This window comes from Eulemur rufifrons, chromosome 6, assembly GCF_041146395.1.
Source record: "Eulemur rufifrons isolate Redbay chromosome 6, OSU_ERuf_1, whole genome shotgun sequence".
In the NCBI taxonomy this organism is placed as follows: Eukaryota; Metazoa; Chordata; class Mammalia; order Primates; family Lemuridae; genus Eulemur; species Eulemur rufifrons.
The window spans coordinates 62,216,151-62,504,508 of record NC_090988.1 but is presented as its reverse complement, the minus strand read 5'-3'; the positions used below and the strand labels follow the sequence as shown (position 1 = coordinate 62,504,508).

At 41.4% G+C, this 288,358-nt stretch overlaps 2 protein-coding genes across 5 annotated transcripts; one reads left to right on the top strand and one right to left on the bottom strand.

Moving 5' to 3' along the window:
* The first annotated feature begins 50,255 nt into the window (after positions 1-50,255).
* Positions 50,256-90,247, top strand: DKK3 (dickkopf WNT signaling pathway inhibitor 3). Its single transcript, XM_069469582.1, has 7 exons — positions 50,256-50,510; positions 56,310-56,447; positions 59,273-59,356; positions 86,286-86,378; positions 87,152-87,296; positions 87,968-88,124; positions 88,618-90,247. The coding sequence occupies exons 1-7, from the start codon at positions 50,298-50,300 to the stop codon at positions 88,832-88,834; spliced, it is 1,047 nt and encodes a 348-aa protein (XP_069325683.1). The 5' UTR covers positions 50,256-50,297; the 3' UTR covers positions 88,835-90,247.
* Positions 90,248-96,170: 5,923 nt separating this feature from the next.
* Positions 96,171-205,573, bottom strand: USP47 (ubiquitin specific peptidase 47). 4 transcript variants are annotated; one of them, XM_069471170.1, is made up of 29 exons: positions 205,354-205,573; positions 176,964-177,023; positions 171,118-171,321; positions 166,753-166,866; positions 165,501-165,639; positions 161,240-161,336; positions 157,115-157,260; positions 156,630-156,709; positions 154,398-154,547; positions 138,822-138,917; positions 138,587-138,739; positions 136,120-136,287; positions 124,011-124,142; positions 123,468-123,544; positions 122,500-122,555; positions 120,096-120,208; positions 119,270-119,374; positions 117,099-117,306; positions 114,612-114,727; positions 112,100-112,219; positions 109,512-110,289; positions 104,584-104,759; positions 104,143-104,223; positions 102,676-102,791; positions 102,192-102,310; positions 99,691-99,821; positions 98,131-98,178; positions 97,928-98,039; positions 96,996-97,084 (listed from the first exon to the last, which is right to left on the bottom strand). In XM_069471170.1, exons 1-29 carry the CDS (start codon positions 205,390-205,392, stop codon positions 97,065-97,067), a joined length of 3,954 nt encoding a protein of 1,317 aa, XP_069327271.1. In that variant the 5' UTR covers positions 205,393-205,573; the 3' UTR covers positions 96,996-97,064. The 4 variants fall into 4 exon arrangements, with proteins under 4 accessions (XP_069327269.1, XP_069327270.1, XP_069327273.1 ...); XM_069471168.1 differs by lacking the exon at positions 176,964-177,023 and having other exon boundaries at positions 96,171-97,084; positions 97,909-98,039; XM_069471169.1 differs by lacking the exon at positions 176,964-177,023 and having other exon boundaries at positions 96,171-97,084; positions 97,909-98,039; positions 136,120-136,275.
* Positions 205,574-288,358: the final 82,785 nt, after the last annotated feature.

The window sequence follows — 288,358 nt, the reverse complement described above, 5'->3', positions numbered from 1 at the left end:
CCCTCCCTCGCCTTGGCTTCAGGACAAACAACACTCTCCCAACCTTTAGGACACAGTCCCACCCTCCTTGATTTCTATTCCTGTGTCACAGGTTTGCTTTGTTCCCCGCTGAAGTCCCCTCGGAAAATGCGCCTACTGCGTCAACCTCCTATGGATCAGGCACACGGTAGGGATGCAAAGTAGAGTGAGCTCTGTGTCAGTTTCCTATGGCTGCTGTAACAAATTGCCACGAACTTGGTGGCTTAAAACGACACAGATTTATTATCTTACAGTCCTGGAGATCAGAGGTCCAAAATGGGTCTCACTGGGCTAAAATCAGGGTGTCAGCAGGGCTGCTTCCTCCTGGAGGGTAGAAAAAAGTTCATCCCCTCGCCTCTTCCAGCTTCCAGAGGCCGCCCGCATTCCTTACCCCATGGCCCCCTCCTCTATCTCCAAAGCTACCAGCATAGCATCTTCAAGTCCCTCTCTGGCTCTCCTGACTCCCTCTTCCATTCATAGGGACCCCTGCGATTACCTGGGACCCCCCCCCCCAACAAGATTACCCAGGAAAATATCCCCATCTCAGGATTCTTAATCCCATCTGCAAAGTCCTTGTGCATGTAAGGCAACACATTCACAGGGTCTGGGGATTAGGACCTGGACATCTTTGTTGGCAGGGGCAGGGGAGGGTATCATCTACCTACCACAAGCTCTGAGTAAGGTTCTGTGTTATAGCAGACACTGCCACTCCTCACCTAACATCCATCTTCCCTTTTTTCTGGACACACACTTCTTTTCCTTGTGGTTAAGCGTGACAACCACGTAACTGAGTTCTGGCCAGCGGGGTGTGGGCAGACGTCATAGGCACTGCCTGCAGGCCTGGCCACAAAACCCTCTCTCGTGTGGACTCTGCCCATTCATAAGCTGAGTTGGGAGGACCCAGAAGAAGGTGGAACCACAGGACAGAAGAAGTCAGCGTCTGTGAATGACACTGGAATAGTCTCCCTGCTGACCCACATTGCATTTTGACATGAATGAGAAATAAATTAAGAAATTTATTTAGTTCAAGGTTGTTACAGAGGTTAGTCTATATTGGCAACGCACAACTATGAAAAGGTATTTTAAAAGGATTTGCATAAATATACTTCACAAATTTGGTATGATATTAAATTTTAAGTAGATATAACATTTACTTATTATAAGTTGGTCTATGACATAAACTCTATGCACACAGGGATCTGGATAAACACAAAAAAGTGAAATCGGAGATTACGCTACTCAGCTGCCATCAGCCACGTTATCTCTGTATGTTGTATTGACTGGGTGCACACTATTGAGGAAATTCTGATTAACACAAATAAGTAACTACAAATGATAACATGTACATTTTACCTTTGTAAGCTCCAGAAACTCTTCAATAGACGGAGATTACCAGAAATATTGATGCTGAGGTCAACACAGAAACTAGTTAACTGGGCAACACGAGTTAATGTCTTGGAGAACTACATGGATTTATTTCCTCATTGTTTACTTTCAAAAAGACCAAAGATGATTTATCCAAAAACCTACAGGAAAAATGAAACCAAACCAGGCAAACAAAAACAACAAGACATGAGCCCTGTGGTCGAGCAACTGGAGTTGGGAATTTTGTGGGCCAAGAAGCAGGCAGGAAAGAGACACAGACAGAGAGAGAGAGAGAGAGAGAGAGAGAGAGACAGAGACATACAGACACACAGAGACAGAGAGAGGGGGATGGGGGCATGGGCAGAAAGATCCCATGGTCTTAGAAACATGTGACCTATTTTCCAAAATGGTCCTTATAAGCAAATGGCCAAAGGGCCCCACGTCTAAATGACCGTGTGCCAGGCTAGTAAGAGCTGCAGTTGTTTATCAGAGAACAGACCCTGGGCCTCCAGCACAGGTGTGCACACCTTGAAAGAAAGCCCAGGGACAGCCTGGTACCCCAGAGTAGTTATTTCTAGGCAGGGATCAATATTTGTACAGGGATTGGGTACAAACCAAGTCCTGAGGAGCCCCTGTCCCCTCTGGTGCCAGAAGCGGTAGAAAGTTCTGGAAGCCTTGCCAATAAGCAGAGCAAGGCAAGTCTGAGAAGTGGCCCCAGTGTGGAGCCCAGGCCTGCAGGAGAAGCAGCTTCTCCCAGACTGACCTGGGCAGCCCACGCCTGCCTAGTCCCTGCTGTGCCAGGAGGGACCCCCGTGGGGAGGAAGGTCACTCCCATTGACAAAGTACCTATTCAGGGCCAGTGCTGCACTAGGCCCTTTGCACAGAGTTCGGTTTGAACAGCCCTGTGTGGTAGGTACTTTAAATCCCCAATTTAGAGATAGGGCGTTTGAGTCTTAGCAAGATTAGGAAAGTCAGCCCCAAAAGCACGTGGACATTTACGGCAGAGCTGGGAGTTGAGCCCAGCGCTGCCCGGAGCCAACACCCATGTGCTCAGACACCTGCCGAGACGGCTCCGTGTGCACACGCAGTGGCTGTCAGATGGCCCCTCTGGACTCGGCTCTGACGGAAATAGCCCAGAAGGGAGAGGCACCGGGGCCCTTAGGCCACAGTTGAAGCTATAAATGTTCCAAGGTGCAGGTGGCACCGCCCGCCTTGGCCAGGTTCTCCAGTGAAACGTCTGAGGGAGCTGCAGAGCCAGGGTACACGGTGTGCACACCGGGGGGGAGCGGGGGACAATGTGCTCCGTCTTCATCGGCCCTTCCGTCCTCAGATTTCACAGGCCCAATGACACAGATCTTCTGGAACAGCACGAGGGCCCTCGGAACACTCTGAACCTCTCATTGTTTACACAACAGTGGCTGCTATGAGCCTCCCAGGGTTAATCCTTGTGCAACCCCCCTTGTTAGAAGTGGGGAGACTGAGGCACCAAGAGGTTTGCACCTAAACTGGGATTAAAAGCCGGTGAAGGCTGATAAACTGGTGGACCATGGGCCCCAACGTATCCATGAAGTGTTTGATGCTCCAACTAGTTGTCACAGTAGACATCTGGACTATATAAATAAATATATAAATAAACTGGTGACTTCACCTCGGTGGGCCCTGCCATCTGTGGGCCAGACGGGCAGTGGTGGACGCCAGGGGGCTTGAGGGTGGGAGAAGCGGCTCTCGCCCACTCCCCACATCTAGTGGTTCTCCTGCCACAGCAGACAAACCACATAAATGCCGGCCACATCTGCAGAATGGGCTTCCCTCATCCTTAGGACAATAGACGCAGGTTTTCATAGCCCCTAAACCACCAGCCTTCTAAGTTTTTGTTGTTTTGTGACAGTGTATGAATTCAGGCACTTTTTCTAAGTGCTACTGACAGTTTTCTGAATCCCAGCAGCTCAGCCAGGGCTCCATGGATAACAAAACCTATTTTGTTCTTTTCTTTAATGAAGGTGTCACCCAAACCTCTTTCCTCTTAACTCCACTATAAAATATGTCAACCCATGGTTATTTTCCAAATGATACTAAAGTGCCTAGACTTGCAATGAGAGATGATACTTGGGGGTATCTTATTAGACCAGAAATTGAGAGAAATGCAGACATTTCTACAAGCCTCTAATTTTGGTACTTTCTTATTTTAGAAAATTTAAATTAAACAACATTCGTACGTGAGTGAATTTTTGTAGGCATTTAGTTTTTTATGGCTGAAGGTTTTATTTAAAAGCCTCCACAAATTCCTTATGGAAGGGAGGTGGGGCCACTATAGAAGAGGGAAGATGAGAGAGGAACCCGCACAGGGCCTGGCTGCAGGGGGCCCGGCACGTGGCAGCTGGCAAGGGAACAGACGGGTGAGGGAACGGAATGACGGTCAAGCAGGGGATCTAAGCGATCCTTGCTCCTCTCTCCCCTCCCTGTCACCTGCAAAATCATATCCAGAAACCTTATGTGCTTCACCAAAATACCCACCTGTTCAGCCTTTCTCGAGTGATTGGAGACGACCGGGGCCCAGGACAGGGCAGTGGCTGGCGTGTGCCCGAGATAGGCCCAGCGCTTCCCTGTCTGGCAAACTGCTGGTGTGTCAAGCCCTTCCACGTGGTTCCCTCCTGGGATCCTCAGAGCACCCCTGCAGGGAGGCAGAGCGGGGATCATCCTGTGGCACACCTGGGGTTCTCCACCTGGAGCCAAAAGGAACACTGTGCCAGCTGGAGCGGGCAGAGGTCAGAATCCACATGAAGTCGGACAGCGTGTGCTGAGGCCACCCCGCAGTGCGTGGGACCTGAGCAGGCGCAGAGTCCCGGCCAGTGTCCCAAACGTTAGAAACCTGCACACTTATTAATAGATTTCTCTCCCCATCAGGCAAGAAAACTGTAGATTAAATTATGAGAATAATAATATAGCCATTTTCAAATAAGAAATCCCCTTTATCTCAGACTTTGGTAGTGTGCTCCAGGGTCTGTCCCCTCCCACCCCCACGGTCCTCTCCCAGGTGAGCACTGCCCTTCAATGAAAGAGGGGCCTGTCCCCTCTCCTCTGCAGGGTGGGGCCATGCAATACACTCTGCCTTTGTTTCTATACCCCTTACCCTGGCCCTAAGAAGTGTGGGGCAACGCAGTCAGTAGGGCCATTTGGATCCCAAGATCCAGGGCCCCTACCGTTGGCTGCTATTTACTGGAAAATCTGGGCAAAGCAGCAGAGTGAGGTTTGGTTAAAAGCATCGATCTTCAATTAAATCCACTGACTTTCTTTTCTAGCTGAAAAATCTTAGTGTGAAGAAGCTAAGTGTTGAGGGGGAGGTGTCTCAAAATCTGCAAACTGCCAAGACTTACTAAGAATCTCAAAGGCGTAACCTAACTCACCGAAGAACAGTAGCTCACTAGAGCCCTTCTAGGGTTGGTGATGGCACGTGAGAGACAGCTGAAAGGAATGGGGACATTCGTTTTGGCAAGGGTGGGGCCACTGTCTTCAAATCTTGGAGGGGCTCTGATGGGGGACAGGAGTGGGCTTGTCTAGAGTGGCCCTACAAGTGAGGACAATCAAAGAAGGCCACATGGAGGTAGACAGGACAATCTGAGGAAGGGCCAACAGCCAAGGGCCATCAGACAGACTGGGCTGGCCAGGAAGGTCCCGAGCTCCCCATGCCTGGAAGTATTCAACCATCCATTCATCCACTGAATAGACATCAACTCGCACTTCGGTGCAGTGAGGGCACCGCTAAGCTTAGGAGCCCTGAGCAGGCGCAGTGGTCAAATTGTTCATTCAATGGATGAACGGATGTGTGGATGCTTCCACAAGCAGGGAACACAGGAGCAAAATACATATGCAGTAAAGATGGGGTTATACAAAAAAATTAAATAGGGTTATGGGAAAGGGTGTGCTGGCGTCTCCTCTGGATTGGGGATGGGGTGAACATCAAGCAGGAGAGAAGGGCCTCTTAGCTAGGAAGGTGGCAGGGGCGCAGCAGGGGAGGGAGAGAGAACGGTGACCTTTGAAATCCTTTCCATTTCTTATTCATGATCTCACAAAACACTACCTGCCCATTCACTTGCTAAGGAACCTTGCACCAAGCCCCTGGTGGGTGTTTGGATGGGACCAGGGGTCCTGAGTACAGCAAAGTGGTGGCTTCCCCGCCTCCACCTGCTGCCCCCGCACCTTCTGCCTGCCTCACAGGCCTGGTTGTGTAACTGCTTGGCTTGTATTTAGAGCCCAGCTCAGCATGGAGCTTGTAAATCTTCTCTCACATCATGAAATGCCAGCAATTTCACAGCCAGGGATTCCTGTTCTCATAAAGTCCCCACACCAGCAGACTTGCATCTAAAAGTGTCCTCTGAACTGACAGATTGATGTCAGAGCTGCCCTGGAGCCAAACACCAAGGCAGGTGGCCTCCACGGCTCACCCAGCATGAAGGGCTCCTCCGTAGCCCCCGGAATTGAAGGTCATGATTGCCAGGTCGCTGGGGCTCTGCCTGCAAAGGGACCCTCAAACACAGCTCCCCGAGGAGTAAAGGAACAGAAATAGTGGCTCCATGCTGGGAAGCCAAGGACCTGGAACACATTTGTGCTCAATATTATTTGATGGGGGGAAGAGGGCCCATACTTCTAAGCAATATGTGTAGTTGTAATCCTTATGGAGAAATAGCCACTTCTAAGTGACTCTTAACCTGGTTCCTATGAGAATGACCTGCAGAGTTGTTAAAAGATAGGTATACAGAGAGCTGCAGTTCTCATCCACGGAGATCTGACTCAGTAGAACCTAGAATCGAGAAAGGGGCCCCTGCATCTGCACAGAGCTCCACAGGTAAAGATTTACCACTAATTTATAAGAAAAACAAAAACTGAACAAGAAGGACAGAGAGTGAGCTGGACCTAGTGACTCACTTCTCTGAATACAGTAGGGCACAAAATGAAGGAATGTCATTTCTATGACTAAGTTACAAAGAAGGCTGTGGCTTGCTTGGTGCCTTCTTGCCTTCTCTTGTCTGTTTGCTCTCAGGGAAGCCAGTGGCATGTTGTGAGTTGCCCTAGGGGGAGACCCACATGCCAAGAAATTGGTGTCTTCAATCAGCAGCTGATGCTGACCTGGGGCTGCCTACGGCCACGTGAGTGAGCTTGGAAATGCATCCTCTCCCAGCGGAGCCTTCAGATGACTGTGCCCCAGTGGACACCTTGATTGCAGCCTTGTGGGTGATCCTGAGCCAAAAGCACCGAGAAGGGTGGGCTCAGATTCCTGATCCACAGACACTTGGAGGTAATAAATGTGTCATTTTAAGTTGTTACTTTTGGGGGATAATTTGTTACACAGCAATAGCTAACTAATACAGACACATGTAACAAAATGTTAAGTAGTGGCTTCTCTCTGGGTAGTGGGATTATGAGTGATCTGTATTTTCTTCCTTTCGTTCATCTATATTTTCTAATTTTTTATGTTGCCATGGATTATGTTCAAAATGAAAAAATAATTATTTTTAAATTATGTTCAAATAACTTGTAGAGGAAAACATAGGAGAAAATGTCTGTGACTTCGTTAGGCAAAGCTTGCTTAGACAAGTCACAAAAAAAGGTGATCCAAACAGAAAAATAAAGAAAATTGGACCTTATCAAAAATTTGTTTTCATATTAAAAATATGAAAAGACAAGCCACAGATTGGGAGAAAGGATGAGCAAATCATATATCTGACAAAGGACGTGTTTCTCGAACATATCAAAAATTCATGATAATACGACAATCAACTCAATTTAAAAATAAGATTTGAATAGACATTTCTCAGAAGAAGATAAACAAATGGATGTAAGCACATAAAAAGATATTCAGCATTCTTAGTCATTCAGAAAATGTGACTTCAAACCACAGAGAGATACTAACAGATACCTATTGAGATGGCCATAATCAAAATGACAAGTGTTGGTGAGGATGTGAAGAAAGTAGAACCCTCACACATTGCTTGTGGAAACGTAAAATGGTGCAACCACTTTGAAAAACAGTTTGGCATTTTTTAAAAAAAGTGAAATATAAACCTATAGGACCCACTTCTAGGTGTCTAACCAAGAGAAATGAAAACATGACCACACAGAAACTGGTATGCAAATACTCATAACAGCATTATTCTTAATAGGCAAAAACTGGAAACAATCCAAATTTCCATCAACAGGTGAATGGACAAACAAAATGTGTTCTATCCATAATACTCAGCAATAAAAAGGAACAAAGTACTGATTCATGTTACAACACGAGTGGACCACAAAAACAGTATGCTAAAGGGAAGAAGTCACGCACAAAAGAAGATGTGTTGTGTGATTCTGTTTATATGAAATGTTCACAAAATGCAAAGAAAGGTGATTAGTGGCGGCCTGGGGTTAGGGTGGGAGTGGATTTGACCACAAATGAGCACAAGGAAACATTTTGGGGTGATAAAAACATTCTAAAACTGGATTGTGGAGATGGTTGCATAACTGTATAAATTTATTAAAAATCATTGAATTGCACACTTACAATGGGTGAATTTCATGTTATGTAAATTATAGCTCAATAAAGCTGTAAAAAAGTTGTGCTCATAACTTTGAACCCAGTAATTCATGCTAAGGGCATCATCAGAAATGTACACAAAGGCTTATGTCCACTATGCTCATACAGTGTTTTTTTAAGAGTTAATGAAAAACTGGAAGCAACCTGAATGCTTATTGGGAGACAAATAAATGATTAATAAACAGTGATCTACTTGATACAATAGTATACAACCATTTTAAATCATACGTAAAGAATTTTTAAGGACCTGGGTTAATGCTTAGGATAGAGCACGAAATTGTTCTTATAGTCAGATTTCTCCAAGAGCAAAGAGAATTTATATATAAATGTTTATTTTTAAACATAGCTGAATTTGAGCTGTGACTGTATGGGTCTCTATATATAGTATAACCAGATACATATATGAATACGGTTTTTTCCTCCTGGACAGTTATAAATAGCAAACTGCTGGTGGCTATATAATTCCTTTTCTTCTTTATCCTTAGTTACCTTTTTCTGATTTCTTTTTTCAGAAAGCATGTTTTTGTTTTAAAATTAGGAAAAATAACTGTTTAAAGAAAGCGAAGTGATGGCAGATCCCCCTCTCCTAGCCAGAGGAGGGGCTGTGGTTTCTTCCGTGAGGGGGACAGGCAGCCTGGGCTCAGTGAGGTGACACAGAGGGGCTGTCAGCAGCTGCAGACACTCGCGGCAGTGCGCCCACCTGGAAACAGCTGTCCGGGTCCCGTTCCCACAGCTCGCAGCCTTCAGTCTGTTGGAGATGCGGAACAGGGACGAGCCTGGGGCATGGACACTTCCCTCCTCACTGGCCAAGAGGAAGAGGGAGAGGCCTCCAGGGCTGCCTCTGTGTGGCTGGGGGTGCCAGGCAGGAAAGGGAGCGATGATTTTGAAACAGACGCACAAGACTCGGTAGAAACCACTGGAAACCCAAGTCCGCAGGATGCAGCTGCGGCATCATAAACACTGGGGCCCGAGAGACCTGGGGCTGAACTCTGATTCTGCTCTGGAAGCCACATTCTGTGGGGCCCAGGGCAGGCTATGGATCCTCAAAGAATCTCAGTTTCCCCGTCTGTTAAATGGGGACAATTCCACTGCCTGTCTCCAAAGTAGTGACCTGTATTGCTGGTTGCAGGATGCAAGGAATAGAGGGGTCCTGTCAGTTTCTCAGGGCTGCCATAACAAATGACCACAACCAGACTTTATTTTCTCATAGTTCTGGAGGCTTGACGTCCAATATCACGGTGTCAGCCGGGCTGGGCTCCCTCTGAAACCTGAAGGAAGATTTCTTCTTTGCTTCTGCCTAGCTTTTGGTGGCTGCCAGCAACCTTGTCATTCCTTGGCTTGTAGATGAATCTCTGCAGTCCCTGCCTCTGTCATCACATGGCCTTCTTAGCTGCATGTGTCTCTGTGACTGCTTCCTCTTCGTACAAGGATACCAGGTACTACATTAGGGTGAGCCTCATCTTAACTAATTATACCCGCAAAGACCACATTTCCAAATAAGGTCACATTCTGAGGTGCTGGGTAGACATGAATTTGGGGTTGTTGGGGGGACACTATTCAGCCTAGAATGGGGTATTGGGTGAGATAAGTTTGGGAGAAACTGCCTTTTATAACCTTCCCCTTTGAGTTTCATAAGGCACATTGGGCTAAGGTACTAAGCAAAGAACTACAGCATTTCCCAAACTTGAGCACAGAACCCATTAATATGTGAAGAAACTGCCATTTCTCAGGACCGAGTGTGGGGGAGCCTGGCCTGCGTCCTAGGCAGGTGGGGTCAAATCGTTGAGTTTTGCGAACACAACAGACACAGCGGCCATCACACCGTAGGAGCTCCACCAACTTCCCTTCTTCCCCATGGCCGTGGGTCCAGATTCGGGGCCACACCCTTAGCTGGCACCTCTCTCCTCCGATGGCTTCTGCTGTATGATGCATGCTTTGACTCCAGGAAGAAGAAAGGGCACAGCACCACAAGGCTGAGCAGGAAATCCCAGCCCCATGCGTGAGACCCAGAGCTGACAATGCTGCAGGGGTGAGTGAGCTTCTCTTTCCCTCATGAAGGGAAAATTTCAGGCAGGAAATGAAGTTCCTGGGATCCCAAAGCAAGAAGCTAATGGCATAGGCAGACTTCTTGGAGGCAGGTATTGGCAGGTATCCCAGGGGGTCTCTGGGCTGCTTCCCCCGAGACGGTTCTGCGTAGTGTGCTCTGGGGGCAGAACATGGGAAGTTCTAGATTCAGGAGCCACTACCAAAGAAGAACAGTCCAGGTACTTGTCCCGACCATGAGCTCCAGGAGGACAGGGACCTTGTCCAGCTTGTTCATGGCAGGATCCCCAGTGAGTAGACCAATAACTAGTATGTGCTAGATGCTTAATAGAATTTGTTCAAAGAACAAACCAGTTGATAATTCACAGGACAGTTGTCTCTTCCTGTTAAAGCTATCACAAAATGCCATAAACTTGGTGACTTAAAAACAACAGGCATGTTTTTCTCATGGTTCTGGAAGCTGGAAGTCTGAGATCAGGGTGCCAGCATGGCCAGGTTCCGGTGAGGGCCTCTGCCAGGTTGCAGACTACCGACTTCTCATCGTATCTTCACACGGTGGGAAAGGAATAAGAGAGCTCTCTGGGGTCCCTTTTATAAAAGCACTAATCCCATTCATGAGAGCTCCACCATCAAGACCTAATTCCCTCCCAAAGACCCCACCCCCTAACACCATCACCTTGGGATTAGGTTTCAACACATAAATTTGAGCCCGGTATGGTGGCTCATGCCTGTAATCCTAGCACTCTGGGAGGCCGAGGCAGGAGGATCGCTTGAGGACAGGAGTTTGAAACCAGCCTGAGCAAGAGCGAGACCCCATGTCTCTACTAACAACAGAAAAAAAAAATAACTGGGTGTGGTAGCTCATGCCTGTAAGTCCCAGCTACTTGGGAGGCTGAGGCAGGAGGATCGCTTGAGCCCAGGAGTTTGAGGTTGCAGTGAGCTAGGCTGACACCACCACGGCACTCTAGTCTGGGTGACATAGTGAGACTCTGTCTCACAAAAAAAAAAAGAATTTGGAAGGGGACACAAGTGTTCAGTCCATTGCAACAGTGCTTTTTATTTTATTATATTTTATGATAACCTCTTTTCTCCTCAAAAAAGTGGCACATACTCATTTGATAAAACATCAGAAACATACATAAGCAGAAAGAACATTAAAATGCACCAGAATCACATTAAAATGTGCCAGAATTAAAATCTGCAGATAAACCACTGCTAATACTTTGGCATAGATCAATATTTACATATTCCTGTTTTCAAAAGTATCATACCGAAAACACATTCTTATAACTAGGTTTTTATGCTTAACATTTTGTGAATATTTTTCTGAATTATTACATATTATTCGATTCCATCAATATTTTGGTTGCATAGCGGAATGACATTTTGAAATAACCAAGGATCCCCCTGTTTCTGTATTTCCTCTCCTTCTAGGACCCTTCACCCCATCGGACAGCAGCTGGGCTGAGCCATCGCCTCGGGAAAGGGACGATGTAAGAGAAAAACACAGATGACTTTCCAGTTTTGGGGTGGCAGAAAATATATTCCTTCTCAGTGGCAATAATAGATTAAAGATGACTGCAATTTCTTTGCCACTGCTCCCATTAAGAGGCGGGGTCTACGCCCCCTCCTGCTGCAGCCAGGCGGGTTCTGTGACTGCCTGCGCAATGGGATAAAGAGGAAGTGATGTTGCGCCAGTGCCAGGCCCCAGACTTAAAAGACTGGCAGCTTCCGCCTCCTGCTTCCAGAGCCAGGTCCCCGAGCCTCCATGTAGGAAGCCTGGGTGCCCTGAGGCAGCCGTCTGTGAGAAGGAGGCCCCGGGCACCAGGGATGGACATGAAGAACCACCTTAGAAGTGGATCCTTCAGCCTCGCCAAACCCCTTCCAAACTCCTGATCCACCACTGTGACTTAAATTAGAGTTGCTAGCGTTAGCAAATAAAACCACAGGATGTTCAGTTAAATTTGAATTTTAGACCAACAATTTTTTTAGTCTAGGCATGACTCAAATAGCTCATGGAACATACTCACCCTAAAAAAATTATACATTGTTGAACTGAAATTCAAATTTAACTCAAAGTTTTATCTGTAAAGATAGAAGTTATTTTTTTTTCAGATAAAATATTTACAGTATTTACAGGTAAAGTATCTGCAGTATTTTATCTGGCAACCAAGACCAAAATAAAACATATGTTTTATAGCAGTCAGTTTCAAGGTAGTATGTCACGCAGCTATAGACGGGAGGGACAGTGGGGATAGAAGGGAATCTGGGATGAATAACAGCCCGGATTGGGAGGGATACAGTTGCTAGACAAAGCTGATTTTTCTTACCCTTGGAAGCAAAAAACAAAAGACTTGGTGTCTCCTCCCCTTGCCCCCCTCTCCCAGGCTGAGTCCCTTCCTGCGGGGTGGGCTGCAGGACAGCGCAGAGGCAGGGCACGAGCTCAGAAAGCAGAGGGGACCAGCCTTGGCTGTCAGCATGGACAGGGGCCTTAGGGTGACGCTGCTGCCCCAGGGAGGGCCTGGACTCCCGCTGCAGAGCCAGCGCGCCCAGAGGACTAGGGGTCAGGGAGAGGGAGATGGCGTGGACAGTGACGCAGTAACAAATGGCAGAGAGGCCTCCTCGGTGTGGACACCCTACCCCACCGCCTGGCCCCCACCCCGCTCCCAACACCTGGCAGTGAACACCCTCCTCGGCCCTGGGGAAAAGGCCCAGCAGCCTCCGCACACATTGAGAGGAATTTCCCTCATTCAGTGAGGTGTGTCTTAAAAACTCATTTCAGCTCATAGAAAATATGAAACTTCTGTTTCTAACCCAACTGAGTTAATAGATTAAAATTTGTATTTGTTAAAGCCATAGACCATTTTATAACATGCTGATATATTCAAATATGAAAAATCTCCATTTTCATCCATTATTACTGATACCTCTAGACTCTTTTGCATGCCATATTCGGGCTTTTCGCATCAGCTGGGGGACTTTTCCAAGCAGTCCCGTGGCCACTGCAGGGCAGGCTGCTTAAGAGCGTGGACTTGGGAGCTAGACTGCTGGGCTCTGCCATCTAACGACTGTGTGTCCTTGAGCAAAGTACTTAACCTCCCTGGGCCTCCATCTCTTTACTGTAAAATAGCAATACCAGTAATAATATTTACCCCAGAGCACTGCTGTTAGGATGAAGTAAACCTGGTCCATGGCATGTGTTCATAAGGGTCCGCCATTGTTTTTGAGTATTTTACTTGGAGACTGCATTTGGTACTTACTACTTTATAAAAACCAGGGGGAAATGGAAATGCAGAAATGCTGGTGCCTGCGATAATTAAATTGTGACAAAGATAGGAAATAGTGCATGTCAGAGGCAGGAAAACAAGACAAACCCTTTGGATTTATCTGCCACCTGTAGGCTCGATTGTTATGGAGAAGAACAAGGTTAAAGAAAAACATGGAAACTCTAGAGACGATGACAAGAGACACTGTCAGTGCACCACCCTGTCACCTCCACATTGACCATCCTGCTCTCAAGCCTGGCTTTGGCTGCCAGCCCCTGGAGTCACCTCGGGGCTTCTTGTGGGCACTGGAGCTTGTCCTCTGTGCCCTGCAGGCCAGGCAGGCGGTGCTGGGAACCAGTGACCCATGGGAGGCTGAGGGTAAGTACCCCAGCCCCCGCCCCCTCAGGGAGGCGTGTCCCGCACTGCTTCCCAGAGAGCACAGTGGAGTGAGGCTCCCATTGCCCACAGCGGTAACTGGCTTGATAAATCATCTTTTATTAGCTCTTTCTTTCTTTTTCTCATTCGTCTACTCTCCCCTCTACCTGATCAGTATTTCTTCAGATCATCTAGAAAATAAACTATCAGCAATCAAATTTTTGTCTCAGGTATTACTTTTGGGGAAAAAAACTAAGACACATATTACAGATTTTATCTAAAAGGTTAGGCACAATTAGTGATTGATCCTGTCATGTGCAACATGGATAAACTTGGGGGACATTATGCTAAGCAAAAAGCCAGGGACGGAAAGATGAGCGCAGTCCGCCCTCTGTACCCACGGGTGCAGCCTCAGATCCAACCAACCACGGCTTGAACGTGTAGTTAGGCCTATGATAGCTGCATTTTTTTTTTTTTTTTTTTTTTGGCTACAGGTTTTTGGTCCCTATTCCCTGTACAATGCATGACAACTATTTACACAGAGTTTACATTGCATTAGGTATCATACATAGTCCAGAGATGATTTAAAGTACACGCTAGCATGTGCACAGGTTATATGCAAATACTACACCATTTTATAAGGGACTTGAGCATCTGTGGAATTTGGAATTCACAAGGATGAGGAGGATGGGGGTTGTTTTGAAACCAGTTCCCCTCGGATACGAAGGCCAAGACTGTGTGATCCCACTCATATGTGGCATCTGCGAAAGTCAAACTCACAGAAGCAGAGAGTAGAAGAGTGGTTGCCAGGGGATGGGGCTGGGGAGAAGCGGGGAGATGTTGTCAAATGGTACAAAGTTTCGGTTAGGCAGGATGAATAAATTCTAGAGATCTAATGTACAGCATGGTGACCGCAGTTAATAATGCTGTATTGTGGCCAGGCGCGGTAGCTCATGCCTATAATCCTAGCACTCTGGGGAGGATAATCCTAGCACTCGGGAGGCCGAGGTGGGAGGACAGCTTGAGGCCAGGAGTTCAAGACCAGCCTCGGCAACATAGTGAGACCACATTTCTAAAAAAATTAGAAAAATTAGCTGGGTATGGTGGTGCTTATCTGTAGGCTGAGGTGGGAGGATCGTTTGAGATCAGGAGTTTGAGGCTGCAGAGAGCTATGATTGCACCACTGCACTCCAGCCTGGGTGACAGAGCAAGAACTCATCTCTAAAAAATAAAAAAAAAAAAAATTACTGTACTATGTACTTGAAATTTGCTAAAAGAGTGGATCTTAAATGTTCTCACCACACATGCAAAAAAAGGTAACTACGTGGGGTAATGGTATGTTAATTAGCTTGAGTGTCATCATTTCACAGTGTATCAAAACTTATGCAATATGAAAACTTATGTAATATCAAAACATTATACTGTATACTTTAAATACATACAATTTTTGCCAATTATATCTTAATAAAGCTGGGGAAAACCAATTTGTGAGTGGATAATATTTTTAATTTTGGGGGTGGAATATACACATTTCATACAACTTTAAATGCTACTGCCAGTTTTAAAAAAATGTCCACTTTTTAAACTTTTGACTTCTGGACAGATTTCTAGGATCACTCATGTATGAAAGTAGAGTGCCGCCTTCTGCTTTTGACGAATATTTGGGTTATCTGGGATATTTGGTTTCAACTGTTGCTAGCACAAACAACGCTGCCACAAACATCCTTCCAGCAAAGTCTGTGCACACATCCTTGATCTTCCCTTAAGCACAGATTCCCCGGAGGGAAACCGCTGTGTCAAAGCATGTGCATTTCAATTGCCAAGCTGCTTATCCCTCACTCCTTCCCTGGGCCTGGCTTCAGAAGAACTCCCCAGGCTCCATTCTCCACTCGTGGGAGCAGGGCTCTAGCCAGTGGAGAACTGCAACGTCACCCAGGGAAACTGAGCGCGAGGCTTCACCGTGCAGACGGCAGCTGCAAAGCCTGCATCTTGGTGAGCCAGGGCAGGACCTGGTTGGCCCATACAACACCTTTGTGCAAATTAGGCAAAGATGTCGCTTCCTCAGGTTAAAAAAGTCAGGCTAGTATAAGCAGCCGTGGCTGCGTCCACACACACCATGGGGCACACTCATGGCCAACAGGACACACACACTCAGTGCCATCCTCACCAACCCCGCACAGGCCCCTCTGGGTAAGGCAGTCATGTCAGGTTCGAAGTCTTGGAGGCCTGGAAATCAGGCTTTAGAGGGCAGTGGGCAGTTAGAGGGCAGGCGGGACAAGGTGCACACATGCGTGCCAGAGAGTTTGTGCACAGCCCTCAACGCCACAGTGCATTTAGGTCAGAGGGAGCTCGCCCCAGCTGCCTACCTGGAGGCCCATCTAGTGTACTGTCACATAAGTTAGTATGTCTACCATGTGGATTATGCCCTTTGATGTAATGCTCTTGAGCAGTGCACAACCCGAGTTCCTGAACCTGGGCCACAAGGCGCCATCCTTTCAAGGTCTATGAGCTTCACCCTGAGTAGCAGGCCCCCCCTGCTGGTGGGCTGTGGCTCTTCACACAAGACCTCTCTTGCGCTGCTCAGAGCACATAAACTCAGAGATGGAGTGAGACTTCAGGGGCTTGAACAGGGAGGGGCAGAGAAGGCAGAACTGCCCCAGGCCTCAGCCATCTCTTGAGGTGGCTCCCTGGGCTCTGACTTACCGATTAAAGATACTGGAGATGAAAGAAGGCGGCTTCAGTAAGCAGCCTGGCAAGATGAAAGCCAAGCCCAGGAGGTGTTTTATAGCCTCCTAATGGGTGGATTCTAGGTGCTCCTTATTAAGTGCAATCAAGAGCTTGTAATTACAGAAACCTGGTGAGACTCTCCCAGAGGTGGCCTCCTGGTTTTGGCTTTCACTCCTGACTGGCTTAGACAAATTTCTCATCTCCTAACCCGCAGGAATCTAGAACATGCTAACAGCCTTGGACTTCAACAGCAGGCACCACCCACTCCTGGGTGAGGCTCCGCACACCTGTGCCCTCCCCAGCCCAGGAGCCTGTGAAGCTTAGCCGTGTGGGTCAGCCCAGAGCCTGGAAGCCCCGGGACAGAGCTGGCCCCTCCCCACCCCCATCTTCAGCCATGTGCAAAGGGAGGGGCATGAGGGGGGGACAGCAGACCTAGAAGGCGCAGTCCGACCCCACTCCCTGCTGCAACCTCTGTGCTCAGCAGTGGGGCTCCCCACGCCACACAGTCTGTATCTGATTGATTTCCTTATTGGCCTGCTCCCCCGTAATAAGAATGTGAGCTCCATGAGGGAGGGTTTGCATTAGTTTCCTATTGCTGCTATAACAAATTCCCACAAACTAAGTGGCTTAAAACAATTTGTTATCTTACAGTTCTGGAGGTCAGAAGTCTCCCTGGGACAAAATCAAGGGCAGAGCTGCGTTCCTTTCTGGAGGCTCTAGAGGCCACAACCCATCCCTTGCCCTTTCCAGCTCCTGGAGGCCACTTCCTGCGTCTCCAAAGTCAGAAATCACATGACTCAGACTCTCCTGCCTGCCTCTTCTCCCTGTGAGGACCCTTGTGCTTGCACTGGGTGCACCTGGGTAATCCAAGGCCCTCGCCCTCTCTTCTGGTCGGCTGATTCGCAACCTTAATTCCACCTGCAAACTTAACTCCCCTTGCCGTTACACAAATGTAGTCACGGTTCCAGGGAGCAGGATAAGCACATCTTTGGGGTGCATCAGTCTACCTACCACAGGGCTTAGGGTCTCTTGGTCCCTGCTATAGCCCCAGTGCCTAGAACACTGCCTGGCACATAGTAGGCCCTCGTTGTTGTATGAATGAGTGAATTAATCATTACGAATAGTATTTACCATCATAGCAAAGTTATCATGCTTATTAAGGGCCAGGCACTGTTCAAAGTGCTTTACATAGATTAACTCATTTAATCCCCGACAGTTCTATTTGGTATATTTTCTTATCATCTGCCTTCTACAGATGAGGAAATTAAGGCACAGATGAGTAGCCTGCCCAAGGCCACACGGCTAATGAGTGTGGAGCTGGGATTCGACCTCACGCTTACTGCACCCACCTATTGTGTGTCTGGCCCTGGCTGAGCATGATGCATTTCTGATCTCATTTCATCCTCAGAGAGGCCATGAGGGAGGTGGGTGGAATATGGACCCTGGTCTTAACAGGCACAGCATTAAGTCACTGGCTAAGCTGGGAGATTCTCTGTGGCTCAGTGTGGGCAATGGGTTGTGTATTGTTTTTGAGCCTCCTTTGCTGCCAATTAGACCAGGACCCAGTGCCCCCAAGGAGACTGAAGATGCCTGAGTTCCCACCACAGTGCAGGGCTCCTGCCTCTGACCTGCTGCTGGGTTCTGCCCCCCACCCCTTGCAACTAGTGCTCAGGCCCCCGCAGGCAGCCAGCAGCAGGCTGTGACCTGCACCCAGAGCGGGGCCTGGCGTCTCTGCCTCTTGGAAGCCTGTCCTCCTCGAAGGGACAGGAACTGGCTTCTAACCTCACCCAGACCTCTAGTCACATTGCCCGTTTCCCTGGTGATGACCGTGGGGGCCCCCAGAGCTGGGCCAGCTCCACGTTCTGCACGTGCTGGAGCTGCCCACTCTCTGGATGATGGCCTCGGCCACCAGCCCCGTGACAAGTTGCCCCTCCAGAGCCCCCTAAGGCCATGAGCACATAGGCCTGCGGGAAGCCTCCAAAGTGGTCCTCAGCTGCCCCCCAGCTCTGCAGGGAGGGTGCTGCTCAGGCAGGGAGCGGGCACCGCCCTCTCACTTGCATCTTAACCTTTGCAATCAAAGCCAAGAACAGTGAAACTTGCCTGCGCTGCCAGCACAGTGGGGCATCACATTTTCTGTTCCTGCCAGCACATTTTTCTAGGTCAATGTCAGATCAAGGAAATCCAATACTGCATGTCCCAACGTTTTATTTGAAAACAGAGAAGTTGCTTTCCAAAATAGTGTTTACAAGCAAAGTCTGGAGAAGCCTTGGACAGAAATGGACTCGGGGCCGGGGCAGGACAGACGCTTCCTGGCTTGGTCGCTGCAATCCCAGTGCCAGCCCCCGCTCCAGGCCTGGGATCAGAGGCTGGGTTGAGGAAGAACATGTGTGTACACACTCACCTATTGACATGTGCCTGTACATGTGTATGCTTGCACGTTTGCACAGATGTGTCAATGTATCCTTAAGGGTCTCTGGATATGATTGGCGTGAACGGCAAATTGAGGAGCTTACACGTTTACTTGTGTTTGTTTATGTGTATAGGCATGTGCATATGAGTGTGTGTGTGTGTGTGTGTGTGTGTGATTTGACACCCAGCCCTGTTTCTCAGACACCCCGTCCTCCCTGCAGACACCACCCTCCCCGCTTCCCTGCACCCTCCAGCCTCAGCCCGCATCCTGTTCTTTTTCTTAACTGCTGTAGGTGCTGGGGCTCAGATCTCGCTATATTGTGACACGCATTTCCTCTTCCCTGTTTCTTCTCGGTGCCCACCCACTGCTCCCTCCCAATTCGATGTGGACTTGTTGTGCCGGCCAAGTGAGTCCAGTTTCTGGTTACTGTCTTAGAACCTAGCAATTCGAGCTCAGGGTCTGTTAACAGCTCTCTGTAAACGGTACCAAGCGCTGCCTGGGAAGGCCTCCAGCGTCCCTTCTCACTGACAGTCACCCTGACCGTAGCCTGTCCCGCACCGCCCCTCCTGCTGTGCTGCCAGCGCAGTCTCCCCCAGCCTTGCCTGTTTCTCAGCTCAAGCCCCCGCCTGCCTGGCGACCCCCTGCCTGGCAGCCACCTGCCTCATCCCACTCAAGCAACCCAGCCTGGCTTCCAAGATCTGAGTGATTTTCTTAGCAAACGTTCCTCTTGGTTTCTCCCCTCCATGAACACGTGGGCAGGGCTGCCCTTCTGTGCGTCGCTCAGGCCCCTCTCTGGCCACCTCTGAGCCCTGCTTTGCTCGTGCTGTTCCTCTGCCCCAGCACCATTCCACCTGCCACTTCTCCCCCATTGGCTCTGCCAGTCCAACCCTGTGCTGCCTTCAAGGCCAGTTCTACTCTCACCCCCCCACCATGAGGCCTTCTCAGATAAATGAACCTCCCCTCCCACAAAATGCCTTTCCCGTGGGCTCCTGCCCTGCTGATGGGACGCTGCGCTGGGTAGTGCCTACAGAGTGTTGTCAGCTTGCTTCATGGACCTCATCTCATCTTCCCACCTAGATTGCAATCTCCTTCTAGGCAAGAATCGAGCCCTGTGCTCCCTTTGAACAAGCCGCGGAAACTGACACAGGTCTGGACACGTATCTCGGGGAGATAAGGGCTTGTGGGTGGGTGCACGCAGGAAGACAAGCTGGGGTGGGGGCGGTCAGGCCACAGAACTGCATGCCAGGCACTGTGTTTCATGATTCGTCTGCCCTGCCTCGTCTAATAATAACCGTGGGGGGTGGGCAATATTATCCCCATTTCAGAGATGAGAAAGCAGAAGCTAAGAGAAGTTAAATGACTTCTTCGAGGCCACAGAAGTAGAGTCATCCCGCTGGGGGATTGGTCCCAGGGTACACAAGGATACTAAAATCGGCAGATGCTCAAAGTCCCACAGTGAGCCCTGGGGAGCGCGAAGACACGAGATACTTTGCTTGTAAATAGCAAAGTTGTGTTTTAATCGTGGGTCTGTCTGATTCCACCTCTCATAACCTTGCAACCACCACATCTGTGGAATGCAGTGTGCTGAGAATCAAGAACTTTCTGGAATTTTAAAGCACACCTTATCCACAAGAGATCAGAGAAAGCTCTACATTAGCACTGACCACAGAACTTTTGATGATGGAAATGTTTATTTCTGTGCTGTCTGATACGTAGCCACTAGCCATGTGGCCGCTGAGTACCTGACATGCGGCTACCGTAACTAAGGAACTAGATTTTAAATTTTACTTTGTCTTTATGAATTTAAATTTAAATACCATAGTGTAGATACATTTGGCTAGTGGCTACCATATTGGACAGTTCTTCCCAACCGTGTTCACGTCAAGCCAACGCAGAAAATGATAATAATTGTATAATAGTGAGGCTGCCTCCGTGACTGGGCAGTAGTGAGGCTGCTCGCTGCTTGAACCAGCTGGCCCCAGGGGTCCTGCCTTTCTAGCCCTGTCTGGGGGTTAGAGGATCAATGACTCGATAACCTCGTAACCCCCCGGGAGCATGCCAGCTCTTTCTGACGGGCAAGGTTCCTGCCAGCTTCCAGCCTCTGAGCCCGGAACCCCAACATCGTCAGGATCGCAAGAAATCCCAGCATGGGAGGTGCAGGGGAACTTTCCTCCATCCCACACGCAGTCGGTGCGTGGCCCGGGCAACCAGCCCCCACCAACACGGGGCAGCAGGGATGGGTGCAACATCCCCAGCCTTCACCTTCCAGGTGCCCACAGCCCGTCACTGTCGAGGGGCAGGACCCTGGTTGCTGATCTTCTTGGTAGCACTTTGGCGCCCTCTCCTGGGCATCTTGCAGAATGCCAGTGTGTACAACTTTGCCGGGAGGCGGGGTGGACTTGGCCCTGGGAGAGGCCTCCAGCCAAGTGAAGGCCCAGGCCCAGCCCGGCTGGGGCACCCCAGTGGGGGCAGCTTCCTTCCCGGCAGGCGAGGTGGCTCAAGTTTGCAATGGGAGCATCCCTGGGGGTCCTCCCCCCCTGGTGCACTCCTCACATGTTCACTGTGCCAGGCCCTGGACTTGCAGGGAGAAGCCAGACAGCACGGTTCAGCGGTGGCCCTTCCAGAAGTGCCCGGGAGCAGGTGAGAGGTGTGAGGTGGAGGCTGGTCTGAGGGTGGGAAGAGTTGGTCACGTGGAGCGAGGAGGAAGGAAAGGACTTTGCAGTGGAGGGGGCGGCGGGGAAAGCCCTGGGGGTGGGGAGGAGGTGGGCACTGGCGAGTGGTCCCAGGAGCGGAGAATACGTGCGGAGAGGGGCGGGGAGGTGAAGCAGCCGGGCTGAGGCTGAAGAGGTGGCAGCACCCCGCTTGCCCTGGGACTTCCTTCCTGCAACCCCACCCTGCCCAGCAGCCCCCAGGGCCAAATCGGGGGCTTCTGAGCCTGGGTGCTGTCATCCATGGCCACCATGACAGACCCGGCAGGTGGGCATGGGCTGCACAGTTTGGGGGGTGCAGGGAGGGGAGAGACCCAGCATGGGAGAGAGAGACTCACTTCAGGACCTGGACACTCCTCCTCTCTCTGGGCCTCAGTTTCCCCATTGGTAAACTGGTAGACTGATGGTCTCCATCAACTCCAGCTTGACCAGGAGACAGGAAGAGAGTGAGGTGTGGAGACGTCTGTGCTTGGGGAAATATCCCCCTGCCCAGGGGGTGTGCGGGTGCGGGCTGTCCAGCAGGACTCTGCTGGCGCACGCCTGTTAAGTGGCGTTCTGTCCATGGGAGAGCTGGTGGTGCAGGGCCCTCAGGGAGGGTTAGCTACGCGGCTGGGCCACTGAGGCTTATGGGGTGGGTGTCTCTTGATGAGATTTCAGCCTTACACAATCTCTCTACCGCACAAGGGAGGCCTTCTGTCAGGGGTTCTTGGAAAGCCCCGAGCTGTATCTCCAAAAGTCAAAGGAGCCCACCACGAGTTCCTTCCCAAGGTGTTCCTAGGCCCAGGGAAGAGGGAAGAGGCCCAGTGAGCCTGGGCATAGTTTCCTGGAAGTTGCAAAGTCGGGGGCAGCGTCTTAGCTCTAGCATCTTTGGTAAACAAGACAGGCTGCCCCGGCAACCCTCACGCAGCAGGGCTGGGAGATGAGGTCCAGCCAACAGGCACGCGCCGGCCGACCTACGTCCCCCTCTTCCACGCAGCATCACTGGGGCATCAGGCCACACCTCAGCGAGCCTCTCGCCAGCACAATGAAGAGACAGGGTGGGACATGGCAGGGTTAGGCCTCGTTCCGTGACCATAAACCTTCTCTCCTGGAGGAAGAAACACGGAGGTCAGCAGTCCCCCCCCATTTCACAGAAAAGGAAAACAAGACTCGCCGTGGAAAGGGGCTTCCTCAAGGCCACACGGTACGTTGGTGACTTGGTGACAGAGAGAGATGTAGATCCAGGTCTCCTTGGAAGGCCCCAGCAGCCTCCTCCCACTGTGGGGCACAGGCCCCCGTGCCCGCCCCCTTACACCTGCCTGAGAAGAGCCTCTGAGACAGCCGTGAGTCACCCAGGGGAGGGAGACCAGGCTTCCGGGCTCCTGTGCCACTGGCTGCTGTGACCCAGGCAAGCCACTTCTCCTCTTTCAGCCTTGGTTTCCTCAGCTGTGCCACAAGGCGATGAGTTAAAGTTCTCAATGCTAGAAAGAGCCCATCAGTCGCTGTCTTGGTCAGCTCAGACTCCTCGGACAAAATACCACAGACTGGGTGGCTTAAACCAGTGGTCCCCAACCTTTTTGGCACCAGGGACCGTTTCATGGAAGACAAATTTTTCCACGGACCAGTGCGGGGGCATGTTTCAGGATGATTCAAGCATATTACATTTATTGTGCACTTTATTTCTATTCTTATTACGTTGTGATACATAATGAAATAATTATACAGCTCAGCATCATGCGGAACTAATGCCGCCGCTGATCTGACAGGAGGCGGAGCTCAGGCGGTGATGTGAGCGATGGGGAGCGGCGGTAAATACAGATGAAGATTCCTTGCTCCACAGCCGCTCACCTCCTGCTGTGTGGCCCAGTTTCCAATAGAACCAGGGACTGGGGACCACAGGCTTAAACAACAGAAATTTATTTTCTCACAGTTCCGGAGGCTGGAAGTCTGAGATCAAGGTTCTAGTGAGGGCTGTCTTCCTGGCTTGCATGCGGTGCCTTCTTGCTTAACCTCCTGTGAGGGGAGAGGGCAGAGGGGAAGGGAGAGAGGGGAAAGAGAGGGGGAGGGAGACCCTTGTCCTCTTCTTATAAAACCACTAATCCCATCATGGGAGACCCACCCTTATGACCTCATCTAAACTAGTCACCTCCCAAATGCCCACCTAATACCATCACATTGGGAGTTAGGGTTTCAATAAATAGATTTGGAGTGACACAAACATTCAGACCCTAGCAATCGCCTTCACTGGAACCTTCTGGTGACCATGGGCTCCTCCCTGCCCCACTCTCTTCTGAGCATCCCCACCTCTGTTCCCATGGCTGCCACCTGCCCTGAATCATGACCTGGCTTTCGCCTCCAGTGTCATCCCTCAGGCCCTTCTCTGTCACTTCTGCCACCTTCCTAAAGCACCCTCAGGACACTTCCCTCCCCCACCTACAAGCCTTCCGTGGCTGTCGCGGTGCCCACCCTCACCTTGGCACGCAAGGCCTCGCCGTCAGCAGCCTCACCGCCAGCCCTGCTCCTCCGGCCGCCTCACCTTCGTGGTCTCTGTCCCAGCCACTCCACTGTGCCACAGTGGAGCCTGAGCAGCCGTAGACCCCGCATGAGCAAACGGGAGAGGGTGTGTTCCCATAATACTTTGTTCATGCACACTGAAATTTGAATAGCACATAATTTTCACCTGTCAAGAAATATTATCTTTCTTCTTTTCATTTTTCTTCAACCATTTAAAAATGTAAAAACCACTCTTAGCTCTCAGGTGGTCCAGACGCAGGTGGCGGGCAGGGCCTGGCTTGAGCACCGTAGTTGACTGGAAGGTGTGTGAACGTGCCCAGCCCTCTCCCACCCTCCAACCTTTGCTCCTTGCTTCACTGTTCAAATCTCACACAGCCACCAAGCCCAGTGTAAGTGCCACCTCCCCCAGGAAGCCTTTTCCCCCCTTGCTGGTCCGAGTTAGAGTCTCCCACCAAAGAACTGTACCCCGTATAGCACTTACCACTCACTGATGTACATGTGAGGGTGTGTGCGTGTGCGCGCGTGTGTGTGCGTGTGTGCGTGTGAGTGTGTATGAGAGAGCTCCCCTCCCCGTCCCAGGCCTGTGCTGGCCAGTGCAGCCGCCGCTAGCCACGTGTGCCTACTGAGTACTTGAAATGTGGCCAGTCCAGTTTGAGATGTGCTATAAGTGAAATTACGCACAGAATTTCAAGACTTCGTACAGAGACAAAAAGGAATATAAAATATGTCATTACTGAATTTTATTTTAATTACATTAAAATGACAAGATATTAGATTAAATAAAATATATTAACACTAATTTTATCCGTTTCTTTTTACCTCTTTTAATGTGCCTACTAGACAATTTGCAATTAAATAAGTGGCTCGCATCGTATTTATATTAGACGGCACTGCCCCAGGCCGTGAGTCTCACCAGTGGCTGTGCTGGGTTCACTGCTGTTGCCCCAATGTCTGGTGCACAGAGCAGGGCGGGGGGACAGACACAGGGACGTTTGGGGACTTCCCTGTGCTACCTCTTGTCCATCTCGTTTCATCTTCCCAGCAGCCCTGCGGCGGGATGGGTGGTGTGGCACAGAGGTGGGGAGTAGGAGGGCTCATTTGGGCCCCAGGTTAGGGTCAGGGTGAGGGGACAGGTACAGTCCCCTCTGTCTTGCGTGGCCTGAGTTTCTGGGCAGAGAGACACCACCCTCCTCCCCTCCCTTTCCATACTTCCTGGTTTGCCTGGTTCCCAACGTGGCCTCGGCCATGTCCATTGTGAAATTTGTCCCATCTCTTCCCAGGCTGTGTCCTACCCTTCCAGATACAGACACTGTCCTACGGGCCACAGCCACACACCTGCACTGGTGGCCTTCATGGCTTCAGTGGTGCGGTGGCTTTCGGAGAAGGGCTCCTGAGTCAGGCCGCTGGGCTTGCTGCCAGGCATGGACCTGGGCTGTGGTCTCAAAGTCCCCAGTTCCCTGAGGGCGGCGAGCACCTAGGGGCCAGCCTCAGCCCTGGGAGCAGCCAGTCTCTGCTCCAGAAAGTGGCCACAAGGCGGCGCTGTTCCCACAGCGGTCTCCTCTCCCCCGCGGCCAGACCTCGGATCACACCCGCATCCAACAAAAACATTCCAGCGTTTGGAAGAGGTTTTCCCTGGACTGTTTTTTAAATTTCTTTCTCTGTATTCTGCTGTGAAAAAATGGTCATCTCTGAGTACACACTTAAAAGTCAAGCAGGTTACAACTCATTGCCAATTTCCCCCTGCAAAGGAATTCTGACCCTAGAGGCCCTGGTGAACGCCCAACACACACAGGAGGAATGCGCACACCTTAAGCAGAGAGCACATGGCTCCTCACGTGTGCAGATATGAAGCCCACAGCAGAATGACGTTACAGATTATTTAGCAGGGTTTTGTTTTTCCTTTTCATTTTAGCCGCAGGAATTTTTATGTTTTCTTAAAAAAAAAAAAAAAAAAGCCTTATATATAAGCCAAACATGTAAAATAAGGGAAAACAAAAAAATATATGGCTGCTCTGGTTCAGATGTGGGGGTAGAAGAATCTCTTTCCACTGAAGGGTTTTCTGGAGCATAGTTTGAAAATGACCGACCTAGTTCTACTGGCGCAGCAGAACACACTGCGCCTCAGAGAGGAGAAGGGACTGATTCACAATCACCTCCTAGTTGGAAATGTTTGCATTTTAGGTGGAAGTCCCAAAAGGCAGGTGTTTCCACTAAGAAATAAAAATAGCTTTTGTTTTCTTTGACATATGTCCAGATTCTCTTCAAATGACGGTGACCCGGGGCAGGGCAACAGTCCTGCGAGACACTGCTACCCAGCTCTGTGCACTTCGAGCCCCTTCAGCGCCCTTGAGAGACCGGCGGGAAAGCAGGTGGCCCGTGCATCTGGGGAGGAACCAAGACACACACTGGACTTGCATTAGAGCATGCAGTGAGTGAGTGTCAATAAGAAATAGAAGACTAGCACCCAAGGCTCCAGTGACAATTCTACACCATGATCTAGAGTTACGTTTATGCTGGGTTGGGGGGAAACATTAAAACAGAAAAGGAGGCTGTTAGGTACTGGTGTTCAAGTGGTGAAAAGGGAGAGTGAAAACAGAGACTTCTCTCCGTAAGAACATGACCCTGGCTTCTTCATTTTTATAATACATCTCCAGGGCGAGCAGAATAGCTGCTATATTGGAGGCCTCTGAATAGGCTTTGAGTGAATAAATAAATGTGACATAGATACATAAATAAATATATTTGGTTTCTGGGACAAGTAATCAAAATTCTGCACAAGTTAATACCATTTCCATAACCCACCCAGACAGAAACCCTTGGCAGATGTCTGCAGAGGAGAGTGGCTGGTCTTTCTCTCCCGTCCTTCTGAACAGTTACTCTCTGGGAAACGGCAGGCTTCAAGCGGTGCTGGATTCCTGCAGCATGTTTATGGTCCAAATCTTTCATGTAGTTAATATTCTCTTCCCACCTACTAAGGATTTCTGTTCATTAGGTCTTGAGGGGTATACAATAGACAAGTCAGATAGTATATTTAATAATATTTCGGAACTTAGACTTAAAAAAATTTTTTTTAATAGAGACAAGGTTTCTGTTTGTCACCCAGGCTGGAGTACAGTGGCACAATCATAGCTCACAATAGCCTTAGACTCAAGCGATCCTCCTGCCTCAGCTTCCTGAGTAGCTAGGACTACAGGCACATACCACCAGACCCGGCTAATTTTTTTTATTTTTTGTAAAGACGAGGTTTCCCTATATTGCCTAGGCTGATCTTGAATAACTGGGCTCAAGCAATCCTCCACCTTGGCCTCCCAAAGAGCTGGGACTACAGGCATGAGCCACCATGCCCAGCCAAAATGAGAATATTTAAAAGTAGCTGTATGATCTTGAACAAGTACTGTTTAGTATAGTATTAATATAATATAGTAGCATAGAGTAGAGTAGAGGTGGGCAAGAGGAGAAGCAATGGTTAGCAATTCAATGATGCAATAATTTACTAAACCCTAACACACCAAGAACAAGTGCTAGGTAAGTGCGGAAACAAGGATGAGTTAGACAAGCCAATGGACCTCGACAGATAGCTGGGACACGACAAGCACATAAATTACTACAAAGAAATGTTACAGCCCATTCAGAACCACTAATGGTTTGGTATGCCTCCTGGTATCCTTCCATAATCAAACACACTCTCTTTATACATACAGTGCATCTTTTTCCCCACCACACAAATGGAATTATGATGTATACATAATTTTCTACAATCTTTCCACATCAAAACATTGTGAGCAACGTCACTCATTCTAAAGACTTTCCATGCCATTCATCCATCAAATACTTCCTGGGTGCACCACGTACCAGACATGCTAGGTGTCATGTCGTAGGGAACACAACATAGTCTCTGCCCTCAGGTATCTTAGAACATATGAATGTGCCATAATTCAGTAAATCATTTCTCTGTTGCTGGACATTTCAGTTGTAACACTTTTTCAGTTGGTGATGGTAGCTAAGATTTATTGAGCACCTACTAGGGGCCAGGAAGTATGAGAGGCATTTTATGTGGATTATTTCATTTAATATTTGTAAACTAGCCTACTGTTGTAGGTCTATTTTAGATGAGGAAATGGAGGAAAAGGGTTTAATAATTTACTCAAGGTCATGAAACCACTGAAGTGGCAGAGCCACATTTTACACTCGGGCAGTTTGACTTCAGGGCCAGTAGAAACTACAATGAATGTATTTGTTGCAAATATTTCTGAAGAATAGATTCTTGGAATTGGTGTGTCAAAAGGTATGCAAATATTTTTTAATATGTCAAGAAAGAAATTAAAAGACCAGTTTTGTACCGTGGGAAGCTCATTTTTGTGACTGACTGGCCCTGTGCCGTCCAATTAGGCAGGACCAGCCACATGTGGCCATCGCACATTTGACATGGGGTGAGTCCAAATTGAGATGCGCTCAAAGTGTAAAACAAACACACATGGGGTTTTGAAGACAGCATAAAAACAAAGAAAAAGGAATGTAAAATATCTCACCAATAATTTGTATATTGATTACATATTGAAATGATAGTATTCTAGATCCATTATGTTAAAAAAAATATGTAATTAAAATTGATTGTGCCTGTTTTATTTTTCATTTAATGTGATTACTAGAAAATTTAAAATTAACTTTGCGTTGGATGGTGCTGGATTCGAGACTGGAGCCAAGGAGGTGAGAAGTTGGGGACCCCTCTGGAAGAGTCCAGGTGGCAGGTGATGAGGACAGGCTTGGAGCAGAGGGGCTGCCCCAGCCAGGCAGTGGGGTTTTGAGCCCGGCGCCCAGGAAGATGGTGGATGTCAGACTCCTGGTTCCCTGTCTCTGTAACCCCACCACTGCTACCTTTTATTCCTCCTCAGGCCCCTTCCTCCAAGCAGAAGCCATTGTCCCCACCTGCAAGGCTTGGCCAGTTTCCCAGTTTCCAAGTCCAGCCTTGACCCAAAGTAATGTACGACAAAGCTATCCCAGCTACCAGGAACTTGGCCTCTAGTTGCCTTCCCCCTGGATCCCTCCCTTTTTTTAACCAGTTCAGAAACGGTTTTTCTCCAGGTCATAACTATGCTTCCGCTGTGGTGTCTGGCCCTGAACTGCCTCTAGAGCAGCCCACCTAGAACCCAGACCCTGGACGCCTGTGTCCCCCGCAGGCCTCCTGCCTGCACTTCGGGGGAGACTCGCCCAGTGTGAGATTCCACTGCTGGGCTATGTCCTCCTGTCATCTGAGTGTTGCCTGCCTGAAAAAGAGAAAATGCAAACAAGAAACGTGGGCTCCTGGAATCAGCAGTGAGGGAAAGAGAACGTCCCCTTCTGCTTTCAGAAATTTTCTGTTCCCTTTTGCCCTCTCTTCAGGCTGACCCCCTGGCCCAGGCCCCTCAACCGTCAGAGACCTGGGGCTCCCCTCTGGCCTCCAGGGACAGGCCCCAGGGGAAGCCTGAGGAAGACCTAAAAACAGAAACGGCCGCCTTGATCCAAACGTGGCTGGCAGCGTGTGTCTCCAAGGGATCCAAGGAAGCCTCATTTTTAAGTGACAGGACTTGTCAAAGAAAATTATTAGGAAACTATTGCTCTATGAAGGAAAAATAAAAAGCAATTATAACCTCTAGGCATTAGATTCTATTGCAGTAGGATGTCTGGGTGTGAAGATCCAGCATTGACAGCCCAAAAGCTTCCCAGAAAATTCTCCTGTGCACATAATGTTGAGACACACTGGCCAGAATCAGTATCAATGACTACGGCCACCACATATCGCCTGAATTTTCAGTAAAACCTCCTCTCAATTGTGGATTCGAAAAAAAAAAAAGAGTCCCCTTTGAAAAAACGTCGCCATTTCTATTGTTTCAGTTATAGAGAAGATTGGCCAAAGGAAATGGCCTTTTATCTCTCTTCCTACGGAAATAAAACCTATGCTCTTTCCCTTTTGGAATTAGCACATTTACTATTTGCTTCTGATGTACAATTCTGGTCTAGAAGATAATTAAAATATAGTATTGGTAAAATTCTATTATATAGGGTGAAAATGTAATAGAAACCCATGAAAAAGTAGTTTTATATTATTTTCTTACTGTTTTTCCAAAAATTCATTGAATATCTGCATTAAGATACGATTTCATTTGCATGAAATATTTGGAATCCACAGTCATTGCACTTTACAGGGAGGAGGGGTGGTTTTGCTTGACAAGACCTCAGTGTGACAACCAGGGAACTGGATAAGCCGTGAGCAGCAGGGAGGGTCCAAACACCAAATGGTTCCAATGCCATTTGGTGATCTATTCGAGCTGGGACCTCCAGACAGCAGGAATAGGGAAGGAATTCAGAATTCCGGCAGGGCCAAAGAGATTATTCACAAGTAGATGATTCACAATTGGGTGGGAAAGAGCAAATGGAATGGCACCAAAGCTGGGGAGACATTGAAATATCTTGAGAACTAAAGAAAGGCAGAACGACACCAATTGGACATCAGACTGAGGTGGGGGGTGGGGGAGGGGATGGGGGTATGCCTACACAATGAGTGCATTGCGCACCGTTTGGGGAGTGGTAACACTTGAAGGTGCTGACTCGGGAAAGGGGGGGTGGGGAAAAAAATATGAAACTATTGTTTTTAACTTGCACTGTTCACTTAATAATTTATCATGAATATTTCCCATATTATTTCATATCATTGTACAAGAAATAATGTATACATTATGAGGACATACTGTATCTAACAAGATATACTGTTAGACTCTTTGATTCTGTAAAATTAAATAAAAAAGAAAAAAGAAAAAAGAAGAAAAAAAAAATCAATGTAATTCACTATATTATCAAACTAATAAAAAAATAGATGCAGTAAAAGCATTTGACAAAAAAAAAAAAACCCACAATAAAAAATCACCTTATATCTTTTAGAACGGCTTTTATTAAAAAAATTAAAATGTTTATGAAAATGTGGAGAAAAGAAAAAAAAAAAAATAAATAAAGAAAGGCAGACTTAAAGGAACACTTTTCAGTGTGTGGACTGTCCAGACATGGCCACATAACCAGTGTCCCCAGCCCAAGACCACTAAAGGCTGTCATTCCCACTCTCAGTCACATTCCCAACAATCAGGGCTGGCGTCTGCAGCAGTGAGGGACGTCAGCTGCCATTTCAGTGGCGGGCTTCAAGTTTCCGTGAGTAGACATAGTGCGTGCCACGGATCAATAAAACTCGAAAGATGCTTTATTCACACTTTGAATGAGACTGTGGGAAGGTTAATTGCCTATGCCTAAGAGCATTATTTTGGTTTAGGCTGGGCTTGGGGGTGGGCATGTTAAAGAACAGTAAGACAGACCTTATTCGGGGGAACTATCGCCATAGGTATGGGGCTTGTTGCAGTGGGTTTTGCAGTGCGGGGAGAGGGACTGGGGTCAGCAAGCAAAAGTGGGAATTTATAGCCAAGGAGCAGGGTCAGTGGATGGAAAATTATCAAGAGGAAACATCAGGGGTGAAGGGGATTCTGGCTAAACTAACAGGCTTCTCGCTGAAGAAGGGCTGGGGGATCAGACATCACCTGGGGGCTCGCTGGGGATGCGGAACCCAGACATGGATGGCGAGGGGCTGAGGCCAGAATGACTTAGCAGGATTCTTATTAAAATCGGACAACATGGAGACAGAACACAGAAACCCAAGAGTCAGAGCCCAGTTGAGGACACCATTTGGAGAAGCCCGGCTAGACTTCTGTCAAGGAGCGAATCTTTGTCAGTGGTGCCATCTAGGTTTTAGGATAGGCCTGAAGCACATCTCTGACTCCCACTCCTCACTCCCCACCAAAGTCACCTCTTGGCACCGCCGTATCTGGGAATATCTTACACCGTGATTACAGAGGAGGGTCTGGGGAAGGAGGGACAGGACAGAGCCAGGCTGCGGAGGAAAGTTTGTTTTGTCTGAGCTCTGCCATCGAGTGCTGGGGCACAGAACTAATTCATTTACTTTTTCCGCATTTACCGGACAGTACTGTGCGCCAGGCTTTCTGCTAAATGACAGCCTCGAGGACGCTAATTAGTCAGGGCACTGGACATCCAGAGGCTCTCGGACAACGAGACGGAGGTGACCCTGTGAGTCCCAGTGCTGCACCAGCACTCCGCAGTGGCTCCCAACCCAGGCTGGGAGCCCAGGAAGGGTGAAGGAAGGTCCCGGGAAACACCAGGGAAAGAAAGAAAAAATGCTTTTTGAGAGCTTTGGAGTGCTATTAGGAAGGAATCAGAACTTGTGTGTCCTTCTCAGTTCTTATTTTTAAACAGCTCGGTCCTATTTTTATTTGATTTGCACTGGGTGGGGCACTATCATCCTCACCCAGCCCTGCCTCTCAAAGCTGGCATTCGGAAGGCTTTGGAACCGCCCCTCCTGCCCACCTCATCCCTGCCCATCCCAGTTTGCATAGTGTTTTTTTCTCTTAGTTAAGCAGAGCTAAGAATGTGAATGAAAGAAATCTACAAAGGTTTTCTCTCTGTGTTAGCTAGGACTCTGTAGTCCTAGCTATCACATAACCTACTTGAGCTAGTTTGAACAAAAAGAAGAGTTTATTATAAGGGCGCAGAAGTGCCTCAGGGACCGCAAGGATGCAGGGAGGCGGCTGACCTCCGGAGGGCCGGGAACCAGGCACAAGAGTGCTTGCTGTCTCTGGGTCTGGCTTCTGCTTCCCTCCGTGCGAGGGACTTGTTCTTGTCCTTCTCTGCTGACCGGCTTTCTCAGTGTGCACATGGCGAAACATGCGGCCTCCCCCCGCCCCGAGTTCACAGCCCCAAGCAGGAGGTCCCTTGGTTCCAGTGCTGAATTCCAGAAAGAGATTGCACCTGGCCTGCCTGGGGCCAGTGCCCGCCCCAGACCCTATCAGCTACCGCAGAGGCCGGTCACACAGAGGTCTGCCCCGCTCGGTGGGCCACGCACAACTGTCAAAGGAGGGGCAGACACCCTAAATGGTTTCCATTAAACTCTCTGAATCATCCCGAAGGTGGGGGATAACCCCCAAAGAAGTCGGTCAGGTTCTGACCTTAAGCCCAAACAAGAACCAACTTGTCTCTAGAGAACAGGAGGGCACAGGAATCTTTTTTTTCAAATAACAACTTTTTTCTGAGACATAAGTCACATATCATACAATTCACCCATTTAAAGTGTACAACTCAATGGTTTTTAGTACATGTAGAGTTGTGTGGCCACCACCACAATCAATTTTACAACATTTTGTCACCCTAAAAAGAAACCCCATATCCATTGGCAGTCATACCCCATTGGCCTTCAACCCCCATCCCCACCCCCAGCCCCTGGCAACTACTAATCTACTTTCTTGTCTCTATAAATGTGCCCATTCTGGACATTTCATATAAACAGAATCATACAATGTGTGGTCCCTTCTTATGGGGCCATTCACTTAGTATAAATGTTAGCATAACATTTTGCTCAGCATAACATTTATCCATCTTGTATCATGTATCAAGACTTCATTTCTTTTTATTGTCAAATAATATTCCATTGTATGGACATACCCCATTGTGTGTATCCATTCAGCAGTTGGACATTTGGGTTGTTTCTACACTGTGGCTATTATGACTAATGCTACTGTGAATTTTCATGTGCAAGCTTTTGTATGGACATACATTTTCAGTTCTCTTAGGTAACTGTGCTTATATGATACGGCAACTCCAAGTTTAACCGTTGGAGGAACTGCCAGACTTTTCCAAGGCACTGGCACCATTTTGTCTTCCCACCAGCAGAGTGTGAGCGTTCCAGCTTTTCCCCATCCTCACCAACACTTGTCATGTGTCCTCTTGCTCACAGGAGCCCTCTTGTGAGGGCTCTGGTTAGAGATTTTCCTGCTGGCTTCTGTGAGGCCAATGCAGGGAATGGACTGTCAATCAGCAGGGAGAGAGGTGGCTGTTGGGGGGGCTGCTCAGTGTCAATTGGTCAGTGGTGGGGCCCAGGGCTGCAGTCCATGGCTGACGTGGACCTGCCTCACCTATGAATTACATGCATCGGCTAAGCATGACGACGGCCTCCTAACCTGTATTTGAAGGTCCCAGTGGGTGGGGGACAGATGGGCAGCTGATAGAGCAGCCTAAGAGGCTGGGAAAGGCCAGACTCTAGAAGGATGATTCTCTCAGGCAATGACCAGCAGGAAGGAGAGCTTGCATTTGTTATACATCTGGGATATAACATTGTCTCATTTAGTCCTCACAATAGTCCAAGGAATAGCTATGGATCCTTCTGGAGGTGCCTCAGCTTGGTGACTGCTTTACCTGCTCCAGGGCTTCTCAGCCTTTTTTTTCTTTTTCTTTTTCATTATTTCTCCCCTAGGAGCCTTTTTAGACGTTGTTTTCTAACAGCCCCCACCCCATGCAACTTGAATGCAGGTTGAGTATCTGAGATGCTCAGGACCAGAAGTATTTTGGATTTCAGATATTTTTTCCAGATTTTGTAATATTTGCATTATACTTACCAGTTGAACATCCCTAATCCAAAATCCAAAATATTCCAATGAGCATTTCCTTTGAGCATCTTGTCAGCATTCAGAAAGTTTCAGGTTTTGAAGCATTTAGGATTTGGGGTTTTCAGATCAGAGATGCTCAACCTGTACCACAGATGTACTGTGTATTTGTTTACAAGCTGAATGAACATCTGCTCCCTACACACCAAGACTGACATATTTTTGCCCCCAAAGAATGAATTCTTGTCCCCTCAGGGGTGACGTCACCCTATTGGGAAGGCCTGTGCACAGCTGGCTCTGGTAAATCAGGGGAGACGCCTGCCCGCAAGGAGCTCATGGTCCAGTGGGGTGACAAAACACGTTCACAAACCAAGGAACAAAATGCTAAGTGCTGCGACATGGAGAAAAAACAGGAGCAGCCGTTTCTGCTTGAAGCAAGAGCCAGACGTGACAGCGGTCAGCAGGAGACATGGACAGGTGGAACTCAGGGCCACTTTCCTATTATAATTCTCTCTGCCCTTCTCAGCAGCTACTGAGTGAGAGCAGCCTCTCTTTCAAGTGACTCCTGCGAAACTGAATTAGCAGCAAAGCAGGAAGAGCAGGTGGCTGGGGAAACATAAGCCATAGGTGCATCTCACAGCGGGGGGCATGGAATGGGCCTCTGTCCGGAAGGTGGCAGCCTGCAGAAGTCCCTCCCTGCACAACCAGGCTGGTCCTGCTGGCCCTCCAGGGCCTCCTCCTCGGTCTGCAGGAGTGCTGCCAGGCTAGGCAGCAAAGAAGGGCAAGCCCTTTAAACTCGAGTTGATTTTAGAGCAGTGTTGGTTGGCTTTCTCAGTCTCTCTTAAAAATAATTCCATGTCGACCTGGCCATGGTCTAGTTTGACTCCAGTGTACACTGGCAGCTGGGGACGCTGGCTGTGGCCATTTCGCTCGTCCTTGGAGTGTATCACTGGGGTGTCTCTGATGCATGGCTTTGCTGTTGCCTTTGGTGTGCAAAACCTCAAGGGTCTTCCACCATCGAAAGTGAAATGCATAGATTTGGAAAGCAGCGTTTAAATCATGTTTTTCTTGCTCTTACTCTCTTCTTTCTTCTTGTAAGGATCTGGCAGATAACAACCTGTGGTACAATGGGAAATACATATTTGTCAGCTCCCAAAGCCCTTGTTGTATCTAGAGTGGTAACAGTGTCTTTGGGATGCTAATGAGATGACTGGTGGCTGGGGCCACTGGGTAGCTTCAAGTCTGGTCACCAGAAAGGCTGGTACCTTGGTACGATTAAAGGGTCAGAACGTTCAGAACAACCTCAGGCGAGACTAGAAGGGCTGGAGATTGAGCTAATCACCAACGGCCAACGATTTTTTCATGTCTGTGTAATGGAACCTTCATTCAAATCCTAAGCAAGGAAGTCTGGAGAGCTTCCGGGTTGGTGACCACACCTGTGCACCTCCCCCGGCACACCTGGCCCTGCGCATCCCTTCCGTTGAGCTGTTCCCGAGTTGTGTCCTTTATAATAAACTGGGACGAGTAAGCAGGGAGCTTTTCTGTTAATAGTAAGTTAAATAAAACAAACAGGTAATAACGAGTGCTTTTCTGTGAGCCTTTGTCGCAAACTGTTGAACCTGAGGAGGGGTCATAGGAAGCCTCCATTTCCAGCCAGCCGATCAGATCACAGGGGACAGCCTGGGACCTGCGATCGGCATCTGAAGTGGGGTCAGTCTTGTCCGGGAGCCTTTGACTGGAGGGGTCTGCGCTAGCTCTGGGTGACGAGCGTCAGAATTGAACTGACTTGCAGGACACACTTCGCTGTCTGAAGAGTTTGGGAACCGGCCGCTGTGGGAAAACCCACCCGTGCAGCGTCAGAGTGTTGTGAGTGAAAACCACCCCCAGCCACCCATTCAGCCTTCGCCACGCCCCGGGCACTGCGCCCTTCACACCACGGCCCCACTGGTGCACTTGACAACCCCGGGAACAGGTAGGATCCTGTCCCCACGGCACAGACGTGGGGCCTGAGGCTGAGAGAGCTCAAGTCACGCAAGGTCGCCAGCCGGGGTGCAGCACAGCTGGGATTGCAAAGCGGCCCCGACTCTGAAGTTAGCACCGGTTTTTAAAAACAAGTAATTGACTGACTTCTACTGCACATTTTACAAATTTCATCAAGCACAGAGAAGTAAACAGGGGAAACTCCACACGGACAGACACACGGAAATGTACAGCACACACTGTTGTGCACCTTTTTTATTTTCGCCTCAGCAGTTTATCTTGGGCATCATTCCACTGCTCACTTTTTTTCCCTAATAATTTATTGAGGGGAAATTGACATAGCATAAATCAACCACTTGAAAGGGAACAGTTCAATGGCACTTAGTATATTCACCATGTTGTGCACCTACCACCTGTCTTTAGTTTCAGAATACTTCCATCACTTCAGAGTAAAGCCACACCCATTAAGTAAGCAGTTTCTCCCTCTCCCCTGCCGCTCCCCTGCCTCAGCACAGAGCCATCGTGATGGATTTATCTACTACAAATATTTCATGTAAATGAAATCATACAATATTTGTCTTTTTATGTGTGGCTTCTTTCACTCAACATCATGTTTGGAGGTTCACCTACAATGTATCGTATATCGGTACCTAATTCTTTGTTATGGCTGGATAATATTCCATTGGGTGTATATACTACAATGTGTTTATCCATTCATCTGTTGATGGACATTTGGGCCATTTCCACCTTTTGGCTATTGTGAATAGTACTACTGTGAACATGTGTGTATATGCATTTGTTTGAGTACCTGCATTCAATTCTAGGAGTAGAACTTTAGGTCATATGGAAATTCTGTGTTTAGCTTTTTGATGAACTGCCAAACTGGTTTCCACCGTGACTGAACCACTTTACTTTCCTACCAGCAATGTATGCGGGTTCCAGTTTCTCCACATCCTCACCAACACTTGTTATTTTCCATTTCTTTTTTATTCTAGTCATTCAGATGGGGGTGAAGTGGCATCTCATTGTGGTTTTTATTTGCATTTCCCTAGTGACTAATGATGTTGAGCGCCTTTTCATGTGCTTTTTGGTCATTCGTATATCTTTTTCGGAGAAATATCTATTCAAATCCTTTGCCCATTTTTATTTATTTATTTTTTGCATTTTATTATTGTTTTGTCAAGAGTTCTTTGCCTGTTCTGAATACTAGACCCTTAACAGATTCCATTCCTCACTTTCTTTAGGTCTCTGTTCAAATGTGACCTTATCAGAAAAGTCTCTCCAAAGCACCACACACACACACACACACACACACCCCGTATATAAAGGCAACTCTCCTTCATCCTTCTTAGTCCTCTTTCTGCTTTATTTTTTTTTTCAGAAATATTATTTATTTCTGGGTGTGTGTGGTGGTGATGGTGGCTTGGAAGCTCTCTCTACCCCATAGAATATACACAGGGCTTTGCCATTTTGTCTGTCTCTGTTCCAGCACCTACAACCTAGCACATGTAAGCCCCTAAAACATATTTGAAGAATGAATGAATGAGAGTAGATAGAGCTGCCTAATTCTTTTGATAGGTGAAAATAGTATATCATTATAGTTTTATAAAATGTGATCCTTTAAACACAATTTCTCTGCTGATCTAATGTTTAAGTTTTAAGAGATGTTCAGTTCTGTTTGATCCTTTAAACTACTAGCTTCCCCCTCTGGGATTTACCTAGACATCAGCTCATAAAGGCAGGCTGCTCTCCAACACCTGTCTACCCTTTACACACCGCTTGTCCTGACCTGCGGCAGGTGCCACATCCAAACCGGTGTCCAATCTGCTCCCTTGTTATTGTCCCCCTGCTTCTGACCTCTCCTTGGCTTGGATGTGACACTCAGCATTGCTTTTCAGCTCTTCCTTTTGAATATCAGTTGTGTTCTGTAAACATCACTCTTTGTCCTCCTGGTTTCTGGGACCCTTTATATTGGTCCATTTTTTTTTTTTTTAGCAGATTTTTCACCAATTCCTCCTCTCTTGGTCCCATAATCTGAACCTAATCAAGCCTGTCTAGTGGTAACTGCTGGCAGAAAGTGGGATGTAAAGCTTGGAAAACACCTCACTTTCCCTCCCAATTTTATCTGTGTCATAATCGCTCATATTTGGGGAGGGTGCTGCCAGCAATGCGGTTCCTTCTCACCACCCGGTGAAGCCTGTTATTTCCCCAACAATCAAGAACAGAGATTCTAAAGGTTTGGTCCCTGGACCAGTAGGATTAGGATCACCTGGGAACTTGTTAGAGCTGCAAAATCTAGGGCCCCATCCAGAAGCCTGTGTTTAACACCCACGCCCTCTGCCCCCAGGTGGTTCTGATGCGTTTGAGAACTACCAGCCTAGAAGCTGATGGATATTGGTATGTGCTCCTGGCCAGTGGGTGAATTTCCACAGCAGCAGCACCACCAACAGGCAGAGGGCTGTCATCTTGCAGAGATACTAAACAAATAGACACACTCAGAGGATCTGCCTTAGATCAAGAAGGGACAGACAGAGCATGACAATGACAGAGGAATCACAACGAGAAGATACAATTTTAGCAATATCTATCTAGATTGCTCCAGTCCTGGGCAATCTTTCCTTTGTTAACTGGGGGCTTTGGACAAGTCCCTTCATTTGAATCTTGTGCACATTTCATCAGAGAGCTGGATGGAAATCACATTGCAAGAAGAAATGTGAAGATCGTGAGATTTGGAGAAAAGAACAGGAATCTTAAAATACGAGAGCCTCAGCAACAGGACCTAGGCGTGGATGGGAACGTGTTCTGGGTGCAGAGCATGTTTATTATGTGAACTTCTCCTGACCCAGCCATCTTGGCAGCGCTGTGTGCCGAGGCAGATAAAAGGTTTGCCTGCGTAAACAGAAAGAGCTGCCTGCTCCAAGACCCTCCATAACCCTTTGTGGTCTAAGCAAAATTGCTGTGGACACTCCCCTCACCCACCCTGCCTTCCCTGGAGCCCCAGCTGGGCACACACAAAGAGAGCTCTGTTCCCTGCTCACTTTCCAAAGCTTTGCTGGCTGGGCCTCATAATGGTGTAGATGGTGATAATATAATAATAGCTAACACTGATGCTTACTACTTGCCAGGCATTTTGCTAAGTGCTTTAAGAAACTATTTCTTGTAAGACTCACAACAGTCCCATGAGATAGATACAGTTCCTGTCCTCCTTTTACAGCAGAGGAAAAATGGGGCTCAAAGAAGTCCAGAAACTCATCCAAGGCACCTGGGTCGTGAGTAATGAATGTAGAGCTGGAGTTGCTCCCAAGCCCCTGATTTTACAATTAAATTGCAGTGCCTCCCAACAAGGATTTTTCTAAAAGTAGGCTTTTACTATTCTCTTTTAACAAAGGAGAAACTACATAAAAGTTGAGAAAACTAAAGTTTAGAGAGTTTATCCAAGATTATAAATCTAGAAGGTGGCAAAACCATGACTAGAGCACAGTCCCTTGCCCGCACTGTGATGCCTCCCCTGCTTGCTTCTTTCTCCGACACACCTGACCACAGACAAAGCCCCGTCTCCTGAGACGTGCCCCTTCTCACCTCTAGAGCCGATCCAGGTTTCCAAAGGATCAGGATTCACGAGTAAAACACACCTGTTTGAATCTCTGGTTCTGACCTTGGGCAAGTTACTTTACCTCTTTTTCCCCATTTTCTTTTAATTTGGGTATAATTTACGTACATTAAATTCAGTCTTTTGAGTGTGCAGTTCTATGAGTTTTGACAAATGTACACCAATGTCACGTACCTGCCGCAACAATCAAGGTATAGCATCCTCCAAGTGTTCCCGGGCTCCTTTAAAATCAGTGCTTCTCCAATCCCAGCCTCTGGCAACCAATGATCTGGGTGCAGTTCCTATGGTTTTGCCTTTTCTAGAACATCGTATAAATGGAATCAGTATGTAGCCTTTTGAATCTAGCTCCTCTCACTTAACATAATGCTTTCAAGATGCAGCCATAGTGCTGTGTGTCTAACCACTTCATTCCTTTTTACTGCTGGCCCGTAAGGATCTTAACACAGCCCCAACCAACAGCAGCTGCCCACGTAACTGGAAACAGCCCGCCAGGCTGCTGAGAGCGGCACCTGTGGAGTCTGGCCTCGCCAGCTTCAAGAAGTCATAACTGTCCTGGAGTGAAGGTGGCTGGAAAGCAGGACTGAATCACAGAGGCACAAACATATCCCTTGGAGGCTTCCCAGATCATCTGTGTGGCAGCTGGTGGGGAAGGGGCCCAGTGGCTTGGGGGCTAGTGTGCCCAAGAGCTAGAGAACCCAGGACAGACAGCTCACGGCAGGTAGGGTCAGAGCCAGAACCCGAACCCAGGACTATCTAGTCCACATTCAGCCTTCTTTCCACCACTCCGGCAGCTTCCAACCACATGCACAGGAAAGCAAGCACTGCTGTGCCAACTGTGCTGTTCAAAGTTTAGAGGAGAGGCTGGTGGGATGGGAGGAGGGCTCTGCAGGGAGGCCTGAGGATAAGAGAATCCTCAGCAAGGATCTGTCCTTGTGGCCTGCAGCAGCGGCCCCCAGCCTTTTCGGCACCACGGACTGGTTTCATGGAAGACATTTTTCCCACAGATGAGGGTGGGGGATGGTTACAGGATGATTCAAGCACACTACATTTATTGTGCACTTTATTTCTATTATTATTACATTGTAATAGATAATGAAATAATTATACAACTTACCCTAATGCAGAATCAGTGGGAGCCCTGAGCTTGTCTTCCTGCAACTCGACGGTCCCCTCTGGGGGTGATGGGAGACAGTGACACCTGAAATGTGTTGCTTATGTCCAGTCTACTCTGTAATCTTGTTTTGGTTGCTGTTCATTGCAGGAAACCCTGCTTCACAAAGATAGGAGGCTGGAAATGGAAGCAGGCTTCTCAGTGCTTTTGTGGCAATCTCAGAATATTCCGCCTTAACTTTAATCCAGAACATATAGAGATTTGAAGTTGTCTCAAACATACTTTTAAGACCACCCTCATTTGCAATTCCAAGCAGCTGATCCTCTTCTAGCACAAAGCCGATTCACCTGGTTTATTCACAAATGGGTTGTGGATCCATTCTTTCCCAGTTTGAGGGTCTTTTGTGGTTGGGAAGTAATGCTCAAACTCTTCTGAAAGCTGAGCTAGGTGATCATGCACCAGCTGGGAGAAAAAAGGCCCTGGCTCAGTCTCTTTCAAAGTCTCTGCTAACGTTTGACACATGTCAAAATTCCCAATGTTCACGCCACGCCCCCATAATTCCAGTTTGGCTTTGAATGCAGCCACTTTACCTGCGGACTTGAACACAGTTGTCATTCTCCACTGAAGTGGCAGATTTAAGTTCATTGAGCAGGTTGAACATGTCACACAAGTAAGCAAGTTTTGTGACCCATCTTGTGTCACTGAACGTGCTGCCAGTGGTGACTGTTTTTCTAAAAGAAACCTCTGGAGCAGCTCTCATAACTCAAAAACTCTGGCCAGTGACCTACCTTTAGAAAGCCATCTCACTTCTGTGTGTAAGAGATGTGTGTGCTCTGCGTCCATCTCCTCACAGAGCTGCACGAATAGATGTGAGCTAAGGGCACGTACTTTAATGTGGTTGATAATTTTAATCACATCCTGTAAAATGTTGTTTAGTTCAGGTGACATATTTTGGCTAGCCAGCATTTCTCTATGCATAGACTCACATTCAGAATTGACCTCCTTGACCAGAGCAGTGAAACCAGAAAGCCATCCGGTCATGTCGGCTGCTCCGTCCGTGCACATACCGACACAAAATGACCAATTCAGTTTTCCTGATATGTAATCATTCACAGACTTGAACACTTCTGCAGCTGTGATGTTGGCTGGCAACAAAAGTGCACATAACATAGCCTCGTGCACATCCTCCTGAAAAACATATAGCACAAAAACAAGTGTTGTTGCGTTATTGTCAACGTCAGTAGACTCATCGACCTGGATTGCTTACCATGGTGACTCATTAATCCTCTCTAACAATTGTGCCTCAATATCCTCTGCTATTTCATCAATTCATCTAGCTATGGTACCAGACAAAAGAGGAACACGTACCACCTTTTGAACTGCAGCCTCTCCTAAAAGTTCACGGCACTGTCCTTAGCAGCAGGCAGGATCAACTCTTCGCCAATAGTAAAGGGCTTCTTAGTTTTAGCGTTGTGGTTAGCCACTAAGAATGATGCTCTCAGTGCAGACACGTTTGATGAAGTGGTGGCCTTCAATAATTGCTTCTGTTCTTCATGTTCACATTTTTCTCTTTTGCAAAACTCCAAAGGTTTATCTTCTAGTGCAGGGTGCTTGGTCTCCATGTGGTGATGCAGTTTTGAAGGTTTTGTGGCTTTGTTGAATAGCCGGTTGCCACATATTATACAAAGTGGGCCTGGAGATTGTGAGTCACCTGTTGCAATGAACCCATTATTTAAGTAGGACTCTTGGGATTTTTTTAAAATGCAGCTTTCATTTTGTTGGCAGTCTTAGAGTCTTCTGCTGTCTCATCATGGGGTCTTTCCCCCTTTTCAAAGAAGCTCTCCAGCAATGTTTGTTTTTTACTCATTTTTGCTAGGGTCAGCTTGTGGGCTTACCATAAGGTGACTAAGACAAGTGTACAGTCTGGAAAGGAGACACGGATGGAAGTGGTAAATAAAATAATGGGCGGGCCACACACAGACTAAAATAAGTGTGGATTCTTGCTTAAATCCTGCCACCAGGTACAGCTTAATTGTCACTTGCCACTCACTGAGAGAGTTTGGATATGAGTCTGTAAGCAATTGATTTATTATGGTCTCTGTGCAGTCAAAACTCTCTGCTAATGATAATCTGTATTTGCAGCCACTCCCCTGCCCTAGAATCACCACCTCAGCTTCACCTCAGATCATCAGGCATTAGATTCTTATAAGGAGTGCGCAACCTAGATCCCTCGCATGTGCAGTTTACGGTAGGGTTTGAGCTCCTATGAGACTCTAATGCTGCTGCTGATCTGACAGGAGGCGGAGCTTATGGAGTGATGTGAGCAATGGGGAGTGGCTGTAAATACAGATGAAGCTTTGCTCCCTCAGCTGCTGCTCACCTCCTGCTGTGCATCCCAGTTCTTAACAGGCCACGGACCCATACTGGTCCTCAGCCCAGAGCTTGGGGACCACAGGCCTGCAGAAGAAGAACTGGGTCATGACATTCAGGGGGCACCATCTGATACCTTCTGAATCAGCATCTCTAAATGCAGTACCCAGGCACCTATTGGTTTTTTTCAGACTTCTAAAAAGGTCATTCTACTATACAGCCAGCATCAAAAACTGCTCCAGAGAAGAAATAAACACAACACTCTGTCCCAAGCAGTGGAGAGAACTGGGTAGAAACACACTTCTAGATATTCTTCCTCCATAGTTTCCAAATAGCATTAATTCTTTGCTCTTCTCCTTTTGGCGTTTGTTCTGCCAGAATTCTCTCCCTCCTTAGTCATCCTCCACTTCAGACACATGTGCAAGAACATCCAGGGCACGTGGAGCCACCTGCTAAATAAGAAAAGCAAGACAGCCAGGCTTGAGGCTCCTCCCCGCTGTGCCGTGTGCCAAGGGTGATGGCCAGAACATGGTCCTCTGAGTCTCTTTTGCTCACCCACCCACAGAAACTTGGAAAATTAAATGTATGTTTTGGATATTTGGTGGCTATTACTCATGGAAACCCTGAGTCCACGTGAACAGTCTTTCCAAAGCCAGATGGAGTTTCCACTCAGAAAAATCTTGGCACCAATTTCTACAGTACAATAGCAAGTTACAGGCAGGAGCTGGGAAGGCTGCGTGACATCAGTGGGGTCAAGGGTTGGCTGACAAAGGGGAGGTGCTCCTGATGACTTGTCCCTGTCAGCAGGACCTGGTGGCCCTCTGGCCCTCTGTTTCTTACTTGAAGATCTTGGGGAGTGGGGCAGTAACTTCCTCTAAAGCAGACCTTCCTTGAAGAGGATTGCCTCACTAATATACAGGCTGCCCCAACCCAGACATTTGTAAGAATGGTTGGTGTCTAAGTTAAGGCAGTTTGATAGACAGTAATAGAAAGCTACTAAGCCTCGCTCAAACAAAAAGGGAAGTATATGAGAAGAATTAAAACAAAAAAACTTACTGTCTTACCATGCAGATGGTGCAGCTGGATCTCAGAAGGGCTCATGAAAGACCAGAACCAAGAACCAGAATGACATCGTGGAAGGAAGCAGCTACTCTCTTCCTATCACCCTCCATATCCTCCAGGCTCATGGACTCTTCTGGAAGTTTCTCTCTTTCTCGCTTGAATGATTTCTCCAGCCTCAAAATCCAGGAAAGAATCTGATGGTGGGAGCTTTAATCAATGCCCATCCTTGGTCCAATTGGGTGGGGTGGTCGCTCATGCTGACACCACTTCAATTCCCGTTCGCATCGCAGTTAATCAGGCCAGCGACGGACACCCTTCCTGGGCATTCTGAACAAAGTCGACTTTTACTCTTCTCTTCACCCTCCCTTTCTTTGGTTGCCAGTTTCTCCTTGTCTTTTGCTCCATCTTATTGTCATGTCACTGTCTAGTCACCTGTTTCTCCACTGCGCTTTCGAGTCCTTGAGGGCTGGGGCATCAGCCCCAGCAGGCCTGCCCCCGCTCAGCACGTCCTTACTGAGTGCTCATTCTAGGCAGGGCCTGGGCTGCCCTGGAGAGGGGAACGGGGACAAGCACCACGCGCAGTCCCACGTGGCCTGCACTCTAGCAGGGAAAACGGACTCCAGACACTGTGCAGGCACATTGTCTCTGATCACAACTCCTCACATTTTTTTCCCAAGTTACAGTCCGTGTAGTCTGTTTAAGATGGAAAGGAGAGGAAAAAAGACGAGGAAATGTGTAATAAACCCTCCCCTTGTCTAATTAAGTTTTCAGAAAGGTTAAAGTTTTAAAAATCAGCCATCTGTCCAGACGCAGTGTCCACAGGTTCCAGATATCTGAGGTTTCCTTGTCTGAGCACCGTTCCCTCCCCTAGGGAGGAATGGCCAGGTCAGCCCCATCTCCCGGCCAGAGCCGGCTCCAACTCCGGGAAGGCGCCTCACCACTGAGGCAGACAGCCGGCCTCCCTGGAGAGAAGACGCCCTCCTGGGCGCACCCTGCCCTCCCCTCCAGGAATGGGGGCCGCTGCCCAGTCTCAGGGAGGTCAGCGTCTCCCTCAAGACCAGATCTGAGAAAAAAGTCTGCTCAGGTATAAGAGGTTTCATTTGGTTGTGTTTTTTGTTTTATTTTGGGAGGGATGCCTTTTGCTTGGATTTATTAATTTATTCACTAAATATTTCAAATAAACCAAAAATAATAAAAACAGATACACCCATATACCCTCATGTAATTAACCAACAGTGACTATTAAACAGAAGTGAGTATTTGGACACTTTTGCTTCAGAGTTCCTCCAGGCTGGCACACTCTTGTTCGTAAAGAAATAAAATGTTATAAGTCACTATAACTATGACTAAAGGCGTCCCCCATCTCCTTCCCTACCTCCACCTCAAAGGCAGCCTGCCTATTTCTGTATTTTTTATTATATGTATAGCTAAACAATATATCCTAAACAACATATGCCATTGTTTTATGTTTTTAAAATATGCAGAAATAGTAGCCTGTACATATCATTTTGCAAATTGCCTTTTCCATTCCATATGATGTTTTGGAGATGTAGTGATCTTGTTGCCTACAAATATTGTGCACTACCTTACTTGCAGTACTGTATTCTATTGCTTGTATAAACCCCAGTTAATCCTTTCTCCTGCTGAAAAACACTGATAAGTGTTCACATTTTTGCCATTGTAAATATTGCTTCAATAAACATCTTTATACGTGTTTCCTCAGGCACGTGGTCATGCGTTTCTGGAGGATGGACAGCTAGATGTGAAACTGCTGTGTGGTCAATTTCTAGGCAGTTTTCAGCAAGTTCTGCTGCCACTTCCTCAACCATGAAATGGAACCCCAGTTTATGATTAGGTATGTACTGCATAGAGAAAATGGGAGAACTTAGAATTTTTAAACAATAATTCCAGAAAATGTTTCCAATACCCTAACAGAAAATAACAGATGCCCCTGGTGGATACAGAGCTTAGCCAGTGATATAATGGAAATTGTGGAATTTTGGAATGTTCCTCGCTCTAGGGATGATTAACCTGGATGGCTCTGGACCCTCTGCCTGCCCTGTGTTCCTGGGCCCCTCACAAATGGCCATCCAGACTGTCACCCTTTCTCCAACCAGTCCCCAAATTCCCTGGGCTTCCCTCACGCCCACCCCAAGCCCTTTGGAGCCCCACCCTATCTGGGTTTGGTTGGGGCCCATCTCTGCAGCGGGCACAGTGCCTTTCCTTATAGCCTGTGAGTACCTCAGGCTGGTGACAGGATTGGCGTGACGCTGGGTAGGGAGGGCACTTCTATTTGAGGCCTGTAGATTTTCTTACCTTTTCTTTCTTTTTTCCCCTTCCCCCCCTTTATAGTTTCACTTAATAATGGAACTATTGATACATTCCTACATTTGGGAGTATGAAATTTAGATGCCAAGCAAGAAAACACATAGCCCTTCATCTGGCACTTGGGGCAGCTCCACAAGTTTTTGTTTGTTTGTTTGTTTGTTTTTTCAGTTCAGTCTGAAAGTCCAGACCTCTGGAACCCATAGCAAAAGACCTAAGGCAGGAGACAAGTTTTATCTGGAGGAAAGTCCTGGTCTTTAAAGCCAGCAACACGGAGGACTGGAGGAGCATGGTGTGCTCTGTAAATCTGCCCCTCTGTGGCTCCCAGCTTGGTCCCAAAATGTGCCCCCTGGCAATACCCTCCAGTCTAGCGTTAGTTTCTGGCCAATGTATACTGTGCCCGAGTGACAAGCTGGGACATCTGGAGACTGAGTGCCAGGCTCCTTGCACAGGCTCAGCCACCCCCAGAGAGCTAAAGAATGGCTGAGCCAGGGTGGCCAGAGCAGGGAATGCTGGGGGCAGGGAGCTTACCTTGGAGAGCAGGAGGCTCCCCCCTCGGAGGCCCAGACATTGAAGAGGATGGTGCTGGGAGTGCATCCTGGTGACAAACAGGAATGTGGACAGCGCTGCAGAGAAAGGCAGTCATGAGGAGTAAGGCTTAAGAGCACAACTCTGGAGTCAGCTACATTCAGGGTCTACGTCCAGCCCTGCCACTTACCTGCTGTTTGGCCTGGTCACCTGCTTCCCCAAGTCTCCATGTACTCCTGTATGAAATGGGGCAATGGTCCCTCTCTCATACAGTTGCCGTGAGCACAGTGCCTGATGCCAAGAAGGCCCCAGATATGCTTTCCCCACATTGACATTCTGCTGTGGACTCAGGTGTATGAACACGACAAAGTGGCCATGGTCCCCAGACACAGGTTTTCTGAGTGGTCACCTACGGAAATTGCTCATCTCATATTCCGAAGTTGACTCAGGCACCTGCCAGCCAGGGTTATAGCAGAAGCGTGTGACAGGTGCGGGTGAAGGCTCTGGAGCCAGACTCCTGTGTTCAAATCCCAGTTCAATCACTTACTAGCTGTGTGAACTTTGGAAAGTCCTAATCTATAAAACTGGGATAAAAGTAGCAGTGCCGATCTCATGGGGCTGCTGAGAATTCGATGAGTTAATACCTGTGCCTGGCGCATGGTGAGTGCTCAATAGCGCTGTTTATATATTGACATATCAATAGCCACTGATAGAATGATCAGCCCATCCATGTCTCAGGGACTGAATGTGTATGGTTGAGGCCCTGGTGACACAAAGGTGAGCAAATCAGTCCCTGCCTCCCAGGAGCTCCTGGTCCCTGGGGGAAATGGGCCAGTGAGGAGACACCATGGTTAGGGCTGTGACCGGGCAGCGCACGGGAAGAGGGGGTCTGGTCGAGAGGGGAGACGTGGAGGAGAGGGGTAAGGTCAGGAGAGGTTCTGCATCCTGAGAAATGCGGAGGAGCTAGCCAGGCTGAGGGGACTGGGGAGGAGTAGCCAGACAGGAAGAGGAACATGAGAAAATAGGAGAAGGTCTGAGAAAACAACTCATTTATTTAAAATAATATCCGAGCGCCCCTGTTCTAGGCACTGGAGAAACTGCTGTAAGACGAAGTTCTGCTTTTTTTTTTTTTTTTTTTTTTTGAGACAGAGTCTCACTCTGTTGCCCAGGCTAGAGTGAGTGCCGTGGCGTCAGCCTAGCTCACAGCAACCTCAAACTCCTGAGCTCAAGTGATCCTCCTGTCTCAGCCTCCCGAGTAGCTGGGACTACAGGCATGCGCCACCATGCCCGGCTAATTTTTTTTTTCTATGTATATTTTTTTAGCTGTCCATATAATTTCTTTCTATTTTTAGTAGAGGTGGGGTCTCGCTCTTGCTCAGGCTGGTCTCGAACTCCTGAGCTCAAACGATCCGCCCACCTCTGCCTCCCAGAGTGCTAGGATTACAGGCGTGAGCCACCGCGCCCGGCCCGAAGTTCTGCTTTCATGATGAAAGCTGTCACTTATGTGCTATTGCCACGCGCCCACACTGCTCTGCATGCATTATGCTAACCGCGAGGTAGCACACCGCTGTCACCTCCGTTTTATATCTGGGCTAACAACACAGACACTCTGGAACTTGGCGGGGGTGCGGAGGCAGGAAGGAGCTGAGCTGGCTGCAGGTGTCGGTCCTAACCACTGTGCTATGCCACCCTCAAGGAGCTTGCTGGCATTCTCCTGCCCCATTCCGGGAGCTGCAAGTGGGTTAACCCTTAACCCGGCTGGAGCACGGCGACAACCACACAACCACGGCAGACAGACTGAGGCCAGCCTGTGATGGTTCCAACGCTAGGCTGAGGGTTTTCTCCTGCAGGAGTGCACGAGGCTGGCTTGGACAGGGCAAGGTGGGACTCAGGAAGACACCCCCGCCCCCGCCTCGGTGGGCTGTTGGGGGACTGGAGGCTAGAGATGGCAGTGCCTGGGATGCGGCGGGGGCGGTGGGATGCAGGGAGGGAGACGGCCGTCCGCAGAGCGGGTCGCCGAGGCAGGAGAGGCCGGCGTGGGGCGTGAGGTCGCTGGCGCCGGGCTGGCCAATGGCCGGCGGCGGCCCCTCGGCGGGGCGGGAGCCTGGCGGGCAGGCGGGGCGCGGGCTGCGGGCTCGCTCGCTCGGGTACCAGCGCTGCCGCATCCCGCCGCGCGCCCGCCCCGCGGCCCGCCCACCGCTCGGCTCCTGCTCCCGCAGCCCCGCGCGGCCTCCGGGTGGGCGCAGACACATCCAGCCTGCAGCGCAGCGCAGCGCGGTCGGCTCCAGGTGAGTGAGGGGCGCGGCGGGTTGGGGGCGGAGGAAGGGATGGCTCAGCTTAGCCTCGCCCCGGATGGGTGCGGGGCGGGGCGGGGCGCTGACTCGGATCCGACCCCGAGGGGAGGAGGCTGACCTGTGCTCTGCCTACCCCAGATGGGGCTAGGAAAGGCTTTGGGTGGGAGTGAGGTGAGCACTCCGACCAGCTCGAGGAGGGGCCAGGGCTGGAACCCAGGACGCAGCTGGGGTGAGGGGGACTGAGGGGGTATTAGCGTGGGGGACCCGGGTTCCTTTGCTCTTGTGGGCAACAGCATTGCGGGCGAGGAGCGGAGCTCAGCTTGTGCTCGAGGATGGGGCTGGCGGGTACGGAGGCGATCGGGGCGCGGGGGCGCGGGGCTGGAGCGGATGGGGGGCACCTCTGTTCCGGGGAGAAGAGCTGCGTCCTGAGGGGACTGGGTTTCGTCCCATCTGGGGGCAGGGGAGGGAGAAAGGGGCGCCGGGGGCGGGCGGCGGGCGGGGCTGACGAGGGGGGTGGTCCGCGCGCCTCTGACTATGTTCCGGGACACACAGGCGGCGGCTGCGGGCACAGAGCGGAGATGCGGCGACTCCGGGGCACCCTACTGTGCCTGCTGCTGGCGGCGGCGGTGCCCACGGCCCCCGCGCCCGCTCTGACGGCGACCTCGGCTCCCGTCGAGCCCGGCCCGGCTCTCAGCTACCCGCAAGAGGAGGCCACACTCAACGAGATGTTCCGCGAGGTTGAGGAACTGATGGAGGACACGCAGCACAAATTGCGCAGCGCGGTGGAGGAGGTGGGTGCGTCCTGAGGGTGCCAGGCTCCGGGAAGCGACAGGCTGGGGAGCAGGGGCTGGAGAGACAGGCCGACTTGGGGCCAGCAGCAGACACGGGGTGACCTGTAGACAGTGCAGAGTGATCCCAACTCCCTACTCGTTCTGCCTCCCTGTCCAAAGGTCTGGATCGGAACCTGTGCACCAGAGTCTCCGGCTGGACACTCCCTGGGTAGCTGGGGTCACCACCTGCCTGCAGGCTGCCTGCCACCACCCGGCAATTGTCTTCAAGCATGCAGTTGGCCTTCCCCTGTTATAAGCAGATGTTTGCAAAGCCCTTGAGATTCCAGCGCTGTGGTTTTGGAGAGAGCCTGAGGAAGCTCCAGGCATCTCCAAGTTCTAGCTTGTCTTTTGCGCTTTGAGCTTGTGCCATCTTCCCAAGATACAGTTAGGATAACATGTGGGGACAAAGAGTCAAAGAGCCCTGAGCTTTGCCGGCGATCTGTCTGGGCTGTCTTGCTTCTCCTAATGCCATGTGGGGGCAGAGAAGGAAGATTGAGATCAAAATCTCAAACCTCAGCTCTGCATGAGTGTAGGTGAGAATGTGAGAGGGAGGCAGCTCCACCTCCACCCAGGAGTGCTTTGGGGTCAGATTTTCCCAGTGTCACCCTTCTATTGAGTGGCTCGGATCCTCCTCTGCCACTCACTAGAAGGGTGACATCAGCCAAATCGTTTAACATCCCGAACCTCAGTTTCCTATGAGAATTAAATGCCATTGATGTAAGTGTGAGCACCTGGCACATAATAGGTGTGCATATCTAGCAGCTATTTATTATCAGATACCTTGGCAAAGCTTGGCCTAGATTCTTCCTTCCGTCCCCTTCCAGGTCCAAACACTGTGGATGGCATCCTGTTCTGTCCTCTATGGTGGGCACCCAGGTGTGGTGAGGGCTGCCTGGGCAGAAGGTGCAGCTGGCCCAGCCCTCTCCATCCAGATGTGGGAGCTGTCCCTGGTGCCTGGGGTGGGCAGGCCTGGTTGCCATAGTCTGTCTTTGGAAAGGAGCCAGCCTTCCCAGCGAAGGAGTCAGCAAGAGCCCAGATGACCAGGATGGTAGGTCAGGCTTCTCCACATTCATGCTGTCTCCAACTTGGTAGCCCCCTTGAGCAAAGCCTTAAATGCTGGCTTTTATTTATGGGAAGAAGTTGCTTTCTCCCCTGAGCCCTCTGTAGTTTGGGGATATTTTCCCTTCTGCCCCACAACAGTCAACCTGGTGGAGTGTGCGGTGAAGGGGACACTGGATTGGGAGGCAGCAACCTGGACAGCTCTACCTGAATATCCACTGGACAGGTCCCAATTCCAAGATCCAGGACCTTTCTGTTTCCTGTGATTGCAAAGCAGTCATGGCATGGAACAATTAAAAGATAAAGGGAGTCAGATAGGCGCCAATGTCTCTTAACCTTACGGCTTTAAATTAAGTTAGGCTTGTGATTCTGTGGTTCTGGGGCTGGCCATTTGTTTTCCTTATCTGGGTTCTAGGACTTTCCCTTCTGCACACAGATTCCCTGTAAGACTGACTAGGTCACCTCCATTTCTTTATTCAGTGGGAAAGTGTCCATTGCTGCTCAGAAAGTTTGCAGCATGGTCCTCTGATGGTAGCTCCTGACAAGGGAGCAGGTGGAGCAGCAATGGCCTCTTCAGTCTCTTCCTTGAACAGGGCAGTTTGGGGCCAATGGGACCTTAGTGACAGTGACTTCTCCACTGGAGTTATCCATGTTGGGTTTTTCCAGGATCCCAGCCTTCCTCCCTCCAGACATGGCTCTGCTTGCGTTGTATAGTTGGGCAGGCTGAAGTGTGCCACCAGGGGAGACATTGGCTGTCACATCTACCCCAGTCAGTGGTCATTTCCCAGAATGTCCCTGCTGGCCGTGGGTATAGGATGAGAGAGGTTGAACAGCTCCATGGCAGGAGAATGGACCAATTTTCATTCATTGAGTCCCATCTCTGCCACTTAGTAGCAGTAGGATCCAGAGTTTGACATGGAGAAAATGTCCACCCCTTAGGGTAAAGGGGGAAGTAAATGGGAGGATATGAGTCAAGCAAGTTATCTAACCATTTGAGTTGGAGTTAAGGAAAACAGGTATAATATAAGTAGCCTCCTCATGAGGTTGTTGTAAGGATTACGAGACTGTTGGTCCTCAATAAGTAATAGTTGTCATTACCATCATGTTAGTAGTAGTAGAAAGAATAAGAAAACACCACCAGTATCTGATAGATTCTCAACAGAACCTATCTTTAAAAATGTCTTTTAAAATATTAAAAATTAATCCTAAAATATTAAAATATGTATTTTAAAAGATATTTTAAAATCTTCAAAAAATAGAATGTGGCCATTAGTATTAATTTTTTTAAGAGACCACCAGAAATCCCCTTAAATCTCATAAACACAGGATAGTTTTACTTAGTTATTGTCCAAGGGAAAAACCAAAAAGGACTTGGGCCAGATGTGTTAATTGTTTACATATTTGTATCATGAATCTGCTTTCAAGTAACTTCCTGGCATTTTAAATATTCCAGCTGGCCCAAGCTGTTGATGTTTCTTAACAGGAAAGACAGAGCAGTCTTCTTGTAGAATCATTATTGGGAGCAGCAAATCTTCAAATGGCTTCTGTCTGACATATTCCAATTTTCCTGTTTTATTATTGTGTATGTTACTATAATAGTAAACGAATTTTGAGGATGAAATACTGTTTCTCCTGCCCTCATTACCAGGTCTGTAACTGGCATATTTTAGACTGTTCTTATTGCCTCACTTGTTTCTAGCAAGAACCCCACTACCAAGCCTGCATTTATCTCTCCATTTTTTTCTACTATGCCCCTTTAACAGACACACAGAGTCAACCAACTATAAATGCTATTTTAAATAGCATTCACATTCCTCCTCTATGAAAAACAGCTCCTTTTGCTTCAGGCTTAAGTTTCTCTTGCTAGTGGCAGTAATAGTTGTGGTTGAAATTTCCACTGTAAACTGTACTTTTAGTTCATGGTGCCATTAAAGAACTGTTAGCTCATTCTGTTGAAATAACCACTGGCTGAGTGGGGGGGAAGGTCTTATAAAACCCAGAGCGAACTCTACATTTGATAACTTGTCAATGATTTGGAAGCCAAACTGTAGGATTCAGATCCCGATGGCAATTTAAAATCGTGAACATCCCCTTCTCCTTCTGGGTGGGTCCTCTCCAGCATCTTCAGTCGTCTCCTGTCAGCTCTATCTTTGTTGGCACTAACCTGAGTGGGAACTGGGGCAAGGGCTCTCACTTTGAAAAAAAATTCCTTTTCTTGCCCATTCTTTCTCCTGTCTTAGCTCCATTTCTTCTCCATTTCCTTGGCAAACTCTTCAAACGCATGATATCCACTGCCTGCTCTTCTCACTTCTACCCATTCCCTCCAGGACTCTGGCAAACTGGCTTCTCCTGAAACTGCCTTCTTAAGGGACAATATTATGAAAGCAGCTGTGCATTACATCGTTGCCTGTGGCAGGTGGTGTGCCAAGCCCTTGGATTTCATGGTCCTTAATTCTTACATCCACTCAACAAAGTAGGATCATCCCCATTTTACATATGAGCAAGGTGAGGCTTAGAGGCATTTAGTGTCTTGCCCAAGGTCACATGTGGCAGAGCAGGACTTGAACCCACCTCGTGTGACTCTATCCTGGTACTTTCTACTGTGTTGCCCTCTGATGGTGCTGGAGGCAGCTACCTGTCTAATCTGGTGGCCACCTCTCAGTGGCTTGGTCCTTCTAGACTTATTTGCCAGCTAGAGGGCCCCTCCTCAGATACGGCTGCCTTCTCCTAGACCTCCTTTTATCTAGTTCCCTGACTCCCTCTCTTCCTTTCCTACTTTCTATATTATTTTCCAGCTAGTCTTCTAGAATTTGCTGTATCTCCCTATTACCTGAAGCAGAGATTCTTAACTGTCGGCAGCTGGAGGGGAGGCAAATCCTCAGAATTATCTGAGAAGCTCAGCAATATCTGGAGGACCATCTCCAGAAATTCCAATTCAGCAGGTCTAGGAAAGGATCCAAGTGTTTATATTTTTTTAAGTTTTGGGCATGACTCTGTAATAACACCGTCCTCATAACATTGCTGTGAATTTTCATGGCATTTGGTGCAATGGCTCAGACATAGCGAATGCCCAAACATGGGGGTTGTTCTTATAATTATGAAGCCAGTGATCAAGTTTCAAACATCTCAGCAACCCTCTCAGAATAAGCACAGCACTGTGTACACGGCATCGCTGACCAAGTCCTTGTTTGATTAGCTGAGACTCTGTGCCTACCCGCCTTTCTTCACACTCCTAGTTTAGTGCTCTTGTGCTGCATTGAGACCCAGGGATTCTTTCCTCGTGTCCACCCCAGCTTGGCAAGTCTGGCTGGGGGAGGTGGAGAGAGAGGAGACTCATCTAGTACTTGAGGGGATAGAGGGCAGTGATTTTTTAAAATAGCAAAATACTTTTTGAGGATTAGTTTTAAAGGATAAAAATAGCCCAAAGATAGCAGGATTGGAAAATTGCCAACTGTCAACTAGAACTTCTCTTTGTGTTTCTTATTTTAGATTCCTAGAGAGAGTATCTGATTGGCTCATCTGATTGGAATGATGTGGCCTCCCTTTGGGTCCAATCAGCCATGAGACGGTCACATTGTCAACTGGCCGCTCATCAGGGCTAGGGCAGGGTGATAAATTTGGAAGGGCAAGTTGGGTGCCTACATGAGTTGACTGTTATAGCTGGTATAAATGACATGGGGGCTCATGAAACTAGAGGATTTGAGGACAGTGGCCTCAGAAACCTGACACCAGATAAGGACATGTGTTCAAGGAGAGTCAGAAGGGTGTGGACCCCAGGAACTAGTCAGCTGACCCTCTACAAGGGTCCCTCTGCAAGGGTGTCCTACGAGGGCAACCAAGAGGTGGGGTAGGAAACAAGACACCTTATTCCCTGCAGGTAGGGGGGGCTCTACCTGCAGGGAAGAAGGAACTGTCTTAGTTTGTGTCCCCTGCCACCACCACCACCACCACCACCACCACCACAAGACACTGCAACCAAGGGGGGTGATCCCAGAAAACGCTAGCAGGAAGTGGGAACATGAGATGAAAAGGAAGAAAGGCAAGAAAGGGTATGTTCATGAGCAGGTTATTGCTGTGGGCATCTAGGGCTTAGTCCCCCGGGGGCCTCAGAGAGAGACTGTGTAGATTCCATCTGCTTTAGAATTATCTTGCGAGGGGAAGAGAAGCTGGGGTGTTTACCTCCATAGCTTGTCCCTCCTAGCACTGGGGGCTTGTGCAGACTGGGCACACTTCTGTGGCCAGGGAACGCCCTCAGAGAGAGACAGAGTAGGTTGTTGGCATGTATGGGAATTGGATGTAGGTGACCTCTGGGGTAGGCCACCAGAAGTGTGTAGGGCACTACCAGCATTTGCACAGGGGCCAAGGCTGTTTAATGCAAACATGTCCAAATCCCAACTCCACCCTTCACTGCGAGTCTTGGGAATTTATCTAGTCTCCCTGAACCTCAGTTTCCCTATTTGTAAAATGATGACATTAATACCCACCTCCTAGGGAGGCTGTGAAATTTCAGGGCCATAATATATGTAAAACATTTAGTATAATGTCTTGTCCTAGTGATTACTCAATTAATGGTAGCTGTCATTATCACCACTCTCTGTAATTGCAGAAGAGGAAAAGAGAGATGGGGTTTTGTTTTCCTAATGGACTCTCATTTGTAACAAGAGGCAATAATTTTGCTCGTTAAATTCATTGATTTAATAGATGGAGGCAGAGGAAGCTGCTGCTAAAACGTCATCAGAAGTGAACCTGGCAAGCTTACCTCCCAGCTATCACAATGAAACCAACACAGACACCAAGATTGGAAACAATACCATCCATGTGCACCGAGAAATTCACAAGGTAAGGGCAGTCATAGCCAGCACTTCCTCCTTTCTGTAGCGCCCAGTCCCATCAGAGAACTAAGGTCTTATTTGCATATTTGATACACAAGCCCAAAATGCAAATGAGAATGGTAAAATATAGATTAAAAACCAGAGGGAGTGAGGGTACTGTTTAAAGTGGAGAGATACGTATCAGGAACCTAAATCACTTTTGCATTTAAGCAATAAGTTTAACCCAAGGCTTCCTGCCAGTTCAATTGCAAAGGAATGTTCAGGGATTTTTGTCATTTGAAAAAAGGAAGCAAACGATGTCTAGAGAGATACTTTCCTAGTATTGAATTTGAGGAATTTATCTCATAGGGTTTTATGTATGTCTCAGTAGAGAGTTGAAATAGAGACCATGTTGTGATGAATCGATCCTCATGTTTCCTCAGGAGGAAGGTAAATATGAAATACTCCATTTTCAGAGGGGAAACCCTCTATTGCCACAAGATTAAACATTTATTTGTTTGCTGGTTGTCTGTTCAAAATTCTATAGCATTTCCCACCCTATGACACGCCCACGTGCCTCTTGGTCTAGCATCCTCCCTGAGGAGCAAGCAGGTTCATTCTCAGTCTCACCTGATGAAGAAAACATTGCAAATAGAAAGCAACATAGCATGAGCTTGCCCTTGGTGTGAGATGTCCCCGATGCGATTTGGCAGCAAGCTACGTGAGCCTGTGTTCTCTTTGCGTCTGCCATGCAGAGATTCAGGGTGGTGGCCTCCTGTGAGCCTGTGTTCTCTTTGCGTCTGCCATGCAGAGATTCAGGGTGGTGGCCTCCTGTGAGCCTGTGTTCTCTTTGCGTCTGCCATGCAGAGATTCAGGGTGGTGGCTAGGAGGCCGTAGAGCCTTTGTGAATATCAAAGAGCTTCACCTGCAATTGCACCTCAGCTCCCGTATGCAAGGCCACGATGGCTCTCGTGAAAGAGCCTTGTATTTGTTCAAATGCCCAGGCAATTACTTGGCTGAAACAACAGTGTTTCTGTGCCACAGAGCGTAATGGGGTCAGCTTTTATGTGCCGTAGCCTTATGGGGCACTACTCCCACGGTACAGCGACGGCTCAGCATCAGAGTGTGCCCCTCCGAGTAAATGACTGAGTTCACCTGCTGAGCATAAGCCTTTAGCATCACTCACCCGAAGACTGCAGAATGTTTCCAAAAGCGATGGTTTTATTCTTGTTAAAACCAATATTACTAAGTCATCCTTTCTGAGGATAATTAGCCAACAGGTTTGGTTGCTTCTTGAAGTTGCTCTTTGTAGATGTCAGAATACCTGAGTGTGAGTCCTACCAGGAACTAGTGTGATTTTTGAAAAATTAGTTAAATTTACTGACTCTCACTAACTGCGTTTATGAAATAGTGATGCCAGCATTCACTTTGCAGTACCATGAGGGTCAAATAACCTAAAGTATAGGAAATCCCATTGTTAACTGTAAAGCACTAAGCAAAAGCAAGTGTTTTGGTTATTGTTGTTGCCATTATAATAAAGTTGTGCTATTACAATACAGTAGCTCTCAAGTGGGTTCCGTGGTGTACCAGTCCTGTGCGATGCTTCCGGAAAGAGGGGTCAGGAGTGGTGAAACATATTTGGAAAACATTGTATATATTCTCCCCCTACAAATGAAAAAAAATGCATACTGGTATAATAATGACTCTGAGAAGTACCACAATTCAGGCATATAGGCCTGTAGAATTTTTAAAAATATGACATTAGTTAATTTTGTAAAAAGCTAGCATAAAGGAAGACATCGTCCTTTTCCAGGGAGAGGAATTATTTAGGCAAAAATTCAAAAACATGGTACTAAGGAGTGGTCCTGACCTCCTCAGAGCTGGAATTGGATCCCCAACTGCAAATTAGGACAAGAGTTTCCACTTTGTTGTGGCTGTGGACGTCTGTGATATTAGAGCTGGCAGGGACTTTAAAGAAGATGTGGAAAAGAGCAAATTGTTAATCAGAGAAGAGAAATGACTTGTTCTGGGTGACATCCTGGGTGGTTGTTGGAAACTGAGCCACAGCTCAAAGGACAACACCTCCTGGCTCCAGGGCCGGCGTCTTTTCTCTGCTTCACCACCAGGCCAAACGTTAGACACGGCCCTTCACGGGGCAGGAATGGCCTGGGGTCCACGTCACGGTTAGCTTTGAGGTGCCTGGTTAGGATATGATCTTGGTTTCTAGAGGGAACAGATTCAGAGTGTTCCAGATCTAAGATTGTGCTGGGGCCTCATGAGAAATAAAGGGCCTGAGTAGAAGCCATGGAAGGGACAGGGCAGGGGAAGCAGAATTGGAGGCAGACACCAGAGAGAGGAATATGGGGACAAGTCTCCCTCCGGACTTAAGCACTTTCTTCATGCAATAAAACCACCGGAATCAGGAGTAGCGCTGCTGTAGCTAAACCCTGCTTGCTTCTCATGAAAGATGTGCATCTGGACTCCCAGACTCGCAATTTGTCAGAAAGAAAGTTGACACTGAGTTTCAAGGGATGAGCCCCAAGAGTGATAAAAATAGCAGATGTTGCTGAGCGCTTGCTGGGTGTCAGGCACTGTGCTGAGTGCTTTCCACGGATCACCTCATTTCCTGCTCCGGCAAGGCTGGGGTGCAGCTGTGTTAACACCTCTTATCTCTGCACGAGGGGAGCTTCCGTCTCCAGCTGCCAGTGGAACTGGAACGCAGGAAGAAAGCGGGGTGGGCATTCTGATGACTTTACTGGGTGATCCTGCTTCAAAAAATGAAAGGAAAAAAAACACGTGGGATTTGCCCAGGCTTCCTTCTGTTTAACTTTCACTGTGCCTGTTCCACTGTAGATAACCAACAACCAGACTGGACAGACCGTCTTTTCAGAGACCGTTATCACATCTGTGGGAGACGAGGAAGGCAAAAGGAGCCATGTAAGTTGTCACCTCCCCTGCACTCACACCCCAAGGCACATGCACGTTGGTTTAACCTGCCAGCGGTGACCCAGCCTGCAGACCGTGGGCAGAGGGAGCTGCCCTATGCGCCTGTCCCGACTCATTTCTATCGAGAGTCCCCAGTGCCCACGTTTATGAGCAGAGTGACGTAATCTGGGATGTAACACCTCCATGCACTTGGCGTCAGAAGCAACAGAGAAATTAAATTCAGTTGTCATTTGCCTGGCCCCGTCTCAGCTTTGAAAGGGGACCAAGCAAGTACCGGGTGTACTGATTGGGACCCTGGTCACAGACCTGGTGCATCAGACGGTGAAATCCCCAAAGCCTCTGGGATGGCCTTTTGCATGGTCAGGGAGTTTGAGAGCGAGAACACCTTCCTCCGAGACCAGAGGCATGACGGGAAAGGCAATCCTTCTTTTCCAGGCTCTGGGCTCCAGTCACCTGTGATGGCTCCTGTGGGTTGCCTGTTGGATTTTATAGAATGACAGAGTCCTAAAGTTGGAAGGGGTGTGATTTCACAGAAGGCAAACCTGGGCTCAAGTTGGGGGATGTCCCAGTTGGAGTCACTAGTCTCTTATCTCCCAGGCCAGGGGTGACTCAACGGTGCTTTATCTTCTCAAAGAGATGGCTGCTTCAGACACACCTGCCTGTCGCGGCATGGACAAGGCAGCTGTGACATGGACATGACCAGCGGGACAAATGTGCTTCCTTTGTGGAGGCTGCAGGGACCCAGCCTCTCTGTGCCCGGGTGGTTTAGGCATCCCTGGCCTACGGAGGGCATTGGGGATTTCCCCCACCTCTTTTGGCCTTATTACTGGCAGAGAACCAGTATATTGATAATAGTTAGGAAGGTTTGTGTTGTCTTGGTTGGTATTAGATGGACTTTTCTTTTTTGCATGTTTTTGGCACAGTGCTCCAAAGTCATGAGCTGGCTGACACTGACTGCAGGCTGGGGTCCGGTTGCTGTGTGTGATGGTGGTGACCCACCACTAAAGGGGGACTGGGGGTGGTGGGGAGGAACCGTGCCATGAAATGCACAGGGTGCTGGCTGTGGAGTCTGGAAGGCTCAGTTTGTCACCTAAAAGCTGGGGCATCTTGGTTTCCCCATCTTCAAGTGAGGGAACAATGTCCACCTCCTCTCCAAGCCTTGAAAGGACAGAAACCTATGAAGCACAGACAAGGTTAACTAAGGCCAGGAAGGAAGAAAGGCCAGATTCCAGAGAGAGGGAAGTGAAATAAAAGCCAGCCAGCCAGCCACAGGATATGATTTTGGTTCCTAGAAGGAACAGATTTAGAGTGTTCCAGACCTAAGTCTGTGCTTAGGGCCTCATGAGAAATAAAGGGCCTGGGTATAAGCCATGGAATGGAAAGGGCAGGGGAAACAAAACTCACAGGGCTCTGGATTAGGAAAAAAAGCCTTTGTCCTCAAGTAAAAAAAAAAACTTATTCCATCATCGCATGATGGCACAGCTTTGCTCCTGGGGCAGCAGCTACACCTGTGAGCACACCTGCACCTGCTGGAGGCCCAGGTGCACACAGGGTTGCAACACGCACATCCCATGCTCCCCCCGACACCCCCAAAGGAGGCAGCTGTGTCAGGTTTGGGCCTTGTGGTGGGGAGAACTGAGACCCCGAGAGTGGGGGCAGGTAAGAGACAAGATCTCGAAGATGCCAAGAGCATGTTTGGGGCAGGGGCCAGTTGCTGCCTGCCAGTGAGTTTGCCAACTTCTGTGTCCCCGTATGTGTCCACATGTGTGCCCGTGTGCGTCCCTGCTTAAGGACTTGGCTGGAAAGCTCAGAACCTCTACACCTGTCCATGCCATCTCATATGGCAGCATATGTGATAGAGGACTGGCCTGGGCACCCTTGTGCAGGGCATAACCTGAACCCTCGTGGACGACAGTCCTGAGGATGCAGGAGGTTGAGGGGCGCGGTAGATCCAAGAAACCCAGACGGTGGAGGCTCCCCAAGGCTTTCTTGATTCCTGCTCAGGCCCTTGGGATATGAGCTCGTTGGGTTTCTATATGAGAATAAATTCCATTTTGATTGGCTGGAAGGGGGACCTGGGGCATCTGCTGCTTGACTGGCCAGTGTTGGCAGATCCCGCAGGGCTTTAGAGGACAGACTGGAGACTTGTCGAGCCCCTGGGAAAGCGATGTCCTGTGGCAGAGATGGTGGCACGTGTGCTCCCTGCAGAGCCTCGCTTGTCGTCAGAGTGGCTTGCCAAGGGGCTGGGAAGCAGGATCGAGTTTCTCCTGCCCACAGAATTCTTCCACGCAACTACCCTTCCCTCCCTGGGCTCCCCATCGTCCTGGCACATTGAGCTAGGGCTCTGGCGTCCTCTTTACGGAGACACGGAGCTCCTTTTCCTGAGTAGGAAGCTATGAAGACTAGAGTGCCGTCAAAGGAATGCAAAGAGTTGCACATTGTCACCACTGTCCCATTCCTTCCTTTGGGGATTTAATGATTTTTGCAGTTGGCTTTGAAATGCATTACATGCTGCAGAAACTTTCTCTTAAAGGGAACGGGGAGATTTGCCATTCCAAAGGACAAAATCATAGGCTGTTCCAACCTTAAAATACTGTCCACAGGGGCTAAATTTTCAGGATTTAAAATTCCCAGATGAATTCAATTAAAAATAATCACCAAGCACCCCATATTTTCCCTTCTTCAGATGCTGGAATGTGTATTAATATGCATGGTAACCCAAGGAGGCTCACAGAGAGTTACAGACAGTAACTCTATATGCCTGTCTAGAAACTGCGCACAGTGTGTGCGAGGGACTGGTCTGTTTTTACACTCAAATGTGAAAGGGGAAAAGGACACCGTGGCTTGTTATTTCACCTGAGTTCCTCGGCTGACGGGGATGTGGTCTGACGTCTTTGTGGTGAGGCTTTTGTGTTGCGCCCCCGGCCCGCCGCACTTCACGGGCCAGTGGGCAGACACACTGACGCTGCGCGCTTTTGTGCAGGGGGTTGGGACCAAAGCGGCGTGTGGGAAGCTAGAGAATGGACCAGCCATTGTGCGGTAACAGGACACTTTTATTTATAGAATTCTGTCCCCGCATAGGAAGAGTCTGGCCCAATTAGCCAAGCCGCCATTTTGAAGGGGCATGTTCTCCAGTTAAAATACAGCTCACAGCTACTAAGCTTAGCACGTCCTGCATTTGCCGTCTTTCTCGTTTCACATCAGAATATGACATTAGAAAGTGAGTCCGTTTGTTTTTTTCACCCGAACACATCTCTTTGAAGCTACGGGTTCAGTTACGTACAACCAACCCCTTAGACCCTGGTCAAGACTTCTGAGGCCAGTAGGTGGACAAATGTCACCAGAAATATCCAGATCATAGGGGTTTGAGTGACCCAGCGACTTCCTTGTTCCAGAGAGTGACTGGTGCTGATGGCGCCTTTTGACTGGAGACGTAGACTGAGGGCGGTGACCGTGGAATTCTCTACAAGTGTGAAACCAGGTGCCTTCCTTGTGAGAATACTTTGTCTGCTGTTTGTGTTGGAGCCTGGGGACAGTGGGCTGTTAAACGGTGGCCACCTTTTCAAAGGTTTTTTTTGTTTGCTTCCATGGAGCAGTAAGCATCTCATCACCTCACAGCCCAGAGAGACCCCGACGACGTGAGCAGGGAACGTGTGTTGAATGACCTCTTTCTCCCTCCGGCCTCAAGATCTTCCCTGCCCCCAGCCCCTTCGTTCATCTCAGAGTAGACAGTGGGGCGCGGCTCCTCCCGTGCCCTGGTTTCTGTGCTGGACTCTATCCACTTAATGGGATGTTGGGGGTGCCAGGATGACAAATCACTGGGGGGTTCTTTAAACAGAGTTGCACCAGGGGAGGGTGCGGGCCCTCTAGAGGGACTTGATCAGTTCCCAGAGCATCTGCCACCTGGGGAGTCCTGCTGGGTCCAGGGAGGCTGGGGTGGCCAAGGCCCAGGAAGTACAGCCCTTCTCTTCTGTCAGACTTGAGGCAGAAGGAAGACGTCTGAACCGTGTGAAGCAGACCAGAGTTCAGACCCTGCCTTGGCCCTTACAAACTCTGCCCTCTGTCACTCAGTATCTTCAACTGTCAACTGGCGCTAATAACCCCCCTTTCACAGGGTAGAGCGAGTATCTAGTATGGCAAGGTTTATAAAAGCTCTTTGTGTGAGGTTCATTGTTACTGAAAAGTAATTACAGCCGAGTTCTAATTGGCTTCTCTGGTTCCCGGCAACCTTACTGCAAAAAGAATGAAGTCAGACTGGGGGTTGGGGACATGCATAAAGCCGCCACAGGTCTCTGCCCTGACGTTAGTCGTGGGCGCGTTTCCTTCTGCAGCGGCCTGCCTCGCTCTCTGAGTAATGAGCTGCGCCCGAGCTCTGTGCTCCAGGCGCAGGGTTGATTCATCCTGTGCTCTGCCTGTCCTTGCCTGTCCTTTGTGTCTGGTTGGGTGTTGGGGGTCCAGACGGGAGAAGGCTGGGCCATAAGGAATGGCAGGGGAATGGTGGTCAGGTACTCACAAGTTCCGGGCCGGGGCCCTAGGTTGGCAAGGTGTAGCCTGGTTTCTGTAGAAGGAAACAGACTTCTTGTCCTAAGGGTGATGGCACAGGCTTGTGTCAATGTCCAGTTCCACAGTCCAGTAACCAGTAGAAAAAAATAGAGAGGGGAAATTGAAGAACTCCGTATCATTCTGAGAGATGGATAAATCACCCCCAAACAAAGTGGATATGGGTGAGCAATTTTTATGGGGTAGGAATTTCTTTTTGAGCTATAACCTGGTATATTAAGTAGTACTCTCCTCAACCTAAACATCCTCTAAGAAGGAATTTATTAAATATAAATGATTCGTATCCAAAATCAAAAGAGTATGTCATTAACCAATGAGTTTCATATAGGTTTCATATAAGTTGGTGTAAAAGGTTGTCTTCAATAAAATGTTAAGTAAAAAAAAAATTGCTGAGCAGTATATATAATATATAAAATATACATGTATAGTATATACAAATATCTCATTTTTAGAAAAAAAGCATGCATAAAAAACTTGGTAAAATATATATTAAATCATTAATAAATATCTCTAGAGGAATTTAAGTTTGCAGAGACTTTATAGATTTTTATATTTTTTGAATATTTTACAAGAGTTTGGGATTATTTACAATTTTGATATAAACATCTAGCTGTCTACATTTTTGAACAATTTTGCAAGTGTTTTCACTGTGTAAATCCTAGAAATTAAATTGCTAAGTCAAAGAGTGTGCATATTGAAAATTTTGAGAGATACTGCCAAATTTTCCACCAGAAAGGTTGTACTCGTTTTGTTCTCAGCAGCAGTTTCTGAGGCTGCATTTCACCAACTCTCACCTACAGTGGGTGATCATGTGATAGGCAAGGAAAAAAGATATCTTCTTTTTGTTTCTATTTCTTTGATTCTTAGGTCAAGGGCATGGCTGTTTGAGAATTGTACGTTGTAGCCAATGCAGAGTTCTCCTCGAATTTATCACATTCCTTTCTCTCTTGGTCAGGGAGAAAGGTCAGCTTTGCATTCCAGGCTGTTCCCAAGACCAAACACCATCTGCTCCAGTGCCGGGCAGATTAGGGAGGTGAGAAGTCCCAGCAGGAACATCTGAGTGCTGAGTGTCTCTGTGAGGCTGCTGATGGGCTGAGTCACAGAGGGGGGTACATGACAGTGACGGGCAGGATACTGCCACCACCCCTGCAAATACAAACAAGGTTGAGATGACTTCTCGTAGGAGAAGCACTTCAGGGGGTATTAACAGCTTGGGCACAGGAAGTCCAGTCCCATGGCAACTCGACTGCTTATTAGCCATATGACTTTAAGTTTTCCAACTGCTCTAAGCCTTAGTTCTCCCGTATGTAAAATGAGGATAATAAAAGTACCTTCTCTATTGTATTGTCATAAGGATAAAATAGAATATATAGGTCAAAAACACCATACAGTGCCTGGAACTCAGGAGGAAGAAGTCAGATGTCAGCCACTTGCTGTTATGATTTAGTTACCCCCCAATCCACGACTATCCAAATTCCCGATATTAATTATTCAGCTCATTCATTTGTTTGCACATTCTTTTAGCATCTACTATGTTTCTGGCAGATAAGTGTAAATGGTGCTCTAACCTGAGCAAGCACCCAGGCCAGTAGTGGACCAAAACACTAAACAGATACTTACAAGATGGATGTCTTCTGATGCAAAGGTTGCACAGGGCATTGCGGGGCATGGCGCAGGGACCAGGTCAGGTAGCCAGGGAAGACTTTGTTCTTCATGGGTTGCTCACATTTCTGCTCATTTTATAAGCATAGGCATTAATTGCCCTTTTGTTCCAGGCTGTCTTTTCAAGGATGCTGTACAGCCAATACAGTGGCCTTGGAAGGCAGAGATAGCACTCCCCTCATGGCAGAGGCAGGTTTGCTTGCAGTTCATTATCAAAGGGTTGGATTCTCTCGGCTTGGGATTACTTAGGTGTGATGCAAACCCACTACACACGTAGCATCCACCCGAGCTCCTGTGGTACATGTGGGACTTGGGGAGCAAGGGGAACTGACAGAGACATGAAGGTCATGCCACTTCTGTGCTGCTAGATTACAGTCCTTTGTCTCTGACCAGAAGTCTCATGTCTTCTGCTAGCTGCAGGCTCACTTGTCATCTTGCAAGTAGAGTAAGGAGAATCTCAGGCCCTTCGTATTTCTTGACATACTCCCTGGAATTGGTGGTGGTTGAGCTGTATTTTAAATGATGTCTAGGAATTCTCAGTGGTGGGAAAGAAGGGCATTCCTCGTAGAAGCATTTCTTGTTCAAAGTCAAGGAGGCATGTAGAAAGAAGAACATGTTGGGGGAACACTAAATATAATAGTTTAGAATGCCAGAGCTCGAGTTTTGCTTGGGGGAGCAGCCGATGAAGCCGGGGAGAGGCAGGAATGAGAATAGGAAGGCCTTCGAGAGCCCAGCCAAGGAGCTGGGAACACGTGCTGAGTTGGGAGTACACCCTGCATCTGCAGTGCTTTACAGTGCCCTGTACTGTATAACGTAACGAGACTCCATGCGATGCCCAGAGGAAAGAGCCAGGAAGACGTGGTTTGGATGGCAGAGACATCGGTGGGGACAGGGCTTTTCTTACTTCTGCTGATACAGGAGGCTTGAGTCCCCTCTGGGCTGCAAAGCCTGTGCCCTGCAAAAAGCCTGGCTTCGGGCCTTGAAATCTGGAAGCTTTTATTATATTTAGAAATGGAGCAGTCTGTTTTTGCTTGGTGCCAGTAGACAGGCCAGATAAGTGACAGTGATTGAATTTGAGATCTCATTAGACTGATGGCATCGGCTGCAGAACAAGCTGATTTCTGTGGCCTCTGAGTATCCTGAGTCTATCTGGGCCTGAACAGCTCCTCATGCAGGTGCGGCTATCCACTTCTGTCAGGAACTGGGAATCTTCCAGACTGGCCTGGACACATCCACCGGTCTTTGCATCCCGGCTCAGATATGTGGCCCTGTTCTTCTTGCACTTTGGCAACATTCTGAAAAACTCACAAAGCAATAGAGCACATGAATCCATTTTGGTTTGTTTTTGAAATAATATCAAGGGCTGCAACATTCCCCAGTATTCCCTTATTTAGTCAGGAACTGTGCCAGGGGTCTGACTGGCATCCCCTCACATAAGCCACATGGCAACCATGTTGTATGGTCCCATTTTACAGATGAAGTAACTGAGGTTCAGAAAAATTATACAACAGAGCTAGTAGGTGGCTGAGCCAGTACTGCAAGAAAAAAATAAAATGAAACACTTAGGTCTTATTGATCCCAAAACTTCTCAAACCCATGTCCTTAATGGAACTTTTTAAAATTGTAATAAAATATATATGACATAAAATTTACCATCTTAACAATTTTTAAATGTACAGTTCAGAGCAGTGTTCGGCACCTTCACAGTTTTGTGCAACCCATCTCCGGAACCCTTTTTGTCTCGCAAATCTGAAACTCTAACCATTAAACAACATACCCCATTCCCCTCCTCCCCCAGCCCTTAGCAACCCCTATTCTGCTGTCTGTCCCTGTGATTTTGACTGTGCTAGGTACCTCATGTGAGAGGAATCATACCGTATATCTTTTTGTGACCGGTGTATTTCACCTCGTATAACGTCCTCAAGGTTTGTCCATGTTGTAGCATGTGTCAGAACCTCATTCCTTTTTAAGGCTGAATAACATTCCATTATATGCCTATAAATGTATGTCTCTGCTGCCCTAGGATGAGGCAGCGCTTTCCCCCACACTGCTTCCAGAGGTTGCCTCTGCAGTGTGGCAGCCACTGCCTCAGGCTGTCTTGGAGGCATAACTGATGCCACTGCCCAGAGTGTGTTGCCCCACGCCCCTGGCCTCTAGCCCATGTGCTGAAAACTCCCCCCAGGCCTGGGAGGACGCAGGCTCAGGCTGCATCTTGGAGGTTATCGTCTCTGGGTTCCAGAGATGTGATTTTCTTGACCATTCAGGAATCTACACCTGCTCCATGCCCTCCTTCATGAGACCCACCCCTAACCCCAGGGTCTCCTAAAAGAGTCCCCAGAGGCCAGAAGGGCCTCTAGCTAGACTCCTGGGGGGCTCACATGGGGGGTCAGGCCTCCAAGGAGAAGGTTTGGTGGTGGTGGTTGTTTTTTAATTCCCTCAGTGGTAGGGAGAGCATTGTGGTAGGTGGGCCAGGGGACAGTGCCTGGTAGGGTCCTCTGCCAGGGTCAGAGGCAGGGACAGGGGAAGGGAACTGGGTCGGGATGGGGGAGGGGGGCACAGAAAGACACATTTAACACTGTCAGGGAGTTCAGTTGTGCTCCACATCTGACAAGCTGAGCTGGTCTCCCAAATCAGGCAGCCAACCTCTGCTCTGGGTCACATCTCCAGCGGACTGTGGGAAAATGAAGACTGAGTCATTTAAATGTGTGCGCATATCTCATCGCGCTGTAGACCTACTGTCAGTTTCATTCTTCACATCCACCTCCTCAAAAAGAAAGAATAATCAAGTTATTTGGGTACATTTTAGGGGAGCATAGTAGGATAGAATCTGGAATCCAAACTGCTATAGGTTGGACTGTTTGAGCAGCTTCCCACACGGCTCTGGGCACTCGTTCCTGCTCTGTGAAAGGAAGATTTGGTGACTGCCCGAGAAGGTTGCTTTAGAAGTAGGAGGCAATGTATGGAAAATATCTGGCACTTAATAGATGCCGAATAAGTATAAATTCTCCTATCTGACCTAATTTCCTAGACCTCTTGGGGAAGGAAGCAGTAGGCTACTGAATATGAGTGCAATAAATCAGTAAACATATTTATTTTGTTGTGAGTTTGCAGTTGCTTTGAACACAATAACTGAGAAGGTTTCTGAAAGGTGATGGTGGCTGAAACCAAACACATGAAAAAACTGTTGTGTGTGAAGACGGGCCTCATGCCAAAGATAAAGTAAAGCAGTATTTCACTGAGTTGTATAATTATAAATGGTAGAATTCACAGGGTCTGCTGAGTTCCTCAAGACCAGACGTGAAAACCTGTGGCACTGCCACTGCCATCCTCCCACTTCTTTGCCTATGGCAGACATTGCTAATCGATTGCGGAGTTATTTCCTTGTGAGCCCAGATAGAGTCTCAGCACTTAAGGCAGCACAGCACTTCCAGCAGCCACTGGCAATCACTTAGAAAGGACTGTGCTTGAAACCCATGTCTCCCCTGTTCCACACCAAACCTCCCATTTTATAGATGAGAAAACAAATGGGAGGATATAATTTTTCTCCAAATCATGCAGTAGTCTGATCTAGAACCTCATTCCCAGTTCAGTGTAGACTGTGGACCTGGAGTTTCCTGTTGCAGGAAGCAGGGTCTCAGTGGCCCTGTTTTTCTCCTATCTCAGAGGATTAACTATAGGGAAGATGAGCTGCCCAATGCTGAGAAAGATGGTGAAAATCGATGGGGAAAGGGAGAAAAACCAGAAGTTCATAAAGAATTGCGTGAGGATTATGAGCTCTAGGAAGGCAGGGACTTCATCTGTCCTATGTCATCTCTGTATCCCTGTCATTGTGCTTGGCATGGGGTAGACGTCAGTGATTGAATGAACATGTTAAATAGATGAGAGCTGTATGACCCCAGCGTACATTGAGGAATATAAACAGAAGTAAAATTTCGTGAGGATAAGATTCAGTGAAGAGCTGTAAATATGTAAATGAGTTTAATTTGTTTGACAAACGAGCCTCTCCCTGTTTTTCTTGCCTTTGTTCATCCACCTACATTATTGAACAGCATTTCTTGGGCGATATACTGGGTGTTTTACATGTTTTATTTTCTAATCCTTATAGTACTATGAAGTAGATATTATTTTACACATGTAGGCACTGGAGTTTAGAGAAGTTAAATTCCAAAAGTCATGGTAGATGGTTAAATGGTAGAACTGGAATATGAACCCAGATAGAAATTTTGGTCATTTCAATAAAAAGATATATTTTTGATAGAAAAAGTCATGGGAGTTTGCAGCCATAACTTTGGGGTGGTTTTGATTATCAACCTTCCACCACTTGGTTACAACCTCTATCATTTATACCAAGAGCCATTGAACAATCCCTACCCCAAAAGCCTGAAATGGAAGAGCAAAAATCACAAAAGGACAACTTTGTGGCAATGAACACAGGGGTCTTCCCCTCCCAGGGATGGCAGAGCCCTTTGGGGTCAGGGGAGGATGGTTAGGGAACTATGGAATCTCTCGCCCACTTTTTTTTTTTTGTTCTTACCATTGACTGGGTGTCAGACTTGCTGCCACTGAAGAGGAACATTCCAAACCACCAGTGAGGAGCATTTTAAGTGGGTGGCATGCTCGCGTGTCTGAAGAGGTTGGCCACTGACACATTTCAATGATGTGATGTGGAAAATACAGCCACAGGGAAAACAGCTTGAATTTTCCATAGTCTCATAATTCAGGGCCTCTACAAAGAGGAAGCAGGTACAAAAAAGGCAGAGGGAATCATGGTTAGGATAGAAAAACATCCTGGCTCAAAAATGGAGGAGGCCTGCTCCCCAGGCCAGGGGGTCTCCAGGTGGCCGGGAGGGCAGAGGCCAGCAGACTCCGTCCTTCTCAAGCCTAGGAAGCAGCAGAACTTAGGCTCAGCCCCACATGTACAGGTTTCCCCACCCGTAGCCTTTTGCTGTTTCCATTGCTTCTGGGGTCCTGCTTTTCCTGGTGATGTCTATGGGGACTTCCTTCCCCCGAGAGAGCACACTTGTGGCAGAAAGGCCAAGTCAAAGGCCAGTAGTCATACTCGATGCCTGCCCCGGGCAGGGCTGCTCCTGCCCCCTCCTCACCTCCCACAGCTTTGCTGGGATTTGGAGGGTGAGAAAAGGAAAGAGAACTAATACTCTTGAGCACCTACTATGTGCCAGGTGCTGTGTGATCATTTCATAGAATCTGTTTTCCTTTATTCTTACCAAACCCACCTACAGCAGGGGGTACCAGCCCTGCATTAAAGATAAGGAGTGAGGCCAGGCACAGTGGCTCCTGTCTGTAATCCCAGCCTTCTGGGAAGAAAGGTGGGAGGTTCACTTGAGCCCAGGCGTTTGAGGCTGTAGTGAGCTGTGATGACGCCACTGCACTCTAGCCTGGGCGACAGAACAAGACCCTATCTCTAAAAAAGATAAGGAGTTAAAACACAGAGTGACTTGCCAAGGTCACCAGCTAGTAAACAGCAGAGTTGGGATTTGGAAATAAGTCTGCTTGCTCCAAAGCCTAGACTCCTTCTAGTGCACAGCGCTACCTTATAGAAAGACCAAATGCGAAAGTTGCTAATAGTACTAGAATGTCTGGCTCATGCTGTGATATGTGGGCATGGTTGTGATCCTTCATTTTTTTTTAGCCACATAACTGGTCAGGTTTTATCATTCCCATTTTACAGATAAGGCAACTGTGGCCCAGTGCAGTTAAATGACTTACCCAGGCTTGCCCAGCAAGAACAGGAAGCAGGCTTGGGGAGCTCACTGTGGGGGCAGTGGGTCCTTTCAGAGCCCTCGGGCTGGGTCTGGCTGGGAGAGCGGGGGCAGCCCCCGAGACGTGGCTGTGTTCCTCGGTGAGCAAGCACACAGGAATCCTCCAGCCCCACTGGGGCTGCTATGAGGATGGGTGGCTCCAGGGTGTCTGGGGCAGGAAACCTGGGTGTGCCCAAACCACCTTCCCCAGGCCGTCTGCACATGGCCTCCCCCTTGGAGCTGAAGCTTCCTGTGTTTCCTGCCATCCCACGAAGGTGAAGCAAAATCCGATGTGGCCACATATGTGTTTTCATGACTGAAACATATTAAGGCTTTTTCTGGGCTCCATTAGCGGAAATGATTCAACTTGAAAAGTTTAAAAAATTCCAGAAGCCGTTCTTTTGTCCTTACTGTGGAAGAAAGTTGTGGGGAGAGAAAAAATAATGTCTCAGGACAGGGAAGAGGTGGGTGGGAGGGGATGGGAAGCTGAGGCAGAGTAGAGGCCCAGGGGCAATGCCAGGCACCCCCACCCCCAACCCCCTGCCAGCATGCTAGGGAAGTGACTTTTTGTTTTGTGTTGCTTTAAATTTTCTTCATCTTTTCCTATTCTTTTTTTAAAGGCAATTGAGGGAATTCTTTGAGCCATATTTTTAAAAGAGGCTGATGGATTGGAGACACTAAGGCAGTGGTTCTTAACCTTGGGTGTGCATCAGAATTACCTTCTTAATCTGACTAGAACTCATGGGAAGAGAAATGCATCTTTATTTTCACTTACTTTTAAATTACATTGAGCACTTCTTTCCATCTTAAATGTAGACAACAAACTACAGTGTTATTAGCCTTTGTGACAGCAGCAATCACAAATATTCTTACTGTTGCTGCATATATCTTGAAATAGCATTTACATTCATCACTACTTAGAAATTAAGATAGTTGTCAGACCTGCCACTTGATCTTGCTATACAGTCTGTTGATAAAGAAGCCCACAAAATACTGTATCTCAAAATATTTTGATAACTGTATCTCAGGGCAACCATTTTCCTTTGTCATGCTGTCTGCTTTCCTTTATTCATCTAAATGTGTTATTCTGAGAAGGAGTCCTTAAGCCTCATCAGGCTGCCAAAGTGCTCCATGACACAAAAAACATCGAGACACCTTATATTAAAAAGGCCAGTGGCCAGTGTCCGCACGGGGGCCTATTGGTCACTCAGGTATGGACATGGCCTTGTGGGCAGCGGGGTGGGGGGTGGTGGTTGAAGGTCTCTGTCTACTGCACGTGCTGGAGTGGAGGCCCCACTGTTGTAGGTTAGCCTTGACCCCGTTTCCCCAAGTCACGCCAGCCTCCCCGTTCAGGTGGTTTGAATCCTAAGGACTGTGAAGAACCATCTGCAGGAAACTGAAATTTGAAAAAATACTGATCATCAGTATTGTGGGGAATCTTGAAATGCCGGGGCTGGGGTCATCCCAGGTGTAGCAGTCCCCCAGATCTGCCGTTCGACACCAGTGTCAGTAGCCCGGCTGGGGAGCCCGAACAGACTCCTGCTGCTTGTGACAGCAGCGAGGGTCAGTCTTCCTCTGGGAAGGCCCCGGCCTGTGGCCACAGCTTGGCAGCCTGACATGTCTCTGGCTCCCTTCCCCCCCTGCGGTCTGTCTCCCCACGGCTCAGCCGGAGGACACAGACATGACATCGGGGGAGATGTCTGATGTGTCGGGAGGGATCACATCCCACCGCTCCTGGAACCTTGTTCTTCCTTAGAGAAGATGTCACCTGCCGTACCGAAAGCTCCAGCCTCAAGCCTTTGGGATGGACAAAGAAGAAAGTTGATCGAGTCCACGCGCCTAGGGACTGAGTCTCAGCAGTGCTGTCCCTGAGGAACCAGATACTGTCTAAGCACCATCTCCCGGCGCTCAGAGTGGGGAGGGACATGGTGCATTTATGATTTCCTGCCGGGCAAAGGAAAACTGGTCGTAAGAGACTGGCTCAGGCCGAGCCACCTCACTGACGCACGTAAGCAGAGCAAACAAGAACCCGGCTGAGTAAATACAGAGAAGCTCCGTCACACGCAAGGCTGGAGGGCGTGTTCTGAGTGCAGCCGAAATGAGGCTGAGCAGCGAGAGCTCTCAGACCCCGCCTGGCTTTTGTAGTTACTGAAAGGCATACGCAGCCGCCTCCACCATGTCCCTGAGGCTTGCCCTAGTCCTAATCCTCAGCCCCCGGCCAGGAGTCACACAGCCGGTCATGTGAGCGATCCCCGGCTTACCCCGGCTTAGCCCGGTGCAGGTGGACCATGCGACTGCACGGTCCCTCATCCTGTTCACGGCTGTGCGAGAGGGAAGTGGATATCACTGGGGCCTGTGAAAGGCGTTTACTGAGGGAGGGGACACAAAGCCGTGGCCACCCCAGGAGGCCCTGCCTGGACCCCACACATAGTCCTGTTGGGACATCGCCTGACTTGTGCCCGAGGCCTGGCCCTGGTGTCCCCTCGTCCATGGAGGTGTCCAGGCCCAGGACACCGCTGCCGTGGCAGTGGCTCTCCTGCCCTCCAGGGCCGGACGATGTCTGTCTGGGGCAGAGGCCGGCACTGCAGGGCCCTCCACCGCGGGCTGTGTCACAAAAGCAGCCGAGCCTGCAGGACTAGAGGCGAGGATGTCAGCCGCGCAGCTGCTTTCGCCCTGGACTGGAAAAGGAGGAAGAAGGGGATGGAGATTTGCTGCAGGTGATGGAGCGTGTGGTGAGAGGCCAGAGAGTGGAGCAGGTGCAGTCATTCAGACCCCTGCCACGTGGCGGCTCAAGGGAAACATCCCTGCTGTGGCTTCCTGGGGCGTGGCAGCCCAGACGGTTCTCTCCTAGGAGGGTCCATCGACTCCCCTACGAGGTCCTGTCACAGTCGCCTAGATGTGACTCCTCCTGTGTTTCCTTCTGACACATCATGGTCAAGGAGCACTTGTGACTAATCAGACCACCCTGGGGGACCCACGTCACTCCCCATGATGGTTTCTGATGTCCACTGTTCATTGCCCAGAACGTTTAAAGAGCTAAAGCATAAAGGCCCTCCCCTTGGACTTGCAGCATCACAGGGTGCAGGCTGGGATTGGGGGGTGGTCTCTTCCTCTGAGCCCACCCAGGACCCCAGGGAGCAGCCCCAGCAGCTGACCCAGGGACGGGGACATCAGCAAGGATTGGTGTCATATGAAAAATCACTCAGGTTCATAGGATGCCAGCTCTGCCTGGAACAGTGAGGGGAGCTGCCTGGCCAAGGAAAGTAGCGCAAACTTGTTTGGCCTGGAGAGCAACTAAGAAGGCTGGGGAGGCCCCAGCCTAGCCAAGGCCAGACAGGGTCACAGTGGGGATGAAAATGTTCATGAAATCAGCCACAGAGCTATGAAGTGACCAAGCAGAGGGACGTGGAGGCAGCCTCCTCTCTCTGGATGACTGCCTGCTCTAGTTCACCCACCTGCAGGGGAGCAACCCCCCCACCCCATAGCACTGGCAACACCTGCTGGGCCCTGAGGTCACCACCTTCAAAGTGCTGAGCAGGAAGGTTGGCAAGGCAGAGGCGAGTCTGGATGCACTGGGTTCTAGTTATGGGTTACCCCAATATTTGGTGTAAAACAAGCGTTTATTATGCTCCTGGATTCTGTGGGTTAGGAATTTGGACAAGATAACATTGGGATGGTTTGTCTCTGCTCCAGAAGGTCTGGGACCTCAGACTTGAAGACAGAGGGTGACTCAGTGGCCAAGGAAGGAGCCATTGAGAGGCTCTTTTCACTCATGCTCCCGGCTGTTGCCTGGGACCTTAGCCGGTGCCGCCGGCCTCCCCATGGAGCCTGGACCTCCTCACAGCATGGTGGCTTGGTTCAGAGGGCAAGCATCTGACAAGGGAAAGAACGAAATGGAAGCTATATTACCTCTTATGTCCTAGGCTCGAAGTCATGCAGCGTTACTTCCTCCACATTCAGTTCATTAGAAGTGAATCACTGAGCTCAAGTGCCCTCCTGGGTGCGGAGGGATGGTTGAGGGGCGGGTACGCTGACTTCTAATCCCCTCCTCTTTCCTGTTTCTAGAAACGATCCCTGGGTCCACAGGTGTTGTGAGTGCGCTGGGTGGAGAAGAGGCCAGTGATTCAAGTGAAGGTCTCAGGGCATGTCCCACCTTGTGTTGCCTGGAGACACCAATGACCAACCAACCACGGGTCACCTTGGCTGCTGCTGGACAGGGTCTCCCCTCAGGGACAAAAGCCAATAGTGGACACTCATAGCCCACCCAACCTGCATCTTGGCATTCCCAGCGTGAGTCTTGGTGAATCTTACACACCTGTCGATCCTTTGAGCCCAAGTGTTCCTCTCTCCATCAGCTGGGCTGGATACTGGGGCTGGGAGAGCAGCACGCAGAGAGGCGTTCACTGCCCCGTGGGGAGAGTCAGGGAAGGCTTCACTGGGGAGGAGACGTTTGTGCTGCTCCTTAAAGATGAATTCCACAGACCAGGGAAGTAAGGGCGTTCTAGAAGCATGGGCCAAAATTTGGGTCCTGGGGAGGTGAGAAAAACCAGGCTGGAAAGCAGGTTGGGAACTAACCTTTAAGAACCCCGCGTGCCATGCAGAGTGTGGACTCCAGGTCATGGCTGAGGGGGAAGGTAGAGACAGCCAGTTGCAAGGTAGAATATCCTCAGGGTACAGTCTTGTGGGGACTCACGACCTTGGTGAATTTGCTAGAGTTCAGGACCCTTGACCCTACAGATCCGGAAACTGGACATTCTCAGCCCTCTCGCTAACTAAATTCAGACCTCACTAATGTATAAACTGAAAGGCCAGGTTATTAATTTGGGAGAGGAGCATCTCTTTCCAGTGGCAGGAGTGTTGGGACGTCATCCAGGACACTCGGTGTCTGGTGTCTGTGTCCTGGGGGGGCAAAGTTGCTTGTCTGAAGGAGGGTGAGAATTAAAGCCAAGAGAGGTCAAGATTACCGAGGGGCACGCCGTGGGCTCCAGGTGCTCCCCAGTGCCTGACCTCCAGGCCCCTACCCCGTCACTCCCTGCTTGTCACATTGTTTTATTCTGCCAGAATCACACGTGCAGGCTGATGTTCCCAGGGCCTGGAAGGCGGGCTGTCTCCTCCCATTACGTGTTGATTGAGTTATTCCAACCCTCAGCCTTCTCCAGGGCCCCTGTGCTGGAGCAGCTTTCAGAGCAATTACGGTCAGGGACGTGCACAATCAGGTTTGTGTTCTAGGCAGATAACAGGGGCTGGGCGGGGAGTCTGGGGAGAGGGAGACAGGCTGGGCTGGGGACTCTTGGCTGCCACGCTGTGCCGAGAATGATGGCCTTGAGGCAGAGGTGGGGACCCCCTTCCCTACCTGGGAGGAAACCCCATGAGAGTGAGCCCCAAACCACCAGAGCCCCTCCCCGCCGACCTCCCGGCCCTAGCAGGCGCTGGGCAGAAACGGAGCTCTCTCAGGAGGGGAGAGTTGGAAAGGAGTGAAGCCAGCTCTCTTGCTCTCTGCCACTCAGCATCTTCTCCTGGGATCCAGGCCCGGATTCAGTTCCTGGGAACCTGGTGAGAACCTGGCTCTGGGCCAGTCACTGGAAGCATTTCTCCTGGAGTCACATGACCATGGCTGTCCTGTCCTGCACCCAGGCACTGTAGGCCAATCTGGAGCAACCAGAAGGCTTATGGGTCTCAAACCACAGAAACAGCAACAGCTGCGAGGGGGCTGCTCCGGCCAAGGCACCTCCCAGCCCAGCCTGCACGTCCCTGACACAAGGGGAGTGCGGCTGGGGCTCCTTGTGGGTAGGGAGCACAGGCTGCACCCCTGAGTGGATGGGAGAAGACGAGCTACCAGGGGGACATCAGGGGTTCTCATTCTTATGATTTGCACCTTTCGCTGTATCGGGGAGTCTGCCCCCCACTCCTGCAGCTGCTCTTTTTCCCAACTCATTGGACACTCAGCCAGGGGCATCTTCCTGGATCCTGGCCCCCATTTGCTGTCTGGGTTCACATCCCAGCTCCACCACTCACGAGCTGTGTGACTTTGGCAAGTTCCTTAGACTCTCTGTGCCTCAGTTTCCTCATCTGTAAAACAGAAAGGAATAACCGCAGTCCTTTCTCAGTGGATCGTCTTGAAGATTACCTGAATTAATGTTTAGGACGTGGGCCAGGTCTGGCATATGGAAAACATACTAGAAATGCTGGTGACTGTGACTGTGACTGTTGCGTTACAACCACCGTCCTCATACAGAATCCAGAGGCTTTTTCTCCTTGTGCAGAAGCGGCAGCGGCACACAGAGCCCCTGAAGATAGGCCAGGGTCTGGGGTGGCAGAGGGTGGGCAGCACTTCCTGGCCTCCTCCCTCGTAACTCTGAGGGCCCAGGTCAGGGCTCCCTGGTGCCCTTGCTGGCTTACCTTCCTGGGCCTCCCTCTTCCTGTGGCCACTGGTCCCTCCTCCTCCTCCGTCCCTGCCCAAGGCCACCCCTCTCTCTCTTCCAAGGCACACACCTGCGGAATCATGCCCCGTGGAGCAGGTTGGCAGATAATATACAAGGCTCCCTGAATAACACTAAGATAATTTTTAGTATCAGTCTGTCCTGTGCAATAATTAGGGCATACTATACTAAAATATTATTCATTGTTTATCTGAAATTCAAACTTCACTGGGTGTCCTGTAATAATTTATTTGCTAAATCTAGCAATCTTACTTTAAGGCCCCCAAACTAAGGGGTCCCCTGCCACCAAGAACACAGAGACGTTGAGGCGGGGCAGGACTGGGTCCTTCCGTGTGCTGGGAGACCTGGGAGCGCTGCAGGGTGGGGCGCTGGGACATTGCTGATGCTTTGGGGGCTGAAGTCCCCATATTCTGCATGTGGAGCGCTAACCATGTACCAGGTGTGTCTGGGGAAGGACAGACACAGGCCAGGCCCAGGGAAGTCCACATGCCTTTGGAATGGGGGTGGGGGCTGTGCAGACCCAAAGACCCTGGAAAAGCCTCTATGGGGAGCGGGTAGAGAGGGCTCTCTCCACCGATGCTAACCCAGGCTGAGTGACAGGCACTTGGTTGACTCGGGAACATGAAGAAGTTTCCTTTGAACTTCAATGAGGGTTTAAGCTCTCCAGAGGAAATGGCACTCAGGCTGAAAGAATGTGTTGGGAAGTTCTGTGAGTGGGACTGGCTCTCTGCGGCCTGGCAGCAGGACAAGATCCCTGGAGGAGGGAACAACCTTTTCCAGGGGCTGATAGAGAGAGGAGGCTCCCAGAGGAGCCCTGGCTCTGGGCGTGGTGTATATGGGAGAGAAGGAGAGAAGGAACTCCAGGACGGTTTCTCGAGTGATCCAGGCACAACAGGCACTGGAGGGTCAGGAGCGGGCATTCTCCACGTCAAGCTGTGCCCAGCCCAGCCAGAGCACATTTTCCTCTTTCCTGGGCTGCGAGCGTGACTTGGGGAAGAAAGCGTTGGCTGGAGCAGCCCCCGGTGGCCCAGGCTTTTGCAGACACTTGCACTTCAGGATAATAATAGCTGGCTCCCGCCTGGATCTTTCCACAGGGCAGTCTCTGCAGTATGGGTCAGGCCAGAACCCCTTGGTGAGGCCTGGGCCTCCGCCACGCTGAGCAGGCTGGAAGTTTCCAGTGCGGCATCCAGGAAAGGCCCAGGCGCCCTGCTGTGCTCCAGACAATGTGTGTCCTACAGGCTCCTCTGATTGGCCTGGTTTTAAGATCAAAAAAGGACTCCCAGGAATGGGGAAAACCTGACTTGGAAATTCCACAGAATATAGGGGAGGCTGCCTGCCACCCTCCCTCAGGGCACTGTTGCTAACCTCCAGTCACCTTGCCCGGGGACAGTCTCCAGGACGCTGCCCTCCTGCAGAGGCACCGTGGTTACTCCCTCCCGCAGCTGGCGCTTCACTGCGGGCTGTCCCTGCTCAGGACGGTGCCTGGGCGGAGCTGCCTCCCATACCTGAGTCCAGGAGGGACATTCGTTTATCTCACAGATTGTACCATCTGCTCATCCTGGGCCTGGCACTACCACCCCACCCCAGGGCCAGGAAATGGTCACCCACAGACAACACGCCCCACCCAAACCTCCAGGGACTGGAGCACGTGCAGGGCTGGGGTGCCAGAGCCTAGGACTCCCCGGTTGATCGTGGGCTCAGCCAGGAAACCCTGTTCTGGTCTGTGTGGTTCAAGCACCTTCAGAATGCACTGGGGCCTCCCCACGGGCCACCACCTGTCACCTTCCAGCAGGGAAATGCTGAAAGCTCGGGAACAGGCCGAGTGTGTGTGGGAGATCCAGAACGGAGGATCCAGAACGGAGGTTGTTGGTGCGTTTGGCGGGGAGGGATGCCCATTCGTTTCTTGGCTGCTGTAACATGTACCGCAAACAGGATGACTTAGGAATTTGTCCCACAGCTCTGCAGGCTGGAAGTCCAAAGTCAGGTGTCAGCAGGCTTGTTCCTTTGGAGGGCCACGAGGGCAGGGGCGTTCCCGGCCTCCTCCTTGGCTTGTAGGTGGCGTCTTCTCTCTGTGTCTGCACGTGGCCGCCCCTCCGTGTCCACGTTTCCCCTTTGTGCCAGGGCAGCAGTCATCCTGGATCAGCCTCGCCCTGATGACTCAGCTGAACTAACTGCATCTGCAGTGACCCTCTCTCCAAATACGGTCCCATTCTGAGGTGCTGGGGGTTAGGACTTCAGCAATGAAACTGGGGGGACACAAATCCCTAACAGGGCATTTGGAGGCAACAGAGTGCGGTGGGAGAAGCAAGCGATCGGTGCCCTTATTGCAGAGTGGGTCCGTTGTACAGGGCGAGTTTGGTCCTATTTCCTCTTGTCCTCTTGTTCCCCTTCTTCCTCCTGCCCATGGGTGACGAAGTAAGAAGTCCCTCACCAGGTGCCGCCTCTTCGTCTTGGATTTCTCAGCCCCCAGAACTGTGAGCCAGCACATCTCTGTTCATCATAAATCACCCGGTCTCGGGTGTCCCATGCTAGCAGCACAAAATGGCCTAAGACCGTGACTGACCTCCCAGGGTGGCTGGGAGAAGCAGAAAGGGCCGTGAAGGCTGGAAGCAGGCACAGGCCAGCAGTAGGCGCCCTCTCCTCCAGCTGCAGCGTGCAGAGCTGAGGGCAGGCGAGTTCTGGTGGGCGGAGGTCCCCCGGCCTCCACTCCACGTGCACCTGGCCCTCACTTCTCGCCCTGAAGATGCACCATCCAGAGCCGTGGGCTTGAGAGGAGCAGCGGAAGGCCCAGGCGGCCTCCTCCTGTGGGGATCCGGGGACATCCGGGATTCCCGAGGAGCGTGGAAGAGCCCAGCCCGCGGGAGGAAGGAGGTGCGGCAGCAGAGGGGCCCAGAGAAGCAGAGCGCCCGCCGGCCCCACACAGACGCCTCAGAGAGACTCCCCGAGTGGCTCGTTGCTCCCGCCCCTCTCCACGTTTTGGCCTCTGCATCCTCAGAGCCTCTCTCCTTTTATAAACTCTGAACTGGAAAATCAAAGCCTCAGACAGCTCCTTTGCCATTTTCCACTATTTCACATTATTGTAGAAAGACTGGGGCAGTTTCCAGCCCCACGTCGCTGCCAGGCCTCTGCGTGTCCCCATCAGCATCCCGCCTGCCAGCTTTCTGAACTTTCTAAATATAGCTCCCTCCCCAGGCGGACAAAGACGGATCCCTGAATGGCCCTGGCCAGCTTCTGGGCGGCTTGTCAGATTTCCCCGGCAGGCTGGGAGGGAGGAGTGGGGACAGACAGGAGTGGCCGGCCTGGAAGGGAGCGCTGGAGCCCTTGCAGCTGGTTTTGTCGTCCAGCCATAGTGACATTTAGGCCCAGACATCCGGGGGTGTGGTCTTGGCCGTGAGTTCCTGCCTTCCGTCTCTGAGGACGTGTGGGGCCCAGGCCCTGTCCCAGGCAGGCTGTGCTGAGCTGTGACTGAGGGGGAGGGGAGAAAGGGACGGCCGCCCCAGGAGGAAATGGGAAGAGCCTGGCTTTAGGGACTCCCGACTCCAATTCAGTCACGCCAGGTGACTACGGGCCGATTCCTCACCTTAAATCAGTTTTGACATCTGTGAAGTGGGGATAAGAACCCCACTGAGGGAACTTGTGCCTGGTGGTGGGCACCGGTGGGCCTGCCGTGCCCGGGCTCCGTGTCCGGGCGCGATGGGTCGCTGACCCTAGAGGCAGGAGCTCTGCCAGGCATCTCCTCGTACCGTGTGGCGCTGGGCGAGGCCTGCACCCTGCCTTGGTGTAGGAGGAGCCCCCTCCAGTCCCAGGGCCCCGCCAGGTACTTGCTCCTTCACAAAACACAGCCCCGAGTCCGGAGCCCCCGCAGCCTTTAGAGGGGGAAGCAGCCGAAAGACTCCCTTCCCCCTGCCTGGCCTCTCCAGATCTCAGCTCCTCAGCCACCGCGGCCCAGTGGGGTGCTGAGGCCCCGTTAACACACTGGCCCAAACGTGGACATAGCCCTTGAGCACGGGGAAGAGCAACTGTAAGTATTGCAAAGAACGAAACCGGGGTTTCCGGGCTCTGGGCCTGGCTGTGCTTGGGGCACCAACCCGTGTCCTCCCCGCCCAACCACTCAGTTCCCTAAGGGTGGAGGCAGGTCCCTACCACCAGGAAAGGTGGGACCTGCCCCTGCTGGTTGGGGTCCTCAGGAGCGACCCTGTGTGAACAGCCGACTGTACAGAAAGCCTGGTCTGCGTACAAGAGGCCACTCTGCCCCAGGACCTTCCTATTTGACACCCTCTGGATGTAGATAAGTCCAGACTAGATGTTGAGTCCTCAAGTGCTGACGGGGACAGAGGTGTAGGGTTGTTGGTGGAAGCGTCAGGCGCCTGTTGTCTTAGACTTGCCTTTAGGCTGACAAGCTGGTCCCCCCAGCAGGGGTGCACCATGGGGGAAGGGGGCACTGGGTGGGTGGGGGAGCAGGCGCATGGCTGTCTGCTGCTGTGGCCACCCTCGCAGTGCACAAACTCAGTGCCACAGCTCCTGCTGTCATCCTCACTTTTAATAAAGGTTGAGTCAAGCAGCCCAAGTCACACAACTCTTAAGTGGCAAAACCAGGATTTAGTTTGTGCACCTTGGAGTCCCAAAGTTTCTAGTATGATCACAATTCTTAAAAAGCATGTCTAGAGCCTGCTGGGACTGATGGTTGCACGTCCACACCTGGTGAGCTGCTGGGCTTTATTATAACAAAGGGCCACACTTTCTTGAGGGGATGTCATGTGGAACTAACCTACCAGAGCTCCATCAAAAGCATGTCAGCGAGAGAAACTGGTAGCTTTAGTGTATTTAGAGTCTTCAAAGGTCTTCGGCAAAGTTCCACACCAAAAAATTTTTCTGTACTTAGAAAAAACTTAACTTTGCAGGGAATGCTTCGTCGTGCGCAAGAGCCTGTTTAGGGAAAGGAAGCTCGTCCTAAGGATGAACAAGTACTTTTCTTGATGGAGAATTGTAAACAGCAGGGGCTCACGGGGATTGGTGCTGGAAGGGTCTTAGCTCCTATTTTTAATTAAAGATCTGGAAGAGGAAGTGTATAGTGAAAATTCCAAGTCTACAAGGACTTTTGGGGAATGAGAAGCCAAATGAATGGGATGTATATGTTTTTTGCTTTGGTTCCCAAATCATGGCTAAGGATGAGCATTTTTTTAGCTACAGGAACATGCAAATGCTTTCGTCTACTCAACACATATCTCTGGTGTGTCCACGATGTGCCAGGCACGGTGCTGGGCACAGGCACTTTGTTTGGTATTATTCTGCTTTACAAAAGTGTGATGATAGTGTTCTAAGATGTTTGTTTTACTTTCTGATATTTTGTAGAATCACTATGCAAAGAGTGACTTCATTCTTAAGCATGTCTGCGTGGAGGCATTTCCCCATGAAATGTCTGTACAATAATTTAATCGGTTCCCTCTTGGACATTTCCGTTATTTCTGGATTACAACTAACATAACAGTGTAGGCTTAAACATCCTTGTACTCAGATATTTGCACACATGGACAGGTGTTTCTGAGGACAGTCACCCAGAAGAAAAATTACTGGGTCAGAGGACATATACATTTAACTCTCGGGGTTGGTGAATTGCTTGCAAAAAACCCAAGTTCAATTTTAGTTACCCCAAAGCATCTGTCAATGCTCATTTCCTCAAACCAACATTGGATATTATACCAGTTTCCTATTGATGTTGTAACAAATTACCACAGATTTAGTGGATTAAAGCAACACAAATTTGTTATCTCCCAGTTCTGGAGGTTAGAGGTCTGACATGAATCTCATTGGGCTAAAATCTAAGTGTGGGCGGAGCTGCGCTCCTTTCTGGGGGCTCTAGGTGAGATTCTGCTCCTTGGCCCGTGGCTCCTTCCGTCTTCCAAGCCAAGGGCCAGTGGATTCTCCACCACATCTCACGTGGCCTCACTCAACACTGATTCTTCTCCTTTTGCATCTGTGAAGTCCCTTATGATTACAAGGTACACCTGGACACGCAGAGCTACTCTCCCTGCTTCAGGCCAGCTGATTAGCAACCTTAGTTCCACCTGCGACTTCCTTCTCCCCTTGCTACGTAACAGCTTACCCACCACAGAGATGATCAGCCTTTTTAACTTTTTCCATTCTAAGTGAACAAATGGTATTCTGCTCTTTTAAGCTGCATTTTCTTGATTATTGGTGAAGTTGAATGTCTTTTTCTATACAAGTAGGCAAAGGAATTCTGTGGTTATACGTTGTCTGTTCAGACCTTGTGTCTGCCTTCCTGGGCCGCCTGTGATTCTGTGCCCGGCGGCCCTCCCTCCCGATTGCCAGCCCTCCCACTCCATTTTCTCGCCGTTCTGCTTTGGCAGAAATGTCAGGCAGCTTCCTGCAGAGCTGCCGGAGTCACGGGCGTGGTGGGCTGAGACAAGGAGCGCCTTGTGACTTGCTCCAGCCCTGGGGCCTTCTCTTGCCATATGGGCTCCGGTTCTGGCTCAGCCCCATCACTCCGGCAGCCGTTCCACCCCCCAGAGCCTCGGTTTTCTCATCCGTAAAAACAGCGATGGTGTCATACCTGACATTTAAGGGTTGCTGGGAAAGTAACAAGAGCAAGCTCGTCCACCACTGACAGGCAGCGTCCCGGCTGTGAGCCGCCCGCACCTGTGGGTGATCAACGAGGAAACGGGCAGCCGCGGGGCTGAGCCGGGTGGGGCTCTGGGGAGGCGCGTAGAAGAGTAATGTTAGGTCATTTCCTAGGGTGTCAGGCAATGTGATCTCCTTTGACACTTTTTGAGAAATTAAAGAGTTAAAGTGCTTTTCAATTATTCAGGGAGTCAGACTTTGCCTCTTCTGAAGCCCCTGTTGAGCACAGAGCCCGGTGTCCGGTGGTGACACACACACCAGGAAGCAGGGACGCTTTCGCCCTGGCCTCCTCCCATCGTCCTCCAGGGGGCCATGGGAAGACGGTGTCCGACCGCACTGAGGGTCTTCCTAATGGGGTCGTGAGCTAATGGGCTTGGTGAGCAGAGCACGACCTACGCTCTGGGCTGTGCCAGGCTGTGGGTTGGCACCAGGGCTGGGGTTGCAACAGTGCTGTGCAGAGGCCAAGCCGGCAGCTGCCCTGAACCAAACACTGGTGCTGGCGAGAGGACCCCCAGACCTGGACACCAGCTACTTCCCAGTAATGTAGGCCACCTGGCCCGGCCTCTCTGCCCCCAGCCTGCACAGGTGCTCTGGGCCCAGGCCTCGTAGGACCCCGTTCTCAGCCTTCCCTGTCTACATCGTCAGGCCTGTGGCCTCAGTTCACAGCAGAGGCAGGGACAGCGCCGGCCACTGAGGTCCAGGCCTGCCCACCCTGGCTTTTTTGGGTCGGGCTGCACACCTGCTTTCAGGAGGTGGATGCCCTGGGTCAGAGGGGGAAAGCAGGTCCCTCTATCTGCCAAGACCCTTCTGGAAGGTTTGCTGGGGCCTCTTTCTCACTTCTGCCTGCCACATCCAGGAGCCCTGAGCCCCCTCGGCTCAACGGCTAGGGTTGGAGGGTCCCCCTACCCCGAGCTATCACATTCTTTTGGGGAACTCCTTGGCCTCTGTGAGATGCCATTTCCGGCTCACAACACAAAGAGGGCAGCTCCTACCTGCCGCCTGCTGGGAGGAGTCACCGAGTGAGCCTGGCGTGCTGCTGGCACACAAAGGGGGCGATTGGTGGCTGTCTTTGTCACCGCTTTGCCTCCTCTCCTGCCCTCCTTTCCTGCTTGAAAGCCACCGGTTCCCATCCTGAGCCCGACAGCGGCCTGGAGTGGAAGCAGCCCTGCCCCCACCAGTGACCCGTGACCATGCAGGCCACTTGTCCTCTGCCGTGTCTCCCCCGCTGCGAGTCGGGCCTCGGGGTGGGCAGGTCTCTTCCCTCCCTCTCCCCTCACCTCCAGTTGGGTGGAGCTGGCACCCACAAGGGTGCATTCCAGCCACCCTCCTCTCATTTCAGAGCTGGCAGCTGCCTTTGCCTCTTACCCAGACCCAGGACCCTGAGGGGCACTCCCTGCAGGGTCACCCGGCCATGTGGCCTCTACAGCCCCTTCTGTCTTCACAGTCAGCAGAGCCCCGCGGGGCCTCCAGCCCTTCCGGCGCAGTCATGCGGGCCTGGCCCTCATTAGCACTTTTTATTAACTCCATCTGCTCACAGTGAAGACGGTGTCCCTGTGCTCCTGCCCCGGGCGTGGGTGGGGAAGGGCCGCGCACAGATGCGATGAATTGGGTGTGGGGTCCTGAGGCCCTGGGCCGTGCTGTGGAGGCGGCCTGCCCGGCTGGCAGGAGTGGGGGTGCTGGAGAGTTGCAGGCCAGGCAGTGCTCAGGAGCCACTGATGTCCCTGTCCTTTCCTGTCCATCCTGAGCGGGACGTCAAGGCCAGGGACAGAGACGGCCTGGCCCTTCCAGGGCGCTGGCTGCTGCTCTGCATCCCCCTGAACCATCCCTGAACCCCTGCACTGCACCCCCCGCCCTCCCCAGGAGTGCATCATTGACGAGGACTGCGGGCCCGCCAAGTACTGCCAGTTTGCCAGCTTCCAGTACACCTGCCAGCCCTGCCGGGCCCAGCGGACGGTGAGTACGCTCAGGGGCCTCCGGGTACAGTGCCCGGGTCATGGGGACCTGGGGCTGGCAGAAGGCCAGGGGTCTCAGCTGGGCTTCCCACAGTGATGGGGAGGGACCCCCAGAGAGCTGACTCCTGGAGTGAGCAGGAAGCCACCCAGTCTAGATGGCAGGAGGCCACCTGCAGACCTGCGGCCACGCTCACCCCACTCCGAGGTCTCTGGTCATTGTGTCTGCCTCATGGGTGGCAGAGAAGGGGCAGAGGGGAGGAGGAGGCCCTGCACCTGTCCCTTCCCTGGGGACAACCCATCCTGGTAGACAAACAGCAGCTCCCCAAGGCAGGGAAAGTGCAGCCTGCCCCTGGGGCTTTCTCCCAATTTGCCCAATAAGAGTAGGCGGAGGCAGGGGTGCACGGGGAAGGAAGAGGCCAGACAGAGCTTCTCCCTCAAGGAGGTTTCACTGAGAAACACGAAGCCAGGGCAAAGGAGGTTCCCTCCACCCAACAGATGTGTTGGATAAAACCACATAGGCTCCCAGACGTTTTCTTAAGCTGCATAGAAAGACTCAGATACATGACTTCCCCTGAGTGCAGTTCCTCCAGCGTCCTGAGCCCCACACGTCACCAGCCACACTCCCACCTCCGCCCTCTTGACTTCCACTAAACGCCCCCTGCCCTGGTCCCCTGTCTATGATGGGGGGCTGCGGGCCAGCCCACCTGTAGCATCTTCAGGCTGGGCTGGGCTGGTTCCTGAGCGCTGGGCTCCCATCCCTCCCCACTGCTGCAGCTCTGCACCCGGGACAGCGAGTGCTGCGCAGACCAGCTGTGCGTCTGGGGTCACTGCACCAAGATGGCCAGCAGAGGCAGCAACGGGACCATCTGTGACAACCAGAGGGACTGCCAGCCTGGGCTGTGCTGTGCCTTCCAGAGAGGTGGGTGGGCTCCCCTTGGGTGCAGGAAAAGCCCTGTCCCCAGCTCCCCTAGACTGGGTCTCCTGGGCCATGTCCATGCCAACCACACCGGCTGGGGCTCCTGCCTCCGGGGCAGCTCCCAGCACCCACACAGCACGCGCCCCACAGTCCTCCCAGGACCCGCTGCCTCGGGAACCTTCCTGAAGGGTGTGTTGCCTCTGGGGCCTGCAGCAGCTCCTGTTGCCTCCCACTGTGTCCAGGCCCCTCCGTCTGACGCACAAGGCCTCATCCAGCTCCAACTTACGTGTCTTTTCTCTCCACTACTCCTCCACCCACCTGGGAATCTCACTGGCCCCAACTTTTCCCACTGAGCCCACCCCAGGCCCTTGCTGGGGCTCTGCCCAGGCTTGAGTGCCTTTGTCCGCTCGTCACTTCTCCAGACTCCCTGGCCCTCAAAACCTGGCAGAAGCCCACCTCCGCCAGCCAGCCCTCCTTGCTTCATCTCTCCCAGGCCATTCCCTCCTGAGCCCAGGCTGCCATTCCTATTTCTTCTCATTCCACTTCTTCAAACTTAACTACACCTTGGGGTGGAGGAGGGGAGGGGGGAGGCTACACCCCAATTGTCTGCTCCCTCCCCTTGAGCCCTCCTGCCCGGTGCTGGGCACGCAGGGGTGACTTTGGGCTGGTTCCAGGCCTGCTGTTCCCTGTGTGCACACCCCTGCCCGTGGAGGGCGAGCTCTGCCATGACCCCGCCAGCCGGCTCCTGGACCTCATCACCTGGGAGCTGGAGCCTGATGGTGCTTTGGACCGATGCCCGTGTGCCAGTGGCCTCCTCTGCCAGCCCCACAGGTGAGCCCCCCGCTTTCTTCCCTGTCGGGGCCAAGGGCAGATGAGGTGCCATCCGGGGGGGCCACAGGAGCAGGCCTGGCCTGGGGGAGATGTATTAATATTATAGACGCCATTGAGGGTTGGTTTAACTTGAAAAGTGCCTGGGTCATGCAGGTGGAGGGTCCAGTCTGCTGTCAGCTCTGTAGGTCGCGGCTCATCTAGGTGCGGTGAAGCTTCAGGAGTGGATGGCCCAGGACTCCGCGTGTGGCCGCGCCCCACCGTGGGCTGCCCCTACCTGGGCCCAGATGGGCAGGGGCTGGTGGGGGCGTCATGTTGCTGTAGGGGTCACAGAAGCCAGATCTGCAGCTTGGGGCCGAGGCGCACATTCACCCGAGGTAGACGTTGTCAGGAAGTGATGTGAGAGGAGGAGGTGAGGAGCCCGCAGGGACAGCGGCCCAGGCCACAGCCCGCCCCAGGCTGCCATGTTCACGGCACACTCTGCTGTCTCTGCCAGCCACAGCCTGGTGTACGTGTGCATGCCGACCTTTGTCGGGAGCCATGGCCAAGATGGGGACAGCCTGCTGCCCAGGGACGCCCCCGACGAGTACGGAGATGACGGCTTCATGGAGGAGGTGCGCCAGGAGCTGGAGACCCTGGAGAGGAGCCTGACCGAGGAGATGGCGCTCGGCGAGCCCGTCGCTGCCGAGCTGCTGGCCGGGGACGAGATTTAGATCCAGACCTGGGCCATGGGTAGATGTGCAATAGAAATAGCTAATTTATTTCCCCAGGGGTGCCCTCTAGGTGTGGACTCACCAGGATGTTTTCTGTGTCCCCTTCCAGTAAATTTTCCCTCTGGCTTGACAAAATGAGGTGCTGTGCGTTTGTCCAGCTCCCCAGACTGTTCTCCAGGTGTCACTGCTTGGGTGCTTGGGCAGGGTGAGGACCGGCTGCTGGACCTGGTCCCGATCATCGGCAGCTTTGCCCTGACCGGGTGGCAGACAGCACATTTTGTCCTGCATCGCTTTGAGAATTGTTTAAGGGGAGGGGATGGAAAGCATGTGGCGTCTCCTCGTGATGGGCTTGGGCAAGTGTGGAGAAGAGTGCCCTGCTTTGCTAACATCAACCTGGCAAAAATGCAACAAATGAATTTTCACGCCGTTCTTTCCATGGGCTGCCTTCAGCTGTTGCCGATGAAATGTTCTGCTTGCTCCACATTACATGCATTCATACGTTCTGCGGTTTTACTCAGCTCCTACCTCTGTGCCTGGGCATTTTCATATCTACCATCGATTCATTCTTGCCTGGGGAGGGGGACATTGTTCTCCTCATCCATCAGGGATCTCCGGGGCTCGGAAACAGCAAGCTGCTTGCCCAAGTCACACAGCAAGTGAAGACCAGAGCCCATTTCCCCCAGGTGTGACTCCAAGCTCAGTGCTGTCCTCCCTACCACCCCACCCCAGCCCCAGTGCCACCAAAAGTCCCCCCACACACACACCAAATGAAAGGAGAATGGCACTTTTCTTCTTTTGAGGCACATCTGGAATTAAGGTCAAACTATTAATAGTTCCCACATCCTTCCAAGATCAAACTTCCACTGTTAGAAATGGCGGTGTTCTCACCAGTGTGGGGTGGCGTCATTCCAGTGGAGACAAATGGTGTGGACACTGTCCCCGTTTCACAGTTGCATTAGTAACTTTGAAGGTACATGATTGGAGCACAGGATATAAGTTAACTTGCAGAAGCAGCACTTAGGTAATTTGTAGGGCCAGGATTATACATGAAATTTGCAAAATCACTTAGCAGCAACTGAAGACCGTTATTAACCACATGGAGAAAATCAAACAAGACAGGCTCTATGAAATATGGTTGTAATATCCAAACTGAGAACAATGAACTGTATGCCATTCCACAAATGACATTTTCAGGTGCCATGGACTGTTTCCATCATGTATTCATCCGGAGTTAGTAAATTTTAAAGTTGTACATGATTGTATTAGCATGCTTTCTTTGAGTTTTAAATTATGTATAAACACATATTGCATTTAGAAATCAAGCATAAATCACTTCAACTACTCTTCTGTAGTTCTTGGACTTCTTTTTCCTTTTGACTTTGAATAAATACAAAATCCTCACAGCCAGAAAAAGTAAAATAGAAGTGACCTGTATTGTAACAACAACAACAAAGAGATTTCTTCCATAGTGGTAAATTTGCCAGACAACTGAAGCACATCTCTCTTAGTATCAAAATATTTTAAATATCGTAACCATTTTTGGAAAGGAAGTAGTTTTAAGAGTGTAAATGCTTCACCGTCTTTTGAAAGAACAAATATATATGACCCTTTTCTTGGGAGCCTTCTTTAACCAGATGCAGTTCTGGGCTCTAACACGATAACATCTTCAAGGACTGCAACAATAAAGCTACTATATATTGGGTGGCAGGCACCAGATTAGGCAGCCTGCCTATATTAACTCATCACTCTTCATTGAATCCCACGAGTATTTTCTTCATTTAACAGATGAAGAAATGGAGGGGCTAAAAGATTAAGCCATAGAGCTGGGAGTCAGACAAAAACAGGATCTAGTACAGCAGGTCCAGCAGCTAGTAAATAAAAAATACTGATTATTTTAAGATCAAATAGGGAACTATTTTCTAGTCAATGTCAAAAACCATCAGGACCACTCTACAGCCTTGTTATTCAGCAGATAGTACTGAGGGTCTGCACAGAACCAGGTGCTGTGATGTGCCCTGGGGGTGCCAAGTTGACCCAGACAGGGTCCCTACCCTGAAGGCATCACAGCCTAATGAGGGAGATACAGCTACACTAAGTGAGACACAACAGAAGCAGTTTTCTGGGCTTTCTGGGTCATGGGCAGAGGAAGGGGTGCCATATAGGGGAAACTGCAAGTAATTTGCAGCAGCTGGAAGGCAGGGCAAGCTTGAGGAAGTGTTTGGAGAAGAGGCTGAAAATTATTTCATTCATCAAAGAATGATAGAAAACATTGTAGTGAATGAGATAAAACTAGGTCCCTCCCTTACGTAGCTCATATGCAGGTATGTTATCCTCCTCTACTTTGTCATCATAGCCATAAGAATACAAGAACATGAGAGGCTTTGCAAAATACTTAGCTGAAGTCCACATCTGCAGTAGCTGGGGTACCCCCTTCACTCACAATCCTAAATGGAATGCTGGGAGGGTTGGGTGGAGGCGGTACCTGAACCTGTGACCGCTGCTCTCCCCCAGATCCAGGGCTCCTGCCAAGAAGCCATGGCAGACCCCGTCAGTTCAGCTACTCAACAGCTGTTCCCAGCCCCTTAGCAGCCAGGGATGGCCACGTGACCCCATTCTGGCCGAGGATGTATGAGGGGAAGGCTGCCAAACTGCCAAAGAGCTCCTGGGAAAGATTTTTTTCCCTGATTGACGAAAGTGGCAAACAAGAGGAGAGTTTCCTTTCCTTTGCATCCTGACCCTGAGTGCAGTGCGTAGGACATGCCATCGGGATCTGGGCCAGCCGTCTCCTGCATTCCTCAGGAGGCTTGAGGAGAGTCCATTTCCTTGCCTTCTTTAGCCCCCAGAGGTTGCTCGCAGTCCTTGGCTCATGGCCCCCTTTGTCTTCAAGGCCCACGTAACAGCTCCATCCCTATCGGTGCCAGCTCTCTGCAGCTGGGAAAGGTCTTCACTTCTAAGGACTCGTGATTAGATTGGGCTCATCTGGACAGTCCAGACTAATCTTCCCATGTCAAGGTCCTTAACCTTAAATCACATCTGCAAAGTCTCTTTTGCCATGTAAGGTAAATATTCACTCGACCCCGGGTTTAGGACGTGGACCTGCCACAGAAGAGTTCAAGTCTGAATCCTTGATGTTGAGGGGGAAACCTATCCGGTTTTCCACCAACTCTGGACACCTTTTTAAGTTAACCACTGATATTACAGGTAAAGCTGCTGTTAGCCTGTTATTTGAAGCCAAAAGCATTTCTGATACAGGAGCTATCTGCATGATGACCAATAGCCTGAAGAACAAAGCCCCGCCAGCCTGGTTCGCTGGCCTGTGACGTGGCTGGGAGAAAGGGAGGCAGGGCAGAGAGAAAAGAGAAGTAAGAGGCCTGCCGTGGTGCGAGGAAAGAGGGTAGGGTGAGAAGAGGGGCGTCGAGTATTACTGTGGTCTGTGCAGCCCCTCCAGAGAGTCAAGAAATGCAACTCAATTATTCTGAGATCACTTTTTGACAGCTAGGCTGGGCTTGTAAACTCAGAACCAGCAGCACTACAATTGCCCCCGACGAAGATCAGAGAGCAGGTATGAAATCCCCTTGGGGGATTGTCTATTGTTTGGACAATAGATTTCTCCCTTCGCTGACTTCCCAGGAGAAAGGGGAGATTAGACTTATTCCCTTGGCTGAAACCTATGAGGGGAACTTTAAGAGAAACACTTATGAAATTTCCATGGGGACTATTGACAGCTCAAAGGGGGCGTGGCTGTCCAGCACATGCTGACTTGACACCCAGCCATTTACCACAGGAGGAGGAGCATCAAACAAGCTCTGCTAGTTGGAGCATCCTGGCAGAGGGAAAAGGACCACACTTTTGCGTCCCCAGTGGTTCCTGAGAGGCAAAGAAGATGGATTCTGACAGCACTCACACCCCCAGAGATAGGGCTATGAAAACAGATGGAATTAAGACTTGGTGGGGACCAGAGCAGCATGGGATGGTGGTACACACTTCAAAGGAATGTCCTGCCAGAGGCAAGTTGGCAAAAGATGTCGTCAAGTTTCCTAAGGGACCACTAGTGCTGTTTGGAGTTCAATCCTTTGCTGATAGGACTTGCAGGGCATCTACTTTCAAGTCTACACAAGCGTTAACAGTGACCAGAAGGGGACAGTCTCCTATCCTGCCAAGAGCCTGCTCATGTCAGTGTATGTCTTTCTCCCTCTTCCTTACCTCTTGTAGTCGGTAGAGCTAGGGTGGAAGAGCGGGACTGACCACACAAACCTCCTTTCTGCTCCCAGCAGGGGGCAGCACATCTAACGGGGACTGTGTGTTGCGGGGAGCTTGGAATGAAATGACTAAAACTTTAAGATCAGATTTTCTTAATAATGCAGAAGTGACTTAAGGTTACAGGATTGCATGAAGCACTTGATGAGAGCCTACTTCCCAGCAGGAAACCGCACTGGACAGAACACAGTTGGCATAGTTATTGGAAAAATAGAACCACTGCTTATTTACATCTCACTAAGTTGATAACTCTCTAAATGGCCCAAGTAAGCATTTCAAGAGGTTAAAAACAGCGTGCCCTCTGTTGGAGGTGTGTGGGGGACAGCAGGTGGGGAGCACAGAAAGCAGAAGGACGCAGAGCTTGGTCCCTACCTTTAAGGCAAAGTTATAAGCTCCACTAAAATTCCAGGACCTGGTGAATCCTCAGACTCTAACCGATCAACTTCTCTTGTGCAGAAGAGCTGGTGAGGGGTGTGAAGAGATGGCACTGTCACTGGGAAAGGGCAGAGCACTGTTCCCAACACTTCTCTGCCCTCCTAGGTTGACCCCCCACTGCTGGCTGCATTCCTTTCCAAATGGTAATCTGTGCTTCAGTGCATGCTTGAGTTTGTTTAGTGTTCTTGATGTTTCTGGAAGCCAAGTGGTGAAAATTAACACTGTCTAATCACATGATCATAGACTCCACATACTGTACTTTAGACTACAATTTGCAAGTCTCAAGTGCAAGAGTTGGTTACAGCCTTGATGCTGAACAAAAAAAAAAAAAAATAAAATCCAGAAGGAGAACTACAGTATCTAATTGAAAAGGAAATACTAGCAAATGAACCAGAATAAAAGATTTTATTGTATTCCATACATTCACAGGTCACTTCCAGATTTAGTAACAACACTGCAATGCTATGATGCTGTGCACTCATTTAGCTCAGACCACAGTGTAAGTTTGTAGCTCTCTCCTGCTCTCTCCGACTATAGATGGACCACAATACCCTTCCTAACTGCAGCCTGGAAACCGATAGCTATTTCATTTGATTATTTTCTGACTGAGGCATAGGTGCACCCCATCTTCTCAGAATTTTAAAGTACTTTCCATTTCATTACAGAAAAGATCACCAACATTCTAGGGCCCCTTCATGCAGTACTTTTACCTATCATGACTATTCTTCCTTACATATACGTCCTTAGTTTGAGAAGTGGATTTTCAATTAGCAAATTTCTGTACAGACCAGCTGAGCATGGCCTGGTCCTGAAACCACAGCTTTTGTTTCTTTGGCCAGAATGTGCCCCTTGCCATACGCACCTGCCTCAGGAATGCAGGTACTTGGTTCTCATGCTGTGTGAGTGATTGATACAGCCTCCTGTCCTACATAAAACTCTTCAAAACCTTTGCATGCCCGTGGGGAGCAGGGACACAATTTATTGCATGTGGCCTGCCGCAGCCCCAGGAGATAGGCAGTCACCAGGCTCCACTGCCCCTGGGCTCAGGGCACTTGATCCCCATTTGTCATGCTCAACCTGTTGGGCTATAGATGCTCACTTGATTCTCTGAAGCTCAGGGAGGCTGATGCATGTTGGCCTTTACTGAAATTATTAAAGTGAAACCTTGTTTTCACTCTATCAGGCACTGAAAAGCAACAAGCTTTTATTTTTTTCTTTTCTATAATGAAATATATTTTCTCTACTCTTGGTATCTGTAATATGCCTGCAATTAGATGTAGCAGTTAACACAAAACAAACAAAAACAGAGCAGAAGGCACAGACTAAGGAGCAGGTATGAGAAGAATTTTACCATTTACTCTCATAGGAATACTAAACCAAATCAAACAAACCAAAACACACTTCGAAGCCCATTTTGTTTACAAGTCTGCCTTTTCTGTGCTATACGAAGTCAGTCCTTCAAAGCAGAAACCCAAATAACCCCTGTATCCCAAGTAAGCAGGCCTGTATCAGAACCAAATAGCTGTCCTCTTACATCAGAAAATCTAAGAGATCTGAAAGACAATTCATCACAAATGGTTCAAATTTTCTTCTCAGAACATCACCAATCCCGCCAATGCAAACTCACAACATTACTTCAATCAAATTTAGCTGAATGCTACAGAGTTTACATGGGATAAAAATTAGCCAGAAAAATACCTTAGAAAAGATTTTTTTTTTTCCTTGTGGATTCCAAGAGACTTTTAAGACATTATGAATTCTCAATAATTACATATATTCAAACTGCAGAGTCAACACTGCTAACACTATTTTCTAATTTTATCTTTCTTAAAAGGAAAAAAGGGTAAAAATCTGATTTTGAAATATTGACAAGATCCCCCAGAGTTAGATATTAACATCTTTTCATCTCTTATGAGAATTTACTGTAAATATACCTTTATCATAGAAATAATTATCCAATATACATGTTACAAAACGTTATATTTAAAGATGACAAATCTATTCTTTACGCAGATTCTTCATCCACAAGTTTAATGACTAAACACAACAGAATGAACAAATGTTTTATTGGCATGTTCATTGTTGTAAACAGCATCTGGCATGAAAAAATTTTACCAAAACCTTTGTATTGATTTTTATAAATTAGATGGTATTTCAAAATTTATGTAGAGTTGTGTTCATTGAGTACTTTTATTTAGCAAAGCAAAAACTTGCTGACTCTCAATAGACTTTGCAATGAAATCATGTTGACTGCATCAGTCTGTACCATGACCTGACCTTACTAGCAAGTTTATTCAATAAGATGTTAAGACGTTTCCCCAAAGGTAAACTACATGTAACTACAAATTGACTCTAAAAATTAAAACTGGACTTACAAGCATTCTAGAAGATTCAAATTGAGGCAAATCTTCAAAAATAAATGTACAAAGAGAAAAAAATTTGAAGCTGCTGAACAGAAAAACCTCATTAACAAGAGCAAATACAATCCTATGGGAGCCAGCACTGAGGAACCTCACCGAGGATTACATCTACATAGATTGTTATACTTCTCAATGTACACAAGTGTACATAAGGAATATGTGAAAAGAATAACCATGGGAAATAGTTGAACTGCAATTATGATAACCCAACAGGATCAATTTTATTTACATGCTGAATAAACGAGTGAAACATATTCTCTACATCCACAACTTAAGTACAATCAGTTATAATTACAATACTGCAGCAATCTGAGCTGCCACCTGTGGGAAGTGGTCTAAGGGAAACTTTTGATGTTCCAGAATAATGTTCTTAATACTCTGCAAAAAATGAAACAAAATAAAAACACAACTTCATAATTCTTTACTGGGTTACGGCTGGTTCTAAGAATTTCTTTCTTCAGCTCCTATTTTTGCTGCTTTCCAAGAGTCAACATACGTTGCATTTACTTCTGAATTGTCAATGAGGTAATGTGTGTATCAGTGAAAATAAACAGAAAATTCATTCATTCATGGCCTTTGCACAGCTTTTATTATTAAGCTATGAGCATCCTGTTTGAAAGCTAGTTTTACTAGCAGCTATGTGCACATTTGTCCGCAATAAAAGAAGTTTACTCATTCCCCTTCCCCCTCCTTTTCTAGTAGCAGGTTTTGCTTTTTGCTTTTTTATTTCTTTGCACATCCCTTTTCACTTTACAGTACATTTGACTATAGTGCACAACATGATTCCAAGTCACAACAGTGGCCCATTGGGCACTGAGCTTCTGATTGGTGAAGGGCAGTCCAATCAGTGCTGGTGTCACTGGGTTACCCCAACCATGTCCCGCCACAATGGCACTACCCAGTAGTAGTGAACCATCTAATTAAACCCAAAACTCCCCCAGGGAAAATGCTACACTAGCAGAGTCAGTCTTGAGTCAGATCTTTATTTGGTGCTCCATCCAGATATATTTTTAGTGCTTTCTCTTTACGAGGTGAGTATGTTACACGATGTCCAGTCTTCTGGAGTCGACTACTTTCTTTTTTCATCAGTTCATTTCTTTGCTCATCTGTCAACTCCATTAATTCTTCTGTTTTATCCCTATATTTAAAATATTAATGAAACATTAGACCAGTAGAACCATGTGCCTCTATTAATTCACACTTGAATGCTATGATGCTCCTCAGCAAGATAATGCAATCTAATTGTCACTGGTGAAGTTACATAATCTCATATACTAGGATGCCCTATATTTCTAATGTGTTTATCCTATTAACACCTTGCTCACTTGTAAAAATGGCATAGAATAATTTCCATGTTATTAGTAGTAGTAATAATGGCTATTATGTATTAAACATCTATTTTTAATAGGCATCGTGTCAGTTACTTTCAATGCAATAGCTCTTATTCTTATAAAATCCTGCAAGGTAGGTATCACGGTCACTGTTTTATAGATGAGGAGCTAGGTAAATAACAAAGCTATATTTGAACCCCCATCTTTTAGGATCCAGTGACTATTCTTGTTCCTCTATATTGGTACTGTCCAACACCAAAGCACATGAAATATGCATGGTCCACATTGAGATGTGCTGGAAATATAACACACAATGTTTATCTAAGACTTGGTACAAGAAAAAGAATGTTAAATATTTCATAAGTGATTTTTTTTGTATCGATAACGTGTAATGATAATATTTTAGATGTACTGGATATAAAAATTTGTTTAAATGAATTTCACCTGTTTCTTTTCACTGTTTTTAATGTGGCTACTAGAAAACATCAAATCATGTCTGGATCTCATTGTGTTTCTATTGGTTAATGCTCCTCTATTATATCATAATAATGGTAAACATATTTACATAAAATGTTTATACATACCAAAAATGTTTTACCAGTAAAAGCAACAAATACATCGTGAATGTTACCTATAAAATATGACTGCACCATCATCACAGATATAAAGAGGCCAAACATTCAGGGTAGAAACTTTAGGATTCCAGTCCAAATCCTGATGAATATCAAGGACAGAAATATCACAGGGAAAAGTTCCTCTACCCTAAGAAGAAAAAGAATCAATGAATAAGTCATGCCATTAGCCACATTTATCACACACTAATACACAGATGTAAATATTCTCAGGGCTTTACCTTAGCAAATTCAATATCTTCCAAAGGAATCCCACTGATTTCGCTAAGCTATAAAAAAATAAAAACATTTTATTAGAGTTCATTTAAAAAAATAAACTTGCTTAGAAAAGTTATTATACTCCAGAAACAGAAATAGCTTGATTTTAAAAAATATATGTCTGATATAAAAAATTAGAAGAAAAAGCAGAAAGTGTAATTCTATCCTCTGGCCACCGTGCAGATACCATGTCCAAGAAATAAGAAGTTAGTGTATTCCTTCCAGACTTTTTCCTATGCATATACAAACTACATTCACATATTTCTAAAACACGTTTTATTTATATCTCTATATAATAATTTTATACAGCCTATACAGAACAATAGGATACAAAGTAACCTCATTCTCTTGAATATCTGAACAATATACCATTTTATCTCCTATTGATGTACACTGAGACTGTTTTCAATTTTTCCCAGTTATAATGCTATGATGTATACCTCCATGAATATCCTTGCACATTTCTGCAAATATTTCTACAGATCAAATTCCTAGATGCTGAACTGCACATCTGAAATGTTGACAAACAATGCCAAACTGAACCCTGAAAAAATATCAATTTATATATTTATCACAGGTGTATGGTACTTTTTCCACCAAACCTTGACAACTCTAAGTATTTTTGATTTTCTAAATCTTCACCAATTTAAGAGTAAAAAATAATGTTTTTGTTTTAATTTGTATTCCTTTTTCTATGAATTGCCTTGTTTTTTGCCTATTTAAAAATTAGATTGTTACATTTTTTTCTTATTAAGGTAGTAGCTCCTTATAAATTACAGACACCAAGCGTAATCAATGTTTCAAATGATTTCCTGCCCAGTTTCTTGTGTTTTAGCTTTGTTTATGAGTTGTTTTTTAAATACTTTTTTTTTGGCTGTTCAGAAGATTTAAGCTTTTATATGGTCTACTTTTTCTTTTTTTGGCTGCTGGTATTATGCTTACAAGTATCTTTCTCCAGGATTATGAGAATATGTTTAATGTTTAACATTTTAAATATTTTCATCTAGTACATTTACCATTTTATTTTTATATAAATTAATACATTTAGAATTTATTTTTGTGTTAGGTGTGAAGTATGGAAATAAAACTTTTTCAAAATGCCCATTGTGCTAGTACTACTGATTGAAAAATTCACCCTTTCCCCAGAGATCCTTAGATTTCCTACCTTAAAATACAAAATGCAAAATGGACCTTCATCTGGATTCTCTATTCAATTCCACTTCTTTTGGTTTTTTTACACCTATAGTAATTTACTCTAGTAACTTCTAACTAATCCTAACTACTTAGGACAAAGCTGATCTAAGTAACAGAAAGTGAGGGTCCGCTTCTGAATGGCCAGGAGTCAAAGTAAATTTTCAAAGCATCAGGAGCTTAGAAACAACCAGAGTGTGGCGCAAGGTGTAACAGAGACCAAGAAAGAAAGGTTGCTGCATCAGTGTTTAGTCCTCGCTTCCTAGGCCGTCTCTTACGAAACATAAGGAAAAATGTGTATTATTAGCTCATTTTGTTTAAAATGAACTTACCCTCTCTCGCAATTCATCAACACTACTGCTTTCCAGCACAACCTCCTGGAAGGGATCTAACTTCATCTCTGAAGGCCTCCACCGTCTTGACAAAACTGCAAGCTGTGACATGGACTTCATCTTCTCTACCCCTAAGAACATGCAAGATTAGGCCATCATTCTACTTCCTCTGCAGGTTCATAACTTGACTGTTCCGTCCTGCTTCACTAAACTAAAAGATTTACTTCAAGAGTTATTCTTAAAAAGTAGGCACAAAAAGCCCAATTATCACAAGGAGTTTTTCTTTCTTGTTGTTTTAAAAATTTTTTTTTCACTACACATTGTAGATATTCATCAAGGAGTATTTGAGAATGGCTTATTACTCTCTTCCCTCCAGTCTCGGAAGATAATTTCTCCCTTTTGCAAGCTACCCTCAACCAGTACTCCTAATTCCACGCAACCCGACCCCTGCTGGACACTGCTTTAATTACTCTCTTCTCTGGATCTCCAAGCTTCGCTTCTCTTTTGATTACTACTCCAATCTAAAATTATAATCACATCATCTTCACTTTATTGTTTTCTTTTACTCAGGCTATTATTAATCCTTCTCTTTTCATTTACTCCCAAGTTTACCGATTCTTCAAAATTGTCACTTTTCAATTATGTCACTTTTCAAGTGTCAGCTCAATTGTCACTTTGTCTCTGGTGCACACAACAACTTCTAGTGATTCAGTCCCTTAGTTCCTATCATTTTAGAATGACAGGTGTGCAGTTCTGTTTCTTCCACAGACTGTGTGGATCTGGAGGGCATCAATGGTTTTTATTCATTTTTGTAGCACCAGGGATTAGCAGTATCTGGCAAATTGCAGGTCAATAAATGTTTCTTGGATTTAATCACATATTTCTTACTCAGTTATTTTGGTGCTAGAACATACTGAACTAATATTGATGCGGGCACCAAAAATCCAGTACCATTTTCAGACTAATCCATATCCTGCTAATATATACCTAATTCTTCCTCACAAAGGTGACATCTGTATCTTTCATGATCTTTTCCTGGCATACCCAGAAACAGTTATTATTTGCTAAGTCTCCAGACACTGAAGGAAATCACAATCTGGAGTACCTGCCTACACACCATGGTAGATGGTGTCCTAGTTGTTCCTTGCTCCCCAGTTAACTTGTCAATTAATCAGAATTTCAACCATCTAACTTAAACCAAATTAGATGTGAAATAGCCTGAAACAGGTGAGGTGTCAAGTGTTATTGAACCCTCTAAAAACTAGCATAATCTTAGTTTAAAACATCCAGAATTGATATTTTAATTTCCATAGAAAAAAAGTAAAATTAAAATTTTTCTAACACCAAAAAAGAACACAGCACTAGTTTTTTTACTTTGATGTAACCTCTTAAAAGCTAACTTTACCCCCACAGCCTCCTCCAAAACAAAAACAATACTTTACATGTACCTTGGCTGATAATGAAAACCAGGAGGTATAACAAATACCTATGACAAATAGGCCTATTACTTGGACCTCTTCTAGCTCATTATTATGGGCTGAATTTTGTCCCCCTCTGTACCCCCTGCACCAAAAGACATGTTGAAGTCCTAATCCCTAGTACCTCAGAATGTGATCTTAATTTGGAAATAGGATCTCTATGGTGGTAATCAACTTAAAATGAGGTCATTAGGGTAGGCCCTAATCCAATATGACTAGTGGTTTATAAACAGGGGAAATCTGGATAGTAACAGATAAGCCCACAGGAAGAACATCATATTAAGATGAGAGCAGAGATTGAGGTGATGTATCTATAAGCCAAGGATTGTCAAAGATGGCCAACAGAGCACCAGAAGCCAAGAGAAGAGGCATGGAACAGATTTTTCCTAACAGCCCTCAGAGGGAACCAACTCTGCCAATAAATACCCCTGATCTCAGACTTCTAGCCTCCAGAACTGAGATAAGAAATTTCTAGTGCTTAAGCCACCCAGCTTAGGAAACTAAGCCGTTGTTCTCAAATCTCGGATAAATTATCAGTACCACAGCCTCAATACAAAATAAGAAATAATGAAAAAAGAAACTTAAATAACAAACATGGCTAAGAAATTATTATTAGGATTTCCTTAAAATGTATTAAAAATCTAACTTTGAAATTGCAATTTCCCCATAAGGAAATATTCTCAAAATTAGAGAAAAGAAGAAATATTTAAAAGGCAAATGAGGACTCAAACTGTACAAAAGCATATTATGTAACCAAAACTTGTGTACCCTTATACAATTCTGAAATTTTAAAAATAGGGCAAATGAGACCCAGAGAAAGATGGGTGAAAGCTGAACTAATTTAAAAAGTTACAGTAAGACACAGAGGAAGAAAATAAAACTCCCAGGGATTAGACACGAGAAGGAATCACATCAATCCATAACAATATCTTTATATTAAAACTATATGCTTCTATTAGTTCTAGACTCTAGAACCTAGAATATTTCTAACTGATATTTCCTCACAAAAAATATTGACAATACCATCAAGAACTTCAAGGAAAACCTCCCAGTTGCTGGAAATATTAATATCTTCTTCATAAATATGATAATCCAAAAAGACAGTGCCAGGATTCTTCCATGTTTTTTTCCTTAGACGAAACCTACAAATGTGATAAGACATTTAAAACTACTATAATTTGAAACTCTTAACTTAAAAAATTGACATTAATCTGACACCAAGGAAAAACAAACTATGTTCAAATACAAAAGTCCAATGGTTATTCATTAAAATTTGGGGAAAATGTAATGAAATGCTCCCAGTAATTCAAATTTAGGATACTCCAGAGGAAATTCAAACAAACTTCCAATATTCTTGCTTAGTCCTATTAATTTAATCTGCAGCACTAAAATTCTGACTAGTATAGGAATTTTTAATTCTTCTAGTTTTAGAAAACCATACCAGTCCATATCAATTGACCACACAGTCTTTCTTCAAATTGTTGATGACACTGAAAATTTACTTTACCTGTCAATACTGAGTTCTAAACCACATTGCTCCCTGAGTTGAGGAATTAATTCCTCTTTTGATTGCCGTACAGTCATTCCTTTAGCAAACACAGCATCTAGCAGAAACTTGCATGGCTACAAAAATAAACAAACAATTAGAGCTTGGAATTACACATTAAAATAAGGACTACCAAAACATTTTATTTGCACTTTATAGTGTGACAATTAAGGGCCTGGGTTTAGGAGTCTATCTTCCTTGTTTCAAATCTTAGTTCCACTACTTACTAGCTCAGCTATCTTGGGCAAGTTTACCTAACATCTCTGTGCCTGAGTTTTCTCATTTGTAAATGAGAAACAATATCTACCTCATTGGGTAATTGTGAAGATTAAATAAGATAATGCATTCACATATTTCCCTCCTTGTAATACAATAACCACAATTTTGAAAGTAAAAAGAATTTTAAGGACTAAAATGAGGGGAAAGCATTCTAATTCCCCAAATCCATTAATCATATGCTTCAACAGAGGCATGGTATCCACACACCTCAAACTCAGAACATATAAGTCAAAATGCATGGGTCACACGTAAGAGATACAATGGGTGCCAGATAAAATATCTGTTGTACAAAAAAAGGCATTCTATGAAAAATGTCCAGTTTTTATATTTGTATAGGTCCCCAATAAAATGTTATAAACATCTGGAAAATATGATCTTTGTCTTATTCTTTTGGGTATTCACGAGTCTTGCATACACTAGAACCTAAAATATTTTATTGATTACTCTTTAAAAAACATAGCCTGTTAAGATCATTAACCCACCATTTACAAGTTGTGTGACCCTGACCAAAATACTTAACTTCTCTGTGCCTCAGTTTCTTCAATTATAGAACGGGAATAATATAATAAATAGTACTTACATCATAGAGCTCATTGATGAGGATTAAATGAGTTAATACTTACAGGCACTTAGAGTACACAATAAACACTATGTAAATGCTTGTTAAATACTAAAATGACTCTCTGAACACAAAAAGTACTTACAGACTCTACAGGTCAACTACTACCCACATGTAGCATTACATGAAAGCAGAAAGCAAGCACAGAAAAATCCCTTTTCAATAGCAGGAAAATTTTGCCTCACTTCAGCACTTGTAGCAACACATTAAAGCAGGAGGATAACAAACAACGGCCTGAGGGCCAAGTTCAAGGCTGCTTGTTTTCATAAATAAAATTTTATTGGGACACAGTCATTCTCATTCCCATTGGAATGAGAATTATCGTCTATGGCTGCTTGTGCTACAATGACAGAACTGAGTAATTGCAACAGATACACTATGGCTTACAAAACTAAAACATTTCCTAGAAAAAATTTGCTGACCCCTGCTTCAGAGAAATAAAAGGAAATGACTAATAATAAAATCTCTGCATTGTATCTTTTTAGTATAACAAAAACTAACCTTACATTGCTTTTAAATGTATTACTTACCTCTTGTTCATTGACTAAAAGCTGGTACACTTTAACTCTGTATTCTCCTTTTTTAAGTGCTCTCCCCAGTCTAATTGTAATCTATAAATTAAAAACATTTTTTTAGATATGTTGTCTCAGTAGAATAAACAATTCATTCTCGACCCATTGCTTAGTCTTGCTTTTCAAAATTCTTTATGTTATGAACTCTTTGAGAACAGGTATATCTTATACCTCTGAATCCCGAGCACCTAGAACAGCAACTGACACACAGTTAACATTAAACAAATGTTTGTTAGGTGAACTAAGAAAAACAACAATTAAAAAACAACCCAAATAACCACAAAACATCAAGTGATCCTTTTAGGGTATCTACTTCACCTTACTTAGAAGTAGTACAAGATGTTCTCAAATCTATCATTTAAAACAGACTCTAATTATTCAAAGATTATTTGAATCAACCTTATTGTCATCTGAGAATGATGAAAGTGTCTCATTCAGTCGGACGCTCTCGAACTCTTGATTGCTGGCATACACTCGAAAGACCTTGAAGTGAGAGGACAAAACTCCAACAAAGGGCTCTAAATGTTGTTTGAAAGCTGCCAGAGTAATTCTTTTATCAACATGCACCATCAACCCTGAGCACAAAAAACCAAAACAAAACAGGAACAAAATTGTAAAACAAAACTTGAGTATAAATAAAACAGATCATATACTTTTTATTATACTATAAGGAAGAAGTAGCCCTTTTCCAGTTAGATTTTTGACTACTATACTATATTGAACGGACAAAAAACCAGTTTACGACAGGTATAATCTGACAGCTTAAAATGTTTTGAGCTATTTAAGTGCTTATTTATTTATTTACGTTGCTGAATTTGAAATCAAACTTCCAGGAACTCTTTTTAAAATACATACATATAGGTGGGATTTCAACCCTATCTCCCCTGCGTACTTACTAGCTATGGGACATGGAGCAAGTCACCAGCCTCCATACCTCCATTTCTTCATCAGAAAAATGGAGATAGTAACAGAACCTAGCTCACAGTGTTGCGGTGTGAATTCAGTGAGGTGATACATTTATTGTTTTTTTTGCACAGTGCCAGATTCATAGTAATTGTCTCAAAAACTATTAGTAATATTATCTAGTTCTAGGATTTTTACTAGAAAAAAACGTCAAGACTAGCATACCAAGACGTCTGTTTTATCATATGCTTTGGCTGTAACAGGAACTGTATCTCAATGAATCAGAAACTACTACCTCCTCCAGCCTTAACTTTAAGCTCTCTTGGCATTGTAATAGGATTATCTTTGATGAGCTTAATTTTTTCCTAATGCTTATTATTTTAAATTTTTGTCCCTTATTTTATAAGCCACTCAGGAGGATACTTCTGGAATGCTTCTATTTACCCTGTTCTTCATATTCTAGCAAAAAGCTAAAACATAACTTAGTTGTCTCTTTCTGTTAGAATAAGGCAGTGCTACCATGTTGCCTCAGGCCCATGGTCCCTCTACAGCCATGAGTCGCCTCCTACGGAAAGTCTTGTTTTTCTGTGAAATCTACAACGGTAAAGGATGAGACCTTAAAACACTCCTGGTTTACACTGGCGGGGCATCCCAAGTCTTGGGTTGAATTTTTCTGAGTGGATTTTTCAAGTAAATTAATGCTCACTGACTGTTTCCCTGGTTATAAAAAATATAGATAGGTTCATCACATAAAATGTGACAAGTACTAATTAGAAGAAAATATAAAGAGGGTGGGAACTTTGTTTACTGTCTACCTTTAGTTTTTTTAAAATGCCAATTTCTAAGCTTTAAGGAGTGCCCTTAAATGTTAATAATCCAACTTTTGGCAAAGAAGCCTCTATTTGTGCTATCCAGCAAGGTACTAAGTTTCTTGAGAGAAGGGTGTAACGGTGGCTGAGCATGGTGGCTCACAGCTGTAATCCTAGCACTTTGGGAGGCCAAGGCCAGAGGATCACTTGAGGCCAGGAATTAGAGACCAGCAGTTCAAGACCAGCCCGAGCAACATAGTGAGACACTGTCTCTATAGTCTCAGCTACTCAGGGGGCTGAGGTAGGAGGACCACTTGAGCCCAGCAGTTTGAGGCTGCAGTGAGCTATGATCATACCACTGTACTCTAGCCTGGCAACACAGTGAGATCCTGTCGAAAAAAAAAAAAAGGTACAATGAACAAATGACTAGAAATTAAAAGGTTATGGCTGGATTTCAGTTTTGCCATTTTAGTCTCATAAATGGCTATAGTTACATCATCTTATCTCCCCAAGCCTCAGTTTCCCCATAGGATCATAGTACCAATCTCACAGATTATTGTTATGACAAATGTAGTAAATTCTAAAGCATTACTTTAAGCTATTATTGCCATTTTCTTTTCTTTCCCAACTTCTAGTAGTGTTGTGTCACAGGAAGACACAAATGTTTGATTATAATACGGTCTAACATGGTGATTAGGACAAAGTAGCTTTGGAATTAGATGGCCTGGCCTGAATGAATTCCTAACTCTTCTCTGTATATTAGATTTGTGACTTTCACTTCTTAACCTCTCTGTATTTCAGTTACCTTTACTATAAAATGGAAATAATATTATTTATATCCCATATTGTGTTTTTGGGTCAACACATGTAAAATGCTTAGCATAGCCTTGGCAAAGAGTGTTAGTTTAATTTACTGGCTATAATTATGATTTTAGAGATTACCATCATACCATTTTTCCTATCTACTTCTTTAGACTGAAGAATCCAGTCTCTTCGCAGTACAACCTAAAAATGTCTTTAGGGTTTGCCTCTTTCTTTCCTTTCTCTTATGTATTTTTTGAATGCAGTGGTAACCAAAATTGTACAAAGAAATTTTAGTGCAAATGCATTATTATCTTTATTTAATCTGACTTTGCTCTATATACCCAAGTGCCTACAAGCTACAACCAGGTCTTATCCCAATGGTATCTTCAGAGAATGGTCTGTAGTTACTCTCTGAAACAACTCCTGGATTATAACTTACAGATAGCTTAAAGACCATCATTTTAAGTACTGTTGGGTTATTCCTAATTGAACTGCCTATACTGCACATAGTATGTCATTCTTCAGATATCAAATTCTTTGTTTACCTATTACACCTTGACATTTCATTGGTCTGAGGAACCTATATTATCACTTACCATCCACGTTTTCCCAGATACCTACTTTCAGATGACTGAGGAACTGCTATGAACTAGTCTTAGTACAGACTCCTGAAAAACCTGGTTGCTGGCTACCAATCCTGCTCCCCTGTCTCTAAACGTGAGAAGGCATTTTCCAGGGTCTTAATTTTTCTTTTCAAACAAGCCTTCTGTATGGCTTCTGAACGCCTAAATACGTAAGTTGTAGCAAATGGTTTCTCTTCACCATCATGTTTACTATTCCAATGAACACTAGTCAATTAGCCTAGTATGAATTTCCAAAAGGCTAAAATGGCCAACAATCTCCTTTTTAAAGACTTTACTATTCTAAGATGGAAACAAGACTCTTCAAATTATAATTCTAAGTATTCCCACTGAATTCTTCCTGAAGTTGAGACTATCATCCAGTCAAATTTTCAGCACATCATTTTAAAACAAATCACTTAAAAGAAACTTCCAACCTTTTCCTGAAAAGGAGCTAGCTACTTTTAATTTTTCCAGTGCTCTTGATCGGTTGAGCATGGGAAGAAAATAGAGTAGCTCCTAAATACAGTATTTTTCCTACTACAACGTAAGGAAAGTAAGGAGCGGTGGTGGCAGCTATGGAGCTTATAATCAGAATAACTGAGTCTGATCCTAGCAGTACAACCTACTAGCTGTGTGATGTCGGGCAAATTACTTAGTCTGTTTGAGCCAGTTTCTTCACCAGTTCAAACTGTCTAACAACAATTTCACAGAGCTGTTAAGAGAATTAAATGAAATAATGCGAGTTAATGAGCCTTAAGAGGTAAATGCTCCATAGAAATTTAATGTATGGTTATAATACGATTTCTGTCTCCATTTTGGCCAGCTAATCCACATTTTCACACTTGAGTTTCTGCAAGACATACATAAGGATGTCATATAATTTCAGTGTTATTTGGATCTAACTAGTTAAAAACACAAATCTCTATACTTTTATTACTGATTTCAAAATTTCTACTACTTCCTTCTAATAAACAGAATTTTGTGACTACAGGCATCATAACACAACTTTTAGAGCGGCTGGTTGTGTACCTCCTCTTCATTCGATGAAGCATAAGGCTGCATCTTAGTCATCTTTTCTTCTAATAGCTATAATGGGCCTGGCATCTAGCATGAATTCAGGAAATATTAACTGGATGGGTGGATGAATGGATGAATGAAGAGTGGGGCTCTCTCCCAAAGGTAAAAGCAGCAAGTACCTTCAATTAGAAGCTTTAAATTCTAGTAATGGTCCCACTTACTGGCTACATATGTACTTTAAGGCAAGGCATTCATCCCCTATGAGCTTCAGTTTTCTTATCTGTCAAATGAGAATATCAATGTTTTCTTTATTAAGGTCAGAGAAGCTTTAAGTGAGAACAAATAAGTGTCTTAAAAAGTAAAATATAAAAATATAAGGAGTAATATCAGTATTTGCTTTGTTAAAGACTAATGCAAAGCACTTAGATTTTTAGCTATTTCCCTTTTACACCTGAAGAAAGATTTTGTAACCTGAGAACTTGCTAATTCTTTAGCTGGTTTTAGTCTTGGGTTTTACAAAAGTTCTTTTATTTTAAGTATCATACAATGTTGGTAAGTTTTTGTTGTTGCTGCTTGTCCCAAATCCCCAAACTGACAGATCGCTTCCATCTTTTTGAAATTTATGCATCAGAATTTCTAGTTTGTACCTTGCCTGGAGTTACTCCAAAGTAACAATTTTTTTTAAAAAAAGCCCTTTTTCTTTCTCTGACTTTCCCAGTTGATTATGGACTTTTTGAGGGGATGTCGGAAGGAATGGGTAGAGAGAAGGGTGAGGATGTAGAAACAAAATTTTCCTGGACATTGAATGTCAAATTTTCTAAAGTGTCTGGGCTTTTTGTTTTGTATATTATTTACTTTTTAAAGCATTCCTTAAATTTTTTACTTTAGTACTTTTATCATAATTCCATCCTAATACTGAATACTATTTTTTTACTTCTTATCTCACCAGAGTTCTGACATAATTATCATTTAACGTATTGCATAGGTCCAAGAACATTGTTCACTATAACTGCATCAATAATGAAAGAAAAGTCATTAGAAAATAATCTTATAATCCAAAAAGTTACCGGTGATCTTAGAACTAAGTACCTAATGCTTTACTAAATATTTAAATAAATGGAGAGAAAAACTGATGCTGTTTCAAGGACCCCTTTTCTTTTGAAGTACATACATTTATGTCCTTCCCCAGAACCTTCATCTGCAGCATATGGTTCTGCTTTGAAATACATGTACTGCATTTCTCCCCTACTCTTGCCACTCTCATCATATTCACTATCAGTTCCAGAGTCTTCTTCTGCTGTATCCCAGGTCTCTTTTTTCCCTTCATTTGCTTTAGTTCTTCTACTACTTGTGATACTGTGAGAGTCAAGTCCATTGGCCAAAGGGATCTGAGCATTGTCTGCATTGCACAAAGTATCACTGCTATGACTGGAGCTAAGAATATCACTGTCTACTGAGCTCGTACTCCTGTCATTATTCACATCGGAGTCTGATCGCTCTTCAGACTGAAAATTTTCTGGATCAGAAGTCTGAATATGCTGTTCAAGTTCTCTATTATCCACTGATGCTGAAGAGTCCCTCTCATTGAGAGGTGATTCGATGTTTTCAAAGTCACTGGTTTCAGTACTTTTGCTGCTGTCCCCATTATCTCCATCTTGCTGTTGCTGCAGTGACAAGCTTTTGAGTTTTTCAGTGCTTTCTTCTAGAATAGCTTCCACAGACTTTAGGCTTCCTACAGGTCCTTTGACTCTTTCACAATCATCATCCACATTACCAGAATCACCTCCAGCTTTCTGGTATGCTGTCCTTTTGTTATAAGATCCTGGAGATTGTTCAGGTAGCAAAACATATAATCTGATTGTATTTGCATGCCGATCCAGAAGTTTCCATAAATGAGAGTCTGTAAAGGCCATCTGGTAATCCAAAGTCTCAGAACTTTCAACAAACACCTAAATAGTAAGTCAAAAACTTACATTACATCATTAATTTTAGTGACATTCTCATTCTTCATAATATCACATCAATATAAGACAGTACATAGTAAGTTATAAAATTTGTGATGATAAAGTTTCTAAAGGACACTGCATTGTTCTGGAGACTAAATGAAACAAATTTTAGGCTCAGATATCTTTGCAACTAGTCATAAAACTATGCTAAGATAGAGATGGACAGACAGACATACAAACACACATCTTGTTTATCAGGCTGTCCACTTTCAGAAACTTTTGTATTATATATCTTTCTCTTTAGGAAATCAAAGTTCAGCATGAATGTAGAGAGAGGAACATGTATAAAGCTACTTTGGGAATGCAACACCAAAATCCAGATTATAAAAAAATTTAATGGGCAAATGATTTGGTTTTATAACAAATAAATTACAAGAAAACAAACAAACAAAAAGGACACAGGAAACTTACAGAAAAAAATTTTGTAAGATAATCAAAGAACTCTGAACACCAGATACTAGGCTAATATTAAGGCATTTTTAATTTTAAAGGTATATAATGTTATTGCTATATTTTTAAAAGAATTCTCATCCTGAAGAGATATATTTTCATATTATTTATAGATGAAAAGATATGATGCTGGGAAAGTTTATCCAATAATCTGGAGGAAGTAGGTGGTTAAATATAGAGGAAGTAGGTGGTTAAATATAGATGAAAAAAGAGTTGATCATTGTAGAAGCTGGGTGATGGAGAAATAGGGGGTCATTACACTATTCTCTCTACTTTTGTATATATTTGAAATTTTCCATAATAAAGTTTTTTTTTAAAAAATGAAATTCATACACACTAATTTAGCGATTATCAGTAACATGCTGGGTTTTGCATTAAAAAATAACTCTATCATTGTTCTATTCAGTAAATGTTACAGATCAGGACTATCAGCTAACTGTTTAAGGAAGAAAAATGATTTAAGGAAAAAAACAAAGTTAGATCCCTCCCGCACTTCTTACCCTAAAACAATGTATGGCAGATTAGATATGTGAATGTTTTACACACACAACCCCACACAGAAAAGTATTAGAAAAAAACATAGTGAATAAAAATTATACATTAGGATTAATAAAACAATACTAAGAAGGATTAAATGAGACAAAACACTAGACTGCATTAAAATGAATGAGATTGGACAAGGTGATAAATAAAAGATGGCAAACAAGGAAAATTTATCTAGAATGAATCAATGACATCAGGAACAAACACATATGAAAAACGATACATGATGGAACACAAAATAATATCAAGTGATAAAACAAGAGGATCAATATGAATGCTCTCCTTTCTAACAAAGATAAATGAGTAGGCAAAGGGAATAATGCTGGGTGAACCCAAGATTGTAATTATCTCTAGACTGGGCATGCCTCTGACTTACCATGAAGTACTGTTTTATGGGAGAAGCTTAAGAATGAACAAAATTCAGAGGACATAATCACTGTGGGTAGAAATAGTCATGAAGGCTTTCACCAGAGCAGGAGGACTAAGCTGGAGCTTGAGAACAAAAATGCTGGGAGAGGAGGAAGAACACTCCAGGCAGGGGTGCACATGAACAAAGGCAGGAAGAGGAGAACCAGTGAGGACAGAAAGAAGCCTGATCTGACCTGACTACAAAGGAAGGTAATTTCTGCAAAGATGTGAGAATTTAAGCTCTAAGAAGACAGTGGATAGCTCTAATGGCCAGGCTTATAATATTGAACTTAATTTCATTTACCATTACCAAATACCATAGAAAATAGTAATGAAAAAATAAAAGACATACCTTGTTACTTCTAAAAAAACCTTCAGCTTTCAGGGTTTTACTGGGCACACTGAGAAGACGCAAATCATTATAGCAGCGTTCCAGCACTATTCTCATTGTTTCAGCAGGTAAATGGATGGCCTATAATAAAAGCAATTTAGTAAAAAGTACTCTTTCAAAAATAATTCTGTTTGACTCAGAAATATGGGAAACAAGACACTCATGAGTTCTTAAAAGTAGCAGACAGAAAAATAATTTTAGTAAAGGCTTTAAAATCTTTGAAATATCGAAGGGAAAAACTATTAGTTGTATCCATTAATTATGCTGCAAATCAAGAGCAAAACTACCACTTATTAATGTATCCTCTGAAACTATTTTAAAGTTCAGGATTTTTCACTAGAAATTCTATGCTTCTCAAACTCGCCAAGTAAATGAGGTGATTTGATTCCAAAGAAACTAAATAACTGACTTTTTGAGAGTTGACGTCAAATTGACACCTGCTTAACTCCATGGATTTTGATAGGCTGTTTTGTATTCTGTGAACAGGTGCTAATACTTTTATTAAATCAATTTTCCTTTGTATAAAATGAGATTAGTGGATAAAATTTATTCTGAAATTCTACACTCTTAATTTTTGGAGTCATTTTATGAATTTCATATGAAAGGAGATAAAAATAATTTACATTTTAAAAAACAATTTGTTTTCAATACCAACTAATGGTATCAGTTATGAATACCTAATTGGTAGGCAGTCTAGTTATACTGCAAAACACTGTATTTGTTGACACAATGTTTTGTGATCACCTTTATTCTCTATGGACATATTTTTCACCAAGATTAGCAGCTTCTTCAGGCAAGGGGCTATTGGGTGTTTCCTTCATATTATACCTCAGTGTTCACACTCTGGATTAAATTTAATTTTTTTTTACATTTGGCATTTATATTTTTAAAATATAATGCAGAGCAAATTACACTAACATAATATGCATTTATGAACAATTTAATCATAAAATATGACTTTGCAAAATGGTTTGTTTCTTGGCTATTATTACGATGACAAAGCATTAGAAGTCGTTTTTTTAAATATAGTAACCATCAATTCTTATATAATACTTTACAATATTTTTAAAGCATATTTATTTTTTATTAACATTCCTACAATTCTGTTAAACTGGTATTAAAAACCCCAAATGATAAAAAGCATAAGATGAATGACTGAAAACTGGACTCAATTTCTTGACCTGCAATTACTGAACAATTTCCACTATACCAAGGGATCTTAATCTGAAGTTCAGGAACCCTGCAAAATTTTGCCTGTCTGTGTTTCAAGATTTTATAGAGTACGGCAGCGGTCCCCAACCTTTTTGGCACGGGGTGGGGGGCCGGTTTTGTGGAAGATAATTTTTCCATGGGGGGAGGGGAGTGCGGGGAGCTGCGGAGGCGGAGCTTAGGCGGCAACGGAGAGAGCAATGGAGAGCTGGGAGCAGGCTGTAAATACAGATGAAGCTATGAAGCTTCATTTGCTCGCCTTCTGCTGTGCGGCCCCCAGTTTCCTAAGTTTCATGGAAGACAATTTTTCCACAGAGGTTGGGGGGAGCAGGGGTGGGGCGGAGCTTTGTAGCCTGGTCCCTAATAACCCACTGGCCACTACTAGTCCGCGGCCCAGGGGTTAGGGACTGCAGGAGTACAGGACCCTTGAATAGATAATAATCATTTGTATGGAGTGTTTCTTTTTCCTAAGAAAATCTGAATGTTTTCATCATTATATATTTCCAGCTCAAAAAATCTGAATGAGCCTATGTTCTTTAACACTTACTCACATAATGGGGCCAATATTTAATTCATCACCTTCCCTGTCAAGTCCGCTGCTCCACTTCCCTCCTCTATTTCTATTAATATATCACAAGCTTTCTGGTTATCCAGGTTTGAAATCCCTCAGGTCATCCATGCTTCTGCCTTACCCCAACATTTACCAATTGTAAGTCCTGCCGATTCCACTTACATAATCACTCTCAAAATCTACGCTTTCTCTCATTCCCAGTTACACACCTTCACCTGAATTATTTCAACAGTCTCATCTCCATTCCTGGCTCTCCTTCAATCCAGGTGGAACACTAGTCTAGTGTCACCAGAGTCACAATTCTACAGCACAGCTCTGATCATCCACTGCTATACTAAAATAGAAAACAAACAGAAAATCTCCTTCCTATCGCCTACACCAAAGATAGCCCAAACTTTTGTGTTTACTGTTTAAATCCTTTAATAATCTGTACTTACGTTTCCAAGCCTGTATTTTACAATGATACAGCCAAAACATACAAGTCATTGTTACATGCACTCGTCTCAAACTTTCTTACCTCCATACTTTGCTGTTTCTTCTATTTGAAGTGTCCTTCTTTCCTAACCTATAGTTGTCTTCTAACTATAAAATATTAGCTCCTTGAGGTAGAGCTTATATGTTATTAAATATCACACAGTGCCTTGTACCACAGCAGGCATTCAAAAATATTCACTGACCAATTTTAAAACTTACCTTTGAAATCAGTTGTTTGAACTCTGTAACTGTCTGATTTAAGTAAGCACGAACAGTTATAGGAGCAGCTACAGATTCTGCCTTTAGATCAACAACATGAACTTTCACCATCACTTCTGTCACATTGGAAGACATAGAGACATAATTGGAGGTTATTATTTTAATATATTTCACATAAGCAACGCATTCTTAATGTGTTTTTAGTAGATGGCAAAGACAGTATTTTCTAATTACCAAGAGCAGATGTATGTTATATATGTGTAATGCACGTTAAGAACATCTTTCACAATTTATCACAATACAAGCACACATATATAAAGAAATAGAAATGAGGCTAATAAAAAGTTCTCCTAGCTCTCTTTTAAAAATGTTAAATAGTAGTCTTCATTAGGAAGTATTATTTTTGACCTATATACCTACAAAAGTAAAAATGTGATTTTTAAAAATACATGTTTTGTTTCCTTGTAAAACATGACAATACTGTCAAATTTACTGAGCACATTGAAAATACAAACCCAAAGTTCCAAATACAGATACAAACTACAACACTAAATAATTATAAAAAGCCAGACACTGCAAAATAAATACTAAAGAGGCACTGCACCCCCACTTGCTTTTGAACAACTATCATTATTCAAAACCTTATTCATAATCAAAGACCTCTTTTTATCAAAATAATATAAATATTCTCTATAGCCCATGGAAAATTCTGCACAAAAACTATTCTGCTTTATGTGTTTGTTTTTTCACTTAAATCTTTCATGTTACAATTTAATCCATCTTCCCCTCTTCAGTTTTGAGATCATGTTTATAACTAAACTTTTAGTCTCTTGAAAATAAATGATCTTCAAACACTACTTTTTTTTTTTTTTTTTTTTTTTTGAGACAGAGTCTCACTCTGTTGCCCAGGCTAGAGTGAGTGCCGTGGCATCAGCCTAGCTCACAGCAACCTCAAACTCCTGAGCTCAAGCGATCCTCCTGTCTCAGCCTCCCGAGTAGCTGGGACTACAGGCATGCGCCACCATGCCCGGCTAATTTTTTTCTATATATATTTTTAGCTGTCCATATAATTTCTTTCTATTTTTAGTAGAGGTGGGGTCTCGCTCTTGCTCAGGCTGGTCTCGAACTCCTGAGCTCAAACGATCCGCCCACCTCGGCCTCCCAGAGTGCTAGGATTACAGGCGTGAGCCACCGCGCCCGGCCCAAACACTACTTTTAATAGTTATTCTCTACTTGTTTTAACCTCTTATATGTATTATATGTCAATCCTCAGTTTTTCCCTATGTTGTTTATCTAAATCTTACAAAATATTCTGCTAAGGACTTGATTATTAATGAATAAAGGAGATTACTTTATAAGTCTTACAATCCATACTGACATTTAGAGTTCATTCAAAAATGTGGTATTATTGCTGACCCATGTTATACTTTAATCATTCTATCTAGCTCAAAAATCTGCAAGGAAATGTCCCAAAGAGACTCTGCAGACAGTGCAGAGTCTGACTGAAGTAGGCATCACCAAGTTTTCAGAAATGAGATTTACCTACTTAAGAGAGAGCTCTTTGAAAGAATACTACCCCTAACCTACTTTAAAGAGAGAGGTCTTCATAAAAAAAGCAGCTACACAGGATCCATAGAGGAATGGAATTTAAAAGGGCAGAAGAGTTTTATAAGCTTAACTTTTATGAAAAAACAGAAAATATAAGCCGGAATTCTGATTAACCACAGATGCAAGAGAGTTAGGGTCAAGACACAACAGTAAGAATTTTGTAAAATTATTTAAACATTTTGATTTTCTCCTACTTGTTTAGTTTATATATAGTTGATTACTAGAAAGCTCAAGACATGAGAAAGACCGTCTTCAGGGACAACTTTGAGAAAACTAGAGGCATGGTATTTTGCTTTCCAAAGCAGTCCCAAACAAAGTAAAAAAAATCCCACTATACTGAATGAATGTAATAGATTTAATGAAGAAAGGAAAAGGTGAAGTCTCTGGGACCTACAGAAGTGGAGAAGATGAAAAAAAATTTAAATGTTGATAGTGACACAGTTATTATGAATCTACCTCTCCCTAAAGAGACTCTAGAAAACAGATTCTACTTCTGAGACTTTATGGGAACACACTTTTTTGAACCAAGGTCTTCTTTATGAAGAGAGAAAGAAAGATACCCTCCTAAGAGATGGAACTATTAATAATAACTTTAGGGATTTATAGCATACAGAATGATTACTGGAGAAGAAAAATCCCACTGAGGACTGTAAGCTAGAAGTTTTGTTGTTGTTTCTTTTTTAAATTTTGTGTATAGGTCTTTGCAAGTAATCTAGAATTTAATTCCAAGCTTGTTACTACTTCCCAACCTGTCAAAATTATTCTACATTTTAAGAACATATAAAGAATTTTTAAAATTATGTTCATTTCTATAAACAAAACATTTTCTCATGGAAATTTTAAGTCTAATACAACTCGAAAGAGTGTAAAATTGCTTACCTCCAGGTTTATATGATTGGAAAACTTGATCAGGCTTTCTTGTCTCTAACAGCAGATCAAACATATATGTTGACTTCACTCCACCTAGTAGAAGTCCCATTGGTGTATCTTCTTCTCCTTCATATGATCGTTCTAGATAATCATGAAACTCATCATATTTAACAAGGCGACAACAATCCAGGGGTATTACCTCTTCTAAATCCATCATCTAAAAGAAAACAATCCCCCAGCAAAAAGAAAAAAATATATATATAGTGTTTTAGTCTGGTATGTAATGGCACTACCAAAAAGTCCTAACAAACAAAATCCACGTACTTACGATTTGCATCAAAAGTAGCAATGTTTCTAGGAATGACTTGAATGTTATTTTTAAATAATTATGTTTCATTATGAATAAATCATACAAACTATATGCTAATTTAAAGATATTTTTCATTTTTTTTAAACTTTAGATGTAGACTCAATATCACTGTATCATAATCTATTGCTCTGTAATAATTAAACTGGAAACATAAGGGAAACCAACCAACCAACTAGAATATGCATCTTTTGTTTTTTTAATACAATTTGGAAGGGAACAGATAACTCATGTGTCCAATGACAATCTTCCTAATTATAGGAGGCCAGCATGTTTCTTAAGGCCACTGCAGCTTCTATGTCTCCCAAGTACCACCCCATTCCTCTCTGGACATCCCTTTTAATATTAGCCTACAGAAAACTACAGTTCATGGCATAAGAATTTCTATCATAAAATTTTCCTCTAGCTCATGTCACTAGTAGATGACATACCCTGGATGCAATAACTCTTGATTAGGAAATAAGCCTCCTGCAGAAACATAGGATTGCTTGGAAGTATTCAATGCCCATTTAAGGTTTGCAATTATTTTTAAAAAAGATTTGTAAGCCTCAGTGTGTCCCCATTGATCTCTACTCATCAGAAATGAACCTCTATTTTTGGTATATAAGATTGACTTATTTCTCTCCTGAGAATTACCTGAGATACTTGTTTAAAATGCATATTCCCAGGCTCCAGCACAGAAATTCTGATTCATTTACAGGAATCAGTATTTTAACAAGAATGTGACTCTCGTGCAGGTTATGCTGGATCACACTTTGAGAAACAATGTCAGGTATATTGTCTGCTATTTTTAGTTCCTCATTGGTTCTATATATAATTATATATGAAATGATACAGTATGCAATTTTTTCTCAAAGTAACGATATTTAAATTTCAGTCAAATTCTGTTAATGTTTACATGGAAAGGGGAAAAATTTAATTTGTCAAGTATCACAAATGACATTTAGAATGAGCTGATGGCTGTGAGGGTGGGAAAAAAATAAAAAAAATAAAAAATAGAATGAGCTGATGCAAGAGTGCTTCCCTTTCTATTTGCCTTTCAAACCTCACTAATAACTTACCATTATTCTCAGAACAAAATGCAAACCTCTATTCCTACAAAGTCTCTAATTTCATTTTATGCTATTCTATGCCCATTCAAGACAATCTAAATATATTAATACTACTCCTTCTTTTGTTAATAGTTTCTTGAACATACCAAGCACTTCCTCACCTCAGAGTTTTTGTATAAGCTATTTGCTCTACTTAGAATATTCTTCCCCAACTTTGTGCATAGCTGTCTCCTTCTCATGGATAAGGCCTCAAAATAAATTATCTCAATATGCTACTGATTTACTTTATAGCAGTTAAATAATGAAATAATTGCAAATTGTGATGTCTAAATATTTTTCGTTTGTTTTTTCCAACAGACTGAAAACTCCATAAGAGCAGTGACCATGTTGTCCTCTCTGGTCTCGCTAACACCTCATGTTGTCTTGTTCACTATCGTATCTCTAATGTCTCATACAGTAGACGCTCAATAAATATCTGCTAAACGAATGGAAAGAACAAATAAATATTTTGTTTCTAATTCTAATTCTGGGATCTAGAAAGTTTAACTGACTTTCAGAGTGAGAAAGTTCTCAAAATCAACTGAGTGTGCTCCAAAGAAGAGGTATAAACTTTACCCTGTAAGAGATATATGAATTAATAAGCTATAAAAGTTACTACAAGTGCTTATATTACTATTAACTATAATAAAAACTTGGGAAATCATATTACTACTGTTTATAAGGTATCAATAAGTATATGCCAACAGTGCAATTAAACATACCTTATATGCCATTTCTACTGCTTCATTCAATGTCTTATCCTTATGAACCTCTAATTTATTTTCCATCATTACTTGTTTCACAGGATGCAAACAGAATAATTTTATCTAGAAAATGTAAAATATAATCAACTCAGCAAGTCAAGAGTCAAAGCCTCATTCTTTATTGGACAGCATTTTTTCCTAATTGTCAAAATACTGTAATTTTTTAAAGAACATAATTGAGATCATTCTTTCTCATGTCTATTTTACTCACTTAATAACTGACAGTGACATGATGTCTCATGTCATAAAAAATTCAAAAACATTAATTTTAACAATTGTATATTTTTTATAAGCATGTATCACTAATTTATATAATCATTTCCCTACCAATATACGTTCAGGTTGTTTCCAATTTTCCCCTAGTTTGGAAAATACTGGGATGAATATCCTGTAGTCAGGATTTTTACAGTATCTGTGATTATTTCATTAGGTAACATTCATATAAGAGAAATTATGTAACAATATAAATTTGCTTAAGGGTCTTGATAAATATCACTCAATTTCTATCCAGAAAGGTTTTACTGATTTATTCTTCTTGAAGTAGGGTATGAGAATGTCCACCTCACTGCAGCCTCACCAGCACTGAACATTATCATTACATATTTGTAACTGAGTTTTTATGCATCAAATTAAACCAAATTTTACCTTTGTAGTACAGTGGTTACACTGCTTAATGATCATGAGAGTGTAACTGTGTACAGAATCAACCCAATGAGTTAGCTAGGAGAATTACAGTTCAACAAACTTAACACCTTCAATTAAAAATAAAATTACGGAATACAACCTTGCATGTATTGCGCTCAATTTCTCGTTGCCTCTTTTCTTGTTCTTCCAACTCTCTCTCTTTCTGCACCAAGTTTTTAATATGTTCTGGGTATTCATCTACTTCCAGAAATTCTATTAATAATAAAAACAGGATAAGGCCATGTCACTGAAATTGAGCTCCCTTTATTCATTCTGTTCTACTGTGCTCCCACAGTATATACTTCTACTATAGCACTCGTGGAAATATATTCAACTATATTCTTAACTTGGAACATGAGCTTCTTGAGACAAGGGTGAAGATGAGGAGGTAGTTGATAATGGCACATGGTTAGGTCTCATATTTTAAAAAGGCATATATTTATCCAAAATGGCTCTTGGCTCCAGAACAACTTCAGTATGTAGATTAAGATTTTAGAATGATAAAGCCCCTCTGAAACTTGGAAATAATTTCTGCTTTCAAATTGTGCCATCACCATCAATCTATGTGACTGTAGGCACGTTTACTTCTCAAGAACTAACCTTCTTAGCTTATTGATAGTGCCTACACCCTAAAGTTATTACCTGGGATATAATATAATCTAATAAAAGCAGTTGCTGCTATTACTATAAATGCTATTTATTTGTCTATTATTCTTCTCTAATAATATCTTTCCTTTGTTCTCAAAGCAATCTTTTAGCTGCCTTCTAACCAAAGAAGCCAGATTCACAAAACCAATATCTCTTATATTTCTGCTTCTATTATATATACAGTCAAGATTAATTTGAATAAAGAAAAAGTGATTATTATTTCTAAGGTTACTTTTAAAACAACTAAAGGAAAATAGTATATACAAAAAATGGTTACCACAGACCTATGTATGAATAATTATTTTTGCAAAAGTTTTTAATAATCAGAACTTCATAGTATTCATTCAAAATATTAAAAGTGACAGTATCAGATTATGACACCATTTAATAAAGCCAATTAGTATTTGGCATTAAATAGGGAGAATAATATATATCAAAAACATCATGCCTCTACGTAAGGTAAAAAGCCACTGTTTTAGAAATGAGTTCTAATTTTTAAAATATTCTATAGCTTTTCAGACAGCGCCCTCTGGTGTTTCAGCACAAAACTAGAGTTGGGAGAGTAGGTAAAGGAAGGCTGTTATTGCACTACTAGAAGGCAGGGTTCACATAAGACACATGAATTACTATCCTGGCTCTGCCTCCAGATAACTATGACCTGGGATGTTACTGTTTGGGGTAGAGTTTTTTTAATGATACAATAAGAATGATTACTTCTGCTCTTAAATCTCTATTATGAAATAACTTCTTATAATTTCTATTTATTTTTTCATTAATTCCACAGTAAATTTTTGAACTAGTATATGACAGATCCTAGAATATATCTTTGGTGAAAAGAAGAATAAGTCCTAAGCCTTGTACCAACTCAATTCACAATCTAATGAAGGTTCACAAAAGTATGAGCATAAACATTATTACGCTCAAAACAGATTTACTAATAGCATGGTATTGTTTAGTTTCTGAACAAGGGAAATATGCTGAAGTCAAAGATAGTGATTATATTTTTTTAATTATAAAAAGAATATGAGCAAACATATCACCTGTGTACGTATCTGTATGTACACACATACTCTCACACACATACACCCCCACCTATTTGCAATACTGCCTCAGAGAGTCAGAGTTAGCAAGAAAAAACAAGAACTGCTATATTTTAAAGGAATAATTACCAAAAAAAGAGAGGCAAACAAACATGTTTTATATACAAGATTATTTCTGAGATTCTTAATTAAATAAGCAGAGATATTTAACTCTAGTTCCCAAAAATGTTTCTGAAGTAGTAAACTAGAAGTTCAGGTTATCTAGGGTCTCCATTCAAAGCATTTAGACACTAAAATACTCAAAAAACATGAAACTGAAAAAAAGCAAAAAGAGCTAAATTTGAGTTTTTACTATATACCAGATATGATGCTAAATGCTTGAACTGTTGTCTCATTAAAATATTTATAAGAACTCTGTAAAATACTATTATTCCCACTTTACAGATGTGGAAAGAATGGCTTAAAAAGATTAAATAACTTGCTCTAGGACATGCAGCTGGTGAGCTATGACAAGGTTGGGTTTATCATCACTGCATCGCACTGCACATAATATAATCTTACTACAAATAAATATGCTTACAAATAAACATTCAATTTATTTAATGATGAGTAGGTTTTATTTACCTCTCAGTGTATTAAAAAATAATTGAACAAGTTTTTCCAATTTGGTATTATTTCACAACAGTCTTTATAATTAATTCTTCCAGGTAACTTAATTGTCCTATCATTTAAAAGTGGTTATCTGGGTTTGCAGAACTTACAACAGAAATTAAGTTTACAATACAGGTAAAATCAAATAACTGTAGGTTAACATACTTGCATTTCTTGCTGGATCCTTCAGTCTATATATCAGCATATATGCATTTGTGGAGCTAGTAGAAATATAAAAAAGATTAATAGCTACAAAAAGTAGGTTGTGAAGATTCCATTTCCTAACATCAAATATTTATTTTACATTGTGATTTTTTTCTTTCAAATAATTAGAAATTCAGGCCACTGCTCACAGACACATTCACATTTAAAACATTCCAGAAAAAAGGAAAAATTTTTTTTTTTTTTGAGACAGAGTCTCACTCTGTTGCCCAGGCTAGAGTGCCGTGGCGTCAGCCTAGCTCACAGCAACCTCAAACTCCTGGGCTCAAGCGATCCTCCTGCCTCAGCCTCCCGAGTAGCTGGGATTACAGGCATGTGCCACCATGCCCGGCTAATTTTTTCTATATATATTTTTAGTTGTCCATATAATTTCTTTCTATTTTTAGTAGAGACGGGGTCTCACTCTTGCTCAGGCTGGTCTCGAACTCCTGACCTCGAGTGATCCGATCCTCCCACCTCGGCCTCCCAGAGTGCTAGGATTACAGGCATGAGTCACTGCGCCTGGCCTCTATTTTGTTTTTAATGACAAAGTTCTGAGAAGATTCCATACCTCCTCCTGGTAACATCGTAAAGTCTGCAACAAGGCTGTGTACTAGAATGACTACAACAGTTAAGTCAGGAGTCAACAATGTTTTTCTGGAAAGGACTAGATAGTATCATAAAACTCTTAGGCTGTGCAAGCCATATGGCCTGTGTTCTTGTTATAGTATAAAATCATTAACACACAATATATAAACAAGTGACTGTGTTAGTGTTTAATAAAACTTTACTTCCAAAATTTGGAGGCAGGCTAGATTTGGCTCATGGGTTGTAGTTTGCTGATACCTGCGTTAAATCTTTGATGACAAAACACACTGAGAAGCTATAATGAATTCTAACTTATAAATACTAAAAATTAGGAAATTACTTACCTTGCAAAAGCACTGGAATAATATCCTCTACTTCCTGAAGATCCGCCATGTGTTTTCTTAATGTCATCTTGCGTTATCTGAAAAGTTGTTATGTTATTTTCTTTTTTTGTAAAATCCGTTAACACTGCTGTAACCAAATCTTTTAACTTCAGAGTTAAATGCCATATAAGATCCTCAGGATGGCCCATATAGATATCAATTAACAAAATATAACTATAATCAGGGGCTGCTTACCAGCCAGCCAGTTCTAGAGCTCCTAATCACACATGAAGCACAAATAGTACGTGTGACAGCACAGGGCAAGAGGAAAATTGGTAGTCTATCTCTGGAGACATTCAGTAAGCCCCAAATAAATCAAAACACAGAAATAAAGATAACAACCAAAATCAGGAAATTTACTAAAAGCAAAAATGAAAGACTGATTTGATATGGGTCTTAAGATGTATCACTAGACAAATCCGCTCATTTTTAATAAGCCCTACTGTTGATTAGAAACATCCCTACTGCTGTCTTTCAGAATAATCTTAAAAGATACCTCCTTACCTTGCTGACATGCTGATCATTGAAGCTGTACCACTGCTCATCACTGAATGACTTTATACACGCATAGTAATGACCACCAGCAGCACTTCCCGAATGAACCATAACAGAGAAGAGCTCATAAATCAAGGAATTCTGAGGGGAAAAAGTAAAAGTGACTCAGAGGAGAGGAAAAACACTAAATCCTTATTTGTATATTTCCTATTTTCTATTAACACATAGTGAAGTAACATGGTAGTTGTCCTATGTATCATAGGTCAACTTTCTCCCAAGATAAAATTAAAATGGCAAGTCACCAAATAATTTTATATACCACAAGTTTCATTCAGCATATTTTTTCACATTTTAATTATGCTATAATCTATGGAACTATACATACCTGTACATAAAAACTTATTTATGTAATAATTAAATAATCATCTGAAATTTTAGAAGCAGGTGCTAAATATAAGGGTGTTCTAATATGTACAGTCAAGATCAAAAAGCTCACAAGTAACATTGTTTTTTATTCAAATCAGATTCTATTTCCTTTACAAATGAGCTGTGTAATATATTAATATATTTATGCAATCTGTGATATAGTGATTTACTGATTTAATATCTCTCACTTATAAGAATGAATCCTGAATTATATTATCTATAATAAATTAAATTAAAATTGTTTAACAGTTTCCTATTCTGCAAACAATTCTTCACTGCTTGGAAATAAAGATTATTTTAAGCAAACCTCAAGGAATTTGTGGAAGAAAATGGAAATAAAAAGAGGTGATTTACAAACAACCTGTCTTTATATTTAGGACTATCTTTTCTTTCCGAAGCCCAGACACTTCACGGTTCCTAAGACAGTCTGAGATACTGGAGACCATCCAGACCAGTAATTCCACCATAAGAATGCACAGGGAGGAAGATGGAGATAAAGGATTCCCCAATTGATAACAAGCAAGCTTTATTTACTCACTTCTCTACAACTAGGGTTTCTCTTCTTTATTCTTGAAAACGCTTGAAAAGCATTTTAGCCTTTACACTTTACGTGATTTTAGTCACTTTATATGACTATTATTAATTAGTGAAATTTCTAGAACAAATTCTGAAAATGTCTGAAAACTTCTTTACATGCTTCAAATTTTATTCCTATAACTAAAATTAATCACAGTGGTGACGGGGGAAAGTTTCAGAATTCACCTGCAATCCAAAATTTGTGTTTAAAGCACTGAACAACTTATGAAATGTGTTAACTCCATGCTATTAAAGTGCTTTGAATATAGTAGGTAAATAGTTTATCATCATAAGTTTTTCATACATCAAATCTTTAAAAAGCACCTTGTGAAAGTATAAAGAAACAACCAAAATATCCTTAAATGAATTTGAGATATTATAAAATCCTGATATGACTGGATGATATGTGCAATATCTTATGAATAAATAGAACCTCTATTTAAAAAACAAACAGAAAAAGCCTACCAATCAACAGCTATACATTTTTAAAGTTTCAGAATTATCAAATTCTGAATTATCTAAATCAGAATTATCAAAGCCAAAACAATTATTTTCCTGGAAAATTCTAAGGGTAGCAACTTCTAGATGACAATAATTGTGGTATATTCACAAGACTGCATCACCTTCCAAATTAGAATTGCATATATCATATACTATTAGCAAAAGATAATACAGTCTATATGAAAGAGTAAGAGTTCTCAAATGTAATTTTAGTTTCAAATCACAAAAAGATTGGAAGAGATAAGAAGGGGAATAAAGCGACTTCATCCAAATCTAGAATGATAATTTATAAATAAAATTGCATAAAAACATATTTTAACATTCTCTTCTCATTTAATATACTGCTTAACAACATAATCTATCACTCTTAATAAAAAGAGTATAAAGCTTCAAGCATGGTACTGGCAAACAAAATTATAAATTTCTAGATCTAAATAGAACATCAGAAAGCATCTGGTCCAAATGCCTCCAAAATGTAGCAACTGAAAGGCACATAGATTAAATGATTTGCCCAAAATGGCACAACTTGTTAATGGCAAAGTCAGAACTAAAACCTAGATAATTTGACCCTCTAATGCAAGGGTCAAACAGTGAATATTTTAGGCTTCGTGGGCCATATGGTCTCTGTCACAACTACTGAATTCTGTATTATAACACAAAACTGGCCATAGACAATATATAAACAATGGGAGTGGCTGTGTTCCAATAAAACTTTATTTACCAAAACAGGTAGCACTAAGCAACAGACCTGGAAGCTCAGAGAACACCAAACAGGATAAATACAGAAGGGGAAATAGAAAAAAAAAAAAAAAAAAAGAACCTCTTATACTAAGACAAACAAAAAATCTTCCAGGGAGCCAGAGGGAAAAAACACCTTCTCTATAGAGAAACAAGGATAAGAATTACAGCACACTTTTTCATTATAAACGACAAGCAAGAACAAAGTGTAGTGAAATATTTCAACTGCTGAAGGAAAAATTACTACCAGTTAGAATTCTATATCCAGTGAAATAATCCTTCAAAAGTGAAGGAGAGAAACTAGCAATCAATAGCAAAAAGGAAAACTGGAAAATTTACAACTATGTGTAAATTTAACAACATATTCTTGAACAACCAATGAGTCAAAGAAGAAATCACAAGGGAAATTAGAAAGTATCTTGACAAATGAAAACAAAAGCACAACACACTCAAAACTTATGGAATGCAGCAAAAGCTGTACTAAGAAGAAAGTTCATAGCTGTAAATGCCTACATTAGAAAAAAATCTCAAATCAACAACCTAACGTTATACCCAAATTAGAAAAAGAACAAACTAAACTCAAAGTTAGCAGAAGGAAGGAAGGAAAGGAGATTAGAGCAGAAATAAATTAAATAGAGAATAGAATAACAATAGAAAAAAAAATCAACAAAACTAAGAGCTGACCTTTTAAAAAGCTCAACAAAATCAACAATCCCTCAGCTAGACTAAGAAAAAAAGAGAAAAGACTCAAATAACAAAAATCAGAAATAAAAGGAGATACTGCAATAAAAAGAATCGTAAGAGACCACTACAAATAATTACATACCAACAAACTGGATAATCTAGAAGAAATTGATAAATTTCTATAAACATAAGCTCACCAACACTGACTCATGAAGAAATAAAAAATCCAAACAGACACTATAACTAGTAAGGAGACTGCATCAGTAATCAAAAGCCTACCATCAAAGAAAAGCACAGGACCAGATGGCTTTGCTAGAGAATTCTACCAAACATTTAAAGAATTATTATAACACCTATCCTGCTCAAACTTCTCTGAAAAAGTGAAGAGGAGAAAACACTTCCAAACTCATTCCATTAGTTTGATACCCAAATCAGACAAAGACACTACAAGAAAACTACAGACCAATATCCTTGATGAATATTGATGCAAAAATCCTTAACAAAGCACTAGCAAACCAAATTCAACAACAACACTAAATGACCACATGGGTTTTATTCCTGGAATGCAAGGATGGTTCAACATATGAAAATCAATCAATGGAATATACCACATTAACAGAATGAAGGACAAAAAGCACATGATCATCTTGATTGATACAGAAAAAGCATATGACAAAATTCAATACCCTTTCATGACAAAAACAGTAAACTAGGAATAGAAAAAAATTACCTCAACATAATAAAAAGCCTGAAAAGCCAACAGCTAATATCACACTAAAAGATGAAAAGCTGAAAGTTTTCCCTCTAAGATGAGAAACAAGGCAAAGATGCTCACTCTTACTACTTCTATTCAACATAGTACTGGAAATCCTAGCCACAGCAATGAGATAAGAAGAAATAAAAGGTATCCAAATGGGAAAGAAAGAAGTAAAATTATTTCTGTTCACAGATGACAATCTTGTATGTAGAAAACTCCACAGATTTCACACCAAAAACTGTCAGAATAAATGAATTCAGCAAAATGGCTGGATACAAACTCAACACACAAAAATCTGCTGCATTTCTAAGCATTAATAATGAACAGTCTGAAAAGAAAACTAAGAGAACAATCCAATTTCTAATAGGATCAAAGAGAATAAAATGCTTAGGAAAAAACTGAACCAAAAGAGTCTTATACTGAAAACCACAAACACCACAGGAAGAAATTAAAGGCAAATAAATGGAAAGACATTCTGTGTTCATCAATTTGAAGACTTAATATTGTTAAATATCCACACTATACAAAGCAATCTACAGATTCAATGTAATCCATGCCAAAATCCCAATGGCAATTTTTTCAGAAATCGAAAAAAAATCTTAAAATTCATATATAATCTCAAAGAACCCTAAATTGTCAAAATAATCTTGAGAAAGAAAAACACAACTGGAGGCCTCACACTTCCTGATTTCAAAAAATATTACCAGGCGATAGTAATCAAAACAGTATGATACTGACATAAAGACAGATACATGAACCAACAGAACAGAAAAGAGAACTCAGAAATAAACCTTTGGGTATATGGTCAAATGATCTTTGACAAAGGCTACACAATGGGTTAAAGGATAGTCTCTTTAATAAATGGTGCTGAGAAAAGTAGCTATTCACAAGCAAAAGAATGAAGTTATACAAAAAATTAAGTCAAAATGGATTAAAGACCTAAACATAAGACCTGAAACTATAAAACTCCTTGAGGAAAACACTGAGAAAAGCTTCCTGACATTGGATTTAGCAATGATCAAAACCACAGGCAACAAAAGCAAAAATAGACAAATGAGACTACATTAAACTTAAAGACTTGTGTGCAGCAAGGGAAACAATCAACAGGGTGAAAAAGCCCCCTACAGAATGGGAGAAAATATTTGCAAATCATCTATCTGATAAAGGGTTAATATCCAGAACATAAAAAGAACACCTACAAACTCAACAAGCCCAATTAAAAAATGAGTGAAAAACCTGAATAGATATTTCTCCAAAGAAGATGCAAGTGGTCAAGAAGCACATAAAAAGATGCTCAATATCACTAATTATTAGGGAAATGGAAATTAAAACAACAATGAGATATCACCTTACACCTATTAGGATAGCCAATATCAAAAAACCAGCAAAGTGTTGACAAGGATGTGGAAAAATCTGAATCCTTGTGCACTGTTGGTGGAAATGTAAAATGGTACAGCCACCATGGAAAAAAGTATGGTACTGCCTCAAAAGAATTAAAAGTAAAATAACCACAGGATCCAACAATCCCACTTCTGGCTATATATTCAAAAGAATGGAAAGCAGGATCTCAAAGAGATATCTGCACAGCTATGTTCACGGCAGCATTATTCACAATAGTCCAAAGGTAGAAGCAACCCAAGTATCCACTGACATAAAAGGATATACAAAATGTGGTATATACATACAACGGAATATTATTCAGCCTTAAGAAAAAATGAGATTCTGACACATGCTACAACACAGATGAACCTTGAAAACACTATGCTAAGTTAAAAAAGCCAGTCATAAGAAGACAAATACTGTATGATTCTACTTATATCAGGTACTTAAAATAGTCAAAACTCTTAGAAACAGAAAGTAGAATGGTGGTTGCCAGGGGCTGGACAGAGAGAGAAAAAGGAAGTTGTTCAATGCATATAGAGTTTCAGTTTTGGAAAATGAAAAAGTTCTAGAGATCTGTTGCACAACAATGTACATATCATTATTACTATTGAACTGTACACTAAAAAATGAATAAGACAGTAAATTTTATGATTTTGACCAATAATTAAAAAAAAAACAGTGAAGGAAAAATAAAGACTTTCTCAGACTTTCAAACAAAAACTGAGGGAACTCATCACCAGCTCCCTTGCTCTGTGAGAAATGTTAAAAGAAGTTTTTTAGACAGAAAGAAAATTGCATAGGTCAGAAACTTGGATCTACATCAAGAAGAAAACATCAGAGAAGGAATAAATGAAGGTAAAATAAAATATTTCATATTTCTTATTCTGGATTCGTCTATTATAAAAGATAACTATTTAAAGTGACAATAGTAACAAATCTATTGGGTGATTTGAGCATATAGATAAATGAAATGAATGAGAGCAATGTCACAAGGGATGGGAGGAAGGCAATGCAAATACTTTGCTACAAGATACCTACTCTAAACATGAAGCAATACAGTGCTATTTGAAGGTCAATTTAGATTAGTTAAAAATGTACATTGTAAACTCTACAGCAACCACTAAAAAAACCTTTTTAAATATAATTGATACACTATAAGAGGAGATAAAATTGAATCATATAAAATGCTCAATTCAGAGAAGGCAGAAAATGAGAGAGAAAAAAGAAACTAAAACCAAATGCAATGAATAGAAAATAGTTACAAACATGGTAGACATTAATCAAACCATATCACTCTAAATGTGAATGGTCTAATACACTAGTTAAACAGAGACTGTCTAAAAAACAAGATACAACTATTTGTTGTCTAAAAGAAACCAGTTTAAATATAAATTTTTAATGTAGCTTAAAAATGAAAGGATGGAATGGAAAATACACTTTCTCATTTCAAAAGAATGCTGGAGTAGCTATTAATATATTAATTCCAGACAAAGCACACTTCAGAAAGAGGAAGAATATCATGTAAAGTGCGGTTTACATAATAATAAGAGGGTCAGTTCTCTAAGAGAGCATAACAATCTCAAATGTGTGTGCACCTAAGAAGAGAGTGTCAAAATACATGCAGCAAAAATGGATAGAGCTGAAAGTAGAAATAGACAAACCATTAATGTAGTTGGAGACTTCAACACCCTTCTGTCAGTGATAGATTAAGCAGGCAGAAAATCAGTAAAGACACAGAAGATCTGGACAGCATCATCAATCAACTAGATATAATTGATATTTACAGAGCACTACACCCAACAACAGAATATAAATTCTTCTTAAGCTGACATGGAACACTCACTAAGATAAACCACACAAAACATACCTTACCACATTTAAAAGAATAGAAATAACACAAAGCATATTCTGGGACCAAAATGGAATTAAACTGGAAATCAGTAATAGAAAAGTAGCTAGAAAAATCAGAAATAGTTGGGAATTAAACAAAATACTTCTAAATAACCCATGTGTCAAAGAAGAAATCTCAGGAGAATTTTTAAATATTTTCAACAAAATGAAAATGAAACTAACTTTTCAAAATTTATGAGATACTGTAAAAGCAGTGTTTGGAAAGAAATATGCAGCATTAAATGTGTAAATTAAAGAAGAAATCTCTAGAATCAATAAACCAAGCTTTCATCTTAGGAGACTAGAAGAACATTTTAAGCCTAAAACAAGCAGAAGAAAACAAATAGTAAAAAAAAAAAAACAGAGCAGAAAGAAATTAAACTGAAAACAGGAAAACAATAGAGAAAGTCAACAAAACCAAAAGCTGACACTTTGAAAATAATCAATAAAAATGGCAAATCTCTAATTAGACTAATAAAAAAAAAGACACAAATTGCCAATATCAGAAAGCAAGAAAGTTCATCACTGCATTAAAAGGACAATTAAAAGGACAATAAAGAAATACATTGAACAACCCTATGTCTACAAATTTGTTAACTTAGAGAAAACAGACCAATTTCTTAAAAATTACAAACTATATCAAAATTCACACAGAAGAAAAAGATAATCTGAATAGCCCTATATCTACTAAAAAATAGAATCAATAATTAATAACTTTCTAAAAAAGATAGCACCAGGTCCAGATAATTTCACTGGCAAATTCTACCAAACATTTAATAAAGAAATAATACCAATTCTCCACAAGCTCTTACAGAAGAAAAGGCAACAGAAACACTCCCTAACTCATTCTATGAGCCCAGCATGACCAGAACTAGGTAAAGACATTACAGGAAAGGAAAATTGCAGACAAATGCTTCTCATGAACACAGACACAAAAATCCTCTGCAAAATATTAGCAGATCAAATCCAGCAATATATAAAAAGAATTATATACTATGACAAAGTAGGATTTATTCTAGGTATGCAAAGATGATTCAACATTAGAAAATCAATCTACGTAATTCAGGCTAAAGAAGAAAAATCATATGTTAACTGACACAGAAAAATCATTTGACAAAATCCAACACTCATTCATGATAAAACTCTCAACAAACAAATTAGGAACAGAAGCAAACTTCAACTTGATAAAGAACATTCCCCCACAAGCCGCCCTCCTGCCCGCCCAAAGAAAAAACACAGCCAACATCACACTTCATGGAAAGACACTGAAAGCTTTCCTCTGAAGACTGGGAACAAGGCAAGGATGTTCTCTCTCACCACTCCTATTCAACACTGTTTTGGAAGTCCTACCTAGTGCAGTAAGACAAAAGAAAAAGGCATACGTATTGGACAGGAAGAAATAAAACTGTCTTTAATCTCAGATGACATGATTATCTATGTAAAAAAACAGGCAAGGGGCTGCATTTGACCCCTGTGCCATAGTTTGCCAACTCTTGCTAAAAAGTCATGTTTTTAATACTAAGTCATAATCTATCCACTGCATTATTCATTACATAGCAATCCCTGCTAATTTGTCTGCCCTGAATAAGATAGATAATTTTAAAAGGTGGAGTCAAAGGGTGGTGAGAAGAATGGGCTTGGTCTAAAAACAGATTTATGAAAGTGAACTCTATTCTCAAAGTTATTCTTTAAAAATCCCTATATTTAATATGACTCTGTAAAACTTGAGTTAGTGATCAGCCTTCATATTAGTGATTTATATATATTATTGATACCATGCTTAAGATATTTTATCTGTAAGCCTCCCCTCAATAAAGCAGAATATATGAATGTGAAAAAAATTGTCTGATAAAACCTTGAAGTCATTGACACAAAGACAAAAATGATCCTATCCTAGAGATTATCCAGTTGTGGTTTTTAAAATTATAATACATGGAACGATATCATTTTTCAAAATGCCTTAAGGACTGTTACAGGAGAGGAGAGAAAAACTAAGGGCTTTGGCTTTCCCTTACCTCAAAAAGATCAGATCTATTATTAACTGCTTTATAAAATGTTCCATTGCCAGAAATTTTAAAAATCAGTGGATCTAATCCAATGCTTCCATTTTTGTATATTAGAAAATTCAGATGGGATAAGATTTAGAGACCTGCTGCAACTTTAAAGGCAGAGATGGTACTAAAATCTTGGTTTCCTATTAGGCACCCTTTCTACAACATCTGGCTCACTTACATAGTTATAGTTCAGTCCCCAGAAATTAATGTTCCCATTTTATAAGTATTAATAGTTTTTCCTAAAGTTTAATTACAATCAGATATATACATGCATTAAAAAAGTCTTTAAGTGTTAACTCTCAGAAATTAAGCTTCTTTTTTAAAAAAAATTTCAGAATATTACAGGGGTACAAACGTTTTGTTTACATGGATTATTTTTTTTACAGTTTGAGTCAAAGTTGTGTGTCCATCACCCAGATAGTGTGCATTGTATGCATGAGGTGTGAATTAACCCATTCCCTCCCCCCTCCCCCTAAACACCTGCTTGATTTCCATTGAATTTTACAACCATAGGTACACAAGTGTGTTAATCACTTAGTTCCAATTTAGTAGTGAGTACATGCAGTGTTTGTTTTTCCATTTTTACAATACTTCACTTAGGAAGATGGTCTTCAATTCTATCCAGGTTGTTACAAAAGGTATTAGTTCACCATTTTTGTTATGGCTGAGTAATAATCCATGGTATACATGTATTTTATTAATCCACTCATGTATTGATGGGCACTTGGGTTGTTTCCACATCTTTGTGATGGTGAATTGTGCTGCTACAAACATTCTAGTGCAAGTATCTTTTTAATAAAATGTCTTTTTTTCCATTGAGTAAATACCTAGTAGTGGGATTGCTGGATCAAATGGTAGGTCTACTTTTAGTTCTTTGAGGTATCTCCACACTACTTTCCATAGAGGTTGTACTAGTTTGCAGTCCCACCAACAGTACATAAATGTTCCTTTCTCTCCACATCCACGCCAGCATCCACTGTTTTGGGACTTTTTGATAAGACCCATTCTCATTGGAGTTAGGTGATATCTCATTGTGGTTTTGATTTGCATTTCCCTGATGATTAGAACTTTGAGCATTTTTTCATGTGTTTTTTGGCCATTAGTTTATCTTCATTTGAAAAGTTCCTGTTCATGTCTTTTGCCCACTTTTTAATGGTGTTTGATTTTTTTCTTGCTGATTTGCTTGAATTCCTTGTAGATTCTGGTTATCAGCCCTTTATTGGATGTATAGCATGCAAATATTTTCTCCCATTCTGTAGATCAAATTATCTTATATAATTGTTTGTATTCCGTAACATATAGAATAGTATCTAGACCTCGATAAAATTGTTGAAATGTATGCATTTCTCATATAAAATTAGTACTGTTACTCTTTATTAGAATACCACAATACATATGTTTCTAAAGAGTTGTGTAGTTTCTCACATTTTTAAAAAAAACAAATAAAAATTTTAAAAAAGATTTTGCTGAGTTTATTTATCAATTCCAGATTCAGCCTCTTGGCAGAATCTTTTGGATATTCTAGATATAAGATCATATCACCAGCAGAAAACGATAGTTTGACTTCTTCTTTCCCCATTTGGATATCCTTGATTTCCTTCTCTTGTCTGATTGCTCTGGATAGGACTTCCAGCACTATGTTGACTAGCAGTGGTGACAGTGGGTAATCTTGTCTGATTTCAGTTCTAAGCAGAAATGTTTTCAATTTCCCCCATTCATTATCATGCTGGCTGTGGGTGTGTCATATATGGCTTTTATAATATTGAGGTATGTTTTGTCTATTCCTATTTTGTTAAGAATTCTTCTCATAAAAGGGTACAGAATTTTGTCAAATGCTTTTTCTGCATCTATCCAAGGGATCGTACAGTCTTTGTTTTTGCTTGTATTTATGTGGTGAATCACATTTATAGATTTGCATATATTGAACCATCTTTGCATCTCTGGGATGAAGCTCACTTGATTGTGATAAATTATTGATCACCTTCTAGGCCACAAAACATGTCTCAACAAATTAAAAAAAATAGAAATTATACCATGTATCTTCCACCATAGGGGAATAAAATTATAAATCAAGTCCAACAGAAACACTCAACTCTACAGAAAGTCATGGAAATTAAACCACCTACTACTGAATAGGTATTGGGTCATGGAGGAAATTAAGAAGGAAATCAAAAGATTCTTTAAACTAAATGGCAAAGAGGTCACAAGTTATCAAAACCTGTGGGATTTACCAAAAGCTCCCAAAAGAGGAAATTTCATAGCCATAAATGCCTACATCAAAAAGACAGAAAGATCACAAATCAATAATCTAATGAATCGCCTCAAGGAATTGGAAAAGGAAGAGCAAATTAATTCCAAACCCAGCAAAGAAATAACTACGGTCAGAGCAGAACTAAATGAAATCAATAACAAAACAATTACACAGAAGATTAATGAAACAAAAAGTTGGTTCTTTGAAAAGGTGGACAAAATCAACAGGCCTCTCACTAGATTAACCAGAAACAGAAAAGAAAGGACCCTAATAAACTTAATCAGAATGAAAAAGGAGATATTACAATCGATATCACAGAAATACAAAATATTATCTGTGAATACTATAAAAATCTCTATGCACATAAACTTGAAAACATTGAGGAAGTGGATCAATTCTTGGAAGTATACAACCTCCCTATGCTCAATTGGTCCTGAACAGACAAATATTAAGTAAGGAAATGGAAGCAGCAGTAAAAAAATCTCCCAATAAAAAAGTCCCAGACCAGATGGTTTCACAGCCTACAAAGAACTGGTACCTATAATGCAGAAATTATTTCATAACATACAGAAGGAAGGAATCCTCCTGAAGTTGTTCTACGAAGCCAGTATCTCCTTGATACCAAAGCCAAGAAAGTACACAACAAAAAAAGAAGACGACATACCAATATCTCTTATGAATACAGATGCAAAAAACTCAATAAAATCCTAGCAAACCGAATTCAGTTACATATTAAAAAAAATAATCAACCACAATTAAGCTTCTTTTAAAGCGAAATTTATCAGTCACAACAGCTACAGAATTATACAGCAGCTCAGAGATTATTCTCTTTTTCAACTAGAAAAAGATAAAAAGTACCTTTTCAAGTCCAGGTTTTGAAATCTTTTCAGTTCCACTATTGTTTTCAAGGCAGATTCCTTCATCAACACCATCATCATTGGAGAAATCATTGCTCATCTGATCACTGTGACAACTACCTTCATTTTCTGCTCCACTGTCAGTGCAACTTTCAGTCTGAGGAGATTTCTTAATAAGACACAATTATCTTAAAATTATAAGCCAAATACAAGGAAAATATATTCAGCAAAACTTTTTATATAATTTAACATATTAATACAAATATTTATTTTATGTTAAATAAATTTATCTTCTCTTCAAAAAGTGAGATCTTAAGTAAAATTAAACAAGCAAAAAAAAGTATATTTTAAAAGCATTTGTTATATCCTTAAAATTCTAATTCAACAAATTAGTGATAAACCCCATTTATGTTCATCATTATAAAATAACAATATAAAATTACCATTTCTTTCAGCAAAATCCACAAAAGTAGAGAACCTGAGCTCCAAAATGAGCTTCTAGTGTTCTCAAATCCCAAAAGAATACCATCTCTTTTCTTAAACAAAAAGTTCCATTCAGTTTATCACTGTTAGGTATTATAGATAATTAAAAAGAAAAACAAGACATTTTATCTTTCTTCAAGAACTGTAGTGTACTGGAGGTAGAAATGTAACAATAGGAAATTATACTTTTCTGCTTCATGGTTTTAAATCACATTCACACAAATTTAATCTGAAGAATTCTACTTCTTAGAAATTGCCAAACAACCCCCCCTTTCCTTTAACATTTTATATATATATTTAGGTATATATGTTTTTATTTAAATAGTTTGAGAATTTTCTAAGATACAGGCTCTTGATAAGTGTAAGGTATCACACAGAAGTTCTTGAATGCATCTAAGCAATATATAACAAGCACAAACTTTTTGCCAGGAACTTTGTTGTAGGTATTACTTTTAATATACAGTCTTTATTCTTTCAGAAAGTTTGCTTCAAGGATAAGTGGAGGTGAAAACCAACTCTAGAACTCTATACTAAGTCCAAAAAGATAATTCCTGAAACTTCTTCAACTAAGCCAAAACATCTCTTCTCCCAAGAACTAGACCTAGAACTTCCTAAAAAGATGTTGCCAAACTTTGTATCTAGGTTTTCTTCCCTTGGAAAAGATTTCCCTTTAACATGAGGCATAATCAGAAGACTGATCTAATACAGTTCTCTATTTGAATAGAAATTCTCCCAAGATGATGTCTCCTTTGAAAGTTTGGCATACTTTGGATAGATTTCCTAGCTCAAGTACAAGTGTTTGAGATTATTTTCAATTAAATCTTTTAAAATGTTATCTGGTCATAGTTATCATTCAATGAACATTTAATTCATTTAAGATACCTACTTACAAAAGCTATAAAAAACATTTATTATTCTTACTTTGCAGACAAGGAAAATGAAAGGTTAGAAAGGTTACATGAACTATCCAAGGTCAAGAAGCTAGCAAACAGTTGGATAAGGATTTGAACACACAGTTAAGCCCAAAACATGTGCTCTTCTATACCACATTGCTTCTTAGTACTTAACAGTACTAAATAAAACTTGAGGAGTGCTTAAAGTTATTTTTGAACTCCTAGGAAAAGGCATTTTTATAACTATAGTCATCAGTTTCAACAAGAAAAAAATGCTTCATGGTAGTTACAGAGTGATAAATCTATGACAACTAAACTAAATGATTATAATATTCCACATAATGAAATCAGAAGAGTTTCCAAAAGAATAGAGTGGAATATTATAAATTTTTTATTGAATAAGGCTAGAGAAACCAGAGAATTCTGGGAGGCCAATGAATGGGAAGAAATTGATGAGCATTACATGTGTCCTTCAAAGTCTCATGCTCAAACTATTTAAATAAAATTTCCAAATTTTAAAAAACTAATTTAAAAAGGAAAATAGACAAAATACCCTATATTTTCTAGTTTTCTAACCCAGCCAATTTAAGAGTTAGCAAACCTTAAGTGGGAACAACCCAGATACCTTAATCCTTAAAAAAGACACTGAGACAACAAGAAATTAAGTCCATGCTACTCAGTTTGTTCATTTATTCATTCATATATATTTGTTCTGCATTTATTATGTATCAGAAACACAAATACAGTTCACCTATAAACTAGTTTCAATAACTAAGAAATTATGAAATGTAATTTTCTCTCTTATTCCAGAGTTGTGTTCCTTAAGGCCTTTTCAAAGAGTATCATAAGTTTCTCTGACCAAACAAGAATATTTGAAATATAATTTGAAATATGGTGGTCAGGAAAAGCTTACACAAAGGTAAGTCTTTTCATAGAATTCACCACTAGAAAATAAGGGGAAAATAAGCTTCCTTCAAAGAGTCTAAATGACATCAGTGGTAAGTGACCCCTAACAGCTCTTTTAAAAATATGACTGACTAAAGTGGACTAATGAAAAATATTTTATAACAAGAAAATATAATAAATATTTACCTCATCTTCAACATCAATAAATGTACTCATATCTAGTTCCTCAGGAAATGTCATTCGATCATTCAATTTAATCCTATGCATGGTTGTATAATCAAAATCAAACCTTTTCAACTGTAAGGTCAGCAGATAAGGGAAATGCAAAAACCGAAGGCCCTAAAAAAACAAAGGGGTGGACTATTCAATATTGAATATTATCTCTGATAATTAAAAATATTAATCTTTATATGGCATTTACCTTTCGTGCATCACACTTCTTCTTACAGCGTTCACAAAAATACTGATTTGGGCCATCCAGGATCTCTGGCTGAATAAATGCATGCAATGCTTCTTCCTAGTTAGGAAAAAATAAATGGTTTATAATTACTTAAAATATTATGTTGACAAAGCCCTGAATATAAAAACACTGCAATTACCCAAACAGTTATAAGTAGAATGGATAGAAATTTAGAAACTCAAAATGTACCAAAGAAAAAAATAGCAAAATAATATAGCAAAATAATATCACCACTATAAAAATTAAGCAAAAAGAAAAATTTTTTTGCCTTTCTTAGTATTTGCTTTTCTTACTATTGCACATAACAGTCACTTCTACCGAATTTTTATAGACTTTACATTGTGGTGCTTGGCTAAATAATCTTTAAAAAACCTCACTCTTTAGATTAAATTCCATACTTCTAAGCAAAGCAGTTACATGTTATCATTTCAATCTTCTTGTAAAAGGAGGCATTTTTAAACTGTACAGTAAGTAACACTGACCTCTGAAGAATTCACACTATCCATACACTTAAAAATCATATATCCATCCTTATCACATAGTTAGGATCAGCCAGTAATCCACCACTGCACTAGTTATAAAGATTGAAAGACACCGTGCAACCTTCTCACTGAATGTGAGATACTGCTCCTTTTGAAAATGTGCGAGAGCTCCTGGATTGCTCATCTAGTAGAACCACATGGTTCTCTTTTCTCCATACAGCCTTAAAACAGAAGAAACTTAGAATAAACACTGTTGAAGAATCAGTAGACATAAATTTTTGTTTTAATTTTTAATAACTGGTTTTTCACAATTAAAAAAATTAGTTAATAAAATGTATGACTGGATGCATAATCTCAAATTTAATCTGATGCTCTTTTCTTTGCACATGGTCTAAGCAGAACTTCTGATACTATTTACATATAAAGAAAAAGAAATTAAGACAAAGTAACTTCAAATATTTTCCTTTTGATATAGAACAAGTTGTTCCTCAAAAGATAAATAAAGGAGCTTAATTTGGCAAAATGGTCTTAGCTGCAAAATAGCTGGTGAAGCTTCTAAAACTAATATCCACATATTGTTTGATATAGCTCACTTTGGAACAATATAAAAATTTGGAAAGATATTCAAAGGCTTCTAAACTCATCCCATCTCCTATTTTGTTCTCAGAAAACAAGGAAGCACCAAGATGGGGAAAAAACCAAATAGCTGGGGGTTTTCCACATGATCAAGCATTTTACTGTAGGTTGCAGGAAAGGACACATTTAAAAAACAATTTTTTTCTCTAAAGCATATTATAAGAAAGAAAAAAGATAAATTCTATAATAACACAACAGAGGGAAAAAGCTTTAAAAGAAACCACACCTATAGCTTAACATAGACTGATGCTAAATTTGTAAGGCTTTCCAAATAGAGGCAATTTGAACTGGTAAAACACTCAATATCTAAAAAGTGGAGTGGGGGTAGAGTGAGAAAATTACGTAACTCGCAGTCTACTAAACTACCGGTCTCTGGCTTATAGTTCATAGCTAGGGACCTTTTTTTAAAAAAAAAAAAAATAATTTAAATCTTAGAGAAAAGTTTAAAGAACAGGGAATTCTCAAATACTCTTTACTCAAACTCATCAACTTTTTAACATTTTGCTACTTTTGCTTTATCCACTCCCAACATTATTATTTTTTGAACCATATAAACCAACAGTATTTTTTTCCGAACAATTTGAAGAGTAGGTTCACACAAAACATCATGCTTTACCTCTTAATACTTTAATATGCCTTTTTAAAAATAGGGACATTCTTACACAAACAGTACAGTTATCAAACTGAGGAAAATCTAGTACTGATAAAGTACTTTGTCAGTCCATATTCCAACTCTGTCAACTACCCTGATAACGTCCTTTATAGCTTTTGTCCCCATTTAGGACAAATCTGGGGTCACAGATTTCATATGGCTATCTGTCTCTTTATAGTCCTCTAATCTGGAATAGTTCCAGAGTTTTTTCTTTCATGACATTGATATTTTTTGAAAAACAGAAGCCAGTTATTTTATAAAATGTTCCACAATTTGGGTTTGTCTGTTGTTCTTTATTATTAAATTCATTTTATACATTCCATGCTACACTACCACATAAGCAATGACGTGCTCTTGTATAGGTATCATAACTGTAGGCTATCATGTAACTTGCTCATTGGTGACATAACTTTAATCATCTGGTCAAGGTGTTACCCACTTTTTTCAATATATAGTTATTGTTTTTCCCCTTACAGCTAATAAGCAATCTATAAGGACATACTTGGAGATCATGCAAAAATCCAGAGGCTTACCAAAGTGTTCACCCTTGATTTTAGCATCCACTAATGAATTCTTGCCTAAACCAAATTTTAATAGGATGTTTGCTTTAAAAATATTTTTCTTCTAATAAGTTAAACCTACTCATATTTAATATGACTGATATGCTTGGTTCTGTCTCACTCTTAAATAATTACTGTATTTATTAGGTAATATTTACCATGTACCTTTACGTGATTTCTTTGCTATTTTTTACATTTTCTTTTGGTAGTTAACAAGGTTAGTAATTTTGCTCTAGTGGTTACTTTTGCACTTATACCTTTGTCAGTGCCCTTAATCTCCTTTATTTCCCCTCCCCTTTTATTCTTAAACTTTTTTGAGTATCTGGTCTACCACTTTTAAATGGTATCCTTTGTCTCCCACCGACACAACAGACTGATCTTATTTTACTTTCCCTTTGTGTCCCCTTCTCCTTTTTAAAAGTGGTGTTCTTTATACTCTGTCCAACATACATTTCATACTGGTCTTCTATCCATGTCTCCATCCTTGTTATACTTAGTCCTTAATTCTACAGTTTAACATATTAAATGCTCAGTTTTTCTGCTAAAGGTTCCCCAGTGATCTCTTGAGCTCATCCTCTAATAAGCTCCAGGGCTCATGGATACAATATCTAATGAATTTTTGAATGTTCAAAATCGTTTTTGTGTAGCCCTCATAACTCAAGAAAAACTTAGTTGCATATCAAACCCTTGGCTAGTACTTTCTTTCCTTGAGTCTCTTAAAATTCTTTCCTTGAGTCTCTGTTGCCATGATTCGCACACTGCTCTTCCAAAGTGTGATGCCAGCCCAATTCATCTTTACTAGTTTACTCTGTCTCAGAGTTCATCATTCCAGGTTACCGTGGGTCCTTCAAAAGGTAGATTTAAAATTTCTCTTATTCCCAGAAAGTTTTTCTGAATTATAGTTTAACTATGAGTTTTATCCCACTGTTCTCTTTTTCTTCTTTACAGACTCCGATTACGTTGGACTTCCTTTGTTGGTCTTCCCTTTCAATCATTTCTTCTGAGACCCTTTTTACTTCTTTATTTCATTTGCATTTGATGTCCCTCATTAGATTTTCATTCTTTCTATTCTGTTGAGCATTTTGTAATTTATTCTTCATTTCTAAGATAGTTTTGTCTTTTCAGTATCTTTCCTGAGTTTAATGAACTCTTGTTGCATTTCTTCCTGGTCCCCCCCTCCCCCATTTCTCTCCTTAAATTTCTGGATAGAAGGTCTTATTTTCCTCATTTGAGCATGTTTTAATTCAGTCTAGAGTAGTTACAGCATTCTACTCTGTGGTTATTTTCCTGAGGTTTTTCTTGGACAAGGGGATGTTCACTAGCTGAAATGCTTTAATATAGATTTTCCATTTTCTTCTAACAACAGTGTTCTGTATATCTGATTTTTTTTTCCCCTAGTCATTTTGTGAACTGCATTCTTTAGTCTGAAAGCACCTTCTCTGCTCACTTAGTGAAGTGCAGTTTCTTCGGGTAATGAGAAGAGAGGTTGGTGTCTTCTTTCATTTTTGCAGGAGCCGTAGTTTTTCTTTCTTCTCATTTTCTCCACTGGTACAACCCTGTGGGGAATCACCCCTTCTTTGTTTAATCTCCTCCTTTCCCAGAAGCAGATTTCCCCCACGGCTGCCACTTCCAATCCTGCTCACTCTAAAATCCTTTTCCTATAGCTGGTGCTATGAACTACCAAGTCCCAATCTATGTTCACTCTTTTGGCATTTACTGTTATACTTTCTCTTTTTGAGGGTGATTCCGTTCCTATTTTGTTTAAGTCCTTCATTCCCCTCTCTTCTTTTTCATAGAGTCTCTTAAACTTCCCACTCCATACTCTTCACATATACAATCTTGCAGCAGCAGTGGAAGCTCTGTTGGAATTAGGTGTTTATTTTGCTACTTACAAGTAATTTGAAGTTCATGGTATTCTCTGTCTCCTAGAAGGTATGAGCTAGTTGGATTTTTCATTCACGTTCCTTTTAGTCCATGGTTTTTTAAGAGGATGTGTGAAGATATTCAGATTCAGGCAGCTGCCATATCCTTCAGACCCAGAAACCAGTTGAAGCTATATTAATATAGTCTATAGTCTCCTTATTCTAGCTTTCTAATGGGTTGTCACCATGATAATTATAAATAAGATTAATCAGTTATAAAAATTAGCTTCAATTCATTCATCCATTCAACAAATTATGTAAATAACAGGCATATGTGTTATATGCAATTAGCTGCACTTAATGTGATAAATGCAATAACTAAAAATTATGCCAAACTATATTTTACATATCAAAAAACAGCTTATAGATCTAACAAAAATGGAACAAAATATTGTAAACATTGTACTGTTAACACACACACACAATAGCCAGTGATATTGAGCATCTTTTCTGTATTTATTTTACATATCCTCTTTGATGAATTATTTACATCTTTTGCCAATTGTCTAATTGAAGTTTTTTTCTGATGTGTTTTGAGAGTTCTTTATATATTCTAGATATGAGTCCTTTGTCAGATTGTAAATACACCAGGTATGCAAATATCTTCTTCCAGTCTGTAGCTTCTCTTTTCATCTTCATCATATGGGCTTTCAGGTAGCAAATGCTTTTCATCTTGATGAGGTTCAACTTGTCAGTTTTTCCTTCTGTGGACTGTACTTTTGGTATTAAATCTAAGAACTCTTTGCTTAGCTCTAGATCCGGAAGATTTTCTCCTTTTTAAAAGAAGTTGTATAGTTTTACATCTAAGTCTACAATCCATTTTTATAATTTTTGTGATATAACTGTCCAAATGCTCCAACATCATATGTTGAAAACTTAATCCTTCCTCCAGTGAATTTCTTTTGTACCTTTGTGAAAAATCAATTAGGCATATTTTGCATGTATCTATCTATTGACATCTTTACTATGTTGAATCTTACAATCAAAGAGTACAGTATGTCTCTCCATTTACATATTCCTTTCAAGAATATTTTATTGATACATAATATTTGTACATATTTGTGGGGTATGATACTGTGATACGTGCAAAGAATGATGTAGTGTGTAATGATCAAGTTATGGTTATTCAGGATATTCATCACCTCAAACATTTATCATTTATGTTGGAAACATTTCAAATCTAACTATTACTATTTTAAAATACACAATATATTAGCTATAGTCAGCCAACTGTGCTGTCAAACACTGGAACTTACTTCTTTTATCTAACAGTATGTTTGTACCCATTAACCTACCTCTCTTCAGCGCCCCCTTCCCCACAAACACACCCTTCCCAACCTCTGGTCATTATCATTCTACTCTCTATTTCCATGAGATTAGCTTTTTTAGCTCCGACATCTGAGTGAGAACATGTGATATTTGTCTTTCTAAGCCTAGCTTATTTTGCTTAACATAATCCTTTCAAAGTTCTGCAGTTTTCAGCACATAGGTACAGTACATGTTTTGTTGGATTTCCATCTAAGTTTTTTTTTTTTGCAAAATTATAAATTGTATTTTTAATTTCACTTTCCACATGTTCATTGCTAGTATCTTGAAATACAATTGAGATTTTACCTTTATCCTGCTACCTTGCTAAACTCACTTATTAGTTCAAGGGATTTTTGTAGATACGTTGGGATTTTCTACATAGACAATCATGTCACCTAAAAATATGGACAACTTTATTTCTTCCTTTAATTGGTATGCATTTTGTTTCTTCTCCTTCTTGTCTTACTGTGTTGGCTAGGACTTCCAGTACTATATTGAATAAGTGTGGGGAGAGCAGACATCATTGCCCAGACAACCTTGATATTCCTTAGGGGGAAAGCATCAGTCCTTCACCATGAAGTATGCTATAGCTATAGGTATTCTGAATGTTTTTTATTAAGTAGAGGAAATTTCCCTCTATTCCTAGATTTCTGAGTTATTATCATGGTAGACTGTTGAATTTTGTCAAGTGCTTTTTCTAAATCAATTGATAAGATCATATGAATGTTCTTCTTTTGCTTGTTAATATGGAAGATTACACTCATTGATTTTTGAATGAGTGATTTTTTTCAAGGCCAATCCTGAATCCCTGAAATCAACCCTACTTGGTCATGGTATATTATTCTTTTTACATATTGCTTAATTCCATTCGCTAATATTTCAGTAAGATTTTTCCCATCTATTTGCATGAGGGATATTGATTTTTTTTTTTTTTTTTACTGTCCTGTCTGATTTAGTATCAGGTTAAAAATAGCATCATAAAACAAATTAGGAAGAGTTCCCTCCTTTTCCTTTTTTTGGGAAAGAAATTGTGTAGAATTGTGTTCATTGTTCTTCAAATGTTCTGTACACATATCCAGTGAAACAATCCAGACTTGGAGATTTCCTTTACAAGAGGTTTTTAATTATAAATTTAATTACCTTAACAGTTACAGAGCTATTCAAATTAGCTAATTCCTATTGGGTGAGTTGTAGTTTGTGCTTTTCAAGGAATTGGTTCATTTTACCTAAGCTATCAAATTTATGTGTGCGGAGTTGTTCATTATATTCCCTTATCATCCCTTTGATATCTGCAAGATCTATAGTGACATCCTTTTTCTTCCTGATACTAGAAATTTTCATTTCCTTTTTTTCTCTGTCAGTCTTCCTGTAGGTTTTTCAATTTTATTGATCTTTCCAAAAAAATCAGCTCTTTGTTTTATTGATTTTCTCTACATTCTTGTTTTTTATTTCACTGATTGCTGCTTTTTTCGTTATAATGTTCTTCTTTCTGCTTGCTTTGGGTTTCTTTTGTTCTTCTTTTCCCAGGTTAGGTAGAAGCTTAGATATTTGATTTGGCACTTTTCCTCCTTTTAAATGTGTTTAATGCTGTAAGTTTCACTCTCAGCAGTGCTTTAGCTATGCCTCAAAAAATTTGATGTTAAATTTCATTAAGTTCAAAGTATTTTTAAATTTCCTTTGAGACTTTCTCTTTGACTCATGGATTATTTAGAATTGTGTTATTATCCAAGAGGTTAGTGATTTTCCTGTTATTAATTTCTAATCTGATTTCATTATGATTAGAACTCATAGACTCTATGATTTTCTTTTAAATTGTAGAGGTTTGTTTTATAGCCCAGAGTATATAGTCTATCCTGATATATACTTCATGGGCACTTGAAAAGAATGTGTACTCTGATGTTGCTGGGTAGAGCATTTTAGAAATGTTAATTAGATCCTGTTGATTGGTGGTGGTGTTGAATTCTTCTATATCCTTGCTATTTCTGTCTAGATGTTATTTCTACCTATCAATTGGGAAGAGAGGGGTATTGAAGTCTCCAACTTTAACTGTAGATTTATCTATTTCTCCTTTAAGTTCTGAAAGTTTTGCTTCATGTATTTTGCAGCTGTGTTATACACATTTAAGATTGCTATCTTCTTGGTGGACTAACCCTTTTATCATTATATAATGTCCCTCTGTGTCTGGTAATTTTCTTTGCTCTAAAGTCTTCTTTTATCTGATGTTAACATAGCCATTCCTGATTTCTTTTGATTAATGTTTGCACGATATATTATCTTTCATCATTTTACTTCCAACCTGCCTAAACCAATATACAGTCATGCACCACATAATGATGTTTTGGTCAATGGTGAACAGCATACATGACAGTGATTCTATAAGATTATGATGGAACTGAAAAATTCCCACCATCTAGTGATGTCACAGCCATCCTAACGTAGTAGCAAAATGCATCATTCATGTGCTTATGGTAACCTATTGTACTACCACTTATAACAGTATAAGACATACAATTATGTATAGTACATAATACTTGATAATGATAAAAAAATGACTGTTACTGGTTTATATATATCTACGCAATACTTTTTATTGTTATTTTAGAGTGTGTGTGTGTGTGTGTGTGTGTATCATGTTAATTATAAAATAGTCTCGAGCAGGTCCTTCAGGAGCTATTCCAGAAGGCACTGTTATCACAGGAGGTGATGATGGCCCCATGTGTGTGTTATTGTCCCTGAAGACTTTTCAGTGGGACAAGATGTGGAGGTAGAAGACAGTGATATGGATGATCCTGACCCTGTGTATGCCTAGCCTAATGTGTGTGTCTGTGTCTTAGTTTTTAACAAAAAAAAGTTTAAAAAATTAAAAAAAAAAATTAAATAGAAAAAAGTTATAGAATAAGGATATAAAGAAAGAAAATATTTTTGTACAGAGATACACAATGTATTTGTGTTTTAAGCTAAATATTACCAAAGAAAGAAAATTATTTTTTAATAAATTTAGCATGTACTAAGTATACAGTGTTTATAAAGTCTACAGTAGCAGACAGTAATGTCCTAAGGCCCTTGTATTCACTCACCACTCACCTCCTCACCCAGAGCAACTTCCAGTCTTGTAGGCTCTATTCATTGTAAGTACCCTATATATGCGTACCATTTTTTATCTTCCATACTGTATTTTCACTGTATCTTTTCTATACATAGATACTTACTATTGTGTTACAACTGCTTAGAGTATTCAGTACAGTAACATGCTGTACAGGTTTGCAGTCTAGGAGTAATAGGCTATACTATATAGCCTATGTGCGTAGTAGGCTATACCATCTAAGTTTGTGTAAAGTACATTCTATAATGTTCACATAATGATGAAATCATCTAATGACACATTTCTCAGAACGTATCCCCATCATTAAGCCACAAATGACTGTATTCGAAGGGAGTTTCTTGTAGATAGCATACTATTGGGTCTTTTTTTTTTTAAAACCTATTATGCTAATCTCTGACTTATACTTGGTATATTTGGACCATTTACATTTAACTAGGTCTTCCATATTATTTTTCAGTTTTTTTGTTTGTTTTCTGATTTTTATCTTTCCATTTATTTTCTCCTGCCTTCCTGTGGGTTAAATATTTTTTTGAATTCTACTTTATCTATAGTGTTTTTGAGTGTATCTCTTTTTCAGTGGTTGCTCTAGGTATTAGATTTTTTATACAAAAATGTATATATATACACATATGTATACAAAACTTAGTCTAGTGATGCCATTATTTTACTAGTTTGAGTGTAGAAAAACTACCTTTTTTGTCTTTATACTTCCTCCCATTTATAATAAATATAATGTCTTTATATCCCCTCTAAATATATTTAGAACCACATTAGACAGTGCTGTAATAATTTTGGTTCAACTATCAAACATAATTTAGAAAACTCAGGAAAAGAAGGAAAATCTATTGTATTTATCCATATTTTTGCTTACCTTGTTCTTCCTTCCTTACTGATGTTCAAAGACCATTCCTCTTATAATTTCCTTTCTGTTTAGGAACTTTCTTTAGGCATTTTTTTAGGACAGGTCTGTTGGTGACAAATTCTCTTAATGTCACCTCATCTGAAAATTTTATTTCTTCTCCATTCCTAAAGAATATTTTCACTAGGTCTGAGACTCTGGTTGACGGTTCTTTTCTTTCAATACTTAAAAAACTGTGCTACTTTCTGCTAGCCTCCATTGTTTTTGATGAGAAATCTGCTTATAAGAAATCAGAGTGTTTTTCTCCTATCACAAAAGTGTCTTTTCTCTCTTGCTGCTTTCAAGATATCTTGTCTTTAGTTTTCAGAAATTTGGTTATAAGTGGACTTCATGTAGTTCTTTTGGCTTACTCTGTTTGGGGTTCACTCAGCTTCTTGGATCTACAGGTTTATGCCTTTTGCCAAATTCAGTGAAGTTTTCAGTCATTCTTTGTATCTGCTTTCTTTTTCTTCTCCTTCCAGGACTCCAATGACACAAGTGTTATAGTCCCACAGGTCCCTAAGGATCTTTTTTTTTTCCCAGTATATCCTCTTTTTGCTGTTTAGATTGGGTAATATTTATTTTTCTATCTTCAAGTCCACCAGTTCTTTTTACTGTCTCCTTCATTCTGCTGTTAGGTCTACAGACTGAGTTATTCATTTTGAGTATTGCATTTTTCAGTTCTAAATTTGCATTTATTTTATCTGCTATTTCTTCCCTGAAATTTTCTACATTCTCATTTGTTTTCAGTGTGTTTTGGATTGCTCATTGAAGTACTTCTGTGACGGCTGCCTTAAAATATTTGTCAGATAATTCTAATACCTGCCATTTCAGTGTTTGTGTCTATTGATTTTCTTCTTTAATTCAAACAGAAATTTGTGATTTTTGATTGAAATCTGGACATTGGGGTGTTATGAGATTCTGGACTCTATTTAAATCTTCTTGTTTAGCTGGCTTCCTTTGACACTGCTCCAGCTGGGCAAGGGACTCTTGCCTTATTAGTACCAAGTGGAATGAGAAGTCTAGGTTTCCCACTTGGGCTCTTTTGACACCCGAGGAAGGAAGTGGCTCCTCATTATTGCTGGGCAGGGGAAGGAATATTCTTCTGATATTACCTTGTCTATAAGAGCCAGTAGTATCTCATTACTGCTCCCCTTTTGGCCAACACTGATACCACAATAGGAGGGGGCTGGCCTCGTTACCCATGGGAGGTTGTGAACCTGTGACTCTCTAATAGTCTCCTCTGACATCATGCCAGCAAGGAGAGGGAGGAGCACCTCATTACTGTCAGGTGAGTGTAGAAGGCCAGGGTCCCCATGTGGTTTCTAATGACAGTGAACCAGGAGAATGGGCAATGGTGGTAGGGAGGTTTGTTATTGCCTGGCAGGATGAAAGTCCTGGCTCCTTACTTGGCCTTCTGTGAAACCACCCTGGTGGGAGGTGGAGAAGGCAGGGGTTGGGGGGTGTTGAGGGGCCTTGTTACAATGTTAAGAGGGTGGAAGTCTAGGCTCCCCCACTTAATCTTGGCTGGTATGAGTTGAGGTGGGGCCTCAGTCTTTCTGTGGTGTTTGGCTAGTGCAGACCACTTACTGTCTGAAAGTTCTCTGACTTGCTAATCTGTCCCTTTCCTGGTCCTTAAGCTAAAGAGAGAAGGCTTTTTTAGTTTGTGCCAATTACTGTTTCCAGGTTGCCAGCTTCTTCAGCTTCAAGTTTGGGATATATGGGGCAAAAAGAAAACCCATGGAACTCACCACCGTGTCATTCCTTGGGTGCTGAGGTCCCTAGTTTGTATGCCTTCTCTCCACCTTTCAGAGTCTTCTTATGTTTATTTTATATATAATGTTCAAGGTTTTCGGTTGTTTTAGCGGGAAGAATAGGGCAATGTACATCTACTCCATCTTCCTGAAAGCAGAAGTCCCCACTTTTTAAACTGGTTCCCACTATGTCCAACCACACAAATTCCTGGAAAAATGAGGGTACAGTCTGTGGAAGAGATTTTTCTTTATGCGATGCTTATATATTTGGACAAATCTGCACCAGTCCTTCATCCAAATGAGTTATGTGGCTGATCTAGCCACATAAAAATGTCCAAATCACCTGTTAAATCAGGGTAGGACTTATAATATAAACTTGTGTAAACTAAATATGTTGAAATGCTTTTAATTTCATACTTACTAATTTAACATCTTCCCATTCAAAACTTTAAAACAATCATTAAACTATGTTTGCTTAGGGAACAAAAGTCTTTTACGTAATCTTACCTCTCCAAAGGCACTATATAGAATGATGCAGCTAAACCCAATTCCAGACTTTCAAACACATTTTGTCATAATAAATAGGTATTTAAATATATTTATTCAATAACAGAAGTATCCTAAAAGAAAATGGCCTAGAACAGTGTCTGCCATAAAGTAGGGACTAAATAAATATGTCATATGACAAAAGATACCCATAAAAAGCATCTAAAATTTTACTGTTAAAAAAACACTTCCCTACTGTCAAACATATGAGGCTACATCATTTTTCTTTAATTTATGAAATATGCTTTCATAATTAACCAACAAAAAATTATATCTCTAATTTCTATGTATTACTAGAATGTACTTAGAACTATCTCCTTATAATAATACACTCTCGAATGTGCTTGGCAATAAGCAGATTCAAGTTGACTTTGATCTAATCAGTGAACACTGACGGCTCTAATTACCTAGCAAATCACTAAAAACAAAAGCTTTTTAAAGGACCAATACAAATAATTCTTTTGCTGACATTTTTTCAGAATAAAATATGTAAAACAATAGGAAATTATAACACATATTTTAGTATTCTCATTATCCTTCAACATCCCAAGGACATAAATATTAGCTTAACAAAATAGAGATTCTCCTTAAATCACCTTACTCTAACATAGACTTTCCCACAATGTGTTCCTCAGAATCTTAATGTCTGTTAAGATATTAACAGATGTCCCACAGAGAAGGAAAATGCCAGGTTAAACACATTTAAACAAATCTCTCTGCTATAGGAATCACTGGAATATTTAAAATACAATACACACTTTGTGTGATCTTCCCAAAGAGGATTACTGATACAGTTTCCCAAATTTATTTAATCAAGGAAGCCTAGCCCAGAATATCTATTATATCCTGTAACAGACTAGTGTTGAATAGAACTCAATCTGAGAGATACAGAATGGCAAAAGAGCCCTTAAATACTGATTCCCTACTTGGCCAGGCAAAATAAAGATCAGACAGCTAATAAATATCAGTTATGATAATTAAAAAACAATTCAATAACGAAAACATTGTGATGAATGGCTTTTTTTTTAATTGCAGGAGATTCTTAGTACTCATTATAAAAATAATCTCTTACCAATCATGCTGAAAAACAACTATAAAAATTGATTATGGCTGCCATAATGATAAATTAGGTGAGTGTTAATTTGATTCATATTTTAATCTTAAATATTATTTGCAAATTAATTTGTTTGAGAATGAAGATAAAACAACTCCAGAAACTGGGTGTTTCAGATGAAGGTTAAAAAAAAATTAAAACAAAACAACACTTTAATTTTTAACAGAACCTCACATTTAACTGTCTGAAATCAAACCCATAATATTGTGGCACACTGAATAAAATATACAATAAACAGAACATATAGCTATCAATGTGTATGTTTGTGTGTGTGGGCATATGTTAATGTATATGTATGTGTCTACATCTGTATCAATTAAGCCAAAAATAACAGAGTCCACTGGTAAAGGTAGGAAAATAATTTTAAAAGAGTCCAATTAAAATTGAGCCCAAATTTTATGTAGTCTGAGTGAACAATTTTAAAATGTTTCTTTTAACTAGATTTTTGCAATCCATATTTACATGAAATTCCTTTAAAACATACAGAATTAACAAAATACACAATGGCAAGCAGTGATATAAAACTAATTTTAGATGCTATACGATGATCCTTGTGGACTAAGAAGAATAAGTTAAAGGTATGAATTCAGAAAATAATGAGAAATCACTTACCTCTAACTAAAGTTCTCTGAAGGTAGTATCCTCCTTAGAACCCCTATCTTGGGTAGTTTCACCTGCTGTATTTCCCTCAAGAGACTCCAGCAAAGTCTAGAAAGTTTTAAGTTCTCTTCTGCAAGCCCTATTAGCGCATGTGTGTTATAAACCTGCTCACATACTGCTTCATAGCTGTAACTTCCAATTCCCACTGAAGCTCTACCGCCACTACCACCAAGAGCATGCATGTATTAGCAGGGGATTCCAGTCTCCTTTGGAGAATTTCATTTAGAAATGTGATATTGTTCACTTCTCCAAAAGTATCTTCCAAATCACTCCATTACTGTGTCTATTAACGTACTTAAGAGAGTAGTGGCAAATCAGCAGGTAAGCAAATAATGACATAAAGATTTAGCTAGGCAATTATATTTGCTGAATACTCAAATATAAGATTCCAAAATAACAGCACAAATAAAACTAACTTCCTCAACATTGAATTAATATGGTAAAAAAACCTAAAATAAATGTATATGTGAAAAATCTTTCATGAAAAACATTTTAATAGATAAGGTAGAAAAAACGGTCTGAGACTACCAAATATTCCCTAGTATATTTTGCCAGAGAAATGCTAATATTTAAAAATTAGTAAGGAAATCAGTTATTAAAAAACAAAAATGTTAATTTTTCAATGATTTTTCAGAGTGTCATTTCTACCTTGAACTGCCAAAATAAAGTTTAAAAATAAATAAATATAATAAAGTAAAAATGAAAAACAAAACTAGCCATCTAAATCAAGGCCAATTTAATCTAGAATGGCCAGTTACAATGGGTACTACTGAACATTTAACAAAAATGTTTCAAATATGGTCAGGAAGCAGACTGTGAAAAACAGTGGAGGAAAGGAGACTTGATCTTATGCTATCCAGAAAAGGTCTTTTACTTAGATGCTTGCTTTGGCTTTCCACTGATTGAGTCCATTACTTCTTGCTGATTATTTCCTGGCGGCCATATAAAAGTAGGAGAAAAAGCAAAAGGAATCAATCGTCCTACAGGGCAGAGGACCAAACCATACTTGTAAAACTATTTTAGAAGATAAAGTATGGAGTAGCTTTAAAAATACATCTTTTGCTAAGGGCCACCCTCAGCTTAATAACAACATAAAATAAGACCAAGACACATAACCTGACAAAATTCTCCTTTTTTAGATGTCTTATTTAGCTTTGAAAGTTTCCCCTGGCACACAGTAGAGTCATATGAATGTTTTTGAACACTTTAATTTTAAATGTCAACTTAACTCCTTCCATGACTCTCCTTTTGTACAAGTAAACACATATATAGATAAAATACAGTACGAAAATCATAAAAAAGCAATCAAGAAATAGATAACAAGAGAAGGAATGAGAAAATCTTAGATAATCCCCAATTAGATAATCAGTATATGAATAACTAAGGTGATTACAGTTTTGATTCTTCAAATTATCTGTGCTTATATGATGTATTTTTTTAATTAAATATTCAGAATAGGGATGCTTCTTTAAAAAATACAGTCTTTGTCATAAAAACCAGAGGTGAGTTTTTCCAATTTTAAAAGTGTTTGGAACAAAATAATTTCCCCAAAACAAAAAGTACTTTCCAGTGAAAAAAGTGGTCACAAAAATAGCATTTATAAAATAGATTGCTTAGACGTTAAAAAAAGATAAAGATGAAATCATCTAATCACCTATCAAAAAGAATAAAACAGTAAACCATGAGGCAGTACATTTGCATTCATTTTCCCTCTTTTACATGCACTATTAGGACTCACTGAAGTATCAAAGATCTTCTAGATCTTGCTAGTTTAAATGCAGGAATGACTAACAACCCAAGAAGGTGTATCTAGGATGATACTTACCTTACAAGAGATTATATCACTGTGCTATTATATATTCTGTGTAAGGATACACAAGCAGTCAGGTGAAAGGTACACACCACACTAGCAAATGCTTGGCTGGACCCATAAGGTCGGATGACCAATGGAATATCAAGATATGTGTCAATTCTCCAACCCTCATAACCACATTCCAGACATCTCACGTAGTCCTTCAGCTTGCCTTGATACAGTTCATTTATAAGATCAGCCTAAAAATAAGAACATTCACATTTTTTAAAAAGTTTCTTAAGAATAATTTTTAAAATATTTGAAAACACAATTCATGCTTTTTAGAATGATTTACAAAAGGATATTGATTTTGACTGTTAAAATCTCAGAAAGCTTTAGTATAAGATTTGTCTATAATTTTATATTAAAAAAAGATGACAAAAATCACCTAAAAATCCATAAAATTAGATTAACACTAATTCAAGAGTCAATGTGCAAAAATTAACTATTTTAATACTTATGAAAAAACCCAACTATTAAATAGGTTTTGATGAAATCAGTTACCAATTTATTATATCATTACATTTCATATTATCTTATCATTAGGATGAAAATAAATCCTAATCTATCACTTTAGGCAAGTTAATAATTACACAACTAAATATTGGCTGCATTTTTATAGCTTTACATATGCATATCACCACTCTCATAATAATATATTGATTTATAAAATCATATCCTCTAGCCCAAGATGCAAACACTTTCAGTAATATACCTAAAACAATTCCAAGGAGAACTATTACACCATAACATTTTTTTCAAATGTATGGAAATTCAAAACATATCTTAAAATCCATCTCCCTCTAAATGTCTTCACCTAAAAGAATGGATCTCTCACCGAGTCCCCAAACTTAGCCAACTGGGGCTCTTCTGGCTCAGAAGGCAGGTAAACTCCCTAAGTAAGGACCCTCCAAGTGAATGTCTTGCCTCAAGATTCTTGTACCAAAACTTAGGAACTCAGTAGGAATGCCCCCGTTGATCTTAATGGAAGTGTTGACCCACAGAGAGGAACGTATGAGGAGGAAGGGTAACTTCAGACCTACAAAGAAGCAACAGCCCCTAATACCACCTACATAGTTACTAAATATTGTTCTGTAGGACTATGTAGAAAAACTAGATCACTAAGTGAACTGAAAATTTTGTTGATTATCTCTTAAGAATACTCATGAGGGAAAGCATGCTACAGTTTATTTCTTTCATGAATTTATACTTATTCAAATGTCCAGGACTTAATAGGCCTTCAAACTGGATCCACCATCACTGTCTACACTAATACTATTTATTTAATGAAGCTTCCTTCATTCATCTGCGCTAGTCATATGTGATTATGTGTTCTATACCTAGGAGGCATTCCAAAGTGATTCCAACCAGTATTTTTTAACATTTTAAAACATTTGATAGCAAACCACCATAAGAAAATGATTTACATTGCAACCCAATACATATAACTGTAACAATAGTTTCATAAAACAATATTTAATCTTACTTACATGATACTCTCTTATACTTTTCTATTCTATTCCATTTTTTGAAAGTGCTTGTGTAGACCCACTAAACTGATTTCATAACCCATGAATGGATCGTAATCTATGGTTTGAAAAACTCTGGTCTAAGCTATCACAATAGTTCCAATAAGAAATTAGACCCTCTGCGCTACCTTATGTGTTCTTCCCCTTTTATCTCTGTGATCCTCTATCACTATACTCAGTATAAACCCTCCCCTATACTGAGCTACATCCAAGTCAACCCTACTCCTTCCTCATGTTGATGATATATCTAATGTCCTTCCCATTCCTAACCTGCTCCTCCTTCCATTAGACAAGGGTCAGATTACTGAGGATCCTAAATGTCAAACACATATGACTATACTTCATTGGTAAAATGGAAGTAATAATTCATGACTATACAATGTGTAACAAATTATAAGATATATAATTTACTTAATAAATATCTGAAAATACTGCTTAAAAATCATCTCAAAAAGGCAAATATATATATTTATATGAAATATGAATTATGTAATTTTTAGAGCTAAAAGAGACCTTCCAGATCATACAGCCCAACTCCCTTAAAGATGAGAAAACTGAGACCTGGGGGCGTTAATGAGTTTATGACTCAGTTAATGGACAAATGAGAACCCAATACTTTTAATTCCCCATTCAGTATTTTAACCATTGGACTAATGCCCAAGTTTTAAAACATTTCAACAGAATAAAAGTCACTTTAAGGTCATGAATGATTTATTAGAAAATAGTTCCCTCAATTTGAGAGATATGAATTACCTGTTCTGTTTGCTTCCATTTCTGTTCCAAAGCATCAAACATGACTCTGCACAGTTCTTGTACATCATGCTGCTGCCACGCTATTTTAAGATAAAATTTCATTAAAAATAGCAATAAATCTAGTGTAATGAAACATTAATTTGTATTTAAAAGCAAATAGGCAGAAATATGAAGTCTACTTTAATGCTAAATTTAAAAAGAACACAAAAATATACATTATAGTCACGAAAAGGCCATCTCAAAGAATAATGAGATCTCAGCATTCTATAAATAGTATATGCTTCACAGTGCTACAATATTTGTCATTTTTGTTATTTTTCATTGTAGAGTTAAGAAATGTGTTAGAAAAATCTAAGACAACAAACTTGCAATGAAAGGTTTAAGAAAAAGATAATTAAGTTGTTAATGTTTGTGTTTGTAATATTATTATCCCCCAGAATTCCTTTGAATATTAGAAACACTTATCATTACAAGAGAATTAGTACCCTCACTACTATCCCATCCAAAGCTCCTTGTAACATCTGTGGTTTCAATTGCTCTCTTTTTGCTGGTTTGTAACAAAACAAAAAGCCTTTGAAGTTGATATGGGATACTTGTCACTGGATCTTCTTCAGATTCTTCAAATTCCCACCTATTAAAATGAAATGTTCAAAAATTATTTATAAGATAATCTTATTCTTTAAAAGCATAATTAATATCAGAATCATAATAATATAAGATTTTAATTCTGGGAGCTATACAGAGTTTGAGTATTAACTGAAACTAATAACATCTAAGGAAACATTAGTCTTTGTCTAATTCATAAATTCAGAAGAACTTTAGACTTTAACAAGAAAAGGCATAAGGCAACAGTTCTCAAGAATGAAAAGCAAAGCTCATTTAAAAGTAACTGTGGAACCTAAATCTGATCAAGACTCCTGTCCTAATTATTAATTCATGAAAAAATACAGGGAACAGAAAAATAATATTAAATGACACTATGGCATTCAACCATCAAAACTGAAACTGTTGAAAACTATACGACAAATGGTATCAGTTTTCAATGTATGTATTTTCAGAGAAAAGATGGAAGGGGATTAGAAACAGATTAAATAGACTAAGAATTTTAGCAATTAATTGCAATGTACAGATCTTATTTGGATCCTGATTTGAATAAATTGTTAAATGAGGCAATGACGGTAATTTTAGCACTGACCTGAGAAACAGTTTACAGATGTTATTATGGGGGCAGGCTTCCAAACAATAAGAGTAGAGGATTATATGCAAAAAAGACTGATTATGAGTTGATAATATTCAAAGCTGAATGATAGGTACAGAGAGACTCATACTATTTCTCTCTTTTTGAATGTCTGAAATTTTCCATAAGTTTTTAAAAGGGAATATAAGTAAGTCAGCAAAATAATCCAGGTATTTTTACCCTCACAAATTTATGAAAAACAGTAGTCTAAATCTAGCTACAGGAACTGTCTCAATAGCAAGTGAATTCCCAACTGAAGACATTAAGATCTCACGGAAAAAATAAGATTGGCAGACTAAAGTTGGTAAAGTACCCACAGAAGTTCTTAAAATAATTCTATATTTAATAAATTAAACACCAAAGACAAAATAAGGACAATATTAATGATATTCTATATCTTAAGTTAGCGATAAGATCACTCTATTATTAATTTCCATCTCACTTTTTAGCTTCAAAAGGAGGCTTGAGCATTAATTTTTCTCAATTGCAGTTTACAAACATAGTGAAATGCTTTTTTTTCTCCTTTTGGGTACAGCCCTCTATTAAAGTGTTCACTACTTTCCCTATTTTAGGACTTAGAAGTCACAACTCACTGACTTCACCACAGTGAAATACAGCAATGTAACAAAATTGTACTGGTACCCCCATGAGTATATACAAATAAAAAATAGATGGGAAAAAAACAAATCAACTAATTACAAAAAAAGAGAGAGAAGTCACAGCTCTATGATCCTTCCCCTCTTTTTACATCCTGGAGCTCCCTTCTGCCTCACAGATGTCAACGGAATACATTTCACTTTTTTCTTCTCAAGGCTTCCCTGCAAACACCTCTACCTGATACCTGATATCTGCTCTAACATTCCCCTCTTCTAGACCGAATCCCCAGCTTTTTTTTTTTTTTTCTGGTTATCCTAACAGAAGGTACTTATAGTTGACATTATGGGATCTAAAATTTTCTCAGCTGTGAGGGAACTCCGAAGTTAAAATAGAGAATGCTCAAATTTCTTGCAAGGGAAATTCACTAGTGGGGAGAAATTACTGTAATATAAAACTGCATTCTCACCTGTCCTTTACTTGCTGTTACTCCAGTCACTTAAGTTAGAAACTCTGGTGCTGTATTTGATTCTTTCCTTTACTCCTAAATAAAACTGGTCACTATATCCTGTCAGTTTTCAATCTGAAATATCGTAATCACTGCTACCATCATCATCATTCTGACTCTAATCTATCCATGCCTGGTTTTAATCACAGATTCCTCCAGGGTTCTCTATTCTTCGAATCAATCCCGTACACTGCACTACGTAAACTTTCCTAAAACAATGTATTTGACACATAATTACATGCCTCTGAATCAAAGTGATAGATTCTACACTGGCTACTATACAACAAGTGAAGAAAATAAACAAACAAAACTCTATCCTTTCACGCTAGTGCTACTCTAGTGATACTCTGTGCATACTCAGTGGGGTCCTTAGTTCTACATTAAGAAACATCATCAGTGCTCTCAGGCTTTGTTTCCCCACCTGCTATATAAATTTTATTCCCTCAATCTCAAGGCATTTAGCCCTCCTCTTTGACCTCATGTCTAAATCCTCCTTTTCACTCACTGGGTTCCATTCACAAAGGGTTTCTTTTGTTCCTCAAATGCCTTTGCACTTGCAGCTTCTTATGCCTTGAATGCTCTTCCCCAAGATCTTTGCAGGGCTAGTTCCTGTGAAGTCTAGTCACATGGTATGCCCTCAGAGAGGCCCTTCCTGACTACTGACCTGAAGCTCTGACCTGACCCTACCCTACCTCCTGACAGTTATTCATTCCACATTACTCTTTCTTTTCTACTTGGCGTACATGACTGTGTGAAATGGGCTTATTTATATACATTTTCCTAATGAAGCTCTAAATGAAGGGCTTTGTCTTATTCACCACTGTAATTCCTATACCTAAAAGAATGCTTGGCACACAGCAAGTACTCAATATATGTATGCTGAATGACTATCCCTGGCTATGCTCTTAATTTTCTCGACAGTGCTATAAATCTACAGACCATTTTCACAGTATTAGAACTTATGGTTAAACAAGGTCCTGGAATACCCATTTCTACATAACTCTCACCAAAGCTGGCATATCATCCTGGACTATTCGGTCTATTCTAGCTTGAGGGCAGGCTCCAGACTCCATTTATTAACTTCATCTTCTAGTACTCTGACAAAACTCTGGTTATGCTGACCCCTGGAGGCCCCTGTAACACACTGTACTTTTTGGTATCAACTACAGTACAAGCAGAAGAGGGTATTGGATTCTGGCATCTACTGGGTGTCACTTCTAGCAGTGTCTTCGGGCAAAGTACTTACCTATCCTCTCTGCCTTCAGTTACCTCCTTTGTAAAATTGGGATAATAATAGTACATAATTCATAATTACTGTGAGAATAAAGTGAGTCTACATATAAATGCTCAGAACAATGCCTGATACAAACAAATAATAACTAATACTTAGGTAACACTATTACTCACTTTTGCTTTTGAAAGTCCTCTTGTCTGCAGTGTTCTCTCTTTTTCTCAATCTGGCCAAACGATATCTAGCTTCATGACCTACTTTCTTCACTAAGCCACTTCTCCAAATTTCAATAATCTCCCTTCTCTCTAAACTCTCAGGGCATTTAGCTGTCCTTAAGTGTTATTTAAACTATTTCATACATAAACATATTGTTATTGTGGAAAGATCTGTAAAAGATCTTATTTCTAACTCCCTCTCTATCCACTAAGTACTTGGCATCTAAACACTACTGGGCGATAAATACTTAACTGAATAAAAAACATGTCAATTTTTACAAGTAAATTCAGATGTCTGCCTTTAGGGTTTATTTAAATATGGACTCCCTCCATAGAGCATTCTAAAGTATCTGATGTATATAGAGTCTTTTAGAAAAACACACACACACACACACACACACACACACACGCTGTACATATATTTTAATTAGAAACAAAGTTTACAAGTTTAAAAAAATAACTTTGGATTCTTACACTGGAGGGAAACAACAGTATGGATTATGTATTCAAATTCTCTCAAAAGCAGGTAACATTTATTTCTTCATAATGGTGCTATTAAGTGAGGAAAGTTTAAATTTACCCCATATGTAAATCTTATCAATTGTATCCTTTTACTGTCTGTGCACTTCTAATTCTCTCTCCCCACACATTTTTCACATACCTGTCTCTCATAAGATCCTTGTTCTTATATAAGAAGTTGCATCTTATGAAGTGAAAAATGCCCCAAACTTTACAAGTGCAAGAAGCAAATTAAATTTTATTAGTTAAAACCTATATTTTTATTCTTAAATCAACTTTATTTAGGGAATGTTTTTGAATACTCACTTATATAATGCATTCCTAAATTCAGGAGTCATAAAAAGTGTTTGCAAAAGGCTATTCAAATAGCAAGTCATTGCCTGGTTTACTAATCCCACGTATCCTTTAAAGAGAAAATACGAATACACGTTAATCAGCATTTAGATTAAAAAAATAACAAAAAAGAATACAGTGAGAATTTAGCACATAGTAAAGATTCAGAGGTTAACGTTACTCAGTTGGAAATTATTTCAATTTTCTTCAATAGCACCTAAGAAAGATCCCTTTTCTAATATGCACACTTTACATGCAAACCTTGTTTCACAGAATATGTCAGTATATCTTGTTATAGATATGTCCAGAGATTTTCATATAACATCTAATAAAATTTTAAGAGTAATATATTTAACATACTATGTCTTACTGGTATAAACTTTTCCCCCCAAATCTAAAAGTTGAGGACTAAAATGGAAAAATATAAACGTATTCATTTTAGATATCACACACACCCAACTGTGTGTACACTCAGACTGTACTGACCCAGTTATCCCTGTCATCAAACCCTATAAACCAGTTTCTACTAAAAATAAATAACATAAAAAATAAATTCACTGTATGCAAACTCATAAAAGCTGAGACTCTAAGTAATGCAGAGTGACTTCCTCTATTTTAATAAGCCCATCATGTATGCAATTGTATAGATCAGCATGTTATGCAAGAGTGATCTGGATCCATATCATATGGACTTGTGTGATTTCAAGAAGAGACCAAGTATAATACTTTAGCTATCTGCTTTTCACTTTGTTCAAGCTTTGATTTCTTATTTTTTGATCTTTATTTTAAGAATACTATGTGCATGTGTTTATATATTTTATTCTACATTGTGATATAATTCTAAACTGCTTCAACTCCTGACTACTCCCTGCCTGAGTTGTTCTCATAGTATCCTGTCCTTAATCCATAGCAGAGCCTTTATCTCACTGTTCTGTAATTACCTATTTACTTATATGTCTTCCCCATTAGACTTCAATAGCAGTCTGATATTTCTCTCCCTGCTACCTAGGACAGCAGCAGGTGCATGACACAGCAGTGTATATGACTTACAAGTAACATAAATTTGTATGATATCTACCCTGATCATTAATGAAAAGCACATTAGTTCGTATGAACAGTCTTTTCCCCACTAACAACAGCACTTTGGCCAGGAGACCAGGTTGTTTTATACCTTCTTCTCAGCTGAGGCTGCTTGGGATTTCCCTTCTTTTCCTTATCCCAATTCCTCAACAGTCAGAGACAACTAATCTACTTGGAGCCTTAAAAGGTAAATATTACTACTATTGTCCTCTGTATACCTACAAACCAATCATGCATCACCTATTTGTGACCTTGTTTCCCTTCCCTGGTCTTAAAAAGTGGGGGTGGGGGGGGTTGTTTGAGGGAATGAGGGACTAATAATAATTAATTTTTGCCATTGCTCTTTATTTTGCTATTAGCAATAAAAATCATGTAGACCCCTATGATCTTTTGTGCTTGATTTAGCACCACATTTAAACAGAATGAACAATGTCTCACATAAGTGTACTATTAATTTCCAAAAGTATGATGATTTTAGTTATACTAATAAAAATGCTAATGAGTTAAAGAAATGTTTGTCATTATGCATTGTCTAAATCAACAAACTTCAAAATACCGCTATTATCAAGCAGATTCTGTATCTGAAATAGTTATGAATCAATATTGTTAGTATAAGCCAGTAAGAGAGGAGAATGTGAGAATATATGCCATCCTAGAGGGCATGTGCAGAAAGAAATCCTAAACAGAACCAACAGGTAAGGAAGGAGAAATCAAACAGGCCAAATGAAGTAGAATCAAACAGGCCAACTCTTGGGGTAGATAAAATAAAAGGAATGTTAAAGAAACTGGCCAAAGACAGGTATCATGGACCTAAAGTTTCTAATCATTGCGAGTCCAACATCAGCCTTCAATCCACTCCTGATCCATCAAAATTCATCCCCCAGCCACCATGTCCTATCAACAGTGGCTGGCTACCAGAGGGAGGTGGTAGGAAAGAAAAACAGGAAAGAATATGTTAAGTCCCCAAACCCACTGTGTTATTGAGAAATGTCTTTTTACAGCCCAAAGTTAAAATGATGAGAGCATTTTCCAATGAAAACATTTTGTACATGGTGCCAAAATTTACAATAATTTAAGGAAAATGCAAATTCAGTAGTGACTAACAAAACAATTTTTGAACCACAACCCCTTTGGATGCTTACAGACTATTTTATTTCAGAAAGACAGTACCCCAGAACACTGAAGGTAGGGAAAGAAGTGAAGTAGAAGGGTATAATTGGGAATAAAGACTATGACTACATGGCAATGTACACCAAAGGCTTCTAAAAAATTTTTTTTAATAAACATCAACTCAGTAATTCAATTCCTGGGAACTTTTAACCTAAGAAAATAATCAGAGATGAAAATAAAAACTTATGTACAAGAATTTTCATCATAACATCAGTAATAACCAGAGACAGTTTAAATGCCTAAACCTATACAATGAAAACACTATTTTTCAGCCATTTAAAATCCTCTCTTAAAATACTATTTAATAACATTAAAAATGCTCCTCGTATAGTATTAAGTGCAAAATATAGATTAAAAATCTGCTTAGAGCATGATTCCCCATTTTCTTAAAAGTATATATATGGAGGAAAGATAAAATAAAAATAAGCAAAATCACTAGACATGGTTTCTCCTAGTAGTAATGTCAATGATTTTCACTTTTTTCATTCTACAGTATGACAATGACATGTATTACATTTGTAAAATCAAAGAAGGATTTTTTTAAAGCATGTCTTAGTCTCAACGAATTTACAGGCATCAGACAGCCATAGGCATTTGAGCCTCATACAGAGCACAAAGTAGAGTTCTGTAAACATCTGTTGCATAAAGGACCAAATACACAGCAAATATATCAAGAATTCTGATTTGTTAAATCTGGAACTTTCTCAAAGTGTTTCAACTATCTCAGAATAATCTCGGATACTTATGTAAAACAAAATACAGTTTCTTCCAACCTACTACAGAGCAACTACATCAGCAGTTTGAGAAGCAATGCTTTGGAACCTACATTTTTAAACAAGTACCCTCAAATAATTTTTAAAGACATAAAAATCTGAAATCACTACTCTAGACAGTGTAGTGGGAAACAGTTTTATTATCTCCCATGACCTAAAATGGAAGGTAATTTTGCATTCTCTTTTATGGTTGTTGCAAAAAGTTCTATTTATATAAATGATTCTAAGATTCAAACATGACTAACTTTTACTGTTATTTCCAGAACAAATAAACCTTTAAACCTGCACAATGATTAGCTATAAGGAAATTATTTTCGGTTCTAATTAACAAAATATAGTAACAATGTCTACAATGTAACTCTATAGTGTTCTTTTTATACTGGATATTTGTAATGTAATATTTGAAATCACCTGTTTTGAAGTTCTAAAAGTAAAGGTTCTAAAGCTATACTTAGCGTGAAATACCATTAACTAAATGTGCAATCAAAGGCTTCTTTACAAACCAGTTTCCACTTCACTTAACATGAGAATACTATCTACTACAAAGGTGTGTTCTAAGATGAAATGATATGTAAACGTACCTAGATTATATTCTTTAGGCAATTAACCAATCTTATATATAAATGAATAAACCTTTGCATAAATAAAGCAATTTCACTAGCTCAATAAATCGAAAAAATTCAAAAATCTAGGCTTATGTTCGAAAAAAGTTTTAACAGAAATTTTAAAATAATATGGTTCATGGCAAATACATGATTAGATTAAACTAAAAGATAACACAACAAGCCCAATAAAATAAGCAGGGCATGTCTACTTCAAAATGGAAGCATATTCCCCATAGTCTGTTCTAATCTAAAAAGGAAATAATAGAAACTTTCCTTTCCAGAGGAAGTCAACTTCAAAAATGTAAGATTATAGTCAAAATGGAAAATTCTTAAAAAGAAAATTCTTCCTTCAAAATACAATATTAAATTTTTTCATGTTATTATTAAATAGGAGCAGTAACAACATAGTAAAAACAATAATGGGTTGAGAGAAAGGTAAATCACATTCTTATTCTAACTTTGTTGTTGCTGCTAGCTAGTGATCTTGCTTTGGGTCTCAGTTTTCTTATCCATAAAATAAGAGGATTAGCCTTGAAATCACTAAGATTATTATGGGTCTAATGCCCTGTGACTTTATGAAAATATAACAACACCAATAAATCTTACCAGTTTCTGATTTATTCAAAATAGATGAATAGGAGTAGCTTTGGCTGACATAATCACTGGTAGAGCCCACAGAACCTTCTCTTGGAAGTGGACCTATAAACCTGTCATGAACACTGTCATCCACAGAACCGGAATCCTCCTAAAATGCAGCATAATCAATATTTAATTACAAATGTTGCTGAAACAATGAATAAAGACATACTAATTGCTGAGGCAATGAATAAAAAAAGATGTGGCATTACTATCACTGTTACCACCAAGGCATTCAAAGGGATGTACACTCTCACCATTTCCTATCAAAGGTTTGAAAAATGTCTGATATAAAACACTTTGGAGAAATTCTCATATCCCGTTCCACAGTGTTTACTTTCTAAATTTTCTTTACACAAGAAAAGACTTTTGGTGCTTATACATCAAAAATACCATTGTACTCCTCGATGACAGAATCTATCATTCAGACAGGTAGGGGATATTCAATAATTGTTGGATAGGATGGAGTTTCCTACTGTCTCCAACAAGAAACTTCCTATTAATGAGGAAGATACTGAAAGGATTAAAGGGCATGCAAACAGAATAAGCAATTAGGACAGAGCTAAAGAATAATTACTATGCATTTTAAAACATGAATCCCTAGATTGTGAATCCAGAGTTCCCTAAATGAATAGCTATTCTAAATTTCAATGTCATGCAGACTAATCCAAACTCTCTTATAATGTTATAACAATAAATGATGAGATTAAGGAAGGTCAGAGAACATATTCTGGTATTGCTTCAGTATGGAGGCACTGTGTTTAATTACTGTCTACTGTCCAGAGAGGTATTTTGATTCACAATAGATTTCTAAATGAAAAGCATCAAATAGAACAATTTTTCCTGAGTGAAGTATCATTGAAGAGAAGGGTTCTCAAAAGCAAGTGCAGGAAGAAAAGGCCTCTGAAACATGGGAAATGTCTTTGTGGGGTTCTAACTTATACCTAGACCAAGCCTCATGCTTAGTGTGGCAGCAGTCTTGAAGATGGAAGCCCATATCAAACCCAATGTGGCAACAGACTATATGTACAAATAATGGTGCTATGGATGTCTGCTGTAACCACATTATACACACTTATGACAAAACAACACAAAATGGAAAAATAATTTATTATGCAAATTACAAAATATATCTCTCCTCTTGCCTTTGGAAAATTGAATTCCCAAGTAGTAGGTGATAGTGCACAAAAATTATGAATAAAGGGCCTTCTAAACAGCTTACCAGTAGTATTTGAGGTTGTTCACCATCTTTATCTGTTAAATGCAGAAAGTTCTTCTTTCCTGGCTCAAAATTAGCATCAAGAAGAGACTTGTCACTGGTATGATCCAGTGGAGCCTATGGACATAAAACATAATATCTCAGCTTATGAAAAACTTTAATTATAATAATAAAATCAAATAAATATGTAAATTGATACATATCTACATTTAAACGGTATTTTTTCAATAATGATCTGGTAAAGGTCTGTTCATCTAGGCTTGGAATTAACTCATCTACTCATGAACTGGGATAGCTAAGCCCAGGGAGTGACAGTGCAAACACTGACAGGTATCCCAGAAGCTCACATTCCCCAACATCTAAAAAACTGGATAGAGAAAAGGTAAAGGTTAAGTAACGTTAAAGTATTACAAACAAAAAAAGAATCTATAAACATTGCTATTTCCATGTTCTCTAAAATGTACACAGTATATTTAATGGATTTTCAAGAAAATTAACTAAAGATAATTTTATATAACTAAAAACTATAAAATCATGTTTTGATATATGAATATAAGAATTCCCAGATAAGCAACAGACTAAGCAACCCAACCAAAATAATTATGTAGTATAATTATACAATGGGACAAAAATGTAACTAAAGTAATAGAGGCTTCAAAAGGCCCCCTTAAGGAAAAGCTTGTCCCAGTAAATGATACCCATTTCACATCTACTGCCAGGATCCAGAGGATTCCAGGGGAAACTGAAGTGATCATTCCTTTGAAAACTAAACATCTAAGATTCAACAGTCTTCACCCAACTCTTTCCTATGGTAGGACAATTTTAACCCCAGCCACCATTCTGACACACTCTAGTTGGTGGATGAGAAATGGAACTCTGTATGTCCAAGTCCTACTCACCCACACTCCAGACCACTGTGGGAAAATTGAGGGAATAGGGGTAAACATCCTATTCTTCTGTTTTAAAACCATCTTGTTACATTGAGAAATGTTTTTAATGTTTCACAGATATGGGTGTTATCTCCTTAAAAAGACGCACTTTATAGAAATGTCTTTATTTCTTCAGAAATTAACATTGTATAAAAGACAGGTATTAAGGACAAAAAAAGTTAACTGAAAGAGATTCTGCTACTTATTATCTCTGTGACTGTGAGCAATTACTTCACTACTCCATGACTAAGTTTCTTCACCTCTATTTCATAGGGTAGTTATAATAATTAAATAGGATTATATTTGTATAGAATTTAGAACAATACTAGGAACATATTAATAGTAAGTGCAAAAGAAAGAGTTTTAAGTAAATAAATTAGCAAACTTATATGATCTCTTAACTTTGGCTCACATCTAGAAATCTACGAGAAAAACAGGACATAGAAAACCTAAAGCTAAGTAAAGCTACATGGAAGGAGGAAAGGTATTGCTGGGTCCCAAAAATTTACCGGTAGGACATGGAAGATTAGAAGATATAGCTGGAATACAAAGGGTAGTTTACCTCAATAAATGTCTGTGTGTGTACAAGGTGGTAAGTAACTACATGCGCTTGGTTTCCAGAAGAACATCCATGTAGCATTGTGCAATGAGCAGGTCAAAGCAGGCATACTTGTAGAAATGTATAGTAAGCAAATAAAAATACATAAATGGAGTACTTGAGAACAGTCACAGCTGAAGAGAGAAATAAGTAATCCTGACATAGAGCTATTTGAAGCTATTGTGGAAGATGATTTAACAAATGTTTTTTGGGTACATAGGATGAATGTCTATGGAGGATACAAAATTAATACTATGAGGTTCCTGCCATCAAAACACTTATAGTCAACCAAATGGAAAGACACAAATGAATAACAACATGAAGAAACTATGATAAGTGGCATGGCAGAACAAAAGGACATAGGAGGCCAAAGAGAAAGAAATTACTTTTAAAGTGTCATAAGGAAATATCATGTAAGCCTTCTTAGGTAAAAGATAAATAGGACTTGGTAAGACACATAGCACAGTATATAGAACTATTCTTTAAACTGAAAAAGAGAAAACATTAGAAGCTACATGGCAATGTGCCAGAAAGCACTCAAAATTTCAGATTAAATATTGTTTATCTTTCTATGCCTTGTTGGATTACCAATTTTACTGGTTAACTTCAGAGGGAAAATTTTAACTAATTTAAAACATTAGTTCTATATTTTTTTTAAAAACCACAAATATATTATGGAATAGAAAGTAAAATATCATGATTTCAAAGGCAAATCAGGCAACATCAAACATCTTGGATTCTTCTGTGGAGCCAATTAAAAAATGTACCCTTCAAGTACCATGGGCATACACATTCAATTTCATTTGCCATTAGAGGTATTTTCCTGGAAAACTTAGAGCAGCAATGGCATAGGACAGAAAGAGGTTACATAAGCAAAAACATGGAGATGGAAAAATATGGAAATTTGTATAAGAAAATAAATTAGTACAATATTTGGGAGTTAAGAGTACAAAGACTTAAAGGACCAATTGTAGCTTGTCTTGAATGTTAACCTAGAGAAACTGATTTTTAATCAGTGGGCAGTGAGTGTGATTGAAGGTTTCTGAACTAGAAGGTGACATGAGTGCTTGACTAAAGATGACTGAAGATTATTCTAACAGTAGTATACAGGGTGAATGTGGATTGAAAGATGGGAAACAAAAAAGACTATTTAGAATACTATTCCAATAGTGCAGATAAGATCCAACTCAATAGTCTCTTTTACCACTCTCCCATGCAAAAGTGATCAATGCTTCTACTATGGTCTGAATGTTTATGTCCCCTCAAAATGCATATGTTGAAACCTAATCTTCAACATGATAATAATAAGAGGTGGGGCCATAAGAGGTGATTAGGTCTTGAGGCAGAGCCCTCATGAATGGGATTAGTTCCTTTATAAAAGAAGCCAAAGGGAAGATGTCTATCAAGGGTACTAGAAATTTATTTAGTGATTGCAATTATTTATTTTCACAGTAAAAATTAATACAGGTTTAGGCCAAATGGTGACCTAAGGACATGTCTACCAATAATCCTCCCCCAAACTCCATGAAATGTCAAAAAATAGTTTTTTAAGAAAAATCTTACAACAGTGCAAGAAAACAAACAGTGCCCTTAGCAAACCAGAAATTCTGAGAAATTACAAGATAGAAAGCAGACAAGATCAGATCTATGGAAAAATAAAACTAGAGGAAACCATAGCCCAAAGCAGGTATAGGACAAGACTATCATAGACATAAAGGTGGTAGGGAACTCCAGACTAAGGTCAAGAGATAGAGACTAGGGAACCATTAGAGTGAGCAAGAAGGAAAAGGCATTCTGATCAGTTTGGCCTCTCCTCTGTTTTCCTTCTTATGCTAAGAAGCAGACAGCAGTTTCTGTTTCCTGCCAGGGTAAAGCATGGGTGCTGTGGCCAGAGAGGGAGAGCAGTGCTGTCCAGCTAGGTACTGATCACCCCCCAACCTGAAAGAGTCAGAAACTAGCTGATACCAAGACAAATTATAAACACACCACACCCAGCAGCATGTCCCACCCCTTTCCCACAACAACCAGAAATTAAATACAGTTAAGTTTAATCAGCATTCACAGAAATATTATAATAGAGATTCTCAAATGTAAAGATGAGAAGATAATAATCACTAAATATTTCAAGGAATGCTATACCATGAAAAAGATAAACTAAGACAATAAATAAAGAAGGATAAATAATTAAGGAAACAGTTAACAGAAGAATGAATTAAGAAAATAAACCCTCAAAGAGATCTGAGAAGACTACAGTCATTAAAAAATGTTTTTGAGCTTGAGAGTTAAAGTCAAAAGCCATACATGTTCATACATAGAAAAATAAACATATAAAAAGAAAAAAGTTACCCAGAAAGACACTCAGACACACAAATAAGAGATAAAGATAACCTCTGCTAACATTGGGGTGTGTATATCCTTCTGCTCCTTTCTTTCTATATAGATTTTTTCTTCCTTTCCAAAAATCAAATCATAAAATGCATATGATTTTATATCTTTTTTCATTGAAAAATATAAGATGAACATCATTCTATTCAATAAATGTTGAAAATTTTCTTTAGTTGACAGAATATTATGATAGTCACCTTTCAGGAATGAAAAAAACTAATGAAATAACATTACTCAAACTTTAGTACAAGTGTATGTTGAATCCAGAATGGAGACAAAGGAAAGAGGGATCCAATTATTGAGTTGCACATATCATCTTACTGTAGTTGTTATATTTTTGCTTATGATACTAAAAAGAGTTCCAGGATTTAATATAATCATTAGTACAACAACAACAATGACTATAACAACATTATAAGCAGCTTAAAAGAAGATGCTTCAAGTCTAGGGTTTTACCATATCAGCAGTATTGATTCCATTTCCCCACACCAAATCAAAGGTTCCGTTTATGTAGCCTACTTTGTTGGCCACATCTTCAAAGAGCTTTCTGACTGGAGTAGATGCTGGTAAATTTAAAGTGATCCGTTCATTCACTGTCTTTGAATTAGTAGTATCTTGTATTATACATAAGACTCTAGGTTCTTCAGCAGCATTTTCTATCTGAAATTTTAAAAAAATATACGATTTTACATATTATTTATCTTTAAAGCAAAATAAAACAACTAAAATTAGCCAAAAATTTTACAATTAAATGTAAAAGAACCCACAAAATACTGTTTTCTTTGTGCTAGTATTACTGTTTTATTATGTTTGAAACACACTCCCATGTGTATGTCAAACATAAGCATCATATACATTTATTTTGGGAAAACTGGGGCATGTTTCAGAATCAACAGTCATTCTTGTGGATATTGCTTTCACCTTTTAATGTTGCAAATCAACGGTCAACAAGCCATGAAGACAGTATATCTAAGCAATTTTAAGTTAAAAATTATAAAATCGAATCTTTCAAAATGTGTCATTACCATGCTAGCATAGTCAAATAAAGCATTTCTGGGTCTCCTAAAGAAACAGCAACGGAACTGTGCAGAAATGCAGCAAGGATTGTCTAAGGATTACAAAATCTATAACTAAGGACACAGGCAACAAGGTTTCCTCCTGACCTTTATGCTGCTATACCTATAAGCCCAGATGTCCAAAAAGTTCCATTTATTAATGTGTTGGGAGCAGACAAGCTTATCTAACCAAACAGATCAGCCAGGCACAGGGGAAAGGAAAAACAAGGAAAAAAACTTTATTTACCAATCTGGAAAGGAATTGGCGGAGGGAGGTCACGAATTCTCCTTCCTTCTTTTTCATCTAGTGCATAACTCAGTAATTATTGAGATAAAAGTTCAGACTTCCTTAAAGAAGCTGTGCCTTCCCTCAAGCTGTTAAAGGACACTGCTTTTCTTTTCCACTTTCCACTGGGGTAGCAGACTGCATCAAATATTTTAATAGAAGGAATTTCTTTCCTTCCTTCTCCTCTAACGGCCAACTCAGTGAATGGCACCATCATCTACCTAGCTGCTGAAACCAAGGGCTTCCTTGCTCTTCCTTATCACTTCACATAATCACCAAATCCTATCAATTCTACCTTCTGAATATCTCTTGAACTATCCCCTTCTCTTTATGCCTACATACAGAAATCGGAAATCTAACAAAATCATGGCAACAGCTTCCTGAGAAGTTTAACTTCTTCCAATCTTACATTCCTTCAATACAGAATAGAATTTCTAATATACAAATATAATGACATAAATCTCTTCTTTCCCTGCAAGTCAGGTGCAGCATTTAACTGGGAGATCTCTCACTATCTCCACTATATACTATTCAGAAATATGATGTGTACAAACTGGTGTGGTATATAAGAATTTATTTCTTTCCTTCTTTTTTACAACAATATCAACCCCAACCTTTTGTTGCTTCCCTACTATCCATTTTTAAATAAGCATAATGATCATTGACTAGTATTGAGACAGGATAGCCACAAAGTTTTTTGTTTGTTTAGTGAAGTAATACAATTATAATTTGTTTCTGTGATATATAATTTTGGGTTTGCAAGAGGTCATTTAAATTAAAGTTATTTCAATGAGTTTAGAACAGAAATAAAGTGCTATAAAAGTATAATATTTACAACAGATTGGCTAGCACTATAAAAAAAGATAACAAAAAAGAACATTACCAATATACAGCTCAAAAAGGGGAAAAAAAGCCTTCACCTATAAATTTAAGATGCTACATTAACATATACAGTGGATTCTTTTATGCATTTTAATCCTAAACTAAAAAACATAAAATGGATCTTTTTTTAAAACTCTGGTTTATGATAAAAGTGAATGGCTCAAAATAAATTTCAACTACAAAAGATCTACTTTTATGGTTGCAACAGTATAGTTCAGAGGTAGGTTAGGTCTCAATGATTCAGTGTTTCTAGTATAAAATACTGTAGTAGTCAGATTTTAAAGCTTCAGATAGGTTGGAGTTGATGCTCCAAGGAAGATGACCCTACCTAAGGATTCAGAAATCAAAACTGCTGTATAGTAATATAGATGAGAATGGTAATGTGGTGATATCATATGGCCAGACATTAGCAGTGCCTGGTTCTTTCCCTAAATATGCGAGCACAAGTTACAAGCATTCCAGACTCCTCTCCTTCCACCTAAAAATGTGGAAAAATTATCCAAGAGAATCCCATCTGAAGACTAAATGTATTATAAACACAAAATTTAATCTCTCGTGTGCCTTTTATTCTTTTTAATAACAATAGCTTTCTTTTCTGTACATATAAATAATTTTAAAATTTTTTTAATTTAAGCTTTTTAATGGCATGTTCATGTAACCAAATTGCTTGCTTTTTTTTTTAATATTAAGAGTATGAAGCAAAATATGGATATCATCTATAACTCTATAACCTAGAGATAACTGTGAACATTTTGGTGTATATCCTTCCTGTGTATTTCACCTGCACACACACACACACACACACACAGACACATGCACACAAATTTCTTAATCACAAACATTGGATACGAATTTAAATGCTATTTTCTAACTTCTTTCTTTACTTAAAAATATACCATGCAATCTTTCCCTGTCAAGTTTTTTCTAACTCATCTTTTTAACAGCTGAATAGTATTTTTTATTACATGGATTAATAATAATTTATTTAATCAATTCTATTTACTGACTCTTAGTCTAGACTTTACTACACTTTTACAAATTTGTGAACACCTACATAAAACTTTGTATACTTTCTATTTGCTTAAAATTCATAGACATAGCCTTTCTGGGCAAATCACATTTCACTCTTGAATTTAATTCTAGGATAATTTAAACAAACAAAAAGCTCTGTACTTCTTTAAAGTTTTAAGCTAGTCACTTGTACATTCTACTTTATACCCAACTTTCTGGTCCATTCTTTATTTCACCTATAATTTAATCTATGTGGCTACTATGTATGGATTTCATTTAAATTTTGGAAACACTATTGCCAACACTAATTACACTGAGGTAAAATTTCTGTCCTCCTTCCCCCTCCCCAACTTGGGAACTGATAACAATTTTTTTTTTTTTTTTTTACAATTTTAAGATATCATCAATGAGATGTACCATTTATAACAGATTTTCAAGAGGAAAAAAAAAACTATACAATATAAATTCAACATGAAGATTTTCAAAACATTTATATGTAAAAAGGTATTTCTTAGACTTGGGAAAATAGGGCAGTTATCTTCTTAATTTCTTTGGGGTTCTACTCCAGATTGATCCTATTTATGTACAAAGGGAAAAAAAAAATCATCTTGAGGTAGATTAAAGATGGCTAAAAATTATTTGCCAGTCTTTTTTCTCTTTTTCTTTTTCCTCTTACCATGAATCTGGACTGGCCACATGACCATCCAGGACAAGGGAATATGACAGAAGCAATACAGTGTAACTTAAGGCAGGGCCTTCGAAACCAGCAGCTTCTGTTTTTGCACCTTTTGGAACATTCCCTCTTACAAAACAGCCACCATGTGAGAAATCCAATTAGCCTGGAATCAACATGCTGTGAGGAAACCCCAGGCAAGCCACGTGGAGAGTAAGTGGCCACTTAGTGGAGGCACTGAGGTTATCAGATATATGAGAAAAGCCTTCTTGGACACTTCATCCAAAGCCTGCCACCAGCTGAATGGAGTGAAGTAGTGATCCTAGATGATGCCACCTGGATTGAATAGCTAGCTGAGCCCTGGCCCAAATCCCCTCCCACAGAAATGTAAGCAAATAAACCAACTGTTTTTTAAGCCACTAAACTTTAAGGTACACTGTTATATAGCAATCGAAAACAAAAACACACCTCAATCATATAGCACATGCAAATTTTAGTTGGGAAAGATGTGATGACAATGGTGTTGGTAGTGAAGGGAGAGAGTCCACTTAAGTACTACACCCAACATTAAGGAAAAGCATCTGAGGAGCAAAAGTTTTTAGTCAAAAGAGGTCCATGATGAATTCAAGGTAAGAGAAAACAAATTCAAATTTTTAGAAAAGCCTAAAACATGTTCCACTTAGGAAAACATTTAACATTTAATACCTTAGATGAACTATTAGAAGGGCACAAAGTTTTCTACACAGAAAATCTAGCCAAGCACAAAATGGGTATATAACTACTTATTTTACAGACAACTCATAGCAAAATTATACCTGTGAAAATAAGGGGAAAGTCAACAGTGATTATTTTTAATAATGTATATGCTAAGAGAGTGTTCTGTGTCTGTGTTCACTGCAGAAACAAAGCTAGATTTCCTAGCAAAGTCTGAAGAAAGAATCTTTTTTAAAAAAGGAAAAAGGAATAAAACCATCGCCTTGCTTATAAAAGGTAGAACATACTGAGATAAAAATATTGAAAACATAGTTTTCTTCCAAAGATAGACTCACTGCTAGGAACATCTAGAAGTGGCTGACATAGATAGTTCTTCTGTCTAAGAAATCTCAGAGCCTGCCAAAGGAATGTGTGCCTTTTAACTGCTCTTGTCTCCTTTTCTTGACATTCCTAACAGTTCTAAGCTCATATCTGAGTTCTCTGATGTTAACCTCGTAATTTTTGTTTCAAAAAAATACTCCCTAGGTGTTTCTTATAAAAAAACCACTAAGGTGTATAACTGATGTTATATGTTCAGAATGGCATTAGCATGTAGAAAATAAGTTAGTATCAAATAAAATTCAAAATTATCAAGACTGAGATTTTTCTGAGAGAAAAAATCTAAGATAAAGAATCAAAACATTATGAAGGGGCTTTCTTATCTCTAAATTCAATAGTCAACCCATATTCTCTCAAGACTTTCTTCCTTTCATTGTTATTACAAAGAATATTATGGTTGCAAACTTACACACACAAGTTAAGTCCATTTTCTCTACTTCTTGGTAAGCTTCTATGAGCTAAGAAATCAGGCCTCTTACAGCATTACTCTTCTGGGTATTCACAGTTCAAGATTAATGTATTGCCACAGATTAAAAAAAGAGAATTAATGGTACGGATAATTTTGCTGACTAGAATTTATAAAATTTATCAGTTTCATTCAGCCTGTACACTTTTATTTTAACGAGTAACAATTCCAGGGCTACTGATGGAAGTTCTAACTTACTTGAAAAAAAAAAAAAGAGATCACTTTAAGATCCTCTCTCTACCCCATCCTAACTCCCCAGCCAATTCTGTTGTTAAGTGATCTTTATCTAAGCAGTCTGTTGCCACACTTCGGGAAGACAGAAGAGATTAAAGGAGGAATTTTGGAGAAAAAAACTTAGATTTAAGGCAATCCAAGGAAAATGAGGTATTAAGCAAAGGTTAGAATGGAAGTTTAAGTTTGTAGTGCACACAGGCTGTCAGGAAGGTAATTGCTTTATTTCATTCTTCAAGTAAGATTTCGGGATTTTGACTTTGTAAGTTATCAAATGATTTAATCCCCTATACTATTAACATTCAGAAAATAATATCTGAAAATATTTATTAAATATTATTAAAATATCTGAAAAAATAGGTAACTACCATACTCAAAAGTCAAAACAAAGGTTTCTCTGGTTTTTATATCATGGGGTTTTTTTTGCCTCATTCACTTAGACATAAATTCATTTAAGGTGATTTTCTTATTATTAAAATTAGGTAGAAATAAAATAGCCAAACAAGCATAAAACTTAAAACATGCCTTGTTATTAAATAAAAATACTAACATGCTGTTACTTGCTCTGCTGATTATCACACTAAAGCAACTACATCAGCAGTCTACCTGTAAAAATTTCTTCTTCATCTCATCAAAGATATTTTGTCTGCATCTCCAAAACACATCCTATGGCATATAAGAACAAAAGGAATTACAAATTATTTCTATAAAATAAAAGGAGAAGACAGTGAAATGAGAACAATTAACCTAAAGACATTTTTGCAATAAATATGTATTAATTAGAGTATTAATACACTATCTAGAATTTTACTTATAAATTCTATTTGTAAGGTTAATGAAAACCAACGGTATAGTGATAAAGACTAAGGTAAACACGGAAAACAGACACATTTTAACAAAGAGTGACAGATTAAAACTATGTATAAGTCAAATGTTCTAAGGCAGATAGATAATAATTTGAGTCCACAGTTCCTTGCACTAATGGAAACCAAGAGATCCCTGATTTTGCTAGTTTATAAATTTGGATTTTTCACATGATAGTTACTCTTAAAATAAGGCTGCTTAATATTATCCCCTACCACTATTTTCTCTTAATATAAATCTCTTTAGTAACATAAGCTTTTTTAACAATTAACAATTTAACAATAAAGAAATATATAAAAGGAAATAAAAGCAACCTATAATCAAAAGATAATCTCTTAAAATATCTTAGTTTTACATCATTCTATACTTTTGATGTACATATTTTATCTTCCTATCCCTTCTTTAGTTAATAAAAAGGGGCCAACATACTGTTTTAAAGGTGCTTTTACTTTTATAATAGAAATATATTTCTATTATAATAGCAGCACATAGTTTTCTGAAGAGCAACTCTAACATAAGCCCCAAAGCAATTATTAATAACTGGACGTACATCCTACCAGAACCTCTTCCAGGCATACGTTATATAGAGAGATTGTTAATTTTTAACCAAATAGAATAATTCTATACACCATTATTTGAATTGTTTCTTGTCCCTCAATACGTACTCATCTTACTGTGCCAAAACATTTAGTTTAAAAACTGCAGTGTTTCATTATATAAACAAACCATTATTTAACTAATCTGCTACTAATGGGCATTTAAGCACTTTCAAATATTCCCTACAGCATTACTTGTTTGTACAATTTTTTCCTTAAGATAATTTCCCAAAGAAATTATATTCATTTTTATATCACTAATCATCAGGGAAATGCAAATCAAAACCACAATGAGATATCACCTCATCCCAGTTAGAATGGCTTTTATTAAAAAGTACAAAAACAATAGATGCTGGTGTGGATGCAGAGAAAAAGGAACGCTTACACACTGTTAATGGGACTGTAAATTAGTAAAACCTCTATGGAAAACAGTACGAAAATTTCTCAAAGAACTAAAAGTAGACCTACCATTCGAATCAGTACTGGGTATCTACCCAAAGGAAAAGAAGTCATTTTATCAAAAAGACACCTGCACTCAACTGTTTATTGCAGCCCAAGTCACAATTGCAAAGATGTAGAATCAACCCAATTGTCCATCAATTCATGAGAGAATTAACAAAATGTGGTATATGTATACCATGGAGTACTACCCAGCCATAAAAAAGGATGAATTAATGCCTTTTGCAGCAATTTGGATGGAACTGGAGACCGTTATCCTAAGTGAAGTATCTCAAGGATGGAAAACCAAACACCACATGCACTCTCTAATAAATTGGAACTAACCCATGGGCACACATGTGCACAGAAGGGAGTAAAAGTCATTGGAAATCAAGCGGGGGTGGGGGGGAGGAAAGGAGAGGAGGGGCAAAAACCTACTTAACGGGTACAATGAACACTATTAGGGTGATGGGCAAACTTATAGCCCTGAATCAAGCATTACAAAAGCTATATCCATGTAATAAAAATATTTGAAACCCCTTAATATTTTGAAAAAAAAATTTTTAAATAACATAAGATTTCTGATACAGTACCAAAAAGCTGACCTGCTCTTCCACAAAAAGTATTATTGAACTGCAACTATTTGTCAAAACTGTTCTCCTTGCCCTCAAGGAGGTGACATTGCACAGAGGGAACTAAACCATAAACAAATCTAAATTATCAGGTATTCATCACCCTCAGGGTCCTTCCATTTCTGTAAGGTGTACCTGAAACGTTTTCCCCTGGATATCTTCACTTATTGTAGTGGCTTTAGAACATGCCCACAAATTCTTTGGCATGACTCCCTGCAAAGTAGGAAAAGAACCACAGGAAAGAATCCCTGGAGCTCACTTAGGTTCCCAATAGCTAGTTTAAAAAAAAAAAAAAAAAAAAAAACCCACTTCATAATACACAGCACATCAGATAAGAGTACTCAGTAGGGTGTTGTCTCAGTAGTGGGACCATTAGACCTACTCTAAAAACTACTCAGGGATTAAAAGCAAACCTCAAAAGGATCAAACCATTTACAAGTAAATGAACTGCATTTAAGAACAAAGCTCAAGAATATTTACAGGAATAAAAAATACCCAGCATTCATCAAGGTATTCACAATGTCTGGCATCCAATTGGAAATAAACAGACATGCAAAGAAGCAGGAAACTATGACCCATATGAAGAGAAAAATCAATCAATGAAAACCAATGCAGAAATGATACAGACAATAGAATTAATAAATGAGCACATAAAAAGTTTATAAATATTATATATTCCATATTTCAAGAAGGTAGAAGAGCGTATGTTAAGAAAAAACATGGAAGATATCTAAAAAAAGAGCCAACTCAAATTTCTAAAGATGAAAAGTATATCTGAGATAAAATATACAATGAATAGGATTAACAAATTAGGAACTGCTGAAGAATAAAAGATTAATGAACTTAAGACGCAGCACTAGAAACCATTAAAATTAAAACAAAGAGAGAAAAAAGAATGAAAAAAAGGAACAGAAAAGTGGGATAACTTTCTTACCAGAAACCACCCAGGCCAGAAGGAAGTAGCACAGTATTTTTCATATGCTTAGAAAAAATAACTGTCAATCTAGACTCCAATAATCAGCAAAAATATCCTTCAGGAATGACCCAGGAATTGCTTTAGTAATCATGTGGAATTCAAGACTTTCTCAGATGAAAGAAAACAAAAAGAATTTGTCTGCAGCAGAACTATCCTAAGGGAATTGCTAAAGGAAGTTCTCTAAACAAAAGAGAAATGATCAAAGAAATCTTAGAACATCAGGAAGAAAGAACACAGTAAGCAAAAATATATCTAAATACATTTCCCTTCTCCTCTTGAGTTTTTATTAAACGTTTGACAGTTGAAGTGAAAATTAAAACACTGCCTGATGTGGTTATAAATGTATGTTGAGGAAATATTTAACATAATTATAAACTGAGAGGGCAAAGATACATAAAGGGAGGTTAAGGTTTCTGCACTTTAATCAAACTAGTAAAATAACACCAGTAGAATGTGTTAAGAATTACAGTAAGTTTAAAAAACCAATTCCAAAAGATGGTATATGACACGATTCTTTTGTATAACATTCTTGAAATAACCAAATATAGAAATGAAGAACACATTAGTGATTGCCAGGAATTAAAGAAGGAACATAGAGTGAAAGGGAAGGGAGTATGGTCATAAAAGGGCAATATGAGGATCGCTGCGGTCCAGAAAATGTTCTATATCTTGACTGCATCACGGTCAACATCTTGGTTGCGGTATAGTATTATAGGTCTATAAAATGGTACCACTGGGGAAACTGGGGTAAAGGGTATATGAGATATCTCTGTTTTATTTCTCATGACAATTGAAAATTATCTCAAATGGAAATTTTAATTTAAAAAATAATATCTATTCTACTACTCTTCCACCTGTCTTTTCCTACAGACTGAAAGAGGATTGCCTGTTTAAAACCTTGAAGGTGAGGGGAGGTCGGGCACTCCTGAGAATATGCAGCCACATGCTGGCCCTCATGCTCATTTTTAGCCCCAATTAACACCATCTGGTGGTATGAAAAACTATAATCCAAGAATTGCAATGAAAATGGTTCTAGAACAGTAGTATTCCCAGGTTGGCAGTAACAACCACGAATTCTTTCTGGAAGAATCCACATGTATTCCAAAGTGCAAATCATTTCCACAAAAATTATTTTCATAATTATTTAATGTAAGAAAAATAAAGAGCTCACAATTTTTTAAAAATCCCTATGTATAAAGAAAACATGGTACCACGAGTGAGAGTCTGCTAAGAATAAAATATAGCAGATGACAAACATAAAAACTTCAATATTGAAACTATCAGTTACATTACAAAATAAAAATGTTTAATATGCTTCAAGAAATAAAAAAAGAGCTTTGAAATTATGAGTATGCATTAACAGGCTTTAAGAAGTATCAAACAGAATTTCTAGAAAAGAATATAATAATAGAAATTGAAAACACAAAGTTTAACAGTATATTTAAAAAATTTGAAAAAAGAATGAACTCTGTAACAGAACTAAAGACATTTTCTAAACTTCTAGCGATACAAAGATCTTTGTATCATTAGAACATTAAGAGACATGAAGGATTTGGTAAAAAGATCTAATATACATTCTGGAGAGGAAAGAATGGAAGCAGAGGCAGTATTTAAATAGATTATGGGTAAGCACTGTCAAGAACTGCTGAAATAATGCCCATCCATACATTCAAGAAGCCCAACAAATCTCAAGCAAAGTAAATAAAAAGAGAAGAATTTAAATGCAGTCAGACAAAAATGAGATTCCATAAAAGAAACAGACTGGCAGCTGATTTCTCAATAACAACAACAACAAAAAAAAAATGGAAGCCAGTTGGACACTTTCAATGTTCTGAAAGAAAATAACTGTTATCCCAGAATGCTATAAACAGCAAAAATATCTGTGAGGAATGCAAAAACAGAGATTTTTGTCACCAGTAAATCATCATTAAAGAAACTCCCAAAATATATATTATCACAAAAAAGAAAAATGATCCCAGAGAGAAGGTGATGAATCCCGATCTTGCCACCTAGCTGGATAACAGTGAAGCATACCCAATTTCTACTAAACTTTTGTGGTGCCATAATCATGTGGTACCACAATCATGTGGTACCACAATCATGTCCACCAAGAAGACAACCTTCTGGAAAAACCACCACCAACTCAGTGTATACACCATGCCTAAACAAGCTCCTATATTGCGAGATAATCAGAGGCACAGACAGGCTTTGCTTATCTAATCATATGAAATAGAGATAGCTCATGAATTGTAGCTTTAAATAACCCACCACTTTACCTGTCAGGAGCCTTGAGTCTTATTCTCACCACCATCCCTCTGTAACTGAATATAGTTCTGGGCTTGGCATTAAAATTGTTACACAGTGTTTACTCTTTGGTCACAAAGTTTCTATTTTCTCTTTGACAAGTGAGATATGAAAGAAATGAACAGCTATAAAAATTAACTCAATAGATCAAAGACCTGAATGTAAGAACTAACATAAAAATTCTTGGAGGAAACACAAGGGAGAAACTTCATGACATTAGATTTGGCAATGATTTCTTGGCTATGATACCAAAACACAGGCAACAAAAGAAAAATAGATAACTTAGACTTCATCAAAATTAAAAATTTTGTGCACCAAAGGGCACTATCAGAGCACAAAGGCAACCCACAGAATGGGAGAAATATTTGCAAACTACATATAAGAAATTTATATCCAGAATACATAAAGAATTCTTACAATTCAATAACAAAAAAATCCAAACACCCTGATTAAAAAATGGACAAAGGACCAAAGGACTTAAATAAACATTTCTTCAAAGAATATATAGAAATGGGCAAAAAGCAAATGAAAAGATGCTGAACATCACTAATCATCAGGGAAATGCAAATCAAAACAACAATGAGATAACCACTTCACAGCCATTAGGGAAAAAAAGGAAAGGAAAGGAAAGGGGAAAGCAAAAAGGGAAAAGGGAAAGGGAAAAGGGAAAGGGAAAAAGGAAAGGAAAAGGGAAAAGGGAAGGGAAGGGAAGAAAAAGAGAAGAAAAAAGAGAAGAGAAGAAAAAGAAAAGAGAAAAGAAAAGAAAAAAATTGTTGGTGAGAATGTGGAGAAAGTGGAACCCTTGTGCATTGCTGGTGGGAATGCAAAATAGTATAACCACTGTGAAAAACATTTTTGCGGTTACTCAAAAAATTAAACATATTTTATCATAAGATTTAGCAATTCCATTTCTGGGTATATAACCAAAGGAACTAAGAGATTCTCACACTCATCTGGCTTTAACAAGGAACTCCCCAAAAGGGCAGATAAGACCTTCATCATAGCCTAGTGGTAAGGAGAAACCCTCCTACTTCTATAGTATATTAATATCAGTGGAGGCCACATGGAGAAGAATAACAAAGTGTCCCCACCCCTCCCAGCCAGGCAGTTGTCTGCAGCAGCTTAAGGGGAGCCTGACCTTTATCCCTACGCAGCACAAGGCACCCCTCCTGTCCCAGGTTGTAAATAAAAGCCAGATGAGGAAGACAGATTTTCATTCTCACCTCCCAGTAATAAGGGAGCGCCCTCCTTCCCCTTACTGGCATAGTGTCAGAGGAGGTCTGTCAAAACAGAAGATTTAAATAAGAACCAGTCTCATAACATAATATCTAAAATGTCCAGGATATGATCAAAAGTCACTTGTCATACCAAGAACCAGGAAAATCTCAACTTGAAAGAGAAAGATAATCAACAGATGCCAACAACATGCCAACAGATGTTGGAATTATGTGACAAGGATTTTCAAGCAGCCGTCACAAAAATGTTTCAATAAGCAATTAACATGCATGAAACAAATGTAAAAACAGAAAGTCTCAGCAAAGAAATAGCAGATAAAATATAGTAACTGAAATTAAAACTTACTAGGTGGGCTCAACAGAAGAATAAAGATGGTAGAAGAAAGAATCAGTGACTCTGAAGATAAAAACTATAGAAATTACCCAACCCGAACAATAAAGAAAAAATAGCTTTAAAAAAATGATCAGTGGCAAGCACCTGTAAGACTATAATAAAAGTTGTAACATTCATGTCATTCAAGGCCTGGAAGAAAAGGAGAAAGAGGGCAGGTTTGGAAAAAGTACTCGAAGAAATAATGGCTGGAAACTTCCCAAATTTGGCAAAAGACATAAAACAAGAAGCTGAGCAAACCCCAAATACAATAAACCTAAAGAAATCCATGTCAAGACACACCATAATCAAACTCCTTAAAAACTAAAGCGAAAGATTTCTAAAGTAGTGAGGAATAAAAAAATATCTCACTTACTAAGGCAAAGCAATTCAAATGACAGCAGATTTCGCATCAGAAACCACAGACACAGAAGTGGCACACTTTTCAAGTGCAGAAAGAAAAGAGCTCTCAATGCAGAATTATATATCCAGGGAAGATATGCTTTAGGAATCATGAAGAAATCAAGGTATTCTCAGCTGAAAGAAAACTAAGAGATTTGCTACAAGCAAACATAATCTAAAAGAGAATGGCTAAAGGAAGTTCTCTAAACAGAAACAAGAATGTTCAGAAACTATATTAACAGTGAAACATGATATTTAATAATTATATTCTATGATAATGTATAAATATGGTATACATACACAGAATGAGAAATTATTCAGCCTTAAAAAGGAATAAAATCCTAGTCTATACTACAACATGGAGAAATCTTGAGGACATTATGAAAAAGCCAGCGGGGGGGGGGGGGGGGGGACAAAACAAATTTTAGTCAAATTCCTAGAGACAAAGCTGAATGGTAGTTGTCAGGGGCTGGGGGAGGGAAGGATTGGGAGTTGTTTAATGGGTACAGAGTTTCAATTCTGCAAATTGAAGAGTTCTGTAGCTGGATAAAGGTGATGGTAGGACAACAATGAGAATGTACTTAATATCACTGAACTGTACGTACTTAAAAAGGGTTAAGATGGTAAATTTTACCATATGTACTATTTTACAATTTTTAAAAATAAAAGATTTTTTAAAAAATTAAATAGCTCATTACCATAATTTGTGGAAGTAGCCAAATTGTCTGCAAACTGGGTTTCCAATGTATCTACATTGCAAAAACACACTATGCATATATTATGGATATGTATAAATATAAGCATAAAATAAATTTCTGTTTTTTCCTCGTAAACCAAAAAATAAAAAACCTGCCTATTTGTTAAGGGCTTTCATGAGATTTTGGTGTATATATACATATCTGCAGAGAGAAACAGATATAAAATAAACACAGACTTCACTCATATATGTGTTTGTGTGCATATTTTCTAGCTCCTTCCATCGAGAGGAACTAGAAGCAAGGACATCCCTCTAACAATAAGCACAATTAACACCCAGATCTATGTTTCTAAGTACTATTCTCCACAAAAAGGATCTATAGGTCTTTGTAGATGGCTGATTTTAGAATTAGGGCGGAGAGAATATAAGAACTCGGAATATTGCATTGACAGAAAGCAAATGCTCAAAGAATGGCAAGCTTATGTCAGGAGGACATAAGAATCAGTTGAAAGGGCTCTCACTGGCCAACTCTGGAATAATTTGAAATAAATAAATGATTTATTCAATGTAAAAGTTAACATTAAAAATACTGCCATATAGAGTGGGAAATACATATCTAAGAAGTATTCTGAAAATTTAAATAAACATATCTTATTTCCTAACTAATATTAAAATACTGATGATGGGTAGTAAGAATTAGAGAATAGCTATAAGTAGCCTAAGAGTCCTTAAGGACCCTTTGGAAAAATTAATTTTCAGTATTTAAAACTCACTTTATTTACTTAAAATCTAAAATGTTAGCTATACAAGTTTACTGGCAGAAAGCTATGCTCTCAAATCAAATATAACAAGTTTGATAATTTTTAAAAAAAATCCGACTGTCAACTTTTTATTCAGTGTACTTCCAATATTCAATTTAGAAATAAATATGTAAATGAAAGATAAGAATAAAGACATCAAATTTTGATATGAATCAAGTTATAATTTTTTAGCCTTTTTACAGTTTCTAAGTTTTTGAGAATCAAATTGGTTACTGTTTCTATTTTTGTGATTTCATGTTTTGAATGTCTCCATTTTAAAGTGGATGAAAACTGAAATTAAAGTGCATCATTAAAATATACGTTTCCCATGACTAGTCTAATTTAAAAATCAAATCACAGCACTTCTAAACAGTCAAGGCTTTCTAATAAACATCTCTATGAATCATTACAATCAGAAAGAGATGCAAACTACATTTTACTGACATAAAAATTCAACACTTTCTTAGTATCCACTTTATCTTCAACTCCATTCCCACTAGTATCCCTCCACAAATTCCCCATATGGCTCAGTCTTAGCCCTAGCTTTTCCATCATTGTCATATTAGGAATATTTAATTGTAAGCTTAAATTTCTCAAAAAAATTGTATTACATTTTATAAATCTAGGATTCATATCAGTTTTTTAAAAATACATATAATTTATCTTGTGTTTTACATTCTCAAAGAAAACATGTCAAAGAATGTGAGGAGACTGGTCAGGAATACATAAATACTTCAGAAAATCATAAAGATACAACATGAATATGAATAAAAACCACAATGTATATAGTAAGAAACATAAGCAGATGCTTATATATGATTCTGCTTAGCTAAGAAATAAAAATGGCTATTTTAACAGTCTTTACTACTAAAAATAAATCACAGAAGTAGAAAGTCTAAGTTCTTTACAGAGTTCCCTAAGCAAAATATATTCATTCAGAAAATAATTTCATGTGTTGTTACAGCTGATGCTTTGGGAAGCCTAAATTATGCCCTTAAAGCTTTTAAAGTAAATTTCTAGAAACTGATCTTGAAACTGAAAATTTTGCAAAGTAATTTTAAATTCTGAATAATTTTTAGTGTCATATGGGCTTTTACTCTATTTAAAGGAAGTTTGATGATAATTACTCCCTGCTTTAAATCGTTTTCTGAATTCAAACCTTCATATATGAGATTTAAAAAAAAAGACTTTGTACCTGTCATAAAAGTTTAGTTCAAAGCATTAAAAAATTGTAAGTGGATTCTACTTTATTATTCCAGTTAAATATAAATTCTGTAGTAAACTAATTTGTATTAACAGGTGTTGTTCAATGTACCATGGTATGGATTTTCTAAATTTAAACTAATAAACAACATAACATAAATTGCATGTCAATGTATGACATTTGCTTCTGAATCATAAAGCATAAAAAACAAGTAATAAAATATAATTAGGTTGACTTGGATAGAGTATGCTTTTAAAATTTTGTAAAAATATGTATTTTTGTATCTGCCCTCTTCTTTAGTCTTAGGGTGTCCCTCACATATCTGCATTCCTTAAAATAGTCACAAAATAAGCTCCCAGAACCCATAGTACTACAATTAGAAAATAAATACATAAAACTCTTTTGAACCTATGTAACTCATGTTTAGCTGTTGCAACAAATTACATGAAGCACTCATTCAATTAGTAAGAAAATGTAAAGTTTCAGAACTTTGCAAGACTAGTTTACAATCTATTTAACCACAATCAACATATTCTATTTCACAACTAAAAAACAATTCAGTAGATGGCTCATCACACATGACAGAAATATATTTAAAACTGGATGGACCTTTGAACATCAGATCAAGTTCTTTATTTTACAGATGAAGAAAAAGAAATTCAGAAACCTGAAGTGGCCTGTCGAAGGTCACATTTGAACACAGTCTCCTGAATAATACAGGCCTTATCATGACTTTATAATACTGACATGTTTGTGACATTAAAACTGCAATGACATTATTTTTCCTCTCACCTCTATCCTAACACTCTTCCCACTTCTACCTTACTTAGTTGTTCTAGTATTGGCAATGGGTAACCCACTAATAATATATTGTAGGTATCTAAACTTAGAAACTAACTAACTCAGGAGGCAAAATAATATGTCCTTTACTATTCCTGTTACCTTTATTTTTGATTACAGCTAAGATTTCCTCTTTGCGTAGGCTGCTGTTGACAAGCAGTGACTCAGCTTGTGAAACAACTGACTTGTTTATGTGTTTTAAATGTTCTATTGCATTACTACTAAATCAAAAGAGCTCGTTTATATTATCTGTTACTGTGCATTTTATTCAAAAGCATGGAATCATTTTAAAGTAAAAATATTACATTCTTATAATACTCCGAACATGAAATTATACAATTGAAAAAAATGTTAAGGTTACTAGACACTATCTAAAGACTTTATTGCCTATTAGAGTAGCCTTTGGGATAAGAGAACAACGGACTGCAGAGTCAAAAGATCTAGGCTAGAATCCTCAGGCTAAGGTAGCTGCTTTTCTTTTAATTGTGTCATCCTATGCAAATCACTGAATTTATCGCTGACTCTCAGAATCCTACAAGTAAATATATCCTCCACACAGAGTTTTTCTATCAAAAAAGAGAGAACTTCTTAAAAATGTTCTGTAAATCATAATACCTTACAAAAGTAAGGTATTATTATAGAATTATCAGTTACTGTCCTTAAAATATATTTCAGAAATATATAATTCTTATATGTAATAAAATTTATATTATAATTTCAATACTTAAATTTTCAAAATATTATCTTTTGGGGGGTACAGATAAGAGGAATTTCATCAGATGAAAAAAATCTGCAAAGATCTTTTGTTTTCTGATTGTATGGCCTCACAAAGTTTAAAAACCTACATGAGAAAAAAAAGTTTATGTAGAAACATAATTTAGAGACAACTCTTACACCTTATATGGTGTCACTCCCTCATTTGACAGATGAAAGAAGAAAAAAAGAAAAGAAAAAAGAAAGACCCAGCCAGACAGGTTAAGCAATTAAGGCAAAGTCAAACCAGTGAGTTTTCTGATTCCCAAACCATTGTCCTTTCTACCAGACCAGGTATCATGCAAATCCCTTTCTTAAATAGCCTACCAAAAGTATAACCAGTACTATTTAACATTATCAGTTTTCCCTATGTAAATCACAAACTCCTTGAGAAGAGATTCTCTTCTTATTCCTCTCTCTCTTATCAGTACCTAGGCAAGACCTTAAACATAAAATACTTGCATAAACTGTATTAGATTAAGCTTAATAAAAAACCAGAGTCTTAAGCACAGGAAAAGACTCTCTGTATCATTAGTTATTAGGGAAATGCAAATTAAAACAAGGAGATACCACCACACACTTATGGTTAAAAAACAAAACTAAACTTAAAAAAACCCAAAAACTGACATTGCCAAGTACCAACAAAGACACAGAGCAACTGGAATTCTTATACATTGCTGACTAAAATACAAAATGGTACAGCCATTTCAGAAACGAGTTTGGCAGTTTCCTACAAAGTTAAACATACACTTATCATATGAAGACATATGTCCACCCAAATACTTGTACACAAATATTTATAGTAGTTTTATCCAGAATCACCAAATAGTAGAAACAATCCAAACGTCCATCAGCTGGTGAATGGGTAAACAAATTGTGGCATTCAGAAATAAAAAGGGACAGACTGCAGACAGAAACAACTTAGATGAATTTCAAGTGCTTTATGCTAGGTAAAAGAAGTCCAACTCAAACTGCTACATACCATATGATTCCTTTTATATGATATCCTGGAAAAGGGAAAATATGAGGACAGAAAACAGATCGATCAGTGGCTGCCAGAGCCTGGGTTGGGAAAGGGGGTTGACTATAAGAGACATGAGAGAACTTTTTCGAGGTGATGTAAATATTCTATATCTGGATTATGGTGGTGGTCATACAACTGTATAAGTGTGTTAAAATTTATAAAACTGTATGCCTTAAAGGGTGACTTTTACTCTATGTAAATTATATCTCAGTAAACCTGACTTTTAAAAAATGGTCTCATTCAAGTTCTTCCACTGACCCTAAGTAACTCATTGAGATTTTATGGCCTTTATAGTTTTTCTTACCTAGAAAATGAAGGTGCTGTAATACCTAATTACAGTCTCCCTTCCAGTGTTTAAACCATAATACTCAATTATAGAAACACTTTTGTGTCATGTCTGTTTTTCTTAGAACTCTTAAAATCACATTTATGTTATGTTACTGGTAAATAATGTAATGGTAAAAAATAGCTCAAGACATGTGAATTTAAAATGTCAAAATTAAAACAATAATATTTCTCAAATGTCTTTTAATAAGTGGCATGGTTATTACATATCAATTTTTTCACCATTTTCCTTTCATTATCACAAAGTACTATAAACAGATATAAAAGAATAAATTACACAACCTGGTATAAACTTAAAGACAATAAAATTAAAATACCTAAACATATAAAAGGGTAGACACTTTATAAAATGGAGGAAATGTACATAAATTCATTGATAGCTTGTTTATATTTATCAAACCAACATGTTATCTTTTATAGGAGATAAGTCATATAAAAATTCTAATTTTTAATGCAACTTGGAACTGGGGTTGTAATCCAGAGCTCTTTTTGATTAAATAAATATTATTTGGAGTACTGGGGATATTCCTAGGAAGATTTTATTAATTCCCAAATTATAAACATTCTTTGTGGTGTTCTCAGTCCTGTGCTGCTACTGCCACCATCAGAGGCACAATGCCGCCTCTAGCTTGCTGAATTTCAGTCAAAAAGCAGGAGAGGGGGTAAGTTCCCTACAGCTCCTACCAAGCCAAATGCTCACAAATAGGCCAGTGGTAAAGCACTCAGGAAGCAATGAGTTACAAAAGTCACTCACAAGAATGTGTTGTATACTAGAAAGGTTAAGAAACCACATCACTACAGGCCTTGTACTGTGGCTCTCAGTGAAAATCAGAAGTACACTGAACTTCTCACTTGCAAACTTCCCTTTTAGCATCAAGTGTGAGAAATTGCTCGGGACTTCAAAACAGATCTATACTCCCAGAGTCCAGCTCGTAGACAGTATTCTGGAGGCAAGCGAGACCCATCTGGTTAGCCAATTTGAAGACACCAACTTGTGTTATCCATACCAAACATGTAACGATTATGCCAAAAGACATCATGCCAAAACAACTGATAACATAGAAAATGTGCTAAGATGCAGTATGATGGAAAACATTTCATTCTTAAAAACAAAAAAGTACCTAATTATATGGTGGTAAATGAAAAAACAGGTGACAGAATAAAGCATTAGCAAGTTTTCCCCCACTTTCATTGGTATGTAAATTTTTAATATTAATTTGGGAGACATAAGACACTCATGCAAGTAAAAAATGTTTCCATGAACAGTTTCAGCAATTAAACTTTTTAGCAACTATCAACAAATCTGTTAACTTTTTTTGGACAAAAAAATATATATATTTCTTGCCCCCTAAATGCCTACAAAATAAAAATCTAAACTTTTTCTAGGCATGTAAAGCCTTCAGAATTTTTAGACACAACCTGTCAGAATTATCTTCTCTTATTTAACCCCAGGCACTCCATGTATCTAAACTAAGTTTTTTTCCACTGTCTAAAATGCATTACAAACTTCCATGTTTTAAATGCTATTCCTTCTAACTGAAAGCTCTTCCCTCCTTCTCTACATAATCAAGTCATCCTTTGTGATCTAGTTCAAATGTCACATTCTCACAGAATCCAAGAAATAAAGTTGGCTATGCCCTCCTCTATGGTCCCATTTTATTTTCATATTATACATTTGTCTAGTCACATGTCTGTCTCTTCCATTAGACTAGACTAGCATCTAAAACTAAGCTGTGTTCCTTATTTATCTTTGAGACTCTGGTTCTTGACAACTACTAACTCAATGCTTAACTGAATGAATTCTACAGAATCAGGAGCCTTGGAAACCTACACTAAGAAAAATTAAAGTATATTGATGATTAAATAAAAATAGGTATCATTTGAAAGAACAAAGGTATTTAAGTCAAACTACAATGTTTTGGTTATCCTAGAAAATTTCACTGAAGTCATAAATGAGAGATTCATGGTTTTCCTAAATTAAAATCTACAATCTTACCAAAGGTACTGGATTCACTGTATATAGAAAGATTTAAATTCTAGACATTTTTCTTAATGTCACTTAACAGCCCTTACTTAATTTTTCTCTACTGGAATGCCACTATATGTGTTTAATATATGCATATTGTAGCAGTCAACTACACAGTATCAAATCTAAAGCACAATCAGTAATACAAATGAAAGGGAAAGAAAGTCTTTTCCATCCACATCTACTGGTTCTACTCCAGAGTTATAGAAAATCAGAATTATCAAACACATAAAATTCTCTCAGAAACAAATTAGTCTTAACATGGATCCTGCTTTAAAATAACATTTCACACTAAATCCTTACAAACAAGTAATCTGTTAATCTAGTAAGTTATTTTGACAACTACGTATACATATTAAATGAATTTTTCTCAGGACTTTATTAGCTTAAACAACTCAAAATTTCTCTTAATACTTGCACTTTGTTACATCTTCCAATTCTCAATTAAAGCAATAACAATAGGTCTTAATTGACCCTATAAGAGAACCTGTCATATCTCACAATTATTTAACATCAGTGCTATAAACATTAAGATATGTAGCTGACAGGTTGTAATCAGAACTGTAACTTCAAACAACTAGCATAACTAAAATATGACTTTGTGTTCATTTACTTGTTGAGCCTAAGAAATACTGATTTATAGAAATGCCCCATATATTTTTAGAGACAGATACGATTTCAGAAGTCTTGCAAGGCTTTGCCCTAAAGGAAAATGTAAATGTGTTAGTTCACATATCAAAAGCTGCCTCGCCTCAGGAGGGCAGTCTCAATGGTCAGTAGCAGCTGCTTTCCAAGGCGACACTGCAGACACTGCAATAGGGGCCTATGGCTCTCACCTGTTTTGAAAGACAAAGCAGGTCAAGATAGGCCACCTGAGATGAGAGCTGATTATCATATATGCTGCCTGAGCTGTGCCCAGACGGAACCATGTGGTTAAAGTAAATAGCATAAGGGACAGCTCACACCTGACTTCTAAAATCTCTGTTCTAATACACAATAACCAGAGCCACAATGTCTCTGTTTTTGCTAAAGTAATAGCCTTATCATAAAACTTAGAAGTTTGCCCTAAAAAGATTTTATAGCTCATTGTTCATCTAGATAGAGTTAGTTGAAGGATCTGTAGTAGCCTTTTAGAAGACTTTGACCCTACACCAAACTACCTATTATTATGTAAATCCCGTTACCCTTGGCAACCGAAAAACTGTACCAGTGTTATAAGTGTCTGTGTAAAACTTCAGTCTTGGTTGCATTTCCGCGGGAAGAGATGTAACCTTCCAGGCATCCTGCTTTATCTATTTTCATAAATCTTTACTTTATAAACTATATCTTTGGCTCTGTGTATTATTTTTATTTCTGTTTCCTACTATTTTTTCATCCTTTGTGACAACCCCTGTCTGAGTGACCCAAACTTTTGTGGGGAGCGTAGCTAACTCCCCACATTTACTCAACAAATATTTATTGGACAACAATGTGCAGCACGCTGTGCTGGCCTGTAGAGACAACGTAACAATGAAGGTATTAACAGTTATGAAGGTAGCAGCAGAAGGTAGTAACAGCTAACATCTATGGAGTGCTTATTATATGCAAGACACGTTACATGTATTAACTCACTTAATCTTCCCAACGACGCTAGTTACAATTATCCTTATTTAACTAAGGTACTGAAAGGTTAAGTAACTTGCCCAAGGTCACACAGCTGGTATGTGAACCTAGGGACTCTGGCTGTGGTGTCCTGACTTTGAGGAACTTCTAATCTAATAAAAGCATTAACACAAATAACAACTTATAATAAAGACACAGAATTTTTCTAATGCCAAAAGACAGTGCTATAGAATTTCAGGTTAAGAAAATGAAATTAGGTTAAGAGAGGAGAAGAGGAAAATTTTCATGTAGGAAGAGAGGCTGGATTTTGCTGGTTGAGTAGTATTTTAAGAGCATGTTTTAAAGAACATCAAAATTGGAGACGTATATCTCAGTAATTTTCATAAAAACTGTAATCTCTCAATAGTGGATTATATCAACAATTTTGCATAAATGAAAATGTTCATATCCGTGGCTATTTTATGGATATGGCTATTTTATGGTTCAGTTTAGTTCCATTATATGAAAGAATAGGGCAATTATTATTGCTCCCACATCTAGAGACAAACTAAACGGAAGTAGGCAAAGTATGCCGTAAGGCAGCCAAAAGACATCTGTTCACATACACTACAACTGTATCTATCCATTCTTACACTATACCAGTAGAAAACTAGGCTCAGGGAAAAAAAAAATATGCTCTTTAAAAATTTGGACGTGAAAGATCACAAGCTTTTTGTCAATCATTTGCCATCATGGCCAATCACAATAATTTTGCTAGACTTTCTTTATAATGAAGAAAGTCTATACATTAGATTTTTAAGCCAGCAATACCCAGAGAGAACATTTTAAAATCTGTGTAAAAAACTTCATTAAAGAATATGCCTCTACATATCATGACACCTGAACACACTGCCTTAACTGAAAAAGGTCCATAATTTATGGACCAATGAATTTATTTTAAAAGTGGGTGTTTTTTAAAACTTAAATTTACAGTAGGTTTTTAAGTATGTATTTAATGCTATGTTTTTTGCAACCCTTATTTTGGATGTACCCTTTTCTTTCCAACTTGGGCTACCATGGTACTCTACTACTCTGGAAATGTACAAATCCCTTTCCCTCCAGCTTGGCAAAAATTTATAGTACCTGAGCACTAAGACTCAAGAAATTTATGTGACTAATCCAAAAAAGGGAAAATAAAAAAGAGGCAGGAATCCTAATTACTTAAATAGTAGTTTTTATGTAAAATCAAAATTTTCCCCTTTAAAACTTCTAAAAACTAGGTGACAGAAATACTTCATAGTATTCACTCAGGGCAAGGGCATAGAAGTGACACATGAACATATATATTAATAGCACATCTGGGGACTAGCAACTAATGTAGTGGAATGTGATTCAAACAAAATTGACTTGGGGCAAGAGACAAAAACATTAAGTTAGCAATTTCTGGTTAAAAAGGATAGATTAAATATAAGCATTTAGCTCTGATGCCTCCCAAAATATTTCTAAAACAAGAGAGTAAAGAAATTTTTGAAAGACTATAAACCTATAAATAACAGAAATACACCTGAGAAGGCTGAATCCCACGTTAACCTAGAGGAAAGTCAAAGACACCTGGTTTATATCACATTTACATTTAGTACAATAAAAGACCTCTAAACTCCTTGGAGAAGTGGAAGTGGTTGATTCCAAGGAAGGGGGAGGAAGAATATTAGATGGGCTGGAGCATTATGTGGTGCCAGAAAGTAGAAAAGTGCTCAAAAAACAAGGATGAGTACAGAAGCCAACCAGAAAGAGCTCCCACTGGCCAAAATTAGAATAGTTTGAGTAACAAAATAAGTAACGATAATATTGGGTTACAATCCAAAGAATAAACATCCATAAGTCCACACTGATATAAATAATTAAGTAATGAATGGGTGAGAAGAGACAACTCCTCCTCATAGAAAAATTCCAATTAATAAATGTAGAAATAATGAGAGAAATACAAAAATCACTATTACTATGCCACAGTAATAAACTGCTACAGACAAGATCAAAGATAGATGATAACATTAGTGGGCAGAAATTTAAGAAGAAACAGGATATTTGCATGGCCTCAAAGTATTAAGTAATAATTAAATGGGAAAATATTAACTTTACAGTGGAGAAACCTAGCAGACACCACCTTAACCAAATGATCAAGGTTAACATCACCAGTAGTACATTTCAACATCATGTCTCCCAGCCCCCTCCATGGGGCTGCACTGAGAAGAACATATCTCATCTGACAGCCTTCTCTTTCTTTAATTCATAACCTCAATTTATTCATGAGAAAGCATCAAAAAAAAAAAAAAAAAACCCAAATTGACGGCTATTCCACAAAATAATTGACCAGCAAGCACTCTTCAAAAGTGTCAGGGTCGTGAAAAGGGAGGAAAAGAAAAATCATCACAGATAAAAGAATACTAAGGAGACATGACAACTGAATGCAATGTGGGATCCTGAATTTGGTTCTTGGGACAAAAAATGACATTAGTGGAAAGACTGCTAAAACCTGAATAAATTCTGTAGTGTAGTTAGTGTTATACTAAGGTTAATTTCTTACTTTTGATAATTATTCTATGGTTATATAAGACGTTAAGCTAAGGAGAAGCTGGGTGAAGGGTGTGTGGGAACTTTATATTCTTTCTGCAACTCTTCTATAAATAAATTTTAAAAAAGAAAGAAAAAAAAAAAAAACCAAGAGGCTCAGGAACTGGCAGTTTCTGATACTCTGGGAGTGAGGGTAGAGTCCAAACTAGGAGAATGACAGACATCTAAGGAGCAGTAATAACCTCCGGATACCTCTTCTACTTTTCAACCCTTTCTGACAAAAGACTAAACAATCTCTGAGGAGCATATAACAGGGTACAGCTGGACTAGAGGACACCATACTCAATTAAATTTGAAGGGTGCCATACCAAAAACTAAAGAATTAAGTGTAAGTTTATCTGCATACTTAATGATGAGACCCATAACCTCTTTTTCTACCCAGTCTCCACGCCTGTGCTCTTCTGGCAAAAGGTCAAGTATTTTCTGGGAAATCAACCCAGCACAAGAAAAAAGATGTCTCACTGGGTGCTATGATCTGAATGTTTGTGTCGCCCTACTTGCTAAAAATTCACATGTTGAACTTTAATCACCAATATGATGATATTAGGAGGTGGGACCTTTGGAAGGTGTTTGGATCATAAGGACAGAGCCCTTGTAAATGAGATAGAGCCCTTATAAAAGAGTTCCCAAAGAGGTGCCTTGTCCTCTTCCTCCAGAACACAGCAAGAAGATGCTGCTCTATGAGCCAGGAAGCAGGCCTTCATCAGATATCAAATCTCCCAACACCTTTATCTTGGACTTCCCAGCCTCCAGAACTATATGAAATAAATTTTTGTTGCTTATAACCCACCCAGTTTATGGTTTTTGCTATAGCAGCCGCCCAAGTGGACTAAGATGCTGGGAGTCTGTATGGAAATTATCCAGATGTACCCTATAGGGAAAACCATCATCACCCAATGACAGACCTTCCATGCAGCTTTTTAAGGCTTCTCTCTTGCATAAGCATGGACTTTCAAGGATCATCGGGTATCTAAGGAAAGCAGCTAATATAAAAGAAAATGCGAAAAGCAAATAAACAGAAAAAGGAAATTTGGATGAAAGAAAGAATATGCAGAGAAGAAAACTGCCAATATTTCCTAAGAGAGATAAGACAATATATCCATAAAACACAGGATATTATTTAAAAATCTTTTCAGAAAAAAAAGAGTGCTTGGAAATTATACATATCAGAAATAAAACTTTAGAAGAATTGGAAGACAAAGTTGAGAAATGTCCCCCAGAAAGCAGAGAAAAAAAGAAAAAAATGGAAAATAGATGAAGACAGACAAGAAAATTAGAGAAACCAGTCAGTAGGCCCAACAGCTAAACAACAGGAATTCAAGAGAGAGAGAACAGAGAAAATAAAGGAAAGGAAAACAAAAAAACTGTTTAAGAAAAATTTCCAGAATTAATGAGATAAATTCCAGATTGAACAAGACTACCCTGAACCTAGCAAAAAGGATAAAAACAGACCTATACCAATCTACGTAATACTAGAATTTCAGAGCTCCAGAGACAAAGATTATCCAAGCTTCCAGAAAGAAAAAAAAAATTCAAAATAGTGGAAAAGAGTCTTCTAGGCATCTGATCTCAACAGCAACATGGAAAAATAGAAGACAGTAGGGCAATGTCTTCAAAATTCTAAGAAAAATTATTTCTGACACAGAATTCTCTTTCCAGCCAAACTACCTATAAGACAAGAGGGGAGAAACAACATTTTCAGACATTCAGGTCTTGAAAAAATTATATCTCATGCAGAAAATTATTGAAAGTGGTCCTTCAAAATGAGAAAGCAAACAAAGGAGGAGGAAGACATCAGAAAAGGGGGGCTCCAATACAAGACAGAACTGAGAAGAATCACTGAGATGACAGTAAAGCAAATCCAATACAACAGCTGCACAGAAGTTCTAGATTTAACAAGTTTGGAACAGAGCAGGTCAAAAGGCCCTCACAAAGTCAAAACTGGGAGGTGTGAACATAAGAGGAGATTTATACCCTCGAGAGAGGGTTTGGGCTAACTCAGGGCTTCTCAACATGGGCACTATTGACACTGTGGGCCACATAGTTCTTTGTTGTGGGAGGCTGTCCTGAGCAGTGTAGGATGTTTGGCAGCACACCTGGCTTCTACCCACTAGATGTCAGTAGAACACACCTGCACCCCCTCCCCTCCCTAAACATTGTCAAACGGGAGAAAATGACCCTCAGTTATTAACCACTTGGCTAAATTAATAAGTATACAGAAAACAAAGCAAAGCAAATTCTTAAAAAATTATTAACTCAGGGAAAACAAAAAGTTGTACAGGAAAGGAAAATAATCATAGTAAACTACATGGCTCAGCTATGAACAGTTCATAGTCACAGTGATATAAACTTTGAAACACTGACATATCCAAATAATTTACAGTATGACAATATTGAAAAGATTGAACAGGGTTGAGAAGTGTGTCTGCGTGTGGTTGGGGATAGCAGTTAAACCTCATCTTCCATTGTGGGATGTCAGTAGATAATACCTTAAACTGAAAAATCAAGAAGGGGCACTATAAAAATGCTAGTCTGAAATATGGAGATAAGTATCAAAAACATGAGTTGAAAATGTTTGCCTCTAGAAACCCTGAAATGAGGGAGAGGAGAAATTTCCGGAGGACTACTGGTTTTATAAATACAATCACGGGCCATATAACTATGTTTTGGTCAAAAATGGACCACATATATGATGGTGGTCCCATAAGATTATACCATATTTTGACTGTGCCTTCTCTATGTTTACATATGTTTAGATATACAAATACTCACCATTGTGTTACAATTGCTTATAGTATCCTGTATAGTAACATACTGTACAGGTTCGTGGCCTAGGAGAAATAGATTGACTATACCATAAAGCCTGGGTGTGTAGTAGGCTACCACACCATCTAGGTTTGTGTAAGTTCACTCGATGATGTTCACACAAGGAATCTAATGTAGCATTTCTCAGAACATATCCCCATCATTAAGTGATACATACCTGTAGTTCTGCAGAGATACTTAACTCTTACAAATATGTGCATGTATAACTTTGATAAAAATTAAATTTAAAAAAATCAATTGAGTCCAAATTATCAAGGACTTTCCTACTGGTTGAGGCCACCTTGATTTAGAATCAAACAGCTATATAACTTTGAGCAAGCTACTTAACCTCTTTAAGCCTTAGTTTCTTCCTCTGTAAAATGGATAATGAAGACGAATAGCTGCCTTAAAGGGCTGTTATATGGATTGAGACAATGTATGTAAATTGGTAAGCATAGTGTCTGGCACATAGTATTTATTAGTAACTATTACTGAATTTGCAATCAGAGGATAATAATTATAAATGTAAAAGCAGGTCAATCATATTCTCATCTGTTTTATTTATTTATTTTCTTTATTGCCCCCAAGGAAAAGGAACACAACTCATCTGTTTTAGAAAGTAACTCTGGCAGCTGTGGGGAAAGAGCCTGGAAGCAGAGTGACCATTTAGAACAGCTACATTTGATTGAGAAAATACTGTAATTAGGTAGAGGCAGAGACATGGTAACGGTACAGAGATATTTTATAAGTGAGAAAAAGGAAAAATGGGGAGTCAAAAAACTGGTCTAAGTTAAGCAAATAAACAGATGGTGACAACACTAACTGAAACAGGAGAACACAAAGAATTAGGTTGTGAGGAAAGAAGAGAAATAAACTTGATATTACCTATATTTAATTTGTGGGTTCTAGAGTACAACCAAGTAGAGATATCCAGTACGCAGATGGAAATGTGAATCTAGAAGAGAGGTCAGGGCTGGAGACACAAAAGTGTAAATCACAAGCAAAGGCTGAAGCCATACGATCAGATTACTCAAGGCAAGTATACACAGTAAGAGGCACGGAATAAAAGCCATTAGCATACGGCCGGGCGCGGTGGCTCACGCCTGTAATCCTAGCACTCTGGGAGGCCGAGGTGGGCGAATCGTTTGAGCTCAGGAGTTCGAGACCAGCCTGAGCAAGAGCGAGACCCCATCTCTACTAAAAATAGAAAGAAATTATATGGACAGCTAAAAATATATATAGAAAAAATTAGCCGGGCATGGTGGTGCATGCCTGTAGTCCCAGCTACTCAGGAGGCTGAGACAGGAGGATCCCTTGAGCTCAGGAGTTTGAGGTTGCTGTGAGCTAGGCTGACGCCACGGCACTCACTCTAGCCTGGGCAACAAAGTGAGACTCTGTCTCAAAAAAAAAAAAAAAAAAAAAAAGCCATTAGCATAAAAAAATACAACACAGTGCAAATAACTACCTCAAAAACTACACAGAATCTCAATTTTTTTTAACAATGTACATTCTCATTTTTGAAATGAGAAAATCTAGATATACTCCAATAATCCAAATATCCAGAACAAGCAATCGGTTGATATTTTAGTATAGTTTTTCTGATCTTTCAATGCATACAACCCTAAATTATCCATTTTTCCTTGACAAAATTGGAATCATATACAACTCTGCATTCAGTTTTTACCTTATTAAATAAGCATTTCCAATGATATTTAAAATATTTTTATTAAACAATTTATTTAAAACACTGATGGGTGTTATGTAACAAACTTGCCTTTTACTGGTAAAGAAGAATCAACACCCCAAATTTAAGAAAAAGGCTCATTTTAAAAGAATCATCAAAAATAAGAATGATCATCGCAGCACATTTCCTCAAGTAATCCAATTAGGAGAAATAAAATTAAAGGAATATTCATTTGATTGATGTATTCCATGGTAGATATTGATGAATGGATTTTATAAGAAATCAGACAACACAAGTGAAAAACAAGTTGTTTATAGTTTGGGGATCTCTCAATAGCAATGTCCCTTATGTAGTTGTGAGGTTATTGTGAAGCTCCAATGAGTTAATACATACAAAGTACGTACAACAGTATCAGGCATATAAACAAGTGCTCAATAAATATTGGTTATTACTATCATCATTATTATTAGATGCCAAAACCAGATGGAAGTCATAGTTATTGCATGTAAAAGAGAGGAGAAAAAAATCCACTGAGATATAGAAATTTATATTTCTATTCTTTTTCTTTTACTTTTTCCATCTTTTCTTTATTTATATACTCCACGGACACCATTTTAAATAGTGCAGTGTAAAGTATTATTTTAAAAGCATCAGTAAATAAGGACCTATCCTTAATTATTTTATTGGATACTTGAGAGAAGAATGAATTTTTTCTATTCTAAGTTTTCCCTACATGGCAGAGTACAGTACTCAATAAATGTTAATGTCACAAATCCTTATAAGGAAACAGGATAATAAAACAACCAAATAATAATTAAAACTGAGATGATATTAAAAACAAGAGGTCTCAAAGCCAAAATCAATACACCACAATTCAAAGACATACAGCAGACTGAAACAGTGAGGCAAAAAGCTTTGTTGTCCACCACAATGAACATAATCACACTCTCTTTGCCCTTTCTGGGTACAATTTAGGAGGAATACTAAAAACTCTGGATTATGTCCAAAAGAGAGCAACTGAGAAAGGGTTAAAGAACTGAGGATGCTCAGACTCAGAACAGAAAGGGTTAGCCCTCCTGCTCCCCATGCTTTCTGTATTGTCCAGACAGAGGCAAGTACCAAAGCTACAGAGATCTAGACTTCTCTCAACTCAAAAACTTAAAATAACAGATCTCTTCTAAGAGAAAGATATTATGAGAGATTAGTCATGAAGGTATGTATTAAAGCAAAAGTTGGAAAATAGCTTGTTAAAGATGCTGTGGAAAACCTGCCAAGCACAGGATAATCGGTTAGAATTCTAAGTTTGCTTACACTGTGACCACATCAATGAATATTTACTGCATATCTGCTCCGGAAGAACACTGTCCTAGACCTATAATATAATATACATAAAAACAAAAAGCAAAGAGAAAGACACTCACACACAAAAATCTCTGTTGTCAAGAAATATACAACAGATAATATACAAAATACGTATTACTGTTTGAGACCATAACACGTGTTGCAAAGCACTATGTATTAATTGTCAAATTAATTATATTCATATATAAAGGTCTTCTAAGAGGGAGAAACCCCTAAGGTTAAAATGGTCAAAAAAGGCTTTTTACAACAAATGAGATATGAGGTACTTATGAAAAAAATATGAAGGTTTTGAACAGGTGGAGAGAAGTAAGAAAAAGGGGACAGCACAAATATAAGTGAAAAGCAAGTTAGACAGAAACCTGTTTGGCTACATTAAAAACTTGTTTCATGGAAGAAGAGATAAGCTGGTAGGGCAGGTTGTGGTCGGAATCAACTGTACTGGGCCTTGAATACCAAGCTAAGTTGTTTCAAATTTATCCTGCACACAGTCTCTGTAGCAACTAAGTACTCAACTCTGCTGCTGTAGCCATTGAAAATAGTAAATAAATGGCACGTCTGTTCCAGTACTGAAATTTGAATTTCATATATTTTCATGGGTCACAAAGTATTATTATTATTTTGATTTTTTTCTTCAACAATTTGAAGATGTAAAAATCATTAACTCGTGGGCCATACAAAAATGGGCTATGAGCTGGATTTGGCTCATGGGCTATGGTTTGCCAATCCCTGTACTACACTAAGCTGCCTTCTCCAGCAGTCCTCAAGGTACCTCTGTCCTTGAGTTTCAGGGACCAGAATAACATATTATTCACTGAACAACTATACACACCCACACATCCACCCACATATATACATATCTAAAGATCTAAACCTAGGAGGGGTCAGAGGTTCCCCATACATGGGTCCTCAAAAAAACTTCTAGAATGTAGATAATAAGCCAATAGAACGGACTCGAGAAATTTTTTAATTTCACAATTTATTTTCACACAGTACATGTAACTTAGAGAGTTACAACTATTCTTACAGAGCCTCTAAGTTACATGGAGGGATCTGTAAAATAGAGTATAATCAAGGGAATAGTAGAAGGGAACGTGAGTTCTAGTCCTAGCTCTGCCATTTATGCATTATTTGACCACGAATAAATAAGTCAGTGACTTACAACCCTCTGGCCCTGTAAAGTGAAGGTTAACTTACTAGATGATCACTATGCAGCTCTCTCAGCTTCAGCACTGTGTCACTTAAAAGGGTCAGGGGACTTCAAAGATCAAACAAAAGTGCTAATTAAGAACACAAAAGAGAAGAGAAAGGCCTTGACTAAACAAGGGGGCAGATAGGACTAACAGGTAGGAAAATGACCACTATTACTAAAATCAAGGATTTTTTTTTTAAAGTATCAAACGCTACAGAAAATTCAGAGGAGGAGAGGCAAGAAAAAAAAAGCTAATGAATTTGGTCATTTAAAAGATCACTGGTGACCTTCAGGAACAGCTTCCAATAATCCAGAGGCAAATATGGAAGTGGAGGGAACCACCAGGACGAAGAATGAGTATGGCCATGAAAGAAGAAAAAACAAATTGGCTAGCTAAAAAGGGCAAGGACCTTAAGTGACAGTCTTAAGATTTGAGCATACTATGCATACTTCAAGGAACCATGAAAGGAACCAGGGAAAAAGAAGACCAAAGATGAGACTAGCAATAAAAAGGGGATGTGGTCCAGAAAAAATAGAAAAAAAAAAGTTGTAATGAGTTTGAAGCCTTAGGTAAGGGAGTTAGTCTTAAAGAGGCATTTAAACTTTAAACTTCCAAAAGATAAAAGCAGCACTGCAGTATCAGCTTTTACAAAACAGGTATGTTTCTGCAAAGCTGTGTATCTATATCATATTTTCTATAAATCAAATTATTAAGGAAATAAATCTAATGTTGGGTTTTCTTAAAGCAGAGTTCCACCTATGTAATATTTTCTAATGGCCAAAAAATTAAGAAAGGATTAACTTTGCTTTTAATAAGAATGAAAATCAGCAATAAGTAGCTCTAAAAGGAAATACATGTTTATACCTTTCTTAGAGCACCTATCACTTCCTTCCTTGCATAAGAATTACTTAAGTGGTAAAGTACCATGTCCCTAATTGGAGCTCCACAAATACTAGTGTTCCCTTTCTTAGTAGCTTAAAAAGTTCCCAAGGCAAGAATTCTGATTAATCCATCTGTTTATCTGCTTTGCACACAGTTGATGCTTGATGAGTAAATACTGACATATAAAAATACTGCCTCTTTAAAAACCTGTCCTTGCAAAACAACTATCACTGTCCATCTAACAAAGGTGGGAAAATATTTGCATCATATAGGTATATAACTCCAATAATATTACTTTTGCATAGTGTCAGCGCTTGCTTAAGCAGCAAAGAACTGCTACAAAACAACTAAAAAGGCAAAGAAAAATTAAGAATTTGTAATGATCACTCATAAATACCAAGATTCTACATGGCTGATTTTAACCCAACAGTTGCCTCTATTCAACGTATATTAGAAATAAAATCCAAAGCATTAGCCTGATGATCACTCAGTTAAAAATACACGTTTGAATATGCTGAAGATATTTATAAAGCCAACAGAGATACTATTAATATATTGAAATTCACCGGCCAAGTGGTGTATTCTACTCTTAATCTTCTACTACTATTCAAGAGAAGCCAAAAACTCAAGGCCTCTCATATCATTTGCTTTTAAGAATTCAAGAAGTCACTCAAATTGGCATACACAATCCAACCTCAAGAAAATAGTTCAGCTTTCCATATGGTAATGTTCCCCTATCTCCTTCCTTAACATGAAAGTCCCATTTACTACTTTTCAACGATCTTTGGTAGGCCCCATTTAGGCAGGCCAATAGTACTACCAAGTAACGAGAGTTGAAAAAAGTCGTAACAGTTAACTCTGTCCTCCCACAGATCACACTTGGGTGTAGATTTCACAAGCCCTGAAAGCTACACACTGCCACTGTCAAAACCAGAAGCACCGTCACCCTGCCGTGTCCATCGGCAACCGTTCCAGAATGTTTTCTCCGAAATGATCTCTCTCCTTCTCTTTCTCTCTCGGCTCGACATGTTAAATTAGTACTTCAAAGCCCACCTTCTCCCCCAAAGCACGACCCGATTCCTTCCCGTCCGCTCCTTTATGCGTACAGCCCCACACACCCGAGGGGGGAGGTCTCTGCTCCCTGGCTCCCTGGCCCCCTGGCCCCAGTGGGTCTCCCAACTGCTCGCCGCACCCACCATACCGCCCACCCCCCGCCCCCCATCATCACACACCTCCTCCTTCCCCCACAGCCGAGCCCGCACCCAAGCCGAGCCCGCAGCCGACCCCTGGCCCGGGCCTGCGCTGCCTCGAGCGGCCGTAGGCCTCGGGCCTAGCCTCCGCCGCTGGCCCCTCACCTCTTTCGGGACCAGTTGGTTCTCCTCGCCGGGCACCATCGCTCAGACTCCGGCCGCTCCTCTCCGCCCTGCCGGGGGAGGGTGGAGGGTGGCGGCGGCTCTATACCTCAGGAGAGGATAGCAGCGGCAATCATCCTTTCCGCTGCCTGCGTTACAGCAACCGCGGAGGCCTCAGCCTGGGCCTCAGACAGCAGCGCGCAGACACCGACCCAGGGCTCTGCCGCCGCCGCCGCCTTCGTCGTCGGCCCCTCCCCCAGCCCACCGCAATCAATGGAAAAATGGCGGCGGCCGCTCTCGCGAGAATTCGGCAGCTCGGGCTCCGAGCCCGACGCCGGGCGCCCGAGATGCGCAGGCAGTTTTCGCTCGCTTCTAATCACTCAGGTCTTATCCCTGGATGTGCAGAATTGATAAAGCGGCTATGCAAAGGCTTTTCCTTAGAGGAAACCTGGACCTTCCATCTCGGGACTCCCTCTACCGGCAGGGAAAGGACCAGGCCCAGCGTCCTCCATGCCTTCTCGGGCTCTTCCGACTCCCCGCGCAGCAGAGAAAGACTCAAGCCGAAAGCGCCTGCTCTGGCACTGCCACTCATGCTCTTCTCGCTTCCCATTAGCAAAGTGCCTGAACGTCACCCCCTCTTCAACACCCTTGGCCTTGTTCTGGTAGGGAAGGGGCTACCGCCCGGCCTCCACCCTCAGGCACAACTCCGGCCCTTCCGGTCAGAAAGGACAGCGTTATATTTGCCCCCTTTCACTCCCAATCGTTCTTTTCCCCTTCCCCACCCTCCTTATCAAGGCCTCGGCCGGAAGGATCTCATGGCCCATACCCTGCTAGAGGAAGCAACACCCCTGACCCCAGTGAATTGGTCTCATCACCGACCCCCCTCAACTCCAACTACATTGGAGAGGTGCTCCCTTTCCCCCTTCCAGGGAACTTCCTTCTCCAACAGAGCAAGTCTGTGGCTGAGGTAGCCTGCGAGAACTGGGCTGCAGTATGCTTCAAACTATGATTTTTAAAAATGGTTTTTAGAGAACTTTAATCTCCTTTGAGAGTAAGCATTCTGCTATGTGTTATACTAAACAAATTTTGCAACAGTCATTTTTCCAAATCCTACTCCTTCTATTATGAAGACTCAGCAGGGAGTCCTTCATGAAGACTTTCGTGGATACAATGTTAACAGCATGCTGAGATAATATAATCCTGCCATGTTCCTAACTCCCACAGCAAAACTACCTGTACCTGTGTTCTCCGAACTTTTTTGATTGAACGTCTCCTCTTAGCAAAAAAAAAAGTACCCATATACTTATATAAGTTTTGTACATGTCCTGCTGTGTGCAGAATTATAAAACATTTGTAAAATGTAAAAAAGATAAGATAAAGATGACATTTAACATAACTGAGTTATTTTTCATATTAATAGTATAAAAATCTTTGTTACTCCCACTAAGAATATTTAATGAACTCATTATGATTGACTAGGTTTCATTAGTTTCAAAAAAGTCTTTAATACATTGTGAAATAGTTATTAAATGTCTGATTCAACTTTCAGGTTATTTCTGTACTTGGTTTTAATGGCTGTTATAAGTTGAAACAAGGGTAACACTCAAAGATGTAGATTCTAGAGGAAGAAGTACATCTTTGCTCTTCCTAATGAAAGTACCAATTTTTTCTTGTAATTTCTTGGGAATATTTCCCTTTTTCTTTTCACGCTAAAATGTTCATAGTATAACCTCAGGCAAAACATGAAAAAAGTCACACAAACCCATATTGAAGGACATTCTACAGGATATCTGGAAAGTATTCCTCAAGACCGTTAAGGTCATGAAAAGCAATGAAAGACTGAGGACACTGTCACAGACCACGAGGAGACTGGGGACATTTGACAACTAAATGCGGTATGGTACCCTGAATTGGCTCCTGGAACAGGAAAAAACGGGTGAAATCCAAATAAAGTCTTTATTTGGTTAATATTTATGTACTGTCAGTTTTTTCATTTTCTAAATGCTTTTTAAAAATTTAATAAACTTTATTTTTATTAACAGTGCAGACTATATTTAAACAGTAAAAGATAAGAAATTGTGATTAAACTGTATTTTTTTAGAGCAGCTTTAAATTCACAGAAAAATTGAGCAGTAAGTACAGAGAGTTCCCATATACCCACTGTCCTCCCCACACACACACACACAACCTCCCGCACTATTGACAACCCCCACCACAGTGGCACATTTGTTACAATTAATGAACCTACAGTGACACATAATTATCATCCAAAGTCCATAGTTTACATTACCGGTCATTCTTGGTGTTGTACATCCTATGGTTTTCAACAAATGTTTAATGACATGTGTCCACCATTGGGGTATCATACCGAACAGTTTCACTGCCCTAAAAATCTCCTATGCTCTATCTATTCATTCCTCCCTCCCTGTTAATTCCTGGCAATTACTGATCTTTTTACTTTTTACATAGCTTTGTCTTTTCTAGAGTGTCATATATTTGGATTTATATGGTATGTAGGCTTTTCAGATTGGCTCTTTCCCTTACTAATATGCATTTAAGTTTCCTGCATGTCTTTTCATGGCTTGATAGCTCATTTTTTTTTTTAGCACTGAATAATATTCCATCTTATGGATGTAGCACAGCTCATTTATCCATTCACCTACTGAAAGATGTTTTAGTTGCTTCCAAGTTTTGGCAGTTGTGAATAAAATGAATATAAGCACCCTTATACACATTTTTATGTGGGCATAAGTTTTCAATTCATTTGGGTAAATACCAAGGTAAGGATAGATTTAGTTTTGTAAGAAACTGCCAAACTGTCCTCCAAAGTGGCTTTACCCTTTTGCATTCACATCATCAATGAATGAGAGTTCCTGTTACTCCACATCCTCACCAGCATTTGATGTTGTCAGTGTCTTGGATTTTGGCCATTCTAATAGGTGTGTAGTGGTATCTCACTGTTGTTTTAATTTGCAATTCCCTAATGACATACAATGTTAAACATCTTTTCATATGCTTGCTTGTCATCTTTTTATCTTCTTTGGTGAGGTATCTGTTCGGGATTTTGCATATTTTTTAATAGAGTTTTTCATTTTCTTATTGTTGAGTTTTAAGAGTTCTTTGTATATTTTGGATAACAATTTTTTATTAGATGTGTCATTTGCAAATATTTTCTACCTATCTGTGGCTTGTCTTCTCCTTCTCTTGATATTGTCTTTCACAGAGAAGAAAGTTTTAATTTTAATGAAGTCCAGCTTGTTGATTATTTATTCATGGATCATGCCTTTGGTATTGTATCTAAAAAGTTATCATCATACCCAAAGTCATCTAGGTTTTCTCCTATATCATCATCTAGGAGTTTTGTAGTTTTGTATTTTACATTTAGGTCTATGATCCATTTTGAGTTCATTTTTGTGAAAGGTATAAGATCTGTGGCTACATTTATTTCTTTGCATGTGGTTGTCCAGCTGCTCCAGCACCATTTGTTGAAAAGACTATCTTTTCTCCATTGTATTGCCTTTGCTCCTTTGTCAAAGACTAGTTGACTGTATTTACATGGTTCTATTTCTGGGCTCTTTATTCAGTTCCATTGGTATATTTGTCTATTCATTTGCCAGTACCACACTGTCTTGATTATTGTAGCTTTATAGTAAGTCTTGAAGTCAGGTAGTGTCAGTTCTCTGATTTTGTTCTTCTTTATGAACTTTAGAATCAGGTTGTCGATATTCACAAAATAACTTGCTGGGATTTTGACTGGTATTACATTGAATCTGTAGATCAAGTTGGGAAGAACTGACATCTTGACAGTATTGAGTCTTCCTATCCATGGTCATGGCATATTTCTCCATTTATTTAGTTCTTCTTTGACATCTCTTAAGATTTTCATAGTTTTCCTCATATAGATCTTGTACATATTTTGTAGATTTACACCTAAGTATTTCATTTTGGGGGGTGCTTATGTAAATAGTAATGTGTTTTTAATTTCAGTTTCTGCTTATTTATTGCTGATAGTTTCTTAGTTTTTATAAGTGTAACTTGGAAATGTAAGATATTAGCACTGGGGGAAACTGGGAGGAGTATATGCAGATTCTCTGTTCTATCTTTGCAACTTTTCTGCAAATCTAAAATTATTCCAAAATAAAAAGTGTTTTTTAAAACAGTGGTTCCCAACCTTTTTGGCACCGGGGACCAGTTTCATGGAAGATAATTTTTCTACGGGCCGTGGTGGGGGGATGGTTTTAGGATGATTCAAGCACATTATATTTATTGTACAGTCAAACCTCTCTGCTAATGATAATCTGATTCTGCAGCCACTCCCTAGCACTAGCACATTGGCCTCAGCTCTACCTCAGATCATCAGGCATTAGACTCTCACAAGGAGCACGCAACCTAGATCCCTTCCTTGCATGCGCAGTTTATAGTAAGGTTCACACTCCTATGAAAATCTAATGTCACTGCTGATCTGACAGATGGAGCTTATGCAGTGATGTGAGCAATGGGGCGCAGCTGCAAATACAGATGAAGCTTCACTCTCTTGCCCATTGATCACCACCTGCCATGCAGCCTGGTTCTTAACAGGCCATGGACCGGTACCTGTCCACAGCCCAGAGGTTGGGGACTACAGTTTTAAAATATTCATGGCAATACTTAAGATATTTCTTTCCTTTCTTTTATATCTTAAGATTCTTCATTGCACGTGTCTATATTTTTTTTTTTTTTTTTTTGAGACAGAGTCTCACTCTGTTGCCCAGGCTAGAGTGAGTGCCGTGGCGTCAGCCTAGCTCACAGCAACCTCAAACTCCTGAGCTCAAGTGATCCTCCTGTCTCAGCCTCCCGAGTAGCTGGGATTACAGGCATGAGCCACCATGCCCGGCTAATTTTTTCTATATATATTTTTAGCTGTCCATATAATTTCTTTCTATTTTTAGTAGAGATGGGGTCTCGCTCTTGCTCAGGCTGGTCTCGAACTCCTGAGCTCAAACGATCCACGTGTCTATATATTTTAAACTTTTTTTAAGAAGGCAATGAGTTAGTCATATTATACAATTTAAGAACTAGTGATAATATAATGTTAAATGTGGACTACAAAAGTGAAAAGGAATTTTCACCATGACTATGTTTTCATAAGTTCAAAAAGAAAATCTTTAGAGACAGTGTGATGTGGCTTTGGGGCAAGAGTGACCTGTTCTGAGATCCAAACTCTGCCACTTTGTGCATATAAGACCTTGCTGAACTTCCATTTTCCCAACTAGAAAGTGGAAGTAATAAAGTAGATCCTTGGCATTTGTAAATTCAGCATTTGCAGTTTTGACTGGAAAAATCCATAACCTGTAGTACTGTATAATTATGCTAAAGAGGAAATTTGAATTTTATACATTAGCTGGAGTATAGGAGACCATACAGCTAAGTGGTTGAAACAATAAGCAGAAAATGGATTACCTGAATTTGAATCCTTTGTTCATAGTAACCTTTATTATTAACTATATGGCCTATATTATTATATTAACTATATTAGCTATGTCATTATAGTTAATAATAACAAAGGTTATGTTATTCTGTGTACAGATCTCTTAAATTCACTAAGCTTCAGTTTTCTTAGTAATAGTCCCACTTTACAAGTTTGTTGAATTAAGTAGTAAAGAAAATAATAATAACCAAAAAACTACAACAGTTAAGATTGGTTGAATACATTTAATATATAGGGCCCTGTTCAAGATGTTTTACACCTATTTTTTCATTTAATTCTCTCAACAAATTATGCATAAATACTACTAACATCCCCATCTTATAAGTGAGAAAATTGATATAAAGTGTTTAACATGCTCAATACACTGCCTGGCAAATGCTAAGTAGTCAATATCTGCTGGCTGTAATTATCCCAGCAGTAAACTGAACTCCATGAGGGAATACACAGCCCTCACAGTGCCTGACATATAGTAGGTGCTTTTAAATAGATGCTGAAAAAATGAATAAACTAGTCACCTAGCTAATGAATAAATCTTGTTAATCATTCAGCAACTATCCTTTGATATAGTATTATTATTGCCTACTCTTCTCCACTTATATGGTACCTCCAGGAATTTTCTTGGTGGAAAATGGCTCTGAAAAGAAATTGAATTCTTAGTACTGAGATTGAAGAAATCAATAAAGTGATGGATCTTCAGCACAAAATAGGCCTTTTGGTTAGGTTAAAGAGTGGTATGTAAACTTAGTCAATGGCTTACATTTATGATGGAAAAGACGTCATCAACAAGAAAACAAGAAAAAGCAATTTGGGAAACTATTTCAATGAGTGCGTCCATTAAAACAAATAAAAAAGTCATCAATTAAATAAAAAACTTACTGAACATTGAAAAGAAGACTAACTTTTGGTGTAAAGACGAGAATACGAAAAATGACTCTCAAGAAAATGTAATGTGGAGGAAACCTAGGAACATGTACAAATATTTGTATGAAGTAATACAGTGAGGACATTCATGGGGCTGTCAACCCACTGTAAACTCAAAGAAAGATTGGTTCAAGGACATGAAGTAGCATTTTTCTGTTGACATATTATAAAGATAAAAGTCATTGCCACAGAAGTGCTTGCCTCCTTCTGAGCTGAAGAAGTTTAAAAAGAAAAGGTTTATAGGTCAGTGTGTTCAACAGCATGAAAAAGAGGCTTACATCAACAGAAAATGCCTTTGGTAAACATATCGAAGGAGGAGAGGCAAATATCAGAGTTTATGGCAACCAAAGACAAATTGACCAAATTCATGCTAGCTTTCTCTAGGGTTCTGCAAGTGCCCAAATTTTAAGATGCAAGAATAAGAAGGAATCTAATAAAATAAAGTTGGAATCATGGTGTTAATATTTCTGAAATGATTTCATAAGATGCTTGCCATAGAGTAATATTTATAAATTTGTCATTATAAAGACCAGTACCAGGCACAGCCTGGGGGTTGGAGACTGCAGATGGGGGATGTATATGTATATACCAGTGTAAGCATAGGAAGTATAAGCTTTTGCTACTCCCCTTCTTCCTAAAAGTTTATAGTAATTATCTCTCAGTTACTGGAATAGAAGTTTTCAACGTCAACAGAAGTAGTTAGTTGGGATCTTCTCTTTTTCACTTTCACATTAAATCATCCTGTGTTGTTTTAATTATTTTAAACAGGATATGTGTTTCTTATATACTTTAAGAATAACTAATTAAAAAATGAAGTATGAAAATTGGCTAACTTGATGACTGACACACTGTAGATGCTCAGTATTTAAAAACTTCTGCAGTCTTTTAGTGTCTGCTCTGGTTCCTAGTTCCATCACTCATAACAATTGCAAGTTTTTATAAAGCACTTACTATGGTCCAGTTAAGTATTTTACACATAGTATCTTATCACTCCCCACAATGACATTCTGAGTTGGAAACAATTATTATCTTCATATTACAGACAAGGAAACAAAGTAGAGACATTAAGTATTAATAACATGTCAAGGTTATAAGACAAATAAATAAATGGTGGAACCAGGATTCAAACTCAAGCAGTCTGACTCCAAAGTCTTTCATCACAGGTAAAGACTCAGTTGCTTCCATAGATACTATTTTTTAACCTTCTGGATGGTTATGTGGGAAGTATAATCTATCAATATTGGAATAAAGCAATGACTAATCACTTTCACTCTAACTGAGTTGGATGATTTGAAGTCTCTGGACCTTTCTTTTAAAATTTCAGCCAATGGGTTTTGTTGCTTGATTCTTCACATTTTCAATGTTCAAAATGGTCTAATTATTTAGTGGTTTTCACCAGACTGAATGATCCCACTTTCTCATCATTTTTTAAAGATTTAGTTGTTTAATCCTTGTTGTTTCTTCTCTGGAAAACTATCAATCTCCCTCCCTAAAAGTGAACATATTTTTAAAAAAGATAATTAGCAGTTGCTACCCCTTTCCTCCTTTTCCTCTTCCTCCCTCTTCATCTTATAGAGCAAGTAGTTTTTTGCATAATACCATCTAAACTTGTCAGTCAAGATCTTTCACAGACCAATACACATAAGTAAAGAACTATCTTCTCATCTGTTTACATGAGTCCTCTGCTAGAAAAAAATTGAAAATGACACACAGATGTTTGTTGGTGATAAAATTTTCCACATGAACAGATAATTAGGTCATTTTTATTTAAAAATATTTCAGAAACTTTATTATCTCATTTTCTAATCTGTAGGCAGAGTATAGACTTTTAACTCCAATCCTCATTACCATTTTTGTCAATAATCAACATTTATTGGATTCGTATTGTTTATATGGCACTGTTGTTTATGAGGAATCATAAATTCCTAGCTAGACTTGATGTCTCATTTTATTTAACTACAAAAACTTTGAAATTTATTATGCATGTGAGCACTACAATCATACAAGTCTCTTTGGAAGACAAAATACAATAAATAAAATTTAAAAGGTAGGTCATAAAAATGGATCAGAAAATATGATAGAAAGAACAGAAAATGAGCGAAGGTCATTCATCATAATAAATTAATCTCCACTAAATATCCCTAAGGTGTTTGACATTGTGATAGATGCTTAAGAGAGCATAAAGTCAGCGTGGTGACTGATTTCCTGCATAATTAAATAAAGAAGATTAAAAATGATGGAGCATGTCAGAGTTTTATGTCTGAAAATGTACTCTGAAATTCAATTCAACAGATATTTATTGAGAGCCTTCTGACAAGGCCTGTTGCCAGGGATTGTATCAAACAGATGACTAAGAATATTCTCTACTCTCAGGAAGCTCACAATCTAGTTAAAACAGTGCTAGCCAAGGCATAAATTGGGGAAGGCACTCCAAAGCTCAGAGCTTGGTGAGCAGAGCTTGGGCTAGACTTGAGCCTCCACTCACCCTTAGCCAGGCATCGGTGTGTGTTGCACAACTTGCACAATCACACGTGACAGGCCTAGCCATAAGTCAAACAACCAAATATAATAGAAAGACTTAACAATAGATGTGTACATAAAATCCTGAGTTTGGGGAAATAGGTTCTGTCCCAACATGGGATCTGAGCCTCAAGATGATTGATAGAATGTTCTACAGTGAGAAAAAGGGGCCCCTTGGCCTATGATTGGTCCAGTTTGGGTCACATGCTTAATGCAATGGCCAAGACAGACCTGAGTGCTGACGACCACAATAGAGACACATGTGTGAAGACATTCCTGTGAGGCAAAAGCAACTGGGGAGAGCTGGAGAAGATTGCAAATGTCATTCAAGATCTTTTTTTTTTTTTTTTGAGACAGAGTCTCACTCTGTTGCCCAGGCTAGAGTGAGTGCCGTGGCGTCAGCCTAGCTCACAGCAACCTCAAACTCCTGGGCTTAAGCGATCCTACTGCCTCAGCCTCCCGAGTGGCTGGGACTACAGACATGTGTCACCATGCCCGGCTAATTTTTTGTATATATATATTTTAGTTGTCCATATAATTTCTTTCTATTTTTAGTAGAGACGGGGTCTCACTCTTGCTCAGGCTAGTCTCGAACTCCTGACCTCGAGCGATCCACCCGCCTCGGCCTCCCAGAGTGCTAGGATTACAGGCGTGAGCCACCGCGCCTGGCCTCATTCAAGATCTTAATTGCCATGCGGTTAGGTGTGTTTTGGTTATTAGTAAGGAGACAGAATAAATTTTGTTCTTTAAATTTCCTTACAAAATGTTTCATAGTTCGGGAAATTCCAACGTTATTTAAGTCTACAAGGAATAAGTGAAAATGTTATCTTAAAACTATTTTCAGCACCCAATATCATTTCCCAGGGAGGAACCACAATAAACATTTCAGAGTGTGAGCTTCTGAACCCTTACAGAAAGTTATTTAGCTATCTGTTAATCTCTAGGGCAGTGGTCTCCAGAATTTTTGATCAAGTGCTTATTTAACAAAACACTATATATGTTGGTTAATTTACTTTTATTATTTATTTTTAGAGATGGGAGTCTTGCTGTATTACTCAGGCTGATCTTGAACTCCTGGCCTCCTCAATGATCCTCCTACCTCAGCCTCCCTACCAGCTGGGACTACAGACAGGTGCACAACACCTTGCCCTACTTGTTGGTTAATCTATTTATAAACTCAGTACATGTCCTACTATTATTGGCCAATATTTCAAGACTTAATAAACAACTTAGGACAAAATTCATCATTAAAGATAGTGAATGCAAATCCCTATTTCAATATCTTCTTAATAGTTTCTTAACAATTTGTTTGACTATCACACTTGTCAGACTTGAAAGCATTGCTATGGCTTTCACTTCCTAAGATGTCTGCCTGAGATATTGTACCAAGAGGAGGAGAAACCCTTGCTCTACCATTTTCTCATCTCCTTGTGTTTATAAGCAGCATGATGTCATGGATGGGGGCACTGACTCTAGAGAGATACTGCCTGGGTTGCATTGCCACTCTTCCATTGACTACCAACTTTCTTAAACTCTCCATGCCTCAGTTTCCTCATGTTTAAAATGGGAGTAAAAACAATACCTTCATCACAGGATTTTTGTGAGCGTTGACTGGGTTAACAGAAATGAAACACTTAGGACAGTGCCTGGCATATACTAGATACCACGTAAGTACAACTGACCCTTGAATAAGGTGGGGTTGGAGGGAGCTGACCCTCTGCACAGTCAAAAATTCATGTATAACTTTCGACTCCCCCAAAACTTAACTACTAATAGCCTACCATTGACCAGAGCCTTACAGATAACATAGTCAATTAACACATATCATATGTTATATGTATTATATACTGTATTCTTACAATAAAGTAAGCTAGAGAAAAGAAAATATTACTAAGAAAATTATAAGGAAGAGAAAATATATTTACTGTTCATTAAGTGGAAGTGGATCATCAGGAAGGTCTTCATCCTCGTACTATTCATGTTGAGTGGGCTGAGGAGGAAGAGAAAGAGGAGGCGCTGGTCTTGCTGCCTCAGATGGCAGAGGCAGGATAAAATCCATGCATAAGTGACCCCATGCAGTTCAAATCTCTGTTGTTCAAGGGTCAACTGTATTGGTCATTGTTGGCATTATATTCAAACTGTAGTTTTCTGGTAGGGATGTTTTAAAGTTACTTTTCTATTTTGTGAGGGCGAGTTAGTTACAACCAGATAATGTAATCTGTAAATCTACCTTACTGAACCCTCAGTGAACCCCTTCTTTGCTGTGAAAGCTCCCCTTCCTTCCCTTCCCATGACCCACGTACACTACACACCAAGAGGCCAGGAGACATGCATGCCAAGTGGGGTTGCTGATGTCATTTCACACATAAAATGTTAGTAACTCTTAATTTTTCTCCTTTTCTTGATAAAGAGTAAATATGTGTATATACATATGTACATATATAGGTATATATGTGTGTATATAGAGTCATGCATTGCCTAACGACAGCTGTACTTTCTGAGAAATGTGTCTTCAGGCAATTTAGTCTTTGTAAGAACATCATAGAGTGTATTTATTTACACAAATCTAAATGGTCTAGCCTACTACACGCCTAGGCTATATGGTATAGGCTACTGCTCCTAGGCTAGAAAGCTGTACAGCATGTTACTACACTGAAGACTATAGGCAATTGTAGCACAATTGTAAATATTTATGTATCTAAACATATCTGGATATAGAAAAGATACAGTAAAAATATATTATTGTGATCTTATGGGACCACCATCATATATTTGGTTCATTGTTGACCAAAACATTGTTATGTGGCCTGTGACTTTACATGCATATGTATATACGTATGAATATATATATGTGTGTATGTGTTTTATATGTATGTGTGTTGTGTATACATATGTGTATAAGCACATGCATGTACGCATGCACACACATGCATGCATGTGCATGCATGTGTGTATATTCATGTATACATGTGTTTGTGTATATATTTATTTATATATGTATGTGTATATATGTATATACATGCATATATATTAGCACATATATTCTAATATTTTCTTCTCATATCTCAGTGGAATTTCTACGGTATTCCCTGTGATGTGCCCTGCTCTACTTTGGAGGCCCCTATGCCAGAGCATGCACTGCTGAGAATGGATCTGCAGCCTGTCGTGGGAAGCCGGCAGCTGTGGAAGCAGGACCTGGGGAGCCTTGGGTGGCAGAAGAATGCAGGGGCAGGTAAGGGCAGATAGCGCAAAGGAAACCTGGCAAGAGCCCAAGAATCAAATTAGCTGTAGGCGTAATCCTGCTCTAAGAGCGGCTCTTCCTACCCAAGTCAGTGAGGCCTTGGGTTTTCAGATACAACATACTCCAGCAGTCCAGATCCATTTGGCAAGTATGCACCGAGCATCTACTGTGGCCCAGCACCGTGCTAAGGGTGCTGCAGGTGAGTGGGCACTTGCTCAGCGAGTGTGTAGTCTGACAGAGGTGACTCTCACCAACATATCACCTCCATAGGAATTATTTGTTTGTATGTAAATATACATACAAACTATGTAAATATACATATGACATGAATAAATACTATAGCCCAAAATGCTATGACATACAGAAGTCTTCAGAGGAAGGGTTTTCTGGAGAAAGGTGGTGATGCCTAAGATTAAGCATTGAAAAAACAAGCTTTCCTTTATTGAATGTTAAGCAAACAAACAAACAAAAACTTTTTTAAACTGTTTATTAAAGATGACCTGGGATTTGCACAGAGTCCACTGCAGACACTAGAATATGAATTACGTGAGGATGCTGGTCTGTCCTTGTTCATTGGTGTGTGCCCTGATGCCTACCATAATGCAGGGCACAGAGTGGGTTCTCATTTGTTAAAAAAATTGATGAACAATTAAAGAAACTTTGTATGGCAAATGTTAGGTAGGAGGCTTCATATTTTCCTTTTGAATCACTGAATGAGTATTATTGGGCCCCCAGACTTAATCTACCACAAATTCCACAGCTGAAAAACCAAGGCCCACAGAGGACAAATAATCAACTGCTGTGATTTGAATGTTTGTCCTGTCCTAAACTCATATTGAAATTTAAATGCCATTGTAACAATATTAAGAGCTGGGAACTTTAAGAGGTGATTAGGCCATGCAGGCTCTGCCCTCATGAATGAATCAATGCCCTTATTGTGGGAGTGGGTCCCTTATGAAAGGATGAGTTTGACCCCCTTTTGTTTCCCTCTCTCCCCCTCTATTTGCCCTTCTGCCATGGGATGATGCAGCAAGAAGCCCCTCAATCTTGGACTTCCCAGCCTCCAGAACTATGAGCTAATAAATTTCTACTCATTATAAATTGCTTAGTCTTGGATGTTCTGTTATAGCAACAAAAATGGAAAAAACATCAACTCAAGGCAACCCAGGAAGCCAGGTGTAGAACTGGAGTTAGAACTCATATTTCCTAACTCCCAGCCTATGAGTTTTTCTTCATGATCCAGTGGCATCTCCCCAGAAGTACCAGATGGCCACAACTCATCTTTTCCTATTCAGACCTTCTTACGAGGCAGAAATGAATCTGATTCCAGAAGGTTGAAGGAAATGAAGACAGCTAGAGGTTTTTCAGTGCAGCTGCTGTGTTCTGTTGTGCTCTATGTTTGGCTTTGCCTGAAACCAATGGTTTCAGTTTTTATGAGTCCTTCTTAGGAATGAGGAAGAACAAAAAAGTAGCATTATATATGTAGGTACAATTTAAGTTATATAATATAAACATACTCTCTAATTCCATTATTTCCCAAGCAAACCAGCCAGGCTAAATAGCCCAATGTGTTAGTCCAGTGTTCAACAGGAATATGACCTGATCATCTCAGAGTTCTTCATTGTTCTAAGGGCATGATTTGAATACCCATATATTCATAAATATAATATTAACATGTATTCACAGTCTACATAAAGATATGTGAAACAAATGTGCAATCTATAAACTATTACACTTTATATAAATTAAATAATTGTGTCTATATGTGTCTCTATATATTAAGAGAGATATATATATATATATATACACACACACACACACACACACACGCATATATGCATACTTCCAACCATCTAGAAGTTTTGATTAGGTTTTAGGCATGAATCTGACCTTGCCATATCATACTTTAGTCTCTGCATAAATGTCATTGTCTCAAAGAAAACTTCTGTGTTACCCTTTCTAAATAGGGAATTCCCTGATCCTTACTAAGTTGTTTTTCTTTTTTAAACTTAAATCCATATCTAATAGTTTGACTTTTCAGGAGTTAGCTGTTTGGCAATTCTACTCCTAAATATATCTCAAAACTGCCCACTTTTCTCCATCTCAACTGCTACAAGCTAGGCCAACCCACTATAATCTCTGATTAAGACTAATGAAATAGCCTGGCATGGTAGCATGTGCCTATAGTTCCAGCTACTTGGGAGGGTAGGGCTGAAGGATCCCTTGAGCCTAGAAGATCAAGGGTACAGTGCGCCTATAAATACTCACTGCACTCTAGCTTGGGCAACATAGTGAGACTCCATCTTTAAATAAAAAATTTTTTTAAAAAGACTAATGAAATTATCCCATCTCTACATTAAAAATAATTTTTAAAGACTAATGAAATAGCTTCGTATCTCTTCTTCCTCTCTCTAATACTGTTCCCAAACAGTAACTAAAATACTCTTTTTTAAAAAGTACAATGTAACTTTTTTGCTTAAAATCATTCAGTACTTCCCATAGCTCATAAGGCAAAGACCACAGATGTCAACATGGCCAGCAAAGCTCCTCATGCCTGCTCACCAGCTTCCTCTTGGGCACTGTCCCTTTTGGTATATGCATTTCAACCGCATTCTTTCAGTTCCTGAGAAGAGTGGACTTTTCTGCTCGTTGTTTCAGCTTCCTGCAATGTTCTCTATTACAGCACTTGCCCCACTTCACACGCCTCCTTTGCCCAGTTATTTTCTATTTGCCCCCAGAGTTCTGCTCAATCAACACTTCCTCAAAGGAAGTCTTTCGCCTTCTTTGGATGAAGTCAGGGGCCTTGTCACATCTTCTCTTAATAATCTGTTTTCCTCCTTTTTAGCACTGTAATTCAGTACTTATGCTATTATTTATTCAATAGTTGTCTGCCCCAATAGAATATAGGTTCTATAAGAAGTACCTTATTCATCACTGTCACAGCATTGACAGGAACAAATATCTGTTTGAATGAATAAATAAAATAAGAATGATTTTTTATTATTTTTATTATTTTTATTTCATTTTTTTGAGACAGAGTCTCACTTTGTTACCCAGGCTAGAGTGTCATGGCATCATCTTAGCTCACAGCAACCTCAAACCCCTGGGCTCAAGCGATCCTCCTGCCTCAGCCTCCCAAGTAGCTGGGACTACAGGCACGAGCCACCACGCCCCGCTAATTTTTTGTTTCTATTTTTAGTTGACTGACTAATTTTTTCTATTTTTTTAGTAGAGAGGGGGTCTCGCTCTTGCTCAGAGCTAGTCTCGAACTCCTGAGCTCAAGGGATCCTCCTGCCTCAGCCTCCCAGAGTGCTAGGATTACAAGCATGAGCCACTGTGCCCGGCCAAGAATGATTTTTTAAATCAAAGGTTGTGTGTTACAAAAAGGAAAATTTAATTATGAAAGTGAATAATTGAACCTAGAGATCAAGATCCAGCTATGGTGAGGGTTGAAAGCTTTCCTTTTTTTTTTTTACATATCATCTCATTTCCATCTTGAAGCTCTGGACAATCTTCATATTTATAATGAGATGAATATATCTAATTACCACGACCTTCATCTTGAACAGCAGTCTTTCGAAGGTATTTGGCTAAATTAGAGCTTTCAGATCTCATTAAAATTGAAACATTTGGTTGGTTTGATTTAGTCATTTTTTACCCTGTGTATTTAAAATGACAGTGCTTTCAATCAAATGAAACTTAAATCACAATTGGAATTTTCAATAACTAATAAAAGACATAGTCGATTTGATAAGTAAAAGACAGTTCTCCACAGAAGATACCCACAGGTGCTTTTGAATTTATTTTAAAAAATTATAAATAATAAAAAAGAACATCTTGCAACATTCAGAAAATAAAAATGTAGGAGAAAAGTGATTCATATTTCTACCACCTATTAGAATTATTCTCATTTTTACACTATCCTTATAATTTTTATGTCATTATAATCAGATTATGTCTTCTTTATTTTAACTTTTTACTTAATATGATATCACATATATAATTTTTTCAAAATTTCCTAAAGCAACAGTTTATAGTTATGTAGTCAAAGCATCAAAATTTATCAGTCTCCTATTCTTGTACATTTATGTGATGCCCCATCTTTTTTTTTACTTGTTAAAAACAAACTGAATGAATAGACTTACCATATAGCTGGTTAAAGAAAAACCATGACTTTACTACATGACATGGAGGAAGAGTCTTGCATATTTATTAATTAATTACTATTTTGCGGTTTATAGGACAGGTGAAAATAACTAACTAGATCCTACTGTCTTCTAGATTGACAAACCATGGAAGGAAATACAGTGCCAGGAACAGACCCAGTTTTCTTTACACCTGATTGTACACCGTATTCTCATGTCTTAAGGGTGACTGCATGGGTTATATCAAAGTGTGTCTTAGTTTGCACAGCTCTACACCATACACTGGGTGACTTACAAACAGGAAATTATCTTCTCACACTTCTGGAGGCTAGAGTCTGAGCTCCAGGAGCAAGCATGGTCAGGTTCTGGTGAGGGCTCTCTTCCTGGCTTGCAGATGGCCTCCTTCTGGCTGTATCTTCATGTGGCAGGGAGGCGGGAGGAGAGATCTCTCTTCCTCTTCTTACAAGGCTACAGTTCTATGAGATTAGGGCCCTACCCTTAAGACCTCATTTAACTTTATTTCTCTCCTAAAGGACCTATCCCTATAACAAGTCACACTGAGGATTAGGGCTTTAACATGTGCATTTTGCTGGGGCACAATTCAGTCCATAACAGCATCACTAAGGTGCCACAGTCTAATGGCCAAAGAGAATGGGACATGATTAAACTTTAACAGGTTTCTAAAATTCAATGGTTTGTTTTCCTGAAGGACCTCACACATTTTCTCCTTCCTGATGACAGTTATGTTAGGTTATCAAGTTTCTCTCTGGGCCTTTGTACCAGGGTGCTCAGATCCCTGGCCACATCCCAATAACTGACACGGCCTTTATCACTGGAATAGCTGCAGTCTGCCCTTTGTTTTCTTCAAGTGTTTCCCCATTACTATATTTGTTTCTTTGTTGGCTTTTCCCCACCCCTACCTCTTTTGGGAAAAGGTAAAGTAGAAATTAAAGAAGTAAACAAATAGACAATGATTCCAGTAGTCACAAGTTTTTTGTTTTCTTTCCACACACTGCAAGTTTACAGTGGTACTATGTGTATTTTTCACTGGAACATATTGTACTTAATAACAAAGAAAAGGGCTGAACAATGTTTCCTTCCTATAGGGCTTAACATTTTTCCCATATAATAATATATTACGCTCTATGGGAGGATTTTATCTTTTCTAACATTTAAATTACCTTAAGTACTGATTAAGTTTTATCAAACTGAAAACATTCATATTCCTTGAGTAAGACACCAATATAATTAATTCACCAAAAGAGAATGTTGAACTAAATTCAGTTGTAAGGTCCTGAAAATACTGGATTATTATATTATTCAAACTATCTCCTTAACCATGGCTGCAGTGGTTAAAATTTAATGTAACATTAACAGTGAAGTATGGTTCTTCTAACAATCTCTGCTCTTGCTTTGTGAAAGCTAAAGAAAGATTTATGCTACAAACAGACTCTGTATTCATGGAAATACGCAGCTTAGTTTTTAAACATCCCCGGCACATAAAAAGGCCATTTGCTCTGTTTTATGTTATTCATGTATTTATTGGTTTGTAATAACAACTATGACCTCCAGAGGCTGGACATTTGCTGGGAGCTAATGATCTGTCAGGGTTAGAGACCCAGAGCTTCACGCTGAGACCATTAATCAGCCCACCAGCCCTTAACTTATGCACACCTTTTCCCATCAATCATTGTGACTGGGGTCCCCCAGGCCAGAGCATGAGGTTTGGAACGCCTACCTTGTGGGCAGCTTTGCTGAATACCGCAGCACACTACTGATCATACCGGTGTAAACCAGTTCAGAACCACCACACTACGAGAGGACATACATATCTTCTGCAATTGTCACCTTTCTAAGGCCTTAAGCCTGTATCTCAACAGATCAGAATACGGGACAGATCAGGATTAACTCCGCTTTTCAAGCCATTTGTCAAGCAATATTAAAAATATTTCAAAATATTTTATACAAATGAACCCCATTAAATGAGCTTTTTTAAACATTGAAAAACTATGATGGATTTTGTAAACAGGAAAATCACAAATGAGCCCAATAATCCATCTTTGTCTGTTTTGGTGTGTTTACAACTGTATTGTGACTAACCAAACTCTAGGGCAGGTTATCTGTGGATAGCATACGGTGCTCCTCCGTTCCTCTCCCTGGAAGTTCTCAGAACACTGAAGCTGAGAAAACAAGGGGACTTTTCCTGTTAAGTCGGCTCCCCCTGGTCACAGCTCAACCCCCAGGGGCCTTTCCAGAGCTCTGATCTCCCACAGCTTCTCTGTGGCATGTGGATCGTTTCCTTCCTCTGGACACGGCTTGACCATGCATTCAACAAGACTTTATTTGGCACCTCCAATGCACCAGGCACTGGTCTCTCACTCGGCTTCTGTGCCATCTTCGTTAGTTCTCCTGCCTCTCTGACTACTTCTCTTCTCCCTTCCTGTTTCCTCTTTGTCTGTTCATCCTTGGTGTTACCAGGGATTCTCTTTTGTCCCTCTCCTCCCTCATATCATTACTTTTTTGCAGTGTATTGACATACACTTAACATACCGCAGAAATCATCCATTTTAAGTGTACGGCTTGATGAGTTTGAGTAAAGATACACAGTTGTACAACCTCCATCACGATCAAGTTTTGGAATATGTCCATTGCTCCAAAAAGTTCCTTTCTGCCCCATCCCTGGCCCTAGGCGACTGTTTTCTGTGGCTACAGTTTTGCCTTTTCTGCCATTTCATATAATCTGAATTAGTATGTTCTCTTTTGTGTCTGGCTTCTTTCACTTAGCGTGATGTTTTTGAGACTCATCCATGTTATTGAGTGCATCAGTAGTTTGTTCCTTTTTATTGTTGAATAATACTCCATTGTATGAATATGCCACATTTCCGTTTTCAAAAAGTCTTAAACTTTATAACCCCCTGTGCCTCAGTCTTCTAATATGTAAAATGAGCACAATACTGGTAACTTAACACTTATATGTAAAACACTTAGAACAGAGCCTGGCACCTAGTAGGTGCTCCGTGCTAGCTCATATTATTGTATGTAATTGTGCACTCATGGGAGGTACAAATGCCTTACCCCAGGGACTCAAACCAAGAAATTTTAGGGCAGAATTTGACTTCCTGCCTACAAATGTGTTTGTTTCCCCAAGGCACTGCTGACGAGACTCTCTGCTCCTGGGCCTGGAGGCTGGCACCCAGGGAGTGCAGGACAGGGCGGGACAGGGGGCGTGGCATAGGAGGCCGGGCAGCGCGGGGTTGTGTTGCTGCGTGGGAGGAAGGGGCAAGGGGCAGGAAGGGTGGCAGAGCCGACATTAGGGGGAGCAGGGGCATGAGGGCGGGGCTGGGGGAGAACAGGGGCATGAGGGCGGGGCTCGAGGAGAACAGGGGCATGGGACGGGGCCAGGGGGCAGCAGGGGCGTGGGGGCGGGGCTGGGGAGAGCAGGGCATGGGGCGGGGGTTGGAGGGGGCGTGGCCGAGGCCTCGCCGGGCGGCCGGCCTTGGGGCCCGGAGCAGAGGCCTCTTTCCAGCCCCTGAGCGGCCTGGGCGGGATCTGCAGCCCGGGCGCCGGTGCGCTCGTTTCTTCCCGGGAAGGCCGGGCGGGGGAAGGCGGAGAGGGCCGGCTTCCACACGCGGCCCGGCCGCCGGTGTCCGATCACCTCTGCCGTTCTGCCCCTTTCCCCTGTTCTAAGGCTAGCGAGCCCAGGCCCTTGCATGGCCCGGATGAGCAGAAAAGCGAAGAAAACCAAGTTCTGTCCTGCGAGTCCTGTCCTCTGGCAGAGACGATGTGCACGGAGACCAGCTTTTTGATACACACTTAAGCATCAAAGGGGATATCTTCTGTACTAGGTGTGGTGGGCGTTTCATTTTTAGGAACCTTCTTTATTAAAATATTAAGTGGAATAGATAGAGCCAAATCCACTGCCAAGGCCACGTCATCAAATACACAGAAAGTATTGAGATTTTAAAACGTGCTTCAGCGGAAGGAGCGCAGAGCCTGGAATCAAGACAGCCCATCCTCTATCACTAGGGGCGTCTGTTACCCCAAACGAGTCAGTTGTCTTCTGGGCTGTCTTCATTCTGTCACTTGTAGAAGGAATGCTCTCCAAGATTTTTCAGTTCTGCGACTCTGTAAAAGGCTGAACAGCCTCGGCTTGTGTCTCCTTAATAACAGGACGCTGGCTGTAAACCTGCCAGCCGTTTGGCAGCAAACAGCGTGAACGCAGGTGCTCGGGCGACTCCGGGACACGAGGCAAGCCCGGTACTCTCTGGAGCTCCCAGTGCGCAGGGAGACAGGAGAAGCCCACTTTTGCTTTCCCAAACCTCAGGGTCACAGAGAATGGATGCTGTTATAGAAATGTAGTATCTGGGTATCTGTGTAGAGGGAGAGGAGGCTGTAGTTTTGATAAGCAGGGAGTGCTCTCAGACGGGGAAGAGAGGACAGAGTGTACGAGAGCCAGGTGCGATTGGGAGTGGGAGTGATTCTAGCTATGAAATACTCCTGCCGTCCCACGGAACAGACTTCAGCAGCTGTTCTGGGGCCAGGTCAAGCTCATCTTCTGAGGGTACTCCGTGCCCAATCAGGTACTCTAAAATGGATGACTAATATAAGATTACCTTATCAAAAAGCCCCAGGTGATTGTGATTCACATGGGGATGAGGACATGTGACAGGCAATAGTATGTGGACTCTCTCAGGGCTGTATCTTATTCATTTGTTTCTCAAAAAAATCTCTAGCAGAGAGCCTTGCACAAAGCCGATTCTCATTTGTGTTTTTTTGTTAAATGTAATTCCAAAATCACAGACATGGTGAAACCCTCCTTCTTCTTCCCCATACCAAAAAACAGAAACAAAAGCTCTGATAACAACAACAAAAACTCTTCTGTTGTTCATGTGCTCCTTGGTGACTTCAGTTCTTTAAACAGTGGACAAAGGCTTTCATTTCATATGTAGGCCATTCCTGCAATATTGTGTTCTATTCTGGGTCGCACTTTTGAAGAGGGACTTTGTTGAACGGCAGCATGTTCAAGAGAGGGTGACCAAGATGGTTAGGGACCCACAAACCATGTCCCATGAGGAGCAGTGGGGCATATTTAAACAGCAGGGACACAGTACTGCATGGGGAGGTGACAGCTGCCTTCAAACAAAGTGAAAAGCTGCCAGGAGAAGGACTTGTTTTATATTTCTCGAGTGAGGAGAAACTGTAGGGGGCTAATTTTGGCTAGCATGACTGAGAACTTTTAATGATTAGAACGATCCAGAAATGGAATGGGCTGCCCTAGGAGGCCTTGATTTACAATCAGGGAAAGTGTTTACACAGAGTCTGGACTCTATGTATAGGTATATTAGACGATAGTTGTTGCAGAGGGTGAAAAATTAGGGGAAAAAAGACTTCTAAGGTCACTTCCAGATATCTGATTCTACATGTTAAATTCTGGTAAAGAATATCTGACCTCAACCAATTGACACTGAAGATTTTCCCCTGTTTCCAAGGCCTGGGAGTGGGGAGTGTGAATGGTTGGGGTTACAGCGGGGGGGGGGGGGGGGTGGGGGAATAGAGAAAATAGGAAGATAATAGACAAGTGAGAAAGAGCCTAAGAAAGGAGGGACTCCTAAAGGAAGGCTAGATGTACCCTTGTGTGGAGAGGTTCCATGTGGCTTAGTATGTTGGTGCATAGCTTTTCTTTCTCTCCTTCCTACTAGATCCTTTCTGTAAATCACACTCTATTTATCTGTTGCCGACCCTGATGAGTTGGCGTGGCAGATTTAAAGATGAAATGATAAGCAGTTTAAATTAACCAGTGGAATCCAGACTTATGTTCTATTTTTATTCCTTCCCTGTTACTGGGTAGGTCAGGGGTTACAAGAGTGATTCAAATACCCAATGTGCTTCTTTTGTCTAATTGGTTTTATCAGCCTTGTTTGATTTGGTTTTGATTGGAGCCTAGCTTCATAGTCTGGGGTTTATTTTCACATAGTGCGATGTGCCAAAGAGAGAGCTATCCTGACTGCAACCACTGTCTAATGGTCCAGACATTTTCCCCTCTCAACTTACATTACAGCTGCATCTGGCACACTGCATAACATCCTTTCCATTTATTGGTATGGGATGTGCAAGCATTTTGAAAACAGAAACACACTACACAAATGTAAATTGCTATCATGGATAATATGCAGCTCTTAGGGGAAAGATATTTACTTGTACCTTACCAGCAAAACATGGCTTTGCTGGTTTTATGATATGTCATTAGATGGATACAGCTGTTATTGTAAATTGGCACCTTTAATTTTTGGTGACTTGTGTCTGTAGTTTTAAAATGGTTTTCCTCCTAGACACATGGTCCCCAGATGAAGTTGCATCATTGATTTGCTGGTTTCCTACTCAAACATTGTATCCTACTTTGATGTGGTGATACACTTTATCAAACAGAAACATTCTCTTTAAAATTCACTAAGTTGGCAAGTTGGTAACAGAAACATTTTCTTTCTGCTTGAAAATCAAATCACAGTCTGTACTTTGTTTGGGGAGCACATGCTTAATAAAATAACCATTTCTAACTAAAGTACATCAAGTCACCACCAGCTACAGCTGAATCATCTTACAGTGTTGCTAGACATATCCAATACTACTTGTATTTCAATCAAGTTATTGTACTATGTGTAATATTACTAAAAGAGAGTACAGATTTACTTTTAGATACAACCATCTTCAGTCTGACCACCTATTGTGGATTTGCTCATACAATGCCTTAATTTTTTTTCTTTCTAAGGACGTATATCTCCCCTTCCCCAATTAAACACCTTAAGGTATTACCATAGATAACATTTAGTGTAGGACTGTGTGCATGGAGTAACCACTTACATCTTTAATATGTGGTTGCATTGAGCTTACTGTTGTCTGTCTTATTTGAAGTATTTCAAGTTTCATTAGTTGCAACCAGATGAGCACCAGTTTGAAAACTCTGATGGCTATAAAGGAAAATTAAGAACAAGTCATCATCAAAGAAAAGATAAAGCTAGAAAATCACATGGATCACCAAAATATGCCTCAGCTGTATAAGAAAAATGAAGACATGATACTGTATTCAGAAAACCTGAATGTTTTGAAAAAATATCTCAAACATTTCCAATGCCTTGTCTTATAAAAAGAATAAAACTCCTAAAAACAAACATTCTAAACATGATAAAAAGGATCTAGGCAAAATCAAAGTTACCAAAGATGATATTTGTCAGTATCAAGCTTTTTCTCTTTTATCTTTATTCTCGTCCATTATTGACAAGAAAAGAAAGAAGAGGAAAGCACATTTAAAAAGTCTCAGTCAAGACTCATTGTCAGATTTAACTTACAAAAGGTTTTGCAGAAACCCCATTTCTCTCAAGGAATATAACACCAAGACAAGGCCAAAAGAGCTGTGTAAGTATTTATATATGCTTGCCTGTCAAGAAGGCGGCAGCGAACACCAGGTAGCCAGTATTTCCAGAGATAATTGCAATGAAGATCTTAAAACTGCTTCATACTGTTTTGATGATGGGATCCTAGCAGATTCCAAAGGCAGAGAAAGGCACACAAGGAAATCATTGTTGGCCTTGTATTAGGACTTGCCGTCTCTGAAATGAACAGCTGTCATCACATAGAGCCTCCTTTGTCATCCAGTCCATCTGTGCTGGAATTGAAAACATGTAGCTTGGAAGATGAATTTGGGGTGGAGAGCCCAAAAGATAAGAGGACTTCTCAAATAAGCATGTTAAGCCCTGAAAAACTAAGCAGCAGTTTTGATCACAGTCAAGAGACTTTTCTAACTCAAAAGCTTTCAAAAAAAAAAAAAAAAAAATCAGGACTTGTCCCCAGTAGTCACAGTAGTCACTGTAGTTACTTGTCCTTAGTAACTACCAATATGTCAGGGTTGGAAAGGGAGAAGGGCGTCACTATTTCAGTGATTCTGCAGAAGTTGGGCAGATATCTTTAAGTGGAGAAATGGTTCAACAGTTTAACAGTACAGCCATCTCCCTCAGAGCAACTTAATACCCTTCAAGAGAATCAGAAGCCATATGGGCCCCCCAGAGGAGGCCAGTCAGGCAGAAGTTTTCTTTAGGGTTTTGGGTTTTTTGTTTTTTTTTTTTTTGCTGTAGCCACCTCCTTGCTCTTCAGAAAGAGAGTAGATTTGGTTGAACAGCCTCTGGGTCTGAGTTTGCCTGGAAAAAGTAGGTCATGGCTAAAAGGGGCTTAGAGTGTATTTTGTAACATGCTGGATGCTGGTGATAGAGTTCATGTGACTCCTGAAAATGTTTTAGAGATTGTGAGCCTTATAGAAGACAATGACGAAGACTCTGGTATAATGACTACCGTCCTTAGTGACGATAGCTAGAGGGAAAATGTGTTTGCATGGAGCTGCAAAAAACAGATGAGACAAAATATATTCAGATAAAGTTGAATTGATTCTTTTTCTTTAAAAGTGGACATGATACTAATATTCCTAAAGAGCCTTTAGTGACAATAAAAACCAAGACAATGAGAAGTGTTTGATCATATAAATTACCCAGGAGTATGAGCTAACCTAAATTTCAAAGCAGTTTTTCAGTTTCTATGGTTCTGTTATTTTGTATTGGGAAAATAAAAAAAATCTTAGCATGATGTAAACACATATATACACATACATGCATAATTTTGAATTGTAGCATGTATTTCTTGTTATAAAATTTAGAAAACGTGCTGGGGCAATGGGGAAACAGCAATTTATTATTTTTTTCAAACTACTCTGTTGAGGTATGATTGACATACAAAAAGCTGTCCATATTTAATGTATACCACTCGATGAGTTTGGGGTTAAGTATTCACTGGTGAAACCATCACCACCATCAAGGCCATAGACATATCATCACCTCCTCAAGTTTCCTCTAGTCCCCTTTATTATTATCATTTTTTTGATAAGAACACTTAACATAAGCTCTCCCCTCTTAGAAAATTTTAAATATACAATACAGTATTATTAGCTAAAGGTACTATGCTATAGAGTAGATCTCCAGAACTTATTTATCTCGCGCAACTGAAACTTTGTACCCTTTGGCCATCACATCCTCATTTCCCTCCCCCCACCACGCCCCTGGCAACCACCATTCTCGTCTCTGTTCCTATGAGTTTGACTTTTTCAGATGCCGCCTGTAAGTGAAATCATGCACTATTTGTCTTTCTGCGTTTGGCTTATTTCACTTAGCATAATGTTCTCCAGATCCATCCATATTGTGGCAAATGGCAGGATTTCCTTCATTAAGGCAGAATTGTATGTATACACATTTTATTCATTCATTCATCCATTGATGAGCATTTTGATTGTTTCCATATCTTGACTATTGTAAATAATGTGAAACAGCAATTTCTTGGAATGTTAACATTGAGTTATCAGCAGATAAGGCAATGTCAGCTGACCTCTATTTTGAGTAAGAGTAGAAAATAGCAATGTTAGTTGCCCACCTTTCCAGAAAAAAAGTTTTTAAAAAAATGTATTAATCCTCAGTGTGACTGTGTTTATTTACAGGAAACAGTTAAGTGAATAGTAAAAAATTGTTCATTGATGGTTTACAAAGAGGAATTTTTGGCAAATGTAAAAATGACCATGTTTTGATTTTTTTCCCCGAAGTTTTTATATCTCTCTCTTCTCCCTTCTTTTTTCCATTCCTCCTTTTTCTAAAACATATTCATTCATTCCAATACAAAATATTTACTGAGTGCTTATTATGTGCCAAGGAAAGAGTGCACTACTTTTGTTTCCATTTCTCCCCAAATTTCACAACATGGCAGAAAAAAATCAGTGTAGCAGAGTCTCACTTTGAGATAAAGCTGCCTTCCGTTTAGGGGCCAAGTATGTCTGGGCATGTGTGGAGGCGGGGAGTTATTTAGGGTCTGCCTATTTGCACTAAGATCTGAGGGAGGGTGTTCATCCCAATGGAGAGGATTTGGGTCAAAAAGAAGACCTGTGGAAAGGAAGGAGCATTTCGGAGCCCAGGATTTTCTTGGCTTGTTTGTGGACCCAAGCTCGAGTCTTTGGGAACATTGGAAACACAGTTGGCATTGCTTTAGGAGAGAGTTGTTAGGGTAGAAAGCTTAGTAGGTGCTCATGGCGCGGGTGGAGAAAGATTTCTCATGCAGAAATTAAGATATGTAAAAGTATAAAAGCTTATTTTATCCTTTAGAAAGGCAGAGAGAATGACAGAGAGAGACAGAGAGAGAGAGAGAGAGAAAATGGGGCGGGGAAGAGAGCAGGGAGATGGCGTGGCATCCCAAAGAAAGAGAAGGCGATGCCATCAGTGAGGCCAAGTGACTTGCTGCTTTTAAGGGGGACGAAGAGAAAAAAAAAATACTGATGTCTGTCAGTTGATAACAAAAGCCATGGCAGGTAGATAATAAAAAACTGCAAGGATGTCAAAGTCTAAGAGTTGGTGTCCTGCCTTTCCTTGGAGAAGGGATTATCACAGGAGATGTGACTCTGTCCTTGAGATATGGTTGAGGCTGCAGTTCGTTCTCCTGCTGTTTACTCAGGAACTCTGTAAAAGCAAATTCTCAAAAAATAATTTTGAAAGGGTGAGATTTACATCTCCTTTCCGTCCATTCAGCTTTCTTCAGAAGTTGTGCAGAATAGAACGCCTGCAGGGTACCTGTTAGTGAGAGAACTCATAGGGTTGATCTTTAACTGTTACTGGGGAAATTGCAGGATTAGGCATTTTCCTGTTATTTTTGCAAGGCCCCCTTTCCAAATGTCACAACGTACTCTGAAGGCCAGGAAAAGATCCCCTCCACCGCAGCAGGCAGGTCTTACCCATAATGAGCACACATGCTGCTGCAGAGCCAGCCCAGGATCCACTTGCCATGCAAAGCACTGTTAACTCAGGTCACCTGATGTTGTCAGTCTTGGCAAGTGCAGGGGTTGGAATAGGGCTAGTCTTGACACCAACATATTCTTGACAAAAATGGAGCCACTGCCAATGTGGTTCCAGGACTGACTTCCCAGTTAGTGAAGGGCCTTCTCAGGGTCTCTTTACCTAGAGCACCTTCACTCCCTCCTTGTAACCGGCTCCTTATGCAGCTCTCTTGTGACCTCATTCCTTCTCTGCCTGTTCTTCCTCCATGCAGAGGCCTCCAGGCCCTGGTTTCTCTTTTTGGCCCAGCCCACAAGTACTGCCCTGGGCACTTTTCCTTGTGCATCCACATGGTTAATCGTCTGAGCCCTAGATTACCTCACTCTCTCCTTTTGCTGGACTCATCTATCAAAAAGCTAACTCTAGGTCCGTGAGACCTGTCTTCTCAGCTGCCGTAACCTGCACAGACTGTGCCCTACGACTTCATCCTCAGCCTCAGCTGTGTCTGTGCTTGTGCGCTCCTCTTTTCCTTGTCCTGGTTACGAGCTCCTTGCTAGTTGTAGCCTTCACCACTCTCAAGCCCTATGCCATCCCCCACTACTCACATGGGCACATGAGTTTTCCTCCTAAAGGCATTGAGGACATTAACCTCATTTCTCCCTTTGACTTGTTCTAAATAATCTTTGTCCCCACCATTCCCCTGAGATTTCTTTTTGAATGCATCAATAGCATCTGTTTTGTACAATCTGATGGTCAGTTCACAGTCTTCTCATAACTTGAACTGTCAGCAGCGTTTGACACAGTTGGTCCCTTGCTCTTTCTTGGCCACTTTCTTTACTTGGTTATGGGGACATCACACTGTCTTTGACTTCTTCTCACCTATTGGCTGCTCTTTCTTAATCTCCTTCCCTGGCTCCTCCCCTTTCTTCTGACTCCTAAATATTTGAATGTCTCAGAGCTCAGTTCTTGGCCTCATTTCTGTTCTTCATTATTTACTAAGAAATCTCATCTGGTATTCTGGCTTTAAATACCTTCTATAGGCTGATCATTCTGAAATATACATTTCTAGCCTCAACATCTCTCTTGAATTCCAGGCTTATATCTCCCACTGCCTACCTGGCATATTCCCTTGGGTCCCTAATACACGTCTCAAACTCCACATGTCTAAAACAAAGCACTTGATTTCTCCCTGCCAAATGCTCCTCCAGAGTTGCCCAAGCCAAAATATAGAGTTTCTCCCTTACCCTCCTTTAATCTATCAAAACAGATCCTAAACCCATTCACTTTGCTCCAAGCCACTGTCATTTCTCAATGGAACAACTACAAAAGTCTCCCTGCTTTCCTTCTTGCCCTGCCTGCATTTTCCATAGAGAAGCCAGAGCAATCACTTAGCAACTTACATTAGATAAAGTCATTCCTGCTTAATACCTTCCACCAGCTTCCCGTGATACTTCAAATAAAATCTAGATTCCTTAACCTTACTTACCAAGTCCGATGTGATCTGGACACTGCCAGATCTATCTGATCTTGCTTTGTTCGCTTTTCTTCTCTGCCCATTCTATTCTTGCTGCACTGTCCTGCTTTGGATTCTTTACCTGATTTTCATGTGGACTTAGCAAGCCTGAGTGGCATCTCCTCAGAGGGGTTTCCCTGACCACTCATTGTAAAGAAGCCCAAGCCCTACTACATCCCCTTATTTTAATCATCTACGTAACACTTATCTCTATTGGGTGTTTTTCTTGTTTATTTGGTATTGTCTGATCCAACTAGAAGGTCATCAGAAACTTTGCTTTGTTCATTTTTGCATTCTCTGCACAATTTTACAAAACACCCCCGAGCCACCCAGATGATAATTGTACATGTGAATCCCTGGCACAGGACAATAGGCTGGAGATGTCATTGGCTGCAACTTTATTCAATACTTCACCAAGACCTGCTGATTTTATCTGCAAAGTATTTCTCAATTCCTATGCTTTCCTTCCCTATCAAAGAGCTGGAGAGGCACAGGTTGTCATCATTTCTTTCCATTGTTATTTCTACAGTGGCCCGTCTGGTCTCCCTGCCTTTGATCTTGTCCCCTCCAAATCATTCTCTTCCATAGTTTCTAAAACACAAGTCTTGGGTGTCAATCCTTGCTTAAAACTCTTCAGAGGCTTCCAATCATTTGCAAGATAAAGTCATTCACCTAACACAGTGTACAACAGCAACGTCTCTCCGTACCCTTCTTCCTGCTTTATTCTGCAGGAATACCCCACTGCTTGCAGGGCCCTGTGAACACCTTGTTTTCCTCATCTCTGTTTCTCTGCTTATGCACCCCACTCTGCCTTGGCATGGCTAACATTTAGAAGCTGTGTGACCTTGGGACATTATTCTTCTGAATCTCAGTTTCCTGGTAATCATAATTCTTCACAAGGGCAGCATTAGGGGGAAATGATATCATGTATGGAGGATAAAGTACAATGCCTAGTGTATAGCCTGTGCCCAACAAGTTGCACCTATTTTTTATCAGCAATGTTAATGTTAACGACAATATTACTAAATAATAATATGATGGAGCTAGTGTAGGATTTCTGGTAGTTTCTTGACTTGCTTACCTTGGGAGAAAGTTACCAAATCTAGTTAAAAATTCGAATTACCAACTCTGATTTTCTGATCCTCTGAATTAGCTCCTTCCCTGTCCTGCCTAGAAACCTTGAAATTCACATAATTCTCACCCCAGGATCCTCAAATCTGCAGGGACAAGACAAGCACTTGTTCCTTACTGGGCCCTGGGAGCCTCCCTGGCTGTGCTCTTGGGTGAGGGATCAGTTGCGATTGCCAGGCATTTCCGTGTCTTGGGATTGGAAATCAAGACTTTGGAGTCCCCCCTCCCACCCCAATCTTTCCCACAGACTTACTGAACAGCCAGGCTCCAGGAACATGCTGGAGCCTCCTTGTGCTGGCCTCTGGGCATGGGAATAGCCATAACAACAGGGTCAAAGTACTTTGGCACTGGTTATCTTGCTATCACTGCAAAGGGGGTTAGGCATCTACCTGGCGTCTCATACACTGACATATGAAGAAGGGTAATGTCATGTTCTTTACCTTCCAGGGTGTGGTGGGAATGAGAAAAGGGCTTTGGCGCGCATGGGTGGTTTAACCTGGAGCGCTCCCCAGGAGAAAAAAGCAGGATTCTTGTGCATAATGACAACCTTCCACCCGATCAGAGGAGGAACCAGGTGAGCCAGGTCTCTTGGTGATTTCAATCTACTTTCAAGGCTTAGCTGCTCCAAGCTCTAGGAATTTTAAGTAGTCCAATAGTCAGTTTGACTGATACATTCATTTACTTAGAGACTTTGAACATTAAGCGGTATACTAGATACTGTGTGAAGTGCTGTGGCAAATCCTAAGATGAATCCTGGCTCCTGCCCTCCGTGGACCCCCGGTCTGGTGGAGAGTATAAGACATGTAGATAAATAACCGAAATAGAGAGTGGAAAATGATAATGATTCAAGACAAACATAAAGAAAATGTAAAGCGAGTTCGGAGGAGGGAGAGATATCCAACAGGTGGTGAAGGATCTGGAGTAAATTCTTAGAGCAAGGGGCATTTGAACTGCCCTCGAAGGAGCAGAGGTGCGGAGGGCATGCCACATGGAACCACGGTGGGGAAGCCCGAGTGCTGTGGAAGTGCCGGAAGTTCTGTTTGGTGCATGGAGATTGGAAAGGCAGGCTGGGACTAGACCCTAGTGGGTCCCCATCATCTGAGTGTTTTAGGAGGAGTCGATGATAGGATTTAGGACGGATGGGAGGAAGGAACGGATGAAATGTGGAGAGACGTTAGGCACCATTAGGATGGTTCAGGCAGGGGGACTGGAGAGGAGAGGGCAACCTAAATGAGTGTTTTGGAATGGAATTAACACAACCTAGCAACGGATTATGAGAAGGAGCAATGGACAGAGATGAGTAAAAAATGCTATGAGATTTCCCAACGTAGGTGGCTGGGAAGATTATGGAGTCAATGCTGGCTGTAGAGGCAAAGCATATTTTGAAGGGAATGACAGGAGTTCCATTTTGGACGAGAGGAGTATGAGGTGTCAGTGGGGTGTTCAAGTAGAAATTCAGTCTTCCGGTACAGGAGGGAAATGGCTCTGAGATATAGAATACAGTGCAGATGCACTGAGGAGAAAACAAAGTAGTGGAATGTGGAAAATTTTAGAGGAAGAGAGAGTTCTTGTCTCTGTGGAGAGTGACAGGCAATGGGAAAGGGGCTTCGTGCTCAAAGTCAGACAGACCTGAGTTTGAATCCTGGCTCTGCCGCACAATCTGTGTGTGATTTTGGGCAAGTTGCTTTACCTCTCTAAGCCTCAGTTTTCTGATCTATAAAATGGGTAGAAAATAGCATTTTCTTTAGAGGGAATTGTGAGGATTAAATCAGATGATATTTGTAATAAAAGACTTAGAAGGCTTGATAAAAGCTAGTTTTTTTTTTAAAGTTATTACCAGCAACAATGGAAATGATTATGAGTAGGTAGTCGTACAACGGAAATCATCGTAGAAAGAAACCTGAGGGCACTGACATTTTAAGGGAGTGGAGGAAGAGAAAAGGAGACGGGAAGAAAACAGCAGAAGAGGATGAGGGGCCTGTAGTTTCGCAGCCCTAGGAGAGAGTTTCAAGGACTTAGTAGCCACTGCTATGAATTGAGGTGAGACGTTAATGTGGATGAGTATAGAGAAAATACTATTAAATATGGAAAAGAAACTATTCATGTGTTAGTGCTGCTGTCACAAAGTAACACAAACAAGAGACATTTATTGTCTCACGGTTCTGGAGGCTGAAAGTCTGAGGACAAAGTGTCTCCAAGGCGGGTTCCTTCTGAGGGCTGTAAGGGAAGGATCCGTTCCAGCTCCCTGCTAGTTTCTGGTGGTGTGCTGGCACTCCTTGGCACTCCTTGGCTTGCAGATGCATCATCTCAGTCTCTGCCTTCACGTTCACATGGCATTTTCCCTGTCTAGATGACTGTGTTTGAATCTCCCCTTTTTATAAGGACACCAATCATATTGGATTAGAAGCCCACCCTGCTCCAGTATTAACCCGTCTTAGCTAATTATATCTGCAACTGCCTTACTTGTAAGTAAGGTTACATACTGAGGGACTGGGGGTTGGGACTTCAACATGTGACTTTTGTGGGAACACAATTCAGCCCTTAACAGGGAAGGTGGCCTTTGGGAGAACAGTATCAGCAGAGGTCAGACTATACACAGAGCAAGGGAAATAAGAGGTAAAACTCGGAAATGGAAGGGAAACAGAAGGGCCTGGGACCAATGGAAGTATACTGACTCCAGACAGGGAAGATGCTCAGATTGAGGACAAAGCAAGGTGAGTGGATGAGCAGTAACCTTTGTCTTTGTCTGGTTTGCAGCAGACATTCCACACCCTTCTGCCAGGCTCTACACTCTTCTTTTGCTTTCTTTCTTTCTTTTTTTTTTTTTGGTCTAAATTATATGGCGAATTGCTCTATCTCTCCACTTTGCTCATGAAAAAATATTGTTAAAAACTGTCACAGAGAAAGCAAGCTAGCACATGCAAGCCACTGTGGTTTATATTATATTATAGAAACATAATGAGAGCGGGACGAAGAAAATGCTGCTTAGGATACAACCAGAGCTTATGTACTTATAGGATTTTAGAATTTCTTTTAAAGTATTTTTTTCCATAGAATAAATGTAGCTTAGAAGAAGTAACATTTCCTTTGAGGAAAAGCCTTAAAGATAGTAATAATCTTAATTAATCTTTTATATTCAGAAGGGAACAGAATTATAAATGTACATACAACTTTCAAGCATGTGTTCTCTTTAATGATATTAATATATCTCTAGGGATAGTAGTAAAGCTTCTTCCTAATTAGGTAGTATTTTATTAAATTAAATGAAATCTCATAGTAGTTTGAATACCATTTTCAAGAATTAAATAACATCCATAGTCTCAGATAAAGAGGGGTTTTGTTTTCGTCCATGGAAATTATTGGTGCTGGTCAAAAACCAGTTTCAGGATGAAGGAAACAATGCGTGTGCTTGTTAAATGAAACAACTCAAATTCCCCAAGATTTTGCCAAGCATGGATATATTATTGCTGATTCTACTTGTGCCAAAATAGCTTTTTTCAAAAGCAAAAATGAGACTAATGTAAACTTTGTAAAAATCTAATTTCTTCAATTGACTAAATCTTTTTAATCCAATCAGTCAAAATGATTTCCATTTTCAGATTTAGCCTTAATGACCCTCTGGGGGTCTGGGCGGGGGCAGTGGCATGTGGCCTGGGCTGGAAGGGAGACTAGAGTTCATATGCTGGTTCTGGGATTAAAGAAAAAGAGGCAGAGCAGCCTCTGGAACATTAGAAATGACAGGGATTCAAATAATTGTAAGGAGTGGTATAGGCGCCTTTATGGCAACATGTTTGAAAACAGATAAAATAGTTGATTTCACAGAAAAATATAAATCTCCAAAAGAAATAAGCTAAAGTGAAAAATGTGACCACCAGTTACCATAGGAGATGTCGGAAAGGTGACTACAAAGCTATGTTTGAAGAAAACAATAGGACCAGGAAGATTCCCAATGGAGTTTTACCTCATTTTTAAAGAAGAGATAATTCAAATGTTTTATAAGCTAGTCTATGTCATAGACAACAATCACATGTGAATATAGATACCAAATTTCTAAATAAAATAATAGCAAATAGATTCTAGTAATGTATCTAATCAGTAGTAAAACAAGTACAGTTTACTCCAAGAATGCAAGTATAGTTTAATATTAGGAAATCTATCAACATAATCCATTAATCAACAAATTAAAGGAGAAAAAGTCAATATATTAATTGAAAATACATTTGCTTAAATTTAACAACCGTTCCTAATAAAAACTCTAAATAAAACAAGTATTATTTACCAAAAATGAACAGCAAATATTATTCTAAACGGTAAAATAGTAAAACCATTTCTAGTTAAACCAAGAACTAGACACAAATGCCTACTCTTGCCATTATTATTCAACATTGCCTTGGAGATTCTTGTAAATATTATAAATAAATAAACCATCTGGTAAAAATACTAGAAAAATGGAGAAAAATAATCTCTTTTTATGACCATATGATTATATATATAAAAAAAAACAGGAAGCTATAGTATAAACCTCCTACAGTTAAAAGAATTTGACTAGGTGTATAGATGCAGGGTAAATATGTTAAAATCAGTAATTTTTATCTATTACAAAAATAAATATCTACAAATGGAAATGTTAACAACTATCCAATTAATAACAAAATCATAAATAGAAAGAAATTTAACAAGAAAGGCATAGGACTTATACAAAGCAGATCATTCATTAGAAGTTATGTGTTTTACAGAAGGAAATAAAACAAGATATAAATAAATAGAAATACCATGTTTTTTGGATGGGAAGACTTAATAGTAAAAATTTTTAAGTCTTCCAAAATTAATTTATAAATTTAATTCAATTCTTATTAGAATCCCAGTGGCTTTAGGGTGGGGGGATTTATATAGAAGAATAAATGCCTAAAGATGGCCTAAACAAATTTGATAAAAAGACTAGTGAGAGTTTACAAGGTATCAGCACATACTATAAATTAAATATTGTATTGGCATAGGAACAGGTAACTAAATAAATAGAATAGAATAAAGACTCTGGAAATATAGAAGCATCTATTCTATATTCTATACGGAATATAGAAGCATCTTGTATATCAGAAAGTTGGGGCCAGGTGCGGTGGCTCATGCTTGTAATCCTAGCACTGCTGAAAACCCAGGTGGGAGGATCACTTGAGCCCAGTAGTTCAAAACCAGCCTGGCCAACATAGTGAGACCCTGTCTCTGCAAAAAATAAAAGATAAATTAAAAAATTAGCTATGTGTGGTAGTCCATGGCTGTGGTCCTAGCTACTTGGGAGGTCAAGGCCGAAGGATAACTTAAGCTCAGAAGTTCTTGGTTAGAGTAAGCTATGGTCGTGCCACTACACTTCAGCCTAGGTGACAGAGCAAAACCCCATCCCCCCACCCTGCCCAAAAAAGAAAGTTGGTAGTTCATTTCAGTGGGAAAACAATATAATCTACAATAAATGATACTGGCCCAACTGGCTATGCATTTGGAAGAAAAACGTGGACCTCTATCTTATGTATACTAAAGAATAAATTAAATACAGTTGTGAAAACTAAATGTAGAGAATTAAACAATGGTATCTTTCAGGAAAATCTGGGAGACTACTTTCCTAGATTCTCTAAGCATGCAGGAGTTGGGAGAAGACCCTTTTAACCAGAAGCTAATCATATTTAACTATATAAAAATTCACACTCCTTATAGCAAAGATATCATAGGCAAAGTCAATAGGCAAACAATTTATTTGAAAAAAAATTGTAACGCAGGTGGCAGGTATAAGATGCTTACCAAGAACTCTTACCAATAGCAAGCAAAAGACAAACTTCCCAATAAAAAATGGCCAACTCATATAATTAAGCGTTTTGTGGAAGAGCAAATTCAGTTTTCAAAAAAACATGTGGAAAGTTGCTCAAATTCTTAGAAGTTAGAGAGAGGTAAATTAAAGAACTCACATCAACTACTGGTGGGATGTAGGGAAAAGGTACTTGCATACTTTGCCAAAGGAGGTGTAAATTCTTTTGGTCCTTTTGGAAAGTAATCTGGCAACTTCTTTAAAAAATAAAATGTATCTTTCCTTAAACCCAGCAATCCTTCTCATGGACTTTCTTTATATAAATAAACCTATTCTGATTGAAAGAGATTTCTGTAGGATATTGTTCAGTGAGAAAAATAAGATGCTAGGAAATGTGCATAATATGATTAAATTTTCATAAGACAAACAATGAAAAGCCTCCCTTACTATAGATATGAGTATGTGAGATTACATAAATAAGGCGAAATATATGGAAGGATCCATGCTAGGTTATTGACATGGATTTTCTGTGATATTGGGAGAAAAGGAGCAATTATAAACCCAATATGATTTCTTGAGCAATTTTTTATATAATACATTTAAGTGACTTCTTATTTTTTCCAATTTAAAATTTTATTTCACTGAAGTTGTTTTTATTGAGGTCAATTCTTTTCCATGCACATTTTATTTTTGACAAAGAGTCAACTTACTAGCATTTTTTTTTCATATCTAGCTTGACCTATTATGACATTTGCTATTGTGAGTTTTCTTTGTGGCCATTGTTTTTTAGCACGTATGATTCTCCTGGGTCAAATTGTCAAATCAAAATTTGAGGAAGAAAATTCTATTCTTTTATATAAAAAAGTTTTAGTTCAAATTTTGCTGCTTTCAATATTACCTAAAAGGTGTGATCCTTTTTGTCTTTTTTTTTTCTGTCAATAACAAATTTTACTGTTTGAAGCTTTTGCCATTGCTGGTTTTACTTTGAACAGATTATTTCTGCAAGTGGCATTTATTATAATTGGATGAGTTAGTGACTTCATATTTCTTGGCACAGAGAACAAAGCAATTGAATAGAGCAAAGATGTAAAGATCTGAATGCACGATGGAATGAAAACATCTTTAAAGTCAAAAAGTTAGGGTCAAAATGCTTTTCTTTGTGCCTGGCACAAGCTAAGTAAGTACTTGGTAATTACTAATTGTTACTGTTATTACTTGAAGGTGTTAATCATTCCTTTAGTCACTCATCCTGCTCTATTTTGCCACCCTACTCTATGCAAAACTTTGTCATTGGGATTAGGGAGACAACAGTTTTTGTAGAGCTGGGTTTGGGGCAGAATAACCTAAGTGAGGAAGGCCACGAGAAAGATCCAGAGTGGTAGGGAGTGTGTCAACCAGGAAGGGGATATCCGGCTAAAGGGGGCGATTGCTACTCAGCTCTGGCTTGCTGCAGTCATGAAGGAATGTGGGTCATGTGTCACCATATCTTTGCATTTTTCCACGTTGGGGAAATTCCACAACTTGAAATCTGATATTTATGTGTTGGTGGGTCATTTGAATTTTATTAAATTAGATGTGGATTAACATCGTGTAGTTTCAACAAAATACGTCTGCAGGCTACACTCTAGTTTTTGACTTCCGGTGCAGCTCAGCCCATGACTGTCCTCACGCTCCCAAAGCTGGAAAGTGTGACCTATTGGGAAGATGTCATCCTCTGTCTGAAGTCTCTGCTGACAAGGAAATAAGGCTGTGGGAGTTCTTGGGTCAACCCCAGGATCAGACAAATCAGGGGAGCCCTCGGTCCAGATCTGAAGGCTGGAGACGAAGGGGAGTATGTCCAGGAGGGATGCACTGGGATAGTCCCCATGTATTTCAGTGCATCCCCTTGAAATATTAATAGCAGTGTGGCATGCTGGCTGTCCAGCAGGTGGCAGCATTAGAACAGGGATTGGCCATGTTAGCCCATACTATTCACAACGCCTTTCCTTTTTTGCATATGAATAAGGAAAAGAACAGATTACCGCAGACTAGTTTTGGAGGGAAGAAAATTATTTGTCATACAGCTTCAGTTTAAAAAGTATTTAAGCCCCTACTCTGTGCCAGCCGCAGGACTGTGCACTTTCTCAACCATCATTTTATTTAATCCTTACAATCTGTGATGTGGCCAACTAGTCCCCCCATGGTAAAGATGAGAAAACTGAGCTGCTGAGGGCTAAAGGCACCTACCCACGGCTGTCCGGTTTCTAAAAAGCAGTACTGAGTCTGGAACTGGGTCTTTGGGTCTTTTCAGAAAATCACACCTGTGACTACAAGCCTTGTGGTTGTGCTGCTGTCTCAATGCTGTTGACGTTTTGCCTGCGTGATGTTCTTGAGAAACTTGATCTGTATTCTGGGGCAGAGAAAGCAGAATGACATGCGCCTGTCACATGGCAGGGGACATTTGCTCCAAATGCTCGCAAGGTGGTTGTGCCCCGGAGCTGGTAATTGAGAGAAGACGATCCTATTAGGGAGGAACACCATGTTTGCAGTCTGCAGAGTGGATATAGAAATTTGATGTGTTTCTCCTTTTTTATGTAACAATTCCTGTGACAAGAACAGATTACTGTTTCCCTTATTTCTTATTGTTCAAAGCGTTGGCATAGGAAATAGGTTATCTAAGAAGTTTAATGCTTCTTGTGATAAATGTGAGGGCCAACCATCCCCCAAGCTATTCAGTAATTCAGGCTGCAGGATGCTCGAGTATCAGACCTACCCCTTGGCTATTTCATACCGTGTCAGACTGTGTTTGATTAAAAATGATTAATTTCAGGATTTTGTATAAATGGCTTAAATCTGTTAAATGATTTGCCAGATAAAGTAGATCAACCCAGCAAAATTCAGAATCTCTTCCAGCTGAGGCAGTGTTGGGTAGAGAGGAGATTTAGAACTACCTCCCTCTCCCTCTGTGATCTTGCGCAAGTAGCCAGTCTTCTAGGGCCTCTGTCTCTTCGTCTGTAAAGTAGAGGTGGACAGGATGACATCAGAGGTTCCCAACTGCTCTGATAGTCTGTGATTTTCTGGAGTCCCCGTGAACCTGCGTTTGAACAGAACTGACCCCTGTCCCATGCAGAGGGACTCCAGAAGTGAACACCTTCACAGGGATGATTTTCAGGCACTGGCTAGTTGAAACCCACTAAAAAGGATACTGTTTGATGGCATTTAAAGAGCACAGGCTTGATCAGACAGTTCTGATCCAAATCCTGGCTCTGCCCATTTACTAGCTGTATAATGATCTTGGGAAGTTATTTAAACTCTCTGAACCTTCATCTTCTTAGAAGATATCTAAAGATTTTCTGTGGGCCCTTAAAGATTCATGGTTATTATAATGCCTTTGGCATGTGTTAGCTGCCCAATCTATGGTCACTATTTTCATTAGTCATTGTTGTGGGTTGAACTGTGTCACCTGAAAATTCCTGTGTTGAAGTCCTAACCCCCAGTACCTCAGAAGGTGACCTTATTTGGAGACAGAGTCTTTACAGGGGTAATCAAGTTAACATGGAGCCTTAGGGTGGGCCCTCATCCAGTATGGCTGGTGTCCTTGTAAAAAGGGGAAATTCGGACACAGAGACATACACAAAGGAAAGATAGTGTGAAGAGGCATAGGGAGCAGGTGGCCTTCTACACCCGGGATAGATGCCCAAAACAGATCCTTCCCTCGCAGCCCTAAGAAAGACCCACTGACACATCACTTGTAGACTTCTAGTCTCCAGAACTATAAGACAATAAATTTCTGTTGTTTGAGCCACCCAGTTCGTGGCATTTTGTTACAGCAGCTCTAGCAAACTAATATAGTTATTTTAACCCAAATTGCCATTCTATTGCCATCTTCCCACATTCCTGATGTACCTTGTATGTAACACCTACCAAAGAACAAATCCTTTTGTGTGGCTCTGTGTTCACTGTCTCAGCTGCTCCAAAGTCCTCAGCAGGCCTCCAGGAAGACATAAAAATAGCATTTGTTGATACTTTTAAGTACTTTGTATAAATTCCATTATATAAACCCTCACAACAGCTCTCTCGGAAAGATACCATTTCCCCCACATTACCCAAGAGGACACAAGAGGATATCGAGACATAGATAAGTTTGGTAACTCGCTGCAGAGTCCTTGCCCTTAATTCTCACAGTGAGCTCTCAGATCCCATGCAGAGAGCTTAGAGGTGACTGGGGTTGAAGGAAGAATAGTCTGAATGGCCACTTCTCATCAGCAGAACTCTTGGCCTCAGGATGGAGCTGAGATCACCATGCCCTCCACACTGGCCTCGGAGTATATCCCATATCACATCATTGAAATACGCTGGACACTATGGTACCCACTGCCTGTAGGTCACCAAGCCTGCCAAGGTGTCCCATTGGCTGAAGCCAAGGTCTCATTTTAGGTCCTGGACCCTTCATCTTTTAGGCTTCCCAAAAGCTGCCACTGATGAATTTTTTTGGTTTCTGCCCAAGGAAGTGATGTAGAGAACCACTATGGAGGAACAGAATGCCATAGCAGTGGAGAGCACACCTCTGGTGTCGGGTGCCTGGGTTTAGATCCTGGCTCTGTTCATTACGGTCTGTGTGAACTTAGGTGAATTATTTAACCTCACATCCTCACCTATAAAATGGGGTTAACAACAGTACTTATCTCATAGGGTTGTCGTTTGGGGATTATTAACACATGTATGCTTCTTTGACCAAACTTGGTGAGTAATTAACAAATGTTGGCTTTTATTATACAATCAGTGGGATGGGATAGAGTACTATAATGGTAACTGCTTAGAAGTGCATTTCTTCCAGGAAAAGGACTGAACTATACCCAGTCTATAGTAATAAGTTCACAAAATTCCAATAATTTGCCATCCATATTACAATAGAAATACAGAGCTTGATGCATGCATAAGTTATTTTGGGAAGTTGGCGGTTTGGTAGAAAATGTGCATGGCATATAGTGGCATATAATAGATACTTGTGGAATGGATGAATGAAAGGTGAGGTGAAGCCAGCTACGAGGCATCCTGGTTCCTGGCACTGCAAGAGGTGGGGAGCCCTGGCTGGCAGAGGGATGCCTGGGCAACTATGATGAAAGTAAGAGTAACCAGTTGTCCAAATCCCCAATTCTGGAGGATGAAGTGATTCTGACCTAGCCCAGCACAGAAGGCAGAGAAGCGAGAGCACAGCGGGAATCTCGAGAATCTCACTGTTGCCTGTTGCTGTCAGTGGGGATGGTGGGGCTAAGGCTGGTGCTGAGCTGGGGGTGGGGCAGGGCTGGGAGGAGCGGCTGGAGGGGGCAAGGAGCAGAGGGCAGAGCCCTGGCCAGTGGGGCTGGAGTCCTAGTGGAGAACTAAAGGGAAAGCCAGGGATCTAGCGCGTCACAGACAGAAAGACTGTTCTATGGAAATTAGGGACAGCCAAGGGCTCTGTGCTCACATAGGGGAGGCCCATCACTCATAAGATCTCTGGAGGCAGGTCTGGGGGCAGCAGAAGCAGAAGCACCGCAGGCCCTGGTCACTGTGTGAGCCAAGCCTGATCCTATGTGACTAAAGCCTGATCTCATGTGAGCCAACATGCCTCCTGTGCACTGAAGGTAGGTCTTCACACCTGGCAGCTGGGAGGGCGTGGGGGCACCTGGGCTGAGAGAGCATGCTAGAGGCTGGACTCCAGTTCGTGTGCTGCTGGACATGGGAGCCACACGCAAGCCCAATAAGAATAGACGGTCCATTCTGAGCAGACAGAATAGACCCATGGCTTGCACTGGAACCTCCTGCCTCCTGAATCTCGTAAAGTGGAGTAAGCTGATGGCTTTCCAGAAGCAATGGAAAGATTTCTACTGTGTTTGCCACGAAGAAGTATAAATCATTACAATCTTTTTAGAGGGTAATTTTGTATCATTATCAAAATGTAAAAGATGTTAATTGCAATGTTGTTTGTGGCAGTGAAATAGTGGAAATGATCTAAATGCCATCAACAGAAGATTGGTTAAAAAAATAAAAATACCCCTTTACTATGGAATAATATGCATTAATCAAAATGCTGAAGTAAATACATATGTATGGATATGGAAAGATGACCACATTGTCACATATTAAATGAAAAAATCATGTTTCAGAAGAATGCACAGTATTATCCCATATGTGTAAACAAAAGAGTTACGTGCGTACAATATGAATGTCCAAGTAATGCATGGTATATACCTGAAAGGACACAAACCACATAAGTAGTTGTAGTTCTAGAAAGAGGAATCGATGGGAGACTGGGAGGGAGCAGAAAGGGAACAGGGAATTTCATTTTATACTTAATGGATTTCTGCTTGTAACTATTTGCTTGTATTGTATTGTTTTACAATGAGCATTTATTGAACCCTGTTTTTAAAAAATGTAAAAAAGAGTCTCAAAATAAGAGAGAACTTTGTTACATTGGTATTTAGGTTTTGCCTTTCCTGGGCTGTGTTCAGGTTTGGAGCAAGTGGCTTGTTTTGATACGATGATATCCATGATATCATGTGGCCTTTTAAAGGCCCCAGGGCAGAGTGAACACCCCAGGGCAAGATGGCTTTCGGGCTTCAGCTGCTGCCCCTGGTCTGCTGGGGGTTTGGGGCTGAGACGGCTGCAGCTGCAGCCCGACTCCTAATACTGGGGCCTCGAGCGGATAAAGGTCTACAGCCTGCGGTAGCGAGTGGGAACAGGGTCGTCTGTTCTCCGGGTGGTGGGGCCAGGGACTTTGAAGGAGGTGGCTCTGGGGCCAAGTCCCTCCTGGCCAGGTCGGAGGGGCAGGTGCTGGGGGCTGGTTTTCGTGCTCCAGGGGATCTCTCTGTGGCCCTTTCCACTTCTTCTCGGCCTTGGGGCGATAGGCCTTTACAAACGGACTTGTGCTGGGCTCAAAGGATTTGTTATTGTGGTTGTTGATGCCGAGGAAAGACGCTGAGCCTTAAGAGTCACCCAAACTGGAGTTGGAATCCTATTCACTCGCTGTGTGACCTTGGGTAAGTTCCCTCACCTCTCTGAGCCTAAGTTTCCTCCTCTGTAAAATGGAGTAATTAGCTGGTTTCACAGAGGGTGTTGTATAACACGTTTTAGTACCCTGTCTGACACTCAGCCCTGAATAAAGAAAAATTTGGTCGTAGTTTGACTCCAGTTTAGCCCCACGGACAGCCTTGCATCCTCAGCTCCTCTTTGCTTTGCCGTTCTGTGGATAGGAGAGCCCTGGATCTTGTCTCTTTTAATTACCGATAAATAATTGCTTTGGAGTTCCACGTGGGCTCAAATTTAGGAGGCCAGTGACCTCCAGCAAGTCCTGTCTCTACATTAAATTTTCCCCATGTGAAGGTGGGATTGATAATAGCACCCACCTAGATAGGCTATAGCTTTCAATAAATGATAGCTATTATTACAGTCTAAAAAAAAATAAAGCCCCCAGGAGCCTGTGGGAAGGCTGGCAGAGGGGTGGAGTCATCAGGAGGCCGGGGGAGGGGGGGTGGGGGGGGTCCCATTTCTCCCTCCCAAGGGGAGCTGGAGGCAGGAGAGCACCTCCCAGTTGTGTCGCTCTGGGGCATGAAGGCCATTCATTGGGTGCCTTGCAGGCCTTCCAGTGGGCACTCGGTGGGCGCTAGACATTACACTTGGCACCGCTATGTTTGGGATGGCTGAGGTCATCTCACTGGCTATTGCCCAGGCTGCAGCACATTCTAGCTCCCTGGGCTCAGGGAGGTCACTGCATAGAGGACCTGACCAGGTAATGCATTAGACACTGGATGGAATCCTCCGTGCGCCAGTGCATTGGACACCCCATAGAGCTCTTACTGGACCCTACACAGAATGTAACTGGCAGCACCATAGTTGGTACCACTAAAAACTCTGAGCTGGTCCCCAGCAAGCGCACTTTCTGGGCACTTCCATGACCCCAGTAATGGGCATGAGTAGGCCGCTGAAGAATTTGATTCTTGCATCCCAGAGCCACTCGGTGAACACCTTCCAGGGGCAGAGCTTGTGCTATAGAGGAAACTGAGCTACAGGCCCAGTAGGGCAGCCATGAGCCGAAGGCTGGGGAAGGGAGGGGAGCAGTAGAGGCCACTCACACCTGCCGCCTCCTTCTTGCTGCCAGAAAGGCCACAGGGGGTTGAAAAGGTCTATTTGTTGCATGAAACTCCAAATAAATAGAAGCCACTGTCAATAGTACACATACATCTGAGAGTAGTGCGAAGTGAAGGCAAACATTTCCCAAAGAGCTCGGAAGGAGAGGGAAGCTCTGAGACAGGTCTGTGGCCAGGCTCACTGCTGCCCACATGGCAGACCCTGGCCTGGAGGTGCACCCTGGCCCTGGGAGTCCCCATTTATGTGCGTGGTCTTAGGGCCTATCATGTCCCACGTAAGAGGCAGTAAAGCCAACCCAAATATCTCAAGTGACCCCTGAGTCCCTTCATAAGAGTTGCTGTACCCTCAATGCCAAGAACAAAGCCCAGTTGATATGGGAGGTTGGGTGGCTGCTTGGATGCCCTCACTAGTTAAGACATTATTCCACATATTTGATTCACAGAGATTTAGGGTTGCCCCTCAGCTACCAAGAAATAACCGCATTTCAGAGACCTGTGGAGTCACTTGAGAATGCACAAACCGAATATTGCGTCTTCTTAGGGGACCCACAGGAGGGATGGTGTTCGTCCTCCTAACGCAAAAATGCAACGGGAGACATTTTGGACCATCTAGGGCAGCTCCTTATGTGATTAAGAAAGGCAGGTGTCTGTGTCTGAGAATTCTCGCTCTAAACTAAGGACACATACACCTTTAGCTAATTTCTTCATATGAGTCGGGAAGAAAATGTTGGCTCATGATAGTGTCCCACTTGGCTCAGTTTTCTCATTGTTCCCGGAACATGCTGCGGAAGGTGTTTCTATTTCCTTTGTTTTGTCTCCTTAAACTCTCTTTTCTAGTAGCTTTTTAAAAATTGAGGTAAAATTTAAATAACATAAAGTTAACAAGTAACCATTTAAAGTGTACCGTTCGGCCGGGCGCGGTGGCTCACGCCTGTAATCCTAGCACTCTGGGAGGCCGAGGTGGGCGGATCGTTTGAGCTCAGGAGTTCGAGACCAGCCTGAGCAAGAGCGAGACCCCATCTCTACTAAAAATAGAAAGAAATTATATAGACAGCTAAAAATATATATAGAAAAAATTAGCCGGGCATGGTGGCGCATGCCTGTAGTCCCAGCTACTCGGGAGCCTGAGACAGGAGGATCCCTTGAGCTCAGGAGTTTGAGGTTGCTGTGAGCTAGGCTGACGCCACGGCACTCACTCTAGCCTGGGCAACAGAGTGAGACTCTGTCTCAAAAAAAATAAATAAATAAAAAAAAAAAAAATAAAGTGTACCGTTCAGTAGCATCTGGTAATTCACTAGTTGTGCAACTATCATCTCTATCTAATTCCAAGACAGTTTTCTCAGCCCCAAATGAAACCTGATACCTATTATACAGCCACTCCCCATCCCCCCCTGTCCTCAGCCCCTGGCAACTGCTCATCTGCTTTCTGTCTCTATGGGTTTACTTACTCTGAATATTTCATATAAATAGAATCATACAATATGTGACCTTCTGTGTCTGGCTTCTTTCACTTGGCATAATGTTTTTGAGATTCATCCACTTTGTCCTAATAGCTTTTTAGGGACATTGTGTGGTATGGAAAGAATGAAGTCTTTAGAGTTGGACACACCTGGGTTTTAGTTCTGGCTCAGGTGTGTGTCCTGGGAAAGTTATTTCATCTTTGTGAGCGTCAGTCCTCTTTCATGAAATGGGGAGAATAATCACCACCTCGTATACAGTTGCCAGGATTAGCAGATAATATATGTCAAACCACCTGGTCTTGCATTTGGCACGTAGTAGGTACTCCCTAAATGCCAGAGGAAAAACAATTAAGTTAAATGTGAGCATGCGAAGGGCTGCAGTGTGCTAATTCCTTGCCTTTGATCCCATCGATGTATCTTCCTTTGTGAGCACCTTACTGCGTGGTGGCAGCTGTTTTCTCTGAATTCCTACACCCTCCCTTCCCCTAACCTAAATAATTTACCTTGTGCTGAACACATAACTGCCTTGTTCCTTTGTCAAGTAGATTCTTTTTCCTATGTGTGCATCTTAGCTCCCCAACTAGACTGCATAATTTCTTGAGGTCAGGGGCTATTTTCTTCTTCCAGGGAGCATATATTCCAGATTTTCTAGGAAAGTCTCACTTTTAGATATTCTGTTATGTAGTCCTCCTAAACTATTGGGATATCACAGAAAATCCAATAGTTTAGCATCCAAACTGCATCCCCCAGACTGCTCTGGTGTGCAGAAGTGGCACAGCCTCCTTCTTCTGGCTGGATCTGGGCACTAGGATCCCTTTCGATGTGTGGCGAAGGTGTCAGTTGCCCGGAACTGCAAGTTCTATCCCCTCTCCCCCAATCCTCATAGAAATGGGATAGGTGGCAGTCAGGCCTCCATCCTAATTACCTGGCTGTAAAAGGTGCAAGTTGGCATTCTCAGGAAGGTGCTTCTTCACAGGCACTTGCTGCAGAGGCTAAAGTCCAAATTAAAATTGATTCACATTCTCGCAGAAGCATCAGCTATTAGAGAGTAGGTTCTGAAATGGGATGTGCTACCCGAGAATGAGGTCAGTTATGGGCAGGGAAAGTGTCTTTCAGTGTTTCAGCATAACCTAGACTCACAGCTGGATTTATATGTTGGGTTTTTACTACAAATAAAATAAATAATGCTCAAAGTGTCCATTTAATGCTGCTGACCCTGTCTATTTTTTTTTTTATAGGAAGTTGGTACTTAGAGAAGGAATAAAAAAAGAAACCAAGAGTCAGAAACATTTATGAAGACAACAAATTCCTAGAGTAGTTGCTCTTAACCATTTTTTGGGTCACAGAGCTCTTTGACGACCTGATAAAAGTTATAGGCCCTCTCCAACAGGAAGGTTTCCACAAAATTCTGTGTATAACTTTGGAGGAATTTGCGGGCCCCCTTGAAATCCCCCTAAGGTCACCATGTTAAGGTTTCTATTATAACGAGAGTCACCTCTCTGCCTGCTCAGTAAAGCAGCAAAGGCACAAAGATGCATAAGACGTGGTTCCTGCTTTCAAGGGACTTATACTCTGGTGAGGGGATCAAACATATACCCAGACAATGATGCCTCAGCTAGTCAGTTGCAGAAACTCACTAATTCTCTCTATCCCATCTCTCCTTCTGCTTCCTACTGCCCTCACCCTGGTTTTGTCTCTCATTTCCTGGTGGGTAACGGCTTCCAGGCTGGTGGGCTGTTGTTAATTGCTCTGTCCTTTCCATGGGTAAGCAGTGATCCTCCTAGAGCTCATTCATCGGAGGAAGGATTGCACCATTCCTCTCCTCAGAAACCTGCTGGGGTGCTCTTCCATGTCGTGCAGCATAAAGACCCATCTCCTTACCATCGCACTCAAAGCCGTGTGGTTGGGTGACATTTTCAGTGGCATGTCCTGTCCAGCCCTGGGTGTACACTGCTTTTTATCAATACCAGGTGCCTCATTATTCTCTACCGAGAGCTTGCATGTTCCAGCTCCCCTGGCTGGCTTGTTCTGCCCCCATCCTGGAATGCCATCTCCCTCAATAGCCAAGTATTAAACCCTGTTACCCTCAAAGTCCCAGATTGAAGACCTCCTCTGTAAAACTCTCCCCAACTCACCAAGCCAGAAGTAGTGAGGGCTTCTTTGAGCCTACATTTAACACCTAGTCTATTCTGCCTTATAAGAGTGTTGGTGCTCACATTTGATTCCTCAGAGGCAGAGGTAGTGTCAAATTTACTTCTGGGGTTTAGAGTCCCTACCAGAAGGTGGCCCACTTGAGAATAAATATGTGCATTTCTTCTTTCTTCTTCAGTGACAAAATGCCAAAAGCCACCTCTGACTCCCTGAGCCTGGCATTCCTTAGAGGGATAGAAGTGGAAACCTTTGGAAGGTCTCCCTTAGACAGGCAAAGGCCCTTGGGGTCACTAAAGACAGATTTCATTAAAAGAGTAGCAGTATGACTGAGGGAACAGGAATAACACAATCCTGCATGCAAGAGTTCAAAATCGAAGCTTTTCGGCTCTTGAAGACAGGCCCCAGGAGGGAAGAGGTGGTGATTCTGGGTCCCAGAAGTGGAAGACCCTAGAACCTAGCCCAGATCAGTTCATTCCGAGCTGGGCTTCAAACAGAAAGGCTGTGTGAGGGCTCTGTCTGGGCTGGCTGAAGCAGGAGCAGAAGATTCACCGCCCCCCTCTGAGCTCCAGCCTGGCAGCGTTGCCAACACGGGCGATACTTTGCCCTCTGGCAGCTCCTGGCTCACCCCATCCCCAGAGGATAGTGCTTGCCTTTGTTGTGGTCTCTACTCCACACCCATGCAGTGCTGGACAACGGAAAAAGGTTAAAATGAGGGTCCTGAGGGATCGGCTGGGCCTTTAGGTTAGCTTCCAGTGGAGAGGACACGTCCTAATATGCATAGCTGCTCCTGGAGTTTGTGGTTTGAAGACAATTCCCCAACGAGAACTTCTGCTCAGCCACTAGTGCTTCTCCCTGAAGTTGCAGCAGTGAGTTAGAGTCAAGGTGGTCTGGACTTTGCCCTAAACTCTAGGGACTGATAACCACATCACCAGGAGGATGTTGTTATAGAATTTATGCTATTGTCAGGCTGCAACCTGGGGCATCCCAACCGAATCCTGAGTAGGATGGAGGAATCTGCTGCACAGCTATAATCTCCAGCATTCACGGCCTTGTTCACAGCATGGGCTCAAGACATGCTCACAGAATTGAAATCCAAGTGCTTCGTAGCCAGCTCCCAATATTGATTCTGCTATGCAAACGTTTCTTCCCATTTGCCACAATACCAAATGCCACTGTTTTGGTCCCTCTCCAAGGTCTCTGTCTCTAAGCTCTTAATTAGAAAAAGGAAGCGGTAATTATTAAAGTTATTAAAATATGGAATATTGCAAAGGAGCGGATTAGAAGTCTTCATGCTAATCCAAACAAATCGTGCTAATGTTACTTTGATTCTAGCAAACCCAAACCCACAGAGGAAGATAAAAGCTAGGGCTTGTTTTCTAAGTGGAGGGTTTAGCCTATTCGCTAAGCCAGGACTCATCAAGCATGCACCAGGAGCTGCAGAGGAGAAGCAGGAGGAGATGAAAGGGAGAAAGACGTGAATGCTATAGGAAAGATGAGGAAGTGAAGGGGACAGCTGTGTTGAGGGAATCAGTCCAGCAGCTGTAACTCATCCAGATTCTACCACAAGCTCCTCCCTCCTCTGGGAGCGATGGGGTACAAAGAAGTGTCTTTTCTGCCCCATGACTTCAGGGAATGCATTAATGAGGATGACTGCTCAAGCCTTATATCCAGTCCAGATACTTCTGCAGGTCTAATTGGCTAACTGTATGGAGCCACTTATCAGGGAGAAGGGTGTACACTTTAGCCAGCACATTCCCCAGGGATCCGACAGAGTTATACTTTGGACATGGCTTTGTCTGGAGCTCACCTGGCCTGGAAGGTCCCCACGTGCATCTCAAATTCAACATATGCTGATAGAGCTCAAATGGGCACCACCAGCTTTTCTTCCTCCTAGGACCCCATCTCAGCCAATGGAGCTGCCATCACCCACTCCACACACACGTCCAGGTCACACACCTGAGAGGCATCTTAGATGCTCCTCTTTGTTCCTTTGCCAATGTCTTTCAGTTGCTAAGAACTGATGATGCAACCTCAGAAATGTCTTTTAGATCTTTTCCTTCCTCCTTACCCTCAGCACCACTGCTCTAGTTCAGATCTTGAGCACCTTTTTCTGTGCTGTTTCTCCAATCTCTTCTCCTGCCACTTTCTCAAACTATCATGTTGCAGCCAAACCAAACTTCTCCCCATTCCTGAGTCTTCATGCCTTTGCTTGTATGGTGTCTCTGCCCGGAGTCTTTTCCCTCCCTCTGCCACCTGTCAAACTCTTACCCATCCTCCAAGGCCCTGCCTAAGGGTCATCTTCTCTGGCTGTTTAGCACAGAGCTTTGGGCATTGTGCCATCACAGCCCTGGTCCCACAGCACTGGCACTGTGGATTGGATGAGTCTGTTTCCTGGAGGGTCAGGGACAGTGAGTTCCATGATTTTCTGTCCCTGGGGTCGCACAGAGTACTTGCTTGCACAAGGTAGCACTCAACATCCTCCTAGTGATAGAACATTGATTCTGGACCGTGATTAATTCTATAGATTTTTGTCTCTGTGAAGGACAAAGCTGCTAGTTTGAAAGCAAGCAGCTCGGGAGATGCCACACAGAACTACAAGTGATCTAATGATTTGGCGAATTATAAAGTGATGTCTGAGGCAAGAAACATGGGTCTGAAGGGAAGGGGAGGATAATGAAGAAGTGTCATTTGCATCTACTGGCTAGGACTTTACTGTATTAAAAGACCTTGGTAGTGCTAAAAAATCATTACCATAGTTAGGATTTGAGAGAAGTAAATATTTCAATTTAGAATAACTACTGCTTATTGAACACTCAATATGTGCAGGCGCTGTATCTTACCTATTTTATATTTAAACCTAACAACTTTACACATTAAGTGTATTTTCTAGGCCTATTTTAGATGAAGAAATTGAGGCTCAGAGAAGTTAAATAATTTACCCATGGTCACACAAATATAAAAGGAGTGGAATAAGGATTTTTTTAAAAGTTGAAAGAGATCTGATTTCAAAACCTGATTTCTTCCTACTAACCTAAATTTATCCTGGAAAATGGACATATACCACCTCTCTAGGATCTGTGCTATGAATCAATCACATTGTCAACATTTTCTCTCATCAAAAATATTGTAGGAGCCTGGGCAACAGAGTGAGACAGCATCTCTACAAAAAATATTTTAAAGAAACGATCCAGGCGTGGTGGCGCATGCCTGTAGTCCCAGCTACTGGGGTGAAGCAGGGGTATCACTTGAGACCAGGAGTTTGAGGCTACAGTGAGCTGTGCTCATGCCACTGCACTCCAGCCTGGGTGACAAAGCAAGGCTCTGTCTCAAAAAAATAAACAAACAAACAAACAACAACAACAAAAAACCCAAAACGCAACCAACCAACAAACAAAAGAAGGAAAATATGACAGGATTAACGATCCCTGATAAAATGGACTGAGGTGTGTATAATTTGTCCTCCTTCCCTCCATTTACTCTTGGTTGGTGCCACAAAGAAAAAAAAAAAGGCCCAAAAGGAGGTCAAAAAGGAGAGGACCGAATGAGGCAAGGAAGAGAAGCAAAATGCCCAAATAATTCACAAATCGTAATAATATCTCACTTTGGTACGTTCAAAGTGCTTTTCAAAAAACATTATTTTGTTTCTTTCTCGTAACAATACTGGGCTATCTCCTATCACTCCCGTTGTTCCAGGTGAGGAAATAGAAGCTTGAGGAGGTTAGGTGACTTGACTAAGTCTAAACAGCTATCAAGGGCAGAGCCAGAACTGAACTCAGGGGTTCGTTCTCCCAGACCCTCGTTTGTGCCATCACGCCAGGTAGGCCCGTGCCCCAGCTCCCAGCACAGTGCATGGGGACCACTCATGTTTGAATTCATGAATACTAATGAGAAGAGCCAATTTTTATTGCACTAACATTTGCAATAACAGATACCATACAAAGTGCTTTGCGTGAATTATCTCTTTTTATTCTCGTAACAGCAAGGTAGGAACTGTTATTTGTCCTATTTTCTTACAGAGAAAGAAACTGAGGCACACAGAACTTAAATCACTCACTTAAGCGGCAGAGCCAGGACTTAAGCCCAGTTCTGATGACTGCTGAGGTTTTGCTCTTGAAAGTGATAACATGCTCTTCTGTGTCTAATAATCATGGAGCTTCTTCCAGTGACCTCCCCTCTGAGAGGAGGCTGGTGCTGTCTTCATTTAGGGCTGGGCTCCGCTGGGTGAATTGGACATGGCAGTCCTTTTCAAATGTCTTTGCTCCAGATTTTGAAAAGGCATAAAAACAGCCCCCTTGGAAGAAGACAGAGAAAGATAGTTGATTGCTGGCTTTTCTTTAGTCAATACTAATTAATATCACCTTTTGAAAGCCCCGGGGCTAAGGGATAGATATTTCCTTCTATTTCATCTAACTCATTTACGGAGCTGAATTCTGAGATGAGACTAGGCAAGCGATGAACCACACACACACTGCAGGTGCTGTTTTTATCCCGTTAATGAGTTTTACTAGCTAAGGACAATCCTTTCGGGGTTTTCATCTCTGTGTTTTCAGAAAAAGTCCTAGAAGGTATTTGGAGAGATGGTGGAGAGTATGACCTAGAGTCCCCAGGTCATGGGACCACCCAGTTGTTGCCCCCTCCTCCACTTCATGTTTTTAGCTTCTCAAGGCCCACAGCTTCTGGAACCTTCAAACTCCTTATCTACCTAGTTTTAATAGTTTTTTCATCTGTCAAATTGTGCTAACTCTCATGTCTGTTGGGTCTCTTACCCTTTAAGGTAAAATTGGCTCTAGTGCCCATACCATGCCAGTAGACACCCGATAGACTCCGAAGATTTCAGTACATTTCCAGGGTGGAGTGGGGTGGGGTTTCAATCTCATGGGCACCTTCTACTCTGAGCTCCTGCTTTTGTAGAATCGGTTCAGTCTCCCCTGTCCCTGGCTGCCTCTCAGAGACATGTCATTTTACTTAATTATGCCTGGTAGCAGCCCTGATTTCTTTGTACATAAATACGGTCCTTGAAGTAATTAAAATTGATCTACCAAATAGTGTATAACCTCGTGTTCCCTTTTACCTACCTGGTTCTTGAGCCTGCTCTTCCTCCCTTCAGAGCAACAAATAGTGTCACTTATTGAGGGCTTATGACACATCAGACATTAGACCAATTGCTTCCATATATTATCACATTTAATCCTCAACACAGTCCTATAAGATGAAAACTTTTGTTCCCATTTTGCTGATGAGGAAATGGCAATTCAGATCACATAGCAAGGAAGTGAAGGAACTGGGATTTGAAGAACTACCTGATCCCAGAGTCTTAACCCTTGCCTCCCCATGCTGCTCTGGGGGCCAAAAGTCTGCTTGCCCTGACTTAGCTACTGGGGTAGGGGAGGAGTTGAAACAGGTACTCTCATGGGGTTTGGTTCCATCCCTTTTTGTGTCTGACTATTTGGGTAGGACACTGGGCTTCGTTTGCAAATGGAGCCTGAGGACTATGTTCTTCAGAGAGAAAACAGAGCTCTTTATCCCTTTCTTTCAAGTGTCCCAACCACTTCTGAGCTCTCTTCACAAGACTGTTCTCTTCTAGAAGCCCACAGGTCTGCAGAGCATGCCTTCCTTGGGCATGACTGCCGCCATAAGGTGGTCATTGGTGGGAAGGAATGTAACCCTCACATCCAAGCCGCAGTTTTAATGTGCTGGTGTATTTTAGTGTATTGCATATCGGGTGACCTCATGCTATTGACAACATATGCCTCATATATCTGAAAAGCCCATCTCAGCTCAGAAGCTGGCTTTTCTCAGGAAGGTTTTCTCCATCATCCCAAATAGGGTGAGGCCTTCTCCTGCCCCAGTAGCCCCATCGTATATATCTGATCCATTTAAATTGTCATGTTTATCTTAAATTGAAATTCGTGGAATGACTCCATTTCTGCGAGATGTTCAGAAAAGGCAAATTTATAGAGACAGAAAGCAGACTACCGGTGCCCTGGGGCTGGGGGCGGAAACTCAGGTTAACTGTACATGGGCACGAGGGATCTTATTGGGGGGATGAATTGTTCTAAAACTGATCTATGGTGATTGTTGTGCCCCTCAATAAATTTACTAAAAGTCATTGAACTGTAGATTTAAAAGGGGTGAATTTTATGACATGTAAAATACACCCCAATATAGCTGTTAAAAAAAGAAATTAGCCTGTTCATTTTGTTCACTTTCTTACCATCTTACACTCTTTGGCCAGAGCGCAAGCCTGTGAGGGCAGGGATCTTGCCTGTCTTGTTCACTGGTCCAACCCCAACACTTGCCACCTACTAGGAGCCCAGCAAATGTTCAGGGAAGGAGTGAATAATCAGCTGGAAACCTGTTGCCATTGTGCAAACACTCAGTGTAAGCCTGTGAAAGGAAATATGCTCAAGACAGAATCAATAACAAACTTCAAAGCTACAAACCACACGCCAAAGATTAAAGAAATCACCAGACCCCCATTCTCAATGGGTGTGCCAGATTGTCTGCACACAGTTAACTCAGGGTCTTTTCCACCTCCTTCGACATCATCTTCATCACTACATCATCACTGCGGTGATGTCTGAGGTTATTTTTCCCAGAATTCCTTTCCAGGATGGTTCTGGGTGAGATTCTGCAAACTCCTGTGAAAGTTGAAGGGTGACAGAGCAGAAGTCATTATTCAGTGACAGCAATCGTGGGCAGATGGGAAGTAGGGCAAAAGTGAGGTTTACAGAGCTTTATGGTGAGTTACCCGAGCCATCTGCTTTGGTGTTGCAGGTAGCTGAGACTGTAGCTTCCCTGCAGTTTCTTGGAGTCCCTTGCTTTGAGCTGGGGGCAGCAGAGGGTGTTGGTGGTCACCTCCTTGCTCTGGTCACTTATTGATTTCATGAAGATCAACTGCTGTCCTGATCTTTGCTCCTCAAGTCTTGCCAATGGCTGTGTAAGTGTCTAATTCCTTATATTAAAACCTTTCGTATTCAGAAACCTGGAGGGGTCTCTTTTTCTGATTGAACTCTGACTGATACAGTGGGTATAGAGTATAATTAAAAAAAACTCAGAGTTGGATGATGGTGAGGGGAAGGATGGGTAGAGATTCTGTGTGTTCTTTTTTAGGCTTCAGTTGGCCAAAGAGGAACATCCTTTATTAATCTCTGGACACCACAGATCTCAAGGGAATAAGCTTCTTTTCCTATGTCCATCGTGACTTCTGTCTCTCTTTCTCTTACTCTCTGTGCCATGGTCATCGTGACGGGTTTCTTTCCTCTTTGCTCTCTTTGCCAGTTTCCAGAAGCCCCCAGTGTACCATTTCTCAGATCACTGATTTATGGAACTTGGCCATCTTTCCTGCTTTTGCATTCTTGATAAAATCATCTGGTTGCCTGGTTACACCAAGGGAGTACAGTTGACACGGGGCAGAATTCTCCAAAGCAAGACACATCTAGCTCACTCACCCAGCTTTCCAAACCTGTGCCAGACAGCTAAGGAGCCAAGAACTTGGCTTTGCTGCCTAGAAAAAGACATTGTACAACCTGCTCTTTTCCTTCAAATAATAACAAAGAAAAGAAATCAGGCCAAGATCATCTTTTACTAATTATTCTGTCAGACTGCCCTGTTTTGGTTCAATTCAAGCCTGAACGACTATGTTTCTGAATCTTCTGTAGAAACCGGCCAGGCAGAGTCTGTAGGCTCTTCTCTGCCTGTCTTGGTTCTGCTCAGCTCCTCTTACCTGCAGATCCAGGACCTTGTAACCCCCCAACTATCCCTGACCAGGACACAGCTTATAACAGTAGGCCGACGCCCATCATCTGGGGTCCTGGAGTTAAGTCCCACTCTCAGACTTGATGTTGGGCACGGCAAGAACAAGCTCTGCTTATCAGAGTGGCCCGCCCAGTCCTGGTACTTCCTGACTCAGCATTAGACTTTGCCAGATTGGGCATTTGCTTCCCTCTGTGCCCTGTAAATGCCTGGTTGTTGTGCCTTGTGTTATACACTTCCTGCATGACTGACTCTCAACTTAAACTCTATCTCTGTGGTTGGGACTTAACACTCAGTTCAGTTTATTCCTTCCCTGTTGGGGATGGTGGTGAAGAAATGCTGAAATCTTCTACCTGAATTCACTCTCCCCAAGTTACCAGCTGAAGTAAGTCCCTCTGGAAATGGGTGGATCACTAGAGTTGTGTCTCCCCCAGTATCCAAGATCTTCCCTTTCCAGTACTCCATCCTCTCCTGTCCTCTCTCCCCCACCTCCCACACCCCACCAGTGGCCTTGCCTTGACCAAATCAATGTGGAACAGACTATATCTGTCAGACCCTGAGTCTTGGGCCATCTGGTCGCCCTTGCCAAAACCAGTCTCTGCAGTTGAGCTAGCAAAAATTCAACAAGCAGTCAAGGATCCTCTATTAAGTGCTGGGGGATAGAAAGCCATGCAAGTCTCAATTTCTACCTCCAGGAGCCCACAGGATTGCCTGGAACAATGCTTCTCCTTCTGCCTGCTGACCCACCTTGCATCTAAGTCCCCATCCCACCAAGGCAGAACTTCTCATAGCTGGAGGGAGGATGGAAGGCAATGTAGGATGAAATCTTCTAACTGAGGTTGACATTCTCCAGGTCATAATATTTCCATTTGTTTGGGGGAAATCTATGTGGTCTTGGCATGCTTTTCTGTTCACAAAGGTGAAGGGATTTGTTCAGATCTCTGCATAGTCACAGACTTATAGAAATAAATATGCAACAATGCTAATATCTGATCCATTCTAGATGTGTTGATAACTATGGGAGAGCCTTGAAGCCTGTACATTTTTGATGGTTTGTTGCTTTATGCGAAACCAGTGCCTAATCTAACAATGACGGCAATAATAACGATAATGCTGGAAAGAGGTCCAGAAAAAAGGCATTCATTTTGCTTCTGACATGTGCCAGTCCCTATGGGAATGAAATCATCAAATACTAGGAGGATTTCCCGCTGCAAATATCAAAGAGCCTGGGCCTGGATAAGATAGTTTTTGTTTCCTGTAAAGGATATTGAAAAGATTTTTAAAAACCACTTTCAGCTTAAATTTTTCTTTCTATTCTGCAAAGCTATAGGCTTTTCATTCTATAAGCTGCTTTTCTTTATAGAACTATGAAATTCTCCTTCAGATGCAGTCAAATTTTATTGCCAAGAGGCAAAAAGATAGATTGGGGGTGGGTGGGGAAATACATTCCTGTCTTCATTAAAACCTGCACTCCCTAAAACTGACTCTATTCTTTATAAACATTTATTCCACTAGCACTGGGAATGGGTGAAAGGGTTGGGGGTATGTATCAGGAAAGGGCAGCACATGGACACAAAACAAAAAGGTGCTATGTCCCATCTTTGCTCTCTGGTACTGAGCTCCCTCAGTTTCCTCACAGGGATTGATCAGCTTAATGATGGGTGAGAGATGCCATTGATTGACATACATGCAGTGTCCTGGACACCTCTGAAAGAAGGCATGCTAATGTAGACAGATCCTCTCACCATCAAGCTCAAAAAATGTCAGGGAACACTGGGCTCAGTGGACTCATGGTTATTTTAAACCAATAGTACATCATCAGCACAGCTTGCAAACAGTAACTTCCAGTCCCCTAGGTCCCCACCCACGCTGCTAAGGTGCATTATTGGTAGAAACCCTCTAATTTCATTTTTACTCTGGACACTGGTTTCATACTTAAGGTCTGTAAGCAGCAGGGAGGGACTTCCCCATGGAGCACCTTCTATGCATCTGCTAATCCAAGACTGTCTATAAATGAACAATACAATTTTCAGGCCAGAGATATGAAGCGCTGGAATCTGCTTAGATAGGATTTTAAGGACCTGGATAAAGGGAATCCATTCATTTAGTCTAAAAAAAAATCTGTCATTTTGGAAAAATTACTGATATTTTCCAAATCATATATCCTCAATGCCAAAGAGCCAACAGAGCTTCTTGAACAGGAAATAGTCATATTTTTCAGAGACACTAGATTGCTGTTTGGAATTCTATTGTTATCTTGCCCAATCTCTCATCATTTATTGATAAATGCTTTTGGCATCAGGAACGTTTCTTATAATGTAAGATTTTAGTCTCCAATCAAAAGAACTTGCATGAGTCAGGAGAACAATTTGGGAATCTTTCTCCTCAGGAAAATTTATACACAGTGAAGACCCCAGAAAGTGCAGATCTGTCTCGGGAGGGTTTAGAGCTGGAAAATCTCACGGTGAAGCTGAATGGTGGCTCTGCTAATTAACGCAGGTCTTTCGCATAGGCACTTCCTTTCACTGTAGACAGCCCGCAGCTCTTTAGGAACTGAGAAGTTCAACGCTACCTTTAGCACTGCCATCTTCATTTAGCATCCTTGGGGTCCAGTCCACCCCAAGGGAGGACCCAGGCTATTCTTGACCCTGTGTGCACTCTCTTTCTCTCTCTCTCTTTTTTTCACTTTATGATTCCATCTACATAAAGTTTTTTTAAAAATTAAAAAAAAATTAACAAATGAAAAACTGTATGTATTTATGGTATGCAATGTGATGCTTTGGTATATGTATCTATTAAGGAATGGCTAAATCAAGCTAATCAACATATCCATCCTCTCACATCCTTATCATTTTTGTGATGAGAACATTTAAAATCCACTTTCTTAGCAATTTTTAAGTAGATAAGACATTGTTATTAACTATAGTCACCATGCCGTACAATAGATCTCCAGAACTTATTCTTCTTGTCCTTATTGAAACTTGTACCCTTTGACCAACATCTCCCCAATCCTCCCACCCCCAGACTTTGGTAACCACCTTTCTACTCTCTGCATCTACAAATTTGGCTTTTGTAGATTCCACATGTAAGTGAGATTATGCAGTATTTGTCTTTCTGTGCCTGGCTTATTTCGCTTAACATATTGTCCTCTAGGTTGATCCACGTTGTTGCAAATGACAGGATTTCCTTTTTTTTGTTTTAAGGCTGAGTAGTATTCTGCTGTGTATACACACCATATTTTATCCATTCATCCACTGATGGACATGTAGGTTGATTCCATACCTTGGCTGTTGTGAATGATGCTGCCATGAACATGGAAGTGCAGATATCTCTTTGACGTACTGACTTCATTTCCTTTGGATACATACCTAGAAGTACGATTGTGAAATCACATGGTAGTTCTATTTTTAGTTTTTGGAGGACCCTCCATATCGTTTTCCATAATGGCTGTACTAATTTACATTCCCGGTGTTAGTATACAAGTGTTTCCTTTTCTCCACGTCCTTGTCAACACTCGTTATCTTTTGTCTTTTGGATAAAAGTCATTCTCACTGGCATGAGGTGATACTGTATTGTGGTATTAAGCTATATTTCCATGATGATTAGTGATGCTGAGCACCTTTTCATATATACTCATTGGCCTTTTATACACCTTCTTTTTTTTTTCTCTGAGGATTAGTTATGTTGAGCATTGTTTCATATACTTTTTGGCCATTTGTGTGTTCTCTTTTTTTTTATTTTTTATTTTTTTCTTTTTCAGCTCATTATGGGAGTACAAAAGTTCAGGTTATATATATTGCCTATGCCTCCCCATCCCCCCGAGTCTGAGCTTCAAGTGTGTCCATTCCCTAGACAGTGCACATCGCACTCATCATGTAGGTGTGCACCCATCCCCTCCCCTCACCCCATCCCCCCCAGTCAGAACCTCAAGCGTGTCCATTCCCCAGACAGTGCGCATCGCACTCATCAAGTAGGTATACACCTTCTTTTGATAAATGTCTATTCAGGCCTTTTGGCCATTTTAAAATCAGGTTATTTGTTTTCTTGCTATTGAGTTGTATGATTTCACTTATCAGATGTATGGTTTGCAAATATTTTTCCCATTCTGTAGGTTTTCTCTTCACTTTGTTGATTGTTTTCTTTGTTATGTGAAGCTTTTTAGTTTGATGCAATCCCATTTGTCCATTTTTGCTTTTCTTGTCTGTACTTTGGGGTCATATCCAAAAAATCTTCGCTGAGACCAATGTCAAGAAGTTTTTTCTCTATGTTTTCTTCCAGTATTTTACAGTTTCAGGTCTTATGTTTAAGTCTTTAATCTAACTGTATGCACTCTTGACTACCAGCCCATGCAATGGGCTTCAGGTGACTTGGCAACAAAACAACAGCAATAGGCCGGGCGCGGTGGCTCACGCCTGTAATCCTAGCACTCTGGGAGGCCGAGGCGGGTGGATCACTCAAGGTCAGGAGTTCAAGACCAGCCTGAGCAAGAGTGAGACCCCGTCTCTACTAAAAAATAGAAAGAAATTATATGGACAACTAAAATATATATATATACAAAAAATTAGCCGGGCATGGTGGCGCATGCCTGTAGTCCCAGCTACTCGGGGGGCTGAGGCAGTAGGATCACTTAAACCCAGGAGTTTGAGGTTGCTGTGAGCTAGGCTGACGCCACGGCACTCACTCTAGCCCGGGCAACAGAGTGAGACTCTGTCGCAAAAAAAAAAAAAAAAAAAAAAAACAGCAATAATAGCTAACAGTAATAACACTTTACGAAGCTCCTGCTATGGGCCAGAAGGGTGTTAGGAAAGGTGCTTTTTATACTTTGTTTTGCTTAAACCTCACAATGACAATGGGAAGTATGTATTATTATTATTCTCATTGTACAAAACAAGAAATAGAGGCACAGAAACATAAAACAATTACCTTTGTTGCACAGCTGGTAGAAGGCACAGCTGGATTCAAATGCAAGTCTATTTGAGTCTGAGTCCTAACACCACACTATTCTCTCTAAAATTTTGTCACTGGAGAAGAATAATATTTTTAAAAATAAAGTTTACTTTTTTCTGTTAGAAAATTTATATTAGTTATGAAAAATTTGAAAACTAGAAAAACATAAAAGTACAGAAAAATTATGACCTATAGTCTTACTATTCAGACAATCCACGATTAATATTCTGTTACATTTCTATGAAGCTTTTTCTGTATACAGAGTTCTCTGTTTCCAGTTTTCATATGGTTGTGATCATTCTCTGTTGAAGACTTCGCAGGCTGCATTTTCCCATCTTATAAACATCATAAATGTCATTTATAAACGGCTACATATTATCCTAGCTAATGAATGCAACATGATTTTCTTGACTCTTCCCCTCTTGTTTGGACATCTATAACAGTTTCTTCCTCGCTTGGTTTTTTCAGTATTTCAGATTCTTTTGAGAAAGATAGTCTTGACTTTCTAAAGTCAAATGAGGATACCCAGGGAGGGGACTAAGAGAGAAAAAGGAGCTATTTTCATGGTACTGCCCACCTCCCACAAGAGATAGTCCCACAAAAAGTGGGGGAAGGGCTAGGGATTTGCCCTGGTGTCACAAGGCATGGAAACACCAGCTCCTCCCCTTGTGGGCTGTTCCCCACCACCATCTATTTTCTCTCCCTCCTCCTGGGCTCTGTGCATGTTAGATTAGAGAGGAAGATAAGAGGATTTAGGGGCAAGATCCTCCTTCTCTTCCTTGCTAGGGACTTGAGGTTCTCATCTCCCAAAGGCTCATGGCCATTTCAGGACTATTGTATTTCCTTGGACTTGTGGGAAAGCAGACCAGCTGGTCTTTCTTGGGCGATGACTGGGAACCGAGTGGAAGCAGGTGTTGGTTGGCTCCTCTTCCTTTTGGAGAATCAGTGAGCATTGGTAGCCTAATGGGCAGGGACTGAGTCCACAGCCCTTCCCCACCTGCCTCTCAAGCAAGGAGGGTGAATTCCTGGTCTGGCAGCAAGGCATTTATGCTTCAGCTGTGAAAACGTGATCAAAAAAGGATGAACTTACTTCAAAGGGTTAGAGCTCATTGCGTTTATAGTCCATCACCTGAAAATTTTTATACTAGCTAAAAACAAAAACAAATTTTCTATTCTGTCTTTTTTGTTATGGAAAGGATTTAGTCAAGTTTCACAGGCCAAACCATTTGAATTAACTCTAATTCTCAACCTGAGGTTTGAGATCTTTGAGTTTTGACAGTGATCTCAAAGGGTATCATGACACTGACAACATTCACAAAAAATGAACCTTACTTAATTAAAAAAATCAATTGGACATCACAGTTACCTTGATTTGATTGCATATTGGGTACATGTATCAAAATGTCACATGTACCCCCAAAACAGGGTACCACTATGATATATCAATAAGAGAAAAAAATAGGAATTTTGAAAGAATTAAGAAAAACATCATCACCTATAACATTGTTGTTTAGGAAGGCAGGAATGCCATGGAGGTAGTTTAGGGGAAAGCTTGGTGGGGTGACAAGAGCATTGGAATGGGAGTGTGAAGGCCAGAGTTAAATGAAGTATCTTATAGTTACCAGCTGTGCCATTTTTGGTAAGCCAGCCTTTCTGAGCCTCAGTTTCATCTTCTGAATATGGCAGGGCAGGAGCTAAAATCCAAGCACCTACCCCTGCCAGGGCACATGCAACCTGCAAGGAGACCCCAGGATGACATTTGCTGTGTGAGATGGACATTCTCCTGGTGTTTCCCGAGATGCAAATCACCTGAATGGTATCCTGTTGGCTTGCTCTAAGATGCAGAACAAAGAGTCAGTGTGAGCTGGATCTTTTAAAGAGGCACTAAACCTGCCCCATGGAAAGGAGGAATGTTCTAAAGCAAACTTGTTCCTGGCGTCAGTCCTGGAAATCCCCGTGCTTCCCACCCGTCTCCCTGCCATGACCTGTCCTGCATGCCCGTGTGTCTCCTCTGTCCTCCCTCAGGAATGAGAGTCTGGCCACACGTGGCTCCACTCTGCTCCTTCCATTTGGCTCCTGATTTTAGTTTTGGCATCCTGATTCCATCTCCCACAACTGTTAGCTTCTTTCTCTGATTTCCTGCCCTTTATAGCACATGATCATCCAGAGTTTTCAGTATTGCAAGCACTTAAAAGCCCTTTAATGTAAGTCAGGTTGCTGGGACTCCCAGCATGTTAGGAAGAACCCGGAGCTGGGAATCCGAAGGCCTGTGTTCTAGTCTTTGCTCTGCCACTTAACGGTGAGTTTCTCCTGTGATATAGTGATATAAATACATGTGTGGTCTCTGTTTCTGGCACAGAACTCCTGAAAACCTTTGTTATTTCCTGAGTAATAGGGGTGCTAAGTATATCTTTTGTTATAATATTTGGTCTTTGACCTTGTTCCTGACACAGAGTTTCTAATCCTGTGGAATTTCCTGGGTGCTAGGAGCATCTTTTGTTCTAGTAAAGTCACTCGTGTTGGACTTCTGGATGGGGGCAGGTCACCAGAAAGACCAAGCCATGATTAGAAGCTGGGAACTTTCAGCTTACCCCACCCCAGCCTCAGGGAAGGGGTTGGAGACTGAGCTAATACTCAATCATGCCTGTGTGATGAGGCCCCCTTAAAAGTCCTTGAAGCACAGGGCGTGGAGAGCTTCCAGATAGCTGAACACATGGGGGTGCCTGCAGGGTGGGGCCTAGAGAGGGCAGGGAAGCTCCAGGCCCTCCCTGACACCTTGCCCTGTGCTTCTCTTCATCTGGGTGCTCGTAATATCCTTTAACAATGTAATAAAGTGGTAAATATAAGTGAGTGCCTGCCTGAGTTCTGTGAGCTGTCTTAGCAAATTAATTGAACTGGAGCAGAGGATCATAGGAACCCCTGATTTATGCCCAGTTGGTCAGCACAGGTCACAACCTGGGACTTGTGACCGCCATCTTGTGGGGGCAGTCTTGTGGGACTGAGCCCTTAACCTGGGGGTCTGATGCTACCTCCAGGTAGACAGTGGCAGAATTGAATTGAGTGATAGGACACTCAGTGTCTGCTGGAGAACCGCTTTGTGGTCACAGAAGTATTCTGGGGTGTGTTGAGTGCTGAGCGTGAGAGTAGGAAAAACAGTTTGAGTTTCCTGTCCCTCCCAGTCAACCTCTCTGGCCTTCATCTCTCCACATCAAACTTTAAGGAAGAAAGTGTGGGTTGGTGGGTCTCATTTCCCCCATCCCAGAATCCTGTGATTTGATGGGCAAGGGTAACTTCTGAGCTTATCAGACAAAGAATATTATAAAGAAATCAAAAAGCAAGGAGAGGAGGAGAAGGCAGGCAGCATGAGACTAGAACGCCACCAAACTCTAACCTTGAATGAGTTTGCAGCAAAATGGGAGAGTGGAGAGTCCTGCTCTGAAGGCCCCTAAGTGAGAAGCCTCCTTCCTGACACACAGGGCCGTAACTCACTCAAAATTATATTAAGGCTATAAACCGCAAAGAGCTCCTCTTGAAGAATTTATGAGGGGTCTGAAAGCTGTATATTTGCTCTAGAGACATCTATTGTTTGTTTATAATGTGTGCATGTTTAATTTGCAATAAAACCAGAGGCACTACTATACAAATAGGCAACTTATCCACACTCAAGTGCTGTCTTGTAAGAAGGAGGATGGGAGAGGGGGAATTCAGGGAAAATTTATCACTTGGCTCTGAGTAGAAAATTTTTGAGTTTGTAGCTTCATTGCTAAAAAGCTGTTCTGCTGTGCTTTTAGGATAGATGGCTCAGTCCTGGGGGCGGGATGAGATGGGGTGGTTATGAGGGGCCCTTGGATGACTCCTTGTCTCAGATATTTCCTTATCAGAGGTCCACATCACATGACTCCTCCCCTGGGCGAGTCCTCCCTGTTTGTGGGGTCTACAGGTTCACGCTGGGAACTCCTGGAGCTGTGATCGGAAGGATACCCCAGGTCCTAGTCATTATTTGAGGACAGAAACTGGGGAAATGGGAGTTTGGGTAAGATAAGTACTACCCTGGTAGGGGAAGAAAGCCTGTGTGGGGTGCTCTAGAGGAACATGTGGGGCCCGCGTCAGAGGGGGGAGGAGGGACTGAAACCTGGTGAGAGACTCATATGCCAGGCTGGGGGCAAGCGGTTTAGATACGGGACTTCTTCTAAAGTACTCAGAAACTCAGGGCGGTTGGGAGTATTATCCTCATTTTACACAGGGGGAAACTGGGGCACAGAGAGCGTCAAGTTTGCACGTCAGCAAGTGCCACCATTGAGTTGTCTGACTCTAACAGTCACTGCTTTGAGCCAATGTGTCATACGGCCTTATTGTAATTGGCCTTATGGGATGGCCAGCGTAGGAGACTCATCTTTTCTCTCCTAAGAGGGCTCTTAGGAAGCTGTATTGGAAAGATTGGCCCTTGGGAGGGGGTGAAGGGTCTTCATGTCTTTACGATCAGGAGCCCTTGATGCTTAGAACGTGGGCCTGCTACAGCTCTCTTTACGAAAAGCCATGGTGCTCCGGCTCAGCTCTATTAGTCAAAGACAGGGAGGGGATTGCGAGTCCCCCGTGTACTCATGTTGGGTATCTGTGTCCCTGATTCAGTCACATTTCAACAGGAAAATGTGTTCCGATGAAGGTCCTTCCCCATCTCCTCTCTTTAGAATGTAAGCTTCATGGCATCAAGCACCTTCTCTCCTTTTTATCCTTGGTTACCTTGCATCTTGCACAATGCCTGCCACAAAATGAATTAATACTCTAGAATGTGTCATTGAATGAAGAAAGAGGATTTGGGGACAAAACTCTTTTGGAAGCTGTGAACTTCCTGTGCCATACGTGGCTTAGCAGTTGGTTCCCTAGGCTTCAATGCTGGGACTGGAGTTACCACATTTTATAGATCACTTGCTGTACTGGAAATTCTGACTACAAAATTGACTTGTAGGTCCTAGGACTTTCTGTGGAGTCTGCAGGAGTAGTCTCCCTTGTGGTGGCTGGGACAGGGGCAGAAACCCCTAAGGCACATCTCTCACCGTCAGGACCTGCGTCCCTCACTGCTTCATTCCCATAGCAAACCTGTGTGGAGCTTGTGCCTGTTGTCCCTGTCCTCTGGAGTGCTACCTGCAGAGCAGGCCAGATGCAGTGGAACTAAGGCATTGGAAGCGCTGGGTCCCTAGAAAGGAGGGGCTGGCTCTTGTGGTGGTGTCCCTGGAAGGCTGAGCAGAAAAGGGATTACTGGATTTGCAGGGGGAGCCTCCTGCTTGGTGCTCAGTAGGGCTGTGGCTGGTGATTTATTCCCCTGGCTGTCTGCCATCATGGGTCTGCGTGATGGTCCTTAGCAAGGAGGTATTTTTCCTGACCACCCACTTTCCTACAGGTTACTCTTTTAAGACACCAAAGGTTGCTTTCACAATCAAAATTTCTCTCTCCAGTATACAGCAATGGTAGCATCTGCCTCAATACCCTGTATCTAGTGGTCTCCAGCACTAATAGCACCAAAGTTCTCTTATGCACTGCCCTCTGCTCTGTGACCCCAACCCTGATGACCCTCTGGTATCACAGACAGCCCACATAACAGAGAGGGTTACGTATCCTCTTTGGGTTATGTTTGCATTATGGCTTCCCCAGACGGTCCCAGATTGTACAAAAGATTAGCAAGAGTGCACACAGAAATATATTATGCAAATACCTTGAAGGTTTTACAGGGAAATATTATCCAAGAGAAACTACCCAGGCAGAGAAGTGCCCTGCCTGAAACTCTGAGCTGTTGGTTGTTTACCTGATGCTATGGGCCATTTGCATAGAGCTGTCTGCTCTGTGAATACACATTGGTCCTCTGCTTTCTCTAGCCTTGGCACATTGGTACCACTCTTGGCCGTTGTGGTTTTGACTTCACTTATATGATGCCACATTACTAGTCACTGTTACTCAACAACACGGAGCCCTCCTGGTTACAACCGGAATCAGTCTATTCACTCAGACTCATCTGCTCAGCTCTCTGAAGTCCAGGGACCCTCCATTCCTCTCCTGCTGCATGCAGGTGGTGTGTACTCACCCAGAGCACCACACAGGGACCTCAGCCTGGTGCCTCACTATGTGCCCTTTGCACTTTAGAACTGAACGCCATCCTGGTGTGCCCAGGGGAGAGCCTGAAGAGTTTTCCTTGAATCCCAGTCTGCTATAAACCCACATCCTGCAGCCATCTTAGCTCACCCTGGGAGGCTCTTAGGGGGCTGGAAAAATGTTGCCAGGAAGTGGGTGGACTTACCCTGCCGGTTCTCACCCGGCTTCATCTGCAGTGCTGTCGTGCTGGTGTGTGTCCCCTCACACAAGCTCTTAGCCCCCACTTCCCCAAAATTTGCATTGTGAAGTGGATGAGTAAGAACCGGTAATTTCCTTGAGTGCTTTAGGAGCAGCAGCCATGGCTGAGTGACTACCCAGATTCTCCGCGGGCAAAGCCCTAGGACCCCAGGCTGGACCCAGCTTGGAAAGACTCAGAGGACTGGGTTCTTGTCAACACCCCCTTGGGCTTTATGACTGCACATTCCACTCTACCACCCAACTCCTTCTCTTTCAGGGGCCGGATCTGCCTCTGCCCCTAGGCACGGCCGGGCACTGTCTGGAGGGAGGAGCTGTTTCTCCCACCCAGGTGACGCCAGGTGGCCAGTGGTGCTTTTGTTGCTGCTCCTGCTTTCATACAGCCCTGCCACTCTCATAACTTCTTGTTTTTGGCAGCTGATTCATTAATTAATCAATCAATTAAGCAAAGTTTATAGAATATCTACTCAGTACCAGGCCCCGTGTATTGGTGAGGTTTCTTTAATTATACATATTAAGATCCAATTCCAGCTATTTTCCATATAAGAAGGGAGTTTGTCATCAGGATGCAAGGATGTTTCATAGAACCCAAGGACAGGAATATCCCCAAGCCTAGGGGAAGGGGCTGGGAAAATCACCATGCAGTGTCTGAAAAGCCAGCATGGACCCAGAGAGGTGTTCTCATCTGGTCGCTAGTCTCTGCTTGATCCTCTGTTGCATTCTTATTCCTTGGAAGATTGGCTTTCTTTGCTTTTGGTTCATGTGATAGGTATGAGAGGCTGCTCCCAGCTTCCAGCTCATCCATTCAAAAAAGCAGCCCCAACCATTGTAGAGTCTATCAGTCCTGCCCCCAACAGGGGAGAGAATCTAATTGGTTGAATTTGAATGAGGTATCCACCTCTTGTCCAGTGAACTATGGCCAAGGGGCCAGGGCTGTGAAGTTCAAACCCTCATAAAGTTACTCCTGAGAAGACTGAGCAGTCATTGTGAACTGAACGAAAGCCCTCTACAGTGTGCTGCTAGATTTGGGGATTATAGAGCGGCTGCACCATGGCCCTGCCTTCAAGGAGCTCACCGTTAAAGAGGGGGAACAGAAAAATGTACATTAAACACAATGAAATAAAGCAGCAGATTTCAACTGGGGGTGGATAATTTTGCCACCTGGAGACATTTGGGAATGTCTGGAGACATTTGGGCTGTCACAACCGGACCGTGTGTGTGGGTTGCTACTGGCATTTAGTGGATTGAGGGCAGGGATGCTGCTAAGCATCCTGTGATACACAGGACACCCCACAGTAGAGATTTATCTGGCTCAAAACATTGATGGCAGGGAGTCGAGAAACTGTGAAATAAAGTAAACGTACAACGTGAAAGATAGTTTAAAATCTGTTGCCATGGCCTGATGACCTTTCTCCAAAACTCCCTCACCATTTCTCCTGCTGGGCCCAAGGTACTTAGGAAGTGACTGGCCTGACTCCTCAGAGTTCCTGAGGTGCGTATGCAGATGAGATACCTGCCCCTACCATATATGCACATGCTACCCCCAGCCTCTTCCTAGGTGACACGTCCTTACTGCCATTGTCATTCCCGAGCACAGGGCTGGACTCCGGGGGGTTTGTGGGGGTCCTCAGTCCTCCTTGCACATTGGAGTCCCCTGGGAAGCTGTGGGCATGCCCAGTGTACACCCACGCCCAGGGGCCAGGCCCAGAACTTTCGGTGTAACTCGTGATGGTTTTTATTTGGCAGTGCAAGAAGCAGGGAGATCTATTCAGGAGAGCTGGGTCAGGCTGTCCATAAAGCTCTTTGGCTTTGGCAAGACCCTTATCCTCACCGAGCCTTCATTTTCTCATCTGTAAAATGGGAAAACACCTACTCCTAAGATTGCTAAAAGTCTCAAAATGGTAGTGAGGGTGTAAATGTTGTGCAAATCTGGAGCTCTAGACAGGTATTACCCCTAATATTAGAACTGGTCTTGACAATGCACTTTCAGGGTTGTCATTAAGTGTAAGAAATGATAGCTTGGAAATGGGGTGACTCACTTCAGAGGGTGACGGGCTGTCGAATCCGAGCGCATTTGAGAAACAGGACGGAGCCCAGGTCCCAGGGCACTTAATTAGGTAGCACTCTGCAGCCACAGAGCTAAAACGCTTCCCCCTTTCAATGCGATGTATTTATTTCTGGAAAAAAACTGGGGAGAATGTTCAGGAAAATTGGACTCTCTTAAATAGCATGTGAACGAGGGCAGTGGCAGAGACCTGGGCAATGAAGGAACTCCATAGAGTTCTATTTTTAGAGCACCCAGGTCCGTGACTGCGTTTCATCGACAAAATGGTGCTGCTTCAAGGCCGGGGCCCGCCACGGGCAGGGCGAAGGCTGGCGCTTTCCCTGAGGGAATGCCTGTCAAAAGCTTTCATTGTATTCCACAGATGTGTCTTTGGAAGCAAAAGAGGATTTCACACGAGACAAAAACAAAGTGTATTTCTGACAGGCAGGTAAATGCCCCTTTGCGCAGGCAGTAATAACACGTTTGTCAGGGAGGCGAGGAATCGCAAACTTATTTTTGATACAGATTCAATTGCTCCTTTAATCCCAAATAACCACTCCATAAATGTAGGAAACCGAGCAGCCTAAGGATAATTGCTGAAGTGGGCACGAGGTGAGCCCACCGCTTTCTGTCTTGAAAGGATTCCGCCTGCCTTTCTAAAGGGGCGTGTGTAGGAACCGCCAGGGCCAGCGGGACGCCTGCCCGCTCTGCCCACTGCTGACATGCCGGGAAACCAGCCCTTAACACGGGCCCCGGAGAGAGCAGAAAGTACTCTCTTGTAATCACCACTATTCCCCGCTAAGTACACAGATTGAAACATCAAAAATGTATAGAATAATAGATGTCAACGATGGGAAAGAGGCAGTGGGGTCACAGATCCGGTCTCCAGTGGTCCACACAGCAGAATTAATGATCACCCTTGACCCAGACGACACCGCGCACGTGCCTCGCAGCCAGGGCAGCACACTGCTTGCACATCGTGTTTTACATGGAGCATTTTTTTGCTTTTTTCAATAGCCTGTCTCAGATCGGTGTGTAGGCTGGACTTACTCAAATACTTTGCTTTGCTTCTACTCCAGAGATTTCTTCCAGGTTCTGAGATGCCAGGCTGAGCAGGGAGAAGACCAGGTCGATACTAGAACCCAGTGAGCACATGGGAGGTTTAGCTCATGGTCAGGATAATGGGTAAGGTCAAAGCAGGAAACCACCAGGATTCTGACGGCTATACCAGGGAGGTCCTCAGAGTTATGGCCTAGATTTTTGGACTGGGATCGGGGATGCTTCACTTACTTTCAAGTGTGCTTTGGCCACCACTATATATTTACTGAAATGTAAATCTATGCCAGGCCCCATGCTAGGTTGAACCTGAGGACGCAGATGTGAATGAGGTAGAGAAGGAACTAAAAGACCTAGTCCCTTTTTGTAGGCGTTCCCCATTCAGTGAGGCTTATAAACAGGGAGTTTTTAAATAATTGGAAGCACAGTGACAGAAAGGTGCATGAGGCATCATGGAGCACAGGAAACGGGCATCTGACCCAGCCTGGGACAGGGATGGGTGGTCATTAGGCCCAAGTGAGAAATAGTGGACAAGGACATAGGGGACAGAAAGGAGAAAAAGAACCTGAACTACTTATAGGAGGGTGACTTGGGAGGGGAAGGGGATCATATTTTATCCTTTAATGTGTTGGACCTTGTGAGATTGGACATGGTTTTGCTTCCACCTTTTATCTTCTTTATCTAAGACCAATAAATACATCAATACCTGAAATGCTTGGTTCTAATCATTTGAAAATATAAAATATATCAAAATATCAGGGTGGCTCTTTTAACGGCTTGAATCACTGCCGGGAGGGAACTTATAACAGATGGGGACAGTGGGGTAGCAATGTTTGTACCAATAATGATGGGACCAAAGCATCCCTAGGACATGTGGATGTGGCAGAACCTAAAAAAGCCATGAGAACTGGCTCCTGTTCCGTGTGACAGGGAAGAGCAGTCCTCTCCAGGCTCCACAGGATCGTTAGGTCGTGGTTCAGGGACATGGCTGAATTAAGAGAGATCATGTGGTCGTAGCACAGTTGAGGCGTAAGTATGTCAAAACCGCACGCCGTGGCCACACCCTGGCACATGCACAGAGAACCACCGTCTTGCTTTGCCTTCCCTGTATCCTGCACCCTTGCCACAGCATGGACCTTTCTACGTTACCTTCTCTTACGTGGCTATTTTTCTTGACATCTCTATGGTTTGGTGCTGCCACCAATGTCTTTTTCCTACTTTGGAGTCCATGACTTAATACTCCTTCTGAGCTCTTGGCTTGATACTTCAGGTGACTTCTCTATTCGTCTGAACCTGCCTGTGATTGGCACTTACTCATTGATATACAAAGGGGTTGTAATTGTTGTCAGCGGTGGTTACTGCCTCCATTTCCACGTTTGTTCTGTTGCTCTTCCCATCATTCAAACTAGACCTTGGCCTTCACCACTCCAGGAACTGGGGCCCATAGCAGAAATGGGAAAGAAAAACAAAATTAGTTCTCCTGACATAAGGAATTGGTTTGGAAGAGTGCTTGGCTAGCCAGCTCCCTTTCCTCCCTATTTCTACCAATAGCAGAGAATGGAAATCTCTGATTTCGAAGAGACAAAAAAAAGTTGGGAGTGAGGGAAGAGAGTATATGCCAGTGTGGGTCATTGAGAAGAGGGCTCCCCAGTCTTAGCTCCAAATTGGCAATGGGGGGGGAGGGCTGTGTCCTCCGGAAAACACAGGAGATCTGGGAACCAACGGAATCCTGGGAGGTGGCAGCTCTGTGGCAATTCCCACGCTGCTGCAGAGTGGGAGCAGGACAATACAATAGCTCTGTGGGTGTCAGGACAGAGATGACCTTAGACAACCCTACTGAGTTTCCTGCTGCTCCAGGAAGGATGGGAGAACACTTGAGGTTTTTATGCTCCTGAGATGGAGGTGGGAGTCAGTGGAGAGAGTGTCAGAGAGCCAGAAGGTGCCTCTTAGCTAAGACCAGAAAAAGCCCTTTTCAAACATTAGTTCACTTATGCCCGCTCATATCCACTTTGCCAAAGCAAGTCACATGGCTGAAACCAAGCTGGAGCAGAGTGGGGTTTGGTGCAGGAATGTTTTTTGCCTTTTTAGCAGGTGAATCAGTAAAGTCACAGTGAAAGGGGCTGGATCAGGGGACGGTGAAGAATTGGAGCTGTTGATGCCATCTACCACAGCAGGTCAGTGAGAAGACGGTCAAAACTGGGTATTGGGTGAGCCACTTTAAAGCTATGTTGGGCCACTTGGATGCTGGGCTGAGAGCTCAGCATGGACAGAAATGTTTCAGGAAAAGAGAGTAGCAGAATTTGAAGGAGATGAAAGATGTACACATGGCCAAACATCTGGCTTTCTCTTGAATTTCTTCATGCCTTGCGATAACTGCAGGCACAATGCCCCAAGTTTGAAAATGTTGCATGAAGTTGCTTAAATAATGGATTCATGTTTACCGCCCTGCGAAATTTAAAACATTCTAGCCGTAGTTCAGTTTCCCAAATGCATTTCTCTTGTGTGACAGAAGAATGGTCAGCCAATCTATTGAAAGCCACATTAAGGTATTTTTGAGTACTTAAATATATATGGGCCATTGACATTTTGATGCCATTCTATTGGTTACATCTCTTGCTGGGAAATACGCTCTTTGGATCAATTCACTAAGTAGAATCAATGCCGTGGTCAGCATAAATTAAGAGTCTGGAATCTCACAGTAGCCTTCTGTAAGGCCTCATTCCTTTCATCCAGTCCTTTCCGACTCCTCCCAGCTGCTCAGCCCACTCTGTCAGCCAGTCCTAATGGCAGGAAGTGCAATTGTTGTGTCGGCCTACTCTGGATGGAGTTCATGAATAACTCGTGGTTGCAGAACTGCTATTTCAGGGCGGTAGGTTGCAGGAGAGCATCTCAGCCATAGCATTTCCCACCCCAACCCTCCTTACACTTGTCCAGTGGGAGCTTTTCATTTAAGACCCTGTTCATGATCTAGGCAGCATGGTGTCAAACAGCAAGTAACAGGATTTAGCAGTTGTATTTTCAAAACTGATTTTTAAGTGGCCCACTCCATACCTGCACCTCCTCTATCTCTGCCTGTGCTCCAGCTGCTCACGTCACTGCAGTATCTTTTCCTTCCACCCCATTTCTCCAGTGTGGCCAAGCCCTGCTTCTCCTGGCTCTCAGCTGGTCTCCTCCTTACTGACTCAAGCATGGCCTGGATAAACTTGACATTTTGGCCTTTATTCCAGAACCCCCCCTCATGAGCTACGCCATGAGGATGAGCCGTTGGTAGGGAGTGTGTGTGTGCATGTGTGTGTGCATCTATGTGTGTGCTGCTTCTCTGACTCCAGAAATGGAAGGACCATGGTCAGAAGACGCTCAGGCTCCCAACTCAATCTGGGACTCTGATCTAGGCATTAGCCCAGTCAGTTCAATTTGTAAGAATACGTTTGGTTCTTGTCAATTCCTTTCACCTGGAAATCAAGTAGACCCCATTCCTGTGTCCTCCTGTGACTGGCTGGAGTCTTGCTATAAAAGGCTTGACTGACCACAGCTTTGATGCTGTTGCCTACCTGGGAGTCAAGTGTCACCTGCCCTCAGAACTTCCTCTCATCAGTTTTCTCAGTTGCCCATCTAAAGCCCCTTTGAGCTCTGTGCTTTGGATAATCCAGATGTCTCAACTAGACCAAGCACTACAGCCAGGCCACTTCCCCAGTGTCTAGCCAAACTAGCCCCAGCTTCCTCTGTCTCTACTCTGCTTGTGTCGTCAATGCTCCTCACTACCCCCCCCCCCCACTGGAGGGATGTCCCTGGTAGAGGGATGTCCAGGCTGAGACCATAAAGGATGACCTTGTTCCTTTCCGTATTCAAACTCATAATTCTATCAACAATCGCAGTACAAAGCCTGAGCAGACACCTCAGGAAAAGAATCAGAGCTGCAGGTGGACAAGAAATCTGAAAATAAAAGATTGAAAAATATTTTCTTAAAAACTCCAATCTGCAGAGATGATCACTCTGTAACATTTACCAAAATGTCAGTGTTCTCTAAAGCTCTCAAATACCCATCCTGGTGATTAAGAAATCAATAATTAACATGCAAATCTGAAAGCTCTAGGCAAATTGAATATTAATTACTGACTTCATAAGTGGAGGCTGCTCAGCGGTATGAAAATAGTTCAGGATAATTAGGATTTAACAACCTTCAGACATAAAGAAAACAAATACAGGGTTCTTGATGAATGACTTTATTTTTATTTCATTATTGTATTATAAACATTCTTGGTTTTTCAAAGACCAAGAAGAAGAGAGGAAGAATGGTTTTGAATATTTAGCATATTCATAATGACAACTCCCTTCCATCTCCTCCACTGAAATCCTTGGGGGATTGTCGGATAGAAGTTAAGTTCTGTAGTCTAAGATTGCAAGGTGACCTGTGTCAGTTAGGAACCAAGGAGTACCGCACAGCAAGTCTAAATAAATGACTGGGATAAATGGTTAAAACAACCCACTATTTCCGACCATTTCATTGCTCTATAATACTTGTCTTGGATGCCCTACTCTCGAGCACCTGGGCACCGCTTCCTTCATTTTTAAATGCATAGCTTCTGATTTCCTACTTCAGCCACTGGATTTTGGGGATCTTCTGGCTTCATCTCGTCTTGATCTAGTGTCATGCTTTCTTTCCTGGCTCCATCTGCTCTTGGTTCCTGGCACACACTCCTGATAAATTCCTCAGTTCCAAGCATCTTGCCCCTTGGATAGTTGGTATCTCTTGGCCTCCTCCATGAGGCAATATATAGCTAAACATTTTAGCTCTTCTTGTATATGGTACTTGTTGAGTATTGCCATTTCAAATTTAACTTTTTAATATCATTTGTGCTGAAAGGTGACACAGTGAGCTCAGTGTATTTTCACCAGGAGAGCACACCCATGTAACCACTAACCAAGTGGAGAAATAGAGCGTTTGGAACAATATCCCCCTCAGTCATTATCCCCGCTCTCCTTCTCAAAGGTAAATATAACCTTGAATTTAATGGCATAGATTTTTAAACTTGTTTTGAATCTATGACTGTATAAAATAGAATCATCCAATGTTTTCTTGTGCCTTACTTCTTCCACTCCATGTTATGTGGTGAGATTCAACCATGATGCTGCAGATCGCAATGGTTCACTCATTTTCATTGTTATATTCTATTGTGTACTATACTGTAATTTGTTTATCCATTCTATTATTGGTGAGCATTTAGATGGTATTTAACTGTGGTTTTTATTGGCATATCTTTGAAGAACATCTTTTCTATGTTTACTGTTGATTTGGAAATCCTTCTTTGCTATTGGATTATCTGCCTTTTTCTTACTGTGTTTCAGACATTGTTTATATAGTCTTGTTGCAGTTCTTTGTGGGTTATATATACATGTCGCAAACCTACTTCACTGGTCTAAGGTTTGCTTTCATACTCTTAAGTTTCCCAGTGTGTGTCTTGTCTTTTTATAAATAGAATTTCTTAATTTTAATGTAGTCCAATTTAGCAGTTACTTTCTTTGTTAGTGGTAATTTTTGTGTCCTGTTTAAGAAATCTTTGGTAACCTCAAGGTCATGAAGATATTTCTCTATGCTCTCTTCTAGAAGAATTATTGCTTCACCCTTTATATTTAAATGTACAGTCCATTCGGAATTAAATTTTTTTGGTATGATGTGAGGTAATAGTCAACATAAAATTTTCCACATATGTATCAGTGATGGCTTTTTTTTTTTTTTTGAGACAGAGTCTTGCTTTGTTGCCTGGGCTGGAGGGCAGAGGCGTGATTACAGGGTGATCACTGCAGCCTCAAATTCCTGGGCTCAAGTGATCCTTCTGCCTCAGCCTGTCAAGTAGCTGGGACTACAGGCATGCACTACCATGTCTGGCTAATTTTTCTTTCTTTCTTTCTCTTTTTTTTTTTTTTTTTTTTTGTAGAGACAGGGTCTCATTCTTGCTCAAGCTGGTCTCAAACTCCTAAACTCCAGTGAACCTCCTGCCTTGGCCCCCCGGAGTGCTAAGATGGCTTTTGATGTGTTAACTTGGCTAGGCTGAACTATAGTTCTCCAGAATTTCCTTTCTGGAATGCTTCCCATTAGGGTGGGCTACAAAGGACATTCTCCCATGAAAGCTGGAGCGTAGAGGGGAAGCAGTGGCCATTTCATAGTATTTTTCCAGTAACATTTTTCCAGTTATTCAATCAAATGTAAAACTATACAACTTTTAGAAAAACAGAGGTCCTAAAGATTTTCTCCTTTTTTCCAAAAGTTTTATAGTTTTACATTTTACATTTAAATTTATGATCCTTTTAAAGTTAATTTTTATATAAGGTGTAAGGTTTAGGTGGAGGCTCGTTCTTTCTTTCCTATGAATATCCAGTTTCTCCAGCATAATTTGTTGAAAATATCATCCTCCTCCATTGAGTTACTTTGTACCTCTATTAAAATCGATTGGGTATATATCTGTGAGTCTATTTCTGGATTCTATATTCAGTTCCATCGATCTGTTCTATTTCTTTGCTATTACCATGCAGTCTTGATTAGTGTTGCTGTATAATAAGTATTAAAATGGGGCAGAATGATTCCTTCTCCTTTTTCAAAATCTGTTTAGCCATTCTAGTTCCTTTGCCTTTCCATATAAATTTTAGAATGAGCTTATTTATATCCTCAAAAAGTCATCCTAGGATTTTGATAGGAAAATCAAAATAAATCCTATGTGTCATTTTGGGGAAAAGTGACATCTTTATTATGTTGAGTTTTCTAATCTATGAGTACAATATGGCTTTCCATTTATTTAGATCTCCTCTTCAGAGTTTTGTAGTTTTCAGTGTAAAAGTTCTCTATGTGTTTTTTTTTTTTTTTTTCTTTTTGTTTTTTTGACAGAGTTTTGCTCTATCTGTCGCCCGGGTTAGAGCTCAGTGACATCATCATAGCTCACTGCAACCTTCAACTCCTGTGCTCAAGCCATCCTCCTGCCTCAGTCTCCCGAGTAGCTGGGACTATGGGTGCATGCCACCATGCCCGGCTAATTTTTCTATTTTTTTGTAGAGACAGGGTCTTGCTCTTGCTGAGACTGGTCTCCAATTCCTGACCCCAAGTGATCATCCTGTCTTGGCCTCCCAGAGTGCTAGGATTACAGGCATGAGCCATTGCACTTGGCCTACATGTTTTATATGTATTTTATTAAAGTTTTCAGTGATTGTAAATGGCATTTTATTTTAAATTTAATTTTCTACATTTTTATTACTACTACATAGAAATATAGTAGCAATACAATTCACTATTACTATTAATCTTGTATCCTATGACTTTGTTGAACTCACTTGTTTTTCGAGGCTTTTCTTTGTAGATTCCTTGAGATTTTCTACGCAAACCATCATGTTATTTGAAAATAGGGATATTTTTATTTCTTCCTTTGCAATCTGGGTAGTTTTATTTCTTTTTCTTTTCTTTTCCTTTTTTTTTCTTTTTTCTTTTTTTTTTTTGAGACAGAGTCTTACTCTGTTGCCTGGGCTAGAGTGCCTTGGCGTCAGCCTAGCTCACAGCAATTTCAAACTCCTGGGCTCAAGCAATCCTTCTGCCTCAGCCTCCCGAGTAGCTGGGATTACAGGCATGCGCCACCATGCTTGGCTACTTTTTTCTATATATATTTTTAGTTGTCCATATAATTTCTTTCTATTTTTAGTAGAGACAGGGTCTCACTCTTGCTCAGGCAGGTCTCCTGAGCTCAATGATCCACCCACCTCGGCCTCCCAGAGTGCTCGGGTTACAGGCATGAGTCACTGAGCCCAGCCCTCTTTTTCTTTTATAACTCTTTTTCTTGCTTTATTATGCTGGATAGGACTTCCAGTACTGTGTTTAGAGTGGTGAGAGTAGACAACCATGCCTTCTTCCCAATTTTAGGGAGAAAACATTCAGTCTTTCACCATTTAGTATAAATGTTACCATAGGTTTTTTTTTGTAGCTTTTCTTTATCAAGTGGAAATTCCCCCTATTCCTAGTTGTTGTTTTTTTTTAATTTTTAAGTCATAAATGGATTTTAACTTTTGTCAGATGCTTTTTCCAAATCAATTATTATGATCATGTAATTTTTTTTCTTTGGACATTAATATGATGGATTACATTGGCTGATTTTTGAATATTGACCAGCCTTGCATCCCTGGAATGGAATGGATTTAAAGGTCATGGTATAATATTTTAAATATATTGCTGAATTTTATTTCCTAATATTTTGTTAATTTTTATGTCTGTTTTATGAGGGATATTGGTTGGTGGTTTTCTTTTTTGTACTGCTTTTGCCTAGTTTTGGTATCAGGGTAATCCTGGCCTCCTAAAAAGAGTTGAGAAGTATTCTCTCCTTTTCTATTTTCTAGAGACATTGTGTCAAGTTGTGTTAAATTTTCTTCAAATGTTTGGTAGAATTCTGCAGTGAAACCATCTGGGCCTGCAGATTTGCAGATTTCTTTTGAGGGCTTTTAAAAATTACAAGTTTATTTTCTTTAATAGTTATAGGGCTATTTGAATTATCTATTTCATACTGAGTTAGTTGTGGTAGTTATTACGTTGTTAATGGCTGTGTAATCTGTAGTGATGTTCCCTTATTTGTTTATGCTCTTGGTTCTTTGTGTTTTCTCTATTTTTTGATCAGTTTGGTAGGGAGTGATCAATTTTATTAGTCTTTTGCAAGAACCAACTTTTGTCTCTGTCAGTCCTCTCTATTGTATGTTTATCTCTTTATTTACCATTTTTCTTTTCTTTCTTCTTCTTTTTTTGGTACTTATCCTTTTTCCAACTCTTGAGATGGATGCTTGGATTATTCAAATTTACTTCTTTTCTAACATATGCATCCTAAGGTTACAATTTCTCTCTAATCACAGTTTTAGCTCCATCCCACTGGTTTTGTTATGTCAGATTCATTATCATTTAGTTCAAAATATATAAACTTTTCATTATGATTGCTGACAAATTAATCAGCTTTTATTAGTTTAAAATGTATTAATTTTTCCTATAGTTTTAGAAGACATTTTTGTTATTTATAGAATCTAGGCTGGCAGTTGTTTTGTTTCATCACTTTGAAGAATTATTTCATTACCCTCTACCTTCCATCCCTCAGCATAATGCTTTTGAGAATCACCTATGTTTTTGTATATATCAGTTGTTTGTTCTTTTTTATGTTTAAGTAGTAGCCCATTATATGCATATACCACAATTTGCTCTCTATTTATGTGTTCATGAACAATTGGGTTGTTTTCAGCTTTTGGCTATTAGTAATAAAGGTGCACAAACATTGTAATTACTAATGTTTTACTTCTCTTGTGTAAATACCTAGGGATGGACCACGGCCTCACATGAGATGAGTATGTTAAACTTTATAAGAAACTGCCACACTGTATTCCAAGTGGTTCTACCATTTTGCATTCTCACCAGGACATGTGTGGGTTCCAGTTGGTTCACACCCTGGTCAACATTTGGTTTTAGCCCCTGGTTTTGTCAATCATTTAAATTTTATTTATTCCAATATATTCTTATGTAATTAGTCATCACCTTCCCACCATCAGTGTCAGAGGATTCTGATTTCTCCACATCCTCTTATTATTTTGTTATTATCTGTCTTTTAAAAAGTTATAGCCATGCTAGTAGATATAAAGTGTTTCTTGTTATGGTGTTAATTTGTATTTCCCTGACGACTAATGATGTTAAACGTGTTTTCATGTGCTCATTGGCCATTTATGTGTCTTTTGTGAAGTGCCCGTTCAACTCTTTTGCCCATCAAATTTAATATTTGTTATTCATTTTGGTGCTGAGAAAAATGAATCATAGAGAGATGAGTAATTCTTTGGAGGCCATACGACAATTAGGGCACTCGATAGTCAGGCTGTCACATGCCTTTGCTGTTGGAAATGGCAGATGTGGGCTCTGAGCTTGTTCCTCCTCTTGGAGATAATGACAGTCTTATTCCTTCCCAGAGCTCCCAAATTTTTCTTCTAAAACTTGCTTCTTGGTACCATATGCTCAGTCTCCAGCACCACTGACCGGAGAGTTACCCTGGATCCCTCCCTCTCCCGCATGCTCCATGTATGATCCTCGATTGGCTCATTCAACCTGTTATGTTTCTCTTGTATTTATCTTCCCACTCCTGTTGTCATTACTTCTGATGAAAGTCACTCTCTGATCGTTTTATACCTTGGACCCATATTTTTTCCTAGAGTGATATTTCTAAATTGCCAAACAGACCACTTCCCTTCCCTGCTCAAAAACCAGCGTGCAGGCTCCTTATTGCCTACAGAAGGACACATGAAGTCAAAGTCAGCAAGGCATTCTAGGTCCTGCATAACCAGGTCCTGCTTTCTTCTCCCTTTATTCGCTGTTCTCTCTCTTACACTTTGCATTTCTGCAATACCAAATTGTGTGCGGTTTCCTGAACATTTAATATTCTTTCACATCTTTCTGTCTTTGACTATCTTGTTTCATTTGCCTAGAATGTCATTCATTTATTTATCCAACTTTTTTTTTTTTTTGAGAACCAGCTACGTTCTGGCCACTGTTTTAGAGCATAGGGAGAGCCCAGTTTTGGAGTTGGTTGAACTACAAAATCAATGCATCCCTCACTTCCTCCTCTCTGTCCTCTTCCAGAAAGCTGCCTCCAGGAAGGACTCTCATGTGTGACTAACCAAAGTTTTAATGCTGAGGCTGCAAAACAAGCCAAGGCTTCGCTGACAGATAGAGGAAATCACAGAGGCCACTCTGTCTGCACACTCGGGATTGAGGCTGGGCTTTTTGGCCATCTTTTGGCCTGGTGCATGGAAGGTGTAAGATCAGGAAAGAGGCTGGCATCATTTGGGCTCAGCTTGGTGGTTACCCTGAACAAGCCGGTGAGACTTCGACCCATGGGGCATGCATGGGGGTGGTGCACAGGGTGTCAAGTCCTGCAAACTTTAAGCCCCTTGTTTACCCTGGGCTTGCAGAATTAGCCTGATACGCTTCACAACCAAAAAAAGGAATGAAGGAAAGTACTAGCCACGAGAAGCCAAAGAGCTGGTCCTTCTATGCACCTCTGTCTTTTAATCCTTAGTGCAACTAGGCAAGGCAGCTTTTTATCTCCCATTCTTAAAAAATTTTTTTAAACTTTAAAACGGGACTTTAGTGGGGGTGGAGGAAAGAGTGTTAAGTAACATGCCCAAGGCCACGTAGCTAAGAAGTGGCAGAGCCAGGACTCAAACCAAGTCTGAGTACCTAAAAGCCCAGGCATCAAGCTGCAAAACTGACTCTGGCTGGGGTTTGTGGTGACCTGAAAGCTAACTAGCATTTGGCTTTATTCCATCCTTCTTATTCCACGGGTGGTCAGAACACACAGTAACAAGTTGCGGGCGTGGGGGAGGCAGCACCTCTCTGCAAGTCAGGGGTCCGGGCTGGGTCGATCATTGGGTCAGAGCCATCAGCTGTGCCCAAGCGGATGAATCTGCTGCACACACAAGCTTTTTCTGTGTCTAAAGGGAAAATGCCACAGGAGAAGGAATGCAGGTGCCTTTGTCTGTTTCCTTATCTGGTGAATAATTTAGGGAGGAGCTTTATCTCAGAGAGACCCACTTTAATTACATGCATGAAAAAGGAACCCCTGAAAGTGCGTCACCTGGATTATTTATGAAGATGGAGAGGAAAGAGGTTTCCAAATAAGGACCCATAGAGGAAAGGAACCTGGGGGAGAGAGAAGGAGATTGGAGAGGGGAGAAGGAGAAGAGAAAGAGAACAGGCTGTGGTTGCTCTTGGAGTGCGAGTTGGGTCGGGGCGTGGGTAAAGCTGGGCGAGAAGGCAGCCTGGAGCACTGGCCGCCCTTGAGCATCGTTACAAACCTTTGCAGCGGGGAGCTCAGCTTCTGCCGAGTGGAGACACATTTCTATTTATGCTCACGTTCAAGCTGACCGCGGCTGAAACACGGAGCGGCTTCTACAGGCCCTTACAGTTCTGGCAACAGAGGTGTACAGGTGGACCTAACCCCACACCTGCTGTGATGTACAAAATACATCTTTTACCCTGTGGAATTTTATCCTTAAATGCCCTTCCATGTCCATCCTCTGGGATCTCCTCCGCCCATCATCTTTTCCTTCTTTCGTATCTTAGCTGTCTTCTCTCTTCAGGCATCTCCCTTCTCAGCTTATGAACAAAACTCCTTTTCCCTTGACCTTGCTTGACCTCTTTGAGCCTCTGTTTGCTCCAGGGTTGAAATGGGGATAGGGTCAACTACCTTGCTGAGCTTTGGTGGGTGGAACAAAGCAGTATTGGAGACTTGGCCAGCTTAGCTTGCAGGTTTTGATTAGTGGGTGTGTCTTTCCTTCTTTGCTTTCTTTTCTTTTCAGTCTTCCTTCCAGAAGAACTGTGCTGTCCAATATGATAACCATTAGCCACGTGTAGCTATTAGCATTATGTGACAAGCATCGTGATTGCATATTAACACCTGCAAGCCTCATTATTTGTGTTTGAAACTCTTGATCTGGGCTCATGTTTGAGTCTCCTGTTTGTTTTCTCCATCTATGTCATCTTAATTCATATTGCAACTCTTTTCCTGAGATACCTCCAGAGTGAATTTCCTATACGCCATATGGTATATATATACATATACACACGTGTGCACACATATGCATACACACATATATTTAAAATAATAGCTTTATTCAGATACAGTTTTATATAAGTAAACATTTTAAAGATGTATTTTAAAATAATACCTTTATTCAGATATACTGTAATCTTCATCCCTTTAAAGTATACAATTCAATGGCTTTTGGTATATTCAGAAAGCTGTGCAACCATCACCACTATCTAATTCCAGAACATTTTCATCACCCCCAAAAGAAACTCTGTACCCATCCCCCCAGCCCCAACCCCTGGCAACCACTGATCTATTTTCTGTCTCTGTGGAGTTGCCTTTTTTGGATGTTTCATATGAATAGTACCATACAATATGTGGCCTTTTCAAGTGGCTTCTATTTTATGTGAGACCATCTCAATTATAATCTCTATATCTGGTGATGATCCACTGAGCCGATTTTGTGGGATGCAGTGACAAATAAGCACATGGAAACTTAATTTTATTTATAAACATATAACCCTTCTGACCACTCTGGGAAGCAGACATTGTATCCATTTCACAGGTTGGGAATCTAAAGCACGGGGAGGTTATATATAGTCAGCCTAAGGTCACATATCTATTAGATGGAAGAACTGGTACTTAAGCTCAGGTTGCTTCATTAAACAAACAAACAAATAAACAACCCTCCAGCGTTAAGGTACATAGGCATCTTTTTCAATTTCTTCTCTCCTCTGAACCAAGCAGATTGTCTGACTCTCAGGTGGTGTCGTGCAATGGATGGATGATGCAGGTAGTTAATCAGCTGAGCTGTCAGTGACGGGGAGCAGGGGCGTGGACTCTGAACCCAGCTGTGAGCCTGCCAGACCTGAGGCTGGCTGATGCTGTCCCTGACACCAAGCAGTAGCATGGGCCCAGCAGACCTCGTCACCGTGCTATGCAGTGTGGTACGTGCTACCGGCCTGCCCTGGGGACTCTCGGCCTTTAATCC

Coding starts and splice junctions, on each gene's coding strand:
- DKK3 (XM_069469582.1), top strand. CDS start 50,298: ATGCGGCGACTCCGGGGCACCCTACTGTGCCTGCTGCTGGCGGCGGCG. Junction 50,511..56,309: donor TGCGCAGCGCGGTGGAGGAG/GTGGGTGCGTCC, acceptor TTGATTTAATAG/ATGGAGGCAGAGGAAGCTGC. Junction 87,297..87,967: donor GTGCTGTGCCTTCCAGAGAG/GTGGGTGGGCTC, acceptor GGCTGGTTCCAG/GCCTGCTGTTCCCTGTGTGC.
- USP47 (XM_069471168.1), bottom strand. CDS start 205,392: ATGGTGCCCGGCGAGGAGAACCAACTGGTCCCGAAAGAG. Junction 110,290..112,099: donor GTTTTTTTAGAAGTAACAAG/GTATGTCTTTTA, acceptor CTTACTATTTAG/GTGTTTGTTGAAAGTTCTGA. Junction 102,311..102,675: donor TTAGAACTCAGTATTGACAG/GTAAAGTAAATT, acceptor TCACATTTGTAG/GTTTCGTCTAAGGAAAAAAA.